At 38.5% G+C, this 288,358-nt stretch overlaps 3 protein-coding genes across 3 annotated transcripts; 2 read left to right on the top strand and 1 right to left on the bottom strand.

Annotated features, from left to right (window-relative positions):
- Window positions 1–5,187: 5,187 nt before the first annotated feature.
- On the top strand, window positions 5,188–18,208 carry PDK1 (pyruvate dehydrogenase kinase 1). Its single transcript, XM_054381474.1, has 11 exons — window positions 5,188–5,305; window positions 8,232–8,373; window positions 9,774–9,845; window positions 10,400–10,584; window positions 10,850–10,939; window positions 11,185–11,262; window positions 13,140–13,216; window positions 13,867–13,965; window positions 14,921–15,031; window positions 15,402–15,515; window positions 15,642–18,208. Exons 1-11 carry the CDS (start codon window positions 5,188–5,190, stop codon window positions 15,780–15,782), a joined length of 1,227 nt encoding a protein of 408 aa, XP_054237449.1. The 3' UTR covers window positions 15,783–18,208.
- Window positions 18,209–20,165: 1,957 nt separating this feature from the next.
- LOC128967047 (neurabin-1-like) lies at window positions 20,166–59,122 on the bottom strand. The gene is made up of 18 exons (XM_054381031.1): window positions 57,524–59,122; window positions 46,545–46,677; window positions 46,012–46,132; window positions 45,392–45,496; window positions 45,116–45,236; window positions 44,459–44,602; window positions 42,966–43,019; window positions 40,880–41,109; window positions 39,404–39,500; window positions 39,134–39,323; window positions 38,112–38,263; window positions 36,971–37,304; window positions 34,247–34,328; window positions 32,593–32,664; window positions 31,848–32,043; window positions 26,543–26,659; window positions 21,652–21,840; window positions 20,166–20,333 (listed from the first exon to the last, which is right to left on the bottom strand). The coding sequence occupies exons 1-18, from the start codon at window positions 59,120–59,122 to the stop codon at window positions 20,166–20,168; spliced, it is 4,104 nt and encodes a 1,367-aa protein (XP_054237006.1).
- A 79,828-nt stretch (window positions 59,123–138,950) lies between these two features.
- Window positions 138,951–283,767, top strand: RAPGEF4 (Rap guanine nucleotide exchange factor 4). Its single transcript, XM_054381362.1, has 31 exons — window positions 138,951–139,015; window positions 147,597–147,739; window positions 148,818–148,906; window positions 159,437–159,583; window positions 207,881–207,953; window positions 209,842–209,906; window positions 231,823–231,876; window positions 232,170–232,276; window positions 234,156–234,277; window positions 235,791–235,974; window positions 242,264–242,348; window positions 245,289–245,349; window positions 246,097–246,173; window positions 247,098–247,244; window positions 248,491–248,606; window positions 251,780–251,868; window positions 252,854–252,932; window positions 257,306–257,456; window positions 258,710–258,798; window positions 259,271–259,301; window positions 259,542–259,620; window positions 261,396–261,542; window positions 262,730–262,827; window positions 265,798–265,923; window positions 266,308–266,486; window positions 270,923–271,013; window positions 273,588–273,638; window positions 274,249–274,336; window positions 274,669–274,733; window positions 282,044–282,098; window positions 283,640–283,767. The coding sequence occupies exons 1-31, from the start codon at window positions 138,951–138,953 to the stop codon at window positions 283,765–283,767; spliced, it is 3,081 nt and encodes a 1,026-aa protein (XP_054237337.1).
- The last annotated feature ends 4,591 nt before the right edge of the window (window positions 283,768–288,358 follow it).

The raw sequence follows: 288,358 nt of genomic DNA, 5'->3' as shown, positions 1-288,358 counted from the left end.
AGCATAGTGTCAATAACTACCTGTGCAGAAGTTATATGTGGAAGAGATGGAACAGGGTGCTTGGATACAAGTGTCAGGAATTGGCATAGCGGTGAAGGAAAGCTATCCCAAGTGACACCAAAATGCCATTCCTCCTTCAGGGCACCCACCTGTCACTGCATGGCATCTGAACTAAAATAAACACACTACAGAGAACCAGTAAGCTGCTTGTGTACAGACCACTGCAGGAACTTCCTCCAGCACAAAGTAGGTGAGAGTGTCAGCAATTGCTTTGCAAATCCCTGGAGAAGAAACTCTGATGAAACCACCAGGCAACTAGTAACCAATGCTGTGAGCCAGAAGCAGTGCCAGGACATGCTTTTGTCTTGCTTGTCAGACAACACACCCGTGTGTGACAAAAATGGGAGAAGTATTTCTGTATGGTGGCTGTATAAGCAGTTGCTTCATTTTTTATCCCAGACCTCAGACATCTTTAGGTGTGCATTGTCTTCCCTGGCCATGCATTCATAATACTATGCACCTTTTATAACCTATAAAGCCTTGCTACAGCCCTAACCTTGATCCTAATAAGAAAAAGACAGCAACTCCTTACCCTGAGAGTCTACAGCCAGGGTGTGATACAGGCATGAGGGACCTGCAGTTTGTGTTTTCTGTTCTGGATGATAGACCCCTTTCCACCTTTATTTTCTACCTCGCCAAAATGGTTGTTTGCAAGCAGCACCTTTTCAGGGTCATACCTGGCTCAAAGATACTGCATTTTAAGAATTATCCACAGTTCTTTATCCTGTTACTTCTGTGAGTGCTCATTCTGCATTGCTTTCCCTGAGAAAAGTGCTCACTGTTTACACACTGTTTATTAAGAGAGAATAAGCTCTAGCTTACAAAGTGCAACGATTTATTTAGCCTCTTACAGCCTTTGACACATCTTTTGGCTGTGGACTGGCAAAGCTAACTTTAGGCAGTAGGACAGATTTTAAGGCAGGCTTTTCAGTTGCAACATCAGGCATCAAGACAGTAATGTATTAAACATAAAGGATGCCAATCCAGAGCCATCCTAAGAAACTGCAACAACTCAGTTTACAGCTTACTGGCTTACAGCTGCGGGGCCATTACAAAATGGTTTTAAGCACAGTAATTCGTAAGTAGGAGTGCTAAAGCATTTCACACTTTATTAGCATGAGTTAATGTGAGGTGGCCTGCAAAGAGCAATAAAGCAAAACCTATCAGTAACCTGTACTTGTGAAAGACCAGCAGGGACAGACAAGCCAGCACTCTCCGGCCAAAACAGAACAAGCCATTCGTATTTTGGCACAATGCAGAGGTACAGTCCGATCACAAACAAGATGAAGCAGTCTAATCTTAAACTATTGCTTCATTCTTATGTGTTATTGGTGCGGTTAACTGCTCAGAAAACTGCCTCTGGAGGCAAACTGAATTAGGGTTTTCTATATTTCAATGCAACATCAGAAACAAAGCCATTAATTCATTATGGTATCTTCCTCTCTCTAACAGGAGGCTTCAAGCAATCCAACAAATCACTAAACAGATTAATGTGACAGAAATAGATTCCTGCTCTAGCAGAGGCCATTGGATATCCACCCTTACTATCGAGTCATGGATTAGTCACAGGCACAAGGCACCTTTAAAGCAAACCAAGCAATATTTAGGAGTTGATTCCATGAGATACATTTATGGTGCAAATATAACTGTCCACAATTGAAGAAGCCAATTATACAGGGCCAGATCCACTCCGGTACCATATAGTGTACAATTTTGAACTACAGTGATTTATCAGAAATGCTTATAATCACTCTTAACTGCCTTTTTGGTTAATGTTTCTATCCGAGTTGGTCAAGAAAATATAAAATACCACTGCTTGGTACCTCATACGATGAAATAATTGAGTTTTCAATAGATGGTGAAACCAGGAGGGGCAGCACCAAAACCTCCACCCTGGACTTCCGAAGGGCAGACTTTGGCTTATTCAAGGAACTAACTCAGAAAGTTCCTTGGGAAACAGCCCTTAAAAACAAAGAAGCCCAGGAAGGCTAGACTTACTTCAAGAAAGAACTCCTGTGCCAAGAAGGCACAGAAACAGGCTGTGCCCATGTGCCGGAAGAGGAGCCGACAAGGGAGACAACCGGACTGGATGAGCAAGGAGCTTCTAAAGGAATTAAGGGAAAAAAAGAGGGTATATCACCTTTGGAAAAAAGGGGAGGTATCCCAGGATGAGTTTAAGGACATTGCTAAGTCTTGTAGGAAAAAAATTAGAGATGCAAAAGCCCATTTAGAACTTAGACTGGCCATGGCCGTAAAAGAGAATAAAAAATATTTCTACAAATATATTAATGGTAAAAGACGAGGCAAGGACAACCTCCACTCCTTATTGGATGTGGAGGGGAATATAGTAACAAAAGACGAGAAAAAGGCAGAGGTACTTAACACCTTCTTTGCCTCAGTCTTCAATAGTGGGACAGGCTGTCTGCAGGACAACTGGCCTCCTGGACTGGCAGATGGAATCGGGGACCAGTATAGTCCCCCTGTAATCCAGGAGGAAGCAGTAAGGGACCTGCTGACCCACTTGGATCCTCACAAGTCCATGGGACCTGATGGGATCCATCCTAGGGTGCTGAGAGAGCTGGCAGATGATCTGGCCAAGCCACTCTCCATCATTTATCAGCAGTCCTGTCTCACAGGTGAGGTCCCTGATGACTGGAGGCTGGCCAGTGTGATGCCCATCCACAAGAAGGGCCTGAAAGAGGAAACAGGAAATTCCAGACCTGTCAGCCTGACCTCGGTGCCAGGCAAGGTTATGGAACAGGTCATCCTGAGTACAATCACACAACCTGCAAGATGGTCAAGGGATCAGGCCCAGCCAGCATGGATTCAGGAGGGGCAGGTCCTGCCTGACCAACCTGATCTGCTTTTATGATCAGGTTACCTGTCTGGTGAATGCAGGGAAGGCTGTGGATGTAGTCTACCTGGACTTCAGCAAAGCCCTTGACACTGTCTGCCACAAGAAGCTCCTGGCAAAGCTGGCAGCTTGTGGTGTGGACAGGTTCACTCTGAAATGGGTCAAGAACTGGCTGCAGGGCCAAGCCCAGAGAGTGGTGAACAGTGCCACATCCAGTTGGCGGCCAGTCACTAGTGGTGCCCCCAGGGATCAGTGTTGGGCCCCATCCTGTTCAGTATCTTTATTGATGATGTAGATGAAGGAATTGAGTCCATCATCAGTAAGTTTGCAATGACACCAAGTTAGGGGCAGGTGTTGATCTGTTGGAGGGTGGAAGGGCCCTGCAGAGGGACCTGGACAGGCTAGATGGGTGGGCAGAGGCCAGTGGGATGAAATTTAACAAGGCTAAGTGCAAGGTTCTATGCTTTGGCCACAACAACCCCAAGCAGCGCAACAGGCTGGGGACAGAGTGGCTGTAGAGCAGCCAGGCAGAGAGGGACCTGGTTGAAAGTAGGCTGAACATAAGCCAGCAGTGTGCCCAGGTGGCCAGGAAGGCCAATGGCATCCTGGCCTGTGTCAGGAATAGTGTAGCCAGCAGGTCAAGGGAGGTTACTCTTCCCCTGTACTCAGCACTGGTCAGGCCACACCTTGAGTACTGTGTCCAGTTCTGGGCTCCTCAATTCAAGAGAGATGTTGAGGTACTAAAATGCATCCAGAGAAGGGCAACAAAGCTGTTGAGGGGTCTGGAACACAAACCCTATGAGGAGAGGCTGAGGGAGCTGGGGTTGTTTAGCCTGGTGAAGAGGAGGCTCAGGGGTCACCTCATTGCTGCCTACAACTACCTGAGGGGAGGTTGTAGGCAGGAGGGGTTTGGTCTCTTCTCCCAGGCAACCAGCAGCAGAACAAGAGGACTCAGTCTCAAGCTGTGCCGGGGGAGGTATAGGCTGGATGTTAGGAGGAAGTTCTTCACAGAGAGGGTGATTGCCCATTGGAATGGGCTGCCCAGGGAGGTGGTGGAGTCACCATCACTGGAGATGTTCAAGAGGAGACTGGATAAGGCACTTAGTGCCATGGTCTAGTTGATTGCTTAGGGTTAAGTAATAGGTTAGACTAGATGATCTTGGAGGCCTCTTCTAACCTGGTTGATTCTATGATTCATATGTTGCATTAGCACCCTAACAGCTGGTAAAGCGATTTAGGGTGACATACGGTTCAAGCATTTAAACAACAGAGATGTACTGTGTTATTAACCGTTCGGAAATACATCTGTGGAGGCAGAAACCCTATTTTCCTCTGTACTTTTTTCCCCGACAGCTGATACTGAAGTTAACCCTCCCCTAGTTTTTCTTTGCACGCAGTAGCCCAGCGCAAGGCACGAAGGGCTGGAGGAAGCCCTTCCCATACCCCCAGGCAGCTAAGCAGACACAGGTGCACCACTCAGGAGTCACACGGCTATTAAACTACAGATTAAACGCCTCAGGTGAAGTCTTGTTCTCACAGCGCCCATACCGGTTTCTGCTAACCTCCGCTTCAGGCCCGCCGGTCGGGGAGCCGAGTCCCCGCTGCGACCCAAGTTTCCCCCGCCGCTCGCGGGCCCCCACCCGTCAGGCCCAGACCCAAACGCAGAGAAGCGGCAGCACCACCGAGCGCGGCGCCACCGCCCACCCTCCCCAAACACAGTTTACCGAAAGAGCCAACCTCGCAGATAACCCTCCCACATAACCCTCCCACAGCAGACTGCCGACACTGATGCGTGGCCGCCTCTCAGTCTCGCCACGCGAGCGCACACACTTCTTGCCACAGGGACGCTCCCAGCCAGTGCCGGCCGTCCCCTCACGCCCACTGCGAAGCCTCCACACTGTAGCCCTTCACTGAGCCGACACTCGCCCCCGTGAGTAACGCCACAGTACCTGTTCGATGCCGGGCTCCTCCGGGAAACGAGCAGCGACTTCTCCCAGCGGCCAACCGAAGCAACCGAGCCGCCCCACAGGCAGCAACCTTGCCCGACTAAACGCACCTACTGCGAGTGCCGCCCCCGCCCCATTTTAGCTCCCTTGGAGCCGCCCTCTTCTCCGCCCCCTCGCCGCTGCGTGGGGCTGGGTAGGGAGGAGACACCCACCGCTTCGGGCACTTCCTCCCAGCTGCGGTGTGGAGGAGGCTGCTGCCTGAGCCGGGGACCTGGTGTGGCGGGAAATGGCGGCCGGGTTGCGCTGAGGGGGAAGGAGAGCCGCATCATGAGGCTGCTGCGAGCCCTGCTGCGCGGTGCCTCCCCGGGCAGCATCCCGCAGCAGGTGGATTTCTACTCACGCTTCTCTCCCTCGCCGCTCTCCATGAAACAGTTCTTGGACTTCGGTAAGTGCCTGTGGGGCTGCCCCACGGCCGCCACCCCGGCCTCTCCGCCACGCTCCCCACAGGTGCCCGCGAGGAACGGGGAGGGGGCGGGACGGCTCCGCGCGGCCACAAACAACACCCTCCTCCCCTCCCCCCCCCCCCGTTAGCGCTGCCGCCTTCCCCTCTGGTTGCTTAACGCTGTCCTTTTTGGCAGAAAAAGGCTCTGCTTCCTTCTAGGAGAAGGGAGCTCAGTTGGCTGCTTCTCTGGGAACTGGAACTGTGGAAAGGTTGAAATTTAGCAGAAAACGTCAGGTTTTCAGCTACAAAAGTAGCTTGTTGCGGTTTTTTTTCCTTATAGAACCTGTAGTGTTGGAGAGAGCATGGGGACAGTGACGGCAATTTGTACTGTTAGAGCTCGGGTGAGATTTGCTGAGCCTTTTGCAACTTAGCAGCATGCAACGTTTAAAGGTACAGAAAACGCGAGACACGTTTAACTGCAGCTGGCGCTTCTCAGTCACATGTCAGTGCCCTACAAAAACACCTCACTCAGATGTTGTTTTAGGAGGTGTGATAAAAAGAGCAGGGTGCAAACACCAGTAGCCATTCAGGGCCTTGAAAATGAGTAAACAGGATACTCAAACTTAAACCACTCAGTGCTCCTACGTTCAAAGGAAGTGTTGCATTCTACTTCAAAGGAAAGAGTATACAGAGAAAAGTCTCGGTCCCGCTGAGAAAACGTTTCAAAGCCTGGGGATGGAACCATACTATAAAACACTCTGTACCCAAGGAACTTATGTGCATAAATACTTGCATTAATGACCTATGTAAACATATAACTAGTTAATAGTCGTTGTTTTTTACATTTTTGTAACTAAAATGTAACTGTGAACTAATGACAGAACCCCAGATTTCAAGTAGGAAGGCTTACAACAAAGTTTGTTACCTATCCTCTGGCACTTCATCTGTTCAGGGTTTTGTACATTGCAATAAAATGTGTCCAATACTTAATCCTCCAGATTTGTACAGAAACTCACCATACATTCAAGCAAAGAATAAAAAGAAAAGAGTGCAGCACTGAGACAGTTATTGTCTGGAAGCCATTCTGCAGTCATTATAATCTGGTAGTGTTTTCATTGGGGATTTTTTTTGTCTCTTTTTGCTAGAGTGAGAGTAGTCAAAGAGGAAATCATAAAATCTGGTAATACTGACTTAAAAAAAAAAATCCCTTCTAGTTCCTCCAGGTTTCAATCTATCAAATGAAATAATCCATAAGCAAATTGAGGTCTGGATCATACCTCAGTCATACCTTGGGTTGTAAGTGCAAGTATTTGCTGTAGGAGCACTCCCCTTTCTTTGCCCAGATAGACCATAGCTGCACACGGAAACAAAGGTATTTTCTTATTCATGGATGTCTTGCTTACCCTAAGCTGTCTTCCATACTTGACCCAGGATAATAAAGATACAGTCTCCAGATACAAAAAATTTGTGGGGTGTCATTTACTGACTGTATGAGGCATTTAAGATTATTGTGACACTCCTAATATCTTCAGTCTGACTCGTTTGTGGAATTTTACTCAAGAAAAGGGAAATGCCAGTAAGTCTTACCTGAAATACAGTACAAGTAGGGAGAAGAATGAAACGTTTCTGGGCAGAGGCCATATATAGACAATGTGTGATACTGGGAAGTGTCACTGAGGAGGAATTTTTTGTAAGCTACTCACTTTTTGTATTACATTAACTTGGTATTTTCTTGTCAGTGTAGTTTCTGACATAGACGAGTCTGGATTCATTAAACTCAATTTGGTGAAGAATTTTCCAGTTCAAGACGCTCCCAGCTTTCTCTTTTTTCCATGTTTCTTCTTTTAATCTTCTTCCCCAACTCCTCCTTTCCAAATGCAAGGAGTGAACTGAACAGAAACGCCAGAGTTAGCTTTTAGGAGTTACTTGTTGTGAAACACCAACCCTGAGGTATGTGCTTCACTGCAGCAGATAAACAGCACCTGAACTTACTAACCTGTTCATCTGACACTCTGGAATTTGAGTGAGAAGTCTGGCTGAGAATAAAGTACAGCATTCCTTGGCCTCTTCCCGACTTTGCGCTCTCACTTCTTGCCTAGTAAAATGAGTATTGTGGGAGTAAATTTAGGTCTTGATCTTAATAACCATGTTTAATTGCCACTCACATAGATGACACCTGTCCTTATAAAAGGATAGGTCAAATATCAACAGGTGCAACAATCTAACTGCTAGCTTCAGATTTTTTTTTTAAAGAATTAAATGTATTTCAGAAGATCTACTATTTTAATGACTATGCACAGTAGCTGTGCATACTTTGATTTCTCTCTCAGTATTGATGGGAATTGATTTGTTTTCTGTTCTTGTATGACAGTGAATTTAAACTACAACAGATCTAGGTGAAAAGGTAGATAAATATTACAGAATTTATTTTCTAAAAGTGTTCCAGTATGAGTTATGGTAATTCAGTAAGATCAGTGATCACACAGGGTGTATGGGACCATATTTTCACAAGCATCTTTCCCAGAAATTGTTTGCTGTGCTGATTCCATTTGCCTCTCTGACATACTCAGAATGACACACTGTTTGATCAGTGCTAGTTACATTCAATGTTTGCTATAAATAAAGTGAACAAGTTACACGGATTGAAGTGGTATTTAAAGCTGAATAGTACAGGTCTGCAGCTATTGTACCAGTTACTTTCTGTATGTTCGTTTTTGCTACTGCAAAAGGCCTGGGAGGTTTCTTTAGTTTACATTTTGAAATATAAATGGGCTGTGGCTGTGTGAGAAACACTAGCTTGCCAGACCAGTAGAGTCAACTTTAAAATGAAACCACAGAGATCTTATTCAAAAAAGTAAGCATTGGTGTAGTTCTCCGCCATAAGTACTGATGTTATTCTGAAGTTGTCATGTATTTATTTTGGGCTTAGGATCTGAAAATGCTTGTGAAAAGACTTCATTTATGTTTCTGCGACAAGAATTGCCTGTAAGACTGGCAAACATAATGAAGGAAATAAGTCTGCTTCCAGATAACCTCCTAAGAACACCTTCAGTTCAACTGGTGCAGAGCTGGTAAGAACAATGTCATTTCATACCTTTAAAGGGTGACCTGCATATACAGAAGTTGGAGAAACTAATTCTCTTCCACAGAAAGAACATTTCATGTGCTAGTTACATGACCATCACTTATGTTGACTGACTATATATCCCATTGTGACCTAAATCAGAAACTAAATTTACAGACTTGGGGAAAAAAACCCAAAACATTAGGAGCAATTAATAGAACCCACAAGGGAATTAAAAATCATTAAGTATCTCAAATAGTCATGTATGACAATCCACTAAAATCAGAAATCCACCAGAACGGTGTTTAATAGGGGACTTACCTGAAATGAAGAATTGAGTTGAAGAAAATGCTTGCAAAAGATAGCAGAAACCATTTAAAAGACAGGGTATTGTAGATTAAGAGTAAAGGTGTAGAAAAGATGAAGAAACAGCTCATAGCCAAAGTATGTAAAACATCAGAAAGAATGAGGCTATTAAAAGAAAAAAAGACATCCTTTGAAAAGTGAAATTTATTCTCAAGTAAGGAACTTAACATGTAAACTTCTGTAAGATCAAAGTGCTTAACTGCTGGAAAGCTTTTACAGTGAAGAGACCAGAAAATCTGCCAGTGAATAAGTGGGATTGATTAGATGACTGAATATAAAAAAATCTGTCAATGAAGATGGAGGCTCTTAATGAAATACAAATGCTTAAATTCTCATGATATTAGATGACATTGATCAAATGGGAAATGAAGTCCATTTGGAGAAATGCAAAGTGGAGCACTGAGAGGAACCTCCTCTCCCTGTATGCTTGCTTGCTTGCTTACAATGGAAAAAAAAGTTTTGATGCTCCTGGGACGATTTTTCTGAATATGTCAGTTGATGGGCAAGAAGGCAAAAAGTGCTAGGAGCTAAGTTACAGAGAGCAATATAATTGTACCACTGTATTAGCCTATTATTCCTCTGAATTACACGCAGTTCTAGTGACTCTATCCTGAACAGAAAAGACCAAGAGGGATAATCAGAGGCTTGGAACAATTTCTACATGAGGAGAAACCAAATAGAATTCTTCAGCTTGGGAGATACATGTCTAAGGAAAAAGATGGCAGAAACACTTAAATCACAAACAAGCTGGGAAGATTTTTCTAATAACAGGAACTTGCTGGGGGCTGCAAATAAGTGATCACCTACTGGCTTTGAAACACAAAGAAGATCTTTTATGCATTCTAATTAAATTCTGGAATTCGTTGCTCTGGAAAATTTGGAAGAAAACACTAGGACCTGAGAAAATTCATAGGGGATAGATTGATGAAATACATCAAATCCAGTAATTTAGAAACAAGCAACCTTGGAAGACCATAAATTACTTGTCACTCTAGGGAGGCATTTTAACATTGGTCTTTGTCATGTTTCTTTTTTTCAAAGGTATGTCCAAAGTCTTCAGGAAATTCTTGACTTTAAGGACAAAAGCTCAGAAGATTCAGGGGCTATTCACAGGTAAGGGTTTGCTGTCACATGTCAATATTATGTATAAAGGGCTGGTAAGAACATTACAGTTTAAGAAAAAAATCAGCTTTCTCCAGTCTTCACACAAGAATTGTAGTAACATGGCCCTCTGTCCCCAGAAGGAGGGTACATTAAAATGTGAATCAAAGCACTTCTATACCATATCATTCTGGTCAGGACTGAAGAAGATATGAACATGTTAAACTTGACCAAATTTTTATCAATTGCTTACTTTTAATGTTGGAACTGACATATGCAACTTCTCACCTGTAAAGTAGATTTTGTCGTTGTTTGACAGGCATGGAATCATCTACATGAAAATGGTTTGCAGAGTTTTCACTTTTTCTTGGCAGTAATCAAGATAATGTTGCTTATAAATAATCAAAAACGCTAGTTGCTTGAAACAGGCTGTCAAGACCAACCTGTCTTCTTTCTGCCATAGACAGACCTGTGATACTTGTGCATATTTTGGACTTTTTTTGTAGGCTGTTTTCCAAAGTATAAAATGCCCTTGGAAGTGAAAACTAACAATGTATTAATTTTAGTTTTACAGACACTGTGATAAAAATCCGGAATCGACATAATGATGTCATTCCTACGATGGCTCAAGGAGTGATAGAGTACAAGGAAAGCTTTGGCATTGATCCAGTGACTTCACAGAACGTGCAGTACTTTCTAGACCGTTTCTACATGAGTCGCATTTCAATTAGAATGCTCCTCAATCAACACTGTAAGTGCCATTGTTGCAAGAAGAGGAAATGATACCTGTACTGTGTCAGTATACTTAAATGCTTCTTAGGAGTACACTATTTGTCTTGCTATTTATAAACTAAATCTTAATACAATTCTTGAAATATTTATTAATAGGAGGCTTTCAAGTGTGGTGAAGATGGGCATTACAGCTTACCTAGAAATTCCTATTCAGCAAAACCGAAGAAAAACTAAAATTATAAAATTACATTGGTTGTTAACTAATACTGTATTTTTTTTGGCAGCTTTACTCTTTGGTGGGAAAATTAATCCAGCTCATCCAAAACACATCGGAAGCATCGATCCTACCTGCAATGTTGTTGAAGTTATTAAAGGTAAACTCAAGAACCCTGAAAACTTATATGAATGTCTATACTGACAGGCCCTTCTTGGTATTCATATACTGATTAGTTCTTTCCTACCTGGAACAGAACTTTTGTTTAAAGTGTAATACAGTTTTGTCACGTTTCCCCATAAACCCAGTTGTGGGAAAATACAAAATCTGACAGCACAGAGTGTTGTTTTTTTTTTTTTAAAAAAAGTGGAGGGGGAAATTGATCTTTCTGTATTTTTATTATAGATGGCTATGAAAGTGCCAAGAGCCTTTGTGACTTATATTACATGAGCTCTCCAGAACTCATCCTTGAAGAGTTGAACAGTAAGTGAATGTGGGATGAAGTGCTGTCTTGAACGTAGTGTTGGCATCTTCTGAAGTAGCTGGAACTGAAATGTTCGCTTCCACTTTTCATATAGTAAAGCGTTCTCTATATCTACTGTCATAAATCAGTAAGGTTAATTTTTTAGGCTTTTTTTTTTTTTTTTAGATCTGGCTTTCTCTATTCCTATCTTTAATTAGAAAACTGAAATTAGTAGGAAAGTTTTTTGACACTACAGATGTTAATGTAACATATTTAGCAGCCTTTTTCCCTCTCTTAAGGTTCCTTGTATGTCTTCACTCTACACTGTGGATTTGTCATGGGTTGAGTTGATCTGCTGCTGATTCTCAATACCATGCCATCATCACACCACCTTCAAAATGAAAGTGGTGGCTGGTGCAAAGTATCATGGGGCTTGAAGTTTAGATTGTGACAAGAGAGGCCAAGTTCAGACAGACCTACAAAAACAAGCAGTCAAAACTGATTCTACAAGTACTTGTGAAAGCCAAAGTACAACCACAGAAACTTGGCCTGTGAAGCTAAAGGCAAAGAAAGTGTGGCCTTAAATTCCAGATCTTTCCTTCCTACTGTACAATATTGGGCATTCTGTATCTCAAGGGTAAAGGGTTTATTTACTTCTCTTCATCTTTGGAGCACATTACTAGAAACATTTGTAGGAAACCATCAGTCACACTAACTCATTTTCTATACTGTGGGGTCATTTAATGACATACGTGTTCCAGAAGCCAGAACAAAGCGTTCCATTTTTACAAAAGGAGTGGCCTTTTACTCAATGAAGATGAGTTAAACCTGACCCAAGGCAAATGTACATTCCTTGCCCATAGCTGAGAGTGGAGACTATTATTTAAGCCTTAGGCATGGGATCTGGGGGTGGAGGCATGGTGGGAAGCAGTTAACTTGAAGATAAGAAGCTGATATATTTCAAAGTTTGATTCCTATATCTCCATTTTCTTCTTGCTGTGCACTCCTAGAACAATCTATTCTCAGTCTTCTGGCAGCACCTTTTATATTCATGAACCACTGGTCACTAACAGAATCTAGTGAGAAAATACTGATTTGTTGAACTGAAAGAACCTTAAGAGTCAGCAGAATTTTCTGAGCAACCTTTCCTTAAATTTTGATGTAAAATGAACATATTCCCATTATTTATTTTCTAGAATTTATTCTTTAAAAAAATGAAAACTATTAGAGTTTTATGGGCAGAATTGTCTATTGTTTTTGTGAAGGTTTCTTGTTAGAAGTTAGCTAATATCTAAATTAATTTGAAGACAGGTTGTGATGTAGTTACTATTTGGTGCATTATAGGATCACATAGGTAATTTGGGTTGGGAGAGACTTTAGGTTTCTAGCCTGACCTCCACAGACAGCTACGATGCCAGACCAGGTTGCTCCAGAATTTAATGCAGTTTGGTCTTACAAATCCTTTAAGGACGATAACTATACAGCATCTATGGGGAACCTGTTTTAATGCTTAACTGTCACGCTGAAAGTGTTTTTCTCTATATGAAGTCTGAACCTTTTGTTACTTCATCATAAACTCCCTGTTTGTTGACCTCCCACCACCTGAAAATCCTGACTCTCATCTTCATTATAACCTCCTTATAGGTATTAGAAAGCAACTATTATATGCCCTAATTAGGGTGCCACAGTAAGTTTTAAGATTAATTTCTAAAGCAGCAAGCACCTTTGAAAATCTTGAGTATGACTTGATTAACATAGGACTTCTCAAAAGATTTCTGTTCAAATTTTCTCTCTTGTAAATTCTCTCAGTGAGGCAAATACACATTTTGAATTGCTGTGGGAATGAATAAAATTAAATAGCAAACTAGGTATCTTATTCAGATTCTCTTTTCTCCAGAGAAATCACCAGGACAGCCCATGCAAGTGGTATATGTGCCATCACATCTCTATCACATGGTTTTTGAACTTTTCAAGGTCTGTGTACTTACCAGTATATGGCTCTTTTATACGCTTTGTTTAGGGAGATTGTATTTGTTTGACTTTTTGAAACAATTATAGATTGCTGTTTGACTGCAGGAAGATACCTAAACTGTGCTATTTAGACAGTTTTGGGAGATCTATCATTGTCTAGATACTGGATATATCTGACACCTTGTGAGTAGACAGCTCTGTCAAAAGAAACTTAAAAGGTATAAAGACATTATTTAAATAAAGCAAGAGAATAAAATATGGCACATCTTCAAATCTGGTATAATGCATAACAATTCCTATAGAGCTTTCTTCAAGCAGTTCAGTCCTAGACTTTTCTTGATCTCATCATATTGTGTGTACTATGCATTATAAAGACTTCTACAAATAAAACTGTAGATTAAAATATTCAGTTGTTTGTTCTAAACCCCTAAATATTGTAATAATAAACTATATTACAGTAAACTAAGTAAACCATACAAATACTGATACAGAGTAAACCAGAAATATTAAAAAAACTATGATAAAACCTTATACATTTGTCCCCATTCTGAAATATGTGCTAAAAGTAACTTTCCTAAATTGATGGCTTCAGACTTTTTTTTATATATATGAAGGGGTAAGAACATGATTTAAGTTGTACTTGAAAATTGCAGAATGCAATGAGAGCCACCATAGAACACAATCCTGATCAATGTGTTTACCCTCCGATTCATGTGCACGTCGCACTGGGAACTGAGGACTTGACTGTGAAGGTACACGTTTTTTTTATATTTTTTTTTTAAAGGTTATTTTGAGTAGTATTTTCTTCCCTGTCATACGCAACATATTACTGTCAGGGGTGATCTGGCTCTAACAATGGATTGTATGAGATGAAAGTATGTAAGTAACAAGACCATTATGCCATTATGGAATTTGACATACTACATCAGTAGGAAATGCATGAAGAGGCTGCACGGTCACACTGAAGATTCTCTGCTTTTGTCACGATCATGCCTTGCCTACCTAATAAGCAACCGTGGCTGAAAATGAACTGGCATCCTTATACAGTTGTGGTTTCAGCATTTTGTATGGGGCAATGACAGACCTATATAGGTGTGAAACAATTGAAGATAAAAAAAGGGAAATAAACATTATACGTTTCCTGTAAAATGAACCTCCCTGAAGTGCAGTTCACAGAGCAATTTCTTCTTTTTTTTCTGTACAATACCCATGTTGGTTTTTGAAGACCAACTGCAAGTACTGGCTTTTTCATAAGGTCTGCATCAACCAAAACATTGTAAACCAATTCTTGTTTAGTCCTTCAGCAATTGGTTTTAATAGACTGCATTTAACTGGTAGTGTTTCTGCAGGATAAAAATACAGGGAACCTGGCATTTGTGCAAAAGTATAGATACTGACCTCAGACAAAACTGAGTTACAACCAAGATAAAAGGAATGCACAATTTAAGTAGAATTTTCTTGCTTCCAAGAGCTTATGAATGCTTCTTATGGTATTAATTTATTTAAGTGGTTTGGAAAAGGGATGAAAGGGAAGGATTAATCTCTCTGATCGTTGCTGTGAGAGATGAGAAGTTAAGAAAACCCAGAATTTAATAGAGGCAACTTTATAGTACATTTAACTTGAACTTTGGATCATTGTTTGAGAGAAGCTGTCTTCTATAAAAACATATTCAGCGTTACAATGCTACATGTTCCTTCTTGTTCCAGATGAGTGATCGTGGTGGAGGTGTTCCCATGAGGAAAATTGATAGACTATTCAACTATATGTATTCAACAGCACCACGTCCACATGTTGAGACGTCGCGAGCTACACCTTTGGTATGCAAATCTTTTTTACCATGTCATCTTGGATATGTTTGTCACAAAAGAAACTATTTAGCCAAAGCTCTGAAGTTCTTATTTTGTAGATACAATGAGTATCACCATTGGAATATTAAAGCTTAATTGAAGTATTTTTCTGAAAGTAACTAGAAAATAGCATAAAATCCTAAGCTACAAAAAAATTACTTAAACTTGTTCAAAATTCTGTTCTTTACAAAAGATCAGCTGCCTCAAGCAGAACACTTAGCTATCCTGCGTGTGATGCAGTCAGGACAGGACTCTGAGGAAAAATAATTATAGCAATAAAAAATAAATAATATATATATATACACAATAAAAAAACCCACCACTTTTTCTTCTCAATCAGGCTGGATTTGGTTATGGCTTACCCATATCACGACTGTATGCACAGTACTTCCAAGGAGACCTGAAACTATATTCCTTAGAAGGCTATGGCACAGATGCAGTTATTTACATAAAGGTATGATGTAGCACTTCACCATTTAAAATTTATCAGCAACTCTAAGTAACTGCTAACGAAATGCCTCACTCTGTTACTGAACTTTGATTAAAAAGACTCATCAGCTACAGTCTTCTTTACTTACAGGCCTTATCAACAGAATCAATTGAAAGACTTCCTGTCTATAACAAAGCAGCCTGGAAGCATTACAAAGGAAACCACGAAGCAGATGACTGGTGTGTGCCAAGCAGCGAGCCCAAGGACATGACCACTTTCCGTAGTACCTAGCTTTTTCACCAGCAGTGCACAGGAAGTGGTGTCTGTAAAGGGAATTTAGAAGACCTGCTTTACACCAAGATGCTGAGCCACATCTGATATGTGACAGTAATTTTAAGTGGAGTAACAGAACTTTTAAATTAACTATCTTTTCTGGAATTAAAAAAAAAAGGCAAACAAAATACTCAAGAAAAACCCCAAACCTGTACATATTTGTCCCACTTTCTATTTTCAACTACTTTAGTAGCTAAGGAGCAGTGATTTTGGGTTTTATAAAGGCAAATGCAATCTGTCAAATCTGTTGGGAAATTTATTAATTCATAAAATTACAAAATTGTTTTGATAGAAGAACTATTGAAAAAGCTGACCAGAGCATTTCTATATTACACAGTATTACAGATCAATGAAAAACTCATGCAAGAAATACTGAGTAGCTCATTGCTACACCTTTGCAACTGTATAGCACTTTCTAAACTTTTTAAGACTGCTGAACGCTGAGTTTGCAAAGTCAGATATCTTGCCCACACACATTGTTTACATCAAGGTTTTCTGCAGCTGTAGACATTACATTTACGTCTGCAGGGATTTTTAAAAAAAAATTCTAGCTGCTACCACTGATACAATGTATCTCAGGTATGTGGTATCAGTCATATTTCTGTGGCTGTAATGTGAATATTTAATACATGTGAAAAACTTACCTTGCCCCCATCGTATTGGCTTGTGTACAGCAAAGATCCAGTGTCTTACATTTGCTTGTATTTCTGTAGACAATATCCATGTTCCAGCCCTAGTACGATCTCAGACTCTGCTGGTATGTCATACTACAGCTCCAACTAGAAATTCTTTTAATAAACAGTTTTTTAGAATTTGCCCTTTATAGGGCAACTTTATTTCTTTGACAACAGAAACTACTGACTCAGGAATATTTAAGAAAAAAGTGGAATTAACAGTTTTTGGAAATACCTATGTATTTCTGATGTGCTTCTAGCCTCATGTAGTAGCTGGAAGTCACACTTTAACATAAATAACAGAGTATGTTTATCAGTCAAAGGCAAACTGTTAAAACATGCTGGGGAAGATAGAGAGGAGAATGAGTATTATGTTTCAGGTACAAAGTCCTTTTAATAAAGGATTCAACTTCTTTTAATACCAGTTATGCCAGCTTTGTTCAAATCATAAGCATCCATGTTATACCTTGATCCCTGTCATCCCTGAACATTTTAGGAGTGATGCAGGTAAAGACACTGTGAGATAATCCCCTTCTGTTAATTTATGTAATTCTGTGAATTTTGTACTGCTGCAGATTTGCATAATCCCTCTCAGAAAGAATAAGCCTAAAGTTTGCTAGTTGACTAGCTCAGGACAGAGCAGATAGTGAGACGCCACAAGCTGGTATGTTAGAAACTGAAGTCATGCTGTTCTGGTTGTAGCTGAGCCAGATTAAAGATTATCACCTCCCTACCCTAGTTCTGAAAAACAGTAACAGTTTTATACACTGGTCAAGCTAATGTAGGTCACTTTTATGGACATGATTTACAAAAGGGGCTACACACAGTTAAACTGACGCTCTGAAGGATCATTACTCTAGTTTGTCACCAGAAAAGTACAGTTACCTGCTCCACTCAGGCTTGGGGGCACTTTGAGAGGTCCCCATTTTCTTGTTGCACAAAGATGTGGTGGTGACTGGGATACCTTTCAATCTGCATGGCTACATCTGGAGAGAACCTATAGTTCTGTTCTTCAACCCTGCAAAAGCACGTATGTGAGAAGTTCCACATCCTGTAAAATGGGGCTGGTACAGAAGTTACAGGGGCTGCTTGCAGCTATTGCTTTTGCTGAACTAAAGCTGAAAGCCACAGTAAGGGATTAATAAAAAAAAAAAACCAAAAAACTATGAGGCTGAACACTCTAGCTTTTATGCTGAATTTTAAATGTCAAACTAACTTAACTGATTTTAGCAATACCTGAGAACTCCAAGAAATGTTTCTGATGAAAGGCTAACAATTTGTCTTCTAGAAACTCTAGCTAAGATATTACTGAAATAAACCACCCTCAGTGTTCTCAGCCAGCTATAGATTGAATTCTGCTTACTGGAACAACTTGCGCTGTATCTATCACCTGTCACCCTCTGCTTGTAGTGAAAACACAAATACAGTAATATTTTGGTTTATGTTTAACTCTACTTACAAGTCTGATATTTGATTACTTCTCATTTAAATAAAAGTTCAGAAGGTAATTTTTATATTTAGTATTTTTCATTACTGTACTGAAGTCATTGCTAGCACACTGGTTAAGTTGAAGTGAATCACTGTAGAAAATTAGTATACTAACTCAGCTATGAGAATGCTGATTTTAATAGTTTTGTATGCAAACGAGCTCAGTCTTGAACTGTAAAATGTATCTTGGTTTGTGTTAACTTAATTTTTTTGGAAAGAATCACTACATTTATTCATTAAAACTATTCTAAAAGTTAAGCTTTCAGGTTGGGTGATTTTTGTGGAGCCAGCCTTCTCAGTTACCATCTGTTATGAATACGTATTTATAACACATCTGACACACATTAAATACTGCGGTCTGTGATAAGCAGTGCTCTTATGCTCGGGTGGCAGGTTGAGTTTGTCATCCCTGCTATGGCCCCCATTTAACTACACCAGCTTTGCACACAGGCAACTCTTTGAAACTGTGATTTTCACTTGACTACGCCTTAGAAACAAATGTCACAGGGTACAACATTCAGCTCAGTAGACTGAGCTGAAGGGAAAAGGTAATACCAGGCCTTATCACTGTTCTCTGTTCCAAGCACTTAACTGAGAATTAAACTTCCTTGACTCCATTAATTGAAGGGTGGTTCTATGTGTGTGATCCAAAGCATTTGATCATTCTGTACTTCTGATTCCTTTCAGTTTTATCAATAGGGCTGCATTCTTCGAGGTCTGTCAGTTTGGAATACCAACTCAAAGCTACTGGAAGCAAAGTAAGTAAGTAAATATTGACCAAAGGAACATTTCTTAATGCAAAATGCTGAAAACTGAATTACTTTTTAAAAGAGGTTATTACCAAGATTTTCAAATTTTTATTTTGGAAATGCATAGTGTGCAGAAGCACTTCCACACAGTCCTTTTGCTGCAATTCATAATACACTTACACAAAAAAAACCCCAAAACAATTACTGTGAAACACACCGTGAAGTTCATTCTTTTAATTAAATTCAAAAACAGCTCATAGATTTAAAGGAGAACTTGGTCCACATAAGCTAATTTTGTTAAGTTTTGTTCTAGTCCATTCTATGGTGGAATTTATAAACTAGTCTATGTTTCTGGAATAATCTAACTAAAAAGGAAGTGCCATTGCAGTATCTTTAGAAAATAGTGTGTATACAAAAGACCAATTAGTGTTCTAAACTACTCTGAATCAAATCCTTCTTAAAAGAGAAATAATCTGTAGTCTACAATTGAACATTTAAATACAATGCAGAAACCCAGTGCTTCAGTGAGAGTTTTCCTAGAATTCCTCCTTCAGTATTTTAAGTTTGAAAAACAGTTTAAAATTAGCAAATATATAAATTTGGTCCACAAAAATCTTGTAGCAGGTAGAAAAGAGAAATACATGTATTGCAAATTGATCTTATTCATAGCATAAATCTATAAAACTATGTATTATTTAGGAAAAATAGGTTAAAAAAGATCTTATTTATAAGTCCCAACCTTGTCCCAACACCATGTGTTGTGTAGAGAAAATTTAATATGCTTAGTAAATGTAGTTTGTGAAAACTACTTAATACCTGTTTTCTCAGTGAATTGCAACACATAGAATTCCAAAACAATGTGCTATCACAGTGAACTCTGAATGAAAATCCCAGAAATGCAAGAATTTAAACAAAATCCATAAATTTGAAATACATGCTTTCTTTTTAAATTAATTTGACATGTCTGGTTTCTTAAATTTTTGCTATACATCTTTAATGGCAACAGATAAACAGACTATCACACACTGAATTTTTTGGCAGGATTTTTCTCTTGTCTCTCTATCAGATTCAAGGCTATCAAATGCTAGTTGACTAAAATGGGAATAAATTTTAATACAGTATTTACTTTTCACAAACATTGATTTCAATGAAAAGGGCATATGAGGTCTTAGAATCACAAGTATTACTTAAGGCAGAAAATTAAATTATTGTCTATTAGTACAGGCAGGGTCAACTAGGAATAAAAATACTGAAAATGTTATTTAATTTTATTGTGTTGTAGTGGGGAGGAACCACAATTAAAAAGTGAAAAACACCTACCATGTTAAACTGTTGCACTTTCCCTCCTCCCTCAATTGTACAATTATTTACAAATCTGCTGAACTTCCTCAAGGTGAAGTGAGTCTACACTAAAATAAAACAAGGTTACTTTAGCAGCTTGATTCAAGTGTGGCTACCACTCTGCCAGTCTTGCGAACTTCTCTCTCCTTCTTTTGAACCTTTTCCTTTTGCTTTTCCAGTTTTTCTTGTGTCTTTCTAATATCCTTAATTTTTTTCTTTATTGTTGATCTGTCATTTTGACTGGAAACTCCCAAAGCCTTTAGGGGGGAGGGGAAAAAAAAAAAAAAAGAAAAATACCTCATCATTAACTTTTCCAACAGCACTGTCAACAGTGCTTGTACATGAACAGTTTAAAAAAACGTTACTCGCTTTACTTCAAGATAGTCTGTTTATTTGAAAAACAAGGACCTAAGTCCTCACTAGCATTGTAAAAGATCATCTGAGTAACAAGGTAAGGAAGGAAACAAGGGCCTACTCTTGTTCACTTGTAAAAAACAGCTTCTCGTTGCATTTTACAAACATTTAGACACTTGAGATTTTCCAGAAAATAGAACAACAAGCAGTAGTCTCAAAATATGTTTCTCGCTCTTTTTATACAAGAACGATTTATATTCAGCAACTCTGCTTCAATTTTTAATAAGGATTTTATTCAGCAGGTAACCGGTACACTTTTATTTGTGACCAGCAGGTGGCAGTACCCGATTCCAAGCCACTCGTGCTTGGACCCCTGCGCACTCTATGCAGCTACCAACGGCATTAGGGGTAAAGCAAGCTTCATGCATCAACATCCAAAGTTCCTCAAATCGAGATAGTCATTAACAGGTATTTCCTCTGTGTCTAAGGAAATAGTTAACAAAACAAAGGCACGTCTATTTCTAAATCAGGCATATTTTGAAGACTGAAGTTAGACACTTTTTTCCTCCCCAAAACACTCAAATCCTACTATTGATTATTAACAATAATTTGCCTTATGCTAGAACAGAGCAGCGAAGCTCATTTTAGTTACACACCTTAGCTTTCCAAAATGCAGACTAATAATTTAATGAGAAAGAAAAACTGAAAGAGTTTACTAGTGCTGTAAGGGATACATATTATGTAGCTTCCAGAGGTGAAAAGGCAAGAGTGGCAAGAATTATTTAGAATAGATGTTTTCAGCAGGAACAAACAAAAAAAAATATTTAAAAATGTCACCAGGTAAGATTTTATATTCCCATCTGAAGAGGAGTTTCAAAATTGGATAATGCAATTCTATGCATTTGAATTGGCTGGATCTTGTTTTGGTATGACCTTATGCTGAGACTGATGATAGATACATCAAGGCCCTTTGGATAACTATAGTTACTTTTATTTCCTCAAGATGCAAACAAGGAAGAAATACTTGGTATTTTTCCTGATTAAAACATGCTTGTTTTTAATTTTACAGTCAATTACTAAGTTGTCATCTAACTGTACAGTCTCCAAAAGCAAATCTCTATCCTTTAAAAGCCATAAAAACAAGACTTTGTAAGTTAAAATTATTCTGAGTAACCAGTGAAATTTATGCAGTTACAAATCTATCCTGGGATATTCACATACCTTTAACTTGTCACTGTCAAGCTGCATTAACTGTTGTCCATCTATGTTCATAGCTGTGAACTCTTTAATGTACTGCTCCATGTTCATTCCCATCAACCAGTGGCACACTTGCTGCGTGGTCCATTCAGAAATAGGTCTACTATGCCATTGATTTTGCTTTCCTGTTGTTGCAAATTCATCATCTAATGCCTAACCAATTGAGAAAAGTCACCGTAAACAATGTTTTTCTTGACTATAGGGTGAATTCCAGTTGCCTACTGAGTTTGATTAAGAAAACACAATTTTTAACATCTCTAGCTCCAAAAGGACTTACCTTCTTCAGATCACAGTTCATAGTTTGCTTAAGAGCTTGCTATAAACAAAAGAACCTCACTACAACGTTAAACACAAGCTAAGTCAGAAATAGAGAACATAAATGGTTTTCTCTAAGAAATTATATAGCAAAGCATTTGCTTAAATTTGCTGTATCCTAACAATGAACAAGCTTTCTCAGTTGGTTGGTTAAGGTAGCTCAATCCTAATGTCAGGTACTGCCTTACAAGACATCATGAGGGATCAAGTAGCACTTCAACTGTATTCCTGATTAAGTAATGAAAATCCAGAATAAAAGCAATTCTAGAAGACAGTAAATCTAGTGCCTGTTCCAGGTACAGTTTTACTAAATCTGGTGCGTTTCTGACAAGACAGGATTGTTTATTCCTTCACCTAATGCTATCACATCAACATTTTCAAAGGTCTGCCTAGCAGAAGCAGAAACATAAGAGCCTGTAGCCTTTCACTGAAAATACATTTTATCAGCTCACAGAGCTGATAAAGCTCCCAGATTCAATTTCAGTTGGCTTCAGAGGGGAAAAAGGTACTGCCATTCATCCTGAAGCATCCTATTACTTCATCACAAAAGAAAAGCTCAGTATTACTAGAATTTCTTCTGTACAGATATGAGAGTTAACTGAAGTTTTATTAACCATCCAAAACGATCTCTTACTAGGATATTATTTGAGTAAAGGCTGGTTTAAATTAGTGAACTATTCTCCTAAGCAGCTTCACCTATTTACCAGCGTGAACTACGCAAACTTTTCTCAGCAAACCTCACATACTTGTAAAGAGAAAAGATGGAAATAAGCATCTTGCTAATGATGGATTTGAGATGTGACCCTTTAGGTTTCAGGTGAACAACTGCAACTCCCTGCTAGAGAGATCTCACAAAATCCAACTCCTTTGATAGAAAATCTGTGAGAGTTGATTGAATGTAACAAAATGATTCTGGCGATGGCAAGTGAAAGATACCGAGATATGGGCCTGTCACACAATCCAATCATACATACATATTGAAGACATCTCAGGTGAAACATACAGATTAAAATTTCCAATGCACCAGAGGACTACATGTAATTAGATATGGTTTTCCTTTGCCTTGTCTATGCAACAAAGGACAGAAGTGCAGATAAACAGGAGTAAGTTTTAGAGCAAAAGAATTTGGGCTGAGGTCCTAAAACTCATGCTGCAAGCATTTCAAAGGATTTTCTCTTCCAAATAGCTCTAGTCTGGTCAGACTCAACGGTCACTAGCAGCTGGAATGCACCAGGAACACTGCTAGAGCACATCTGAGTTGATTTCCAAGATAAATCAAAGTAAGGTAAGTGGGGACAATCAGGTTTACTTCCAAAATGACGACCTAATCCAAATTAAAATGCTTAGTTATATAGCTGTAACTAATGTGAACACATCCACTTTCCTGATGTGCACAGAATAGTAATTTTCACAAAATAACAGCAAGGGCTATAGAAGAGGCTTTGCTTGAAATGTTCCATACAGCATCTGCATCAAGACAACTGAGGCACAGTGACTTTTCTGTCTATGCTATTAAGATTGAGATGCTTCATACAGAGGATGAAAATTCATTGTATATATTACTAAAGGAATTCCAAAATGTCCATTTACTTTAATTTTAGATAACAGCACTCCTCAGGATGATACTGTGATGCAAAATATATATTGGAAACTTATACTAGCAAGTGTTCATGAATAATAAGCTAAAAAGGGGAAACATTTACATTTCAAGTTTGACCTGTATTTCAGTCATGTATGGCCTATCAGCAGCAAGAAATACTACAATACATATTGCCACATACATTTGCTTTTTGTATGTACCTGATTTTTTCTTTTAGGGGGTGTGTATGTGTGTGTCCTATCTATCTTCTTTACACTGAGAAATGTGTAAAGTGTTTCATTCCAGTTGGAACTAATTTTACTTAATCTGTTCTAGGCATACAATAATTTCACTTCTGTAATTTCGGAGTGTAAGTATTTGAAGATGGCGTACTCCTTTCAAACAAAGAGGCCCACATGCATGCACTTCACCAGGGAAATGCAGTCCCCTGACAATCTCGGGGGTTCTCTGCACCAATTCCTGCAAGCAGCATGTATTAGGGCAGCTAACAGATTGCACCATGGAGGAGTCCTCTAGACTGAACCACTAATTCCAGTCTAGGCTTTCAGCATCATAAATTGCTAACAAAATCCTCCTCTTCATATTGGTAAAGAAACCCTAAAACCAGAAGCTGTAGGAAAAACTGAATCTGTGTTAAAACAGGCGGACATCATCTCCTCACAGAACTGCAAGTGAACAGGAAGGTATTTCATTCTGTGTAATTTCAATTTTTCACTGGTGCACAAGGGAAAAGCACATATGTAGCTTTTTTTTCCACAATATGAATAGGAACACATAGAAGATGAAGAACACTGATTTTTGAGTAATGGTTAGTGGTCATTAAATAACATTTCCACAAAATCTTTTCCTAATCGTTTACTGTGCTTCCAGAGGCAGGAGGAATGTCCCAAGATGTTTGTTACACCAGAGTTAGCCCCCAAAACAGCCACCACAAACACACAAAAGATCAGCTGCAAATTCAGAAGGCAGAACTAAAACTACTCATAAGATATGGAAGCATGAGAAGACCATGTGCTCCTGCATGAAAATGTGGGTGATTCAGAAAGCAAGTACAGAAATACCGAAGGCTCTGAAGATAAAATACAGAACCCAAGAAAACCCCAGTGCCATCGCATCATGTAACAGATTTAAAACTTAAGGGCAGGAGGGATTACCAGCTAGCTTGCTAACCAACTCGGAGTGGAGGTGCTTTGTTTTAACTAGCTGGCTGCTAACAACCTGTCACAAAGTAGTCTCTTTCCCAAACTGCCTATTAGTACCTGCCCAGAAAAGGAAGACTCTTCACAGCTGCTCCTGTCTAAAGATCTAGGTTGTGTTTCCATCTCCTGTGTCCTAACAATTCCAGGACTTGTAAGGCAGCATGCAGTAACCCAGAGCCCCTGAGAGCAGGAGCTGTCACACTGGCTAGCATCATCCCTGCTGGGTATTTATGAACACATCCAAACAACAAGAACCAGGTAGAAATTCTTCTTGTGAAGGGCTTATATCAAGGGTTTGAAATTGAAAAATTGTTGTAAGACTGGTTATTTTTTCCCCTCGACCTCTATGCATTTTTCTACTAATTAAAAAAAAAAAAGACTAGAACTACCTTTTTTTTTTTTCCTTCACACATACTGCTTTCCAAAAGAATAACCAGATCAGAGTTTATCACTACTCTCAGAACAGACCCTGACAATCAGTGACTGAAAAGGTTCAAACAGCTTTCATTGGTCACATATGTAAACACCATATGGACTAGAGGGAACACTAGCATCAGGCTCATCTATAATTAAAAAAGAAAATACGCTTACGCATGCACAATTAGTAACAGACAACTTTTGCTTGTGTTTCAGAACTGGAATTTTACTGAAAGTTTTAACGCTGATCAAAGAACAGTATTCAAAAAGGTATTTGTTTTTGTTAAAAGTCCTACATACTTGTTTATACTATTTGGAAGTCTCAGAAACACACATTCCCTTCATAAAACTGCAGGGAACACTTGCAGTGATAGATATTAACCAGAGTTCCTCTGTTTTTTGTTAGATCTATGACGGTCATCTCAAAATGCAAGAAATGAATCCACTACTGAATGCTATAAACTAGTTATACAATTTTTGATGCCCCAGGTTTTTATGTTAGTGATTTCAAGATGGCTTGTAAGACTGTTCTGACTTTCTACACATTACTGGAATATTTTAAGGTTTTCACCAAAGCCTGGTTTAAGACTCCTAATATCAAACCCTCACATTCATGAGCCACCATTAATTTCTTTCTTCACTACCAGTAACACTACCAGTTTGCCAAAGCACTCTAACTCCTTTTTGGAAGATGGCTGAGTTCAGCTTTTAATGACTCCTCCGAGTCTGTAAAGGATTTAATTTAGAAAGATGCCCATCAGTCAAATACCAAATGGGACAGTATCTCAGAATGCTACTGAAGTGTCAGTTTTAGATTTTGTGTAGCCAAAGGAATCTGTTCTCCAGGAATGAACACTGACTTCAGGTATATAAGTTTCTACCTATGTATCAGAATCTCTATATTCTGCTTGGTTTTCTTTTTGCTTTTGTTGTTTTTATCTAGATGAAATTTTAAGGTAAAACAAACTCGCACAAATGTGAAGGCAAGGTCAAAAATGCTGCAGTTTTCATTTACCCAGGAAGTTGCTTTAAATTAATGGAACAGAAAGGTGTTATATTTAAAATTAAAAACTGCAATTTGATCAAAGAGGTAATTTCAATTTTTTTCAATTATATGACTGGGATCAGAACACAAAGGCTGATATGGCATCTACTAGCCCATGCTCTTGGTTCAGCAACAGCTTACGACTCTTTACAGTGTTCTTCAACATTAAAATATGTAAATAGCCATCTAGTTTCACATCACACACATTTGTTTCTATTAAACATGCTGTAGTGTGAACAACAACATCAACAAGACACATATACACACTTTGAAACTCACCTCATTTGAAGAGAAGGTTAAAGTGTGTGAACGACCTGACAGATTTGGTTCTGTCACTAACCCTGATAGTTCACAACTTGGCTTGCTATGGTATGTATCATCTATGACAATTCTACTCTGCAAACAAGTGGAAATAACGTTTTATTAACTCACTCACTCCTTGGAAAACCAAGTCATAAGGTGACATTCTAGTAATTTTGATTATTTTTTTATCAAATAAGAGAAACACTATGACTATCGAACACATATGAAATGCATTCAGTACATCAGGCATCCGACTTGTTTTTGTGAAACTTCTGAATTCAAAAACACAGAGACAAGCAATATCCTCAATAAGAGCATCGTGTGTGGAAAAGGAGTCAAAACCTGAAATGGTGTTCAAGCACACAAAGAAATACATGCAGTTACTTTTTCAGCAGGCACCACATTTGGAGAGAAGCAATTTAACATACATTTTGGTAAAATTATTCATCCCAAATTTATATTCAACTGAAACCTACACAAACACTATGAATGTACTTCAGAAGGTGCTGTTGTTTTGGCGAGATAAAGATCAGTCCTAATTGTTTATGGTCATGAAGATTCCCGTGGCACAGAAGTGTCCCCATAACTCACGAAGCTTCCGCAAGTGACACCTAGGTTTAGACTTCATAGCTGCTTATTATCAAACCACTGTAGTTGGCAGTAAAACACATATGCTGTCTTTCCTGACATACATTGGTAATTGGAATAGCAAGGAGCTTCGGGCAGCTTGCAGATCAGGGTTTAAATTAGCTCATGAGCAGAGAATACAGAGCTTGCCTAAGAACAAGCTTTCACAAAGTTTTGAATTCTTATTTTAGATACTGTATTGTATTGCTGTTCATTTCAACAGCTTTGATGAGGGTGGTGAAACACTGGGACAGAAGATAGATGCCCCATTCCTGGAAGCATGTCAGGTTGGACAGGGCTCCTACCAACCTGATCTAAGGTTGTCCCTGCTCATTGCACAGGAGTTGTACTACATGACTTTCAAAGACACATTCTAATCCAAAACTACTCGATAATTCTATGATTCAGTCCTGAGGTTGCTGCATTTGAAGCACAGAATAATGTAATCTGAAAATTACCTTGATATGAAAATACCATATAGATGCAAAATACCTGTATAATAATCGTTATAATAAATGCACTGTATCAAGCTATGGAAAATCTTCTCCACAGTCAAAGTGTAAAACCACTCTAATAGTGTAAAAACACTATAATAAAGCTGAAAAATTTTGAAGTTAAACAGTTACTCTGATGTCTTTACAAAAAAAACCCCAATGGTTTAAACACATCTACAGTTTGATAGCCTGAATAAATTATTTCAAAATAGATAAGTCTTCTGAAATAAAAGTTTCACAAATGTATTAATAAAGTGCTAATTGTTTTTTAATGCAATAAAGTAAAATTCAGGTTAGAAATATGAGTAATGTTAGAACTATAATATTGAAAGAATGTAAAATCTTCATAGCATTTACTATTTACATTTGGTTATTACACTCAGTCCATGTTTAAAGGAAGCTTTTGGAGCTGTATGCCTGCCTCAGCACCCAAAAGCAGAAGATCTAGGTTTGAACTTACTGAGCAGCCAGTACTTGTGCAACCTCAGGCAGGTTATCTGAGCAGCTTGTGACTCCAGCTGAAGACTATGCCAAAACCCAGATGCTATACCTGAAAGCTTCACAGCAGGCTTGGTAAGAAATCCTTCTAAAGAATATAATTGTATGTATTTCCTAGAATATTTTGTAATTTGATTACTTCCGTTTCCAACTCAGATCCTAATCTCTACATCATTTTCCTCTACTGAGAGAAAAAGAATTCTGCCAAAAGCATGCATCCTACTTTTGCCTTTCTAAAATTTATTTCTCATCACTACTTTTTGTTGCTTACAAACAGGAAGAAATTATTTACCGTTATTTTTCTATTTTTCTCCCAGTCTCTAATCCACTAGCTACACTTCGTAAGGATACCACTCCCTATACACATCAATTGTGCATCCTGAATTAAGCTAATGTTAAAGACGCTTTTCTTTGCCAAATTATTATTCTTATGAGAGAACTGTTTTTGCAGTTGTCTTCATTGACCACTTGTATATCTGTGTTCTGAATTCAGTTTACCTGAAGTCCATATTCTCTAGACCATTCTGGTTTTGTAGACACAAACAACAGAATACTTGGTCCATTGATCTGTAAAATACTACTTAGAAGCATTTCCTTTAGCCACCCTCAGTTCACACTCTTTCTACCTTTGCAGAACAATGAAGAACAATTCACAAAGAAGATTGTACCAAAACCAAAATTCAATGAGATTAGAAAAAAAAAAACAAATTATGAAGAATACAGCCAAAATGAAAGCATCTCAGCACCAGTTGTAATGTTTTCTCCTCCTCCTGGCTCCTAAGTAAAGTAGCAGCTATTTCTTTTTAACAGCTTAGAGCCAGCTGCAAAGATTTTTGATTCTTGAAGAGCATAGAATTTGGACAGAAGAGATTTTGTAGGTATGCTTCTTCGTAAGATTTAAGGACTAGGATATAGATAGTGTACAGTGTTATTTCCTTGCAGTGAAAACAGAACAGCACACATACTAGTTTATTGAAGATAAAGAATGATCTGAAGAATTAATGAATATGAACGGTGTGTGTGTGTGTTTGCATTTTATCAGAGAATGAGACTAAAGGGGCAAATTATGTGAAGGGATTAATTTAAGAACTGTGCAATTCAGAAATCTCTTAAGGCTGCGAAGAGAATTCAGGATTTTAGTTCTTGTGTTTCTAGTTTTCACAAGCAACAGGAAGTTGATTCTTTACTTTGCCAAATTATGTTTAAGACTAATTTCAGTATCATTTTAAGAAAACAAAATCCTTATGGGTGCAGTTATTTTAAGAAACAGAAAACAGCTAAAATGTAATTACAATCTTTATACCATCAATATTAAAACAACTATAGAAATGATACACAATATTTTCACAGTTGTTCAGTAGAACAACTAGAGATTTTTACAAAATTCTCATTTTAGGGTTTCTACTTTTACCTGCTTTGTAAGAAATGCTTTCACTTTATTATATGTGATATTGTGGGTATGAAAGAAATAAGTATTATGGAGTTAATGTTAACAAACAGGAGCATTCTTTGCTTAGATTCTAGAAAGATGATTTTGCCCCTGCTGTTACTTTGTTTCAGTAACAAGACTCACTGCTGAGTGGTCAAACACATTCCTTTCAGGGTTTTAGTGCCTTCTCATAGAGGTTTACCAGCCAGAGCAAACCTAATGATCAACTGCAGGTTAAGGTCTACAAAGATTAGTTACTCCAAGCAGTAGCTACTGTCACTTTATAAAAGACCCCAAATGCTGCAAAGTAAAAACAACCTGACTGGGGAGAGGTCGAGTATGATTTTAAGATCAATTATTATATGAGAAACTGTCCTTTAGCACAGTCAGCTTTCTACCATTTTACAGAGCTGGAAGAGAGCTGTAGACTTCTATATTCTTCCAGCTACTGGCTTGCAACTGGAGCAAAGGAAAAGAGCAGCAAACAGCAACTACATACTGGAGCATGGAAGGAAAACAAAAAATGAAACAGTAGGCAGAAATCAGCTGGAAAGTTGAAGTGATAATCAACTTGGATGAAGTATGCAACAATGAAAAGAAAAAAAACTATTATTTCAGGGCAATGTGGAGATGAAGAGAGCAACCAATCCGCTAAGATCTGTACCTTCTTGATTGCAAAAATCTATCTACATAAACACATTATGGAGTACGTATGCACAATATGGGTGCTTACAGTAGAAATGCAGCAGTGGGACTTTCACTATGCTCAGAAAAGTTATTTTAATCAGACAGAAAGGAGGAATGAAGAGAGGATGAATGGGTTCTTCTGAACCAATGGCTTAGAAAGATAAACCACTGAATGTTTATCTACACAGAAAACATCATTTGAGAGCTTTGTCATGGCCTATTAACAGGTCAAATATGCACTCCTGCTTAATCAAAAATTGTACCAAAGTTTATGCACATCTCCTTCAACATGGATGCTGCAGTCTCAAGATCCTCAAGTTATTTACAGAAACATCTTTTGGCCCCTACATGCTTCAACAGAAGCAGACAATGCAGGAGTTGTAAATACACAAGACTGACACACTCTGGATGATATTCTGTAAAATGTTGTTTTACTTCAGAGATTAAACAGTTCCTACTCTTCTTAACTTTCCTCTGTTACAGTTAGATATTGTATGGTTCTAAACCCACTTTCTCTATTTTTCAAAAACTCTGTATGCAGACAGCTTACTCCTTTCACTGGGACTGTGAATTTACACTAAGAAAACAGAAGATAAGCTTTAAAAAAATGTATAGTAACAGCATTTAGAGCAATCAGCATCAGGAAACATAGAAAGCTAACTTGCTGTTATCTGCTATCTATGCAAAGTATCAGTGACTTCATGAACTACAACCCAGCAAGTTTCTCTTCTACATTTTAACTCATTTCCCTCTAATAACACAGAGAAAAAAAATTAAAAAGTGAAAGGGTATTTCAGACAACCAAAGTGGAGGAAAAACTCTGAAACTCCAGAGTAATCCCAGCTTATCCAAAGGAAACATGAAGGTGTATTGATAAGATTGTTAACAACAGTCTTCTATTGAAATAGGTTTTAACAAAATATTTACACAGCACACAAATTAAACTTCTTATTTTTTGCAGGCATTTTTTTTCCACATAGTTTAAACTGTAAAGATGGTAACGTTATGGTTATAGACTGAACTGTGTAGCCTCAGTCTCAAGACTTGGTTAAAAGGCTTTTAATTATTAGAACATCATCAGGTATTCAGAAACAGTCATCTAGGAGAGAGTGTTTTACAGCTGTGTCTCTTGGCTTTATATAACTAAATTAATGAAAACCAGGATGCTGTCTTCATCCATCTGTCTGGTACTCCATCCCTACATATCTGGTTAGCTGACTTCTTATGTACTTTCTCTAAGTATTAGACTGTAGACACAGAAACAGATTCAGCTTTTAAACTATACTGTCCTAAATATAGCATTCCTTTCAGCATTATAAATCTTAGATGCTACTTCAGCCTGAAGAGCTGCCACTGATGCTTCATCCGAACAGGAGGGAACAGGAACACTCACACAGCTCCTGTTTGGGGCTGTAAGGTCTCAAACTTCAGCAGCAACGTTTGTTAGAGATGATATGGCAAAGGACTAAGTCACCAAGCTTTCATATACTTTCGTTTTTACTTTAACAAAATGCAACACAAGTTAGCACAAATTAGTCATCTTTACCTTATTTCTGTTCTTCTCTTGACCGTGTTCACAACTGTCCTGCCCACTCTGAGTAACATGCAGGCTGCTACTAGAAATCTGAGGCTCTTTGTGACTGTCTCCAAACCAAGAGAAAGGCATGCAAGTAGGAACAGGGGAATCTGAATCTGATGCAGATAGGTTGTTGCCAGAGTCATCCAACAGTTCTCGGGAACCTCTGAAGTAAGTAGATAAAGTTGTGCTTAAACAACAGCAGCAAAAAAATCCCACCCTGTCCCACAAACACACAACACCTCCACAAAACAAATACACACTATTCATTTTTCACATCACAGTTGGTTTTAAAAATGAAAACTGACATTTGCCTTTAAATATCATTGCAAAATAATCTGTTATTGAGCAACACACACTGAAGGGCCTTTGCAGTATTTCATACAACAGTTTTACAATTTCAGATAACTTGCTAATTTAACCAACATAAGCAAAAGATAAATTTTATATTTAAGATAAAGTATGTGTTTGTCTTATATGAGTGACTTAAAAAAAAGGTAACTCTGCTTTACAGTTTCCTCTACACTATTCTATGTATTTTTCTTATTTCATGAGATTAGAAGCTAATCTCCATATCATTATAGGAATCTTCACAGAATTTTGCCACTGTTACACTTTAATGGACTTTAAGGTCAAACAATAATGATGATTAAAGAAATTCTTATATTAAGAACTTTACAAATGCAGCATACATGTCTTAAAACCAAATAACTACCTGCTATCCAGAGAACCTCTTAGATTTTCTTTTTCTTGTTTCTTGCCCTTGCCTCCAGATTTTCGTAATCCCCTGAATTGAAAAACCACAATTTTCATAAGGTGTTTACTTTACACAGTGAAACAAATTTTCAATCAGCAAGCTAATTTTTACATTGATTTCAACAGTTACAGCATGATTTTACAAATTATATATACAATTTAAAAACTACTGTAATCCATATTTTATTTAACAACCACAGCATGTGGTCTTTCAAAGACCACATATAATCAAAATAAACACAGAAAATGCCCAAAGAAACTTAGCATACAGTGGAGACAACCAAGAGGAAGAACACATTTTTCCTGCTATGTAAATCATAGAATCATAGAATTGTTAGGGTTAGAAGGGACCTCAAGGTCATCTAGTTCCAACCCCCCTGCCATGGGCAGGGACATCTCACACTAGATCAGGTTGCTCAGAGCCACATCCAGCCTGACCTTAAAACCCCCCAGGGATGGGGCTTCTACCACCACACTGGGCAACCTATTCCAGGGTCTCACCACCCTCATGGTGAAAAATGTCTTCCTAACATCCAATCTGAATCTATCCATTTGTATTTTTTTTTCCATTCCCCCTAGTCCTATCACTACCTGACATTCTAAAACGTCCCTCCCCAGCTTTTCTGTAGGCCCCGTTAAAATACTGGAAGGCCACAAGAAGGTCTCCTCAGAGCCTTCTCTTCTCCAGACTGAATAACCCCAACCCTTTCAGTCTGTCCTCATAGGAGAGGTGCTCCAGCCCTCTGATCATCCTTGTGGCCCTTCTCTGGACACGTTTCAGCATGTCAGTATCTTTCCTGTAATAGGGGCTCCAGAGCTGGACACATTGCTCTGGTTGGGGTCTCATGAGAGTGGTGTAGCGCTTCGGTACAAGCAAATGATATTCAAGGGGTATCTGGCAAACGGAGCAATCCCAATAGGGCCTTCTGCAGTATTCAGTAGCTACATTCTATATGCATGAAATAAATTATGTTATATATTATGACTTATTTGTTGCAGCACCAGTCTGAGTCTTCCATGTTAGCTGTCTTCAATAAGCCCTCCTCTCAAATCCCCAGACTTAAATTACAAGACTGCATTTCAAGACAATATGCAGCTTGCACTTTTGTTCTACCCCTGCTTGCAACTTCATCTTCTGAATGAAATTTAGAAATCAACTCATCACTGCTGCTCACCTCCAAGAACAGGTCAGTACGCAGCTACTATAGCCAAACTCTATGTAGCAATATCTCTACTGTAGAAGGGATTAAAGCAAGACAGGTATCTATTATAGAGTAATGCCAGCACGATTTAACATTATAGTCTAGGCACAAACCACTATCTTGGCATAAAACTGTGCATGAATTTGCAATTTAATTCACAGAGAAATTGTATATCCAGACAAATTATGAAGAATCCTAAGATATTCTTTGAGGAGGGAAAAGTACAAATGCGATAGGAATATGAATGTAACATTATAAATTCAAGACAAAAAAGATTCTGTGCACTGGTGTTGCTATGAAGTAGTATTACTAAATTTCCTCGACATGTTTTTTTATTTAAAGAACATCATATTTCTCCAATATTAACACTGAAAGCAATCTATTTCTAAATGAATACAAGTAAAATCTTACCCAAAATCTGGAAATCTCCTTTTGGACTTCCCTGATGTTCCTTCATTTGTTTCTACTGTCCTGTCTTCACTTTTCTTTTCTTCTGCTTTTCATAGAGAAGTAAAAAATAAGCATGTTATCCTAAAAATATTTGTAAGTTACAAGCATCATCCTAAGCACTTGAAAATAAATAAGATACTGAACTCTGAGTAACAGTGTTAAAATTCACATTTACACATGCTGAAAATACTACAGCCATACCAATGTAAGTTCTTCTCTACAGCAACTTCCCATCATTCTGGCTGTGTTGTACCATTGAGAAATGGCAATACAACAGTTGCTTATGACTGATCAAAAATACTGCTTTTAGTAAACAATAGTTCTATGCTATCTACAAAACAAATAAAACTCACCATATTATTTTATTGCAACGAACTACAAACTAAAGATAGCTTAAGATAGGTTTAGAAGAAAAGTGCCTCTTGCAAAATGTCAACTTCAAAATACACCAACTAGAAGACTAGTATAAGATGCATGAAAGTGATTACTTTTAAAGCAACAGCTTTGCAAGTACACTATTTAATAGCTTGCTTGGTCAGTAGCTAGTCCAGGCCAGCCACTTGGAACACAGGTTACATATGCAAGCTGGTAGCTACAGAAACTACCTAACCCACATAACAGCCAGTACCTGGAAAGCAGACCCATCCTAACAAGCTGAGTTTCTTGGAAACTGTATACAAACTGTGACTATTCCCAAGAATTAACTGGCACTTTGAAGCTCTATCAAGACTGGTATTTTCAAAACTGGAATACAACCTGCTAGGATCTATTTTTTTCACCAGAGGGAGCATGTCCAATTCCACCTACATTATTAAGTGAAATTAAGGGTCAAGCTTAAGTATCACACTACCTCATACCAATGGATTGTGACAAAATACTGCAAGTCCTGAACATACTTTGTTTTAAATTCTTAGGCTACTAAATTAAGTTTTAAAAAATAGTATGTTTTGTATTTCAAGTCAAGTGTTTCATAACTAAGCTACCTATGAAATAAATGCAGCCTGCTTTTTGAGAGATGAAGTAAGATTTAAGCTTTGCCTTCAAGACAGCTCCTGACATGAAGTAATGTACACAGATATTTTCCAGAATCATAAAACCTAAAATCACAAAATTGAGAAAAAAACTTGCAACCATCCCATCAGCTAATAATTCTTCCTGAAACATATAAAGGTGATGATCTCAAAGTTTACAGGCTGAATAGTTAGGGAAATTTCCCTTTTTTTTTTTTTTTGGCACATCTGATCAATAGTTTCTAATCAACATTGGAACTTTATGTAATTAATTAACAACTCTTTCTAGACATGGAACATTCAATCAATTAAATTGGTTGTTTTTTCTGCCATCCTACATACAAACCCAGAATAATTAATTTGAATATTTACACTTGTTTCTCCAGAGATAATTTAAAAAATGCAGTACAATAGGTTAAAATACTGACTAGGACATGAATACCTAGGACGGTAATAAAAAGGATTATTTCAATGAAATAATAAGTAGACATTTAAAGATGGTTATAAAGCAACAATCTAGCAGTAAGTAGCATTTAGTGTCATTCTGCCTACAAAGAGTTTTCAATACTAATCTTTGATGTACTGCATTAATTAGCTCTTTCAGTGACTGCCAGTTCTAAGAAAATGTTTGCAATACTTCAGCCATCACAAAAATTAAAGGAGTATAAAAGAAAGCAGTATCCCTTATGTATTAGGTACTTGTTTTCATAAGATTTTTTTTTGAAAAAACAAACAGAAGCTGAGGCAAAGCCTATTTTTGCTTAAGACTTTATAGAAACACATAGAATGAGAGTATAAAACAAATCCTGATTTCAGGGTATTAAAAGAAAAGACAGCAAGTATAATCTGCTTCTATATATTCTGCTAGCTGACTAAAGGAAATACCAAGCATTTACAATACTTTATCTTATGTCCTTTCTAGTTATTTGTAAGACAAAAAGCCAAATATTTCTACCAAATAGTGATCAGTAGTGTCATGCTGATTGATATCTTTACCCTTTTCCTATTAGAAATATCCTAAGAGACAAATAATGCACAAATTCCTGTAACATTCAGAATCTCTTATCTTGTTCAAACCTGGATGACATCTGGAAGCACAAAGCCAACACAGAATTTTCTGAGAATCAGGAAATCAGTCAGACTTTCAGACTCACTGCCACTCACAAGGCTAGTGTTTTGCAGAAATGTGTTAGAACCTTTACTGATTATCCACAGTCAGTAACTTAGCTCCCTTCTGTCTTATGCCAAGGCAACCATTTAGCCTCCAGATGTATAGGTTTGTGTTTTTACCAAACTGAGTCAGACCTACTCCTTTTGGTAACTGCTTAACTGAAAACAACATTTATTCTGCAGGCACCTTTTAGTGGCACTTGGTACTGTAAGTTATTTTAGAAATGTTGAGGGTTTTGTATAAATTTGGTTAACTTATTGCAGATGAATTGATAGATAAACATATTTCAAAATATACTTCTATTGTATCAGTAAGTAAAAATACAACACAATGAACTTGCTAACTTCAAACTTCCCTGAAGAATTAACAAACGGGTTTAGAACAGGCAATTAGTTTTGCAGTCAATTAATTTCCCCTCAAAGTAATTTGTTGTTCATTTATATCTAAAATCTGTAAAACTTTACCCACGAAGGACCAAAATAATAATAAACCCTTAAGTCTTACCCTTGGCCTCTTTCCCTTTCCCTTTTGATTCTCTTTGCTTTAGATTCTTGGAATACCCTGGAGGAGAATTTAGGACCACATCTTCAGGAGGAGGTGAACGAGGTGTGGTTGTGCTATTTTCATTGCTTGGTTTGTGTACTGGAGAAGAGTGTGTGGAAGCTGAAGGACTTGACTCCACAGGACTTTCTGTGCTTTCCTTCTGTTCAGCTTTTTCACTCTTTTGATCAATGTTGTCCAGGTGAGAGAGAGTTAATTTTTCATTTGTTTCTAATGTCTTGGTTAGGTACACAGTGGAAAGTTCTCTGTTGAAAACAGTATCTTCTGAATCCTCATCCTTCAACAAATTCAGAAGTTATTTTATGATAAGCATGATATATAATCGTTCACTCTCTGATCTTTTAAACCAGGATTTAAGGCTATGCTATGCTAAACACAAACTTCCTCAGTTCAGAAAATTTTGTCTTAATTGCAGATACCATCTAAATCACATGAAGTTGATTTTACAGGCTTTCCTTAATCCACCCCTACACAGACTTTTCTGCACATCTCCAATCATCTTTATCTAATCAAAATCAGAAATATCGTGGTACATTTTAGCTGTTCCAATTCAATGCAACTACTTCTCAGTCTAGCTGAAGCAGTTCAGTCTTTTCCTTTTATGACAGGGTCTCCCATATATCAACTATATATACCTCAATTTTTCAACTGTTTCCAAGAACCATGCTAAAACATTTACTGGTATACATTTTGTGGACTTAAATGATTATTTATGGAATAATGAAGCATTTCAGAATTGGTTCGGTTTTGAAGAAATTTGTTCACTAACTTCTTTCAGAGGAAGGAATTAAGATAGACAAGCACATTTACAATATACCACTGTCACTGTAACAAAATTTTTTGGTGAAGACTACAACAAGCTTGTGTACTACTTTGTTAACTTCAAATTAACTGTGCCACAAAGAACAAGTGAGAGATGATACATCTTGTACAAGTCCAACAAGGATTTTTCACCTGGAAGGGCATAAAATTAGGATGCTTTAGCACAGACTGAATGAAGCACAGACAATACAACTGCAAATACAGATAAAACTGAGCATACATTCAGGCTCCTGAATGCACAACTATCTACCAATATCAGTACCTGCAGATTTGCAGCCTGATGTCCAACCCCAAGAGATTCTTTCAGCTTTGACCGAGAAGGTGGCTGGCGTTTTACTTTCAAAGCCAGCTGAGCTTTTGCTTTGTGGGCACTGGTGTCTAATCTGGGAGTATCCCCAACAAACGCATCAAAATCTGCAACAAATATGTACTTTTAAAAAAACAACCCACCTAGTAGGCAAGTTCTCCAAACCACTCTTCAGGAAATATTCAGAAGTTAAATCAGAATTATTCTACCTGTTAATCAGATTATTTGGAAACACTGCTTTATATAATACTACAATATTTTTGGGATTGGACTAGATGATCTCTCAAGGCCCCTTCCAACCCCTAACATTCTGTGATTTTATGTAATATTTTAACATATTGTGATAGCAATTTCACATTATTTGAAATACATATATATCCGATGTACTCAATTAAAACAAAATACCATTAGGATACAATTATATTAAAGTTTGAAAACTGAATTTTATTCTCAAATGTACTTCCCTAACTTGTTCTTTAAGATACAAACTGTATAAAAAGTACATAAGCAACTACCAAATTTTTTACAGTATGCTTCTCACTTGAACCACCATCTGGTATTTTATAACATTATGGAGATAAAATTACAAGACAAATTAAAAAAATTATAGCCAGTTTTTCTGTAAAATCATAGCTTAAAATCAATGGGATTTTAACTGATCTATCTCGGTGGTTTAGTCCCACTAACATTATCAATTTCACTAACAGAGAATCTGAGGAACAGTGAAGATGGATTACTCTACATCTATCTTCTCTTTCCACAGCTGAAACACTTTACTGCAATATTGTCCCCAAAAACACTGGGGAATGTAAACCAAAATATCCACACTGACTCAGGTCAAACATTTACCTAGTCAACAGGAAACAGCAAACACTTAACTTCTTTTAACAACAACAACAAAAAAAATCAAACTACTACACCGATAACTCTTCCTAATTTTTGTTAAATGCAAATCAAAGATCCTACAACCTACTTACCAGAAATTAGCATATCTGAAGAATTTGGTCTTTCTTCTACTGATTCAGTTTGTTTTTCAATTTCTTCTCTTACTGTTGAGTGTTCATTATATTGGTCTGGACTTTGACAGCCATCTTCCAATAAATCGCCACCTCCAAGCGTATATGGCATTCTCTCATACATTTTTAATTTACTTTCAAGCTCCGAGATCTGCAAGAATTAAAATTCAGAAATGAGATACAACCCTCCAAAACCACAGAAGTTTACCTCAAAATATAATACTGCTTTACTTTTTCCTGATGTATTTTCATCTGTTCTGCATACTTCTGGTCTCTCTCTTCAAGCAGCCTTGAATGATCCTCTTCTTTTTTCATAAATTCTAATTCTCTGGTGGAATAAATACATACATATATATGAAACAGTAATATATAGAAATGTAGATAAATACATACAGTAGAAATACATATTTGAAGGGTGAAACACATGCACAACTATCACATTTTATTCTCTTTCACAAAAATACATGTACACACAGTATTTTTCTTCCAAAAGCTATAGTAAAATTCTTTGTAGGCAAGTAAACTGCATTTTAATTCTTCTACTTGGTTCATATCCTACAGTAACTGCAATGGCTGTGTCTTACGGAAAGCAGCAATGATTACAAGAAGGAAACAAAAATAAAAGCTTATTTTTGGTACAAGTCAAATAGAATAACATACAAAAGCAGAAAATAAGTGTAAATATATACACAAAAAGCAGAAACTTCAGGAACAGTCAAAGGAGTAAAGGGAATTTGCTAAGCAGCAAATGGAAACTAGCACAATAGCAGTCATCTTAAGGCACTTTTGAACTTCCAAGCACAAACTCAGGAGGAGAGGGGAAAGAAGACCTTAAAAAAGGTCACCAAACAGCATAAAAATGTACTGTGAAAAGTAACATTTCTGGATGTGGACTAGGGAACAAAAGATCATGAAAACTGCCTTTAAAAGTAAGTAGCAAGTGGAGAGATTTGGGACAAAAGAATTGTATGATTACAGCAACTATCAAAGCAACAGCTGTGTTCTGTATTATCAAGACACTTCTACAAGTATTTTGCAATTAGGTCTTGTTTAGCCAAGAAAAAAGAAAGTAGAATAAATAGACACAACAGGATGACACGAATGTTCAAATCTTACACAGGTCAATCTAATACACAATATTACCTCTACTAAAAAGCCCAAACCTGTTAACAGATTGAAGATATTGTTTTCATGCTGCCATTTTGATATATACCCCAAACTCTTAATTTTTTTCTGAATTCCTATTACTCCTCCCCACACTGACTCAAACTGAATCCCACATATCTAGCTCTTATTACTTATCCTTTGATGCCTACCCTATCTAGCACATATAAGTTGGTCAAAACTGGAGGCTTTTTCACAAGCAGCAAAAAGTGCTGCTAAATTTCAAGTAGTCCTTCCAAAAGTACAGACGCATTACAGTTTCTCAGCTGAGTTGTTTAAAAACTGTATTATTGACATATTAAATCAGTTTTCCTAACCTTAGAATCAAAAGCAGTAACAAATTTTTTTGAGAATCTTTCCAGAGGCTGCTGACATAAGATATTGAATAATTCAGCATGTATAGCTCACTGCTTCCCTAAACTCTGACAAATTAAAAGACAGTTTGTGAAGCAAATCCTAACCTTAGGTATTGCTGTCAGTTTTCCCCATAACATACAAGACATACATGAAAGAAATAAAGACCTGGTATTTTAGGATACTTACTTTTGTTGGTAATCTTTAAGCAATTTCTTGGCCTTGTTGTATTTCTTTTCAAGGGCATCACATTGTTCTTGAGTTTCTTTAAGATGCTCATTCACTGTTTTGCATAAACTCTGTGCCTCTAACCAGTAGGTCTCTAACTTTTTAATTTTCTCTTTGCTCTCCTCTAAGTTTTGCTGAAGTTGGGCCCGACTTAGCTTCCATTCATTTTTTTCTGCTTCAACAATTTTTAACTGAAAAGATTAATACTTCAGGAATTAAACTAAAAGGTTAAATAAAACCCAGTTGTTTATGCATATTTAAGTAGAGAATAGCTAATAACAACTGAATACTTAATAGTAATACAACTTTAAAAGAAATTGTAACAATTCTTCCAACCTTTCTAATCCACTTAAGTTAGAACTCAAACCCAAGAGTCTTTTACTACTTCCTCAATGGTATTACTTCTTTTTAAAGAGAAAAAATTAATAAGACCTTTAATGTTACATGATGTTGATTTGTTCAAGATCTCACAATTTCTTAATACCTCTGGAGAGGTCTGTTTTGATTACTTTCAAAGGCAACTGGAGATACAAATCTTAACATGTATGAACAAGCTCTCTGTCCTACTACTTTGCTACCAACAGCTTTTTGAATAAAGTTAATGAGACCAGTTATCTTCCCTGCTACTTTATAAGACACTGGTCTTCCTAATAAATTGAGATATATCCATGATCTGCTTTTTTGGGACTAACGTATAAAACCACCAAACATTCCCTTAACAAAGGAAAGGGATGGGGCCCCTTCATCTTGGCAGCAGCCACATTATAGAAAGGAATGCAAAGTTGTCCAGGCCTTGGGGAAGTGAGCAGGCAGGAAACCGCTTACTTTGTCCATGCCTCCTTTTTTGGGGACACCATTTATACTGAGGAAATCACTCATTTTGAAGTCAGTTAAGATTATCTGCTGATGGAACAGAGATGTTGAAAGGTCCAAGAATTTCTTGAATTAAAAATGGGGCAGTAAGCTGTAACACCACCAACATTTTAAACAGCTTTTCAGTAATCCACCTGGGGCCAAGTTCACTAATACTGGAAAGAGGAGGAGCATTGTTAGAAATCAAAATCAGAATTATCATACAAACCCAAAGAAGTCTAGGGTGCCTTGCCTCTCTACCTTCCAGACCAAAACCACGGCTATCTACAAGAATCAAGTGCTTTTATGTATGCAGAAATTTTGCAGAATACCTCAGGGACTAGAGCAAAGGAAAGGGATGAGGCCCCTTCAATTTGGCATCAGCCAAGAAATTTGAAGCACTCTCCTCTCCCCACTTGCTACTTGCCCCCGCAATATGTCACAACTTGCCCGAGGGTACACATTTCTCAGCAAGGCACCACAGAAGGGCAACGGAATAAAGAAGCTGCTTAACTACAACAAACATTCCCAGGAAAAGGCTATGCACAGATCTCCATGAGTAGAAAAAGCAGCAAAAAGAGTAAGAAACCTTTTCTGAGAGAAAGAGCACCGTTGAACAAATCCTCACCAAAAAAAAGCAAACAAAATCCCAAAAAAACCCCAAATGAAAAAAAAGCTGGAAAAAACTCTTTCCCCAAAGCAGGTCAGAAATTTGTGGAAGGAAAGAGGGTAAACAAGGTAGTTGAAATAATTTCCTGGTAACAGTAAGTCAGCTACAAACCATTGTCTGTAAGTGCCAAATCTATACTCAAAAAAGACTAGTTCTATCCACTGAAAATGTTCTCATCTTTGGAAGTTTTTTTCATACAGTACTCCACTATGCTCAGTTCCACTCTAAGCAGTAATACCGAAGCATTCCTTTTACAATGGCACAGGGGTGAATTTTGAGGTTGGGGTTTATTTGTTTGGTTTGTTGTTTGGTTTGTTGTTGTTTTAATTTTGAGCACAGCTCTTTGAGCTTAGAAATGCCTGCCTCGCATAACACAGTACGTAGAGCCTGAGGTCTAGAACAGATGACTGCCTTCTGCATTCAGCCTATTCTCGATAACGTTCATATTTAGAAATTAAAAAAACCAAAGCACAAGAAACCACAAATTAAAAATATACCAAATAACAAGATTATTTGAAAACTTACCTTCTCCTTCAGTTGATTCACTTCAGCTGTTGTTACTGCGTGCTTTAACTGTAGCTGAAACAAAACAAAATTGTATGAGCAAACACAAAATGGTACTTCAAATGCTAGTTTTAAGTATTTGTCCATGATTCCCTTCCTCCTCAAGCCATTTTTATAGTAGCATTAAATCAACCTAATTATTTGTCAATTAGAGAAGTGATCATGAGCTTTTATTGGAAAAAAGAAAAGTTGAATTCAAACCCAAAAAAGTTCTATAGTATTCTACTTGCTATAAAAGTCAATACATGACAACTTATAGTTAAAAATCCCACCGTATTGTATATATATGTATAGAAGCAAGGAGGTTAAAATAATGTTTCAATGCGCCAGGAAAATAAAAAAGTGTTAACAAACCTCTGATGACAACTAGCATAATGTAACAGTACAAAATTATTTTTACTTCAAAATAAATATGCTGACTTGGTTTTAAAATTAAGCCTGGTACTTTACACCACAAATCTTCACAGGATTATTAGAAATGCGTAAAGGCTACACTTATGACAAATGTAAATGTTATCATTAATGCATCTTCAGGAAACTGTTAAGGTTTTTCTTGTATCTTGCTTTCCCTCTGTAACCCTGGGTGCATTTTTTTTTTGCAAGGCATAGTGCACCAAATATATAAAACCAAATAAATCCATGACTGTCCTTTATTTAGATTATGTTAATAACATCACAGTAATGATTGTAGCTAAGAGCTTAATTGTAGTCCAAGCAAATATAGCACTTAGGAAATGATTCTGTAGCCTGCTGCTATGCATCCTAATCTAGAAAAAAATTAAATGTTCTCTAATGAATAATAGCTGAAAGTTCAACTTCTACAGCAAAAAAGTTATCAAGAAAGCAAACCTAAGGAGGTCTTCAAAATACAGATTCTTTACAAAAATAACCTGATTTATGCAAAATGGCATCTGACAGTTTCTTTGCCATGTATTTTTCACCTCCAAAGTGAAAGTGACAGGGACTTAAATCTACCAAAGAAGCACAGCCCCCAAAAATGCCAAACATCACACCACTTAAAACCTCAATTTCACAGACCTGAATAAAACATCCTCCTTTATAAAAACCTTGGGGAAAGGGTATCCAGTTTTCTAATTATGCTAAATTGGGATTCAGAGTCTGGTTTACAAATCCGTTACTTCCAAAAAATACACCAGAAAAAAAAGGAAAACCTTCCAGACCAAAACCACGGCTATCTACAGAATCAAGTGCTTGTATGTATGCAGAAATTTTGCAGAAGACCTCAGGGACTACAGCAAGAGATCAGATGGGGATTTCTTGTCTTCCTGAAGGACATCTAAGGCATACATTTCAAGGGGCACTTACTGGAGAGATTTACTGGCAATGGGAAAACAAATCTAAACCCACGAGTAGGACATGAAGATTATATCCAAGTCTTACAAGGCGTAGATGCTTCGTTATCATAAAAAATATTTAAGAAACTGTTACCATACCTCTTTAAATTTAAGAAGAGATTGTGCTGAATCCATATCCAGTGGTAAACCAATATCTTCATTTTCAGGCAGATCAAAAACTTCTACTGATTTTCCATGGAAATGGGACTCATATGTATCATCATCATCATCATAGTCATCATCCTGAGAAAATGGGAAAATCGTGACATTCTGTGACACACCTGCACTTCACATTATAGTAGTGGGAATAACAAAAGCACAGAATCAAGAAATCCAAACAGTTGTGAAATTTTTCTTAACTAGTTGCTATTCCTTCTTAATTTCTTATACCTACAATAGTTGCTATTCCTTATTTCTTATACCTACAATAAGTTTTAAAGGTGAAAACAACTTCACTAAAGTTCCACAAGAAAGCCAAGTAAGCCATGCACAAAGTAATCACACACAGCTGATGCTTAAAAGTATCTTTTGAATTATTGATAAATTGAAGTACAATAAGTAGCGATAGTAGTGATAATCATGTGACTTGATAACAGTAATGTATGAAGTATGTTTTTTCTTTTTTCAACAGATTGCCTGCTTTATCAGTTTTTTCTTTAATTTGACTCAAAAAACATTTATGCCATTTTCAGAAGTTATTGCATGTAATGGTAATCATGTACTTTTTGAAATATGTGAGTAGGCATAATGTTTTACCTGCTCTGTATCATCATGAACATAGTGCTGCTCATACAGACACCTCTCTTGCTCCAAGGTCTCACTAATGAGGCGGGCTACTTCACTCTGAGTCCCTGGCTTCTCTCTCCCAATCAGAAACCTACAGGACAAAACCAAATTACCTTGCAGCAAAAACCTGAAGACATGTCTAAGAAATTAGTTTGCCGTATCATTGCCTCAAATAATATCTTCATATGATTCTCGATTAATGAGAAGTGATTTATCGAAAGTATTATTTCATAAAAATATACATACCTCACTGTGCCTTTCGTGTTTTTTAACACAGTGGCTGCAAAGAACTGAGTAACTCCCACTAGACTTATGCCATCAACTTCAACAATCTGATCATTTACTTGAATACTGCAAAATAAATAAATGCTTACTTATCAGTTCAACAAAAATTTTGGCTTGACATATTTTTGACATGACAAATATAATTTAAAATGTATCACTAGTATTTTTAATGAGGAATTCTGAATCCCAAGAAATGAATTGCTTAAAACCAATCTCCTGATCCTCAGTTGCTATGCAAAACATCAATTAAAATTTACATGGTATTTGCCTTCATATTTTTTATACTATTTACACAGTGATTGGTGTCCTGGGGTGTCAACACGATTTTGTGGTACTTTTACACATGGGTGTATTCTAAGCTTTTCTTATACATGCTGTATGCAGATCTACAATTATTTTGCCATAATATCACCTATCAAATAAACCTCCTGCTTATTAAAGAAAATTAGCATGAAGCAGGAATGTATGCAGCTCCATTCAGCTTCTGTACTCCTATTCACAGTATTTAGCACATCCAATGAAAACAATGGGCTTCAGTGAGAAATTTGTAAAAAGTATAATCACTGCAGTGAAAAACTCACCGTCCATCCTTCTGAGCAGCTCCACCGTCTGTTATTGTTTTCACAAAAATCCCTAGTTTTTCCAGTCCCTGATCAGCACCAACTCCCATTCCAATAATACTGATGCCCAGACCGCTGTCACCTAAAGGATTCAAAAATCTACCATGAGCTGCAGTTATTCCATAGAAAAGCTATGAAAATCCACTTTAAAAAAAAACAACCCACAACATATTTTCTATCTAGTTACTACTTAAAGTCTTTCAGTTCTTCCTCCAAAGCTTTAAGGTATCTGGAGGAGACAGAAAGATTTATGAATTGTATATATTTTGGGGTGGATCTGTGATTCAGTGATGTAGTCTTCCTAAATTCAATTAAATATTACAATTCACACTTAGCAGAGGCCACTTAAGGTTTACTAAATTCAGCAGACCTAGCCACAAACGAAAATCTGAACACACATTTAAAAATTCAAGACTTAAAAAAAAAAAAATTAGGAAAAATACAATTTTAAATGGTTTTATTTTTTCTTTGTATAGTATCACTTGCAAACGTACCTTTTTCAATTTCCACAGGAAATACTTCCATTTTTTCCACTCTCTTCTCAAGCTCATACTCAGCTGAGGCTGCCACAGGGTCAACTTCTTCATTACGTCTATCATAGTCTTCATTTGAGTAAGTACTGAAAACCTAAGGAAGGTAACAGGAAACTTTCTTTAGTGCTTTCCCACTCCCTTCCAAACATGATATAACTAAAAGAAATAGTAAGAAAATTAAAGTGATATTTTTAGAGGTCCATTTTCCAAACAATTATCAATTTAATAAATACTGCTGCAAGACAGTTTCCAACTCACACAGAAATAACATTTCAGCAGTTTCAAAACAATTCCTTAAATACTTTTTGTGTTGTAAATGCACCAAAGAGTTAAAAGAAATCAGTCATCCTCTCTTTGATATAGTGTGACTTCTTCTTCTCTTCTTTCCTCCTCCCCATGCCATCTTCCAATTGAGTGCTTCAAACAGATGTAGTTTTTTGATTTTGCAAGGGAATCATGCAGTTTCCCAGGAAAAGGAAATGCCTTGTTACATACATTACTATTTTTAGTAATCACTGCAGCTGAACTTTTGAATTGTGAAAAATAAAAGATAAACAACAGAAATTAAATCAGAAATCTAGAAAGGAAGAATGAGCTATATATAACATGGTTCATTTTACTTATTAACATGATCATTAATTGCCTTTAAAGTCATATGTTTGGATAAAATAAAATAAAAATACATTGCCTCCTGTTTATCTGAAAACCAACGTTTATTTGCTTTAGTTTTTGCAGGCACTGAGAGTTTTACTCAACATTCCTGAAAGACAAAAACCAATTCTGGATTGCAGCTGTAGCAGCCATCTCCTTAATCAAGAACGTGTAGTGCTGACACAAAGTTAATTTACACGGGCTTGCTAAGGTTTTGCAGCTTTTGCATTTTCCCACTAAGACTACCTAGACAGGTAACTGCAATCATGTGAATAAGACAGCACTAACTGTAATTAGCAATAGCATTTTTCCAGGCAATTTCCATTCACTACTTTACGGTGTTAGCTCTGCACAGCAGTAACCTCAGCCACAGGAAGGGTTACTGAAACAGATTATCAAAAAGCCACTAATAGAACTCAGTGTTTTCCATGGGGAGCTCAGTGCTTTACCTCCACACTACAGCTGTTCACAAACTCTTCACTAAATCCTGCAAAACAGCTACTCCAGGCCATGCAGCAGTCTGTGATGGTTTAAGTCCAGTAAGTAAATAAGATTAGATCCACTTGGCTGAAAGGGAAGAAAAAAACCCCACTCCTTGAAGGCTTATGTTTCCTCCAATCAAAAGTCTGTTCTTCCTAAAACTTGCATAAAGGTAGATAAACTAATAAACTCCTTTGGATTATCATACCTACACCACTTGGCAAAAACTGGACACAGAAGTATAACACTTAGAGTACCTGTCCTTCATAAACTCTACAGAAAAATCTGCATCATAAACAAAGAAAATCACCCAAATGTTTTGATCCCTATCAAAAAAAGGTGAACGAGTTCCTTAAATTATTCTCCCTCCACATCCTCAAAATCAGTAAATAGGATATGAAGCAGAAGCATTTCATGAAGCACTATTCCCTTTGGAACAGGGCCAGTCTAGTTTGGAGCTCTTCCCTACCAACAGAAAAATCAATCAAATAAATGACTGAGTGAGCAAAATGTGGAGAATGGTAGTAGTTCATTTTGGAGACACTGACAAGTATATTTTCTTGATTCTTTACAACTCCATAGTCTAACTCACAAAGCAGAAGATATATTAGTCACTATCTACTGAAAATTTACATTAGCGAAGGGATGACCCAATTCCTTACACAACCATTTATAAAAGTGCTGGAAATCTAGGGGAAGCAAAGCTGCACCATCATAACAGTACTGTATATGCTGCAAGTCTTAGGTAGTAAACAGTGAAATACCTATGAAATTTCTAAAAATTATATTCTTCCATCTTGAATGCAACAGCATTGTACTTGAGAGACTAATTTTGACTCAAAATTGATCATAGGAATTGATATTCTGCTGGGAGTGGATCACAGAATTTCAAATTAGCCACTGGTGGCTTAAAGTCCAGCAATGTTTTTAACTGTTATTCATAAAAGATATATATGCAAATGAAGATTGCTAATATTTATGCACATTAACTTTTAAAGAAAAACCTATCTGAAATAAATTCTGACTAAGAGAAAGAATTCATACTTTTAAAGTGACAGAATACTTTTAAAGTGTGAGAATGTTTGAGTAATATTCTAAAAACCATAACCTCGCAAATAAGCTGAGATAGACCCATTCAAAAATAGTAAGTTAAACCTCCCTGCTCAACTTCAGAAAAGTAATTTTGAGGAAAACCATGAAATTAACAAAGAATAGAAGAAAATTAAAACTGATATATAACCAGAGGCCAAACAATGCAGTAACAACAACAAAACAAACCAACCAACCAACCAAAAAAAAAAAAGGCAACAGTCAAGGGCAGAAAATAGAAATGTTTATTGTGCATGTGTGGAATCATAACATGGCACTCATCTTTTATGAGACTGAAACAGTAAAATTGTTGATACTGATACAGAAAACAGAATTGCTCACCAAACTGTTGTTGCCAAATAGCAAAAGTAACATTAACCACACTTAAAATGTGGATACTAAATAATATGAGTTACAAATTACACAGTTTTAAAGATTGATGAGAAAGCTAAATGCAGTTCATCCCTGTGCTGTGTCTGGCAGGCTTTAGCCACTGCATGAAATGCATTAGGGACAAAAGAAATTCTTATCTTATTATTTGGAAGCCACTGCTATCCACAGATCATAAAATTATTAGTGTGCAAGTGATATTTTTAAGAGATATGCTTCAGAAAACAAAGGTTATTGTCTCTAGATAGGAAAAAATGGAATTTTACTGTAGAAACCCTGTGAATTTTATGAGCCTGTTACCATAGCTTGTTATATACTCAGCATTAATAACTTCTGGATCCTGTCAAGCTAATAAATGATGAAAAAAACTTAGTATATGAAAAAAAAGGCATTTTTTTCACACTGAAGACTTCTTTTCTTCAGAATGAATAAAAATATTTTGAATCCAAAAAGTTGTAAGAATTTTTAAGAACTAATTTAATTAAATTGTTAAAATAGGTAACTGAAAATGTTTAAGTATATATTTGCTCCTTGGACAGCAAATATTTATTCAGAGACAGAACACTAGGAAAATTAATCACTTTTCGAATGCAAAACTCAGATTGCCTCCTTCTATGAAGATGCTAATGTCAACATCAAGATCAGCACTCAAAAAACCCCAATAAAACGGACTGTAAAAATTATCCTACTGTGCTTCCTGTTAGAATACAGAAGTAAAAATCTCCACTATATCATCTTAAGTACTGTAATTAAAAACAGAAAAGCAACAATGACCTTGCTTAATCCAAACTCTTAGCAGCACATACAAAGCTCTACTCAAGAACTATGTAAGTTTTAGCAGAATGTTAACTTTGTTAGAGCAAACACTAATACAGCGCCTGTCTGCATGGAACTACTAGAGAGTCATAAAACACAGTCCAAAGACCTCTATTCCCATATTAATTTTTGTAGACAGAATTATTTGTGCCTGATTAAAAGTAGAACATCACAAAAATAATTAAACAGTGAGATTTAGAAATCAATATCTGGCCAGAAGGGCTTACAATTAATTGGAATGGAAGCAGTACCAACATCACTTTAAAATTCTCATGTAATAGGGCAGCATTTGCTGAAAAGCCTGACTCCTGCACAGGCAGTTAAAAGCAACACCCAACAGCTCAGAGAGGCACTGAAGTGTTTCTGAAACCCTTGCCTGGATACCATACCTAGCAATGATTACCCCTGTTGCTTCACATTTCTTCTGAAACACAATTCTTGACTTCGAACATGCAAGTTTACTGACACACACTGAAGCCAAATAATCAAAACACAAGTTATGGCTCAGGAAAAATTATATAATAGTGAACAGTTTCAGCTTTTGAAATTGAGTGCCTTTGCAATGCCAGCAAAAGGTGAAGTGCCCAAACAAACTTGCATAATCATTTGAAACAGCAGCACTAAAGCAGGACTGAAGTATAACCTGCACTTTACTCTTACAACCTCCCTCTTCAATTAAAGTAGACATCTCGATGCCCCTACCCACCCAACATTCTATTCCCAAAAGATACATAGCATTTTATTACCACTACTTCTAAGTGAAAAGTGACTATACCTCATTTAAGGCAATTCACACTATCAAATCCTTTAATCAGCACACAGAAATATCTCTGCATGACTTACTAAAAAACTTCATCTAGGTTAAGTTTACACAAAGGCATTAAGCGTAACCTTGCTTCACACATACACTACAGAATTTCATACAGGTCATTTAACTAATTTTTTAACCAATTTCACTATTCTCTGCTTAATTCTTGACAAAACCAGAAAAAAATATTCTCTAATTCTGTGTTTCACTGCAGTAGCAAAGGCACTGGAGCTTGCTAGAGAGAAAGACAGACAACATGATACCTGTTTCAGTCCAGTTACGCTACCTACTCTAGGACAAGGCACACTCTCACTTTTAGGTATTTCTTTTTTAAATCCCGATGAAGGAAACACTGAAGATGGAGAAAGCATCCACTCAGATTCAGTTCACTGATTTTACTTAATTTCAAACATTCTGAGCAGAAGTTGAGAGATGATCCACATTGTCCCTCTACGGAAGTGGAGTGTACTCCACCACCACTTCAGTTGAGGCAGCATTGTTTTCTAACTGATAGAGATGGAACGACTCCAAACAAATACAATATGACTAAAAGAGACAAAAAGTATCTTGATACCACACAAACAGGACACACCCCCCACAAATGGCTCTTGAAGACTTTGTACATGAAGAAAGTGATTTAATTATGACCATACATAAGCTTCACAGGTGTCCTGGCCCTACAAATTTAAGTCCAACAATCCAGAAGAATTCGATATGGGTATTTATTTATAATTCACCACAACAAAAGTCTTGACCTGATCATGTTAAATTAACAAACAAATTAGTAAGAGGAACTTCAAAAGAACAACAGTGAACACTAAAATAGTCCACTGGCTGTTTTCTAGAGGACATAAGAAGAAATAGCAACAAAACAATCCTGCCATACCAGATCAACTCAATTAACTAATCTGCAGTAATACTGTCACCAGCAGTGATCAATACTCCAGGTTTAAAAAGGAGGCTCATCTCACTATACCAGAACACATCAGGGAGTGATGGAGAAAACTGATTGAGTAATAAATCTAAAGGAATTCCAAAGCCAACATGCAGTAATACTTTGCGAGTCAATGAAATGCTCATCCACCCCCTGTTTCCTCCCTCCTGCACTGCCAACAACCATTCTCAGAGAAAAAGTATAGGCTGGATGTGCATAGTGATCAGCTAATATTAAGTACATGTAATTTAAACTGCAGCCCTGCCATCAGTGAGGACATGAATTTGCAATTCTGATGCAAGTATCAGTTTTTTCCAAACCAAGAAGTACTTTAAGAATATTTTTCAAATATAGCTCTTTCTTCCCTGTCAAATCCAGGTGAAACTGCTAGGAAGTTGGAAGGACTGAAGAAATACTGAGGACAGACAGGACATCCTCACTGTCACCTCACCTACCATCAATTACCTCAGCATTCTCTTATTTGCCTACAGTTTTATAGCATCATCAAGTATATAAAACAGGCCAGGTAGTATGGCATACAAATGCATCCAGGGCATAGTTCTGTTAGAAATACAATGAGATACTAATGTAGAAAGTCAGGCTGGCCCAGCAGTGAGCCAGGTTACAAAAAGAAATTCTTTGCTTTTTCTGTTTTGGTTTTGATTTCTGCTCTGCAGCTCCATAACCTGGCACTGGACTCTCATCCAAAGACTCTCAAAATGCCAAATCAATCTACCATTGTAAAACATGCATATCAAATATTTCATTAAAATCAAAGCTTGAGTTGAAAGTACTTCTGCCTGAAGAGCTGAATAAAGGTCATAGAATCAAAACATAACAAAGACCAGAAAGGCATCACAAATACTGGAGATACAGAACTTCTAAAACCAGGTAAACATATGCTCAGTATTACATCCATTTAAGCTTAATAAACACTAAACTTGTATGAAAAATGAGACTTCAATAGAAATTTAAAGACTCTATTTTCTCAAAAGATAGAAAAAAAATTAATTTTCACACATGAAAATATGTACCTTCTTCCTCCAGTTAAAATTCATGTTTTTAACGTCTCACACCATTAAATTAACCAGCAGGAAATGCCATACTCTCAGATGCAGGCAGAACAAAACAGGGTTATTTTTTGTGAAGTCACTCAAAATTAGTATGGAGAGCTTAAATTTGAGATAAAAACACGAAGAGAAGTTGTTATAATGTTAAGTCACAAAGGTAACATTGATGCAAGCAAGCTTCAAAACAAGCAAAATCCTTGAACTGCAACAAACAAATTATCACTGCAAAGAACTCCAAACAGAGCACAGTGGAAATACGCTCACGGTTATTTGTGTCAAGAAAAAAAACAGCTGACTTCCCACATACAAGTCAGTTTAAATCTACTCTCAAAACACATCTCCATTTTCCTAGATCAATATACACCCATGTTACATACTTGTTCCTCAATGCCACAGAAGTACTTTACTGAAGTGCCTGACCAATAGCTAAAAAACAACTGACCATTTATACAGTGATCAATTCTCCAATACCTGAAAAAACCCAAAAAATCCAGTTTGTATCTTCCACCAGTTAGTGTATTTTCTATCCCCTTCTGTGTATGACAGTACAAGAATGGAAGTTACAGTCCAAAAGTAAGAGAATGTATGAAGCTGAAGCATTATTCTGGAATATTTTTAAAAACCCCATTGACTTAGAAGAAATTGTGTCTCCCCTAGAAGTGGCAAGTGTTTACAGATATACTGTTATACAGGAAATCTAACTCAAGTGTATCTTCATTTACTGCTTCATTAACTTCCACAGTAAGCAGTTCTGTACTAAAAAGACTGAGGAGCATATCAGCCTAAACAAGATTACTGTTAGTGTCCTAGCTGTACATAAACCAGCTCTATTCTGACGTGCAAGACATGGCAATATTATGAAGGACTTCCATGTTCTCTCAGAAGCATCTGATACTTGGGCTGGTGAGGACAACACACAAGCTATGAAACTGTTTTCAGTTTTGTTATTTAAGAAATAAGTTTAAACTTCTACTCAGCTGTGACAAATATAAAAGTAAAGCCTTTATGGAGGTTTGTGGTTTGGGTTTTTAAAAAACTATTATTGACTTAATGATCTTAAAAGAAAATATTATTCAGAAAAAGCTGGAAATGGACACTCCCTTGCAGTACAATCTGGATAACACTGATAACTAAACAGACCTGTGGAAGCAAAGAGTAGCTGTGCTATCTTTTGAGCTTACCTGAGCTACATAATTTCTAAGGATCATAAATCCTTGCAGAAGTTAGTCATAGTGCAATTAAAGGTTTCAAGGACAAAGTTTGACACAGTCAGAGGGAAAAGCATCTCAAGAAGTTGAATCGGAAACAGGCATGTTTTTCCCAATGGAAAGTTTCAAAATTACAAATGTCAAACAACACTCAGTCATTATGTTTATATTAATTAAAGCCTTTCAAGGTTGAAAGTGAGTTTAATCCCTGTATTACAAAAGCAAAACGAAACAAAAAGGGATGACAGCACAGTTACCTGACACCATTTGCATCATCTCTAATGCTCATTGCTTACCCAGTTTATTCAGAAAACTTCGAGACAAATTCGGTTCCCTTCCAAATACCTTGGACAGCTGAGTGAGCTTTACATTCCTTCATATGTGGCAACAAGGGACTAAAAATAGCTCATGTGCCATAACACTAACTCAGTCTTGAAGTTCTGCTAAAAACTGTGCAGTAACACTCTCTTGTCTACTGTAAGAAAAACAAGCACTGGAGACAAAGTTCCTTAAGGTCTGCAGAGATCAAACAGTAGCAGGAATTAAAGACACAGGCCACCCACCGTAAGTGAGAAATCTTCCCACACATCATTTATCACTAGATTCTACAGCACTGAAATATTCATTTTAAAAGTTTCATCTATGCTTATTTTCATAGGCACAGGGCAACACAAAATCATGGAGCATTTGCGTAATTACATTCCATCTTTCCTGAAATTATAGATCAAATTATGTTCTCAAGCCCTGCTACAGATGTCAACAATTATGGATCTTTAGCATGGGTCAGATGCAGTGCTAACAGTATTAGCTACCTCATACATCCCCTGGGAACTCCAGTCTCCTGTTACTCAAAAGCCTTGCCAATTTTACAACTGACTAGAAACTTTGAAACAGATATATTAATCAAATTCTCTCAATACTGGTTTTAGGATGTGTAGGTAATAGGTAACTTACAGACACATATTCAACCTCCCTTTCGGGTACACTGATTACAATAGTCGGAGCTCCATCACCGCAGAACCTTGATGATCTGCCTAAACACCTTTCAAATATTTCGAATTCTCCAGCTTTACAAGGCACCTACTAAACAGCAACTGCAAAAGACAGAGATGGCTTCTCCACAATCCCTACAGAGTTGCAGAAAGAAAACAGCAAAAGCACCAAGGCTAGCCTGCCCTCTCTAAGGAGCATCTCAGAGGAGAAACTCAGACCTTCTCCTCTATTGGCTATGGGTGTCTGGAATGGCACTCATATTTCAAACATCTTAGTCCAAATAAAGATGAATAAAGAAGCTACTGGGATACATTTTACACTATAGCATTGCTCAAGATGTGGTAGGTACCAAGAATAATCTTCTACTACCACTCCGGATATTTTTTTCTCTTCCAATTTAAGATGCACTAAAATTTATGCCTGAAGTCAAACAAGACATATTTTCTTCAGTGAGCTGAAAGTGACACTTTCTAAGGAGTTAATGAGATATTAAAGGTACGTTACTAAAAAAGGTTTTAGGAAAGTGCAATAAGAGCTGGATTTTACAGAGCACAAAAGGCAAAGAAACCCCCATAATCCAGGCCTCATTCCTACAAAATATCACATAAAATACAAAACAAAGGCAGAAAAGGGGAAAGAAACCATTGCTTAGGCATGAGGAACCGAGTGGGACAAGTGACTGAAAATTACATACAGAAAGAGATCCGTATACCTGTGTCAGGAAAAATACAGTCAGGTTTCACTGAAAACAGATAAAGGTAAGTATCGCAAATTTCAACTTTAGGACATTAAAAAGAAAGCTCACTGACCATATTGCTATTAAATACGTTTTATTGTGCCAGTTCAAGTAAGGCAAAACTATGTTGTTTTTAAGGGAAAACTGCTGATAGTTGCTACTAACAAGTCCATCAAGAGCTGAACTGTATCTGATCTGATACAAATTAGTTCCTGTGGTTTTCAGAGAACTTGCTGTAACTGAACAGTGATAGTTCTCAAAAAACTGAATTTTGTCTACATGAGAGCTTCCATCACAGTTGGCAAGAAGATTTCTACAGATGCTTCCAACTAAGTCTGGCACAGACGTCACAGAGAAGGCAGGGAAAGTTTGTTACAGCCACTGCTTCAGTACAATTTCAGCAATGATCAGTAAAAATCTGCCTGAAGCAAGTAACCTGCAATCACTCAACAAACACACATGTACAGTAGGCTCTAAGTGGCACTTTCCTTAGATATTCAGCGCACAAATGTAAGGGGAAATGGACTGATACCCCAGCTCTCACTGGTATCCAGTTCTCTCACTGCTCTCACTAGACTTGTTCTGCAGTTTCCAGAAGTAGCACTCCTGCCTTCAGTGTTCCAGGTCACCACTAAAGCAGCATCAACAAGAAAGCCACATAAAGTCAGCCCGTCTATGGAAAGACTATAAAAAAAAAATTATATGCAACAAAACTTGTATTTTCCCCACACACAAAACATTTCTGGGGTACAGCACTGGCATATGTTTAGCAAACTGGGAAATTACAACTCTCTGCTGCAGCAAGTACAGGAGTCAACAGAATTTTTACATCCCTCTGATCAGTAAAAGTAAGTCCAAAGGATGAACAAACTGTAAAAATCTTTTATTGAAGATTATGTTTTTCATTCATATAACAGAAGAGAAGCATTCTTGAGTTTCCCATTCCATCCTGATCTGCATCTCCCAGTTCTCTTCCCAGACTTCAAGGAGGTCTAGAATAACTGAAGTCTGCAACAAGACTACAGGTAAGCATAGATTGAGTTGTGAAATTACTTATTCAGTGGGTATTTTTGGTGATGGAAGATCAGATACCTAAATGCTTTTTATTTGCTAGCATTGTAACTCACACTGTTCCTTATTATCCAGCCTGCCCTGCAACTTCGTACTCCAAAATACTCATGTTAGCACTCCTGCAGCTTATTCACCAAGCCAGTATCAACAAAGCCAACAGCATATATACAGCTGTGATTAGAGGTAATTCTAAAACCCTAAAGAACTGGAATCAGTGATCTGATATTTTTATCAGTTAATTCTCAACACAAGTCTGAAGTTGACTCTGAAGGTTTGCTGGGCAGGGCAGGGGGAGGGTGTTAAATTTTGTACAAAAGGTAGAACTGAAAAAATCCTTCCTAATGCAATGCTTCAATTTCTCAATTTTAAAGAAATGATGGGAATCATTGAAGGTCATGTGTTTAAATGCATTCCTAAAAATGTCCAGGAAGAAAGATCTCACATGTTTCACTATGCTATCTTATGAAACTGCTGTGATTCAGAAACCATTTGTGAGTAATTTCTAATTTTCAGAATGAGTGGTTGTAACTTTTGTCTTACTCAGTTTTGAGTAAAAGCCGTAAACTTACATTTTTCAAAAAGAAATTTTAGAGCTTTGAAAAACAAAATAAAACAAAAGCCACAGCATAAAAATTTGTGTCCTGGGTATTTTTTACTGAAATATAATTTTAAAAAAAAAATCCAATGTAGTTACCTTGATAGGAGCTGTTGAGAACTTGACTTTTCGGTCTGGCTCAGGATCTTCCTCTTCAGAGAGCCCAGGAAACTCCTCATATTCACTGTCATACATATACTCCTCCTCTCCTTCCAAAATTTCTTTGCCTCCAGGCCCTTGATTTTCTGCCTCTGTATTCCTATCATCATCAAAAGCTGCATTCTCTATTCCAAAAGCACTTAGTTTCTCGCTCTGCTTTTCCACCACTTGCTCCTCTTCTTCAGTATCCCCTTCCTGCTCTAGAACACCCTGAATTCGTGTAACTGGACTGTCTCCTACAGACATCCCATCTGTTTCCTCCTCTGGATTGATCTTGCTGCCTTCCGTAAACTCTTCTACCACTTCCAAGGAATAGTAGTTCCTCTTTCCTTCCTGTACATGACATCTGAGCAGCTGATCCTCTTGAACAATGTGATCTTTCTCCAAACCTTCTTTTTCACACCCTGAGCTTTCATCTTGTGCAACCAGCTCTGTGTAAGTCTCCACAGGAGAAACCCGCGAGAGGATACTATCTGATGTTTGAGTCTCCTCACCAGGAATACTGCCCATATCCCACAGGCTTCTCTCAAGTTGTTCTCTTTTGTCTTTTCCAAGTGCCTCACTCAAATCACCTCTGAGGATCACAGGCCCTTTGGTGGACACAGCCTTCTTTGGACATCCTTCAGCAACAGCAAATGAATCCAAACTGTGGTGGCCTCTCAAAGGGTCCTGATTCTGAAGACCCTGATTCTTGGAAATTTCTTTAGATTCTTCAGTATCACTGTCACCCAGAAAACTTTCCAGCCTCCTGGAAATGGGCCCTGCATTTGGGAAGGAGGATTTGGAACCACTACTGGTATGCTGCTGCTTCAACTCCTCATTACTGTGATTCTCTTCCTTCTCCAGTGCAACTGGAAGACTTGCTTCTGTACTAAAACTAACGTGGTCAACCACATTGTTGCAATCAGAAGCTGAACTGCGTCTCCTCTTATCCTCACTTCTTTCACATTTGCTGGGGGAGTATCTGTCCACCGAGCTCCGTTGTTTTATATTTCTCTCAAACAGCTTCCTGGTTTCCGAAAATTTTTCTGCCAGGGCAACTTTGTCCAAGTCTGCCTCATCATTGCTACGGATGACCTTGTCGGTAGCAGAAAGCACAGACGATGAATCCACAGGACTGCCACAGGGGCTTGTACTTGTATTAAGAAAATTATTTTTTTGGACAATGAGGAAAGATGGACTACCTGGAGAAGGTCCATACTCTGCTGATGTGGCCCGGCTGATTAATTTGGTCTCAGCAGGTGGACTGCTTTCACAAGGGGGTGTGGAAGAAGAGCCTCCCATTTGCAGAAACATATTTTTGATCTTATGTACTCTATTGCCATAAGTGGTAGCTCTGCCTCGACTGTGTGGGTCACTTCCCCCTCCATTGGAAGAGGTGCTCAGCTTCTGATGCAACCCTGTTTTGTTGGAAGCATTTTCAGGATTGTTTACACTATCAAAAGAGCATTTGATAGCATGGAAATCTGATTTATAGGCATTTCGGTGCGGAGAAGCACTTCTTAAAGTCCTTTCCCCTTTGCCTTCGGTTTTCATCATTGTCAGAATGCAAGCTCCCTCGACTCCCGAAGAATGGGAAAGACGGATCTGAGGCACAAAGTTTTCACCCTCCAACAACGAGGCAAAACAGATGCCACAGAAGATCCGAAAAGCAGCCTTTCACTCAGCCAGCTACCCCGCTCACACTGTAATGGAGCAGAGGGATACGCGGAGAGAAAGAAATCACAGCACGTAAATGGCCACATCGGGTATTAATCCCAGTCCGGATCGCTGTATCCGTAGAGCCATCTGCAGAGAGACAGAGTTTTCGTTAAGTTGGGGCCTCGTCGGCGTGTGACACGAATCCGAAACTCAGAGTGGGAAACGCCGCCCGAGAGCTCACCGCTGGATAAAGGCCATTGTGTCCGCCGGGACGCGCGGCCCCAGCTGCTCCCCGCCACCCGCCCGGACACCGACCTGGCAGCTCCCGCGAGGGATGCGGCGGCAGGCGCCCCCCTACGCCGCTCCCGGCTGCCCACCCCTCCCGCCAACGGCTGTCCCGAGACGGGCCGGGCGGCGGGGGGAAGGGGCAGCACCTAGCCCTTCCTGCCGCCCGAGGGAGGCTGGGCAAATGCCGGACCCCGGCGCACGCACAGGCTCGGCGTGGCGGAGGAGCAGACCGTCACCGCGCTGCCCGGAAGGGGGAAGCCACAAGTTTCGACCCCAAGTTGGGGCTTCCCCGTGGCAGCTCCTCTGCGGCGCCGGGCCTACGGGGTCCGCAGCGGAGCCGCCCCGGCACCCAGTCCCAAACTTTCCACGCCAGCCTACCTGGGGGCGGGGGTCTTATCGACTCCTTTCCCTTCAGCACTCCCGGCCGCCCAGCGGCCGCACACACCACGCCATCATTATCCGCCACCAACCTCCCTCCTTCCTTACTTCCTTCGCTCCTTTCCTCTTTCCCTCCCTTCCTCCCTCCCTCCCTCCCTGCCCCGCCGCCCCGCGCTCCTCACTCCACCTTCCTCCCGCCTCCGCAGCGGCGCTCGCGCTGCTCGGCGCCTTCCCCCGCGCTGTGTCTCGGGCCCGCCCGCGCCTGCTCCCTCGCTCGCACACAAAGAGAAGGAGCGGCGGGCGCGCCCTTGTTCTTCTCAGCATGAGGGAAAAGAGGGGCTGGGGGCGCGGCGGGCGCGCCCGGCCTGAGGGAAGCGCCTCCCGCGCCGGGATATACCACGCCATAGCGGGACACGGGTTTCGGGTGATACCATGTCGGGAAGGCGAGCGGGCTTGGGCCGCGCCGCCGCTGTCCGGTCACCCCTGGTGGCCGTGAGCCCTGGGCAGCGCAGCGTCGGCGAGTGGGGGTCACTTACGGGCACCGCTGCCGGGGACACTGCCCCGGCTATGATGGGATGTTGCGGGGTCACGGATTCTTCAGGAAACGTGTTAGCCGAAGTGCCAGCGCTGGGAAGCCGCGCGCTATTTTCAAAGCCCGGGCGGCTAGCGGGGCGGGTAAAGCGGCAGTCTCGGCTTCATCCCGGAGCAGCGTGGTTCCTGGGTGGAGGGAAAGTCGCGGCAGCTGCCACGACGGAGGCTCTGAGAGCCGGAAGTAGCAGCAGTGCCAAACATTGCCTTTCTCCCTTCTTCCTTCAAAAAATCATGTTGTTTTTAACCTCTTTCGAAGAGTAAGTGTCAGACGTAAGCAGAGGTACACAGCAGAGGCAGCTCCCGGCCTCCACGCGGGCCCGCGGCTGCCCGTGCAGACCTCCTGCCCCTTACCTCGGCACGGGAGACACGCAGTTTCCTACGCTCTGCGAACAAGTTCGTGGATACTTCTACATGTCTGCGCAAGTCGATCTGGCGAGCCTGCTGTATTTCCTCACCCACTCCCCGGGCTGGAAGGCACCGCAGCTCCCCAATACTAAGGGAATGATGCCCGTCTTCTGTAGCCTTAGGCAGTAATAATTGCAGTTTTGCAAGCGGTATTGCGTATATCCAGTTTTCTAGTTTGTTAGCCCAAATGAAAGTACAGGCTTCAACCTATTTATCAGTTAAAGACAGAATTTGGATGACTTTCTAGCATGGTTATTTCCACAGAACATATATAAAAATCACACAGAATAATTAGGAGAGCACTGAAGAGCATTGGTAGTTACCAATTATTTGGCAACAGTTGTTACCAAATAGTGTAACAATTATTTAGAAGTCTAAATACTTTGGAAAGAATCACATCACTGGCTTATTACTGAAATGAATGGTGACATCTATACATTATCCCAATTGACTCAGGCTTAACTGGGAAACACAATGCTCAGAATATTTCACAGCTTGAACCAAAAATCTATGATGTAGTTTAAAATAATACACATGATTTTGCAATAAAAAGTAAACCTTATTGTTACCTTTTTCTAAGGCTTTATTTTTCTAATACAAAACAGGGACAAAATTGTTGAGACTTTCTTCTGTGTTTTCAGACATCGCAGGGACAATGGCACTGAACCACTGCACACACCACTAGCAGTCTTAGATAAACTTGGAAACGACATTTTGAATAGAATTTTAATACCCATAGTTTCAGAACAACAAATGTTTCTTGTTTTGAGAATACATAGGTCTTATCTAGAACAAGTAGCAGTGATCTTTCTCCCACATTCTCCTAAGATAGTCCTTCATATGGTGTCTGTAGGTTGGATTGAAATTGCAGGATTTACCATTTTTCAGCAAACAGGTCTATAAGAAAATACTAAACAAATGTTTCTTTCACAAACCAAAGGTAAATTCAAGGTTGTTCAGCTGTTTGAACACTGTGGGCAGAGGACATTCTGCCTGGCAATACGTAGGAGATTGTTCAAAGAAAACAAAGGCAGAGCTCGGGAACCACATAATAACAAAGCCCAAAGCAGCTCTAAAGCGTGCCCAGAAAACTCAGAGGCCATTGTACTGGGCATTGGCTAAAAGAGGCTGGAGCAGGAAGATACACTTTTGTTTTGATTTCTGCCATGCTTCAGAAAAGATGAATTGTAATTACAGATCTTGAAAACATTTAATTGTATCAAAAAACTCTTATTTCCTTACAATTTCCTATCCTAACTGGGAAAACATATAGGTTATTTTGGCTAGCTGCGGAGAGGAACAGTATTTATAAGGCTCAATTGGTTTCTGAAGAGGAAAGACTGAATTGCATTCTAGGTGAACTGATGAGAGAGAAATAGTAGAATTGTTTACAGAAGCAATGATTAAAAGATTTCCAGAAGACCTCTGGAATTTGATCAAGGAGTCTGGGAAAGTGACGCAGTTTATAATTTCATCATAGTGAATAACTGCAATAAAACCGAAGCAGGGTGTCTTGCACATTCAGTCTGTGGTAGTTTCCTTGAAAGACAGTGGAACAATGGTGAGTAAGCAAATTGTTTGCGCTAAGCAAAACTTATTGCAACAAGTTTAATAAGGAAAACTTATTAAAAACCCAGGAGTTTCAAGGAGGACTTTGTCAGCACAAAATCTTGGGGATAAAAGGAATCAGTGTTGCAGTTTAAATATATGAACCCCTGAATCTAATGCACATAGACAAAGAAGAAAGTATTTCCAAGACAAAAATAAAATTGAGGGCACTTCTGCAAACCCAGTTGTCCAAACTCACACTGAGTTAATCATATATGCAAAAGAGGAATCCATTTTAGTGGTCACCAGAGAGTGATTATGCAACTTCTGAATGGAACAATATTCCTGTGACTACTGTTGTCTTGGCTTAATTGTTTCAAAATCCCTTTCCTGTTGCACAAACATGCCTGTGCTTATGGTTTGGAGGCAACATTGGCAGAGGAACAACAGACATTCTCATCAAAAGAATGTCTAAAACAGAACTGAGCAAGGAAAAAGACTCTCAGGAGATCTGGATGAGAGAAATATTCTATTATTAGTGTAAAATTCTGTGAGGAAGATACAATAAATATGTAAATAGATGAGTTTATCTAAACTTGTTTCTCAAATGGTTTATATTCTTTCAGCATGTAAGGACAGCCATCCTTTTAGACTTCAGTTGAATGATTAATGTAGCAAAAATGGGGCATGTATTTAGTGGTCTGGTTTAATATTTGTTGATACTGGTGGATTCAATTGCTGCTGTTCATTTAAGGTGAGCACAAGAAACCATTAAGTACATGTACACCAAACAAGTTTGAACCTGGTATCATCATACTTCAATGAACTCAAAAAAATTTGCACAAGCCACTCTGAATGGTGCTGGATGGTAAGTGTCCCTTTCTTTCCATTGGTGCTTTCCTGATCCCTGCAACTGGTGGTGCAGAACACAGTGGAGGTGTAAGTGCCTCCTGGGGTAAGGAGAGCTCAACAGCCAGTGTACCAGTTAAACATTGTTAAAGCTGCTGATGAGCTGAGCTGAAGAAGCCTGCATGAGACAAAATCACGTATCCAGTAGTATTATTGCAATACTTAATTCTCTGAACTTTCACTCTTTAAAAGTTCTCTGCTTCGTGTGCATTTTAGTTTTATTGTGTGATTTGAAATGCAGTCTTGCCAATAACAGTACTTAATCTGTTTAATGTGAGTTACATCAGCAGTTTTAGGTAGAACAAGTCACTGTAGTTTTTTTATTACTGTTATTTCATATATACAATACCTTGTGGAATAAGGATGTAAAGATATCCTAGAAGAAAGTGACAAGCAAAAGCTGGACTACGACTAACGCAGGAGTTATATAGTGGTAAATTAGGGCAGGCTTCGGCAGCTTGCAATTTGTTAGAACATTACAGTTGTAGAGCAGGATGCTAAAGACTACAAGTGCTGTGTGTGAAGAACTGTTCTAAAGACAGGAGCTAATTAAATTTGACTCAGTTCCAATCAAATTGTGCTGGATAATGTGGCAATTACTCTACCACATGCCAGCAGCACCACGGAGGAAGCCTGGGGCATCATTATATCTCTCTTTGCCATTGTATATGATGATATATATGTTCAATATTTATTTTAATCTCTAAAATTGGAGCTACAGTGTTTTGGGTAAGTTAGTGCCTGATCCAGATTTCATTTCTCCTCCAAATGCAAAGCAGTTGGTAAAAATTAGTAGTTCAAGTTGAAATGGTTAGCAACAATTCTGCAGATTTATTTTTGGTTTATTCTGCTGTTGCCATTTCTGAGCCTCCCCTAGTCTCCCATTTTATGGTCAGGTGAGACAAGTAATAAAGAAAAAAGCCCTTTGAATAGAGTTGTGCTTACTGGAGGAGGATGTATTTTGTAGGCTTAATATGAAATCCATATCCTCTAAGTAGCACTTTGATCAAGTAAAAAATTACTGTTAGTACAAACCTTAAGATTTATTTTTAGTGCAAGTAAGTAAAACAACTATATTGTTGGAAGCAAACTTTAGTCAGAAAATTGTGATACTGAGTAGTGCTATTAACAAGGCATCAGACATACTCAGATCCTCAGCTTGCCTGGTTCTTTGCAATTACAGTAATACTTGTGGCCTTAGCAAACTTTAAATATGGGCTGTGAAGTGGAATTTTAGAAACAGAAGCAGCTACAGCAAAGAAGAGCTGCCCTCTCTTGTTTGCAAACATGTCTGTCATGCAAAGATCAGGGGAGGGGTCATTTTGGTGAACAATGCATCAGTGTCTATCTTGCTGGATTAGCTTTCATAAATCAGTATTTTCTTTGCTGCTTGTTCACTGATAGGTCCTTCAAGGATAGGGCTGTCATTTAATTAATTACTAGATCTATCACTTCCTTCTACAGACCACCCAGGATGCTGTTCCCCAGAAATGCTGTAAATTAATACCCTGACCACATATTCTGGCCACAGAACCACGAATGTTAAATGAAGTTGGTGGAACATCGCTGAAACCTGCATTGAGTGCTGATGGCCTGCCAGCACACATCTTTACAGACTAAGAAGGGTTCCTTACATAGAATCATAGAATCAATATGTTGGTTGTGGAGTTTCCCTCTCTGGAGACTTTCAAAACCTGCCTAGATGCATTCCTGTACAAACTACCCTAGGTGATCCTGCTTTTGGCAGGGGGATTGGACTTGATCTCTGGAGATTCCTTCCAACCTCTATCATTCTGCGATTCTGTGAAAAGACCTTTAAGATTGTCAGGTCCAACCATTAACCTAGCACAGCCAAGTCCACCAATAAACACCCTAAGCACCATACCTACACATCTTCTCATTACCTTCAGGGATGATATTACATCTCCTAGACATGTTGGAGATAACATTAGAAGATGTTCTCTTATGTCTTGAGAAACATCTCTTACAGAGATGCCTCTTATGTCTCCAGAATCTCCTGGGCCTCAAGGTAAAATATTTGCAGTTGACTTTCAAAGCTGCATTAAAAGACAAAAGGTCTTTATTACCAGAAAGGCTGAACAGAAGACACTTGAGATATTCCTCAGCTTACAAGCACCATTCCTGAAGCGTCCAAATCATCAAAGCCACTTGCCACATTGGTAAATTCATGGAAGAAAAAGAACAGGGGAGGAAAGAAATAACCACATTGTAGAATTGGGTGGAAAGGCAGTTCAAGACCATGCTTGAGCTTCTGTAGCACAGTAAGCAGATGTTGCCGTGACAGAGAGGCAGGAAATCTTAATAAGGGCATCACACCAAAAGCTATTGGAACAGAAAAGTCACTGCATTTTTCAGACTCATAACTAGGGTACTGTTGACATAGCTTTATAAAATTTACAGGATTTTAGGAACTAATGCTTGTGACTTTTGTTGATTTTACTGATTTTCAGTGCAAGAAAACTTACGCTGTCACACTTTCTCTGTGTGCCTCTGAGTGTCTCCTGCTTTGCAAGCCCATTTGCAAACTGGGTAACTGGTTTGACCAAATTTGACACAGGCTGCGAGTTTTCAACAATAATTATGTTCCTACCCGTTTTGTAAAAAATAGGCAGCTGGAGAGAGAGTGAGGAAGAAGAAAGACCTTGCAAGATCAGTCAAGTGAAAGGTTACAGCAAGACATCACCCCTTATAAGCCACTAGAGAACTCCATACAAGCCATACAAGATTGAAACCTGATTAGTGTATTAGTCACAGGAAAAGCCTTATTTTGAGGTTGCTTTTCTTTTTAGAACCAGAGTCAGTCAACCAAGAGGCACATGTTGGGAGGGGAAATGGTTTCTTTAATTCTGCAGCTCACAGCACAATTTCTTATTCTGATGTGCTAGTTTCTGTCTGACCAAGCAGTGTCTGACCCCAAAGTGTTTCTATATAGTAAAAGTGCAATCCCAGATCTGAATGATAATCAGGAATACTATGAAAATCTTGTGAAATAAATCCTGTTGACATGTGACTATGATTACATTAAAAAAACCCCAAACTTTATACATCTATGTTGTTTCATTATCTAAAACACCATACAATGTCTATTTCACAGTTATACCTACTTATGTATACAAAACACATGAATGCATTTTTTAGTTATGGCATAATTAAGTCCTTATAAGGCATCTTAATTTTAATATTCAGATTCCCTAGGCTTTTTAAAAAAAATATAGTGTACAGACACTAGAGTTTAGATTACTAAATAATGCTGAACTAGTGCTGTTTCAAAGCAAACTAGAAGCTTTCTAACTGAATATCTTTTATACCAGAGTAATGGTTATGTTACACAAAGCAGAAAGGAGAAGCATGATCTTGCACATAAGTGAGCTATTTCCTTCAATTATCAATAATTTCCAATAAACAAGACTGCGTTTTGAAATTCTGTCAGTTCAAGTACTGCTTGACACCATTGAGGTTTAGAATATATATAAAATAATCCATGTTACAAACCCAGAAGAAAACTATGAAGCAACTCGATCTTAGAAAATTAAGTTACTTTTTAAATAGGAAAGTCTGAATGATAATTGTGTCAAATAAAATAAAACCAAAAGCATGAGACAAAACAGGACATAGAATTTAGGTATATGGTATGAATTGCACAACAAAGAGAAAATCAGTTTAATTTGCTATCTATCAGGACAATTTCCATGATAATTCCTTGCAATGTATTAGGAAATGTGCATTTTGCAAGCCTTACGTAGACAAAAAATAAGAATCAGTCCCCCACTACTACATGTATCTACAGTTATGTTGGAAATGTGACATTAAAAAGACATTAAAAAGGCATTTTATGCAAATACTAAATTCACATCAACACTTTCAGATCAATAATATCAATTTTCCAAATTTGTGAACCTGAAAAATATCTTTAAGGGTGAAAATAAGTCAAATTTAGGGTTTATTTTGATGCTTCCAACTCAAAGCATTCAGTTTTTATTTTTGAAAATAAAGTCCTCCCTTAAAAATATTTTAGCAGACAAAATAACTAAAAAGTGAAACATTGGGCTAAAGAAAATGTTTTGCATTAAGAGAAACTGATTTCCTTTTTTTTAAAGAAAAAAATGCAGCTCCCTGGAACCAAACCTTTTCCCCCTTCATTTTCAATTTAACATTTTAATCCAATAATATGTTGCCCAGATGCAAACTTATGACTGAAATATTTCCTACTATAAGCCTTAAAACAAATGGAAAAAAGAAACATGAATTTCCCAAATCCAGGCAAACAAATGATATATGAGAAACAATCACAAAGTTTTGCGCTACTCTAAAACAACTGAAAAAATAGTGCCTCATGAATAGAAGTCATTAAGTCCATCTGTATTGGAGAAAGACCTGCCAAAAATCTGACCTTTGCCTTCAAGTGTCACTTTTAGGTTAGCTTTAAGAAGGTCATTAGCAACTGCTGGATTGCCACTGTTTCAGCAACTACTACTAAGGGATTCACTTTGACAGCACGTTGATTCAGTTCGACATATTTAAGATGTGTATTAGTGCTCTCTGAAGATAAACAAAGTGTTTGTTTTCATGGTAGGGTGAAGTTTGTAATTTCATAGGGGTTGAAACCCTCTGGCTGATTTCCTAGGCATCACAACTGGAGCTATTTCTGAATTTGGTTCCTAGGTTTTCTGACTGCAACACTGCCACTTCTTGTTTTTGGACTAGATGAATGATGAGAGTCTATTCACAGTGACTTTTTAATGTAAGAAGTACCACTGACAGGTAACTACTAAACTGAGGGATCCTCAACTAAAGGTGCTTTAGAAATAAACTGTTAAAGAGATTGCTCCTATATCATTCTTAGTGTTCTTACTTCAGAAGTTAATGGGGATGTACCCATATACGGGATAAAGCATTTGTTCCTGTATTTTTATTTAAGTAGTAATGTAGCACTACCAGTAGCCATAAAGCAAGTTGCTGAGTTCAGAAGATTCTGTTCCTGCATTTTATACCTCTGTACACCACGATCCTTTGTATTTCCATTAAGGTTTCAAACAAGAATGTCTTAGGGATTAATCTAAAGTATGCTGAAGTAATTGAGAAAAACACCTTCTCTCTGAAATTAATGAGCTTTTGATGAGGTGAATGAGTAGAGTCCTTAACCATTCCACATACTCACTTGATGTATCTTTGCCTCCAAGGCAGCCCTGAGGCAGTGGTTTACCATCACTGTGATATCACCTATAATGACAAGATGGCAAGTCCACAGCCTTCCACTGGCGCTTGGCGGGCAGGTCTCAAATGTCACGTTATGGGAAACAAACCCAGGTGATTCTCAAGTAAGGTTATGCTGAATTATAGGAAATGAAAGAGAGCTTCACTTTCATTATAAACTTTCTCCATACTTAGGTTTAAATCTCTTAATAGCAGAGTTACAGGCTGAACCTGAAAAGCTGTACTTTAATACGGTCGTAACAACTGCAGTTCAAGTTACAGAAAAGCTGATTACACAGCTTGGTTTAAGCATAAAAATAAAACCACAGAGCTGCTCACATGGATATCTTATGGGGTGAGTATATGAATACTGCAAAACATCACAAGACAATAGTAAGGACAATAGAATTAACAGAGTATTAGCCCTGAGGCACAATCTAGCTTTGACTCTAGCTCTAGGTCTATATTAACGTACCAAACACCAGGGAGCTGGAGATCATAGCCTTGTGGTAAAGCCTGATGGCAAAGCAAATTATGCTGGTTTTGTATTCACATCTTTACAAAGACTGGTATCCTAATGAGATTTTGGAAGTGTCTGTTTATACACCTAGACCTACCAGCAAAAAGCAAGTCCTTGTGTGTTGCTAATATGTCCCATTTCCAGGCCACACAACAACCTGGCATGTCTCTGGAAGGCCTGGTTTGGAAGCATTGATGTGCACCGGATGATTTGGGCTGTGAACCTTTCCACCAAGTCATTCCCCAGTGCTGAAGCTGACATTCCAAACTACTGAGCATTTTAAGGTAGTTGCCCATTTCTTAATATAGATAAAAGCCAGAAAATATTTCTTGCTCTGTAGCTCCTAAGTTTCTTCCAAAATTACTCCTGAGATGCAGACTAGGCAACATTCAGCTCTGCAGTAATAAAAGTTTAAGAACCTATCGTGCTTTAATTGTTTAGGAATTAGGAGTTTTTCTCTTACTATTATTTTTCAGCATTTATTTTCTCAGCCAAAAGGCTCCCCAGTACACCTTAAAGTTAGAATTTTAAATTAATAAAACCTATGCAGGGTAATTTCTGGCTTGGTTTACTCTTACTCATTTGATCTTTTTTCTTTGCTGTGAGACCTTTGTACACAAGGGTCTTATTACCCAGATTTTCAGGAGGAATACAAGAATCAGTTCCATAAACATAGAAAAACCCTTGAAAAATATTCCAAAAATAGTATCTTTCAAGCATGTATGAAAGACACAAAAGGCATGCCATGTGTCAAGAGGTTGAAATAAATGGCAATATGCCATGGTGTACTAATAAACAAAGTTGATTTACTTATCATTCAATCCACATTAAACTTCATACATTCAAAATATGAACAAGTTGACTCTTCTAGAATTACACTCTGCAGGTTTGGCCTCACCGTGTGATAGTGCTCCTGTATGTGCCACAAAGACTTGGTTCACATTCCACCAACTGAGACTGTGCTGCTTGTGCTTGGTGTAGGTAGTTTCCTTCACACCCATCTCAGGTGATGGGAATGCGTATGGCTCTGTCAGCACTGGAACCACACTCACAGATATTAGGGAGAAGTCTGACCCTTCCTTTCTGTGGCATATGGAAATTTAGAAAAGGTACAGGATGGGAGTGTGAGAGTAGAAAAAAGTACCCTCTTACACTTGTTTTATAGTTATCATAGTGAGATATAAAGCCCTTATTAGATGTCACTCAGTGAGGGCTACATAGCTTGTTCATTGTTCTTCTTAGCTTATTCCTAAGTAATAAAAGCTTATAGTAGTAAGAGTTGCTACAAAGTTTCTTTTGTAGTTACACAGCCAGCTTATATAAAAAGAAAGAGGAATTCTTTGAGTTGTTTCCTCTTTAAAATAAGATACTGCAACCCAAAGCTCCTTCAAGTCAGTGCAAAAATACCTAGTCCCCAAATGCCATTATGATGTTCAGTGAAAAAAAAATGCAATCAGTCACAGCCATGGCCTTTGCTACATTTTCTGCACCTTGTAATCTTACCACTAACCTCAGCTTTCTGTGGATTGCCTCTCATGCTTCAAGTCCTGAGCTAGGAACCAGGACAAAACCAATCAGAAAACATTTCTGTCTTACTTTAAAATTAATTGAATTAGCAACACAAAATAGGGATCCTTCCATTCAGAATGAGATTAATTTTTTATGATTAACTGTTAAGAAAAACTTTAATCATCAAAACAATTACCATCTTCCTATAGCCATTACTTCTATCCTTAATTTTGCTATTTAATGGAAAAACAGTTTTGGAAAATATTCTTACAAAGGAAAGCACTTAGACTAGATTTAAAGCCACTAGGTATCTCTGGCTTGTCTTTGCTGGGTTTATGGAATAAAGAGCAGATTCACAGTTTCTGTAGATCATAAGAGTGAAGAACTGTTCAACCTCATGTTTCATCCAGCAGGTGAAGCCATCAGAGTGGCCTCATGACATCTCAATGAAAACTATCATTCTACAGAAGGTACTTAAATTCCTTATATAAATTTATTATATACCACGTAGCTTCACCATTTACCTTCACCAAAGTCTGTATTTTATCCTATTCTGAAGGCTTCTTTCTCTTATGCAGTCATTTCATTAGCCTGTCTAGACCACAGGGTGAAGTCATCACTCTACCATCCGTGTCTGCAATTCAGTTCAGCTCAAATGTTATTAGAACATCCTCAAAAATGAGGGTAAGTCAGGCCAAGTCATACTTCCCAAGCACACTACAGGCAATAGAGCTAATATTGCTAGTATTTTGTCATAGGTTTATTTCTAAAGTATTTAGAAGCCATTTCAAGTAAATATTGAAATATTTTTACCTGAATATCTGAATTTACAGAAAAATTAACATACTTGAGTGGCATGGAATGATTTCATTTATACAGTACTGGTACAAGTACAGAAAAAAGACCTGTAATATGAGAACCAATGTTAGAAGGAAAACCTAGATTTTGATACTCTAATTGACATTGAGTAAGATCTTGCACATACCAGCCCATGATCTCAGTCACATGATGGGGAAAGGAAATCACCATTTACTGTGCTGTAAAGTGTGGCTCCTCCATCTGTGACTCCAGCATTTCAGGGCATTGAATTCATCAAAGACAAACCTTGCAAACTGTTATTAGTTTGATGTCAACAGAAGCAAAACAAATATTGACTTCTGTTTTCACTTACTTTCCCATGAACTGCATTGCTGTGCCAGTAACAATTGTTCATATACATGTGTTGCAGAGGGTGGTAAAGAGATACATTGAGTGAGGGCTTCTTTATCACACCTTGGAGTCCAGCATGGTGATTAACACCTTATTCTGCAAAAAAATAAAAAACATATGAAGGAAAACATTATTTCTAAATTCTCTGTCAATGCAGAATACTTTAATTCAAGAACAACCAAGAAATATCTGTGAATATTACTCTCACTAGAAAAACAACAGCAAGGAAATACTGGATCATTTTTAAACCAAAAAGAACAGTAGCTTTTTTGGTTTTCCCACTGTTCACTGTATACCACATTTTTAAAAATTGGATTTTAAAATAAATATCACACAGAGAAATAATGAGTAGTACTAAATACAATATGTGTTGGATTTCTTACTAAGTTAGTTTTTGGAAGTGAACATTTTGCAGTCATTGGTGCTAGCTGTATGATCTGCTTGTTTCCAAGAAAGACTAGGCTTTATTTACTAACATATATTTGCTATACAACTGCCTTATATAAACAACATTCTTGGATGTAAAAAAAAAAAGGCGAAAGAGAAAAACTCAGTAAGTTTGTTATTTTCCTTGCCTTCTGTGTTATCCAGCTTAGAAATTATTTCTACACCTTTTAGAACAACTGATGTAAAGACAAAGTTGTCATTTCAGAGAATGCTGCAGGATCAGATTATTTTCACATTTTTCTGAGGAGTGGCAAACATTGACCTCTCTACCTTATTTCTGAAACATTTTTTCCCTTATGTAGTTTTGCATTTGAATCGTGCAGACAGTTGTACATCCTTATTTAAAGAGCAGAAAATTCCCAGATTGTACTAAGTAATCTATTAATTCCTTTTCTAACAAATCCTATTAATTCACTTCAAAATACCTTCATCTTCTTAAACTACAATAATTCCACTCTGTTCTGGGGGCCAGTATGAACTGATACCATTTTTGAGAGGCTGTGATTTTCATCTGGCAGGAAATGAATGAAACAGAGGGAAATAAAAAAACCTTGATTTTGTGCCAGTGCTTGGGGATATCAATTCTGACAGTTGACTGTCATCCACTACTAGCAGATGTGCTATAAAAGGAGATGAAATTCATTGTTAGCATGTTGCTTCTTGGCCAAAGCCAATTACAGAATGGAGAACTGAGGCTTTTTAATAAAGGAATTTGCATATGGAAATTACATGTATTTCCATATAGAGATAAATACTTTCAAACTCCTTAAAGGAGGGCTTAACTAAACTCACTTTACACTAGCATGTATTAGCACAGCTCCTTATTTCATATATGTTTGCAAAATCTTTTTACTATCGTGTTTTCCTCTGATACTTTATGTCTCACTGGTCAGATTCCAGAAAAGGTAGGGAAACTAAAAACCAAATTCAGAAATTTCTGTTGTGGCTTCATAATTGGAGGGGTGTGGGGAGATGGGGAGGCTGAGACAGGGGTTGGTTTAATAACATTACACTGAAACTTCTACATCTAAAAGTAATCACCAATTCATATAGTAGTGTCTTTAAACATTTTACTTTAATCCTTGAAATAAATGTTTGAAAATTAATTTTATATATATGTGTGTGTGTAAGTCAACTATATCAATGGCAATATTTTAAAACATTAAATATAGCAGCTATTAGAGCATTTTTTCCTTAAATCAGACATTGCAAACATTCACATAAATGCAGTATCTAGAAATACCCTTGCTTTCTATCAGTCAGATACATATGAAAAATATGTCTATACAAATGTAATTTGTTTCATATTACAAATATATATAGATAACTCTTTTGGATTCCTTCCTTCCCAAATAGTGCTACTTGATATATATTTGATTGCTATAGATGGCACAACAGAATCATTTGTATACTTTTTAAAACATAACGTGGACTAAATTTTGAAATCCTTTTACCCGTGATGTCTCACTGGCATCCATAAATTTCCCCTCCAAAATTTCCAGTCAACCAACCAGCAAAAACTCAGAAGCAACATCTTTAGATTTTTCATTGGTATGATATTAAAACAATCCAAGCATGCAACCCTCCTCCACAACTAGGTACTTAATCTCTTTAAACTCCTGCTCCATTCTTTTCTCAACTGTTGAATAAATATTTTCTTTCTGTAATACACACAACAACGCTGAAGTGTTTTGCAGAAAAATAGGTTTACTTTGGCTGTTCTGTATCATTCCTCTCATGCAAAACGTCTGATTTAACCAGGCAGGTGAGGCAAAGCCAGAGCCCATGCAGTATATTGTTTCCAAACAAGTCAAAGAACACTGAATTCATTGCTAAACCTCACTGATCAGGTCTGATTATCTAACTTTCTAATCAATGCCAAATCCTTGTTTCCAGCTTCAATAAATGCAGAAAGCTGCTGCAGGGGTCATTCTCCCAACCTGTTGCTTTGATCATGGCCCTCCTCCACTGGTAGTCTATTAGTAATATGATGTCCGTTCTCTTGCCTGGTTTCCTAGATTTCCTCAAAATTATAGCCTTTCACCGGAGACTGTGATTCTGCTCTCCATCACATAACTGATTGATTTTCAAGGAAGCATATTTATGCTTCTCCACACGCTGTGCGAGAACTTCTTGTAGGCATCCACAAAAGAAATTATCTTGTTTTCTGAAATATCTTCTTTGAACTTAACCGTGGTGTGCTTACAGAAATCAGATAGCAGATTGGTTACCAAGGCTGTCTTATTTTACCTTTTTTCCTTGGTGTTAGCTATCTGCTGGCTCATATTTTAAACCCAGGCTATACCTATATTGCCTTTCATGGAGAGCTATAAGCCCACCTGAAAGGTGTAGCGAGAAGGCTGCAGGTGTCCTTAGAGGTCCTAAGTCAGGGCTGTTGCTGCAGGAGCATGCGCTGTCTTTCAGCAATGTTTACTGACGTGGGTTAATGATGCTGCTCCCTTCAACCTCGAAGCTGGCTTGGATCTCAAAACTGTGGAGTGTGGAGGAGCATCTTTGCATCAGCCTGCAAAGTTGTGTGAAGACCACAAACCTCAAGGTAGGGATTATATCTATTCTCTGTTTCCTTGTCACTTTGGGGCTTTGAGGTGCTGTAACAGAATACATAATAAATACAAACAGTGGAATAGTAATACAAGCTAGAGCATGATTTATTTTTAACTTTTTGTGGAGAACTGATGTTCACATAGATAAACATGTAAAGCTCACAATCTGTTTGCAAGTAATAAATGAGAATTTAGCTGCAAATTGATTTTACAAATAATAAAAAATGAGAAGGAAAATATTTATTGGATAGTCTCTGCCTGGAGGCAGCTTCTTGTGACATATTTTCAACCAGAACTAACTCCTAATGAATGTTTCTTTTTGTTAATAACTCTAAGACTGGCTGTAGAGTGGTAAAAGAGGCAAGGGCTAAAGATTAGCCAAAAAGTTTTTTATTTCCACTGAGAAACTTTTGGATCATTTTCAATTTTTACTTGAAACTTTCTATGTGCCTAATATATATTTTTTAAAATAATAGAACTCAATTTTCCAAAGACAAGAGGATAAAACAACCAACAAAAAACAACCAACTAACCAAACCAAACCCAAAAAACCAAAAACACCCACCAAAACCAAACACCAGAGTAGTCTGCCACTGAAGAACTGTTTCACTATTAGATATCTGACCACCCTGAACAAGGATCCTGCTTTCAAAATGAAGCTGTTTCCACTTTCAACACATATTGCTGCTACTTTCCAACTTGGCCCACTGGTGTAGACAAGAATCACACTCATGCCTGGGAGCCTGGCTGGAACACTCACCAAGGCATTGATCCCCTGAAGCTCTTTCAGTAGCTTGAACATTGCAGCATTCTACTGAAATGACTGCTATTCAGTTTTTCATTTCTGAGAAAGCAGAACTATGATTATGCTCTGTCAGTATTGTAGCAGTAAAATAATATGTTCTACAAGAGACTCCAGAAAGAGCTATTTCACTAAACAGAGCACTGAAAGATTATTTCATTTATGATAATATTTTTCTTTGAAGGTTTGGGAGACCTATGTTTGTATCTTGAAGAATATCACTCATCTCTCTCCCCTGCTGTCTTTGCAAGTACCCCCTCCTAGGGAAAAATTTTACAACTGCTCACTGACTTCGCCAGACCTATCATGTGTTCAAAGTGGATTGCAGACCCAATCTAACAGTCTGTTTTAGCTGTTCCATGCTGTTTTGCATGGAAAGTACTACAAAGATAAGCCCACACTGTGAAGCCTGGATGTAGTAGATAGACTTTTATGTGTTTATGTCATAAATTGGATACAAAATCAAAGGAAATGAAAAATAAGGAAAATGGGTGATAAAGTAGACTAAAGCAAACAGATTAGTCACTTAGCATGATTACAGTTGGTAGCTTATTTTCTGCTTCCTGCTTTATTCACATTGATTTCTAGGTTGCAATTCAGAGTACTATTTAGTCCAGTTTGAGAAGGTTTGGTTTAGATTGTTTCGGGGGTTCTCTATGTGTGGAAATAAACAAGAGTGTAAATTGCTACAGCAATTTTTTTGTCTTTGAAAACAAACCCCAAACACTTCTGGGAAACTAGAGGCTGGAAGGAAGTATTCCATGTATTCTATTAATCAGATGGACATTAATAGCTTCCTCCATGAAAACACTAGGTTAAAGAACAAGCTGCAAATCTTACAACTAAGGTAATTCCATTGTAATTCTACATTTTGATACTGACAAAAGAAACTGAACGCTGTTCAGAAATCTTAAGTAAAAGTCTATTCACTTATTAAATGACAAACAAGCTTTCTAAGTAAGAGGCAAGTGGACTGAATTGGTGGAAATCCCTGGTGAATGCCTTGGGAAGCAAAGGTTTTCAAGAGCATCAGAATACCTGGAAGCTGAATTTGTTGTTCTTACAGTAACTTACACCCCTGAGTCAAGTTATCCTACTTTTTGGGAGAAAGTAAAATGTGTGTTACTAAACAAGCAATAAGTTGCATGATAGATGTTCTTATATAGGGAAAAAAAAGTTTTCTAGGAGTTGTTGGAAAAGCAATAATTTGTGGTTCTTTTTTTTTTTCACTGAGAAGTCATGCATAATATACAGTAAAGGAGGGGTAAAATCTGCTCACTCCAAACCAGAGCAATTTCTTATAGCACGCTGCTTATGGCGCAGTGGATTTTAGAACCAATTATTTGTGTTAATAATTAAAAGGAATTTAAAATGTGTACAATATAACATAGATTCAGCCAGGCTTTTCTGGCTAAAAATGGGAGTATTCAAAGCACATTGAACAGAAGGCTGCACATCCAATTCTCTGAGAAGTAACTTTTGCTTTGAATAGAAGCATCGAAATACAAAACACATTAGCAATAACATGCCATTTTATAACCAACAACTCACAATGTCACAAAGTCTCATAATGAAAAGGAAATGAGGATGAGAAGAGCACCAAATACAAAAGAGTGAGTCAAAATCTGATCTTGGCATGACAAATATCCAGAGTGTTAAAACTGAGTTTAGCATAACTGAGGTTAGAAACTCTCACACATAGTGTAATAAATTGGCCCAAGAGATGAGAACTATAATTCCAACTCATCCATGATGGCCAAACAATAACTCTGTGAGCTGTGCAAGACGCTTGCTAAGCAATATGTGATGCACAGCCATACAAAAATCTTTAGTAGACCTAACATTTGATGAGGGAGATTGGATTCAGTTAAATATCTTTAAACCTGGCAACAGGCACCATCTCTTTTCCAAACAGCTCTGAGATGTTGAACAACACTGATGAGATGCAAGGATACTGAGCATGAAAGAAAGATTTCTACATTCTTTTTATAGGATGTGAAGAGTAACCAAGTTAGTAATTTAATTTTGTATTATCTTTAGTCAATGGGTTAATTCCTTTTGAAACACCCATTGGTGCTGAAAAATAGACCATCCATGCCTAAGTTGGGTGGTAGGAGGAGTGAGGCTTATTAACATATAAATAGATTTATCTGAGCACTAAAATGAGTATGCTAAGTAGGTGGTTGTGCCAGGGAAATTGATTCTACCAAGTGGACTAAGAAGACAAAGGATCACCTGATGAAGGGAATAAGAGTCAACTTTCAGAAACAATTAGAAATTGTGGAAGGGTAACCCACCATTTTAGGTAAATGGTGGGGCATCAATAATTTATAGAAGACAGGAGAACAGCAATAATTGTAGATGTCAAAAAAGGCCCTAATTAGAAGAAAAAGGCACATGCAGGAAGAGAGAACTCAAACTAAAAAAAAAAAAAAACACATTCAAGAGTGGCAGCAAAATGGAAATGTGGAAATTCAGAATATATTTTCATTATTTCACCAGCTATATTTTCTGGCATCTGCACAAATTTTGCTGCCATCGTGTCGCTGAGGAAGGAAAATGATAGAAGAGACTGTAAGGAGTAAGAGATCTGGAAAATTTCAGCTGCTTGCAGACATACTTGCTGATATCCTGAGGAAGGGAGAATGTGGCACAACCTGTGGTCATGGGTCAGCTACCCTCAGTTCCCTTTCTATAAAGAAGCAGAAGACACATCTTTTTGTGAAGCATGACAAGACACTTGAGTCCTCGGAGACCAAAGGGAGCACACAGACCTCTTCCATGCCAAGAGCCAGGTGTAACAGCTCAGGGAGCCTCTGCCAGCGGGTGCTTCACTGTGGCAGGGGACAGATGGAATGGCAAATTTGCAGTTGAGTGCCTTCCTGTCACGGAAAAGCCACACAGAAGTCTAGTATCATGCCATCTAAAGCAAAGATATGCTAAAGTCAAAGTCTTTGTTGCCAAAGGTGTACTTTTCTTCTTTAAGCACAGAGCAGAGACCTATGAATGTAAATAACATAGACCTATGAAAGTAAATAACGTAGACCTATGAAAATAAACAGTATAAGCAATGGGGTAAAGAAAGGAAATCTGTGGAGCTTGAGGGAGAAATAAAGGGAAGGAAGTATATCCAATGAAGAGAGATGAGGCATTTATTGCAGTAGATGTGGAAAGCTGCCAAGCTGAGATGTGCCACAACAGGCATTGGAAGTCTTCAAATGAAAAGGCCTGGGAAGCACTGCAATTACTGCGCCTTGGTTCATCTCACATGCTGCACATTTTAGAAAGCTAAATGCCTATCACATGTTTCTTGAATAGCATCCCTCATCATAGAGTTCCAGTACTGTTTCTAACAAGGAAACTCAGAAATAGGCTCATGCTTACTAAATCATCACTTCTGCTTGATTAAAAGAAAAAAGCAAACCAAAGCTCCTCAAAAAGCTAAATTCATAACATCAAATGGGTTTATCTTTAGTTCATAAAAATACTGCATAAGCTCTACAAAATTAAAAAATAATGTCCTTGGAAGCAAGCCTAATTTCACTTCTGTGAAATCTCAAGAACTATGTTTTTGAGTATGTTTGAGAAATTTAATAGCATCAATGTTTTTCCTTGGTAATTTTTTACATTAAATTTTAAATAACATACTTAAAGGAATGTTAAAAGTTTAACAGTTAAAGACTCACTCAACAGCTAATGTTAATAGTGTAAGAGTACTTAGCCAAAACAATTCCACAGATTGCAATCTGTGTGGTAGATTTTAATACTCAATTAGAACATCCTAAAAAGTGATCTCCCTAAAAGCTCTTTCTTTATTAAAAACTGTCCAGAAAATGGCTCAGAAAATAGGAGAGTGATCTTCTTTTGTTTTTTAACTTATCATATAGTACTCAATTATAATTTAGACATTTATAATTAGACACTTAGGCTTCTAAACTTGTCTTTGTTATTTGGAAGATGCTTGTCAACTGAAGACTATTCTGTAAGAAATGAGAAGGTTTAACACATTTTAATTGTTCATACTCTTCAAAGCTCTGGTATAAGGATTTAAATTAGGGTTTTCTTGTTTGTTTTCTTGAACATATTAAGATATTATCTACTCTAGTGATGATTAACATAAGACTTAAAAGAATATTTCTCACCAAGTAGTCATGAAGAGGAAATGATGTGATTGGTTAGCTGGACTGCCATAGGAGTTCTATCTGTTTCCCGAGGACTGACACCAAAATGGAGAATGAGCTTTTGAGAACATTTTTAAACAGGTCATACATATTCTGCAGATTGTCACCTTACCAGACAATCCCTTACTAAATAAACAAACAAATCTGGGAACTGAAGATCCTTAAGATCTGATCTTAAGGATCATCACTTACTGATCCTTAAGAAAAGTTTAAGGACCTAGATATGTATTAGTATTAGTCACCTACCATTATTAAAACTTTCTGGTATTTTGGTGTGTTTATGGATTTGATTATCCTAAAAAAAAGTTGGTTTTCCTCATGTTTCTCTTTATTGATTCATGAACACAGAAAACAATTGTGGTTGTCACATACCTTTACCTGGGGCATCAATATATGCTTATCACATTATCAAAAAATTCTTAAATGGAGAAAAGAACCCCAGTTCCTGACAACTATTTGGTCAACAGATTACTTTTTCTATGCAATAATTTTTAGCTTTATAGGCAGATTGAAAAAGAAGAAGTGACAGGATTTGGAGGCAGGCATTCATTTTATAGAGCTGTCAAACATAGAAGTACTTCTAGGTTATTTCCAGCTTAAAGACTGCCATGACTTACAGCTAGGAGCATTTTGACTCTGATCTGTGTCAAAGAAAAATGCTGTTCTTTAGCTTTCCATTTACAGAAAGATTTAATTATACTTGCAAGGATGAGACTTTTTTTAGAAGCAGAAAACATTTCCAGCTATGTTCCTGGATTCCTGGCTGTGCTGCAGCCGTTTACACAGCTCTGCCAGAAGCCAATACAGTGGAGTGTAGAGGAATTGACTGTGTCATCAGTACTGGCGTAGGGCTACCTTTCTAAACAGGTCAGCCTTGCTTTTACTCCATAGTCCTCCAACGATTCCATTCTGCTCTAGGCATACTAAGGGTCCTGCAGCATCTTTCATAGCTGCTTTGAGAAGGCTTTTTGGACACTGCTAACGAAGCCCTCAGGACCCCTTCTGGGCCAGGACTGTCCAAGTGCATGTCTGGACACAAACACTAAATTTGAGATCCCTCAGGTGCTTGGCTGAAATACTGCCTACTGATCTTAGCAGCATTCCAAACTGTAAGACAGATGTGTGCTTGGTTGTATTTACTGCATACAGGTACTGCTGGGTAAGAAGCATAGGCATAAGCTCATAGTATACCTTTCAAGCCAAGGAAACAACATTCTCACTAGATCATTAGTCATCAGTCTTGCCATATGGAATCACTTAAGAATTGCCAAGAATAGAGAACAATCTTTTCCCTCAACTTGTATTACTCATTGTTTATTTTGTGAAGCAGTTGATGCACAAAAATAAAACTTGATTATTTAAATACACTGATAACTGTCTTTTCCCTTTGTAGCATGACATAAAATATGGCTGGGAGATGTGTTGATTCTTGCAGGAATCAGAAGTAATTTTATTCCACCTAGAAGAAGTGGAAAATAGTCAGAATTAAGTTTTTACAGTTCATGAGGCATACATGGTGTCAGTGTCTGTATGCCTTGCCTTACATCACGCCCAAGCACTGCACAGATATGATAGTTTTAAATGTCAGTAAGGTTCTGAAAGCAAACTAGGTTGATTGCTGAGACTAAGCTAGCCTTCTTTATACTTGTGGTTTAAACTTTTTTTTTTTTTTTTTTTTGGTAACTGATTGAGCAGACTAGCCATTGATGTGGTTTTGTGGTTTCCTTAGTTGTACCAGGAACTACCAGAAAATACCCACTGGTCTCCTTGTTGTACCATTCTCTTCATTAATTTTCTTGAGTCATTACTACACATTACAATATGAAAAGGGAAGCTCATAGACACTCTAAGTTTTTTATTGTTTGTTGCCTCTGTTTACATTATACTTAATTTTTCTTTCACGGTGGACTTCAAGTTTGTACTGTATGGATAGTTCAAATGTCATTATTGAGTCATAATCCAACATGTGTCACAGAATTATAAAATGTTAAAGATTAATCTCAGTGCACAGTTTATCAAGATAAAAGCATTAGTTCCTAAAACTAATTCATCTCTTACCCTTATACTAGCTTGGTTTGAATTTGATGGTGACTCTATCTCTTTATGCCACCTTCCTCATTCAGGTAGGATAGCTGAAATAGAAGGAAGAGAATACATGAAATTTTTTTCCTGAAAATAACTTTAGCAGAACATATACTTGCACAGTTGCATATATCAAAATAAACAAGTAAATTGTAGTTGAGTTGAATATTATTTAATATTCAAAATAGTCCTGGTTGATAAGAGGGTATTCTGAGAAAGCATCACTATAACAGGAAGAAAAGCAATTGAACAAACCCAGAATGGGCCTTAATTTTCCTGAAGGGAATGTTCTGGTGAAAGATGCAGAATGTGCTATGGGGTCATGAAAAATATCATGTGGAATGGCCTCCAGCTCATTGGTCTACCTTGGTGACAAAAGAAAATACCTTTCCCAAGAGCTCTTTCTACACACAGTAGGCACAAAAGTCCTAGAGAGAAGAGATGCTCAATAAGAGATCAGTAATTTTCAAGATCTAAGATCTAGTTACGGGAATAATTTCATCTTGTCCTTACTAAATTCTTATAGTGATGTTGAAATGCCACCTTCTGCATGTCGAAGCAGGGTTCAGTAAAGAGAGTGAGGAGTCCTCTGTTATCAGAGGAATAACCACTGCTATCCTTGCGTAGATCTGCCTGTTTTCAGGTGCTCAGCTGGAGGTTGGTGCTGAAGCTGTCTGAAGATTCCCTGGCTCTGAGCAAGTAGCCAAGGCCTTTACAGTGCTGGGCCACAGGCTGTACATTGTCTTCCAACTTATGATGTCCAGGTGACACAAATGAGAAGAGGAAGGCAACCTGACCTGACCACAAAGGAGTGAGAAACAAAGGAGAGTCAGGTGCAGAAGGGCTTGATGGGACAGGCTGTTGGCAGAGATGTCTTACAGGATGTGGACAAAGGAACAGTACTGCAGGAACCAGCAGCAGAATGTGGCCATTAAAGAAGCCTCACTCCCTAAAACTGCGCTGTAGGACCCAGCAGATGAGTGCTGCAATTTACAGATATCCTGCAAACAGCTGTGAAACCCACAGGCAAAGTACGTGGTCCAAGCTGGAAAAAACAGCCTTCTTTAGCTTTCTGTTGTTCTTTAAACTCAATTAACAAAGGATTAAGCAAGTATATCTAAAGGTCTGGTATTGCTGATGACCCTTCGGAAGCAGGTAAACAATAACAATACTTCCATATGGTTAAAATCTGGTTTTATGTAGCAGACTTTTTTTTTAATGCAGCAAGTTTTGTATAAATACTATATTTAACGTGTATATTAAAATGAATTAAAACTGATTGTAAATTCAAGCATTTAAAAATTGGAAGCAGTCAGAATTGGAAGCAGTTGTCTATGCAACATTAATGTGTTCTATTTTAATATTACCTTGATCATAATTTAATTTATAATTGCAGGATCATATATTTTTCCCTTAGGATAGACCAAAACATGAAGAAAGATTTTTTTGTAAACACTGTCATCAACTGTGCAAAAAGAGGCTGGAATAAGCATAATAAAAACTTCTAAGATTATGAATACCTCTCTACTTAAGGATTAGAATCTAGTCTTAGATACATACAAAATTTCTTATTATGACAAGTTACTGTGGGATAAGAAACTACCAGTCAAACCTCTTGCTATAATATCCACAGGGATTTGTAAGGTCTAAAGAGCACCTCCTGTCTGTGTGAAAGACCTTGTTATTAAAGCTCTTGTTTTACTCCTACTTTCTAGTATTACTGTAACAGGTACTTTCCAGATACTAGTAGTATGATCTAATTTTGTTTCAGTTTAAGTTTTATAACAGAAGTTGTACCCTTCTGTCCCAGTACTGTGTTCTAAATCACCAACATGAGTTCTTCACCATTCCCATTGCCCACACAGTTGTGCTGTGCCACTGTCTCTTAGTCCTCTCTGCCACCAAAAGAGGTAATAGAAAAATAATTTTGTTTAGAAATATGGTTTTCACCAGAAATGCACCTGCACTGCAGATGCCTTTATTGGAAAAATAAGGTGGCTGTAGCCCATCAGCACTGCTCCTGCAATGACAGAACACTTGTATGGCTGTGGAGAGATCTCTTCCTGGACAAAGCTGATCATGCCACACCCTCTCTAAAATAGTAACCTCTTTGAATGATGGAAATTTGGTGAGCTGACACCACTTCCATGCTTAGTAAAACACTTCTGAGAAAACAATTAACCTTCTTAATATCCCAGTTGGTGCATAACAGCTGAGACAGAGCAACAGTGCACCTCTCTGAACAGCAGCCTGAACCAGAAGCCGCACAAAATGGGCCAGTCTGAACTGACTCCTCCACACAGATCTTCTGTTACTGTGGCAGTGGTGCTGAATACTGCCCAGCCCAGCTGTGGTGAGCTATCCTGGCTTTTCTGAAACTGTGCACAAATACAAACTATGGTTTCAGGGTTTGTTTTGTTTTTTTTGTGTTTGTTTTTTTATTTTTTCCCCTCCTCAGAAAGTTTGTCTCTTTTTCAGAGAAGGAAATAAACAGTATCATTTTTGCAGCTAGAATTCTCTTCCAGTACTATATGACAAATAGTTTTCCTCCTCATTCTGAAATAGTGGTATCAAAACATCATCTCCCTCTAACCTCTTTTCATTTATATTTAAAGTTTTGGGTTGCTTTCTCAGCCGTTTCAGCCGTTTATTGCAAGGTTTACCTAGTTCTGCAAATTCTGGTAGTAAACCAGGACAGTTTATCTACATTTGTATTTGTATAAAAACTTTAGTAGATGAACAAATTAAATTTGTTTCCTAAATGAACAGTGTCCTTTATGAAGTTAATATGAGTTCATACTTCTCTTTGTTCCACAGCAAAATATGACTGAATTAAATGGTAAACATTTTCCACTCATCTTTTTTACATATATATGTACCCTTTACTTAGTATTTAAAATTAGCTTCTTCACACCTTAATCAGGTTAATACATTTTTATTTATAAAATTAAGTGACTGCAGTTTTTAACCCTTTCAAGTGGCTTTCTCCACCCTGAAAATCTACAAAGCATTGTTTGCCCTTTCATCAGCTTAGCAATTTTTTAAAAGCTTTTTCCAGCTCCACCTGTTTTCACTGCCTTTCAGTAATACCCAGGTTCTTGTAATTGCCTGTTTTCATCCCAGATACACCTCCATGTGTAAGCCTGGCTCAGACACCTGTGGTTAATCAGCTGCACAGGTGTATTCACTTGGAGTGACTCACTATTCCAAGTTAGCAAGCCTGACAAACAAATCCATTCGAAGAAGAAATATATGTTAGAAGCATCCACAATAAAAGTGTATTTGGGTTGTAAAAGTGAATTATTCAAGTGCTACTTTTGAGTGACCATGTGAAGATTTTGCAATTTGATTCCTGCCTCTTCAAGTGATAAAGCATTGTGTAGTACTGTATCAGCTTGAGCAAATTTAATTTTATTCCAGCTGTGAATATTTCTGTCAACTGGGTGGCAAGTGTTTCAGAACACCACCAGGAATATGCAAAGAAAAGCTATCATCTGGTCTGGAGAGTTAGGCCAGTTGAAAAGTGGATACTGTTCTTTCCATATTATTTGCATAATCCTTTGTTCTGTACTTCATTTCTTAACACTTACAGATCCACCACCCCTAAACAAAACTGGAAAGTTATGTACACATAGATCCCTATGATTTGTTGATTTCTCTGGTTTTGTTTGGTTTGGGTTTGGTTTTGTTTTGGTTGTTTAGTTTTTTGTTTTGTGGTTTTTTCTTTGTAAAATAGAAAAGGAGCAGAAGCACTGTCAAGTCAGTGGTAGTGTAGCCAAATCATAATTTATTGCTTTGCTTTGCTTGGGTCTAATAACTGGTACACATAGAGTGAAGCAAAGGATCCTTTTCATCTTTCACATAGGAGTCAGACATGCCAATACATGTTATAAGAGCTGCAGAGTAGATGCTGCAAAAGGGTAAACAGCAAATACAAAAGTGGGTAGACTTGCTTGTTTGGTATGTGTGAGGATAGCATAAACACCCCATTGCTCACACTAGATGTGCTTTAATTCTGCTTATTTGAATTTGTTTTCATCTGGATCACCCTGTGCAGACATGGCTGAAAATACTAGAGTTAATAAAATCAGAACAGTGTTATTCAAATACTCTCTTCATATCCAAACACCTGAGAAGATATTTAGCATATAATACATTGCTGTTTCCTAGAATTATTCCTGTAGCCCAACTTACTTGCGGAAGTTCAATGACTAGTAAAATGCTAAAATAGGTATTGAATTACAGAATCATTCCTCCACTGCCTCTGCCCCTTTCTGAATCATAAACCTCTGACTTTGGTTTGAACAAATGTGTGGAAATGATTGCCTATAACAAGAACATATGAAAGGTTTTGGGTTTGCCTCACTCTGAATGAAACCAAATGCAAGAACTTCAGATGTGGTCCTGAAGTGCAACAGTGGCTCTTCAACACATTCTGCACCAAGCAAGTATTGTTTATACATCCCAGCTGCCAGGTGAAGGGGTCATTCCAACTTGCTCAGGGTGCTGCCCTTGAACATGCATCAGCATGGCCATACCCTACAGTGGTTTGTATTTATGTATGCATATTCAAAGATTATTATAATTGTAAAGTGTGTGTTATGGCTTATGGACTTGCATAATATACTTTATATAATCAAAAAAATCTTTATTCAGTCTGGTCATTGTCCATTTATATTTTCTGTTTTGATGGACTTTTATCTTAAATATCGCTAAGACTATGATCACTTTGGATACTAATTGCTACTGCAATGTATTTTGTACAGAACAGAAGATGCACCTTTCCCTGGGCTTTCATTTTAAGTACAAGGCCTATGCCTTGTTTAGCCTTGTTTTGAATAAATGTGATGTCATTGTTTAAGAGACAGCACTTTTCACAACACAATACCGATGCAATAAAAAGAGGTAGTAGCTAATGTTATCCTAATGATTTGTAACTCTTTTGTGATAAGCCTCAATTCCAAATTGATTGAAAACAATGGAAATAAGTAGTTTCATATGTCTTTGAATCAAGTCCATAAAGTTATAATTTATACACACACAAACCTGGCAGGGCTTGGAGAATTGAGATAGTCATAAGTTCCCCATATATGCTGATGCCTGTTGGTACTTGTTTCATGTTGTTGCTGAAGAAAGTAGGATAACCATGAGATTTTTTCCCCCCCATAACTAGACAGAACAAATAAAGTGCTGGACTGTAAATGATCACCCTTTGACCTTTGTCTGCAGCTATAACTCTGACTTTGATGGGTGCTCTATCACTACATTGCAATAATTGAAAAACTAGGTACAATAACAGGTGGTGCTCAGCCACCTCGCAGTAATTCCATTATTGTCCCGCTCTCACATCCTCTGCAGGAGTTAAAAGATTAACCTAACACCTGCATCACTAGGGAAAAAAATAATAAAACAAATAAACCAGAAAGGTATTAAATAAACAAGGGAGGAAAAGGCTGAGCCCATTATTCTGTAAGCTACCTACTATAGGAATTACAGGCAATGTAGTTTTCAATTTGAGGATCATGGGACACAGCTTTTCCTCAGGAAGCTTCAAGTCATCAACCTGCCTCTCTTTGAGAAAGTCAAGAAGGACACAAATTGCAATTTGCATTGATTACACTGGTAGAGTGTGGTCTGGGAACTCCTGCCTGTATTTATGAGGGTAGGGATTCAGGACTCCCTTCTTAATGCAACAGCTAATTTTTTGCAGAAAATAGGTAATTAGATATGCTTTGAAGAGGCATTTTGAAGTCAGTCGTATAAATAGTTAATGCCTAAAAACTCCTCTGATATATTATTGCATATCAGAGGTATTTATGATCAGTGTGTTTGTAAGTGATACAGAATGATGTTCTAGCTTTCAACAGCTGCTGCAGGGTAATGGCTGATGCACTTTTTGGAAGCCAAAGAACAATGGTATCTCTATATTGTATAAAAAGTTGGACTGAGATTTTGCAAGTGAAGTATACTTGGTGCAGAAAGATGTTGAAGCAGTCTTGTTTATCTTCACCACACAAATTTTTCAGTAAAGGTTTGCTGTTGGGAGACTCAAAGCACTCAAAAAGAGGTAAGCATTTTACACAATCATTAAAAGCAAATTCTATTGTCAATATCCAGTTTATTACTACCCAGTGATTCACTGTTCTTATTCACGGTAATTGCTTCCATTATTTAATAGCTTTCCTGACTCAATTGTGTCGTATTTCCACAGTCTTCCTGTTTCCATCTTAATTCCTAAATTTTTGGTGCACTTCCTTGCAGCACGCTCCAGGGAAACAAAAGTAAATCGTGAAAATAGGAGCATAAAATCCAAGCTGCTCTGTTTGCCACAATAAGTGATATAAGACAATTAAGCAGTGGCTACCAATATAAAAGTTTCAGAACAAAGGCACAGTTCTTGGTTAGTGACCAGTGTGTTTTAAGACAGGACTAGAAGATAGGTGATGTGGTGATAAGTGATATTTTTGTTGTATGTTACGTTTGCTTGCATGTTACTCAGAGGAGGTAATAATAATAGATTTAGCAGGAAGACACATTTCCTGACATGAGATTAGATCCAGTGAGGCAAGATAGCGCCAATGGAAAAAACAGGGATTTGCTGTGCTGAGTGTCCCCTTGAGACTAAATAATTCTAATAGCTTTTTGTGTGAGAGCTCTGAAGCCATATGCTTTTATGGTATCCAAATTGTTATTAATATAAGTATACCATACTTAAATAACAAGTGACTAATGTAAAGAAATGCTATTCTTAGAGAAAAGAGTGCACCTGGAGAACTGGGGGAGTATATATTTTGATTCAATTGTGTTTGAGAAGAGTTGGAAAAACTCCTGTTCCTGGAAACAATAAGATGCAAATCTGTTTGCATAGTCGATCTCCAGCCAGAAAGGATTCTTGTCAAGTGAAATATTAGCCCACAGGAATGCAGTTTTCTTAGGGTAATGAGCTCTTGGCCTATAATGCAGAGCTTAGGTGACCATTTAACAAACATATATGCACCCACAGGATCAGATGGCATTCACACCAGAACAGGGTTGTTCTATCTTTTAGCTATGGGTTACTTGTTTGTAACTGGCCTGGTTTTGCAGTACTGAAAAGTAACTCCTAGCTGTACAGTGTACAAATGTCTATTGCTTTGGTTGTGTGATTGCAGTAGGCAGGTGTTTGTGTAATGCAAGGTATTACAGCAGCTGGGCACTCTATTAGCAATGCTAGTATTTCAGGATAGAGAGTTCATGGAGTATTTCCTTCAGTTTCTCTTCTCCCAGGAAGCAGGATCTCTGATGGGAGTCATGACCTTCCTAAGTAGGATCAGGTTCACTCTGGATCTATGACATGAGAGGCAGCATGAAAAGCTCTGAGCCTGCTGAGGGTGATAGGTGTAAGGTCCCAAGCTCCATTCCTTTGCAGCATAATGTGACAGATCTGCTAGCGAGTGCCAAGTTCAAGCTGCACCCATTGATCCCACCAGGTAGTTGGGACTCAAGGAAATGCTTTCTAGGCGCCAAGAGGCATTTGTGCTAAAATGTCAAAATACCAGCAGAACAACTCCTCGTCCTTCCTGACAACTAGAAAAGAGCTAAGCCTCTAAAACACAACTGGGTGTTTCCATACAAATATTTTTTTGTTTGCAGAGATTGATCTGCAAAGAACAAACATTCTGCCTTGAGGGACTCTGATACGCCTCACAGGTGTTCGAATGCACGCTCCTAGGTTCTTGTAGATTGTTTAGGACTAGCACCCTCTTAACTAGGAAGTTATGGGGAAGGGTGATGGGAGGGAGGAGGTAAGCATTACAACCCAAATCCTACTTACTTGTGGCACTGAAGGGGGAATTTACTCATGGAAGGTAGATGGCCTTGCAAGAGAAATGGAAGTTTTTATTAATAGCAATGTTAAAATTATCATTATTAAGAAGCTGGGTTAACCCACTCAGAAGAATGGAGCAGGTCTCTCTATTGAGCTTTTATTTTCTATTTTTCACAGAGTTATTCCAACATTCATTTCACTTGGGATGAATTTGCAGTCACAGCAGAAAGAGTAGGAAAATATTTCCACTATAAAGCTATTTCTCACGTTAAATGTGCAACTATGGCCTCAGAGAAGGACTGTAACCGACAGTGTCCAGGATGTGTCTCAGCTCTCATTAAACACAGATCATTAAATGTATTGCATAGTCACTTTGCTATCACATATAGTTAAGTCATTCCTCTACTGTTACTGCTGTGCATGAGGAAAGATGTCAAGTTTTAGCATCATTACAATTTTGCTCACAAAAAAATAGAGAAAATTAATCAAAGCAGCCATTTTGTTTTCCCTTCCCCCTCCTTTTATCTCATACATGTTAACATACATGTCAACATGGAGAGGGATTTCTCTCCTCAGCAAACAACTTGGTCAGTGGCTTATAGGCAGAGCTGGTTGAAAACTCCAGCTGCATGTATTTGTGGGGATTCAGCATTTACTGGCAAGGCTCTTTGAGCAGAAAATGGGTACCTCATCATCTTACAGAACCAAACTGAGTGAATATTCCTTTAAAAAAGAAACAAAAGAGATTTGTAAATGCCTTTCCACCAGGATGAACTCTTCTGATGGCATGTAGAGTTCTCATAAGGTCATCTTTCTTTTAAAGATATATGAAAAACAAAGAGTCTGAAATAGTACCTTCTGCAGTGATTATATTGCCACTAAGACTGTGAACACAATGGATCCCAAAGTGATGGAGATCACTGCTACTATTTTTAGTCCATATTTCAATAGCTTCAGAAGTCTTAAGCAGTTCACATCTTTCCCCTCATCCCTGTTGCAGGAACCTTTGTTGTGCTGTCTGCTACTGTATGTTTGTACATACTGCAGCTGGGATGCAACCTAGTTCAAGATTTCTTCCAATGTGCTTCTGCTAATAGAAGAACACAACATTTACTAATCTGTTATCCAAGTACACCTTGTAGTTAAAGTTGTTGCGGTACAACTAGTAAGAAAAGAATAAACTGAGGTAGGAACTATGTATTTGAATAGATGATCTTCCTCCCTTAAATAATAATACTAATTAAAAAATGCTCACTGATTCCATGCTCCACTTTTCCATTAAAAAAGAATAATCAAAACAAAACAAGAAAGCCCACCCCAAACTAACCAAACAACCCCCCTCAAACTTGCTTAGATCTCTATGATCTACTTGCTTAGGTCTCAACTTGCTTAGATCTGTATGATAAATGAGAGCACACAATATAAGTAAAAAAAATTCTAAATTTCAGAAACAATCTGTCACTCCTAAATTTATGGAAATGGTATCCTGGTGTTTTGTCTTCATTATGACAGAAGATAAACAGATAATTTTATTTGTGATCCAAATAGAAACACATTCTGTCATCTGTTTTATGCCAATAGTTGCTCTTGCTATGAACATGCTTCTATTTTATTGCATTGGGCTATTTGCCATTTTATGTAGGCTACACCAGCTGCTCTTGCTCTTGCACAGCAGATTACTATATGCAGCACTCTGATTTTCCCTAAAGGAGATAACGTTTTGTCAGATCTGGATAATTAAATCTCTAGGAAGTGATTGTAAGTTATATTAAAACTGTGATAACTGAGAACAGAAACAGCCTTGAAGAACTGTACTAACAAAAGCTACTATTCCAAGGGAAGATTGTGGTTATGGATAGCTGTTTACTCTGCCTACATTTTTCTAGTACTTGCTGTTTTCCTTAAAATTTGACCTATGATGAAAATTATTATTAATAACTTAAACACTGAGCAAACTTCTATTTTGGTTTTTATGGCAATGAAATCAGTTCAGATCTACTTGAAAATAAAGCCTCTGTGAATCCTGTTTGTTGGATTTCTGTGACAGGTTTCATGTTCTGTTTTCTTGGAAACCTTCTGCATGGCAAAATAGCATTATGAAAATAAAAATTCAAAACCATAAATGGCAGTGACAGTGCTAAAATATAACAATTTTCTTGACATCTTGGTGATATAGGTCAGACCATACTATCACAGAACTAAAGCAAGTTCTTTTTCTCAGGTGTAGTCTGCCTTGGCTACATTTTAAAACCAGTTTTCTTACGATTTGGATGCAGCATAGCTGCAAAATCTTATTACTTCCAAATTTAGGAGTGCCATGTTTAAGCAGCAGTTGAACTTTGGTGGTTTTGACTAGGTGTTGGTAATTAAAGTGCCCATGAGTGTATGGTTGTGTAGGCCCTGATGCTGCAGGCAAAAGTCAAAGCATAATTGGTCTGAGGGTGTAGAGAGAAGCAGCAGGGAATGCTGGTAGGGATAGGGAAAACTCAATAGGGTTACAGAAACCTGCTAAAACTCCATCTTCACTACAGGGAGCTCCTGCTGCTGGCAGGGAGTATGGAAAACAGATGGCTGTTCTTTTTGAAGCCACTAACATTCATTTCTATGTCTGTTGTGTATTTCTTTTTCTCTTTTCCCTCAAGTTTCCAACTCCTGCACTAGCTCCTGGAGGGACCACACATTGGGAGATGTGCTGGAAGGCTGCCATGCAGGTGCATGAGCTTCAGCTGAAGATGGTGGTTGCTTTGTTTTTACTTTTCCCCAAGCTTACTCCATAGTTTGGCAAAGGGATGTCAGGATTAGAAATAGTGGGGTTGGAGAACCTGCCAGAATGTATTAGAGGGAAAGAGGCAGAGCTATATTAAATGGGGAGATGGATTAGTGCCAGCATGGGAGTGGGCATGGGGGATTGGATGCAATTAGCAGGCCTGGCCAAACATATTCTAACACGGACACTTCACAGTTAGGTGCTGAATTGTCCTCTGAAAGGTGCTTGCTTTCAGTGGGATATAGCTGATACCTGTAGATGGGGCCTTGTTTTTTTCTTCAAAAACATCAGTGTTGTGGATCCTGGTAGTCCGTGGTGTGCATCACCTAGAGGTGATTTCACAGCATGCTCTACATGAAATCTCTGTATGTAAACCAGAAAAGCATGAGATGCAAAAGAAATGAATGTTTATGTTTTCATTGTATTTCAGATACACTGAAGGATTGTAAGATTCTTTTTTCCCTCCTTAGCTTCTGTAACTTCTAATGCATTTGCACGATGTGAAGACAAAAGAACAAAGGGCTGGTTTGAAGGAAGACAGAAACGTGTAGGATATTTAATTTAAATTTTAGAATGTCACTTAAAAAAAAAAAAAACAACTTAAAAAATGCTTGGGCCAAGCTAGCAATTCAGTGAAATATATCCATATGTTGACACGCAGAATAATGATGACATGTGATTGACTTGTCACTTACCAGAGGGGAAAAAACTCTGCCCTTGTGCAGGTTTCTGACTGTTGATCTCAACCAATGAGTGATTCATGCCTTTAACAGATGTTTCTAATTTAGGCTGTTGAAGGCTTATGGGAGCTTTTTCTAGTCTCTGAGGAAAAAATGCCAGCCCAATCAAACAAACAAATTTGGAGCTTGGCATCTGAATTGACTAGCAAAGCTGGATAATTTCCTCTTGCAAAAGCTGTGTGCCATCTTTAGTCTATGACACCCTAAAATAATTAGATAATTAGTACTGACTTGTTATTTTTTGCCATCTCCTGAATTTTGTCATTTAGCTAGTCTTGCCATCTACCAAGAGAGACACTAAAGCCACTTATTCACAAGGCCTGTCTGGCTTGTTCAAAATAGCACACAATTCCAAAACCAGCAAAATATGATGCCTACAGCTGCCCCAGCTACATGAGTACTTATAGCAAATATTTCTAGATGCACAGCCACAAAACAAACTTAAGATAGCTCTGTGTTAACTGATACTTGCCTTTTAAAAATTACTGCTGTTGTCATCAACATGATAAAAGCAAAGTAATGAGACTCTCTGGTACAGGCCAAACACAGCTGAAACAAACCTCAGTCAGTAACAAAATGTAGTAACAAAACCAAATTCATGGGGTTTGTCACCAGAAGTTACACTTTGATTTTTGTCAGCTACATAGTTATTACAAACTTTAATCACATTTCATCTGCACAATGCTCAAGTCCAGTATTTCTTGTATTTTTAGTTTGGCAAGGCACGATGCCGAATTTGTTTCATACCTACTTTGTAAAAGAGCCTGAAAATGAGTGACATTTCTGGAAGATGCAAGGTTTCATATCAGAAAAATAGATACAGTGAATCAGTCTCACTTATGATCTTCAAAAGTGATTTCACAGCAAATTTTGGGCACAGAATTAGGAAGAGCCCCAAGAGACTTGTACCTGTCACCCCATCGTGCTGTCTGACAGAGTAGCCAGTTCATGGGATGGAAGAGCAGTTTGCTTCACTGCCTTCCTCCACACTGCTACTGCATCTCACCCTGAATCTGTCAAATTTAGCATAAAGTAGCCATAGTGCATTAAATCACAAAAAGAGAAAAAAATATCCTATTAGTAAGTCCTAGGGAAGTGGGACTTATGACTCAGTGCTGTGGTACTTTCAAGCAATTTTTTTTAGAGATGTAGAACGTGCTCCATCAAACTACCTGTAAGTATATACCAACAGATGATTGAAAGACCTGTAGACATTAATAAAGTCTACTTAAAACTGAAATTGTCATACTCTAAAATACATAACATTTTTCAAAAAAGGATGTAATATAGGATTAGGTCCTTAATTTACAGTTTCCACTTAAGGATGGTCTGTGATTAAAGCACTACATTATTTCATTGCTTGTAGCCCTGAGTATCCCTTGCAGTCTATGAACCTGCAAGTCCAGTGCAGAGTGCAGAAAATGAGTGAACATTTACAAATGAGTGGCAAGGGTTTTCTTGGCTCATTAATATTACCATTATTGACTTGTGGAATTGACATATTGGAAGAAGAAAGAGAGGTGTTGCTTTGTTACTTTTGATTCTCAACAGTCTTGGAATTTTATTCTTATGTGCTACAGATTCAAGCTTTATGTCCCTGCAGAGAGAATCAACATTTTCTCCAGGCCCTTAACTTACAGTGCTGCACAGTGGTACGTGGGGACCTCCTGAGGTGTATCTAGCTTTCTGTCATGATGCTGCAGCTTATCTCATCTCTCAGAGCCTTTATTTATGGAGATGTACTCATGAGTTCAGTTCCCATTTTGTGCAAGCCTGTTGATATGTACCAATGTGCTTTTATTTTTATTGGTTGGATGAGACAGGCGGCTTTGATCCTTACTATCATATTGTTGTAATATTTAGTCCTGTGTCTCTGCAAGAACATCATTTGTCTGTGGGGCTGCTCCTTTAACTGTATTGTCTGTCTAACTGTATTTTGTATACGAATTGATGCTTTGTAGTGGATGAAAAATTCTGGTAAAAAGTGCTGTTCAATGCTGTGTCCAGGCAAAGCATAAGAGGCATAAGAAACCTGGAAACTCTAAAATGGGATGAAAAGCCATAGTTTTTTTCCTTTCTGTCGTCATCCACTAGCGTCTATAGAGCACAAAAAGCACAAGTCATGTATCTTTTACCCACCAGTTGAGGAAGACGCAAAACCTTATGGTGGCAGGCTCAGAGGTTTGAAAGGAATTAATTTTACCAGTCTGAAAATGTGGAATAAATCACTTGACTCCAACCCAAAGAGGGGGCTGGGGGAGCTATATGCTTTCTCATGGGCGTGACTCTGGGATGGGAAAATTTTCTCACAGCTGGAGGATTCAATAATCTCCTGGCTGCAGGCTTTGAACTGAAAACACACATTACTATCAGAGCTAGGTTTCTCAAGCCCTAATGTGGGATTACAGTGATAACGGCATGGTTTAATAAAATGTCACAGCTGGGATTTGAGCAGGAGCTCTTTGGAACCCGCCAGTGTAAGCACAGCCACGACAACGGGTACGGCTTAGAGCAGGATACAACAGGCCAGCAAACAGTCAATGCTTCTAACAGCTGTGGAGGTTTTAAAACTTGTAGACGTTTCAAAACAGATTTTTATAAAAACTGACATGGTAAAATCTTGTGGATTTCTTTAGAGGTTGCACTGCATATAGTAGTGAGTTACTTGGTGTAGACACTGAGGTCTATTTCAGTTCCTAGGGGTGGGCTAAGTGAAATCAAAGGCTTAATCAAGGCAGTGTCCACAAGGCATGTGAAGGAGGAAAACCTGTTTGAAAATACTTCTAGAGGCAGCGAGTCAAATCCTGCAATGATCACTTCAAGGGAAGCGAAAATATAAAGCATCTAGTAAATCTTCCAAGGTTTCTTTCCCTTCACTTAAACATTCAGCACCGGAAAACACATCTCATGTGGTTTCCCCCTGTTGCTCTTGTATATAAGCACTCAGAAAGACTTCTAAGCTTTTATTTTTTTTGGTCACAAAGAAAACTTTCAAATTGTGATATCTTCAGGGACATATATGTTCTTACAATGCAATGGGACTGTTTTAATTGCCTGAAGCTCCTTCTGCATTATACCCTGCTTCTGATTTTGGCTCAGTTACGCAGACAACCATGGGTTCAAACCAGAACATGAGCTAAAAGCCAAGAATGTAACAAAAGTTGCTTAGTGACCAAATGTCTTTGGACTTACTATAAATGTTGCTTGCAAATGTTTCTTCCTAAAAGCTGGAAATGTCTTGAGGCTATACAGGAAGCTGATAGTGTCCTGCAAACATGCACCTCTTAAGTTTTACTGGCTATTTATTATTAAAACCAAGCTACTGAGATTCAGAGTCACACCAGCAAAACTCCCTTCCATGCCAACATGAAAGGCTTGGTTGTGTACTACAATCAAAACATTAGGAACTGTTTCTTTCTGAGGAAAATGTAGAAAAAGGACTAAAGTAATTGTGTGTATACAAGATTCCATAAGAGTTTCCTCTGGATATCTACTGGTTGCTACTGTCTTGGACTGAATTTCAGCAAGTGACACAAAGATGAAGGGTTCTTGTACCCTTTAGTAATTCTACATAAAACATGTTAAAAATGGATTGAAAACAGCAATTATTAGAATACAAAACACTAGAATTTATGTATTTTTTTAGTAGTATTCATGAAATAATCCCTTTCAGGTTACTTCTGTTCTACTACATCTTATTTTTAGAGATTATCTGAGACAGGGATGCTGTAGGTTGCTTTCTGTGACTCTCCTATAAAAGTCACAAGAGTGTTAAAATATAATCCCATGTAATTGTGTTCATTTTAGTAAAGAACATATTTTTCAACTGCATTTTTTGGGGGTAGGGTGGGGACAGGGATGATGACAGTGTGCAGCCCTTGACTGTGAATAATGTGAATTGCTGTTTTTTTCCTGCCCTGGCTTCCATTGCTTAGATTACCGTAATCATGCTTGACTGATCTTCACTACATTAAAATTGCTGTTGTCTGTATATGAGTTTCACCACATATGGTTTCTTTACTGAAATTATTAGAAAATAATTTTTGGGCAGTGAACAACCTTGCAGTAAAGGGACTATTTTGATTACAACTTTTTAGCACGTGGCTCAACTCCTTACATCTTTTCGAATATTTTAGCCTCTCTGCCTACACCAAAAATTGGTAGCACAGCCCTGGCTGACCCCAGCAGTGGACACATAGAGTGACCACAAAGACTGCACAATCTGAGAAGTTTTTTTTAAGGAAAAACAAATGAATCCCTGTTACAGATCATACTTTATACTGACTTTGTCTATCTTCTTACTTAATATTTAAGAATTGTTTAAACTGGTACTGCAAAGGAGCTTAGCAACCACATTTGGCTGATGTAGAATTCCTGGTCATTCAGAACAAGGGTAACCTTTTACTTTTTATAGCTTTGAAGTTCTACATAATGACATTAATAAATCTTTAAGGTATAGATTTACAGTTGCCTCACTTGTTTTTTGAAACCTTAGTGACAGGGAAATACCATGTGGTCCAATATTTGTGGATAGTCAGAAATAGTATGAAGAAAGGAAATAAGCTTATCCGGCTATAAATTGACATGCCTGGTTCTGGATGTTTTTTAAGTTTGCATCTGCAAACAGCTGGAGATCAAGGGCTGAGACTTCTGCATTTCCTAGTCTAATTTTACATCCCTTACTTCAAATATAAGAGGTATTCAAATTATTTGCAGATATCAGCACATCTTCCTTTACTGAGTTCATCCAGGGTCATTGAGGAAATCTTACTAAGTGATTATCATATCTGTTTCCTGGGGTGTCCTTTGTTCTTAGAGTATAAATCTCACATTTCCACTCCATACAAAGATGCACTGGCAACTTCTGTTTGAAGAGGATTCATGTTAAATGTAATTTTTTGCATTAGCAGTTGCTTTTTATTTAAAGTGTTTTCACAATGATTCCTTTTTTGCAGTGTTACTGAACAATAGTACCTTGTGGAGTTTCGTAATGGTTTGTACAAACACCATGAAGTGATGTTTACAGAGACTATGATTTGTATTAGCTGAAATCATGTTTCTGGGGGTTTGGTAACAGACAATAAACTGAAATACATTGTACAGGCTTTGTTCTCTGGTGAGCTGCTGGAAAGTGAAGATAGAGAAGGGGGAGTGTGTGGATAAGGATGGATACACTGTTAGCAGTGTGCTGACTGATTTCTGAGACAACACATCAAATTTTGTTTGAGGGGGCTCCCTGAGTTAGCACCTGAGTTTTCCACAGAAATAAAGACGTCTTGAGTCTGAAATGGTGAAAAATTTAACGGTGTTCCAAGATTTTCCACACATTTTTTGTGAGCCACAGTTTTCCAGAAACCACTATAGCAGGCATGGAAATAACAAAAATGCTGCTGGGAGTGAAATTCCACATAACCTGTCTTTTTTACCAGGGTGTAAAGCTTGAAGAAAATTAAGCAACTGATATATGGGGTCACATCCCTCATTGGCATTACAGCCAGCTGCCACTCTGCATACATGAATGCACATGAGTCATCCCAATGCCATGGGGAGGAGAATGCTCCATGGGTTAGGGTAACATGACAGCTTGTTGGAAATTAGAGCGGAGACAGGGGCCCTGCAGAAGTTTATAAGAAGAACAGGTGGCAGAAAGTAAGGGGTAATCACACATTTTAAATTAAAAGGAAAAAAAAATCTCTGGGGGCTGCATGGCCCCAAAAATTTCTGCTAAGTGAAGTAAGGCTTCTGTGAGATACAATGCATCAGCCACCTAGCAGCCACACTTTGGCAGGCTGTATCCAGAAAGCCTACTCACTTAGTCTTCTGTAGGGGATTTACATACTTCATTGAATGTCCACCTGCTGCATGTATATGTCAACAGCCAGCTCCTGAGGAGCCAGTGTGGGTGCAGTGGGGTTTTGGTGCAATTTCTTGGTGGCATACAAGATATAATTGGAAAAGGATAAGAAATGAGGTGGTGGATAGCCCTCAACTGCATGATGCACTATTCTCAGATCTTTTTTCAATACTTACTGTTAAACTTTTACTACTAGAAGGCCAAATTGGCCTGGTGAAACAGATTAGTGCCCTATGCTATCAAGAAAGCAAGAGAACTTCTATTACTTATGAGCTGGGAATTTGTATAAGGAACAAGAATGGAAATATGTGAACAAAAAAAATAATTTTTCTGTATTTTAGGAGTCTTTCCAGGTCTCATCTACACAATCTCAGTGTGGTAAGATGCCATTATTTCAGAGATTTTATCCTTGCATGCAATTTATTTAGCTTCTAAATACAAAGGCAACAAAAGTAATTTGTCAAAAGCCTTGATTTCTTTTACAGTACTTCCTCTTTTTCGCTTGTTTTCAATTTGCCATTGCTTCAGCTCTGAGCAGAAGTGGTCTCTCCACTTGCTTTGTCTGAACAGTTGGAAGAATTTTCTCTATACATTTCCATTTTTCTTAATTTTTTCCTGCTTTGTTTTCTTTTATCCTTCCTGCTCAGTGTTCATAGTGACTGACTATTCAACTTTTGAAATATTGCTGCCATTTTTATTCTCCTATTGACTTTCTGCTTCTGAGCACCCAGATGCTGAAAACAAAAAAGCCAAGGCTGGTGTGGCAGGTGGGCAAGGGCCTCTTGTGCAAATACATTCATTTGCATGTGAATGTGCTCATTTGCACACAACTACTTTAATTCATAGGAATAAAAGGATTCTCTTTGTGTGCATCATTTGTGCAAACAGAAACTGGAGTCATGAAACTGGTTAGAAAAGTCGAGAGAGGTCAGATGTCTTGCCATTTTCACTTTGGTAATATGTTCACAATCTGATAATATACCTAGGAAAACATAACCAAAATTCTGTCTTTGAGTACTGTTGATTTTTTAAACTTTTTACTGAACAAGGTAGGGGTTGTCTTTCCGTGGTGTGCATACAGTGCCAGATGGTGTAGATCTAAAGTGGTGTCAATTCAAACTGTACCATGAGGAAGTACCATAGCATAAATTATATGACAATTATAGATACGAATACAAATACAATTTCTCTTGAGAACGGTTGATAGAGAGCAGAAACTCTGAAAGCCATCTACCAGGAAATATATATATTTTTAGATCTATAGTAGGTAAATGTATACTTAAGACTATAGTTTGGTAATATACTTGATATCATCACTAGCATATGTGGTCCTGCTTCCTTACCTGACTCAGATCACTTTTCTGTCATGAATTCTCAGTTAAATATGAAGTCTGGCAGGAAACTCAAACAGGAATATGCATCTAAATGATTTGGTTGGTGCCATCAGCACAGAAACAGGCATCATATGAGATGAGGTCAGCCAACGCTTTATAACAGACTAATGGCAAAACTTTTTAAGATGGTTAGTAATTTTTAAATTGGATTTTAGATGGGATGGGAAGAACTGATGGAAGAAAGCACTTGCTTAAATTTTGGAAGTTTCCCTTATATAGTAAATATTGAGCTGTCCAAAAGTCTTCCAAAAAATTCTAGTATGGCTGCTGATAATCTTTGTCATAAGAAATCCCAGAGTCTGGAACCTACCACTGAAGAAGCTCCTCTCTGGAGCTCCTCTCCTTATGGATTCTGGTTGTCATGGCTCTGCTCAGATCAAAATGACCTGAAGAAGATTTTGAGATAAGAAGAGGAAGTTTTGGTGTTTCTTAAGACATTTCATCCCAAAGCCTTGATTTTGTTCCAGTGTTGATATAGGAGACAAAATAGGTTATATAATTCTGTACTACTGGTTTATGTCTGTCATGAAACACTTAAGGTATTCGACTACATTACTACGTCAGCAAAGACAAGTGCTGAGGATGCAGATACTGCAAGGTCTATTAATTGGCTTGCTGTGTTTTGCCAAGTCTGCCTGTGATAATGCCATGCTGCAAACTTGTACTGGTTCAGTACTTGTGGTAGTTTTAGAGTACTGTGTACAGTTCAGTAGATCATAGATTTACATATACCAGTTGCAATGGAGTTGAGCAAAAACTTGTATCTGAGGCTTAAAAGCCTTTATTAAGGAAGATTATAACCCATAATTTGACAGTAACTATAGGGAGGCACTTGACAAGGGTGATGTTGGCTAGCAATCTACTGCTACTTCTGGTGAACAAGAAGCTAACATCCCATCCAGTGGATGGTGGTGAGACAGTCCTAAAATCCACTTAACTTACAAAATTTTCAAAAGTTAAAAATGTATACGGTCTAAAGTAGAAGCAGGTGTGGAAAAAGTAAGATTCTGTCTTGTGCCTTGCACCTTCTCAGAGCACCTGGTAGCAGCATAGAGGAGCTCTAACACTTTTATAAATCTGGCACATTAAGCAGATAATTTATAGTCATTACAGTCAATATGTGTTTCAAAAACCCAAGAAAAGAATAGGATGGGGTTATTACTGGCCAGTGTTTGGAAAGATGAAAAAGAAATAACAGGAAGATGTTTCACAGATTTTTCAGAACCACAACTCAAAGGATCATTATAAAGTGAAGAAGTAAAGGCCAGTGTCGCCGCCTTCCACAGAAGGATCTGAAAAGTTTTTGTATTTTCTATCTCTGATTTCATTACTCCTAATAACTCGTTTCCTGATGGAAGGTAAAGAGGCACCTGAAATACAGATTTGAGTCCTTTTAGTTAAACCTTTATCCCTTTGTCATAGCAGGTTTTTTTCTTCTGTAGTTTCATTCATCTGCTCTACTGGAACTTTCAGTCGCACAGTGTTAAAATATGGCTGTTCTAAGCTAATATGCATTAACTTTTTAAAACCTGTTTTATACATAACCTATTGTATTAATATAAAACGTTAAGGCCATTTTTTCGTTTCCCAGGAATGGCCCATTACATTGTGAGCAATCTACTCTTGCTTTTTTAGAAAAGACTTTGAACTCAATACAAAAGGAAAATATAATCATGTACAACTATAAAGACCGCTTTTTTCCCTTTTGTGCAGTGTAACAGAGGTGGATGAGTAGCATGGTAATGAAGAGATGGACCGTCTTTATTAGCAGGCTCGGTGAAAGGGTTCTTTTCAGAACTTCAACTTTTCTTATCTTCATAGTTTTCATGATGTCTACTCGGACTCTTTCCTTTTCTTGACTTTCTTTTAAATATGTCTAACAGACTGGCAAACCCAGGCTGGTTCACCCTTCTTTCCAAAGAAGGCCAGATACAAAGTCTAGTGGTTTAGATGCTTCCACAGAAGTTTTTCATGTGTTTAGAGAAGTATTGCTGTTTGCATTGCTTAGGAACTAGTCATTTGGATATCTGATAGTCATTCTTTTGGTTCTCTAAAAACAAACACAACAAACCCCTTGCTATGATATTTTTGCACTCTAGTTAAAGGAGGCTAATGACATAGGAAGTTTCTTTTAGTGACAAAATAGGACTAGAAATATCACTTAACCCTCTGCCCTAGAAATTGGTTAACACAGTAGATTCATAGAGGACTATTTGATGATCTCTCACCCTCTTCTACAATGTGCTCTACAACTCTTTTTGATATTTCTCCGCTCCTCCTCAATGCTCCCTATTTTTCTGGTGTTCCTCCCACTCCTCCTGCTTCAGTTCCTTGTTATATAGACAGTTCACTTTTAATCTTGCTTAGTTAAGGAATTCCTCTACAATAAAAGGAAATAGCTATGTGATTGAAAAAAAAAAATCAATCCCTAAGGTAGAACAAATGTAAACTACCTTCCCTACTGCCATTCTGGTCTGAGGCAAGTATTTCATCATCACAGTGTTGAGCTCTGAGGAAGGAATCTCAAAATGAAGAAACAAGAAGCATTATTTCTTATCGAAGACTGGAACTTCAGTTTGTTGACTGGTACCTATTATATAAAGAATATCACAGATACATAGCCTATGTAGTTATATTACAGTCCTCTGTGAAGGACCACTACTGTTGTGATACTCAAAGTGGAATATTCAGTCCAGGAGTGTTGGTATTCAGCATGTATATCTTCAGTGCACTAAGCGAATAATAAATCTTTGTCTTGAAAGAATATGGTTTTTATACAAAGACTACAGAGCAAAATTAAAGTATAAAAAAGAAATTATGAATTATACAGACTGAAGAAGCTAAAGGACACAAACAATATCATAGCAAAGTTGATTCCGGTTATGTCATGAGCATCTTAGAACAATGAATATGATTACTTTGGTTCAACAGATGATGTGCTGCAAAGGAACTACCTGCTTTGTAACAGATTTCCAAGGCACCTACTACCACTGTGCAGAAATGGCATGAAATGGTGATTTAAGGTCTTTACTGTAACAGGTGCTAAAAGTTAAAATTTGTAGGAGTGTGAATCAACATGGGGTATTTTGATATGAGTCATCTATAATGCGCTTTGAGAAGGAAGTTGGAAGATGCTCTCCAGAGGCCCTTCCAACCCATTCAGAGATTCCGTGAATCATAATTTTGTTCTGCATATAAACTAAATCAATGGCCATGTAGCCTTTACATGTAGCTATTTGCAGCAATTTATCCAGAACAACTTAGAAGTGTGTGTGTATGTACATATTTCAGAAACAGAAATTATAACCAGGGAATTATACCCCCAAAACTGACATCAAATCAACTAATACAAGGCAATTTACACAGATATGTAAGAATTTCTTCATGTGCATATGGAAATCTGTCATCACTGGTAACAAGTCTGTTTTCAGCTTTCAATCAGAAGATTATTTAAGAGTTGGTTATTGTTACTTAAATTACTTGGTTAGTCGTAGATTATATCACAAAAAAGAAAGACAAAACAATTTTAGTTTTAAGTTTTAAGCCAGAGTGGTTTCTACAATCTGCTCTTGTAACATGGATTTCTCCCAAAGAATAGAATTCATTATAAAGCAGATATTTTTGCCAAATGTTACGGATTGTCTGAGAAATTTGTATTTTTTTTAAATTGCAAAGGATTTTTTTTCTTGGAAATATATCAAGTGTTCAATTTTTAAGCAAGTGTTGATTTTTTTGACATTTGAATTCAGAATACATAGCTAGAGGTACTTTGTTTCCCTTGGTGTCTTCAGCTAAATCTGGCTGCTCAGAGATGCAAAACTGTTCTCTATCTAATGAGAGCTGAGAGATAAAAAGACATAACTTGTGTGCAAGTGGCATATTGGCTCACAATAGTGTAACAAGTCCTGATATGGTTTTGAAGTGCCTACAAGGTGCATAAAATAATCTTGTCTTGCCTGCTAGTTTCAACTCTATTCTTCTTTCTTAAGCATAGTAAGTATATTACTGTGTTGAAGGGATTAACTTCTCGGTACAGGAACTTTCCTGACGTAAGCCTTTTCAGGTGATTCTGAGATGAGTGGGTTTTTCAAGATCCAGATTATTATTCTGTCACTGAGATGCAGGTGTGTTGATGAAGAGTTGTGTGCAAAGTAAACCAATATCTTTCAAATGCTCTGTAAAGAATTCCTGTTGTCCTGAAAGGGGTTTCATTTATTTGCTATAGCCTATGCCAAGAAGCTATCAATCTTCTTGTTAATATTTAGTTTGGTAAGAGAAAGGCATAAAGACAACTTGCACCATCTCTCCAAATGCCATAGTATCTTTTCTGAGGGTTCAATTATATAAAAAAATATCTCAGCCCTAATGCATTTTTTTACATTGCTTCTAGGTCAAGTGGTAGGATTCCTCTGCACAAAGATAAATTTGAAACTTGTAATTGAGCAGTAAGTGTTGCAAACATCAGAATATTCATATACCATGAGGTATATGAAAAGATCCTTAGTTTAGTCTGTTGGTCTGGTGAATTAGGCCTTCACTATCTCAACTTCCAATACAAACCAATATATTGTGTCTTAGATCTATTCACTTAGATTTAAAAGCATTAACTCCATTAGTTCAAATGAGCTTCAGTAAGAGCTGTTCAGGTCTGTGCAGCCCATTGGAACAACGTGGTTATGACAGTGGTTTCTGCAGCATGCAGCCAGCTTCAAGTCCACGTGCCTTTTACTCCTTACAGTAAGCATTAGTGACACAGTAGGGAAGTCCCTATATATACTTTGTACTAGCCTAAACAAGACTAGTGACAGTTATACTGAGTATCTAGAAGGTAGGCTGCCTGGAAAGAAAGCATGTGGGCATGTTCAGTCAGCCAGAGAAAAGCCTGTGTCTCTGGGAATATGCACATCACAGTACTAAACGTTTAGCCTAGCCACAGCCACCACAACACTGTGATCCTCCCACTAGCAACAGCAGAGATAAAAAGGAATATGATTTTTTATAAAATTACTTTACAAAAATTACAGTTTCATGCACATTCAGTCATCTAGCAGAAGAAAACTCATCTCCCTAATGAAACACAGTGTGTGCTCACTTTCTGCCTTTTAACTTGTATAGATCCTAAACCATAATTTTTCCCTATATCTTTAATACAATAAAAAACACCAGGCTGGGTTAAAGCACTAGGATGTGACTGAGTGCAGTAGGCAGCTCTTAGTTTAAAAGGCTCTTGTCTAAAGCTGACCACACTTGTCCTTTCTAGCTAGCCTAAAAGATAGTGACAAAATAGCAACTGGCCCTTATACTGGACTGGTGATTTAGATTTTGTCTAAAATGACTTAGTGAAGGCTCAGCAATGCATTGCTCTTTACCTATGCAGATGATTCACCATCCTCCAAACAAGCACAACTTGGCCTTCAGCACCTCATCAGTGCTGTCTGAAGGCATCAACTCCCAGCTCAGATTCCAGATCAAGAGGGAAAAGAGACCCTGTGACATTCTGTTCACCTTATACTCCAAGTACTGCTTGTGTGCTGTGCAGCTGATTAGGCTTGCACAGCAAATCAGTTTCTTTAAGCTGCTCGTGTGTGTGCAAAGACCTCAAATTCTACTCCCCTCCGAAACAATGCACTTAAGTTTTGAACACGTGTTATGAAAATTTGTATAAAGTAAGAAAAGGGATTAAATGCAATGCAAAACATGTAGATTTCCAAAGGAGAGGAGCTAAAAATCTGGGCCTGTGAAGTTTTATGAAGATCAGCAAACAGGTAATGTAGACATGAAAAAAAGGAAGATATTTTTGCCACTTTCAATTACAACTTCTTCCAACCCAAGATCCAAGCAGAGATGAAACAGAGGAGAACCACACACTTAAAACTTCACTTTAAAGCTGATTAAACATATTTGAGATGCAACACATAAATAAATCGAATCATTCACTGTTACAAGATACGTGCAAACCTGATAGATTAGAGGACCTCAACAACAGAACAACTATTTTTTAAGTGATAATAAGAACTGCCACAAATATTTTGCACAAAATAAAAATAAATGGCAATGCAAATATTAACTGATTGGGCCAGAAAGAGAAAATATCTAGAATAAGATACTTTGTTATTGCCTTCTGAAGGGTTTTGCTACATTTTCTCTGAAAAACCTAGTATCTGCTGTTGTTAGAGCCTGAATGATGGGCTAGACAAAGCAATGATTTGATGAAGAGTGACAAATGTAATGTTTCTGTTTCAGAAGAATCACTAAACAAGCTAATTTCTACATGCTATTTTGGCATCTTCCTCTGAGACTATTGACAAAGTTTATTCCTTCTGGCAAATTTCTGTTTACTTATTGTTCAGCGTTCACAAACTTAGAAGGAAATGCATTGACCGTGTACTTCCCTTCAGCCACACAAGGGTCATCTCGTGGACTACAGATGAAAATGGTTATTACCCAGACTAGTGATGGCCTTGTGACACACTGGTGCCTTACATGCCCTTCTAGTAATTCCTGAGGAATTCCTGGAGGGGCTGTTCAACCCATGAGAAGGACACAGGATCGGGAAAAAGATGAAGTGCACTAAGTGCACACATAGTTGAATTGCCAAATTCATGCATATTACCTCATGGCTTTTTGTGGTTGAGAAAGACAGCAATCCTTTTCTGATAGTGACTTGTTTAATTTGCTTTATCTCAGAGTGGTAAGTATACAAATATGAAAGTAAGGTTAAATTTGGCTTACCTTCTAAAAAATTTGAGTTTGAGTTTATGCTTTGAAGTGCAGCCGCAGGGTTGCTGTGAAATATACTGCTACAACTGTACATCTACATTTTAGAATTCAGTGCAAGATAAAGCTGCTGGCAGAAGGCTGCAGCAGCATTTTGTGTGTATGTGTGTGTGTGTGTGTGTGTGTGTGTGTGTGTGTGTGTGTGTGTGTTAAGCTCTTGCATGCTCTTATTAAGTAGTCTGGTCACAGCATTTTAACTCAGAAATATTTCATTTGCAGCACAGGCTTAGCAAAGGCATGGACTTAATCAGTATAATGATAGGATTTTACAACTAATTGGGATTTTTAGTTTAATCTAATACTATTTTATGAACACTTATTTCACAGAGTCCTTCAGACAGTTGTAATAAATTCATTTATAGCTACTTGCTTACATACAATAAATAAACCACTGGTTTATTTTTATGAAGAATCTGTACAAACTTTGTGTAATGATGAACAGTAGTATGAGATTAAAAAACCAGAAAAAATAAATTTGCTTGTTGTTGTTGTTCCCTTTCTTAACCTTTATTCAATGGGTTTAGTAATTACAGTCCACAGAGGGTAATTGCAAAGCCTGAATTAATGTGATAGATTTATTGTTTTGGGTTTTTTTTAATATGAAGTCTCCTGCAGATGGTATTACATTATACATATAATAGCACCTTTTATTTCCAGCCATGATGCTTGTGCAGTGTTCTTTTGCATTGTAATTGCTGGTCCAAAAATTAGTACAAGCGCACATGATCAGCTTGAAGTTTTAGATCCCCAAAATGCTGGAGGGACTTAAATCTTGTTCTCCTTGCTGAAGATTGAGCTACATGTACTGTATCATACATGTAAACCAAACCAGATATTGATATCACTGGAAGGCAGCAGTATAATTTTTATTTACTAGTATGTGAACTCAATGTGAGTTCCTGGTTTTAATAAGGAAATTGGGAAATGGTTTGTGTTGAGAGTAGAAATACTTTTTTTACTGCTGTTCCTTGTAAAGAACAACAGAAAACACCTGGCTTTCAAACTATTTCAGTGTGCTATTTGTGCGGAGTATTGCTGTCACATTCAGACAGGAACTGTTTCACCTTCTTTCTTTTCCTTTCCTGTAGCTTGTATGTGTCATCTAAGATACATTACAAAAAATATGTGAATTTTAAAATTGGATTAGAAATGAAAGAAATCACCTTTCTCTTGAAAAAAACAGCCTTGTTTAGCATGAATATAATAAAAGGACACATTAAGGGTAGCCATTTCTTGCAGTGCATTTGGATGAGAGCTCTTCATGCTGTCTTTGGAGATGACTGATCATCATGCAATAAACAGGATGAATTAAGGGCCACCGTGCTGCTGGAAAGCCATGACGGAGTGGCTATTCCTGAAACTTGGTGGGATGATTCCCATGACTGAAATGTAGGGATAGATGGGTACAAGCTCTTTAGGAAGAACAGGCAAGGTAGGAGGGGAGGAGGTGTTGCTCTCTGTATCAGTGACCAGCTGGAATCAGTGGAGCTGCACCTGGGGAAGGATGATGAATCGTATTAAAGGGAAGACAGGGGAAGGTGGTATTACAGTAGGAGTCTGTTACAAGCCACCTGAACAGCAGAACCAAGCAGATGAGGCCCTACATAAGCAGATAAAAGTGGCCCTGGTCCTCATGGTGGATTTCGATACCTTGACAACTGCTGGAAGGACAACAGAGCAAGACACCAGCAATCTAGGATGTTCCTGGAATGCATAGATGACCCATGGGTACTGAGGGAACTGGTGGATGATGTCACTAAACTGCTTTCTATTATATTCCAAAAGTGATGGCAGTCCAGTGAAGTCCCCACTACACTGGAAAAGTGGAAGCATAATAACCCCCATTTTCAAAAAGAGAAAGAAGAATGATCCAGGGAACTATAGGCCGGTCAGTCTCACCTCTGTGCCTGGTAAAATCATGAAGCAGATCCTCCTGGAGGCACTGCTGAGGCAGAAGAATAATGAAGAGGTGATTGGGTGCAATCAGCATGGCTTCATCAAGGGCAAATCCTGCCTGACAAACCTGGTGACCTTCTATGACAACGTTGCAACATCAATAGACAAGGGGAGAGCAACTGATGTCATTTACCTGGACCTCAGCAAAGCCTTCAACGCTGTCCCACACAACATCCTGATCTCCAAGCTGGTAAAATATGGGTTTGATGGACAGAGTACTCGGCAATGAAGAATTGGCTTGATGGCCACACCCAAAAAGTGGCTGTCAATGGGTCCATGTCCAAGCAGAGGCCAGTGCCAAGCAGAGTCCCTCAGGGATCAGTACTGGGACCAGTCTTGTTCAACATCTTTGTCGGTGACATGAACATTGAGTGCAACCTCAGCAGGTTTCCTGATGACACCAAGCTGTGTGGTGCAGCAGACACGCTGGAGGGAAGGGATCCATCCAGAGGGACCTTCACAGGCTGGAGAGGTGGGCACAAGCCAACCTCATGAGGTACAACAAGACCAAGTGCAGGGTCCTGCATCTGGGTTGGGGCAGTCCCAGGCACCAATATAGGCTGGGCAGTGACTGGCTTGAGAGCAGCCCTGAAGAAAAGGACTTGGAGGTGGTGGATGAGAAGCTCAAGATGAGTCACCAGTGTGCACTTGCAACCCAGAGAGCTAATAGTACCCTGGGCTGCATCAAGAGAAGTGTAGCCAGCAGGTCGAGGGAGGTCATTCTCCCCCTCTACTCTGCTCTAGTGAGACCCCACCTGGAGTATTGCATCCAGTTCTGGAGCTCCTACAAGAAAGATATGGATGTGCTGCAATGTGTCCATAGAGGGGCCACAAGGATGATCAGAGGGCTGGAGCACCTGTCTTATGGAGACAGACTGAGAGAGTTGGGGTTATTCAGTCTGGAGAAGAGAAGGCTCCGAGGAGACCTTGTTGTGGCCTTCCAGTATCTTAAGCAGGCCTACAAGAAAGCTGGGGAGGGACTTTTTAGTGTGTTGGGTAGTGATAGGACTAGGGGAATGGATCCAAGATAGAGAGGGTAGATTTAGATTAGATGTTAGGAAGAAGTTTGCCCAAAGAAGTGGTGGAAGTCTCATCCCTGGAAATTTTTAAGGCCAGGATGGATGTGGCTCTGGGCAACCTGATCTAGTGGAAAGTATCCCTGCCGATGGCACAGGGGTTGGAACTAGACAATCCTTGAGATCCCTTCCAACTCTGACAATTCAATGATTTTTTGATTCTATGATAATATTATGTGTACAGAAAAACTCTTCATGCTTTGGCTCTGAATTTATAAAGCATTTTAAGAACATCTTTTGTCAGTAATTTTCTCAGTCTCAGCACTTAGTACATGTATTCTGAAGATCTGAGCAGTGTTAGTGTTTTGACATCCTATCTGCTTGTATGTAAGTGATGTTGTGTGAGTGGGAAGAGAAGTTAAAGCTGGCGTAGTTAAAATTCAGTGTTCTTGCTTTCTTTAATACACCCACACAGCTGGAAATACTCCATAACTTTAAAAGCAAATCTGAGGTCAAGAAAAAGTTGGTCTTGTTGTTATGTTCTGGTTCCAACAGTTCTATATTATAGTTGTTTGCTTTAAATTATATTTTTGCAGATGAAGGGTACTGCCTTGAATTTAAAAACATTTTTTCTTCATTCCATCAATCAAGTTTATTGGAGGTGAGGGAAAAGCCTAATAAATGGATTAAAAAAAAAAAAAAAGAGTAGGGAACAAAAAGGGAAATAGCTCTGGGTCATACCAATAGCATGAAGCTCCTAGTGGCCCTTAATTTGGACATATATTGCCAATAAGTGAAGTAGTAGCACAGTCAATATGAAAAAAATAATATAAAGCAATGGTAATTTAGACGTTAAACCATAAACAAAACAGATGATCCAATTTTGAAGCACTAAGTTATTTATTTAATAGTAAAATAGTCCTTGGCTTTGTTTTAGCTAAATCAGTTCTAGTTTTGTTATAATAGCTATACAAATATGGTGTATAAATATGATCTGAGAGATGGAAATTTCAGAAGTGTGACCTACTGCCTCTCTAAGGGAAATCCAAAAGTTCCACTTGAAAACCTTGTATCTGAGCGATTAAACAAAAAGAGATTATCAGAAATTGATACTTAAACTGTGTAAAAACTGAATGTGAACAGTATGAGAGTCTGTCCATTCAGATACTATATAGTCAGGAAATGCCACAATTTATTAGGGAAGTTCATGTCTTAGCATACTATCACTCCTCTCAAAGAATCATGGACTCATAGATCTGGTAGAAAACTTCAGAATTAACCTGGCCCATTCTCCTACCCTGTAATGGGTTTGGTTGTCATTTACCTTATTACTTCCTAAAAAACTTTTGGTAATGGACAACCTCTAATCTCTCCAGACAATCTATTCCAGTCTTTCAGTACATGCACTGATAGATATTTCCCCCCTGTTAGTGTCTAATTTTAAATTTTGTTCCAGTTTATTACATCTCGTCCTGTGCAAAGCAGGCAAGGAAAACACTTAATATTATTCTTCTCTTTACAATAGCCTTTTATATCCTTGAAGACTCTTACCATGTTGCCCCTAGTCCTCTCACATTGAAACCTTTCTGAAATACAGTGCCCAAAATCAGACATGGTGCTTTAGCTGTGTCCTAAGCAAAGGGATTATTTCTCATGCCCTGCAGGTTATTCTCTTGTTTATGCATCTCACGATCATGTTGCCATTTGGCTTTTTTTTTTTTCTTGTTGAAAGCTTTCTTTTCTTGTTTTGCTACAGTGTGCTCAGATGTAGAAAGATTTTTTTTCTAATGCATGCTCAATGTTGTACATTCCCAGGACAAATGTCAGTTATTTTTAAAATATGTCGAAACCAAATTCTGACTCTAATTTTAACCTTCTACATGCTGATTGTGAGCAGCACTACATGACTCACAAAAGATTCCAGCTGCCTTTTTTGTCACTTTCCAAGCACTGTAAACACACAAAACGTTCTGACCTGGTAACCAGAACCTGAATGCTAACCTGTAGAAAGAAGTGTATAATATTTATTTATTTTAAGCATGCAAGCATAAAATTTTATACTTTCACATAGGCTTCTGTATGGGTACACAAACACATTTTGCTGTATCCCATCATATGAGATAAGGAAAGAAGAGTAAATGGAAAAGTGTTGGGTCTTGGTTGGTGTCTCCTGTGCTACCCTGCTTAGGTTCCACTTTCCATTTGTTTTGGTGGAATGTGCACAGCGTCTTTTACTTAAAGCATCAGGAAGTCAATGAATTCTGAATTTTAAAGTCTTTGAACTCTAACCTTTCAGCTGGATGGTTCTAAGAAATTCTTGACTGAATGCCACTTGCATATGGTCCCATCCAGGTTGAAAGAGTGGCTGTCAATGGCTTCATGTCCCAGTGGAGGCCAGTGACACGCAGAGTCCCTCAGGGATCAGTACTGGCACCAGTCTTGTTCAACATCTTTGTCAGTGACATGGACAGAGGCATTGAGTGCACCCTCAGCAGGTTTGCTGACAACACCAAGCTGTGTGGTGCAGCAGACACGCTGGAGGGAAGGGATGCCATCCAGAGGGACCTTGACAGGCTGGAGAGGTGGGCACAAGCCAACCTCATGAGGTTCAACAAGACCAAGTGCAGGGTCCTGCATCTGGGTCGAGGCAATCCCAAGCACAAATACAGGCTGGGCAGTGACTGGCTAGAAAGCAGCCCTGAGGAGAGGGACTTGGAGGTGCTGGTGGATGAGAAGCTCAACATGAGTTGTCAATGTGCACTTGCAGCCCAGAAAGCCAACCAGATCCTGGGCTGCATCAATAGAAGTGTGGCCAGCAGGTCAAGGGAGGTGATTCTGCCCCACTACTCAGCTCTGGTGAGACCCCACCTGGAGTACTGCGTCCAGTTCTGGAGCACCTATTACAAGAAGGACCTGGATGTGCTGGAACATTTCCAGAGAAGGGCCACAAGGATGATCAGAGGGCTGGAGCACCTGTCCTATGACGACAGACTGAAAGAGTTGGGGCTGTTCAGTCTGGAGAAGAGAAGGCTCTGAGGTGACCTTATTGTGGCCTTCCAGTATCTGAAGGGGGCCTACAAGAAAGCTGGGGAGGGACTTTTTAGGATATCAGGTAGTGATAGGACTAGGGGGAATGGAATAAAGCTCTAAGTGGGGAGATTCAGACTGGACGTGAGGAAGAAGTTCTTCCCCATGAGAGTGGTGAGAGCCTGGAATGGGTTGTCCAGGGAGGTGGTTGAGGCCAGGCTGGATGAGGCTCTGGCCAGCCTGATCTAGTGTGAGGTGTCCCTGCCCATGGCAGGGGGGTTGGAACTAGATGATCCTTGTGGTTTTCTTTGACCCATGTCTCAGAAGAAAAAGTATTTAGTAGTTTAAAAAACATCATAAACTCTTACTGATTTTCAAGGTATAAGGTTGTAGTTATACAGAAGTGTTATGTTCTGTAAGCACTGTCAGTAGACTTAAATGTATCATTATCTGAATATAAAGTGGGTGGAGGCGGCTCAAAGGTTGGTTCAGTCTCAGAGAGAACCACACCACAGGCACTTAAGTCCTACTCAGGTATTTCTAAAGTTGATGGAAAAAGTTCCGCGTAGCCATGTAGAGACTTCTAAAGTGCCTTTTAACATCAACTGGACGCCAGAAAGAAAGACCATACTTGTTTGAAATAGATTGGCATAGCAGGAATTTGCCTGTATTTTATATCTATGTAGAGGCTAATCTTCCCTAGGTGCTACAAAGAAAGGTGTTACCTCTCTTTAAGGATTTCCTAAAAATCCTTATATGCAAAATTTCTGGTAGACCAGAACTCATTTGTGATGAACTAATCATGTGGTACTTTCCAATGTCAAACATTTTTAATGTCTGATGCATTTACAAGTATTTCAGGAAGCACAGAATAGAGTATCAGTGTGGTTTTGCCATTTAGTAGTACTGATGTGGAGCTGTATGTTGGGAGTGCATTACTTTAAAAGAAGCACGGATAACTGCTCATGAAAATGTTCTTCCAGGAAGGAATGCAAAGGCAACTTCAAGAGGGATTAGAAATCTATTTGGCTTGTCTGCTAGGAAACTTGGCTGCTCATCAGTCTCTCTTTTATATGGTTCTGAGTAATGCCTTCACTTCCAGCCATGTAAAAACAATTCCCTTTGTATATTTCCATGAGATCAGTACAGATTCATTCTTATAGTTCAGCAAAGTTTGTTTGACAGTCTGTTGAAAATGTAATTGCTGAATCATCAGTGGCTGTCCATTATGAGTAAATCCCTCTTACCTTTTAAACAACATGACTCATTTTGAAGGACACAAAAGGTATTTATTACTATGATTGCTTCTTGGCCTAAGTGGTTATCCAGAGTTTGAGATCCTGCAGACTGCTCCTGCTGGAAAAGAAGCTCATGATAAGAGCAAGGGATCTCTGTACAGAGCTGTATTGAAGAATATATGAATATCTGATTTTGTGCTTACAGGACGATCTGAACAAGAAGCAAATTCTTTTGCCTGTTGCACCACCAGGTTTCAGCACAAAATGTACAGAAGATTTTCTAACAACCCATCTCCTAGAGATATTTCAGGCTACATTTCATGTTTTCTTACATTTTATTTCCTACTTGTTCTCTTCTTTGTCCCTTATATAAATGTAGATGAACGTTTCCTGAAATCACCTCTTCCCAGTGCATTTCAAATCATTGGAGTCCGATGTGTACCTCTGGAGTGATTACTCATGCTTGCACTATGATTTGAAGCTTCCCTTCAATTTATCTACAAGACATTTGTTTCAATAGTGTAATTAGACTTAACTTATGCAATTATTATTCTGTGGTAGTTTGGAAGAAAAGAGCATGATGTCTGTGAATATTATCTGAACCACCAGCTCAGATTTAAAATTATGAAAATTCAGTTTCTTTTTCTTCTATTTTAGATATCCTGCCTTCTCCCTCCATCCAGACCAGAAACCTTGCTATCATATCAGATCTTTCTCTTTCTATATCCAGGTTACAGATTTGTCTGACAAGTCTATGAATTGACTTTTTTCTGTGCACTGACCAGCTTCTCTGTAAGGGACAGACAAGGTCCCTTACCTCTGAAAGCATATCAGTTCTGGACTCCAAATGAAAGCGCAAAATGGAAGAAAATTATGCTGCCACAAGACTGCTTCTTCAGATAATAGGGAGTATATAATCCTTCAGTTGAGTTACAGATCTCTGTATTTCACACTGCTCAGAATATGTGATAGAGAACTTAATGACAGGCCAAAAATTACAAACAAATTTCTACAAAACCAAAGAGGCTGTGCAGATATGACTGGTCAAGCTCTCTTCTTTATGTCTGTCAGAATCAACCAGATAACCTGTGCATAAGCCGAGGTAGTTTTCCCGTCATACTGCTGGCTAATGAGTACAAGCACAATATCTTAAAGTGTTAGTTTTATGTGGTATCCTTAGATAAGAAACTACCTTCTGCACCCTGATCCTTTTGACTGACCACTTGAAAGCCCTGAGAGTCAATCTCCATCCTCTGTACTACCTCTCACATTTTATTCTTTCCAGTTTTTCATGTGTACCACCACTCACCTCTCTTTTTTCTTCTCTCTTCCAGCTGTTTTTATTTCAGCTGAATGGTAAACAAGTGTCTTATCTAGCTCCATCTGTGGTCTGGCCATATCTCCTCCCTAAGTCCCCACTAAGCTTTAATTACTGTCCTAATCTTTGGCTCTATCATAAATAATCTGTCAAACATACATGTCACCCCTCACTCTCTTCTTTTTATTCTGTATCACATGACTCTCACTAGCCTGTGCACTTCAATCCATTGCTCTACTCCCTCTGTGTGAGCTTTCATTTCACATACTAGGAGGCAGAAAGGTTGGTCTAAAGAGGGCCAAATCTGGATACACTTGATTTTATTCCCTAGTGGGCTTGATGGCTAGGATTTGATTGTGGGAATCACGAGGCAGAGAAATACTTGTATTGCAAGATGAGACAGCTTGGCCAGACAGTGGTGGTTTCCTCTCGTTTCAGGCCATTAATCAAACTAACCCAGAACTGCAGAATATGTGATGGAAATTGCAAATTGGTTGGCTACAGGGCAGTTAGATCTTTAACTTGGTCAGTAAGAGTGTCCTACCTGCCTAAAGAGGATAGATTCTTTGCTAGGACATTCTGTGTTTTGCATAACAATGAGAATCAGCCAGAATGAGAAAAAATTAAATATATGCTTTTCTAAACAGCCCCTAAACCACAACTTTCTGGCACTGTTTGTGTCTTGCTGTACAGTCATAGTTACTACTTTTCTGATAGAAAAAGAACTACTGTTATTTTTGAGCAAATGTATGTTTAAACCCATATAAAATGTTGTTGATCAGTCTGGGTTTTTCCTCATGTTCCCAATCCAGCAGCCTGTAATTCTAGCAGAGGTAAATCCCATTGTCAGTGGCATTTTCACCTGAGGAACAATTTCGTAATAGTGGTTTCTGCAAGGCACATTTGTAGCAAACAAATGCCGACCATTCCTTTTCTCCACTGCAGGGTAATTGTGTTATAGTGAAAGGCTTTTAACTACAAATCTGACTGAATTGCTCAACCCCCCTAGGAGACATTCCTGAAACATGAATTTCAGTCTGGCATGCTGAACGAACTGTTCCTGCAGCTGCTGTTATTGCTGACCAGATCCTCTGTAGGAGGAGAGCACTTTAAGACAGTAGAGGCAAGGCAGTTCTGAGAGAGTGTGGGAGAGAATGGTGCTGCTTTGGAGCCTGAATGGTATTGATTAAAAACTTCAGCATGGATTTTAAAAGTAGTATATGAAGTAGCAATCTTATACACAAAACACTCATCTATGTAGTAAGCTTCTGGCTATCATTCTACTGACCACAACCTGCTTCTAACTGCTTCACTGTTCTGTAATCAGAGTAATAGGATAAAAGAGGATTCACTTTTTAATTTTATCAGGTTAATTTAAAACCTAAAATCAATTAAATTCCATCATGTACTATACTGCTTACAGTGATGATCACCTGTGCATCAGACTGCCTTTTCCCAGCAGAGTCTGGTTCATATATTTATTTAACAAACGTAAGCATGAAAAGGTGCTTATTGCAGAGTACCTGTAATCATTTTGATTTATTCTTATGAAAGGATGGTGTTAACACTAAGCTTCTGAAACTTTTTGCTTTTCATCTTGATGCCCTGCCTAAAAGAAAGAAATGGAGCAGCTCTTTAGAGATCTTTAGGAAGTAAATCACAGCAACTAGAACAGTGTTTTAATTCTTCATTGTATCATCTGTGTACCAGCACGTTTATGTGATTAATCTTCTGTTCAGGAAGAGGCATGTGCAAACCTAAACAAAGCAATGGGAAGCAGGGTACTTACAATAAAGTGCCTCATCTCCTTTTGGTCAGAGGACTGAGATGAAAAGTAAAACATTTCCAAAGCTTGATGACACACAACCACTATCCTCTTTCTCTGGAGGCATTTCAAAGAATAGCAAAGCATGGGAAAATCCCTACAACTGTTTAACAGCATCTTTCACACAACCCTTTATAGGTTCAGTCAGGGCTGAATACTGTTCTGATGAACCAAATATTCCAATGCACAGGATTTTACCATTGTGCTGGAAGATAAATGGATGGGCAGGGACAGTTTCAGGATATTTACCCAACATTGCAAGCTCACGAATTCCTAGAGGTAACAGTTCGTCCATGCTCACAGGAACATAGGTGCCCCAACATCCTGAAAGAGACAAAATGGGCAAAATGACAGTTTCAAACTGCAAGTCCACAACAAAAGTATTTGATAAGGTAATAAGGGAATAAGGTATGAAGCCAGGGGCATGGGAAGTACTCTGACAAAAGGAAACTCATGACACATGACAGAAGTATACTTTTATGGGTTGACTGGCACCAAGCAAGTTCTCTACAGCTTTTGTGGGGGCTGTTATAAATGTAGTGGGCTTTGTTCTGGTGCTGTAAATCTGGGATTCACATCTATCATACTTACAAGGAAGTATAAATGTATTTAAATATGCATGTAGACTATGGAGACATTTTTGTTTTGTAATTTCCTCTGAAAATAAAATAAAACCATACTTTATTTGCTGTTTATTTTAAAAGATCCTTCAAGAATATAACATGAGTTCTATGAGAAGCTGCTTTTGCCCATTCCAATTTGAACTCTTTCAGATTTGTATGGAAATAAACAGCTGTCACAACTGGGATCCTGGATGTGCTCTCAAGGTATGTATTGTAACTATGTCCTCATTCAGATCAGGGTTGAGACCTGAGCAGTGTTTCTCCCTAGACCTCTAACTTTCATGAACAGAAAGCCCTTAGCATGTGGACCAAAAAATAGCATTAAGTGATTCAAACAGGTCTCAAATCCAGATGATGGCATGTGAAATGTTGCTGTCTATACTTGACAGGTACATATAAACTGTAAGTATGTTTTCTGTTCCCACGTGGTAAAAGTGTTAAAACAAACAAAACAAAACAAAACAAAACAAAACAAAACAAAACAAAACAAAACAAAACACCCCCAACAATTCTGTTTAGGGCTTAATACTTAGAAGACATTCTTAATACTTAGATTTTCAGAAAAAGTAGGAACTTCTAAAACTCTTTATTTATTGGTGTGCTAGACAACAAGGCTACATCTCCCATGCTGTTTTTCAAAATTGGCTCAGGATATCTAGTATTCAGGTTCTGGGCAGCATCAGGCAATCTGACAGATCTCCCATGTTTCTTCTGCTTTCAAGCCTTCTAGGAGAAATACCTACTCTTCCTAAGCCTGTTGAATGATGCAAGTACAGGTTTGCAGGAACACAGAAAACGTTCTGGCTGATGGCGTTATTCCTAACCTAAACGTGGCTCTTTGTTGGAGCAGGAGGAAGAGAACATTTATTGGTCTGAAAAGAAGTCTCCAAAAAACTGCTGAACCACAACCAAGGAGAATGACAGCTCCAGGAGGCTTTTGATTAGGCTTATAATTATTTTATTTCTCATTTGCACTGTTTAGAGTTTTGTAAGCTGCTTGTCTTTTTGGCAGGACTCTTTCTGAGCTCAGCCAAGATGCAGCCTATTTAGCTTGCTTTTGTTGAAGCACAGAGGATGTCAGCTCATTAAAGGAGATCTGAACACTTCAGAAACCATCATGTTAGGTACCTGTCTTACAGAGGTACAAAGACATGGATAAAAAGAGCATAGAAAGGAGCTGTCCTCTCCCAAATATAAAAAAACTCTGTAACTGGGAAATCTCATAGTGATATGATGAGTGTAGCTCTTACAAATATGATTAATACATAACAAGGCAAGGGCCTTTCTAAGGTTAATTACTGTGCCTGGGGAACATGCATTATCCAAAAGAGAACAGGATAGCTAGATACCACTGGGGCTCTCAGATTATCAAATAAATGTAGGTCAGCACTAATGTTGTGAGATTGCTCTCAGGACCCAAGACGGCTCATGTGTCTGATTCCATTGTCCAGCCTCTTAAGGAACTATTTAAAGTAGTTACTAACATTGGTTAAAAAGGGATTTTTTTTTAAATGAAAAATGTATTAATTTCCAGTAAAAGTCAAAATGGAAAATTTTAATGACCATGTCAAAACATGAAAACACAAATCAAGTTCTTTAGATATTTGTAATTTATTTTTTAAAAATCATTATTTTTTTATAAATTTTGTGATAAATTGGAATAAAAATTCAAACTTGTCCAAGAAGTAATTATAACAGCAAATGATGGAATTACTTGAACCTTTTTTTGAATGATCATTCTGTAACTTGACAATTTGGTAATAAAGATGCAGTATTCTTCATACATGATGATGTATGATGATGAGTTGATGAGGGCAGAGAAATTGTCTTTGCTTTCAAAATGCTCAGCATATTTTAATAAAATGATGGAATATATTCCCAAATGTAGACATACTTCTTCTAAAATTTAAAATCTTCACTTTTTCCATTTGAAAAAGATGAAAAATATCTACCAGAGCCCCTCAACAATTAAGCAGTAGCTGTATATTGCATATTTTCATATGTGAACATATGTATTTTTCCACACTAGAGCTAATTTGATATGATCTCAGTGAAAAGCAAAGCAAAATTCTTTTGCGGATTTAATGAGCTTTCAATCTTTTTAGATTTAAGGTGGCACTGCAGAAAACACCTAACAGGCACAGCCCTGCAGAATTCCTGTAATACTGCCATTATGAATATTTCTGACTTGGACTTCGTATGTTTTCCGAAGCAGTAACTCACAAAGTCGGTAACTTCTTTTCTGCTTTAACTTCTGGACTCAGAAGTAAATTTCCAGTGGAGCTGTGAGCTTATGATACACCCACTGGTGACTAGTAACTCAAAATGTATGTTTCACTGTACATTGCTTACTTGTCTAGAGATAGAAGCTGAAATACTGGTGCAGACTGTAGAAATATAATTTAATGTGGAATGACTCATGGGATGATTATTGTCACATTCCTATGGAACATGTATTGTTGATCTAGATCCCTTTATACTTGAGAGGTGTAGAAAATATTTCCCAATAAATGTCTACACATCTCAGTTAAAAAACCAGTAGATATATAGTTTGCTTCCTGTATAATACTAAATGCTCTAGCATCTAGCTAAATTCCTATCTCAAGGAATGAATAATAGAGATGAATAATAGATCTGCTGTCTTCCTTTACCCACTGAGACCCAGAGAGAAGGGAGAAGGAACAGGATTAACATGGATACAGAAGCAGCAGGACAAACATTTTACATAACACACTGCTTTGAAGTCATAGTAGATGTCTTGTCCGAAGGTCACATTTCCAATGCTACTATACCATTGGGTCTTTGTGACCTGGTTCAAGTGATGGGTCACTGTGTTAGGCACAAATACAAGTCTGTATTACTGAGACAATAGCAATGCCTGCGTCCTCTATGAAGGTGTTCCTCTAAATCTCGAAGTAAAAAGCTACGTCCAGCTTTATGAAGAAAAACATGTATTTGAAAAGCATTTATTTAATTTATTCCTTATTTTGTTCTCCATATAATCATGTGAAACTATTTTAAGTTTTTGAAAATGTTGTGCCTGGATTTGGTGTTATCCAACTTTTGTGGTAAGGATGAGTCAGTTTCATACTGCCTTTAAACTTGTCATAGTATTATTAAGGTTGGAAAAAAACTCTCTGATCATCAAGTCCAACCATCATCCCAACACCACCATGCACAATAAACCATGTCCTGAACTGCCATGTCTACATGTTTTTTTGAACACCTCCAGGGATGGTGATTCCACCATTCCCCTGGGCAGCCTCTTCCAATTCCTGACATCTTTTCAGTAAAGAAACATTTCCTAATATCTAATCAGCTTGAAGCCATTTCCTCTTGTCCTATCTCTAGTTACTTGGGAAAAGAGATCAGCCCCCACCTCACTACAACCTCCTTCCAGGTACTTGTAGAGAACTATAAGGTCTTAGCCTCCTGTTCTCCAGACTAAACAACCCCAGTTCCTTCAGTCACTCCTAGTAAGTCTTGTTCTTTAGACCCTTCACCAGATTTGTTGCCCTCCTCTGTACAGGAAGATACATTACATGTAATGTATGTGATGTAGATTAGTAAAATAAAGCCATCAAATAAATCTTGATATTTTCATTGTGTGGTAAGGGAGGAGACATACATTGGGTATATCATGTTTCCGAGTCATGAATAACTGAAGTTGTGTTTCTGTGTTGCTTAGTTACAGTTTCTGTTTAGTTGGCAATGGAGTTCACTGAAAATATTTTAGCTTCTGTTCCTGACAGCTACAAACATGCATTCACATGTAATCTTATAAACTCAAATACTGCTAAATGCCTGCCTCATACACCTTCTCAAATGCGAGCAATGGATAGCATTGCCAAGTTGCAGAGTCAACACTGCACAGCAGAGTCATACTTAACTAAATACAAAAAGTTTTCACTGGTTGGTCCATTTTTTCAGCTGTTAGTAGTTTGCCCTGCCATATGCAGAACAAAGTTCAAGAGCAAATTTGAACAATTTGCTAGTCTGGCTGGCAGAAGTCAGGCTGTACTAAAGGCCTCAGGAGACTGGTGCTGACTTTATGCCAATTTGAAATCTCTGCTCAGCCTTCCCATTTTACCAAAAAAAGTTACTTTTCCTTCCAGCCACACTGATAAGGACAACATGCAGAAGCCTGGTATATGACTAATGCTTACCAAGTGTTACAAGGCTCGAACGAAGGGAAATATGAAACCTTGTGACCCTGACTCAGAATGGCCAAATTCCATCTGCTCTAGAGCTTCAAATGGTAAGAATGCCTTGATTTCTTATGGTGGACAGGTTGGAGGAAGAATATGGAATAGTGATGATTTATATGTTGCACATTTTAAGCTGCAAACTCCTCATGAAGATAATAGGAAAAATATCTATTCTTAACTTTTTGGGGGGATGAATTAATTTTAAGAGATTAAGACAACCCTCAGATTTGAAGTCTAAATGATGTGCTGGACTTAAACGCAGGAGTCTTAAAGTAACCAGTAGACTGGTTGTGCTGTTAGCTGTAGTAACTTCAGAATTCAGACAGCTGCAGGAACACAAAATATATATGGAGCAAATGGATCCATTTACAACATAAAGGCAAAAATGTTGTATTATCATGAGGGATTGAATGACATACCACACATGCATGTCATGAAGACTGAAATGTCTTTGGAATTTTAAAGGCTTTTGGGGAGCATTTTACAACCCCGGGAGTTGCATTCAACACAGTGAAATTCCGTGAGGTCCTATTTTGAAAAATAAAGGACTAATCATAGCATTTAAAATCAGTGGTGGATTATCTTGAAAGGATCATATGATCATATTTTTATCTGCAAATGGAAACAGTGTGAACTGCTTAAATATATACAGTTGGTGAACTTGTGGCTCAGACATACAATTATAACAGACATACAATTATAACAGCATTCTTTAACTTTCTTGGAGTATGAATCATCTTTCACATAGTTTTACATGACCTTATAAGTCATGATAAATTCAGTATTTTCCTTTTTTTTTTTTTTTACACGTGACTTTATCAGGCAGTGAAAGCTCAGACATCGCAATTACAGATAACAGTCTTTCACAGCAAAATCTGAAAGATGGATAACAGTCTTTCACAGCAAAATTTGGTATGATCCTTCAGCTAGTATTTGGTATAGAAAACCAATATAACAGATACATGAAAAACATCAATTTAAAATAGCACTGATTCCTCCTTACACAAACTGAGTCACCCCAAGTCAGTGTCTGTACTGCTGAAGCCATGTGTTTATATCCACTCTAAAGGATGCCTGATATCTGACCTATTTCTACAATGTTTACATTCACTGACAAAAATTAAATTTGCTGTCTGTAGTACCATTCAGATTTGGTCCTAATTAACTGGATAACAGTGTCAGAGACGACTTCTTGTTACTTTTAAAACCATCACCTTTATAAAGGTATGACAATAAAAACTTGACAAAAAATAACAAAAAAGAATAGGAATAACATCCCAGATCACATAAATACTTTAGCATGTGCATACCTGACTCTCCTAATGCCACTGAAAGCCAGGGAATTCTCAAATACTACAAATGTGTAAAAATTTTCAAAAAATAACATCAAGTATTATCAGTTTCTGCTTGCTTTTAGAAATTATCTGTAGATCCTCTTTGACAACAATTAGAGTGATAAATAAAGTATCAGTGTTTGTCTTAGGATAGAGATATAGTTCCATTGTCCCATATATTTAAACCAGACAATTATTTCCCAGATTTTTCCCAGATTCTTTTCCCTTGTTTCCACGTTATATGTGTAAGTGTGGTCTTGTACTAAAAGGCTTTGTAATCCTGCTTTTGGAGGCAGGAGAGAAGGTTACTTTTTTTTCTCATGACTATGAAGTCAGAACATTTCTGGTGGCAGCCAAAGCCTCCCTTACCTCAGGCAAGATACTGTCCAGCACCTTGTGAGCTCATAGTTGTATTCATCTTCAAACAAAGCCTGATGTAGTTTTATCTAACTTCTCCAGACTAAAAAGATTTGCTATTTTCATCAGAAATTGAACAAGCCCAGTTTCATAAATGAAGGAAGTTATTTTCAGATGCTTTGTTTTGAAAAGGATTTCTGGAATTCTCAACATAAACTTTTCAACATGTCTCTCAGCCAGATGGCCTTTTTATTTCTGGTTTGATACATAACTGTACAGTTCACTTAAGAGTACTTATTCTTCTGTCTACTGTCTGGAGAACTAAATTTAATTGTATTCATAGAGTGAAGAATAAAAGCATGGACTAGGCACACTGGTGAATGTGATTCACTTTACAAATTGGTTTTGTGGTAATATTGGACAAGGTAGCAGGTATTCACTGCATGGCAGTAGGAACAGTTCTGTTTCCTGCATTGGAATATTACACAGCAAAAACACTGAGAATAGTAACAATGATCCTTCTAAAAAGCACCACTAAGGTCACTTGGCTGATTAAGTCACTTGGATACACTTCTACACTTCTACTTCTTGGATACACTGAACTAATTCACACTCAGTTCCTTTTTAATTTAATTTACGAGAAATCTAAAAAGCTGGTTTTAAGATTTCACACAAATCCTACTTGGTGCACCATGAGATATAAGCGGATTCAATTAACACTAAAATTAGAAAACATAAAATGCCAGAACAAAAGGCAACAGCTGAAAATTTTAAGCTAAGAGACAATAAAAATGTAAAGAAAGCAGAAGGAAAGTATTATCAGAAGAGACACAAATCTCATAAGCTTCTTGTACTATAAATAAAGACAAGTGAGGCACAAAAACATTACTTTCAAATCTCTCTTGCATACTGTCTCATAATTGAGATGTCTGCTATGGCATAAAATATTCTTCTGTCAGAAAATGAGCATAATTTTCATAAACTGTGCTTTTGAAATAATTGAAAATGTAGAGTCCATCAGAGTACATTAGAGCACGATATTAGTTAATCTGATTTCATGTTGTAGAGGTTCCAAGTGCAAAAGAACTCTGCAACAGCACAATTTATATCAAGCACTTCAATCCTCTTGCAGTGCTTGTTAATAGTACCAAAATGCTGGCAATTTTTATACCTACAAAGTAAATGTGTTCATATTTCTTGTACCCAGCAGTGTTAGGGTGATGGGTTACAGATCCTATTCCACTTTCTCCAAAACACCATGCAAGACAGTGATGAACAATGGTACCTCTGTATCCTATGCTTAACATCTACAGGGCCTACAGGGCAACTTCTGCATCACTTTCATATGTGTAACATTTATATTCCCTTCTACTCCAACCTCCCTTGGGTTAGTGGCAAACCTTCTGTGTCGCTGAGGACTTTTTATTGGCCTTGTGGCACTATATGGATGCAGTGCCACTAGCTTGGTGTGGATGCCTTGTCAGGCTGCTACTGTACACGTATTTCTCAGAGAATCTGTGTAAAACAAAAGCTTTCGAGATTTTCTGCTTCCTGTGCCCCATCCAGCTGATAGCTGGATAAACTTAAGTGGTCAAAATAAGAGATTGGGTACCTGTGTCAGCTAGGAACACATAACAGGTCTGTGAACATAAGTAGCTCTGGGAAGGAAGGCTGGTGGCCTGCTGGAGTGTTTTTTACTACTGAGGCTATTACACCAGTAAAGTATGTAGTCAGTAGAGGTGGATGTTTCTCACTAAGTATCTCTGTATTAAGTCTTCCACACTCACCAGTGAGAAAACATAAGAGCTTTACCTTACAAATAATTAAGGTTACTACTCTAAATCCACCACGCCACTGCTGCCTGAGTTTGGAAGTCTGATGTGCTTGAAGCATTAATACTAAAACTCAAGCATGTCCCCAAAATAAGGCTCTCTCATAACATCAGTGTAGGTGCACTTCATCATTAGTGATCATACTGTGGCATCAAGTATTCTCTTTGTAAGGAACAATACCAATAAGCTAAGGCCTGATATGTTTTGGTAGGAAGTGAGCATAGCAGTGCATGTTGTTCCTCTTTTCCTTCCTCCCCTATACTATTTTAGCAATATTCAGGGTTTTAAAAAGATCAGGTTAGAAATCAAGAGCCAGGACTTGATTTCCATACTGCTCATCATGGCAGCTGTAGGGCAAACACAAAACGTCAAGTGATCACAGTTTGTGCCATTTTTCTAACTGAAAAGACTCTTTCCATATTCACATAGGGTAAACTCAAAGGAAAAGCACATTAAATGTATTTTCTCCTCATGGTATTCCTTTGGCATGGATAAGAAGTATTTGAAGTACAGACAACATGCTTCTGCTGTACAATGGAAATGAAGTATTTTATAATATCTGTTTAAGTATTTTTACTTCAAAACATATATTGCTGTAATTGGACAGTGGCCTCTTACCCTCATGGTCTTCTTTCCCAGGGCTTAGTTTCAAATATCTAAATGCTTTACAAGATTATAATAAGGTGACATAATATTTCTTGGCTTATTGAGGGCAAACCCAAAAATGCTTTAAAAAATGGAAGTTGTACAATTTGCATATTTCCTTGGTTTCTTTGGTAGCAAATATTAAATGAGAATATTTTTGTGGATTTCTGCCGTATCCTCTCAACAGAAGACACTGTAACCTCATCTCTTTCAGAGAGGAGAAATCCTGGAATAAATCAGTCCCTCTGCCAAAGTGAAATGAGATGGGTAAATCAGAGACAATGTGTGCTTATACTGTGTACATTCCTCAAAACTAAAAACCCTTAGCTGAAAACCTAAAATCTCCTACGTAAGTAAGCCTGAAAAAAAACTCCAACAATAGCAGTGAATCAGCACTTCACTTTCAAATTTTCCTGGGATCGCGATGCAACAGAAAGAAATTTGTAGTACCTGTATCTCTAATACAAACTGATTTCACCCTAGAATATGTATTAGGTTCTGTGAAAGGCATAAACATAACAGAACTCCCCAAAACTTTAAATTACATTGTTTAGAAACTGTTTTGGCAAAGGTAGCCAAAGAGCAAAGCGCTGCTGAGGGCCTAAATTACCGATGAGAGCAAATGAAGGTCCTTGTATTAACTTCTCTCTTCAGAGCTCTGCCAAGGAGGTAAAGGAGAAGAATGGGCATATGTGCTTCTGAAAAAAAAGATGTGTTAGAGTGACTTAGTGTTTTTTGTTTAGCCCTCATGCTGGAGCTCTCACACATAACCATCCCTGGGGATTATGACAACATGAAGGCTGCTGGGTGTTCTGACAAGCCAGTGAGGGCTGGAAGCATGCCAAGAAGGTCGTCTGAGGGCAACATTGCTGGGCTGTGCAGGCCTTGACTTGTGAACTATAGTGCATTTCAAGATCCAGGCTTGGAATAACGAAAGATCTATTTTCCAAACTTATTTTACAGACCCGCATCGCACAAAGCCAATAGCATTCTGGGATGCATTAGGAAGAGTATGGCCCACTCATCAAGGGATGTGATTATTCTCCTTTAACCAGCACCGATGAGCCCACATCTGGAGCGCTGTGCCCAGCTCAGGGCTTCCCAGTATAAAACATGGACTTGCAGAGGAGAGCTCAGGAAAGGGCAATGAAGCTGATTAAAGGATTAGAGCAACTGACATACGTGGAGAGGCTGAGAGTGCTGGGACTGGTTAGCCTGGGGAAGAGAATACTCAGGTGGATCTTATCAATATTCATAAATTCTTAATAGGTGGTGGAATAAGGAAGACAAAGCCAGACTCTTCTCAGGGATGTCCAGAGATGGAAAAAGAGACAAAAGGCACAAACTGAAGTGTAAAAACTGTAAAAGTGAATAATGGAATAGGTTAGATTGAATAGAAACTGAACAGGAACACAAAAATCAAAATGTCAAAAGATGTTAATGTGGAATGAAATCCTGCTTTGTCAGGAGCAAGTTGTGGCTGTGGGAGGATAATACAAGCTGCCAACAGCTGTGCAATACTTTCTCACTTCTTTTTTATTTCCCTTTTCAGGAATGCTTCCAAATACCAGATATTTGATGAGCCATTAGGTCAATGAAGCAGTACTTCTTCACTGAATTTCTTGGTTGCTTCTAGAAGCCCAACGTTTTCTGCTTACAAAAGATCTTCTTACTTCCCCAGTGGTACTTCCCCATTTTTAGTTTATCTGAATGGATTTTTCTAGATTAGATTCTTCTCTGTGGTCCTTGAGAAATTTGTATCCTGTACAAACGTGGAGTCAATAAACTTCAGAACCAGCAGGCTGATGCTCACTGTTTCCCCACTTTTTGTGCCAACCTCTCATATTTTATTTTTTTTAGCTTTCATCTATCTCTCCTTCCTATCTTTCCACTATGAAAGAAGCATCAGAAAACTGGGCACTTCAAGATAATTTAAAAGCTGCCATCAGGCATGAATGTTGCTAATTTCAGGGGGCAACAAAGAATCTAAGATGTGGAGTCTTTCTTCCATTAGAAAAATCAAAGAACACTGAAGCCATCAGAGCATTTGCTATACATTGTACAGACTCCACTTACAGCTTTCAGATTTGTGTAACTTCTCTCTAGAACCAATATGACTTATACATGAAAAGAACCCCATGCTTCCAGCTAAGTATTTATTGGGTTTACGCTACTGTTGTGTCATTAACATACTTTTAATCTATCCATGTGTCCTTCTGTTGTTTCTGCACGCATAAAATAAAACCTCGTAATTGCTATTTGACTACAAGGCTGCTATTGCTGAGTTTCCTGTTACAGAACTCAACAGTCTGTCTTTTAACCAACAAATACCACCTGTCTGTACCAGCCAGGATATAGCCCACAGCCATGGCAGTTTCTTTCTCCACTTACCACGTGGTTCCCCCCTTTTTTTCTCAGCCAGAATGCAGTATTAGGGCTACCTGTGCTGCACTGAGCTCACTCTTCAGACATTTGGTGTGAATTATTTGCCTGTATAAATTTGCAAATTTATTGTATGGTGTATTTTCAATTTTTTGAAAAGGAGACTAAAAATAATATATATAATCTGAAGTGTACTGTGTCATTTTTATCACACAAATAAATGATTAAATTTGTCTTTCTTGTTTCATTTCCCTAATTTTATGATTTAATGAATGTGTGTTGGTGCCCCCAGCAGGTTCTCAGAAAAATGAAATCTGTAATCCCGTGAACCAAATCTTGCAGAAAGAATTCATTTTTTTTACTGTATTGTGATGAATAGAATACCTGCATTGAATATATATGAAGCTACACAATGAATTACTACATAAATGTGTAGTCATGTGAAAGTATGTCACATAATGTTCTTTCCCTGTAACAGACCATGCTGCAGTGCACAAGTCAATATAAAGCTTTGAATGCTTCCATTAGAGTACCCCTATATTACTAATTATATTTCTGTCCTTGGAGTAGTAAAGAACTCCTAGGTAAATGGGACTGTCTCAGAATTACTGAATACATTTATTAAATTAGTATTTGCACTGAAATAATTTGTGGAACTCATAGTTGTCTATCTTCCTGACTGAAAGAACTTGCAGAAAACAGAACATTTGTTTGTTAATTCACTGCAGATCTCAAGTCATTATTTCATGTAAGGTCTAATTAAATTACATGTCCCAGTTACATAGGAATCATTGACAAAGCTCTTTAGAGTGTTTATTTTATGATATGGATAATATTTTACAGATCTTAATTTTGCAAACAAGGAATCAGTGGGACAGCTAAGGTTGCCTACTCTATTTAAAAACAAAAGGCACTGGGAGATAGAGAGAGAAGGCTACTGAAAGCACCTGTGAACCACAGAATATGAATTTTATTTGCCAGGAATCTAAATACCATATCCTTTTTTCCCGTGAAAAACCTCTTAATTCTAAGGATTGGTGTGGTACTCACATAAATAAAAGTCCCTGCTACTTAGAGTTTTTTTCAAGAACTATCATGCAGGAGCTCAGGAAGACTGCAGTCAGATGATTTTATGACATACATCTTGTGCGTAAGAAAAAAATAAAGGTAAATAGAAGAATCTTGACATTGCATCAGAACTTTGCTTTTTAAAACCTATACATCAATACAAACCCACAGTTGTCAGAAGAATTATAAATACATGTTTGATTTCTGAAACTGATTTCTATGAGTAATGGAGAACAGACTTTAGGAAAAATAGAATTTCCTGTAGTGATCAAGTAATGTTGAAAGGTCAGTATTATGAAAATAAGGGACCTATGGAGGATCAGCTTGTACCCATTTCAAATTTGCTTGCTGAGCTATCATCTACGATGACACAACAAGAAGGATGTTTAACAGGGTACCTTGCTCCTAGGAATTCCCGGGCTTTCCCTCAGACACCACCCAGTAAACCAATGCTAACTAGTTATTTCATGATAATAAGTTATGATAGCCTAATGGCTTCAATGTAAGCTGTAGCAAATTTAGGGGCAGACCATGAATTACTGCTCTTCCTGCCCAGTATATCCATCTGTAGCTAGCAGAGATCGCTGACCCTAAATTGTGAAGATAAAACTCAGCCCAAACAGTTAAACATGTTCATGTGGCTCTGCAACTAAGAAAAAACACCTTTCATTTGTGCCTTTGATGAAAATTCATGATTGTTGAAATACAGCAGGGTGAAAGAATGAGTGAATAATTGCAGTCCAATAATTAATTCCATTAGCTGTAAGTTCAGTATGCTCCAGAGAAGTGAAGATACTTGAGCTAACAGTGCAGCATGGATAAGGTGCAGTGTAGTTTCTAAGTGCATTCTGTTGTTATAGATGAGCATTTGTAGGGTCAGGTCAAGCTCAGAGGCAGTGCTGCTTTCAGGCAGTGGGGAGCTGAAATGAAGTTCCTATGAGAACATGGAGAGCCAGCCTACCACTCTCTGAACGCTATTCCTATGAGGGGGCATAAAGCCAGGCCCTCTTGACTACATACAGAACTGAGTCCCAGCTGATCAGATTGATTTGGGTCTGTTAAGAAGCACTGATGTGTTTGCCCTGTACTCACAGTGTAACGAGCATGATAGGAAGCTGTGTGTGTCTAGTGTGGTGTACTGCAAAGAGATACAGCAAAGTCAGAGACCCAGCCTGCAACATTGGCAACTGCAAAGTATTTTCTTGATATTTATAATCCTGAAATTCCTATGATGTCCTGAGATGTGTATATGAAGTTTTGTTTAAACACAGCATGTTCACGTGCCTGTAGATTTAAACACTAATAAAATAAAAGAATACTTAGGTAAAACACTGTAACTTCAAAGAACTATACTTCATCATCTAATTGAGTTTTACAATATGCTTGCGACTAAGTTAGAATTTGATAATTATGTTTGTTCCTGTGAAATAAGACTCTCAGATTCTGCTTTCTGTTCCCAGCCCACATATCTAGGTCTTGCTATACTGGGGAAATGGATTAAACCTTCCTCTAGTCATCTATCTTCCTAAAACTGGAATAATTTGACAAAAATCCTATAGAGAAAATCCCTATTCCAAAGAAAGTAAAGTGAAAATATTAAACCTCCACATACCTATAATGTTGCCAATATTAATAATTTGAAATGTATTTCTTACTGTGTGGTTTCTCTGAGTCCTTTTGGAGTTAGTATTAGGAGATGGGCTCAGATTTCAGGTGTGGAAATCAAATGACCACCTGTTCGAAATGAAAATCTACAAGAAAGGCTTTGATACTGGTCATCAAACAGAGAAATGTTTATAGTATTTCATTTCAACATGTTGCTAAACCTATGACAATACAAAAGTGATTGCTGCATTGTTTTTTCTTAATGAGAAATAGTATCACAGGCTCATTGTACTTCATGTTATGATTTTAGAGTCCTATTCCAAGGAGTATAAACCAATACAATTCTCCTTGTGTTGGCCCTTACTATATGATATGTAAAATGCTTTTATTTTACACTCACCAGGAAGGACAATGTCAGCTAAGGATGGGTAAAATGATAGAGGTTGCAGCACTAACTTAGAGAACAAGCAAACCTTTACTGTCCAGTAAATTTGTGTATTGATAAGGCGTATATAAAAATGGACATATGCTGCAAGTCCAGTTACCTCTTTTGCTTCCAGGGATTTAGGAAACAGTTCTGGTCCTGCTGAACACAACAGTCAACTACCAAAGAGCCCAGAATCCAAAAGTTATTGACTCACATGATCTCAGCTGTGTTTTATCCACCTTGCACCCATCTTCATGCTATGTCTTCTACACAAGACACTGTTTTCTCTCCAGGACCTCTGTTTCTGTTTCTTACTAGTCTAACTGCATCTCACTTGTATCTGTTTTCTTGTTGGCAACACAGCCCTTTTCCAGAACATCATGGTAAAGCTCTCATGAGAATTGTGATGGAAAGGTTTCCTGAGTGATGGGTGAAAGGCTTGTGGTCCTGTGCAATTTCTGAAGGTGCTTTGAAAAGAAGTGAATCAGTGAGCAGGACAGGAGCAAGGAAGAAATAGGCCAAAGGATGGTGCAGGTAGTGTGGAAAGGAACTCCTTCTAAAATTCTAAAACCCCCTTTGCTATGTCATTATAAATGGATTTAAAGATTAGCATTAGAGAAGAGAATCACATATTGTTTGTAGGCTTTACAGGACACTTGTATTACTACATGCTTTCATTTTAAGTTTGTACACCATCACATCTTTTGCAGCCCTCACAGCATACAAATTCCAGAAGAATTCATATGCAGGATTTTCTCTTTATTCCATTATATCCTGATTGTTCCTTTGAAGTCAGTAGGTGTTGTGTATCTACAACTGATAATACTTTTTGGTTCCTGCAACCCATACTATGCTGAATGTGGCTCTACTGGATTCTAAACATGCAGGATAGTTCTGTCAGTCTTGATTTTACTTCCAGGACTCTAGAGTGATCCATTAGTTTAAGCTGTTGTTTGAGGTAGAATTTATGTGCTCACTCTGGACTTATGCTAATTAACACAGCTTCCATATAGAAGCAGAAAACATGCTTAAAATCAGCTTAAGTGACAAAATTGAGATTCCTCTAGAGAAATGAAATCTTAAAGGTTTTAAAATTGCTGGAGTCAACCCTATCTTACCTTGTCTCCCACATGTGTTTTAGGGACAAAGGATTGTAAATCAATGCCTTGTGCTAACAATTATTGTGCTAATCTTATTGTGGCTTTCCACTACCTGAAGGGGGCCTACAAGAAAGCTGGGGAGGGACTTTTTAGGATATCAGGTAGTGATAAGATTAGGGGGAATGGAATAAAGCTGGAAGTGGGGAGATTCAGACTGGATGTGAGGAAGAAGTTCTTCACCATGAGAGTGGTGAGAGCCTGGAATGGGTTGTGCAGGGAGGTGGTTGAGGCCCCATCCCTGGAGGTGTTGAAGGCCAGGCTGGACGAGGCTCTGGCCAGCCTGATCTAGTGTGAGGTGTCCCTGCCCAAGGTAGGGGGGTTGGAACTAGATGATCCTTGTGGTCCCTTCCAACCCTGACTGATTTTATGATTCTATGATTCTATGAATTAGATTCAGTACAGCCAGTCTGAATTAGAAGAGTCCTGATGCTGAGCAATATTTCAAAAGACATAGGAATCAAGGGAGTACATTGGTGGCTGGAAGCCAGCTGCTCCCACCAGGTATTCTTTTGAACAGATGGTCAGAACTGAGGACTGAGCTTCCAGGGTTTTCTGTGAGCTTCCTTTGAAATTAAATTGCTTTATGAAGCCAGTGGGCAGGTTATAGACTCTGTGTCCTTTAATTCCTCACTACATCATAACTGTAATTTCATTAGTATGGAGTATTATATATGGCATCCCAAACTGCTGTAGAAAATAGGTAAACACCCTACTGTTCTTTAACAGTATTATTTGAATTGCTTGAATCTGCTTAAAGTTCTTGATATAATTAGTAATTTCCACAGTAGCCCTCTTTTGTACCTTATTATTATGTAATGCACACCTTAATAAATACATTCAGTATTTTTTTTAAGCTCTAACAACTATCATTTAGTCTTTTGAGTCAAGTTTTTCATAGCAGGTTCCTGCTTAAGGGAAATTTGATTTTTTTTTCTGGAAGATATTAGCAAGAGCTCTTTGACTGTATTTGAGCATAACAACTGAAGGAATGAGTATTTGTATTGGCAAGAAAAAAGCAATTAAATAGTCAAGGTATGAAATTCAACATGATCTGTTTTATGTCCCACAGTGCAAACAGAAGTTTGGACCCTATGCTTTCTGACTCGGTCTTACAGGCACAAGAAACTTGAAGGCTGATTGATTTCTGGTTTTCTGTGGCTTAAAGGCTTCTGCATCACCCTGTCACTCCTTTGTAAACTGTGGAAACTTAAAAGGCCAGTTGATCTTTCGCATACCTCAGCTGGCAAATCTCCATTTCCCAGCAGCAATCTCCTTTGAAAGCAGCTGCTATTTCAAATTTTTGGCTGCATAATGTCTCACAAGTCAAATTCTAAAAAGTCTTCTGTTCAAGAGGGAAAAATTAAATCTGAAACATTATTGTGGAGTTTTATAAATGCTGAAAGAGAAGGATCTGTTTCTAAGATTTTCACACCACCAGACATTTTAATGATGCATAATCCTTTATGTTTTCCCAGGTGAAACTTCACAAAAGGTGTAAGAGAAGGCATGTGTAGACACAGGTGAAACTGAGCACAAGTGCATCTTTGGCCTGGGTCTCAAATATCCTTTGAGTCATCTCTTTGTCACGTAAATGTGTAGCTTAGAAAAGTAATGAAGAATGGGCACTATGAGGCACCAAGAGGAAGTATGGTCTCTATATTAATGAAGTGTGCTTCAGCACTTTCCGTTAGCATATAATCTTGTTCACAGGTGAATGGACACTTGACCCTATTAACATAAAGCCAGTACTCTCAAATATGTTCCCTGGGCTTGTTATGGTCTGAATTCTTAAGAGCCACTGGATAATCTTCATTCTATTTGACTTACCATATGAGATATGTACTGCTGATTTGGTACCTTTTATTTCAGGAGAATGTGCACCGAGCTGGGGTCTGGAATTTCTGATTTCAGCAGCTCCTGACATTTCTGTGCAGTTTGGACACCCTTTGGTGAACAGGCTGATATGTAAACCAATCAAATATTTATTCCCTGATGCCTAAGTTTCTCTGAGATGTTTCACTCATGTCTTAATTAGACATGTATGTCTAATAATCCAACTGCCGGAAGTATATTTTGGCTCTTTTGCTCTAATTGCTCTCTTCTGAATGGACGGATGTATACAGGATTCCTAGCCCATTCTGGGCCTGTCTAGATTGTAGAATCACAAAGTGTTAAACTCTCATCTCTGAGTGGAGTCTGACTTCTGCCCACAGTCAGACACTCGAGCAACATCCCCTTCATGCTTGCAGGCTCTGCATTCCTTCTAATCAAAAGCATTGGTAACTGCAAAGAGCTGTCACAGGGCTGGTAGGTTGCTTGCTCGAGGGTAGGTTCATGAACACCAACAAAGGTTTTCACAAATTGAATTTCAGGAGAGCATTTTGGTTTATCAAGGAAGTATCTCCGCTTGCTACCTTTTATGGTGGCCTAGCCTGTCCTCTAGCGGTTGGGTCATTAAACATTACATGGGAGAGGACTTGACAGGTGGCTTGAGGGAACACTGAACGGTGGCGGAGGGGGTGGTTTTGCACCGAGCTACACTGTTGCTATGTACAAAACTGATGGTAGTGGTATGTGTAATGCTGTTAGCGTCAGAGAAACAGCCTGCGAGAAAAGATAAAGGCCTTCAGTTAGGAGTCATTTCTGGGCTTCTTCTCAGGCCGGATGCCAGTTAAAAGAAAAGTGCATCTGCAGCTTAAACTGGGTTGAGGGGAGAAAGGGCAGTAAAGGCTGTGTCGTGTGACTACTCTGGAAGGAAATACTGCAATTATGCGGAATAATGTGATTAATGTTTTATAATGGAAGTACGAAATTAGTGTGATGTATATACTATGTTATAAATCATGAATCTGAGAATTTGGAGGTTTTTAGATTTGAAGCTCCTCACTGTTGGTTCTCAAATACTGACGTATTGAACAACGAATAGCATTGATTTTACTCAAGGAGACTGATTGCTTAGATGGAAAAATTACTTATTCTTTTTCCCCATGGACTATAGCAAAGGAAGGGCTGCAGCTTTGATCTCTCTGACTGGCAGCCTCTCTATTCCTCCAGCATGCATTTTACTTCTTTTAAAGCAAATGAAAGAATTGGCTTTTGTGGCATTCTCCTCTGCTATGCTGATTTCCTAGCTGTATCCTTTCAGCAAAAGTGATTTTGGGATATATTTCCTTAGACTTTTCATCATACTGTTCAATATCCTGATGCTAACAGGTATTTCTGTCAAACTACTGAAGAAACTGTGGTAGCAACAAAGCTCTTAAAAGGTATGATGTGAAATGTGTAGTGCATGTAAGAAAATTATGCTTGGTACAGGGAAAGAGATTAGAACAGAGCACGGAGCCCGTGGAGAACCGTAAAAAAGGCACCAGGAGATTATCAGCATCTGAAATAATAATTTGTGTCCACACTGTAAAACAGAGAGGAGTTACAAGCCTGAAGGAAAGCACAGTTTGAGTTTTACTTTGCCATCATGTAACACCAAACATCTTGCTGAGATTTGTGTAGCTTCTTACCATTCTCCCAAGGCAGTTTGTGCTGACTGCAAGCTGAAGCTTATGGTTGTACACAGATTACTTGGGAAGATATGATCTAGATCTTGAAATATTTTGCAGAAAATATTTCACATAGAAATTCACAAAACCTCCTTCTTTGGCTCATCACTTTTTACATCACGTATGCATTAACATCCTTAAAACCCTTGCATCTTGCAAGCCACCCTATCACAACAAAAGGGTGTGGGTGATCTTTGTTGTATGGTAGCCTATACCATACTAGAAGGGTTATAGGCAGAGGTGACTCCCTTCTAACAGGAACAGAGAATCCAATATGTCTGGCAGATTTTTCTCATAGGGAGGTATCCTGTCTTCCTGGAGCCTGGGTTAGGGATGTCACCAGGAAACTTCCCAGCCTGGTGTGATCTTCTGACTATTACCCATTACTGATCTTCCATGTAGGTGGAAAATAAGTAATGATGGTTAGTCCAGGAGCAATTAAAAGAGATGGGATGAGTGGTGAAAGATTCCAGGGCACAGGTCATCTTTTCTTCCGTTCTTTCCAGTCACAGGCAATGACAATGGAACAAACAATTGAATTCAGTCCATTAATATATGGCTCCATGGCTGGTGTCACTGCCACAAATTTGGGTTGACTATGGTATGGCCAACACAGCACCAGGGTTGTTGACATCAAATAGGACACACCTTTCTCAAAGGGGAAAGAAGGTCTTCATGTAGGAGACTGAGGGGCTGACTGACGGGGCTTTAAATGAGGTGTGAAGGGGGGTGGGATAATATCATCAGCCTTTTAAGTGACAAGGTGTGGGATGACACACCACAGCTGGTGAGATGGGGGCATAGTAAGGGTCTGAAGCATGCTGGGGACACAGCAGCACACCATGGAGATGAGCCAGGGGCTCCTGAGGTAGTAGCAGCCAACAGGAAAACATCAGGGAAACACCTTAACAGAATTAAGGGCTTTTTCTCTCAAAAGGGGACATGGCCAACAGCCCAGTGAAATGACTCTACACAAACACACGCAGCATGGGCAACAAACAGCAGGAGCTGGAAGCTGCCTTGCTGCTGGAAGGTTATGACATAGTGGCCATTACTGAAGCCTGGTGGGACGAATGCTGTGACTGGAGTGTCGCTTGTATTGATGGATGCAAGCTGTTCAGAAGGGACAGGAAGGGCAGAGGTGTTGCCCTTAATGAATTGAATGCAAAGAGATGTCCCTAAAGAACAGTCGCGAGCAAGTGGAAAGCTTATGGGTAGGAATTAAGAGATCAAGGCAACAAGCAGGACCTTGTGGATGGAGTCTACTACAGGCCTCCCAATCAAGAGGAGCCTATTGATGAAACATCTCTACTCCAGATACAGGAAGCATTGAACTCACAGGCTCTTGTTCTGCTGAAGGACTTCAACCACCACGACATTTGCTGGAAAAATAACACAGCAAGCTGTAGGCAACCCACAAGGTTCCTGGAGTTCCTTCATGATAACTTCTTGAAACATGAAACAGACAACCCTACCTGAGGAGATGCAATACTGGATCACCACTGGAGGTGAGCTCACCAGGGATGCCAAGACTGCAGGCAGCCTGGGCTGCAGTGATCATGCACTGGTGGAATTTTCAGTACTAAGGGACACGAATCAGTCAAGGAGCACAGTCAGGACCCTGAATTTCAGGAAAATTCCTGAAACGTAGGCTGCACCCTCCTTTGCTCAACTACTGTGGGTTTACTACTGGGGGGACAGACACACGGAGCTCGAGAAAGCTGCTAAAATACTCCTGAGCTGGTTATAATTAAAAAGCTTGTATTCTCCCAGCCCCAACGCAGACATTTGTGGTGAAGCACGGGCACGGACTACTAAGCCGGGCTCAAGTGTGCATACTGAGAAGCTCACGAAAGCCAGGGAAGAGCGACAACACCTTACAGGAAAGGAGTAACTCCTTTCCGCCCCCTCCCCGGGGCCCTACCTGACGGCAGCAGGGAGGCAGAGCACAGCTGAGCCACGGTCCGAGGCGGGAGGGCCGCCGAAACAGGAGGGAGCCAAAGAGACCCACACTCCCCCGCCCCGCTGCGGGCAGGGCGGGCTGCTGCGGGGGCCTGGGCGAGCCCATCGCGCCGTGCGCGGAGGGAGGACGGGCCAACCGACCGGCGGGCAAGCGGGGGGAGCCGCCGTCAGTCGGGTATGCGGCGACCTGCTCCTTGTCCAACATGGTCGCCGCTCACACCACCCATTCCTCATCCTCCGGCGAGTGGATCGCTTGCCTGGATAAAAGGTACCGGTATCTTCACAAGAGCGTCTGCGGAGGGAATGCTGTGTGCCTGTAACCTGCACCCCTGTATGCATGTGTATGTATGTGCTGGCACCCCGCTCCCCATCAGATCCCTCCTTACATAAGGAGTGTGGAGGTGAGAAGCAAAATGCCTGAAAGGCGCAGAGCCGGGGCGGCCGGAGCAGGATGAGGGCTCGAAATCCTCCGGGCAGCGGTACGAATGGGCAATCCCCACTGGGGTAGCTGCACACCGCCTGTATCCGCTGCCCGGAAAATGCTGCACGTGGTGGAGGAGGGGGAGCTCCAGAGCAGGGAGAAGGCACCGCGGCCCGGGGGTCTGGGGCTGCCGCCTTGGCACTCGCCGTGCTGACCACGCTAGACCCGCTGCCCGCCGCGTTCTGGCCCCAGTCCGCCCTCTGTCTTGCGTCACAGCCCGTCAGCACACCAGCCCCGACCTCGCGTCTGCACATCGGCCTCCCTGCACTTCGCCTCAGCACACCGCCCCGCTCCAGTTCCCAGTCTCTGGCCCAGCCGCCTCATAGGTGGGGCGGGAAAGGGCAGACCCTCAACTCAAACCGCTCAGTGGTTCAAGCAGGGGCAACACCGTTGGCTCGAGACTGGCGAAAAAAAAAAAAAAAACAAAAAAACCCCAAAACACCAAAAGAGCCCGTCCGCCCCGAAGGAGGCTGCTTTCATTGGCGACAAGCCTCTTCTAGAGCTTGCTGCGGCTGTACCCCAGGCCCGCGGCAGCGTTTGCTGCGGGTCGGGTACCGGCGGGCAGCCAGCACTGCGTGAGTGGGAGTTCCGGCTGCCTAACCTGGGCGCAGAAGTGGTGTGCTACCTTCTAAAAATACAGGCAAATTATTTCTTTACTTTTAAAAATAAATGCCTTGGAGTGCTCTTGCTGGGTGTTGCAGCAGAAAGTCTCTCAGTGTTGGTTTGTATGCTGGGTGGTTTGAACATCCTTTGCTGTATTCCTCCCTTCAACACTGGACTACCTCAGAAGCACAGTAATTTGATTTCTGAATCCTCACTGTATCTCCTGTAGTCTAGGAAAATCGTTAACAAAAATTTAGACCATAATTGTGCTATGTGGTTTAAATAAAGCTGTTAGAGAGAATTCACTTACATGGTATATAGTAATTCACTGAGCATCGTTAGTCAGCTTTTGACAGTTGATGCCTTTTGGGACTGCGCTGTGGAGAGAGGGGACTGCACTGCATAGAAGAGGAACCTTTCTTTTCTCCCAGTTTTTACTGTTTTCAGGTAACCTCTTAGTGTTGTAGGACTGCACGTCTAATACTGTTTTCCTTAACAGTCCAGGCAGCAAACTGTAAGAAGTTAATGCAGCTTTTGGTCTGGACATCTATTTTATTTACTGTTGTTTGCTATTTTATTTATTTTATTTACGTTTTTATGTGATTGGTAAAACACACACTGACTTCTGTGTATTTTAAATATCTACCCTTGTTTAATCATGACAAATCGATAGAAATAACCCATTTTTCACATAATTTGGATCTGAGCAAAATCATGAACATACATGACAGCTCCTGCATGCTTGATGTTTTCTCTTTGTATGTAGTATATGATTAAAGTGGTGTATGCTTGGAGCAAGTCTGTGGGGTTACATCTGCAACAGGCACTGCAGTGGATGTGGAAACTCAGAGACAGAGCAGTATAGACTTAGCCTAAGTGCTTTCCAGCGCTCATGCAAAGGTGCGGTCTTGTGAGAGTGATGAATGATAACGTTTATTTTTCCGCATCATGCAGCTCATTTTCTAGTCCAGTGCAAAGGTTCAGTCTTTGACAAATAATATAAAAGCCCTTTCCATATTTTCTCAGAGAGCCCAAAATACTTTTTAATATAGCTTGCCATAATCTTGTAGGTCTGTGCATTTCGTTGCATATATGAATTCAAGGTAACTCATAGTGAGAGCAGGCGTTCTATTTGAAATGGATTCAAGCTGTTGTTACTCTCTTCTCACAGGCTGGGCATTTTGAGTATCATCTTCCATTTTTACATGTGGTTGTAGTAAGTTACACACTGGTTCTGTGGTCAGGTATTAAGAGGAAGATACAGCAATTACCCTAGCATTCATGGGTATAAACATTGTCATTGCCCACCAGAGCAAGCTAGTACATGCGTATGTCTATTGGAACATGGTATCTTCAAATTTAGTTGGTAGTTTTGTGAAGTGGCACGTGATTGGGGTGGTGGTACTTGTGGAACTGTAAGGTATTTTCATCTACCAGACGATCCTGGAAACATGTTTAAACTGTCATTGCCTGACTCATTTCTGACATGTTAAGATTCAATCTCTAAATCCTGTATTCTGAGAAGACAATTCTTTTTTTTAATGAAAAATTATATTTCTGCAAAGGAATAAAACCCCATCAAACAAGCTGGTTCTGTGTGTGGGATTTCAATAATTTTTGCTTCCTCATATTAAACAACTGTTTATACCAGCAGTGAAAAATCTCATTGGTGGCATTTAAATGTATCAGAAAGGCAAGACAAGGTAAAATCAGGTAGATGAGTTTTTGAACCTCTAAGTTCCTTGTTGATGCCTTTTGCCATACCTTTAGGGCCACAAAGATGATCCAAGTGCTGGAGCACCTCTGCTGAGGGAGTTGGGGTTGTTCATCCTAGAGAAAAGAATCTGGGAGGGACCTTAGAGCTGCCTTCCAATACCTGAAGGGAACCTACAGGAATGTAGGAGAAGGTTTGTTTTCGAATAGCTTTGAGAAGGCTATGTTTTGTCTTTGAGTTAGAAATGTACACGTTATCAGGAACTAAGAGACTAGACAGGATTTGGCTGGACATGGTGTTAGCATTGTTTGTTAGCATTAACCAATTGTATGCTTTGCTTGACGGCATGTCAGTAGAAAGGTAACCAGTTGGAGTGTGACAACACTGCATTAGAAACCTATGTAAGTTAACTATGTAACACAGTAAGTGCTTTTGCAATAAACATCTTGAAACTGTGAAAGCCCTGTCCATTTCATCACACAGGAAGGCTGGAGAGGGACTTTTTGCAAAGATGTCTAGCAATGGTGAAACGCTGGAACAGGTTCCCTAGGGAGGTCATGGATGCCGCCTCCCTGGAGGTGTTTAAGACCAGGTTAGACAAGGCCTTGAGTAACCAAGTCTATTTGAGAGGCATCCCTGCCCAATGCAGGAGCATTGGAGTCGGTGATCTCTGAGGTCACTTCCAGCCTAAGCCATTCTGTGAATTGAAACCATGCCCTCAAACCCTGGTGGCTGCCAGGTATTTTTAAAATACAAGTGTTTTTCTTATTTAGTGTGACATCCGTTTTCGTCAGCTTCTTACAATTTGCTGCACTTAGCAAGGTCATCATTCTTGTGATACTTAACTTTTCTCTGTTAGTATTTTCTGCATTGTATTTGGTATGATCACTTCTGCTACTTTATCAGTATCCTCAGTCAGTGTTTCCTGAACTGACTTTACACTTTCATCTTTGAATTCAGCAGTTATCAAAATGTATGTATGTCAATATAAATCTGTAGAAGTTATTTCATAGTTGCCATAAGTTTTAAATTTTCATTAGCTGCAGCCATGCAGATAGAAAATGGTAAAGGTGCACTTAGCATGGTGTATTGGTGGATGGCAGTGGCCAGAGTTTGAGCCAAGGGATAACATCATTTGTCTGTATTGTTCAATTTTAAATTTAATTTGCAATGTATCTCATAGTTTGTCTTCATATTAAAATGCTTTTAATGCCTACTATGAAGTTTCAGTGCTGATTAATGTAATTTTATCCAGAAGTATATCTATACTTCTGTCAAATGAAATTTTAGCTGTCCTGAGATCCAGTTCATGTTTATGACTGTTGGAATGTTTATTAGATAAGGGTTAGTCACACCTTGGTTGCAAAGCATGCACCACACATAGAAACTTTTATCAATGAAAAGGGAAAATTTCCTTGTAATTTTGCTTTTTAAGTATTTTGTCTTTGTAAAAAGCATATGAATATGATAGTATAGCCGTATTGTACAGATAGTGTTATTTTTAACTTGAGATAAATATTTATGGATATCATTACTTAATAAATACATCTTTTGCCATTCCACTGATAAAACAGATTTGAAAACTGGTTGGAAGGATGCATATCTTGTAGGGCAGGGTATGTAAAGAAATAAAGTGCACTTGAGTGCACTCTGTCTTATTGGTTGGACTTGATGCTCTTGGAGGTCTCTTCCAACCTGGGTGATTCTGTGATCCCCCAGTCATTTTTCAATTTAACAGAACAGGACAGCCTCACCAGCACCATCTTAGCTGAGAGGGGCTAAGCTCAGTGAGATTGCTGTCTAGTGAACAACAGTGGCGATCACAGAAGAGAGTGGCACAAGTACTCTGGTATGGTCTCTGAAAAACCTTTCCAGACCCATGTAGGAGGGGCAGGGAGATTCACTTTCTTGGGGTTGATGTTTGCAGCCCATTCCACTGATCTGCAGAATGGTTCCTTTTCTGGTTTAATACATTCTATCAGTGCCTTCTATCAGTGTGACTACAGTGACATTAAAGCTTTAATAATTCTCTGCCATCAGTAGTAGTTTTCTAATTAATAGGCTTAATCATTAATGTTCTAAGGAATCACAGAATCATAGGAGTTGAAAGCGACCTATGGTGATCATCTAGTCCACCCCGCGCTGCTAAAATTAGTGCACCTAGAGCAGGTTGCACGGGATCACATCCAGGTGGGTTTTAAGTATCTCCAGTGAAGACAACTCCACAACCTCTCTGGGCAGCCTGGCCTAGTGGCTCTGTTGCCTTCATAGTAAAGACATTTTTTCTTACGTTCAGACAGAACATCTGTGTTCTAGTTTGTATCTGTTGCCCCCTCTTTTATTGCTGGGCAGCACTGAAAAGAGTCTGGCCCCATTCCTCTTGGTGCTCACCCTCTATGTATTTATAAGCATTCATAATTTCCTTTCTCAGTGTTCTCCAGGCTAAACAGCCTCAAGTCTTTCAGCCTCTCCTCATAAGAGAGGTGCTTCAGTCCCCTGCTGATCTTCACAACTCTTTGCTGAACTCTATCCAGTCATTCCTTGTCTCTCTTGAGTGGGGAGCCCAGAACTGAACACAGACTTCAGATGTGGTCTCCCTAGAGGAGAGTGGAAGGATAATACCTTTGTCCTGCACTCCAAGATACCATTGGCCTTCTTGACCACAAGGACACATTACTGCCTCATGGTTAACTTGTTATCCACTAGGACTCGGCTGTTTAAATATTATTCCAAAATGTGCTTTAAAAAAGGCCACGTTTACAGCAATTCAGTAAGATGGCTGCAATGAGGAAGTAAATTTATGTTGTCCTGTACTGATATTCCATCAGAATTGGTATCATTAATGTGAATTTAATTATGATTACCGCAGTTAGAATGATAATTTTATTGAAAGATGGTTTGTAGGAAGCAATTGAACTTTGCCTGAGTTTTGCAGGCATGTGGAAAAACTGTTAATTGATGGCATGGTATTTGATTATCCTCATGCTTTCTCACCAAGAAAAAACATTCTTTTGAAACCAGTCTCATTGTTATAGATTATAAGATCTTAAGCATTTAATAGAAATGAGTTTTAGTACTACTACTGTTACTGTTACACTGCAGTCTGGAGTTTTTACAGAGGCAAAATTCTAGTATGAACTAAACCACCTCAACTTGGGACACCTAGTGTTACTTAATTCTTTAATCCTAAACATTTGAGAATGTTTCCCAGGAGCTCTGATCGAATCCAAAGGCATTTAGTTGTCAAACAACTTGCATCCTAGTTCCTTTTTGTGCTTATTCATGATTTTAACCAAGCAGCAAATCTTAAACTAAGTGTTTGTCTGTGTGTCTCATCCGAGACATTAATCAGTTGTTATTCTGGGATGCAGTTAAGATTTGCATGGTTTGCATGCTGGCTGCTGCTGGTTTGGTTTCTGGTTTTGTTTGCTTGTCTGTTTTACTTTGTAAACATAACTAGAGGAGAAGGTACCTTTTCTAAGACACATTAATAGTTAGATCTTTTACTGAAAGCCTCTTCCAAATTCTAGATAATTTCCAAATATGCTGGATCAAAATGTGTGTCCTTCCAGTAAAAATATTTGTGGAAATGTAGTTGCATACACAAATATTAAACAGTATATTTTGAAGAAAGGCTGTTGAAACAAATGGATTGCAGTAATGAATTATTAAACATTGTAAGGAATATAGTATTTTTCAAATTACTACTATCCATATTACTTAGAAGTTTGAATTCCTCTTTTTCTTTAGAACATATCTGCGTGTACCCCTTCAAACACTCACTTCATGTACTCCAACTGGAAGTAACTGCTGCTAATACAAAGCATACTAGCTCAGCTGTTTGCTAAAGTAACTCTCTAGAAACACAACTTTAATCTATCTTTCCCAATCTATATGAGGTTTGATTTCTCACTGCTGTGGTGATGTTTCAAGCACTGAAAAGTGTGGCTCAGCTACCTATGAAATTGCTGTCCTTCAGTGGTGACTCACTTTACTGGGGTCACAAAGCAGTTTTGTTGTATGCCTGACACAAGGCACATCTTGACACATCAGTGGAAGTGAGCCCTGCTCTCACCTTCTTCTGAACTAGAGGAAAATCCCATCTCTTGAGCCTTCAGCAATTCTCAGGAAAAACCCCTACAGAGTCTGTGAATTAATTTGCCTCCTCCCACCCCCAGCCTTGTTCTTTTGACAGGAACAGAAGCGGAAGACATTTCTGCACTCGCATTTCAGAAAGAGTGCTGATTAAGTTTTGATGCATGTTGTATGCTGACTCTCTTTGTTTTTTTCCCTGTCCAGCTGCATCAAACAATTAAAACCACTAAATGCTGAGATCATGCAATCAGTTCTATGCACATGAACTGGTGGACTTAAATGGAATAGGCGTATGAGTGAACATCTCAGACACAGCTTTTCTAGGAAAAAGGGTACTCTGAGAATGATATGTTTTTTTTTCCCTAGTTGGATTTTGCTGTTAATTTTGAGACTCCATAAATTACGGGAGTTAGTGTTGCAAGGTGGTGTAGTTTGGGTGGGGATCTTATATAAACGGCTTTTAAATCTGTTTGCAAGATGCACCTCCTAATCTTCTTAAAAGGATTTTGACAAGAGAGGTAATGCTTATTGGTACCTGTCAGCTAGTGCACAGTCAAAAATAAGGAATGGGTGGAACCTTACTTGAAATATTTCAAAAGGGAGCTGTTGTAGTTAGATGTAGTTTGAAATGGTAAGAGGATGTCACTGTGATGTACAGAGTTAGTATTCTCATCTGTAGTTAATAAGGGTAAGTTGGAGCATAAATGAGGATAGAGATTTAATCCCTTCTAGACTTAATTTAATAAGAAAGATGAGAGTCAGAGATTCACTATGAGTAGGATCTGGGCTTCTTCCCTTACACTGTGGGTGTAACAATAAGATGATAGAGATACCTGTTTCTGAATTTGGTTTTTGCTTATTGCAAGCTATCTGACTTCTGTTTGTTTAGAAGCTCATCCAGTGTAAAATTAACTAGCAGCATTTAGTGAGTGGTAGGTCTAATATCACTGGCAACTGCATATCTTTATAGTGCTCTTTCACACATAAGTGATTTCTGCATCCGATCCCACATGATCTCTGACGAACTTTCTCTGTTTCTGTGTGTAGTGGTAGGCATTTAATCTATTATGAAAGAGTCTTTCTAATGCTGTCAGCTAGTGGTTTGCTTGCCTGCTGGTTCATAATGTTTGCTAATCACATTTAAAATGTATGTTATGGAGCTAGTTTACTTTAGTTTCAAAAATATGTACTAATTTTCTAAACTTACTGAACTGCTGGTCCACATACACTTTGTTGGAGGGAGCTCTAATTTCTTTTTTGCTTGAAATTATATTTTTTAAAGATGTTGCTGTCAGAGATTTTAAATATATAAAATATTTGGATTAAAACTCTTTACCCTTACCAATGAAGATCTGAGATTCTTGCTTGCATATTTAATTTGTCCAACATTAAGAGACAGGAACTTTGTGAAAGAAAATGTACTTGTTAAAGTTGTCTTTCTTGCTTGCAAGTGAGAGAGAATATTCAAGGTAGTTTGTACGCAGTAATGCACAGAAGAGAGCTGTCTGCATAAGAGTTACCACTGATACCTGAAGTCTGTCTTTTAGCCAGATGGAGAAGTTCTGTTTTGGGGTACTCTTTCCACAGACCTCTTCTATGTTTGGGCATTGATTATTTGTGTCCCCATATGAACCTGAAACTCTACATCATTCTAAGCTCTTTAGGATAAAATACTGTATCATTACATATACTTTCTCCCTAATTGCTACAGCAGGACTTTGGTGCTAAATGGGGCTTCTGGATACTGCCTGTGTTGAAATGACAGTAATCATGCTTAAGTTGATAAAGCACAGTTGCTAAGATGTTCTGGAAGGGTTTCGTCACACACCTGTGAAGCACATTTTAGTTGGTTTGTATGATAATGTGACAATGTAAACATTTGTAAGTTTGGTGCATGCAGGTGGGGATGTTTCTCTGATAAAGCTGTTGAGAATTTTGTCCTTTGTTTTCATGCAGACCTTTGGAACGCTCCAGTGAAGATATAGATATTATATTTACACGACTGAAAGAAGTGAAAGCTTTTGAGAAATTTCATCCAAACCTCCTCCAGCAGATATGTCTCTGTGGATATTATGAAAATCTGGAAAAAGGAATCACATGTAAGAGCGCTTCATATGTTCATCTATTTTTTTGTGGATGAAATTTGATCTTTGGCAGGGATTGTCTCTAGGAGATTGATGAGAGAGTACAATCAGTGGAACAGCCTTATAAATGTTTACAATGATAGTTAAAGGGGAAGGCAAGACTAAAGTGCTGCTTGCTTTACAAATACAGTGTGTAATGAATCTATGGTAACAAAGCAAACGTTATTACATTCAGGACTTTGCCACTGTTTTGTTGAAAGATTAAAAGCAAGTTATTGCACTTAAGCCTTGTTCTTCCCTTGTAAATACATTATTGATCTCTTTTGTACGTTCTTTATGATGTCAGGGGCAAAAGTGTATCATGTAGGCATTTCACTTAATAGTGTGTGGTTTGCCGTCACTCTGGGATAACACAGGATACATTTGCAGAGCTGCATACTTCTGTGGGGTGCAACAGCTCTGTGCCTGCTATGGCAGCCCATGTGCCAGATAAGGGTGGAGAGCTGTGCTTGGTCTGTGAAACTGAGATGGAAATAAGTGCTGTCCTGTGATGGCAATGTGTGAGTTCCTCGAGCAGGGGAACAGCTGATGGTGTTTAACAAAGTCTCAGACACCCATCAGGTAAATCTGGCACTAGGGTTTGCTTAGAGCAATAGGAATTCTGATGCTCTGGCTTTGAAGTGTCTGAACATCAAAAGTCCTGTGGTTACTTCTCAGTCAGAACTCCTTCTGAACTCAGTAGGAGCTATGTCTGCGTTGGAAGATTTTGAATTTCAATGGGACGTTGTTCAAAAAATATTTTTTGTTTGTTTGTTTTTAACTAAGATGGCAGTAAAAGAGAAGCAAACTGGGAAGAAGAGTGAAACAATTCTATGTGCTTTCACTGTTTCTGTAGTCTATTGACCAGTTTAATAAAGGATGTGCTTTCCAATGTTGTTGGAAATATTACTGTAATAGGAAGCAAGTAATTTGATACGATAATTTTTTTAGTGCCAGCAGTGACTACAGTAGTACAGGAATATGAAGGAAAATGTTTGTTAATGTTGCTAAACTTAAAGAGATAGCTCTTGTTTATAAGATTTCATCTTTCCAGTATTCCGTCAGGGTGACATTGGGACGAGTTGGTATGCTGTTCTGACAGGATCACTGGATGTGAAGGTTTCTGATACAAGCAACCACCAGGTAAAATACGTTTTTAATTGAAATAATTCGGTCAGTAGTACAAAGAAAGAATATAACTTATGTTGAGATAGATAACAACATGTGTTGTACAGATATTTTGTCTTATCACAAGCATATTTCTCTGGGTCTCTGTTGTCCTTTCTCTACGAAGACAAATGATGCTATCGATTTCTTGAGAACTGAAATGTAATGCTCTAGAAAGGAGTCTGCATTTTAATATGAAACAAGACTCCTCTGTCTTTTCTAATAGTGCCATATGAAGTTAAACTAAAGATCTAAGAGTTGTTAATTAATTTCCTGGAAATATTTTAATTCAGCCCTTGTTCAGAAGGTCCAAACCAACCCATGAACAGTACAGTTCAATAATAGCATACTGCAGCCCCCATTGCAAGAATAGGTAAGTGTTATAGTAATAGCAGAGTATAGGAGCTGCTGCCATGTTGGACTATAAGCCTGGAAGTAATGCCTATTCAGTGTACAAAATAGAACAAGTAAAATGCATCCTAACTGCAAGTGGTGTCTCAGTATCTTGTCACTTCTGGATTTACAAAATTGGAAATTTAGAGTAAATACATAAAAGGGTGAGATATTTCTCCTGGAGAGTCTCCTGCTGATATTGTCTAATGTTATGCTGACAACTCATGCACTTCCTGCTGTGGCCTAAATCTTCTGGGAAGGTATCATCTCGCATTCGCTGCCTCCATGTTTGAGATTCAGAATTGTTCCATCATTTAGCTGAGGATGGGACTGTACCGCTGATGTAACTCCTTTTGTCCACCTTGACTGAATGGTGGACGCGTGCATGGTGCTGGTAGTGGTGTATTCTTTGCTCAAAGTTTGGCTGATTTGAGATGGTTCCTTCATCACAGCAGATTGGCAGAATTTAGATTTTTCACTTTGTTGAGCACTGCAGTGTGTGAGCACTGGGTCTTTCTGCATCTTAGAGTAAAATGATAGATACAAAAGGCACTTCTTTCATATAATTATTTTTAGTGATCACTGTACTAATTAGAGACTGATGGAGAATGTAATTAGCATAATTTGAGCAATTCTCAGCATGGCCTGCCTGTCATTAATATTGTCACAGTTTGGAGCAGTACTGGGCTCCTAGGAGACCCTTTTCTGTGCAGGTAGGTCTGAAGCAATCAGGAATATTTTCTGGTGTTTGCCAAAAGAGGGCACCACGCTGTTATTAAGGACTAGTGCTCTTCACTGAATCAGGAAGAAGGATGTCTGCTAAAGTGGTCTGGATGTGTAAGTTAAATTAAGAATCTGTTTGGAATTAAGAATCTGTTTCGTTAGATGGAGGATGGAACATTACATTAGATTTCTTAGAAGAATGTAAATACTTTTTCCTGCTTGTTCAGTTTCACTGTGTTTTCCTGCCAGTAGGAGACTATAGAACTACATGTAGTTCTAGTTCTAGAAATAATGTTCTACAATGATTTCTTAACCTCGTGTTTCCTTCTCACAGGAACAATGAACTAAATTCTTACCACTGCCTAGTTGCCACAGATTACAGCCACACTGCTGAAAGGACAGCAGCTCATGCATTCTAGTGCTGGATATGTTTGGTGATTTGGGAATCCTAAATAGTATTTGAGTCCAGTGTTTTCTCTGGTTTTGCTCCATGTTTATACTACATCCCTCCTTGTCCACCTTAGATCTCCTCTTTGTCCTGCTTTTAGCTCCTGGGTGCTGTGTGCCAGTCTTGCTTGTGCTTCCCGTTGTAGGTTAGGGATTAACTGTCCTACCATAGAGATTAAAAAGTCCTCCAGAAGACAACACAGTCCAAGGGGATGCAAGATATTCCCTTTTCCTGTATCTCCCTACATAAGGAGCAAAATGTCCAGTCGTCACTTGCTCGCTCTCTCTTTCTCTCTCTCCTCTCTGCTCTGGGCATGTGAACTGCTGCTGTCGTGTTCTGCTGTGTGGGAGTGAGGCCTGGTTGGCGGGATGTGCTGGTTTGAGGCCAGACAGATCCTCTCTTGCCCCAAGAGGGACAAAAGAATGACACTCACACAAATGGATTGGAGAGTGATGGAAAGTTTAAATGGAAAAGCAATTGGTGAAACTACAAAATATTACAAAGCATAGTGGCAAAGAACATCCCAAAGCATACAGAACCCCTTACATAGTACCCAGAGGCTTCCCAATCCTACTCTTTTCCCCCCACCTGAAGGTATACCCAAACCCCCAGGGCTCTTTCTTCCCCCCCTCTCCCACTGCTAGGTTAGTCTCAGGCTGGCCAGGTCTGAGACTGCCCCCCCCTTCATTCTCCTCCTGGCATTAGGCCTAGACAAGCCTAAGAGGACAAGAGGATACTCCCACACTGTTACCCGATAAGAGAGAGCATCTCCCATGGGAACAGAGAGGGAAGAAAGAGAAAGAGAATGACTTTGCAGATGGATTTATAGGGCGCAGGATTTATGGGTAGAAATACTCCGTTTCCTGTGTCCACCCCTATTGGGTGAGCACCTGGGACACCAGAGGTGTAATTTATGTGGCAGTAGGAGGGGGCACTCAGCCTGAACTGCCACACGGGAATCTGTTTCTTGCTGGGTAGCTAAGGCCTACACTGGGCTTATCTTGAGGCGAGGGGCAGTGAAGCCTGGTGGGGGGGGAGGTTTGGCTGGCTGGGAGTGTATTTTTGATGTGTCATTAAGGCCTAGCAGAGGCCTGGTTGTGGCTTGGTGGGGGGCTTAGCCAGCGTCGGGTAAGCCAGGGTCGATTCTGAGTGTGTATATATATCCTTTTGCCTTTGTGCCTTTTGTATATGATTTACTTTTGTAAATAGTATTTCTGTTTAACCTCCCATTCTGTGTGAGTGTGTTCATTTACTCCTTTGGGGTAAATTCATTCTGTCCTCAGTCCAGAGCTGTTTCAGCTCAAAGATGCTTCCTTGTGGCATAGCGCTGGCCATTCTTGACCTTAATGTGCTTGCTAGCACTCCCTGCCTGCTGTGCTCACTACAGGCTCAGATAATGGAGGAAATAGTGACTCCATAGGTGGGCAGCCCTGACAGACTCAGTTGCCAGTATTGTTTGCCCAGCTAGGAATGGATGAGCAGTGCTTAAGGTGTAGGGATGCTTGCATCCTATCCTGGAGGACATTTTCCAGCAGTAGCATCCAGGAGCCAAAGCTTCCATTGCAGAGTCGTAGTGATTATTCATTGCTGTATTGTTACTATTATACCATAAATGACACTAATGCTGGTGAGAAAGTTCCATCAGAGAAGAGGAGATAGAGAAATTTACCTGGACCTACAATTTTAGTAGTTTGTAGTCGTATGTTAAAGTACAGAAGGACTATGCCATCTTTTCCAGGAAGAGACGAGCTAAATTCATATTTAGGTTCCTATTGGTTAAAAAAGTCTTTAGACAAGGCTAATAATATTTTTAATACTTAAGATGAGCAGGAGGTTTTACTAGATCATAGAAACGCAGAATGCACTGGACTGGAAGGGACCTTTAAAGCTCACCTAGTCCAAGTCCCCTGCAGTAAGCAGGAGCATCCCCAACTAGGTCAGGCTGCTCAGAGACCCATCAAGCCTGACCTTGAATGTCCCCAGAGATGGGGCCTCCACCACCTTCCTTGGCAACCTCTTCCAGCGTTCTACCACCCTCATAGTGAAGAATTTCTTCCTAATGTCTAGTCTAAATCTACCCTTCTGTAGTTTAAAACTGTTGGCCCTTGTCCTTTTGCTGCATGCCTTTGCACATGGCATTGTTGAACCTCATGAGCTTTACCTGGGCCCACTTCTCTGACTTGTCCAGGTCCCTCTGGATGACATGCCATCTCTTTGGCATATTGACCACTCCACTCAGCTTGCTGTCATCTGCAGACTTGCTCATTGTGCACTCAATCCCATTCTCTATATTATTGATGAAGATGTTAAGCAGCAGTGGTCCCAGTACAGATTCCTGGGGAACACCGCTTGTCACCCGTCTCCATCTGGACATCCTGAGTTTTGTTGCAGCTTGAATTATCTTGCACTAGAATTTATATCTAAATGCACTAATGGATGAAGACTTCAGTGTAGCTAGTGAAGTATTCATACACGTTCTTGGTGCATGTTAGCTTACACATTCAGACATCTGTGATTTTTCACAGGAAATATTAGTAATGCTGTATCAGGACCAAGTTGAGAATTCATATAAACAAAAATATTAACATTACACATTATTTTCCTATTATGATAAGAGGAAGCATTCAATGTATTCGTTTAAATGTTTTAATAAAGGCAAAGACACATAGTTAGGATTTCATAGATGAAGCCTTGGTTTCATACTGGTGTGAAAAAGTCCTTTTTGAGTGCTTGCAAAACTGTTATCCTGTCACGAGAGGGCAGTGTTAGAATGCATAATGGGCTGAGTACGGGCGATGTCTGATACTTAAATGGCTAGTTTGAAAATCATATTAAACTATTTACTGTAGACCTGTTTCAAAGAATTTGACTAGAGCAGATTACTCTATGACTGTTAGTTCTGTACCACTGAGGTGGTAAAATATGCTAGCTGCTGCTGATTGTGATGATAATTTCATTTGCCATTGGAAAAGGATAATGCAATTTACAATACTGATATCTGATAGGATTACCCATGCAGTACATTCTGAGTGGTGGTGGCTGGTCTGCTTTCTGTGCACATTACTTATGAATTATCTGGGTATTCAACAACCAAGAAGAGACTGAAGAGGATTTTTTTTTTAAGGTAAAAATATCATGCTATGAATTGCAGAGGTAAGTGTAACAAACTCTTCTGGTCTTGCCTCAACTTGTTTTTAACACCCTGATAAATATTGTACTTAAAAGTCACACAAAGACTTAGCAAGTCTCTTTCAAAATAAACAGCAAATGTAGCCTGTCTAGAATCTATCAGAAAGAGGTCTTTGCCTTCAGTTATGGTCAGGTTCTGAACTGAATTTTTATTTGGCACCATTACCCACCCAACGTTAGAGCCGTGGTATACAGTAATGAAAGTTCTTTTAGAGAGATTCGTGGTTGTTTGTTGTCTTAAAAATGCTGCTGACTGCCTTATTCATGTTTAATTTTTGAACTCTGTTTTGAAAATTAACAGATTTAGGTGTTTAAACAGCTTCTGGACCTGGTGCTTAGGGACATGGTTTAGTATTGACCTTGCAGTGCAGTTGAGGGTTGGACTGGATGCTCTTGAAGGTTTCTTCCAACTAAGTATATTCTGAGATTCTGTGAGATTCTGAAGGATGACTGTAGGTAATGTCTCAGAATAAAGCTGGGAATGAATGTATTGATGAAAAGCATCAGTGTGACATCTGTGTCAGATTTGGAACATTGTGGTTTACAGAATAAGATTCAGAGACTATTACCCCAGATTAAGATTTATATTACTATCTGATAAAATGGAAAGAAGAGAAAAAAAGACAAAGAACAAATAACAATTCAGTCTGCAGTTTTGCTGTAGTCTGCCAGTTCAATCGTAGTGCAAGCTGGGGGGGGGTGTGTGCTATTGCTAGTTTATTTTGCCTGTGTTTTGGTGGAGTTTTTTTTAAGCTCATCAGTTTTTTTAAATTAGACCACACTGAACACAGGACATTGAAAGCAAGTAGCCTGTTTTAGAAGAGCTTTAAAGGAGGAGCTGTGGGTGCTTGGGTGGTACAGCAGCATCAGTTGCAGGAGGGTTCAGAGGACTGGGTGTCAAAAGCCAAATAAGTTAGTGGGGTTGCAGAGAAGAATGACTGTCAAGTCAGAGGTTCAGATGTCCACATAAGAAAGGGAAGAACTTTCTGTCTGTTTGAAACTGAGATCAAAGAAGTTATTTTATAAGGTGAAGTGGAAATAAGGAAAGAGATTTCAACAGGACAGTCCTTGCAATACTGCTTTCTGCATGTAAATTGCATTATGTATGCATGTAAGTAGCCATTATGAATTTTGGAGATATCCTATCTGAAGTCATGATGCAGGTTTGTATGTAGTCTGTGCTGTACTGTAAGCATGCCCAAGCTAGCTTCAATTTTTTAAAATCTGAACTTGAGAAGTGTTCTACCTATTGTAACACACAGGTTGGCTGGACTTACATATTCAACTGAGAAGCAGAGAGGGTTGTCCCATGTCTCTTGCATGTGTCATGGATATACCAATTTTGGATTTGAACTTAGCTTGTTGAAAGTTAATATAGAAAAAATATTTCAAACCTTTCTACCAGGTAGCTGAGGAAAAAGTCCATGGCGGGTTGAAGTTACCCCCCCCCCCCAACTAGTTTGGAGACTTACCCCCCAGAATGAAATTGCCAGACTAGCTCAGTTTGGGATGGAAGCAAATGAAGCTATATTTACAAGCAAACTACAATCTAGAAATATGTAAATGCAATTAATATGTACAAAATATCCAATTTATGTACAATACATATGTATTTACAATTTATAAACAACTCAGAAACTCCTCAGATCCCCTGGACAGCTCCAGGGGGACCATTCACCTCTTTCCCCCACTCCCTCCCTTCTCCTGTTACCTCACACAGTAGTCAAAACAGATACCCTGGCAAGGCAGCAGAAAAGAGAGAGAGATCGAGAGGGAGAGAGAGAGGGAGAGAGGAAAGTTGCAAGAAGAAGCAACAGGAGAAGAAAAGAGAGAAAGAACTGTTTATGCCTCTGCTCTATATTCCCATTAGCAAGCCAATGAGTTATTTTTCCTTTTGCATCCAATGGTAATTTATTTTACTTTCAGTCCTTAGAGTCAGGGACTAGGCTAAAGTTACCCCTTCAAACTGTAACAAAGTCCAAGACATTGCAGATAGCTTTTAGAAGATCAGTTAGAAAGATATAAAATAATGGAATATTTTATTACAGTACAGTTAATTTGATTTGTAAATATTTTAATTAGGAACTAGAAGAAAAGTTGGTCACAATCTTTCTAGAAGCATAATGTCCCTTTAAACAAATCATAGAATCATAGAATTGTTAGGGTTGGAAGGGACCTCAAGGATCATCTAGTTCCAACCCCCCTGCCATGGGCAGGGACACCTCACACAACATCAGGTTGCTCAGAGCCACCTCCATCCTGGCTTTAAAAACCTCCAGGGATGGGGCTTCTACCACGTCCCTGGGCAACCTGTTCCAGTGACTCACCACCCTCATGGTGAAGAATTTCTTCCTAACATCCAATCTGAATCTACCCATTTCTGTTTTTGTTCCATCACCCCTAGTCCTATCATTACCTGACACCTTAAATCACCTTGTCTTGTGTAAAGAGGATGGCCTAGCATATGTTAGAAAACTATAGTTCTAGTGTCGGAAGATACTTCTATGTTATTGGTAAAAGTAGTTTGAGAAGGATTTCCTTTCTGAATGGCAGAAACATACTCCAGTGGAGGTAATGGGACAGGAAAACCACTTCATAGAACAGATAGTTTACTTTCCTGTGTATCCTTCAGTTTCTCTGTTATAAAAGGAAATTTTTGCTGAAAACAAACTGACTTGTGTCCAAGTAGTAATAAGAAAACTTTTCAAAATGCCAGCCTTTGCAGATCTCCAATTAACCATGGAGATGGTATGGTGTCCTGGAGGGACACAGATGCAACGTGAGATAAAGGTACGAGATATGGGAAAACGATGACATTAAAACCAAACTCCCTTACAAACTCAAAATACTGACCAAACTTTCAAAGCAAAGTGACCAATTCCTTTCAATCGTCCATTCATAAATTTTTTCCCCACTATTTTCTTAATTTCCCTTTCAAACACTGTGATTGTGTTTGCATGCAGTACAGAAATTCTGTTTGCCAGGTTTGAAAATAGAGTCACGAGTCAGGGAGAAGCAAGCAGGGATGTGCCTTGTGATGGCAGGGTGGGGAGGAAGGAATAAGGCAGAGCCTTGTTTCTGGTTCTTGTCCATTCCATAGAGTGGTGTTACAAATTCAGTAATGTTTTAGGCTGATGCAGGGGAAGGTTTAACAACTCTTTTCACTGCATGTGTCTCACCTGCCAGTGAGAGTCAGTGAAACTGAGTACACAAACAGCCTCCAATTTAAACACTGACATTTTGTGATGTGTTCAGAGGACAGATAGCAAAGGAAACAATCTCATCTTTTTAGGTCTTTAATACTACCTTTTAAATAGCTGTGTGAATTTTAGCTGGTTGCTAGCAGCTAGAACCCCCTAGTGCTTTTAGGATTGCAAAGGGGAACAGCAAACTGAGTTTTGAGCTGCTAGCAGTCCTCCTGAAGACTTCACTGAACAGGAGATTCTCAAGTGTAAGGTTAACAGGCATAATGGGAAATGCACACCTGATTCCCTAGAAGACAAGAGAGGTATAAACAAGGGGCAGAGAGAAAATGGGGATCTGAAGTCTTGAAGAAGACAGATGCACTTGTGCCCTAGCTGACTGCAAGACTGCATCTCTGTGGAGAGCAATGATGACTGGGGAAAAAACCTGAAAGGACTTTTCTCTTGATAGAAGCCTGGACTTTAATGAATGTACATAGTACTGTTCCAGCTCCTTGACTTAGAGCCCTACAATGTTATCTTAGAAAGTGGTTCCTTAACCAACACCTTTCCTTTTCTTTTCTATTCTGTCTTTAAAAACTTATTCTTTATGGTTGTAAAGAATCAAAAAAGATGAGGCATTTCAAAGGAGATTATTTTTTCAGAAGGTGGGAATTGAGAAAGAAGCTGCAAAATGTAAATATTGCTTTTCCTCTATATAATGGAAAAATCTTTTTCTGCAAGGCTATCTGATTTTTCTGCCCTAAACAGAGATCTTTTATCTGAACTTTTCTTAATAAAGTTGAGAATAATGTATTGGAGACCTGGTGACAAATTTTATGTAAACAGGCACTTTTTTTTTTTTTTTTTTTGGTAGCTCCTTTCAGTGCCTATATGAGTATGGTAGCATGCATATAGTGTTTCAGTTCTTAAAGCAAGAATGTTAAGGCAGAACTTCAGTGTATAGCCTGTATTATAGGCTCTTTGTAGAGACTTCCATTTAGATGCCTAGGTGCTCATTCCTAAATATTGTTTTCTTTTAAAGACTGCCTGTTTGTATTTGCTTTCCTTGAAAATAGATTTTTGACAGTTGGTAAATTCTCCCTAGCTCTTTCCTAAGATATAATTGATTTTGTTTCCCTGAACACATAATTTTATATGGTAGTATCTGCGCAAAAGTAATTTGCTATAGTTGAGGGAACTGAACTATTATGGGCATTTGTCTTTGTAATGCAATTATAAAGCTACTAACTTGATCTTAATAACATCTGCCTATTAGCACTTATTAGATGCATGAAAGGAAAACAATGCAATTTTAAACACAGAAAATGATGCTAAAATGTGCTCATGCATCTCTCTGGGATTATCAGGCCCAGCAATGCAGTGGATGGGATGACAACATTTTTTGCTTTTATTTTTGTAGACATTTAATGAATTTTAGAATTAAACTATATTTCTAATGTTGTATCAAATAAAATTAGCATGTGTTTTTGTATGTTTATATGTATTTGTGTACATGTGTGGTTTTCTTTAATAAAGTGTAGTTTGCATTGGTTTAAATTTTTTGCGCTCTTTTATGCTGGGTTTTTTTAATGGCTCAAATGATGCTTAAGGCCCAGCTTAGAAAGAGATGTGTAAGTTTTCAGCTTCAAACCTGTGCTCAGAAGTTTAGCAACTTGTAAGCCTAAAATAGGTCATACATCTGAAGTTATTTAGAGTACTCTATTTTTTTCTCTGCAGTAGCTCATAATTTATATTTGAACTATTAAGAGCAGTTCCTGGCCAAGGGATTTAGCCATCTTTCTATCACATGAATGGCATGTTCTCACATAGACTCTTTGGAAGTGGACTTCACTGTATGTTTGGGACTATCCTGAGTACTCTGTTCCAAGTTGATTTGGTCCTTTAATAGTTTCTTGAAATCTCTGACTTACATACAAAGAATCCTAGTTTTTTTTCAGTCTGCTACTTAATTGGCAGGCATCCATTAACAATTAAGAGATTGACCAATATTTTCAACAGAAGGGCCAAGAGGTGATGAAACCATATGACTGCATTGTGCACAACCCTTGTACAGCAGAGAAATGCATTATAAATACAAGAGGATATTGTAACGGAAAGTTATGCTGACTGAGAAAATGTTAACGGTCCAGTTCTTTTTCTGATGATGGTAGCCTATATAGGGCAGATATTTATATTCCAAGATTGCATTTCTGATGCTAGTCATCTTCTGATCACCTCTGGCGTTTCTGAAGGATTTCATCGTCACAACACTTTTTAGAGATAGATGAGCAAAGAATTATCTCCCAAGGTGGATGTGATTCTTGTGTTCTCCAAATTGAAGACAGAAATGTCTAATTCAACTGGTTGCCTTAGAAAACAGAAGTCTGACTTGCTTCCATATTGAGGCTTCCTGTGTTGGTAATCAGCATACTGAATTTTGTTGACACTTTTATTTTAAAGCAAATTGCTGAAGAATCTTAAGGCAAATCTCATTAACAAATATGACACAAAGACTCCTAAAATGTCCTAGAATATTTAATACTTGTCATTTTTGTTTTTAATTCAAAGGATGCTGTGACAATATGCACTCTGGGAGTAGGAACTGCTTTTGGAGAGTCCATTCTGGATAACACTCCTCGCCATGCAACCATCGTCACCAGAGAATATAGCGAGCTCCTTCGAATTGAGCAGAAGGACTTTAAAGCACTTTGGGAGGTAATTCAGATTCAGATTCAGTTCATGCATGAAAAAGTGATTTAAGCTGTTAAGTGTTTGTAATGAAATACCAGCTCATCTATACTGTAACCAAAGTAGTAATTCTTTTAAGTTATTTTGGACAAAAAGAAAGTAATTTTACTTCTTTTTAGTGCTTCATATACTGTGTGACTCCTGCATTTCTTTCATGTAGGCTCTTCTAATGAAATAACTTAGGTGAAATTTCAGGTGGGATTTATTTGTGTACTACAGGTGTTGCTTTCTTAGTCTTAAATCTGCTTTAATTGCCAGCATTTATGGGGAGAGTCTATCCTTAGTATAATCTGGTATTTTAAATTATTCTCCTTTACTCCTGTCTCATCACCACCTTTAAAAGATTTAGAATGTGCAGATGGGTCAAGATCACTTAAAAATTCAGTTACTGATTACATGTGAATTCCCTTAAAACTTTTCTTTGTGGAGAATGTACTACTGAGCTTCTTCATTCTGTAACCTCCATGCACTTTGGTATCCATGCTGAGAAGACTTCATTAACACGTTACTGTGCTAAGTTACTGAACTTCAATCAGTTTGCATTTTTGTAAGCATTGCACTTGATCTGAAAAGTGTTCTGGGAATTGGAAGACATGCTGCTGAGCTGGCCCACACTGTTGCCAGTTTGTACTGCCAGCTTGTTTTAAATGGTGAGTGTAAAAAATTTAGATGTTGTGTAGAGCTGTCAGATGGTGTGATGGTGTCCTAAAGCTGCAGATCTGGGGACACTGTATTACAGAAATAGATGCTGGTTGTGACATTTCTCTCCTAAGTGCAGACAGATGGGGTTTTTTGGCTTTCTCTTTTCCTGATATATTCCAAATAATTGCCCTAAAGCAGTACCTGAAGTAGGAGTATCACAAAAAAAATCACGTCCACATCTAGCTACACAGACTGAGGAAATAGCATTAATATCACCTGTCTGCAAATACATTGCCTTGAGCACAGCTAATGGTGCAGCATGAGCAAGCATGAAAGACCAATGTGTGAGTGAAGCATGCTTGCCTCTGAATACCCTGACAATACCAAATTTTATTCTTCGGATTGCCTACCTGTAATCTGTGCTGTTTTTTTGGGCAATGTCTACAGCTAAACTGAATTGCTTATAAAGTCTCATAGCAAATTTGAATAAATTCACCATGCAATATTTTTCTGCAGTTCATACTTTTTTTCCTCTACAGGTGTTGCTTTATAGTTTTAGACTCTGACACTGAAATACTAAATATGCCAGTGGTCTCGTCTGTTTAACATATGCTACATTTGCCAGTGGACAGAAATGTTTAATTTAGATAGTGCTTTAGAAGGTCATTATAGAGAAGAATAAATCTAACTGTGGATTTCTCAACTGACTTTTTTTTAAATCACCTTTAATTGATACAAGCAGAGTCATTTGTGCTCTGTGTGACTTTTCTGCTAAGATTTCAGAGATTGTTGGTTTCCTGTCAGAAACATGTTGAACCTTAAAACATATTTAAAATTGTTTTAAAGCAAAAATGCCAGTGTAATTTGCTCCTTACAATCACTGATACAATGTTATTTCTAACAATTTTGCTGATTTTGATGAGTTTTTGAATAATAGATTCTCTTGGGAAAGGTCATGTGTGTTGAAAGTATTGGGAGCTATCATAGAGATCCTCAACACATCTCATGTGTATTTCAGATTTTATGAAATTATGGCAGTTCCTGGCCAAGGGATCACAGAATCCCACAGAATCAACTAGGATGGAAGAGACCTCCAAGGTCATCAAGTCCAACCCACCGCCCAAGCCTATCTCTTCAACTAGACCATGGCACTAAGTGCCTCTTCCAGTGTTTTCTTAAACACCTCCAGGGACGTTGACCCCACAACCTTGCTGGGCAATCACTCTTTCTATGAAGAATTTTTTTTTAAGATTAAGCCTAAACTTCCCCTTGCACAGCCTGAGACTGTGTCCTCTTGTTCTGTTGCTGGTTGACCGCGAGAAGAGACCAATCCCCACCTGGCTACAGCCACCGTTGAGTTAGTTGTAGACAGCAATAAGGTCTCCCCTGAGCCTCCTCTTCTCCAGGCTAAACAACCCCAGCTCCCTCAGCCTCTCCTCATAGGGCTTGTGCTCCAGCCCCCTCACCAGCTTTGTTGCCCTTCTCTGGACATGTTTGAGCAACTCAACATCTTTCTTGATTTGAGGGGCCCAAAACTGGATACAGTTCTCAAGGTGTGGCCTAACCAGTGCTGAGTACAGAGGCAGAATGACTTCCCTGCTCTTGCTGGGCACACTATTCCACCTGGACACACTCCTGGCTCATGTTCAGCCTACTTTGAACCAGTACCCCCAGGTCCCTTTCTGCTTGGCTGCTCTCCAGCCACTCTGTCCCCAGCCTGTAGCGCTTTAGCCATCTATCACATGAATGGCATTTGCTCATGTTTGGGACTATCCTGAATACTCTGTTCCAAGTGGGTTTGGACCTTTAATAGTTTTCTTGCAATCTCTGATTTATGTAAAAAGAATTTAAATTTTTTTTAGTCTGCTGCAGGTGTAAGTCACAGAGCACAGTTTAGCTTTGTGGCGCTTCTTTGCCTGTTGCACAGTTTGACAGTGAACTTTTCATGTGTTTTCGTGTCCTTTCTCTCAAGGAGGCTGTCTCTGTGATCTTAGTGGAAAAATCATGCCACAAAAATACTACTTTTCCTGATTAGTCCAAGGCACAATTCATTTTTTTCAAGTTGGTATTTGTTTCCTTGCAATCTACTGAACCACAGCTACATAAACTGCAGCTAAGGTGTGATAAAAGTGGTCAAAGCAGAAAATTATTTAGGAAATTTTGCCCCAAATGTACTACCAATAGTAGCAGTGGTTTATTATTGTTGTTGTTGATTTGATAACAATAACAACAATAAGAAAGTATATACTTTTCTTCAGGTATCCTTTTTGTTTTGTTATGGATGCTGTTTTTTTCTACTTTATTCTAATATTTATTTGTCTTTGCTGTGACAGATATTTATTATCAGTGGTATCATGCACAATATACTGTGAAGTCTGTTAGTTTCTTTGAGTGCAATTACAATGGGTTCTATAGTAAAAGAAAGAGATTGCTACTTCTGAACAGGGTGTTTTCTTTTTATCATGTATTCTTTCATCAGTTTTATAAATTTAAATACTCGTAGAGGAAGAGGTAGGATATTCTTTATAAAAAAATATAATTATCTGCCTTCTCTAATACATAGAATTACATATTTGATCAAGTCTTTAAATACAAAAAGTTTTTTATCACCTCCATTTTTAACAGTCGGGATGCTGGTGAAAACAAATTATATTTTCCTGGTAACAATTACCAGTTAAAATGGTTTAGTCTTTTCTCTAATGCCTGCATCTGTTGAAGTAGTATCCTGTTTGGGAACATCTGTTGAACTTGTTAGCTTACTCATCCTTGGGGACTCATTTTCTATCAATGGCTGCTATAGCAGATTTGAGATGAGGAAATCTCTGGTTAGGTTGTCACACAGCTGAACACTGTTCTCTGCTGAGGAAGCTCTGGGAGGTTATGGGAAGCATTGATGACTTGCCTTTGTGCACCAATTGTCCCTGGCCTTTATCTCCAAGGAGCACTAACAAATGTGAAAGAAGTTATTAGTCACTGTTAATAACGCCGTAGACTTCCAAGGTGCTCTGTGAATCTGTAGGAAGAGATACTCTCTGTGTTGCTAAGACCTTGCTTTCCCTCTTCAGCATTACTGAGTGTGGTGCTAGCTACCTTGCCCAAAAAACTGTTTCAAAACACAAAGGAAAATGCATCCAAAAATAAACATGAAAGCAGAAGACTACACATGAAGAGCTCTGGTCATGCACATCCTGTTGGGTCACTAGGTTGCTCCACCCTTCATAGCTGAGTGCTTTTATACAGAGTAGGAGTGAAATGAATGTGTATGAGCAGTGTTGCCATTACAGGAGTTCTCTGTAATTCATCCTCAAGCTTTGTCCTTTCATGCAGTTGCAAGCTGATTCAAACCCAGACAGGAAGGGAGTGAATCTGCTGAGAGGTGACTTATTTTTAGAGGTCTTTCCTACCACAGTGAATTACTCAGCCTTCCTTGGATAACATACAAATAACTGATTTCCTTTTGTGTGGAGTAAGGTTATGTTAGAAGTTACTGAACATGCCTTGAGAAACATTTGATCTTGAATATTACTTCGGTATGCCCTAACTTTGGAGAGAGGCAGTCTGCCCCTATAAGGTCAGAATGGATATTTTATTTATTTTTTTAAATTCATACTCAGCAGCACACACACATCTTGCAGATGGAGAACGGTAGCGTAACTTGTTTCCTGCTTTTACTGAGCTGATGGTAATTCAGTAGCCCTCAGCAGACTTTACTGCTCTGAAATGGTAGCTTTGGCAGAAGCAGCTTTCTTACCATCTTTATTTTCTGAACACTGTGAATGTTAGTTTTTAATGAGTTGGTTTAAAATGGATCCTCTGCCAGAGCAGAAGAAATGTTACATGCCTTTTCAATGGAATGCTGTGTAGGAACTGCACATATGAAATTGCATGCTGACTTAAATGTTGTAGCACTGTTGAATGAGATTTCTGAAAAAGTCTTAAGTTCATCAGAAATGCAACTACAGCTCTCACTGCAGCTGGGTGTAATACTGGTTTAGGTATTTCAAGGTATGATTTACTCGTATCCCTTATCTCAAGGTACAGTATAATCTTATGGCTCATTTTATGTGTTAGGATTATGGCAGTAGGGATTACAAAGGCATTGTAAAAATACATTAATGAAGATGAACATGTGAGGATTTTCATTTGTTTTATCTGTTTTGGCCACACTGTAAGTACTGATTTATCAAAGTGTGTTACTGAATGTTATGTGGGTATTTTGCCGTGGAATGCAGTAGGGAGTGTTTCAGAGAGGCAGCCCTTTCATTGTCTTAGGCTGCTGGAAAATGCATTTTACATTGCTCCTGAATACTTCTGCATGTTTAAGTAGTAGGAATCTCATGTAAACGTCAGTACTTTCTAATGTACCTTTTCACCAATGAGTATTCCATGCCAGAAATTCTTTCCAGTTCATTTAAGTGAGAGATTAAATTTGATCTGATAAATATTAGGAGGAGGGAATCAAACAAAAAATCAAATTTATGTCCAACTCCTAAACTATCAGCTTGATTTATGGTACACTACTCTGACAGTTTATTGCCCAGTAATCAGTTGCTCCAACTGACTGATCTTTGCTCTGATTTACTGATTTCCCATAGGCAAACATAGTAGAGGTATAAAACTATAGTTAATAAAATACGGAATATTTAGCTTTGCAAGGTAGGTGATCATGTGATTTAAAATTAAGAAGTGCTTAGAGACCCACCAAAGTATAAAAAGGTAGTCATGGAATACTCAGCTGTCCGTACCTGCTTTGTATCACACTCTCTATTGACTGCTCAAACTCTGCCTTGATGATTTGTCTCTCTAATGGGGCATTGTTTGAGAAACACAAAAGTGATCAAACTGCAGTAGCCTGCATTTGCATTGTAGCTGGATACTGTGTTTCCTAACATCTCCAATACCTATCTTGTCTGAATAGAGAAGAATCAGTCCGAGTTATCAGACGTACAATAGAACACAGAAGGAAGATGTGGAAGGATCCAAGTGTGTGGAATCTGTTGCCTTATGTTGTCTGCAAATCTTCAGCTGAATACCAATTCAAATTTCTATGCAAAGAAGCAGAGCTAGTGTGAGAGACATTGAAAAATGAAGTGATGATAGATAAGCAAGAGATTTTTTTCCCTAGAGTAACACATGGAAAGATGAGAGATATATAAGTCCTCCTCCCATACCCAGCTTTAGAATATGACAGAAAACACAGAATTGGCAAGATGTAAGCAAAGCTTTGAAAGTAACTAGCATTCCACCTTCATACCTTCTGTGTTAATACTGATAAAGCATGCAAGTCAGTAGCAGGAAGAGATTCCAAAATTGTTATTATACATACAAGTGCCAGATTGCAGTCTCAGTTTTGCTGGTGTGAATTAAGCATATTTAAAGTGAATGTTTGGTACACATGGAGCTGAGTGGGATTGGTCTGGCCTTTAGTGCTGCTGTTATATTGGTTTTGACCGTCTTAAAATACACATTCAGTTTTTTTTTTAATTCTTGTTTTGCTTTGTCAGGTGTCTCTGATTTTAATGGCTGATACTCTGTCTGGTAGACCATATCTGAATGAGGATGAAATGGCATTCTGTCCTCAGTAGCCAGCCTTACATCAGAACAAGCATGTTTGTCAGCATAGCAACACAGTGGCAGCTTCTTTCATTGGGGTGTATTAATCACTTCATATTTTAAAAAATGAATGCAGAATTTGTGAACACTGTTTATGACAGTGTGTCTCCTAAAGTAATTTTCCTGGCCATTGGCAGAGAAGAAACACATCTAGGAACTACATTTTTCACTTCACTAATGCAGCTTTTCTCTTGGCATGCTATGTACTGATAGAAGTGTACAAATCTTTTGATAAGAGACTCACTATGATATGTTATTTGCTAAATAATGGCATTGTGACTGAAAAGTTGGTAATCATAACTGTTCACTCTGGTTCAAATAATTTGCTGTGCCATTATGTATGATATTTAGTATTGTCAGTGAGGCACAAGTTTTGCAGAAGTTCAAGGAATCAAGTTAATTTTAAGTCTGAGTTTCTTTCTTTGTTTTTATCCTTGGTTTAAGGTGACAGACATGGGCACTTCAAACACCCCTTAAGTGTCTGAAGAGTTTAGAAAATAACAAGCTGATTTGAGAGGCCTGTGGAAGGATTCCTCCTCATGTCTCTTTGCAACCAAATTTCCTGGTGCATATTCTTGTATGTCATCCCCACAATCACTTTGCATCTCAACCTCCTGGTTTATTTTGAATCTATTTCAATAGCAACATTTTGTGACTATTTCTGATCACCATGCAGAAGTGGAATAAGCCTTTGTAGACCTGATTTCTCTTAAACCGTGCTGGCACATCATTTCTCATGGGCGCAGTTCTGTACCACTTCAGTAATGTCCGTCAGCTTGAAGCCCCTGCTGAATCGTATTATACCAGCCACTGTGCAAAAGTGTATTGTCACTTCTATTTACAGCCCTTGTAAGTGTTTATAAGTTTATTAGCACTTCAAAGAGTCTTAAATTACATTGCAGAAAGCTTGGCTTATTGGAGATTGTTTCTTGGATAAAAAGAAATAGAAACATCCAGGAAGCATGTCAGTCTCTCTGTTAAGTAATGCCTTTATTGGTTTTCTCATATTTTATCATGGTTAGAAGTAAGGTTGAAAAATACATGAATTCATCTGATTTTCAAGGAGATAAATTATTGTGGTTAATTCCTAAAATACTTAAGTTGCAGAAGAACATCTGACAAAACTAAATGTATACACTTTAAAGTCTGCAGATGTTTATGAGGCTGCTATTTTTCTTTGAAGCTTTACTGCCAAACTTGCACTTTCTATTACTTGCTTTTTTATTACCAAAGAAAGTGCTTTTCATCCTCAGTAAAATGTATTATCAAACATAGTATCTCTAAGTGTGATGTGCTAAATAGCAAAACCATAGATTGCAAAACACAACTGGGAACCTATGAATCCTATTTCAGGGAGCAAACTTCTGGTCTTTCATTAGTTCATTTTTATTAGGTAAAAAATATCTCTTTTTTTCCAAACACCATTTTAGCTAGCAAATGTGTGTCTCATTCCCATCTGTCATGGAGAGAAAAAAATGCATAGCACATTGTCTTTGTAGATGTGTGTATGTATAATCTGCTATCTATCTAATATGTATTGGGTATTTATTACTATATACTACTATTTGCTTTGTCAAATTTACTGTGTCAGATTACCTGGAGCTTTGTTTCTAACTGCATTTGTGGTTGGCAGTGTTTCTGACTGCCTTACAATGAATACCAGAGTGATTGACTGTGTAAGGCATTGTTGACACTTCCTTGGACATGTAAAATTTGCATTTGGAATGGACTCTTTGTTCCTTCACTCAACCACGGGGTCCTTAGTGGATGAAGTTATTTTGGAGATTGACCCTTTCTGATCCTCTGATCAGTGTTACCATGTCAATTCTTGGTTTCTTTTCAGGTGAGTTGTGCTTTATCTTTATTACACAAAAGGTTAATCTATGATTACAGGTTCTTCCAAGTTCTTGAGAAAAACAGTAAGCCCTTATAGAAATTTTCTTTTAGCAATGAGTTTTTGTTGCATTACAGAAGTGGATATGGTTGTGTGTTCTGCCAAGGCATTCCTATAGAATGCATGCTTGCATGCTGCAGTGAAATGGGTGCTTTCTGCTTGCACTATATAATGAGACAGGCAAGTAATGTGATACCGTTTATTAGATCAATGGATCTGTTTTAATATCGACATTTTTAAAATCCATTAGCTGAACCTGCTGGCATTAAAAAAAAATCAGTGGTTTTTGACAGTGAGATCTTTGGCTTAAGTGGAAGCCAAAGTGGAAGGTTTAAGAGAGATTAACACAATCCAGGAGCAATGCTTTGCTTTTATTTTTTCTTTTTTAATTAATTAATTTATGTCAGTCTTGTTTAATTCATAAATTATTTTGTAAAAGTGTTCAGTTTCATGTAGCAAGAGAAAGGGAATCTATAAGTCTTATTTAGTGGAATGTAAATTCCTCCTTCCTTAAGGAAGCACTCCCTTGAATGAATATTCAATACCTTGAAACTCAAAACAAGCTAAACCCCAAATATTATCGATTTATTACATATATATAGATTACTAAAGGAGCTCAAGAAGAGAGTGCCTTTTGTCTGCTGTAGTACAGTTCTGATAGATGTCTTTTCCTGGTCACAGTCAGAGATGTAAGGTTCAGTGTTTGCCCTTGCCCTTAGAGTGGTTCCTCCCCTCTTTTCATCCACAATGAAACCCTGTTTTTGAAATCAATGAGCATTGTGGGATTTCATCTCAGGTTATTACTAATTGCTTCCTTCTCCTCATATAATACGCTTCAAAGGCTGTTGGCAGTAGGTTTAGATCCTCTTTACCCTTTTCCTTCTGTAACAGTTTCAGTCTACTGACATAGCTGATATAACCTGAGAGCATAAGGCTGGTATCACTGAAATGATTTCGTGGCTCAGCAGTTCAGGGGTGCTTAGCAGAATAGCCAGCCCAGTGTTTGTACTGAGGTAAATTGTGTCAAAGCCTTACTAAATCTAGGAATCTCAGAGGTACACTTTAAGAACTGAATATGGGAAATCCTGTAGCAGGGACTAAGAATTACAGGGTCCAGCCTGTCACCTTTGCTGATCATGGCCAATCACAGATTTCAAGAAGAGAAAGAGTTTAAAACCCCCAATAATCTACATGCTTGCTCTTGAATCAATTCTTGCTTCAATACCAGCAGTGGAACTCCAATACTTAGCGTTCTTAATGGTAGTGGGTGTTGCTCTAATTCCATTAGTTCGGTGACCTACAAAACTCATAGAAATCTGTTCACCAGCAATGTGAAAATATCAGGCCTGATACATGCCCCAAGGGACCTACAGGCCTTCTGCAGTGTTTAAATATCAAGGGGATTTGTGAAACAACCTGTTCATGGATATTTTCATTCAGCAAATGGTTGTTTATGCCACAAAATAAGACATGGTGTCCTTCTGTGGCATGTGGTCCCTGTATCTTTATACTCTAATGAAGTGGATGTTCATAGAATTAGTGTTTTCGTCTAATATTTCTGTTACAGGCTTTTGTTGAAATCATTGCTTTATCAGAATTGTAGATTCATGCCATCAGACTGATGTGATGCTTAGGGCTCAATTTCTTTATCCTTTATCTCATGCCTGATTAGATAAGACCACTAGTATGTCTTTCCTATGAAGTCTGCCTAAAATAAGCCAGGCCTGTATACCATTTGTTTGAGGGTGATAAATATTCAACATTTAAATTAAACCTTATCATCCTGCATTTAGTACTAATCGATATAATTCAGCTTGCTTACATTTTGACCTCTGACCATTTTCCTGAGTAATTCACATTTAATTTTGCATTCCACCTCTCATTTTGACCTTTGAAAAATATCTTTTCTGACTACTAGTTCAAGCCATTTTCTTGGGTATTAACCACTTCATTTTCCAAAATAGACTAGCAAACTTTATTCTGATAATTTTCACAAAACCCTATCCAGACACTCCTGAGGACAGATGAGTAGAAACATGTACAGTATCATTATTTTGGTTTAGCATAATAAAAATGTGCACTACAATATGATTTTTGTATGACTTGGTCTTTCAGTCCTTCAAAGAAATTGTGCTGTTCTGAAAGCACTGAGTTATAAGGGAACTTGTTTGAGTTACTTAGGCTTTTATGCTTAATTCTCTCCAGGGATAATGCTGGAGACTCTCAGTATAATTAAGGAAAGATTAAAAGCTCAGTATAGGCTTATTTTCTCTCTTCTTTCTTTCTGCCAGTACCCTTCAAGCCTGTATCCTCTCTAGAAGCATGAAACAGTTTTCAAAGGCTTTTTTTCTTTCTGCCATCATTTCTCAGACAGTTTTCTGGTACATGTCTCTTTCACAGATTTTTGAATATGCTTTCTTTTCTTGTATTTGATCCTGATAGCGTTTGATGCCAGTTTTGTTTATCTCTGGTTAAGAGTTCATTGGGTATTTCTCCTTCGGTTTATCTGTGACGTTTAGGTCCTATTAGATAATCAGGGATCACCAAGTAGCTAGGAAATAAATCTTGCGCTGTTGAAGCTGGTGAAAATTATGCCATCACTTAGGATTTCTTAGTTAGTGTGCTGGTTCTGCAGAGCTGAAGTAGTGAAATGTAGTAAAAGTGTAGATGTCTGAATACACTGGTGGAGTATCTGATTTGATTACTGAGAAGGTACTCATTTTACATAATGCTTTATCAAAGAAGAGCTACACTTCAATCAGAGCATGTAATAGCTGGAGCACTTACATTTATGTTCATTCTTGTTTATGTAGGAAGAAAAGCCAGTCTTGTCCAACTTGACTAATTTTGCTGCAGTAGTGGCTAGCAGAATTTGCCCTGCCTGTGACAAAAGTCAGTACATACTACGTATTCTGTCTTCTGTTGTGTCCAGTGTCTGCTATTTCATAAAAGCTTGCAGAAAAGCCCTTGAGTAACTGTTTATGTATTGGAAAAATACAGTGTAACAGCATAACATACTGCATTAATAAAAACCTGTTCTGTTTCCTCCTTATCAGTCTTAAAGAGTAGAATTGGTCCTGTCCCTTCTTTTGGAACTAAAATTATGTCTTTATTTAATGAGATCTTTATTTACATTTCTTTCATTCCATTCACTCTCTCCATCTTGCCTCCCAGCTATTGGTTGGTATTGTCTGCTCTCTATTTGCACGTTTCAAGTATCCATGCCAAATTGCTTGTGAATGGATGCTGCTTTTGGAGAGACATTCCACAGCCAAGTACATCACAATCTGGTAACAAATTTATTCTGATTTCTCCTCCAGATTTAGTTTTTAGAACTCATTCTTTGGTTCTTGTCTGTACTGCTTTCATGCTCCTTCTAGGACTTATCTCATTTCTCAGTATTTATATCCCTCACTGTTTGCACACTGTGGTATCATCTATGTTTTGTTATAACTTTAAAACAAAATAAGTGACATTACTGGTCTTAATTTTTCTGAAATGCCATCATGCTTCTTGGTATGAGCTCTCTGGAACACAGAATTATATGACCCTGTCTTTTGTGGTTAGCTGGAACAGATCTAGTTGTTGGATAATAAGAAAGACTGTCCCTAGTTAAACTTATCTAACATCTATCCAGAGCTAGATGGCAGTGGGTGGTGTGCTGTATACTCAAACTATGTTGAAGACCATTTCTTCCTAGATTTTGCTCACTTATTACCTCTGTGTGTCATTTGGATTTTTCCAAATGGATCTTTTCCTTAACATTGATAATTTCCTAGGGATTTATGTATTATATATTTTTTTAACCAGTGTTTTTGTCTTCTCCTTCTCCAGTGTTTTCATATGTTACCAAGTTTTTTATTCTCCTTTTTGAGATTAGAGAAAAAAAAACCCAAATCAGAAACCAGCTCTTTAGTACCTCTTCTGACATCTCCTTTTTATATTTTGCCATATTTTATTCTTTTGTTTGCAAACATTTAGCCAGTTGTTAATTTGCATGACAGTACTTCTACCCAAGGCATTTTCAGGTTTTCTAATATGAGCTATGACTATTAAATATTTCACTGATATCCAAATCATGTGACAACTACTGCACTCTTCTTCCACTGCTTTAGTGATTAAAAGGAAAAAAAAAAATCAGCAGCAACCCAGATGTAAAGCATCAAGCTTTAGTTAAATCAGTTTTGCTGCATACAGATTTGTTTCTCTTAACTGAGTGGAGGCTCTCTGACCTATAGCGATGTTTAGTTTTGGCTTTATGCTAATTGTAAAGTACCTTAGTACATGGTGGTAGCCTGTCTGAACTAAATTTAGGTAGTGGTGGTGTAAATTGTGCCACCTGTGTGCTTTGGATAGAAGAAACAGTGGAAAATTACTGCCAGTCCGGTATTGTAAAGGTTCACAGAATCAATTGTGAAAATAAACTCTCTAATGAAAAAAGGAAAAATGTATTAGACAGTAAGATATTGACAAGAATATATAATTCCAGTTGTTTTACTCACTCTTTTTCATTCCTTTCCTGAGTAATTCTTAACTGTCTCAGGACAAAATTCACCACAGTGTAAACTGATGATCCATTATTGTTTGACACATCTGCTAACATTTAAATTAAAGCAAATTAAGGATTTTATTATCGGTGCCTCACAATGACCTCTTATTATGATTATTGTTCTCCTACATTTGCCCCGCTACCAATATGTACATTAATTGAATTAATAAATAAGTAACAAATTCTGAATGGTCTGTTGTCTCAGTGAATGCTGTTGCTTGCTCTATAATATAATGAGGTATTTATTTCCACATGCTGCAGATGTGTTCTGTTGTTTGTGGAGTATCCCTTTGTGCCCATGTGGCAAGAAGGGGTGACAATGAAGGAGTGACCCCAAACTCAACTCCAACTTCACCTTTTTGGTTCATGTCATATTTTGTTGTCTAGTCAAAAATTGACTGACTGGTTGCTTAATAGCAGCAGCTAAGCAAGGTCAGGAAGACAAAGCACAAATATAATAATTGCTCACTATATTTTGCAGAAGATGCAACATTCAAAATATGCACAGTTGATTTCAGTGACTAGCAGAAATTATTTCCAATCTCCTTCTGTGCAAGATTTCTGTAAATATTCAAGTGAAAGTATGCTGAGCAACTTCATTCTGTTTTCAGAATGAAATTGCTTAGTGGAAGCTTGATTATTAATGTTGTGCTCATCCCTCTGACATGGCTGAGACAAGTAATTCTTATTTCTGTTCATGCCCCTCAAACCTGATGGCCTCCTGATAATTGCTTATGTTCTCACAGTGTCTTTGATTTTGAAAATGCAGTAGTGTTGAACAACCATAGCTTGTTTTTCAATAACATTTTGTTATCAAGTCCATCTCCTTTTTGGACTCTTGTCTTTTTCCTGGAGCATGATTGCACACTTTTTTGAAAAATGCCTTATGTATGCCTTACTGATTGAGATTAGAGGGTTGTGCTAGGAACCAGAAACTTAAAAAAGCTTTTCTGCACAGAGAAGTGGGAAAAAATGCACTAAGTATTATGAGTTCTCATAATCTATATAGACTTGTTAAAAATGTGGAAAGAATCTCCCGCTGAAAAGTAGCAGTGTACTTGGCGTGTCTAGATTACTTACTCCAAACTTAGCTGCAAATGAATAAAGTTAGAATACCTCAAGAACAACTTATGTCATTGACCTCTGGATAGGAAACCTGTCCCACATCCATCGTGTGTAATATTGCATACAGTAACCTAGGAGTAGCTGTCTACTTACCAAACCAATTTTCCCCTCTTCACCAAAGTTAGGTTTTCACCTTTAATGTTTTTTTCTGAGTGTGATCTAAAATAATGGCCTTTATACATGGCCTTTCTGAAGCTTAACATACTTTTCTGAGGCCACATCTGTCCACTGGTCAGATGCACTGTTCTCAGTTGAGCTATTTCATCTGGCTGGATGGAAGGCTTTAAAGCTAAGTTCATTTCTACTGGTTATTAAATATACATTTATTGATAGATTCAGCATGCTAAAGATTCTTTAATGGGAAGCAAGGAATGAAACACTTTTAATGTTATGTTGCCATGCAGTAAGCCTGAAGTCTGATCTAATGTGGTAAGTGGAAAAGGATGTTTCAGAACGGTTGGAACAAAGTGCAAGGAGGGATGTAGGGTCATTTTGAGAAATTTGACTTCATTATAGCACTGTTTTTGTAAGGAAAAACATGAGGCTGATTCGGAAGGATATTCAGCAGCAGCAAGCTTGTGGTTTATATCTGCCCAGCTTTTTCCAGTGAGTCACAATACAGCGTTACCTGACAAGTGGGTTCTGTAGCCTGTGGGAGGGACAGCATATAGTCTACTCTATTTTGTTCTTAGTTGATTCTTGTTGATTATGTAGCTCAGGTTGTATAGCCTGTGCAGTTTGCAGCTAGTAGACACCTCTGATTTTTAAGGATCTTTGTATTTCAAATCCCATCTGAACTTTTATTTTGAAAGAAAGATCCCTGGTTTTCTTGCAGAGAGTTTTTCTGGGTTTTCCCTACTGTTGTTTCTTGCAGTGAGAGCTTTGAAATGTAAACTGGATACCTGGGGTTAAAGTGTTCCTACTGATTTCTTTTCCCTAAATATGATTGATTCTTCTTTTCACTAAAGCCAAGACTATACTAAAATTTTACTGGCAGGGTTGTGGGGAAAGTGTCCTAGTGTTAGGTTGGGAAAACCGTGATTTTGTGTGGTTTGCCTAATGGATGATTGGTACAAGAATAGTTGCAAAAGAGCTTTTGCTTGCAGAAATTGTATTAACCCTAGGATAGTTTATTGACAGGTTAAAATATAGGGCCAGCCATGAGTTGGCCTTTTGAAACTTGTATATTCCCTTAATTTTTCCATGTCATGGCAGTGCCCCATGGGAGGAACAGGCTGTTGGTGATGAAACAGACTGCCAGTAAATTTGTGTGTCCTTCTCTGTGGAAAGCCTAAGATGTGCCAGCTCTGCTGGGCTACTGTTGTGATTTCTATCTGCAAAAAGACAGGTCATAGAAACCTGCCTCATGTCTTTCTGCAATTTTGTTCAATACATTTAATTTTACCCTCTTGGTTTCTTCTTATGCAAAGTGAGAAGATAGTATGAAAGCTTTTGGCTGATTGCTGAATAGCTGAACATTCAACAAGCTATGCACTTCCGTATGTGTCATTTGCAATGCTTACCTGAATACCCAGGCTCTCAGTTGAAGACATTGCCCTTTGCTATGCTTTCTTGGGGCCTCAGCAGAAGCATCTGGGTGCTCTTTCTGTGATGGTATTCCAACTGTTGCTTAAAAGTCCTGTGGGTTTTAGATGTCTACCAAAGAATAATCTTGCTGATCATTTAATCTCCAAAATTCTTCCTGCATATCTCAGTCTAAAATGTGACACTTGCATAGGTAAACACTCTTGATACCTTATCTCTGTATGGTTTTGAGAGCCTTCATTTTTTTAACCTGCATGTATTTAATTTCTTGAAATTGAAATGGAAATTAAAAATACATACAGGTTTTTTTCCCCCTTTTTCCCACCCAATTAGCTATATTCCCTTTTAATAACGTCTTAATGTTTGGGGGTTTTGTTGCTGTTGTTTTCTTTCTTTTTTTATTTTTTTCCAGTGGAGAAGTCATGTTTAATTGAAAGTTACTTACACGTTTTCAATTATAGATGATAATTTGTTTGACTTTACACTCTCAATTGCCTTGAGTAATTTCCTGTAGAAATACATATAAGCCATTTGCATGTTTGAAGTATTAGTGTGTCATTTGCATAGCTTGTGTGTAACATTTAAGCAAATCACTGGGGCTTAGGAAGGGCAGATGATGCTTCTTAGTGGTAAACAGTGATGGGTTTGGCTATTATTTCTTCTCCCTGCTAAATAGATATGGAAGCAATTTTGCTGAGAGAACTGGAAGTTATGTTCACAAACCAACATGTTGTTGCAGTAAATAACTGGGACTTAAGGAAGTGGGCCAGCAGTAATATTATATTCATATTTATTCTTTACATAAGTCCGTGCATAATGCTTCATGGCCTCATGTAGTGCAGCAAAGAAAATACATGTAACAACACATCCCAGTTGGTATATGTCAGAATTCCATCACAGATAAAGCTGCTGGAGATGAGAAAGTAAGAGGTTCAAATTTTGCTGCAACTATGTATTAAAACTACTAACTAAGTTTGTTTGGTCTACTAAAATAAATTCATTGGTTAGTCCTTGAATGGAAATTGTATATACCGTTCTGTCCACCCATGTTTAGAAGAGATGAACTCATTAAAATGGGATAGGTGCAGAGAAGGACTACCATGGTAAGGGTGGTAGAGTTTTATACCGTAGACTGAAAGAGCATGTCTGTTCATGGGAAGGCTGATAGGAAATATGATTGCTCTATAAATACATGAGACCACTGTTCAGGGGAAATAAACTGTTGCTGCTCAGGAGCAGGTGGCTATGAATGCAATTTGAGTGTACGTTAGTTTCTTTCTAACCATCAGAGCAATGAGGTTCCAAAACAAATTGCTAATGGGAGTCTGGAAAAAACCTGTATGTTTAAAGTGCAGTTGAATTATTTTTTTAGAGTAATTTTCTGTACATACATGCAATAGCAACTGCAATGCTGTTTCTACACCAGCTTTCAGTATTTTGGCTAAATGCCTTTTCCTAGGACAACAAAGATCTCCATGAAAACATAGGGTCCAAATTTTGTTCCAGTTCCTAGTGGAAATGTGTCTTTAAGACCTGCCTTTCGAATTGACATCACTGTTCAGTTCTGTTTGCCACATCCACATCACAGTCCTTTTTGTTGGTGGCAGCCTGTTGGGAAGGTCAGCATCTATCATCCAAAGACACTTCTCAAATTCAAAATCATAAGATGCTTCCTCAGCATTTGCAAGGAGCTGTCTGAAGGCTGAGGGACGTGAGGTTGAAAGTACATCAGCTCCCCAGTGTTTGTGTTTAGCCAGCTGCTGGCAACTCAGCATTAGGGATGCTTTGAAACTCTTTTAATCAGTTGCCTGTTTTCAGGAGATTATCATTCTGGCTTCTAGATGCCCTTCTGAGGTAGTTTCATTCCTTATTAACAACACAGAAAATAAGGAGGAAAGCTAGGGAAGTTTGAAGAAGTGATGTGTGGTCTCTCACCTGGGTCTAAAAATGCTTTTGTAACAATATTCTGACCTCAAAATTGCAGTGCTCCTGTGGCAGGTGAAAAAAGAAGTATATGTAAAATGCAGAAAGCACTTTGAAATGGGTATTACCACATTTTAACACAGCAGACTTTGACATTAGAGCAAAAATAGCCCCTCTTTGTTTCAGAGATTATTATAAAGTAATAAGTTAATTCTATTTCCTTCTTTCTTTCCTGGTTTCATGTTTAGGCTAAGATGCTCCATCTAATGTTTTTCTAAAGCTGATAATAGACAGAGAATAGGTCTTTATGAGTAGCTGAAAAATTTTGCTATTAAAATATTAGTAATGTTTAAGCAGACCATATTTCTTGTTTAATATTTAGGTATGGAATTTGTTTCTTAAAAACAGAGGAACACTTCTGTGATCAGAAAGAGAAGCAGCTAGGAACAGCAGTGATGTGTGTCATTTTGACACTGAGCAAACTTGTCAGAATGTTCACATTTTCAGGACTAGATGGTCTAAGACATCCTTTTTTTCCCTAAATATTTTTCAAAGTCCTAATGAAAATTTAAACAGCTATCTCTCATGGCGTCTTGAATTGAAAAGATCATGAATTAACAATTGCATTTTACTGCTAAAATGCTGCTCATTTAGTGGAAAGTCAAAATAGTAACAACAAGGTTCAGTCAGGTTCTTTGTAATACTTTTAGTAGCTGAATTCAATAATCCCGTAGTGTAAAATATGTCAATCTTAATAAGAAAAGAGAATTCATAATGAACCTATCAATGTAAAGCACCAAAATAATTTTTAACTAAATGAGTTTATATATTAAGTACCTTTAACGTACAAGGTACTTAAATTTCTGGTTTTCATAAGCTCTATTTGCATTAATTAATTTCACATCATCCACTTTTTTGGTATAAACTAGGATTTCACTTGTATCATACCTTTATGATACAAATTGCAAATCCCATGGTTTTGGCTGAAATGTTGCAGCTGTCCCTTGCCTAGGGCCATCTACATAGGACAATATTCCTTTAACAGACTAAATCACTAAAAAGACTGTAGCAGACTTACTGGGATCACTCCTCTGTAGCTCTGACTGAAAAAGAGGCTTAGTGGATAAAAGCATGGTATTTGTGTGAGACTACCTGCTTTGCAATGTTTCGTAAGGAAAAAAACCCCAAACAACGTCGTTCTACATTCACTGGCTCTTTAATTCAGATTGCCAATGATAATGCAGTCTACCGCTAAAGAAAGGTAGGATGCAGAAGCAGAAACATTAGTGCTAATCTGCTGCAGAAGGACTAGATAAATCAGCACAGCTCTCATACATCACGGAGAGAAGCTGATTGCAACTTGACCATGTGCCTAAGTGGTCACATCAGGAACAAGAACGGAGCATGGATAAAAACCTCAAAATGTACCCTTAGGGCTACTTGCTGTGCAGGACCTATAATAACACATCAATGTAAGTTTGTTTTTTTTGTTTGTTTCCATTTATTGTAACTATTGTTGTTACCAAGACTATGTTTTTGTTTTGCATAGATTTAGGGGAAATAGAATGGAGCAAAGTATAATACGAAGCAGATAATAGTTTGATACTGTTTATGTCTATGAATAATAATGGGCTTTATTACTGTGTGTTTCAACACAGTTCTTTCCTTGAGGATGTTTTAAGATATAATCCAAACAGTCATATATCAGAAATTTAGTAAGGTTTTGGGTGAGATGGTAGTGAGATCTCTCTTCCCTATTTCTGTCATCTTATGTTTCAAAAGCATTTGAAAGACAGAATGCCACAAATATATATATATATATTGCTTCTACTGTTAAATTTTGTGCAGCTTTTTATTCTTTCTGTTAAGAAAAAGAGTGATTTCTCTGGACCTTTTTATTCCTGAATTAACTGCAGATGGTAATTTTCCTACAATTTTTAAAATTTATGCAATTGTTTAATTTAATGTTACTTAACCATCTGCAAAAAGAGAAGGCAGGGATGAGATGGAAACTGAATAAGCATTGATTGCCAGTCTGAAAATTTAATTTTAGAAGTTTTTGCAGTAAATCTGATTTCAGTTTGTTTTTTTTACTAAATTGGATTATCATATTTAAATTGAGGCTACTATACAACAAACAAATGTGTGAAACTATCATAGATAGCCCACGTTTCCTGGTATATCAGACTATAAAGATGCTGATTGTAGCTACCCAGGAATACCCTAATTGTAGAATTCAGAGCAGCATGTTTAAATAATGCATGGGAAAATAAAAAGGAAAGGTAGAATTTTACTGGTGAGATGTTAAGGTGATGCTCTGTTCAAAGAGAAAAAATGTATAGTAAAAGCTATTGATGTGCAATCTCAGGCTCCCTCTCATGGCTTTAGGGAATGAGGCAGGGAACCCCAAGACAGTTCTTGCTGTGCACTCTCAAAGGTAAATTTAGAAGCACTTCCAAAAAAAAAAAACCCACAATAACGCTTTATTTATTTACTTATTTTTAGGGAAAGATAAGGGCTTCAAGGAAACAAATTTATGAAATATGAGTAAAGAGGAGTGAAGAATGCTTCAGTAATAGGGACTTGATAAGTAAGTGTAAAAGTATAGAAGAATATCCATGTATTTTACAGTGTTGTAGCCATGGCCAAGTATAATAACAGAAGGCTGAGAAACAGAAGTAACCTGCATGTGTTTAGTCTACAAATAGTTTCTTTTTTGTGGCAGTTGAAAAGTACAGGGATAGTTTGCCTGTTGTCCCCTTCACACAGTTAAAATACTCAGAATATGGGCTAGTTTCAGGTCTTGAGACACAGATAATTGTGTAGCTCTTATCCAAAACATAAAGCTTATCTATTAATAGTTGCAACTTCACTACAGAAATGATAGGTGGAAATGAAGAAAGGGAAAGGTGGCAAAACAGATACCCATTTTTCCCAACAGAGTAAATAACCAACCTGGCCATTTGGCAGAGGAAGCACAGACCAAGTGGAGATTTTATTTTTGTACAAAATGTGTGTATGCATGATAACACAAACTCACAGTTGTACACAGCCCCTGAAGCTGAGGGCCCATTGGAAATGTATAGCTTTAACAGTCTGGCTTACAAAATAATAAACCCATAAATAGAGGAAAGCTGTGTAGCAACAGGAAGCAAAGAGGATTGGTGATTTCTTTGACCTTACTTATTTTCTAATGTACCCAATGTGATATTAAGATGTAAACTCCATGGCAAAGATTCCCATATTTTTGTTGTGTGAAATACTGTCCTTTCACATATGACACAATAATATAATCAGTCTTGTTCCTTGTAACTGGACACAATTCATAAAGATTCCTGCTGAAGTGATTTTGAACAGCTTAAAGTGCTATGTCTGCCGAGACAGTCTACAGTTGTGCTCACATTGTAAAAACAAACGTTTGCTTCTGTGTGTTTCTGTGAAGTTTTGTAATGCAGTCACACTTAGGTTAGATGGTAAATTAATTGCATTGCATATGACAAAACTGGACTTAGGTTACTGTAGCTTTTAAGTTTCTTTTTTTAGTGGAAGAGGCAAAAGTCTATTGAGTGTCTTGCAGGCTGAATTTGGTCTTGGATGCAGTTTCCATTAGTCAGACCAAAGCACATCCTTTTCCTCCAGAGTGAAATTCTGAGTTTATCTGTTTATTATGCTGAGTGTTTCACTGTTAACCTGTAAGCACTTTAACACGACTCCAACCTGGTCTTCATTTCCACCTTCAGTTTTAGTCAATAAATTTATGCTAATGATAGTTTCTTGTATTTTAGAGAGAAGTGTGCTAATGGACACTAATTTCTGTGCTTTCAGAGCTGCAGGGGGCTCACTGATAACTTCAGTATGTTGAATTTGCTTATACCAACAACGTACAAAATACTCCTTTTCTCACTGAATTTAGTGGAGAAGCTCCTATTAACCAAGGTTACCAAGGCAGGTCATAAAACAGTAAAGCAGCATGAGACCTGTGGTTGTATCTGACACAAACAAAAGGCTGTCCTGAGAAAAATATCTGAATATAATCATTAGGGTTAAAAGTATTTTGATTAAATAGCATTTCTTCTAATTTTCTGTCTACAAAAGAGTACAACTTCCACTCGAAGTTGAAAGTCTGGCCTCTCTTGTCTCTGTATTGGTCCTAAGAGGAAACTGTATTGCCCCAAGGAGAGGACCTTTAAATTCAGTGATACCAAAGAAGAGAGTGTACTGCTCTATATTGTATTCCTATCCTGAGGCTTATCAGTTTTGCTGGCCAGGACAAGGAGTGATGTGGCTTTCCTTCCTCCTGCTCCATCTTGCCCTTTCTGGACTGTAGTCACTTCTGATAAAAGGAGACGCTGTTTTGCACCTGTCCCAAGAGTCTTAAGAAATGTGTATCTTTGAAGGATGTGAGAAAAGCTCCCATCTTGCTTTATGCATGCAGGCCTAAAAGCTCATTGATTTCTTCCACAAGTTCAGTAATCATTAATCCATCTACTGAGTTGTGTCTGGAATACTCTAGCACAACCACTTCGGCATAAAAAGTGAACTCACAAGATACAGCGTATAAAGTAGCCACAGATAACTCACCTGTATTCACAGCATCAGTTACCATCTGAAGTGCCCTTAGAAAATTGTGATAAACAATTTTATCCTCAGACAGTGTTGCACATGCTATGAAGAGAATATACATGGTGACTGTCTCAACAAAGTGAACTCTCACCCAAATGTTACTTTCTTCTAAGGAAACAGTGAGTCTCTGGAAGGGACGAGAGAACTTTACATGTAAGTTGACTGTAAAAGAAAGAGTACCAGTTGCAACACAAAAGAAAACCGAACTGGATTGTATCTTGATCAGATCTTTTAACCAAGCCTTGCAACATCTGTTGAAAACCATGTAACAATTATAAGCTATTAGGGAAGAAGATAGAGAGGAATTTCCTTGGTATCTCTCCTTTCCAACCTTCCTAAATCCTGTCTCTGAAGTGGATTCCTTCCAGAACTTAGTGAACAGCATGGTATCAGACTCTGCTGGGGCACACACAACAATGATCTCAGCTCCTGAGGACAAATGCTTTTGTGATCTTTCATTCTTGTTCAAGGGGTACTTAAAATGAAAATATGTTTAGAAAGAGACACTGATGTCTCTAACTTTGCTATTCAGTGAAAATAACAGGTTCCTAGTTAGTGTGACGATGTCTTGTGATTTTTTTTTTTGGTTTTTTTTGAGGCTTTTCACAGTTTTTGTTTCCTCTCTGTTATTATCCTGGAAAGTAAATAGTTACATATTGGATAACCATATGGATGATGTGTTAGTGTATTTTAAGAAGATTGCTCAGATGGCTCAGAGCCCATAATTGCGATGCCAGGTTTTTTATGTACTGAAAATCTAAATAAATAAGTAAAAAATGGAGGGGCAATCAGTGAAAGGAGGAGTGAGTGAATGATAAAATGTAGAATTCACCTTTAGCATTGGTGAGAGAGATCAAGGCCATGGGAGAAGTATGCTGTGACTTCTCATACTACACTTGGGCCATGTCCCAGTAAGCTCTCCAGTTTGAGCTGGGGGAGCAGTATGCGGTGGTTGTTCCTTGTTTCGCAGCACTAGGCTGCCAGTGCTCATTTTAAAACTCCATGTTCCTGCCTCTGTTTTGTATTTTCTCAGTGACTCTGGCTGAACATCCCAGCAGAAAGGATGGAGACCCAGGTTGCACTTTTCTCCACAAGTCCCTATAAACCCCATTTCTAAACTTACGAAATTGCCATAACATTTTTTTTTTAAATAACAAAGCAATTGAATAAACTGGAATTTATTTTCTGTGGACAAAAGATGAGTGGTGGGAGGAAGGGAGGAGACAGAAGGTATTGGCAATAATGCAGGGAAAATTCTTGAGACACTGAGCAATTTCTTTAGGGAGATGTCTCTCAAAATTTTTGTTTGGTGCTTGAACACTACTTAAACAATAGATAGATATTTTCAGTCTGGGTGAAAAAGGACCCTGTAATCCCAGCCTACTCTTTACATTCTAAATGTAACCTCACTGAAAGAAAAGAACTGTTTGAAACACTGATACTCATTTAAGTCAGGGTTTATCATGAGCTGTAAAGCACATAATTTTCTTAACAGGAAAGCTTCAGGTGTTTTAAACACTGGCAATTTTTCATTCAGCAAAGAGATTTGAGAAATACCCAGGCAACAAGCCTTCTTTCAGATGAGACAGAGTGGGCTGTTTTGCATCAGGAGCTGTATTTCCTACTTTGCTTCCTCTGCCAGAAATTCGCTTGCCAGAAATTCTGTCATTTCAGCTTTTATCTATTTTTGAGGGGAAGGAAGTTAACCATCCCAGTAACATCACCATCACTGCAACAAAAGGTCTGCAGACAGTGAAAGGCTACAGAAAACTGACCATTGCACAGTGCATAATTTTCCCAGGCCACAATAAGCAGTGATAAAATTGCCAGTTCCATGTTACAGTGGGGGAGATACTTCAGTACACATCTATGCCTTTAGTATGAAAGTATTCTGTGGATAATTCTGAAACAATAGCATGGCAGATAAGTTTGGTTTATGTCTGTTACTGCTTTTGCTGTGTTGCTACATATGCAGTTAACTGTTAACAGACAGTGCCATGTTCTGCTACTGGATCCATGTCTTTGAAGGAACACACAGGCACTGATTAGATATCTTTTTCAGGAGCCTAAAAAAATTAAATGAAATTATGAAAAATTTCAATGTTTGGCTACAGGAATCATAACTTTGTCCTTCTAAATCCAGATATATATGTACAGACAACATAACATCCAGTGGGAAAGCCCTTGCACACATTTGATGGAGAATTTGACCAAGGGAGGTTTGATAACTGAGCAAGCAAGCTGGAAGCTTAAACTCATGTGAGGCAGCCTGTTTTTTATACCACATGATAATAGCATTTCTGGTTGCTGAGTTCTTCACTATATGGGCAGGCTATATCTTAGTAGAGAGTATTTGGATGTGAGTGTGGAGTTCAGCTTGCTGAGAGTATTTCATGCTCAGCAGTCTCAGAAACTGAGAGAGGTCTCTCTTGTTGCTGTTTATGGCAAGAATTATTGCTGTGATGAATGGCAACGTTCCAGATTGCATTGCAGACAAATGGATTATTCTTCAGAGCAGTGCTTTTCTGGGGAAGAGAATGCCTAAGATTCAGATGGGAAGGGTGTTTTGCAGTTTTCATGAAGTCACCTGAAGAAGAACTGTCAATGTTTATATAACTGCTGAAAGTCTGTAATGTCTTTGCTGTCTATGACAAGAGGCAGTCAGTGAATGCTTGCCAAAGAGGTTTTTTGGGTGAAGATTTAAAAAAATATAACTGAGGAGAGACTGTGCCAAGAATTAAAGTAATATACGATGTATCACCTTTTTTTCCTCTCTTCTCTCTTTTTTTTTCTTCAAATTAAGACCCTCTCTAATTCACTGTATTTTCACTCTCATGTGTCTATAAAGTCCCCCAAATAATCTAAGCGCAAAAATCCTGTGCAGAAAGGATTTTATAAAAAAGCTGGATGTTAATGCTCCATAGGAGGCTAGAGTACCTCCTGGGATTAGTGAGCAGGTGGGAGGAGTTGATTGTCTGAGGCATAGCCCAGGTCCATTAACTCCAGCTAGTCATTAATCCACCTGTAATGCCCTATGCTGGTGCCACAATTCCTGTTACAACAGAGAAATAAAAAAGCTGAGTGACCTATGGACTTTGATGAGTTATTCTTACAATGATTGCTTATATTGCTAAATGCTCATCACTGTAGTGTTAGACAGAGTTTCAGTTTGTAAGCTTCATGACTTCCTAGAGAGTTAATGCTTTTTTTTGTTACTCACAGGACGCCTACCTGGCCTTTAAATAAATCTGAAAACAGTATAGCATGGATGAGATATTGAGTCCTGGGAAAGCAAAGTTGGTTTAAATACTCACTGAAGATAATTAGAATACATATGTTCATATCTATAGAAAATTTAAATTGAAGTTGTGGTTCCTCTTCAGTAAGGAATAAAAGATGGATCTTTGTCATGGGTGACTCACTCACTATGGGAGCAGAACGTCAATATGCAGACCAGACACATTTCTTAGGGAAGTCTGATTCCTCTTTGGGGCCTGCGTTAATGAGGCAAGGAAAAAGCTTTCTTCCCTACTACAGCCTTCAGGTTACTGTCTACTGCTGAGTCCTTGAAGGCTGGAGGTGCAGGAACAGGCTGTCCCCATGTGCTGAAAGACAAGTCAGCAGGGAAGAAGGGGCCTGTCTGAAGGGAAGGATTTGGTTGCAACTTCTTTGAAGAAAAGGCTGAGATGCTCAGTACCTTCTTTGCTTCAGTCTTTAGTAGTATATTCTGAGCTGGAAGATAGGAATGGGGAGCAGAATGAAGCCCCCATAATCCAAGAGGAGATGGTTAGTGACATGTTGCACCACTTAGAAATACAGAAGTCTATGGGGCTGGATGTCATACACCCAAGGGTACTGAAGAGAGCTGGTGAAGTGCTCACCAGGCCACTTCACATCATTCTTCTGCAGTCCTGGCTAACCAGGAAGGTCCCAGCTGACTGGAGATTGGCAAATGTGAAGCTCATCTACAAGAAGGGCCAGAAGGAGGATCTGGGGAGCTACAAACCTGTCAGTTTGACCTCAGTGCCAGGGAAGGTCGTGTAACAGATCATCTTGAGTGCTGTTATGCAGCATGTGCAGGACAACCAGGTGATCAGGCACAGTTAGCATAGGTTCATGAAGGACGGTTCCTGCTTGATGAACCTGATCTCCTATAACAAGGTGATCTGCTTAGTGGATGAGGGAACGGCTATGGATGCTGTTTATCTGGATTTCAGCAAAGCATTTATCACTGTCTGCCACAGCATCCACCTGGAGAAACTGGCTGCTCATGGCTTGGGTGGTGGGGTACCTCTTTGTGTAAAAAACTGTCTGGATTGCCAGGCCAAAAATGGTGGTGAATGGATTTAAGTCTGGTTGGTGGCCAGACACAAGTGGTGTTCTCTAGGGCTCAAGTACTGCGGACAGTTCTCTTTAGTATCTTAAATGATCTGGACAAGGGGTTGAGTGCATCTTTAGTAAGTCTGCAGATGACACTAAGATGGGAGGGAGTGTTGATCTGCTTGAGGGTAGGAAGGCTCTACAGAGGGACGTGGACAGGCTGGATCAGTGGGCTGAGGCCAGTTGTATGAGATTCAACAATGCCATGCAATGCTACAGGCTTGGGAAAGAGTGACTGGAAAGCTGCACAGTAGAGAAGGATCTCAGGATGCTGGTTGACAGCCAGCTATCAATACAAGCCAGCAGTGTGCTCAGGTGGCCAAGAAGGCCAACAGCATCCTGGCCTGTATCAGGAATGCTGTGGCCAGCAGGAGCAGAGGGCTGGGAAGTGATTGTCCCCCTGTACTCAGTACTGGTGAGGCCACACCTTGAATACTGTGTGCAGTTTTGGGCCCTTCACTACAAAAAGGACATTGAGTTGCTACAGTGCCCAGAGGAGGGTGGTGAAGCTGGTGAAGGGTCTAGAGCACAGGTCTTATGGGAGCAGCTGAAGGAATTGGGGTTGTTTAGTTTGGAGAAAAGGAGGCTGAGGGGAGACCTTGCTCTCTAAAACTACTTGAATGGAGGTTGTAGTGAGTTGGATGTCAGTCCCTTCTCACTAGTAATAAAGAATAGGATGAGAGGAAATGGCCTCAAGTTGCACCAGGGAAGGTATAGATTGGATATTAGAAGAAACTTCTTGTCTAAAAGAGTTATCAAACACTGGAACAGGCTCTGCAGGGAGGTCTCTAAAACACATAGATGTGGTGCTAAGGGACATAGTTTAGGACCAGATTTGGTAGAGTAAGATAATGGTTGGATTTGATGTTCTTAAAGGTCCTTTCTAACTGAAACCATTCTATGATGACTTTGTGGTTGCTGTGTAAGGCAAAGTGCGGTCCAAGTTGGATTAATTCTAATTTTTATCTTTATTAAAAAAAGAAGTCCTGAAATTTTAATGAATTTATTTCAATACACCCCCCAAAGAGTTAAAAAGTACAGACTAGTTATAAACCATTTAGAAGCAAGTGTCATCACATATCCTTTATGTGTGTGCTGTTGTACTCGTCAATGCACAATAAAAGCGTTGCTGGGCAGATCTTGAAGTGCAAGAGGAAAAAGTTCAAGAGCAAGAGTCAGCCCCCAGCTTAGCAGATCATGTGGACACACATGACTCTAAGCAGCGCGGTTTAGATAGCAAACAGCAGCTGTGAGAATTTCCAGAGTGCTAGACTTGCCTGATTGTTTAAATTATCCTATTTTTTTTTCTTCTTTCAAGAAGAAAGTTATTAATCTGACCTTTACATAGAGTCCCTCTTTGTCAGGGATCCCAAAGTATTTTATAGCTGCAGAGATTTATTACTGACATGCACATATCAGGGGAAAATTAACAGACTGCATCATGGTTGCACAGAACTCTGGCAGTACAGAAATATGACTACAGGTGGGCTTCACTACTACATTCCTTGAAAGACCATACAGCAGTACCCGTGGCAGCTCAGGTCGGGAAGTGTGGGATACTTTGCTGAGCTGAGAACATAGGTGAGTTCACAGCACTGGGCTGCAGGAGAACAATTGTAAACTGCTTTGAGAAGAGAAGCAGCAGCAGCTGAGCTCTCTACAATTAGCAGTTGTGGTGGTGACAGTGGATTGTATTGCTGAAATGTGAAATTCCAGCACTATGTTGATTCCAAGGAAAAAGGTACGAGGTAGTTTGAGGTTTGATTTGGGATAAATAACCACTTCCTACAGTGCTGTCTGCTCATTATTTACCCATCTGGGCCTTGTTTAGTTCATTAATTCAAAATTGGTCACAGCAGAGTGTTGGAGCATTTTAGAGCAAAAAAAGGAGGCTTAGGATGGGCTGTCTGGTATAAAGATATCTGAAATTTATGGAATATATTCACAGGAGAAGTTGTACTTAAAGTTTAGCAATGGCACTATGGAAGGAGGTTGGTAAATGGGTGGATTTTGTCTTCCTTATATATGAAATCTAATTGACTCTTGTGCACATTTCGTACACACAGAGGGAAAGGAACCTAGAGCCCGTGGTTTTTCATTTTAGAAAGACTAGTTGGAATTCCTTTACATTCAGTTATGTTTGCTAATTCTAACATTTCAACACCTTTACTGGAAAACCAGCATTTTCAAAATGGATGTTTCTGAAATGCTTTATGTCTTTCCTTTTCCTTCCTCCATCTTTACTGTTACAGTTTGTTGTACCACTGTGCAAGAGGAGGATTGAAGAGGAAAGGAGGAGCTGGTCACCCTCTTTTCTCTGCTTACTGCCCATCCTCCCCCTTTCCACTGGCTCAGAATAAATTCTATACTGCTTACAGAGGTATCAGAGAAAAAGGTGGGAGGGAGAAAGAGGAGAACAAAGTGGGAATGGGGACATGAGGCAAACATCCATTCACCCATCTGAGAAATGCTGTAATGTAAATTAGACCATTTTAGTACATAATGAGCATTTACTTTCCTACAACTAGGGCTTACTTAATAAAGTTTTAATTTCATTTCTCTGTGACCCAAAACTGATCAAGCTAAATGATTGACTCAGCAAACTAGTCACTTAGAACCTGTTTTTACCAGGTAAATCAGGGGAGCTGATTGAGGTTATCCCAATCTTCCACAAGGTGTGAGAGAGGCTTTATCAAGTGCTCCCTGCTGGCCTGATCAGTCTTGCAGAAACCCACGGGGGATTGTGCTAGCTGGCAGTGCGTGCATGGTACTGGAAAATTCATGCAGAGTTAGGAATTTGAGTCTTTATCCAAAAAACCTGAGAGTAGTTTCCTCTGTTATGGCTCTTTTTCTTATATCTCCTGTCTATTAACTTTGATCATCTGTCTGGAACATTCCAGACTTCTGTTTTAAAAGTTGTTCTGTAGAAAGGAGCATCTGAAACTGTATGGAGCAATGTGCAGACCTAACTCAGTAGACTTCAATGCGTGTTGGACACAAATGGAGGTCTGTAGTACCAGTACATACAGGGAACCACTGGGCTAAACCTATCCAAAGATGGTAGTGACTTCCTATTCTTCACCTAAAATGTTTCCAGAGTGACCTGTCACAGCAGTTTGATGCCGACTTATTGCTATTTGAATTTGTCTGGGTTAAGTTTCCTTTTTCTTTGAAAGGACTTTTTTTTTTCCCAAATATTTTTAAACTTCCTTCCTAATGTTTGTCTTTTTTCCAGATTCCAAAATTAGATCAAGTCACATTTCCTCATGGAACTTCTGCTGCAAGGAGGCATTGAACTTTTGCAGCCCCTTGTCTGAAGGTGCCTGCTCCAGTGGATGACCTGCATTGTCATGCACGCTATCCAAAAACAATTGGACAATGGCAAACTTTAAAAGTTAATGCATGTCCTGATTACTGTCCCATCTCCCTCAGCTTGTGCTTTGTGACTCCTGCTTGATGTTACCGAGTCCTATTTGTTGATGCTACTATTTAATCTATGACTTGCCTGCTGCATTCTTGTTTGACATATTGACTGTTAAAGCAAAAAATTATTTTCAGAACGGGCTTATCAAAGAGAGCATATCTCCTCCCTTCAAAGACCTCTGAGGATTAATATTTGATTAAAATGTGACTACAGCATTAAAATGGGTGCCCCGTGTCTTTTTGTAAATGAATGACTAACACATTGTGGACTCTCTAGTTTTTAGTTGGCACATTATTCAGTGAGTGCTTCAGGGGGAATTGCAGGGGAGGGTGAGGACTTAGTTGATTTTTAGATAAATTTCATTACTACTTTTTTCATAGAGATAGTCTGGAGATGACTAAATCCCCAGATGCATTCACAGATTCAGTTTAAATTTCCCTTCTGGAAATGAGGGAGAGGACATGCTTTAAAATGTGGGATAAAACCCCAAGTCCTGACTGGGAGAGCCCTACATCAAAACCAGATAAGGTTTGTGGTCACTTAAGTGGTGGCTGTGCATATGACCCATGCAGATGCTGCACCATTCTTTTTCCTTACTTGTTTGCCTGCTGCTTTCTTTATGAACCGCAGTGCATGGCTGCTAATAAAATCTGCTCTCAAAAGGACTTGTGGTCCAAATGCCTGTCCATTTTAATACTCTGATGGATCAGAAGGACAGCCAAGTCTTTAGATAGGACTATATACTCTCCAGAAGACTCTAGGAGGGAAAATAATGAATGGATTCGTTGTACAGTTACCTAAATCCACTAGCAGAATTCTTAACACTGTATCAGTCTACTGGAATATGCTGTGAAGTGGGGTATCAGGGCAAGGAAAGAAGCATATTTTGTATCTATTTAATTTTGCACTTGAATGTCTTGATAGCACTTTGTAAAGAGAAGGGATTTCCCCATTCAATGTCTATGGATTTGATACTGCTCTCTTTCTTTTTTAAGTAATGTAATCCAATGTAGCAGCTCATGAGAACTAAGATAAGACTTAGGGGTCCATAAATGAGTCCCCTTGAACGAGTCTTGTTGGGTCTGTGCGGATCTCCTGCAAAGGTCTTTGACTTTCTTTTCTCAGTAGTTGGCTACTGACTTCTTAGCAGAAACAACAGTAGGAAGTATGTTAAAATGAAAGAACAAAGCCTGAAGGGCTACTGTTACTTCCAAAGTACTCTTTTTCAAACCATAAGCTTGTTTAGAAGTAAAATATGCTGGCAATCTCTAGTAGCTAGATTCTCCCTGCCCTGTGGATAAGCCAAGCAACAGTGGTGCCAGTAGCAGTCAGAAATTTTTTTTTCACATGCTCCATGATCTGGAAGGTAAATGATTGGGAATGTTTGATTAATCTGGATGTTCATCTTTTGCAGTTGAAGACAATGAGACATTGCATGAAAATTCAGGGTAGATGGGAGCAAACTGTTGGTTTAGCTTTTCTTTAAGTGGAAGAGAGGCCATTTTTCTGAGAAGAAAGAGTATACAAATAGATCTTGAATAACCCCCATGTTATGTTTTTCTTTCGACTGATGTTAAGTAAATTGCTTCAATGAGATACTCTGAAATGCAGTATGGAGTGAAATATATGCAGTATGTACATATGTATGCGACTCGTTTGTTTCCATTGAAAGACTGCTGTTATATGTAAGATGTAAAAACAACTTCCTGTAACATTAGAAAGCAAAACAAAGTGCTCTGGCTCTTTAGTGTGTGCTCTGATTAGTTTTGCAAGTGGCAGACTGCTTATTTTCTCATGGTACAAAGAGGCAAATACTGTCTCAAGATTTGCCCTGCTTCTTTCTGGCTATTCTTTCTTGGTTCTGCAAATCTGTCCTCTGAACCCCATTCACAATCCTTACAGACCTGGCCAAGAAGACGAAATGTTGGACACAGGAGTAGAAGCCAACAGCTGTTAGGGCTTAGGCCATTGTTGAGTTGTATGCTTTGTATTGTGGAACCATGACCAACAGCCATGGGCTGAAAGGAAACATGGAAGGGGTTGGATGTAATCTAGGATTGCACTGGTTCTTCAGAATGGGAATTCTAAGAAAAGAGATTTGTAGACAGTAACATCACATGTTGCTGCTCAGTATATCATCAATGTCTGCTACAAAGTTTTAAAGCTGGGAATATAACTGTTAGATGCTGATGAAGAATAGACTGCAGAAGGGAGGGAAGAGGATGTAAGAGCATTACAAGAGGGAGGTTCTGAATAGCTGCATCCATTACTGACTTGAACTTCTTTAAGAGTACATTAGATGGAATTGTGCCTGAATGTAATCTTCATTGTGTTGAATTTAGACAGAATGGAGGCCTGTGAGAGATATATAGTCCCTGTAGCACTGGTGGGCAAGAATATTTTTAGTCATAATGGACCTGTAATATGGGTTTCTATTGGTCTTTCACTGATGGTCCTTGCCACCCCCTACACAGAACACTTCTGAAATGTAATTTACCATAACAGAGTTTCTCCATCTTTCCACCAGCCTACTCACAATCAGAAAAGGTATAACCAGGAGAGCTTTCTCAATCCCTAGTCACCATTGTGCCCAAGCTCCTGGTTTTGTGCCAGCTTTCTTCCTTACCTTCAGCCAAGTGATGGCTTGCCAGACTGGAGTTGCGCTGAGCAGCCAGCATAATGGTTCAAATTAGGGCTGCTGTTTTCAGAAGCTGCCTCTGACATTAAAGGAAGTAGAATCAGCCCAGTGCTTACCCCTTTGGAGAAGGTATCCTCTTTGGAAAAAAGCATTTGAATTCTGAATAAAACATTGGGTTGTCTTTTAGCTCATGAATAGCACTTTATTCCACTTCAGTAAATACTGGTACTGGCAAGTAACCACATCATGTCATGACCTTACGTAAGTGCATGGCAACATTCCAAGTTAATTTTGGCGGTTGTTTCCACAAATGCATAAGGCAGGATTTTGTAGGCATTTGATTCCTAGTTAGGAAGTACTTTTGCAGACAGGGGCTGTAGAACAACCTGACAATTATTTAGGCTCTGCAGATTAGTTCTGGCTTCAGACATTGAAGACACTGACAGTATCCAAGGTTCTTCTTTCTCAACTGCTCCTATAGAGTTTACTTCTAAAAGGAGCATGTGATGGTTGAGTGCTGACAAATAACTAAAGAGCTAGAATTTTATGGAAAGGTTTGGAAAGAAACATTTCTTTATTAACAGGGAAAGTTCAAGCAATGAAAAGTCACTGGAAGATCAATGCCCTCTCTTCCTACTTGTGCTGTCTAGAGTTCATGAGGAAGGGATGCCTACCAGTGTGCAAAGAAAGAAACAAGTTTTCTTCTTTGCTTGCTGGCCCCTGAATCAGAGAGCACACTGTTAGGTGCTGCCATTACCATGGTGAACTTCACCATCAGGGTGCCCCTTTTTAAGATTCTATTTGAATAGGGGGTTATCTTTGTTTAGTAACCCTCTTACTGGAATGGGAGGCTTGGTAAACATAGTTCATAAGGTCACATGGAAGCCTCAAGTTGTCTATACTTCTTGTGGGATTGTTAAGAAGCCCAGTGCTTAAGTAATTGTGTCTCTAAGTGTTTGAATATTGTTAAATTCTGTCCCTGGGGTCACTGACTGTCAGTGCTCTGTAGTTTCTGAAATATCTAATTCATTGCTATAGATGGAGCATGGTTGCTTAAGTTACTGCAGTGTTTTGGGAATTTTTGTGCCCTCAGCTTGTTGGTGAATTAAGTAGGGAAGGTTATTTTATTGCAGATGCTTTGTGTAGGCTATCACTCAAAATATTAACATTAGGATGTGTAGACTCCTGCCAGCTTTCTCTTGACATGTTTTTAGTGTAGGGAAAAGCAGATTGTGGTTCATCATTTAGTGTTTGATGGAAAGCCCTCTCTCTCTCAGTTGTTTGTCTCTATACAGCAGTCAAATCCCACATACTGTGCTATATTCTGCCAGGAAATCTACTAACCTTTCCTGTAATATGTAATAGGTGCTATAAAGCCGTCCTCTGTACAGGAGGATTTTCAGCTATTTTTTCTGCTGCCCAGTAAGGTTTGCAATTGTTCTTTCCACAGTACCAGATGTGGTACATAAACAAGGAAATTTTATACTGTTCCCTTGCTTATTGAGCAGGGAGAAAAATCTACTTTTAAAAGCTAGCTGGGAGAGGCTGCTACAAATGCCAAGTTTAAAGAGACAGATCAAGTATGAGATGAGAAGGCAAGACAAAACTTGCCTGAGTGTGATGATGAATGCTAAATCTCGACTGAAACACAGTTGATGTACTGACATTAAAGGGAACATACTGAATATATAATCATTGCAGATATATGCATGGAGTTTTGCATTGTAAGATAATCAAAGAGTTGTTCTTTGTACACATTTACTGATGCAGATGGGAATCTCAGGAGAGCTCTAATGATCTATATTTAAAGAGAAATCAATCCAATTACATACTGTAGTGTTTGGCTATTCCTGAAGGAATACAATGTCAGAATAATATTATTTTGGTTAGCAGTTCTATGAGATCTTTACATATCTTGAAGCATTTTACAAATATGAAACAATTTGGTAGCGTTCCACTGGGCTGTGTTGACAGGGATGGTGATTTACTTACAGAGTTCAAGTTAAACAATCTCTCATGAATATCTCTGGAGCCCAACTGGTCAAACCTGGTATGCAGGTTCTTTGTACTAGGCCTATGGCTTTTTCCTGTCAGGTAGTGGGGAGCAGCTGTTTGGCCACCATGCTATGAAATAGCCAAATGCCTCCTGCTGCCCATCAGGCTGTTTCAGTGTCTGCAGACTGAAATCTGCCACCTGTCCATGCAGAAAGAGAGTATGGCCTGGGCTGCATGACAAGAGACTGCCACAAAACTGGCTTCTGGATGCTGTAGCTGCAGAAGTTTGACCACTTCTCTGCAAAGCCTGGGAAAAGAACCATAAAATTACACATAAATGTAGTATTAATTCTTGATAGGAAGCAATGCCTAGCATGTGATCCTGAAAATTAAAGATCTTTCATCTTTCAGAAACTTCTAAAAGAAACAAATTTGGAGATAATTGTTCTTCAATAGGAATTGCTTGTGTGCATGTGTGTTACTGCTCTGTTTACTGTTTAGGGTGATGCTGAGAAATCTAAACAAAATGCAGCTCTGTGCAAGTTAGAGAAAAAACAATCAACTTCTCAGTTAGGACAGCTGTTCCAACAAAGAAAGTGTCTTGTCACTTCTGCCTTTCATCTTCTGGTAGCTTGAAACAGCTTTTCTGGCTGCCATCAACTTTTGCTACTGGTATACAGTCTGGAAACCTCTCCCATATTACATCTGTGTTGCTCTAATTAACCTAATATATGAGCATGATTTGAGTTTTATGTCTTGGAAAAAGGTCACCCTGACATAAAATTGGAGGAAGGCATTGGTTCTGGCAGTGTTGGTCTACTTGCCATCTTAGTTCATTTTACATCTGCTCCTTTTTTTGCACACTTCTTTATTAGAAGGCATTTTTGGATGCTTGTAGCTATTTTCTTTTGAAATTATTTGATCCATGCTATTGCTTACAAATAATTCCCTATGAAGTATTCAGGTAGTAGCATTTTATTTTCTCTTGTTTGAATTTTCCCATTTGTTTCAGTTTGCAGGAAGGATTAGCTCTGTGGAGCTAGCACTGCAGACACTTGCTGGGCAGTGTATTCAGTGTATCTGCAGGCCTGTTTATTCTGTGCTTTCCAATCATGTCATATTTGTAATACCTGTCAAGTGTACTAAACTTAGGTGATACTGGTGACGTAAAAACTTTGTGATTTTGCCATGAGAAAACACCAGTAGGCATTTTACAAGGCATTGACAAGAGTATATCCTACCTATTTTTCATAGAGCTTTTGTTTACTTCTTTTGGAACCTACTGTGATTTCATAGGATCAAAGTTTGCTAAAGTTTGGAGGTGAAAACAATTTCCTAAATTGTTGTATGATTCTTCTGTAGCATCAAGGCTTCCCTGCTGCTAAGGCAATGCAGAGCCTGGGAACAGAAGAGAGCCAGGATGCAGGTGGAATGTAGGCTGCCTGTGTGGGGCTCCTCCCACTGCAGAAATGAACAGTGTCAGTTATGGTGATTGGGGGGCATACTTGGGACTGTGGCAGAGATCTCCTGAGATCTAGTCTTCATCACTAGTTAATGGACAGTTTGCCTTCCCATCAGAAGACAGATGATTACTATTGCTGGTGGAACAGATCAATGAGTACAAATCAGTTTTGCTGAAGCCAGTGAAACTGTTAATTTGTATCAGCTGAGGATCCGTTCCAACTCAGGTAGTATATAATGCACTTTGACTCCACATGAGTTATGCAAGTGCTAATCTTATGTATAAAATGGAGATTTTAGTGGCTGTCATCTTAGACATATCAAGATTTCCACAGAAATTTCCGCAGAAGTTTATGAAACAAAGAGCAGTATAATGCTAAAATTGCGTTCTGTGATGCTTCCTAAACAACCAGCAGGTATGTAAAGAAATACTTGTAAACTGAAAACTAGCCACTTAAGTATTTGTGTACAGCTTCCTTATTCTAGAACACTGAATTCCTCTCAGTGCTGTCAAAGGAAGACACATTAGATAAACAGCAGGCACCATATGAAAAAAACCACCACTATAAGGATTTTTTAATTTGATTTTTGTTGCAATATGGTTTAAAAACTTGTGTCTAATATGGGTTTAAATTTGTAAGTTAACAGAATAATTATGTGAAGTGGATTTAGATATGAAGGCAGCTTTTTCTCTCTTTCTTAAAAGCTGTTCTACAGTTGTACTTGTGGCTTGTTGGATAATGCCTTCTTCTCGTATGCAAGTCGTTTGATTCCTCTGGTGCCTCATAACACTCAAGAAGCTTGGACTCTTGCAGTGTGACTCATGCTGTAGCTTATTTTACTGTATATATAAAGATTTTCTTTGATGAGTGGATACACAGTATCAAAGTGACAATAACAAGCTTTGTCTGTCTTGCTTCATAGCAAAGAAAGAGCTTGACAAAAATAGACTGAAGTGTAGGTCATTGCAAATTAGGTAGCCCTTCAATTTTCTGTCTCTAGTATTACCAGTGACCTTGTCTTTTCTCATCCCAGCATAGCAATACGTTTGCTGCAAGAATTAATTATTCTTCTTGCTGTCAAAAAAAGGGTGAGGCATGCAGATGACTTCTCAATACAAACTGCCTCACTTCTGTCAGGCGTGCATAAGAGTGGCCATGGTCTGTTTTTCACTGCAGCAAATGCTTAGCATCTTCAGTACTGGTGTCCACAAAAATTGAAAAAATTGCAACTTTAGGACATCAGTGTGTGGTCTTAATGAAAACACAATTACAAGAATTGCTAATAGTACGAATCGAAGTTGCAAAGTAAGTTTGGAATATAAATATAAACAGATCAAATGAAAACAATTGAAGAGTTTTTCTGTGAGTAGAAGGACTGAAGAATCTTGTTTACTTTCTGGTTTTGCTCCTTCTTGTCACCAGTACTTACCATAACCTGCATGATGTATATACTTGGTAGTGGACAATGTATGTGGCATTTGGAGTTTTATACCTGTGAGCTGGAGTGTGTGTACAGCCTGGTCATCTGGCTCTTAACCCAGTGAAGTGCGGGACAAAGACTGCTGCCCTCTTTTCCCTTAGTAGTGATGCTATATTTGGGACCTCTCTCCTATCACTAGTTTTTATTTAGCTTTTTGAGCCCTATATCAAATTTGGTTAAAATTTTTCTGCTGGAATCAAAAAGTTACTGGGAAGAAGGAAAGGAGAAAAGGTAGGGATTGCCTGCATTCCTTTCATTAGGAAAACATACCAGCAGAACAGTCTTTGTACCCACAGTTGAGTACCGGGAGTCTGGCACATTGTGGCCATGATTATAAGACAAACAAAAGTTTTCTTGGGTATGCTTTTAGTAAGAAGGCTGGGAAATTATTGGGGACTCTTTAATGTTAAGAAAAGTGAATAGGAAATGAGTGGACAAGATGTTCTTTCAGCTGCAACTGCAAAGCCAGAGCCAAGGGTTATTTACTGTATCCTCCCAGCAAGGCATTTTGTAATGTCTGTTGAGTCTGTCTGAATTTTCAAAATGTACTCACGTAGTCACTTAAACAATCCATTCATCTTCATTTGATAATCTAGAGAAATTGTTTAAAGTCATAGTGAAGCAATATTGTGCACTGTTATTTTTCTTCCTCTACTGAAAACCAATTTAGTTTGCCCTCCATGTAAAACCAGCAGATTTATCTGGTTCTGCTGTTTGCTTTGTGTAAACATTATCCCTTGTAATTTAATAATTCCTACTGAGTTTGGACCAAGAACAGCCAGGGTTCATGAAGTGCTGGTGGTGGGATCTCCTAACACATCCTGGTTTTTTAAAATTTAGTGTATTTTATTTTAATACCTTCTTGACATCCTTTAGAAAAGCAAATAGAACATGATTCCATAAAGAGGGAACAGGAAATACAAAAATAGCTAAGAAGTGAAAAATTGAAAGCAATGGACTACAAAGATGTTTTACTTTGAAAATTAATTATCTACTGTGTGTTCTGACTATATTAAACCTATCCATCTCATGATGTAGGTTGAGATTTCAATATGCTAATGAAATTCTTGTTAGCCATGTGTGAGCGGGCACCCAGAAGAAATGGCTGTTTGCCCAAGTGGAATGCAAACATTAAAGTTCAGAAAATGGATTCAGTTCCTAATAAGCATACTATCAAATAGATAATGTTTTAAACCCAGTATAGGATTTAAAAGATACTTTTACAAGCCAGTTCTTTTGGATTGGCAAATTAAGTTCCGTGAATGTTTCACTGAGTATCTTTTTGCCAGTTTAGCAGAAGTTGTCTCTCCCCTAAGAGGCTAGTACTTAGGCATTTGTGCTGACAAGTTTTGGATGCTTGGGCTTGGTAAATTGTTTCTGGAGCAGTCTTAGTGCAGGAATCAGCTTTTCCCATTGCCCCTCAGATGTGGAATTTCCTTGCCAAATTGCCTCACAAAACTGCTGTGTTGTTGCATGCATCATATATGTCCACATTTGATGGTCTGTTAGTGAGTCTTCAGCAACCCAATTTCTCATGATTGTTGAGTCTTCCATCATCATCATTTGTGTGATCCTTCCATATAAACTCTTTGAATCTGGTTCTGTATAGTTAAACCTCCATTTACAGAAATCACAGAAACGTTCAGGTTGGAATTAGACCCTCAGGATCACCAAGTCCAACCAATAACCCTATTCTACAAGGTTCATCCCTAAACCATATCCCCAAGCACCACATCCAAATGACCTTTAAGCACATCCAGAGTTGGAGACTCAACCACCTCCCTGGGCAGCACATTCCAATGCCTGACCACTCTTCCCGTGAAGCTTGAGGCCATTCCCTCTTGTTCTATCGCTAATTACCTGTGAGAAGAGACCAGCACCAGCTTCTCTACAATGTCCTTTCAGGTAGTTGTAGAAAACAAGGAGGTCTCCCCTCAGCTACCCCTTTTTCAAACTAGTGGATAGTGCTGACTTTTTTTTACTAATTGCATTCCCTTTTGGTCAATAGCTTTAGCAAGAACGTGACAAACATTCTTTCAGATGGGAGATTGTTTCCTAAGGCATTTTCATTTCAACCTTTGGAGGTCTGTCTTCTGATGGATGCCAAAGCTGTGAGGTTCTTGTTCTCAGTTTCCTCATGCTCTGACATAATCTGGCTATTTTTATGTAAACAAACACATCAATGGTGAAACAACCCTTTTCTTGTATTTAGTTAACTTTTGCCATTCTGTGCTTTTTGTGCTGTACAACTTGCATCCTGCCTCTGAGTGCGCTGTGAGACATTCTGGAGGAGGGAGAGACAAGATCTGACTTTTCATTTTGTGTGCAAAACTTAGCAAAGCTGGACCTCAGACAATCTATAGTATGGAAGAAACTCCATTCGAAAAATGAAATAAGTAGAAAACAAAGGCTTCTTTATACAAAATTCCCACCTACACTGAAGTGTCAGCCTAGTCAGAGTAGGCTAAACGCTGGATGCTCAGCTAAAAAAAAAACCCAAACAACAACCAAAACAAACAAACAAAAAAAACCCACCAAATCCCAAAAACAAACCACAAATTTTGAGTAATTTTGAAATGGTTATCAAATGGGTTTTTTAAATTATTTTTGCCCATGTGAACCAGTCTGGTACAATGTTAATGTAGTTTCTTTGAACAAGTTACTCCTCAGAATTGCAGAGTAGTTTAGAGTCTAGTTATCTTATACTATTTTAATGCCTTAGAGGTTATATTTTCTATGCTGTTTTCTTCTAATTTTGCTTATAAATCACATCCTGATACTGCAAGATAAAAAAATAACAAATGTAAACAATGCTTTACTGTGGAAAATAGAGATTAACCTTGTGATTGGAAAATTTGCAGAGGCTTGATGTTGTATTATGTGCTGTTCGTCTCCATGTGCAGAATCCTTAAGCCTAAACTATCTCAACAACAGCCAAATTTAAGGAACTTGGTTTCTGCCTATTGTGAAATTGCTTATCTGAGACACCCACAGGTAGAACTGCTTCTTCAGCAGCAACAAGAGAAGGGAGAAACTTGATTTGTTGGGCATATCTATCAGTCAGTTCACACTGTTTGTTTCCCTTCTTTTCTCAAAGTAAGCCTTCATCTCTGAAGTCTGTCCACTCCTTGAAATATCTCTTCAGTGGACTGAAGAAGTCTGCTTAAGCTGTGTATTGCATGCTCCTCCTGCCCTTCACCCATTGCTCTTTAAAACATTTTCACTTACTCCCTTTTTATTTCTTGTTAATGTGTCTCTCTTTTCTAACATTTAACTTTCTTTCTCAGTGCTGCATGTCTCCATTCCTCACTGTCCCTTCTTGAGATGAGGTTTGAAAATGTTTCTGGGGCTGAGGTGAAATGAATAATGTTACATTATTTTTTTTCCTAAAGAAAGGATTGCATGAGAAACAAACACTGTGCTGGAATCACAGAACAGCATTTGGCATGTGGTTTTTTTTAGTCTTGGTGAAGGACTGGCAGCTAAATAAAATGTCTTCGGTTTGAGGAAGTCACTTGCACTGACTCCAGACAGAGAGAACAGCCTTGAAAATTGACCCATCCAAATAAGGCTGTTGCATTGCAGAATATTGATGCAGTTTACCAAATCCCTGTGTTACGTCACAGCTGAGTCACTGTTATTAGTGTTTTTTGTGTTTCAGTTTTATAAAAAGCAGTCATTGCCATCCACTGTGTTCTTACATCTTCAGATAAAATGCTTTGTACCAGTCTATCAGAATCAACTCTGTTTTACAGTCATTTATAGGGAGCCTCAAACATGAGGGTCATGAACTGTTGGGCCCTGCATGTGTAAGGGAATGTAGCTAAACACAATGTTACAAAGTAGCTGAAGTGTTATTGTGAACTCTGGTGGGGAAGTGCCACACAGTGCATGAAAGCAACTCTGTATTTGAACAGCTGCACCCGTGAGAGATTTGTGATGGCAAGGTAATTCCAGTGATGCCATTGCACTGACTGCTGGCTGAGTTGCAGGCCCACAGAATTGTCAGGGTTGGCAGGGACCTCAAGGATCATCTAGTTCCAACCCCCCTGCCATGGGCAGGGACACTTTCACTAGATCAGGTTGCCCAGAGCCACATCCAGCCTGGCCTTAAAAACCTCCAGGGCTTCCACCACGTCCCTGGGCAACCTGTTCCAGTGTCTCACCACAATTATGGTGAAGAATTTCTTCCTAACATCTAATCTAAATCTACTGTCCTCTAGCTTGGATCCATTCCCCCTAGTCCTATCACTACCTGACACCCTAAAAAGTCCCTCACCAGCTCTGGGGGTCCTGTGAAGTGGTACCAGTCTGATAGTGAATGATTTTCTGTTTCAGCATACACTACTGTCCATACACTAGAAGACGCAGACTATGTTCAATCATACTTCCTGAACTATAATTATTTAGTTTTTCTTTAGGTTTTGCCCTCTTATTTTGTCTTGTCCTTCATGTTTTTGTTTCACAGCAGTGTTGCAGAATGAGCTGCACAAGCTTCTTTTAAAGCAGTTCATACTGTACTCAAAATGACATTTAAAAAGCATTGAAGAAAGGCTAATGTTGTAAGGAAAATTCCCTTATATGTTTCCTTATTTAGACTTAAGAAATATCTTTCTTATTGAAGATATTGAAGAGAAACAATAATTTTGAAGGATTGTCCACAAAAATGAAGCCTTTAATATTAGAAGAGTGTGGGAAGTTGATACGTGCTGATTTCTGTGAGAAGCAAGGGCACAGCGTTAGACTGACCCCACTGAACTCATTAAGAGATTTATGTTGATTGTAGAGGAATTAATATTTAATCCCGAATTTCCTTCCAGATGAAACCAATTTTCTAGATGAACATATTTGTGTGCTTAAAAGCAGGGTTACAGACCAGCTCACCACTTTGCTTTTCCTTTATTCATTTCAAATATCTTTGTAGAATAATATAAGGGGAGGGAAGAAGCGAAGCTGTTTATGAACAATGGATAAAAAGCCACTGCTGTACACAGTGTCAACATAAGTCCAATGTGTCATTTAAATTGCACTTAAACCCTAATTTTAGGACTGTACAAACCCTGCAGGAACTTTACAAAATCTCACTAAACAGGCATGACTTCAACTCGCAGCCAAAGCACAGCCTACACTGGGAGGTTTGCAGTAGCATATAGCTAGTTGCCCATGCATTCCCTCATATGAAGCCTTTCTCACAGCATTAATGCAAAAATTTCTTGTTCATGTGTGTCAGGCCTGATGTATTTTCAAGGTGACAATCTCAGGGTGGAACAGTAACAGATTAGAAGCTCTTACTGACTTCTGAGTTCTCTAGTACACACCAACCTTCCTTTTCCCTTGCTCTATGGGTAAAGATACGTGATCAGGAACAAGGCATGTGGTGCTGCAATTACAGAATTGACTATTCTTGTCAAAGCAATTTAAAAACATAAATGTCTTCCTGATGAGACTTTTTGTCTCACCTGAAATTCTGCTCCAGAGAAATGCTAACAGTCAATTCAGGAAGGCCCATCATGTGGTAGAAATAGGGTAGGAAGCAGCCTGTAGCTGCCCAGGCAAGGAGCAGAACACAGCCAGCTTTATCCTGTATTTGCAAGGATTCGTATTACCTGTCTATGATCTCCCTTGTACGCTGTCTTTTTGCATAGCACATGCAGAATAAGCTCATCTGAAAAAGCACATCTTTGCTTCTCCCCTCATTAAAACAGAGTATGTAAAATAGGAAGCATGATTGCCTGAGGGTAAAAGGAAGTATTTTATGCCCAGAACTTCAGGACCTTTTTGTGGAACAGTTTTCCCTTATGCATGATCCGTGAGATGATGCCAGACTTAGCTTGATTTAAGTGCTGTCAATGTAGGTTTGAAGATTGGCTGTAGAGGGAAGAAAAATTAAGTTAAAAGGGTACCTATTTCTTAGTTCTGCTCTTTGTTTTCAAGACATTTCTGCTAGCTTTGCTTATTAACAATGGTGCAAATTTACAATTGTTAGCATCACCGAACAGTTTGAAGAAGGGTGAAGTTCTATTTTGCCACTTTCATCACTCAGAGAATTCCAGCTAAGGCGTGATTTACTTGCCTCTCTCTCCCACAAGTGATAATGGATGGGGAAAAAAAAGGAGATTGTAGCCTTATTTTCTGATCTTGTACTCAGTTTGAAGTACTGCCACTGACTGTCATCATCTGATTTTAAAGCAAACAGATTCAATACAGATATCACTGTGAAAAAGTAAATACGGAATTGTATAATACCCTTTTTCAGTCACTTTTGAAAATTTGAACTGCACGTTAAAGGCAGTTAAATTGTTATATTTTCTCCTATAAATACGTTATCTATTCTGTGGTTATACAAGCGTAGTAAAAGAAAACACATAAATCAAATGGACTGTTTGTTCTTCTTTGTCTGCTTTTAAGTATTTGCAGTCTTTCCCACCCCTCCCACCCATGTGTTTCTCCACCCAACTGCATTTCCTGAGTGGATTCCTCTAGGAGACAGAATCAGAGGGCTGCATGATGTCATTTCTATATTTAAATTAGATGGAACAGAATAGGCTGTGCAATTTGTTTAATCAGCGCTCATGCTCTAATTTTCTTGGATTTGATTTTTTGCAATGCAGTCTTATCTTTGGGTTTCTATCTGGTAGCCAATTCTGCTATTTGGCATGATTTCAGGGAGCTGGGTGCTTTTTTCTTTTTGGCTACAAAACTCAAGAGGATTCTGTGATCAAGCAATTCTGCACACAGAGCTTTTCAAGCACTGCAAATGGATTTAAGTGGGAATGTGGCAGAAAAATACATGCTTTCAAAACAAAGAGAGCAGATAAAATGTAAAGCATAGTTGATTAGAGCCATGCAGAAACAGTCAGAAGATGGTAAATAAGTAAATAAATGGAAGATATGCAGATTCATTTGCTGTTACATAAACTGTACTAATTCTGGGATCAGGATTCAGCGATTTCAGTACAGGCATTTCCTGTATTTATTTTATCCAAATATGACTGAGTGGTACTTCACTTCTGCTATTTCAGGCTTTGTCTATGTCATTTTAATGACTTGACAGACTGATGAATACAAAATGGTCTCTGCTCAGTAAGTGTTGGTAAGATCTTCACATTTTTTGGTTTTTTTGGGTTTTTTGGGTTGTTTTTTTTTGTTTGTTTATGTAAGGACATTACATGCTTTTTATTGGAAAACACTAATGGGTTGTAGGCAGACGACCTGAGATTTCATCTGGCAGTTCAATGAAGAGCAGTCTTCAGAGCATCAAATCTAGAGGCAAAGATCTAGACTTTGAGACAGCAGTCACTGGTTGGTTGGTGGGTGAAAAGAGGACCCAGAGATCTCTGGGGAGTCTCTTTCACATTTCTCTTTATTCTGGAGAGGAGAGAAGAGAAGAAACAATGCACCATGGGAGCAATGCACCCTTGTGAGTAATGCTCACAAGGAAGGTGTTCATTGCCAAAATGGTATGACTGGAGCAGCCAACATAGAGGAAGAACAGAGATACTGAGAGCATCAGTGATCAATTATTTATTGTCAAAAGAAAATAGAGAAGCTGGCCCACACTGTCAAGCTACAGCATCTATTCCCCAAGTGCAGCCATTGTGGGAGTATGCACAGCTGGAACAGAAGGAATGCAAAACTCAGGTAACAGACACACACAAAAAAGGGATCTACTAAAATAGTTGCACAAAATTTTGAAAACCATGCAGCTAACTCAGAGTCTAAGAGCATGGAAATGAACACTCTGAAAAACCTGAGAATGAGCAGCTGCAAGAAATGATGGTATGAAAGTTCACCTACAACACCTCCCTAGTAAGGCAAGTGTGTGATTCTCTTCCATCCTTCTCTCCCATCCCCGCTGTTCCCTGTCAGCACTCTTCTGTGCTTTGGACTACAGCAGTGGCTGAAAAGGTCATGTTCATTTTCACTGCTGAATGGATATGAGGTGGTTCAGTAACTGGAGGAAAAAGTACTGTCTTTATTGCTTGTGCTGTCTGATTAGATGCAGGAAGTGTCTGATCTTTAAGCTGTTACACGATAAGAGTTCATAAATTGGTAGAAATCTGAAGACAGAGTGAATAAGTCACTGAATGTAGTTTTAAAACTTGCTGTCATGTTGGATTTACAGAATTTGAAGATTTCTGGTAATAAACAAGCTTATGATGATTTGATAACTGTTGCTGTTTTTCGTAAGGAAAACCTTTCCAGAGTTCATACCACCACTGGAATACATTTTCAAAAGCTTTTTGTAAATACTAAATCTGTTAATCTTCAGGATGATTTTAAATGCCACCTACCAGTACAATTTACTGTACTGCATTTTCTTCTCATTTACAGACATTACAGTAACACAATAGGACTCAGTCAGTATTGTGTTTTACTCATTATCTCAGCTTCCAGAGATCTCATGCCTGGAACTTCATTACTCCATCTGATACTGTGAATCTTTATGCAGTTCCTTATATCTCTCTTTGCATACATAGGTTTCCCAGTAAAGAGTGTTTCCCTGACTTCTTGACAAATAAGTGTCCCATGACATTTAATTTGGCTGATGAGGTAACACAATTTTAGGTGTTAATTATACCTCCTATGTCAGCCTGCACCCCACCAAGGTATCTCCATAGGACACCGTGTGTAGACAGTCATAGCAACCTTCCCTCCAGACACCCAGGTATAGAAGATAATTTAATTTTTGCAGAGATCCCTTGAAGAATCTCTGAGCTTTCTGAGGGCATGTCTTGAATTAGTGCCTCTTCTAGTAAGGCTGCCCAAGCTTCTTCACCAGCAACACTGCCAGCTGGGCTTGCTGTGTCAGACTCGTAAATAGGCTCATCCCATGGCTGAGTGGGATCTTCGTGTGGAAGATGTCAGAGCTGAAGTCCATGGCAGTCTGTGCTTTTTTTTTCCTGATGGGCTTTGGCATACTGAGGTGGGGCTAAATGGGGTTAGGTTCCTCCTTTAGAGTCTTAATACACAACTCTGACTTATTCTACCTGTAGGTATTTTTTGTAAACTAGGCCCTCCCGATATTTTGGAAATTATGTGGTGTGTTGTAGGTTTCATTTCATAAGAAGAACAGTTAGGAAAAGTACCAGCAAAGTAATCAGAAAGGAAACTGCCATGCAGTGTATGATGACTGTGGATGTGGTACAGGAAATAAAAGAGGAAACTACTGTCTTCTTACAATTCAAGCTCTTTATCAAGGTGGATTAAATGTAGAGTAATAATGTATTTCTGGGAGAAGGCTATTTTGCAAAAAAACAGAACAATGAAATGGGTATCATCTGAACAGTGAGGAAAAACAAAAGCACAAAAGCCTAATAAGTTTGATTTTATCATATCCCAAAAGAAACATTTCAGTACTCCATTTTTAAATCCTATTTCAGGACCAAATTCAGTAGAAGGTAGAACAAAACATTTATCTACTATTTGAATAGACTTATTTCAACCCATTGTGCCGTTCTTCTTTTTTTTTTCACCTGACAAAGCAAAAAGACTTTTTCCTATGGGTTTTTTTTTTGTATGTGATTTACTAGTGGACCTGAGAAAATACTTATTTTTCATGTTCTTACTCTCACTGAGTTCCAGGCATAGGAGTGGATGCAGAGTACGGGAAAGTGAACAGTTCAGGGAAAGGAATAGGCGAGTTTTATCTCCAAATGAAATAGTATTTATTCTCTGTGACTGACCAGGGATATAATAGTTTTACTCCCATGAGTTTTCATCTGGATTATGGGTGAGATTTAAATAATATGTTGCTAAGCCTTGGAATGTAATATCTTGTCTAAAAATAGTATTGGATTATTAAGATTAATGTAATCTTTGAAGCTTTTATTATCATTTAGAATCCAAGACTTTCAGTCTTTAGTGCTAGATTTGGTGATATTTTCCCATCCACAAGAAAAAGAAATGTTAAAGGGATAATTCAAGCATTTGTTAAAATCCAGCAGACAACATTTTGAAAGTGAATACACCCAAAGGTGGAAATTTTGTCTCGGTTAGTACGTGTGCTTAGTTGAAACCTGCATGAATTTCAGCTGGTTGTTGATGTTCAGCTCACTGCACACCCTAAGGACTGCACAATACATTTCATTTACACTGATCATTGGCACCTCTGTTGCACAAGCTTGTTTTCTGGCAGTTCCAAAAGGGAATTATAACTGTTTATCCCTAAGTATGACTGGGAACAAAAATGTGTCACCTACTCATTGAATGATTTGTATTTCATAAAAGGACATTTTTTTCCTTTAGTTTTATTTTTAAGTTTCTGTGAATTTCTTCCACCCTAGACAGAACTTTGAACCTGATTGATCACGTCGCCAGCATTCACTGAAGAAAAATACTACTTACTGACAACAGTTACAATTATGTAGTTTACAGTGATACAAAGGACATAATTTTTACAGTCTGGTCTGATAATACAGTTTCTCTGTATATACATAACATGAGGTGCTGGGTTTGTGTGTTTCATAACCTTGTCATTTCTGAAAACCAAACTTAGTGCGTTTGAATTAAGCATTCAAAGTTTTCATACTAAATCTTGTATATTTCAAATCTGACACCAAAATTGTAGTGGTACATGATTCTCATGAATCCTTAGTTAACAGCCTTGTCTCCATCCCTGCAATAAAGTATCTTTCTAGCTTCAGTTCAGCTGAAGTAGTGTAATTTCAAAAATCTTATGAACAGTCTGTATGGGAAATCACACAATTAGGTACAATTTTGATTTATTAGAATCCTCAATGTCATGCTTTGAGGAAAATGAAGGAAGGAACTGTTTTAGCACAGCTTTTGGTGAAACAAAGGCACTGTGCTTCAGGCAAGAAAGCAGACCTTGTAGTGTCAAGAATAAAGATGTGTCTGACTGCCTCAGATTGCTTGTATGCATGTGAAGCACAAGGCAGCAGCCACATCATCCACTGAATATCTTTATGCACTTGTACCTGACTGAATGTGTCATCACTGTCTTTCAGAAGTATCGACAGTATATGTCTGGACTACTCACTCCTCCTTATGGAGTTATGGAAACAGGCTCCAACAATGACAGTAAGTAAGAAAATAGATATCAGATATTAGAAAAAAAGATAAAAGAAAAGGAAAGATGACAGTCCTCTGATTTGGGGTGTTGGAATACAAATGTTAAATTCAGTATTATACAGAGTCACAGAATGGTAAGGGTTGGAGGGGACCTCTGGAAATCATCTAGTCCAATCCCTCTGCTAAAGCAGGTGCACTTACAGCAGATTGCACAGGATTGCATCCAGATGTGTTTTGAATCTATCTGGAGAAGGAAGCTCCACAACCTCTTTGGGCAGCCTGTTCCAATGTTCTCTCATCCCCAAAGTGAAGAAGTTTTTCTGCATGTTCAGGTGGAGCTTCTACCTTCCATTTTATTCCTTGTTGATCCTTCAGTGGGCACCACTGAAAAGAATCTGACCATATCCCCTTGACACTTGCCCTTTAGATAGTTATAAGGACTGATAAGATCCCCTCTCAGTCGTCTCTTTTCCAGGCTAAAGAGCCTCAGGTCTCTCATGTTTTCCCTGTAAAAAAGATGCTCCAGTCTCCTACTCATTTTCATAGTCCTCCTCTACACTGTCTCTAGTAGTTTCCTGTCTCTCTTGAGCTGGAGGAGCTAGAACTGGACACAGTACTCCAGAACTGAGGAGGAGGAATACCTCTGCAGACCTGTTGGTTACACTTTTCTTAGTGCACTCCAAGATGCCATGGCCTTCTTGACCACAAGGGCACATTGCTGGCTCATGGTGAACTTGTCCACCAGGACTCCCAGGTCCTTCTCCACAGAACTATTTTCCAGCAGGTCAGCTCCTAACCTGTGCTGTTGATGGAGTTATTCCTTTCTAGATGCAGGACCCTACACTTGCCATTGTCAAACTTCATTGGGTTCCTCTCTGCCCATGTATCCAGCCTGTCCAGTTCTCGCTGAATAGCAGCACAGCCTTCCAGTGTTACAGTTTTACAGCTGTATTAGTACCACAGATACTAGGCAATACTTTGGAACTTGCCTGCCTGTGTTACCAACTGTATACAAGTGTACACAGAGCTGTGCACAAATCTGCACTATGAACCAGGCCTATTGACTAAAGCATGCTGTATAGAACATTTACTTGCTTACACGGGCTACATGAATTCCATGGAGCATGGCCATGAAAATAAATCTAATAAACTGGCTTGTTTTTTTAGTTAGGATGGGCTACACAACTGGCTTGGGAGCCTAGTTTAGTGATTAGGCAGACAGCCTGCAGTAAACATGCTGCTCCCTGACCTCAGTTACAGAGCTAAGTAAGTGTGATGTGTCTCTGCCTCATGAGAAACTGTCAGTCTGTGGGATAGTGCTGTAGACATGAATCCAAGGGCAGCCTTTGGAACTCATCACTTCAGTAAATCAAGGTATTTTCATTTAGTTGCCAGAGGATTATTTAGATTCTATCAGGAGAATATCTAATGACTAGCAATTGCATCTGGAATTTTGTCCTGCATGTTATGTGCTGAGCATGCTCTATTTGTCAAACAGTAGCATAGCTCAACACAGCGCAGCACAGCATAGCATAGCAGTGCTAGTTTGTGCAAACTCAATGTCACATTTGACTTGTTTCTGGAAACCAGGTAATGTTAAATGAAAAAATATAAGTAATTCTTGTAAACATACTTCAGCTATGAAGTTGTGAGAAAGTACTATGTTAGCAAGCTGTTTATAGCATTTACACAAGATAGGGGTTTTGTCTTTTTTGGGTATGTGTTTACAATACAAAAACCTTTGTCTGAATTTACTCTTAAAAATTCCATAAATTAATGTGTATGCTGTCAAAGTATTGAAACCTCCAATTCCCTATTCTATTGATAAATATATCCACTGTTACTTAAAGATTGTACAGTATGCAATTATTTTCTGTGCTCTTTTTTTTTTTTTTAGGAATACCAGATAAGGACAGTATGTCAAGTAGTGCTCTTTGCCAGGTTTCTAAGAATTGTAATAAGGTAAATCACAGCTAATTCTGCCTTTCTTTTTTGCTGGAGGGGAAGGGGGGAGGGATTTGGGAATGGAAAAAGTGAAAGTCCAGCATTAAATTGAAAAGAACGAAGACCAAATGCATGTGTTTGATGCATGAGTACAGTATACAAATTGCAAAGATGCTTTAGACATTGTGTTGTTTAACTGGACAAAGAAACTGGTTCAGGATCAGCATTATTAGAAAGTGTATTGCTGCCAAAGTATTACAATCTGGTTGTCCTATCCTTGTATGAAAGGTCTTGAGGGTAAAGAGGGAAAGCAGCACCGTGGCAAGACCAGTGCATAGCCAACAGAAAATAAAATTTATAGTTAAATCCTGTTTTAAGGCTTAACTGGGTCTTAAGTGATACATAGGCATTGTTCTGGCCCTGTGCTCAGAGTGTATTTTCTCCTTGTGTTCAGAGAGCAGCTTTATGTCCCAGCTCCTGTTTACAAAATAGTTCTCTGCCTTCAGTCTAACCAGATGAGGACCCACATGAAAAACTCATAAATACTTTTGTGCTGGATTTAAAGTTGTTGTAATAGTGGGAAGGAATAGTATCAGGCTTTGTTGTAAACACTAGAATTTTTATGGCAGGAGTAGAAAAGTTGTAGTAATAAACAGATGGTTGTCATTCTGGACATAGGAGTTTAATTGGATGCATTTGTGTAATGCCTTTAAAAGGTCAAAGGTATTTTTGTTACACAAAAACCATATTTTGACAGCAGATAAAGACAATGAATCTTTTAGCATGTTTCCTTAATGTGAAAATAACTACTTCCACCTCTCCCTGTCTGTCTGTCCTGCTTCCTCAAGGGTACAAATGTATAAATGTAACAGTATGTGGTTCCTTTTTCTAGAGTCTTATTCACTAATGCTATACTACATCCTGACATACATGGCCTTATCCTGTAGGAAAATAAACATTTTTCAATGCAGTGAGTAATAAGTCTTAGATACTTAGATAATATCTTTCTTCTGTAAAAGATGCAAATTCTGTAAGCATTTTACGAACAGTTATGGGGTTAATTCTCAGTGCTTCTCTAAGATGTTGGCATTTCAGTGCTACTCTTTGAGGTAAGTGAGATAAGGGGGCTTGCCTGATCTCTTGATGAGAGCACCAAGCATAGGATCCAAACAAAGAGATGTTGTATTTTTTGAACCAGAGAGAGGTAACATGTAGGTAAAAAAGGTAAAAACATCTCTCTTTCCTAGAAGGTGTTAGCTCCTCAGTACCTCCTCCTTCAGGGAAGTCATTCTTCCCCTATACTCAGCACTGGTTAGACCACACCTTGATTACTGTGTCCAGTTCTGGGCTCCTCAATTTAAGAAGGACATTGAGATACTTGAACATGTCCAGAGAAGGGCAACGAGGCTGGTGAGAGGTCTCGAGCACAAGCCCTATGAGGAGAGTTTAAGGGAGCTGGAGTTGTTTAGCCTGGAGAAGAGGAGGCTCAGGGGAGACCTTATTGCTGTCTACAACTACCTGAAAGGAGGTTGTAGACAGGTGGGGGTTGCTCTCTTGTCCCATGCAACCAGCACCAGAGCAAGAGGACACAGTCTCAAGCTGTGCCAGGGGAAGTTTAGGCTGGAGGTGAGGAGAAAGTTCTTCACAGAAGGAGGAATTGACCAGTGGAATGTGCTGCCTGGGGAGGTGGTGGAGTCACCATCCCTGGAGGTGCTAAAAAAAAATTTAATGTGGCACTTGGAACCATGGTTTAGTTTTCATGAGGTGTTAAGTATTAGGTTGGACTTGATGATCTTGGAGGTCTTTTCCAACCTGGTTGATTCTGTGATTCTGTGATGAGCAGTGATGCTCAGCTGAGGGTGGTATACACTTTCAAGTACAAAGTATTTTAGAAATTGATCAAAATTTAGTGATTAATATTGCTGCCAATTGCTGAGCATTTCTGGCAAAACAGGACTCTTCCCACACAAAGTAATGGTCACATATGCAATGACTTCTACAAGAACAAGGTCCCTTGCAAACCATATTGACTTCCTTTCCAAAACATATATAAGCCAGCCATCCTTTTCTCTCTCCCACATTTTACACATTTCTGTGGAGAGAAGCTGAAAGTAAACAAGTGACAGATGCTTGTCACCTTGTTTCACTCTGAAGGAGCTCAGTTCCATGACAAATGTGTTAGAAGAACCTATACATCATAGAAGTGGTTCATGAATCCTAGTTTGGTGGTTTTGCCATATGGCCACAGTTCTCTTTAATGATATTGAGTGAAAGGTAAATGCAACAATAGTAGATAACCAAGTATTTTGTTTATTACTTGGAAGCTTGAGTTCCACAATTTTGAACTGCACTACTGCTCTAATGCTTAAACGACACATTGATCTTTGTGCCCTGCAGTTTTGAGTTATGAGAGAGATACTGGGATTGCAGGGAAAAAATTCCTGAATTGTTGCCAGCTATTCAAAATACCAAATAACAGGGTACCAGAAATCAGCCCTCTTATAAATGTGTTATATTTTGCTTATTTTAGGGTGGTATTTGACTGTCAAAATAACTACTGCATCAGGGATAGACATTCATCTAGGGACAGAGAGGTGTTTGTAGGACATCTTTAGACTACTTTAGATTGCCAGAATGATGCCTGTGAGACTAGCTACAAATAGAGCTCAGAGATGGCTGGAGGCCACTCTGTAATGTCCAGAAATACACTAAGTGAGGAACTTTCTCAGTTTCAGAGAAAGTTCCCCAAAATATTTCATATATTAAGAAAACATTACAATCTTAGAAAGAAGAAGATAATGCCTTCAGTCATCCTGATTGTAATGATGGATTTCCTTTGGAGTGCGTGTGTTGTTTTATTTTTCCAGGGAAATTTATAACTATAAATAACTTACTTCAAATTGAATATAATATATTCCACTCTGGAAATATGAAATACATATTATTATCTTTTAGCCTGTACTGAGTCTTTTACAAGAACTGTAATAGATGGTTTTCCATATTTGCTAATTATTTGAGCTTCATCTTCATAGCTTAATTTTTTTTCTCTTGTCACTTGTATTAGCTTTCGATGAGTAACCTAAGATTTTTCTTTTAATATATGCCTTGAAATTTTCTCACCATATGGGGATGTTTGGTTTTCATAGTTCATTAAAATCTATTAAAAAATTCTATTTGGAGAAGGCAGCAAAGAAATTTCTTTTTTTACCAAACAATAACTCATTTGCATTTAGGGTTACATTATTGCACATCATTTAATTCAATATAGGAGTTAAATTGAGCATAAAATACTGAGATAGAGTATGCTACTCTCCTCAGTTATATTTTAGGGAATGGAAACAAAGTGACTTTAAAGCTATCTTACCTAAAGGAAAATAACACAGCTTTGGTCTTTTTATCTAGTCAATCTAATACCAGTACACTGGTCTCTCTAGCTCTAGTTTTCAAAAATTCTCGTGGGGTGGAGTTGGATATAGCTGGGATTGTGAGATGAATATAACTCTAAAGCCAAAATTACAAAATCAATAATAATTTCAAATACATTTTTGGAAAAGATACAGAAGAGTACTTAGAACACCGGGGAGGTCGGGTTGCAGTGTGCAGGCAGAATAGGCAGTGGGTCTGTTTCCACATATTACCAGCAGAGCTGGCAGCAGGGTTGCAAGGTGCCTCCCACTGCAAGATCCTGTTCTTGCAATTTGGCCACTTTTTCACTGTTTACACTGAATTTGCCATGCTGAGAGCATGCTTCTGCTGATTTTTAAGTTGAAATGGATCAAACCTCTCTGACATTGCATTTGGGGGAAAATACATAGCACATATTAAATAGCTTTTCTAAGTGATACGCTATCAGTCCTGCCCTTTGGACTGGGAGCTCAACGTCTGGGGCCTGTTCTGGCAATAAGGATTGTCATTTGTGACCCCTTACAAAGTAAAGCATATCCCTGAGCCTCGAAAAATCTCTGTTGAAACTGGCTCGCTAGAGGCCCAAGTAGGAAATGAGTAAAGAAATAGCCTCTTGTTTTCTGGAGACATGAGATACATGATCGGTTTAAAGAAGAGGGCATTGCAGAAATCAGTCACAGAGACACAGGAATGAATATAGGTAAGAACAGAGGGCAAACCCATCGAGAGCATGAATCTCCACTGTCCTATGGAGTATTGTACTGAGTGATTTTTTTCTGTCATCAGTAAATGTGTTAAACTCCTTTGTAAACTGTGGATGCCGTGCCTAAGAGAGCATAGGAATGATCCACAGAAATAACAGAAATCCATTATTAATTATTCTATTTATTCAAGTAGTTGATAGTCAAAAGGTTCTAACCCTGCTAATGATCCAAGATGAAGTTTTATATTGTTTTCCATAATGGAATCTCCATATTGCAGTTTGCTAAAAGAGCTCTCAGATCCTCAAGAAACTACACCAAAAATTTTTGACTTGAAAGGAAGGCTGAAAAATGCTGTGATCAGAAGCAAAGAATGGAGACTGAGCAGTGCTAATGAAGTCCTCTTACCCGTGTTTGTTATGGTACAGACTTCAGTTCTTTGTGTTTATTATGGTACAGACTTTGATTACTTGCTCACGTGTATTTTTCTTGCCATTGGGTGAAGAATAGGCCTTGTTTTTTCTGAAATCCCTCTTAGGTTTTATGTTGTTACCTTCCCTCTATTGTCTGTAGATGTCCATTGTGATAAAGAGCTGCAGGAGCTCCCCCTAGTGCAGGAATTCGTATCCTAAAACCCACATGGATTGAGTTAAGTTTGCAGGCTGAAACATCCATATTACGTTTTTCATACAATATCTCCAAATCCTCCAAACTGGAAGCCTATTGGATGTGATTTATGTGAAGGTATTTTATATAGCAAAGTACCTACAGGATGTGCTAAAATGCTCGTCTGAAAATCAGCCTTTCCTCCATGTTCTTCCTGGTTAATTTGGTGTGATAAAATGTAAATTTCTTTACTGAATTTTCAGTAAGGCTTGGGTGCATGCTGATTTTTGTGCATTTAAATATTGCAGTAGCCTCCCTAACATTCACATGAAAACTGTGTTATAACAGAACTGATCTTCTATGTGGACGGTTTATATAACTGTCCAGTAATATGAGTGCACTAATTCCTATCTTTTCCTGGGCTCTGTGCCAGAGTCAGGTCTCCTATACAATATTAGCACAGGGTTAAAAAAAGAATTGCCTTTGTTTTTGTTTTTTTAAATTGATTGTGTAATATTTCTAAACAGGCGTGTCTTCATGCAGTCCTATCTGTACCAATCACTTTTAGGAGCCGCTCTGATATTTTGGCAGCGATTTCACATATATGAAAGTAATTTGCTTGGAGTTCTGTTCAAGTTCTTCATTTTGCTCTAAGTGGAAATGCTCAGGGTTCAATCATTATGACAGCCTGTAACAATTTGACTACTGCAGAGGATGTGCATGTAGTCCCTGGCAATGAGTCACATGGTGACAGCATGTGGCAGGAGAGATAACAAAGACAGGAGTGTGAAATGAGTAGGAGTCTGTGAAAAATACTTTTTTCATATGTTTGTAATGAACTTCGTCATGAAAAATATGAAGGTCTTTATATATCATCAGAGCTCTTTAATGTAAACAAAATTCTTAATAAGTCTGCTGGCTTACATAAGTAGTCTCTGCATAAACGAAATTGTTGCAGAACCACCAAGGAAGGTGTTCCTTCCTGCAGGTCCCGCCATACAGAGAGGAAACAGCTGTAGGCTTCCCTTCCAAATGCCAGTGTGCACAGCAATGTCTCAAAGAAACACTTGTACCACCCCATCTTCTGTTACCCAATTCAGCCACCTGATAATCTATGAAATGTCAATGACCTGTGATTTCATTGTGTACTCTGAATTCTGGAGACCCTCGTGGCAGTTTTTTCTGGAAACAGTTTCGTCCCTTGTTTCTAATCATATAATTGAGCTCCATTCTGACCAATACAGAACTAGCCAGAGCAGTACCCATATGAAACTAGCAGATGTGTTTAGTGATTCTCCTTTGATCTATTACTAAACAGGAATGTGTAGCATTGTGGAGTAAAGCAATATAATCCTTGGTCTGGATTGCTGTGTATTTATCAGTGTATATGTCAAAATAGCACGATTTCTCTTCAGTGCATATTTGGTTCTTAAAGACCTTCCATGAATTTGGAAGAAAAACTTGTCCCTTCGTTCTACAATGAGTTTTCATTGTGGTGGTTCTAAGAACAGCTGTAAGGAGAATAGGGCTGTCTACAATGATAGTGAGATTGCTAAGAGATGGGAGGCAAGATTTGTCTTCATAGATAAGTTAAACTTTTTGCAGAAAAGGGCATAATTTTGCAAACTACATGTGCTAAAGGAATATTCTTATTTGAAATGTTACCCTTAGGGTAAAAGGAATATTCTTATTTTAAATTTTACAGAGTTTAAATATATGTAGGTGTATTTCAGTTTTAAAATGTAAGCGAACAGCCACATTTGTCTTAGAAGAAGATAAATAATGGGAAAAATAGGGAACGGAGTCCAATAGCAACAGCACAGCTGAATTACCATCACCTGAAGACAGAGCCTCCCTTTCCTGTGACAGCTGCGAAACATTCCAGAAACAACCACTGCCCTTTGCTCAGGAATGGAAAAGCAAGCTTGAAAAAGTGTGTCTGCAGCTCTGTTCTTCTTTAAGTGCTGCAATGACTTTCTGATTCAAATTAAGCTTTAGAGTGGGGTTTATTATGAGAGAGGAATAAAAAGATGAAGAATGAGAGAGATGGGAGAGGGAGACACCTCCTCTGTAACAAGCAAAACTATTCATATGCTTGAGGAAATGTTAGAGCTAAACTGGATGAATTTTTAGTTCCACGGCTTTGACATCTGACTATTAATATGCATGGTCTCCATAGTATTTGTCTGAATGAGGATTCTTTTCAGGCAGTTATTTTGGTGCTTCCCACTTCTCTTGTTTTTTATTTATTTTTTTATGTCACTCTTTATTGCAATTTATGTGTATTCTAAAGCCTTGTAATTTTCGTTTGTGCCATGATGCAAAGGAGGGATGGAGGCCTCTGCTACAGAGAGCCTGCAGCCACTGAAAAAGATGGAGTGACTGTCAGACAAAAAGATTCTGAACATTGTAATGCATGGGATTCAAATGTGTTCATACATTTCAAATGAGTTTTCTTTCAGGAGGTTATTGTGATCAGTCCTTGGTGTGATAATCCTAAGAGATGCTGAATGGGAGGAAAAAGTTCCAAAATCAGTAGACAAATGAAAAGCTAAGTGATAGGCATTTGTTTGTCAATCCTGTAATTTGAAGGGGATATTAAACTGCTGGTCTTCTTAAGAGTAGCAGCATAAACAAGAACTCACCTCCTCTGTGACAAACTTTCTCTCAACACAAGATTACAGAGGTGCCTAGGTCAGCATGGTCAAGGCAGTTTGAGTGGAGAGACGTTTTCCCTTTCTTGACTCCTCTTGCCTAGCTGAATGCATATTGCTATTGTAGTTTAGATAAATAAAATAAATAATGGAAAAATAACAGAAATTGCTAGAAAATGCTAGAATTTGTAAAATATCCAATATTGTGGAGTAGGTGTGGAATCTTCTTTCAATAGGACCATCAGTCTTGGCTCCAGTTGTCTGGGTAAACAGCATATTGCCTTACCTGCCAATGCTGGCAAAGGCAGTCTGATAATAAGTACTGCAGAGCCACATTTCACGGCTCTTGCTTCATGGTTGTGTCTACTGTGTGATTCTGTCCCAAACCATAAAAAACACACAAATATGCTTCATTTATCTCTTGCAGTTGAAAGGCAGAGAGAGTGGGTAATTATATGAGGAAAAAAGGATAGTCTTTTTCAAGGTTCATGTCTTCAGACAAGTCAAGCGAATAAAGTAACACATTTGGCATTTATATCTGAAACAGCAAAATGAATTTTTTTTGAATCTTGTAATTATTTTCTCAAGTTTGGCAGAAAGATTGGATCAGAGATCTTAAAATCATATTGTTTCTTGTCACTCATCATCTCTCAAGCAGCACTTTGACTGCCTGTCCTACAATACATACTGGAAATTGGTATTCCACAAAGTCAATTATAGTTCTGAGCCAGTAAGAAGTAATCAATTTGTCTGATCTGATCATCTACTGCCATTTTCTTTTAGCTTTGTGCAGATGACAAAAAAATTGAGAGGCTAATAAATAGTGGAGAAAGCTGTCCATTGATTTTTTTTCTTTTTGTGTTAGCTAGACAAGAACTAGAGGCCTGTTGTGCTGGCTCCATGCAAAGAGCACCACCACCAAAACAACTGTTCAGTTCATGATGTCATTTAGAGCTGTTCTGAGTTAGAATTGCTGAGGCAAAAATTGACAGATATCTATGACGTTGCTGAAAATGTACAGAGGACTATTACCTTCAGTGATGGCAAGGAAGTGAGTGCTGTTCAGGTTCTTAAAGATTTATAATTTATGACTTTTCATTATTTATTCTTTCTGCAAATTTCCTTCTGGGAGAAAGCTTGGCACAAGATTGTGAACATGTTTGCTTTTTGAGTGCTTTATCACCAGTGATGCAGCTGTCTTAAAATTAAAGGTAGCAGTTAGTAACAAAATACAAATACACACTGACTAGCAGAGAAATGAAAAGAATATGTAATTTAGGTTCTAAAATAAAAAATGAAAAAAAATAATCTTACTTCAAATACCAATTACTACAGTGCTTCTAATTAGGATTACTCAGCCACAATTGTTTTCATCTTAGGAAACTAAAATATTAGAAATTTGTGTAATACCCTTAAATTTGAACTGCATGGAGAAGGAGCTAGTAGCTTAACAAGAGAGAATTGTGATTAAGTCTTTGTAGACCTCCTAGTAGTGCTTTGTCCATCCTCACTCTTTAAAGTAGCTGACTTCAAATGCATGAATCTAAGGGGACTGAAGAAACATCTTCTCTCATGCCACTCTTGCAGCCTTGCACGATGGCTCAGATGGCTACTTTCAATTCAAACCCATTTTCTGACTCAGCCCACCTTAGAGCCATATGAAGGCCAACAGTAGAGTAGGGTGTTTGTGCAACAGTAAAATGGTGGAGGAATCAGCTCTCAGAGCAGAGCACATCTGGGTTCCAGGAGGACCACAAGGCTGTGACCTACACTGGGACTGCAGCATGCCTATCCTCCCCCATGTCCCACCTCCATCATCCTTTCTCTCTACATCCAGCTACTTGTGCTCTGCCATCCAACTGACACTTTTGCATGCCTGATGGTAAGGGAGAAGAAATGTCATAAACACATAAATCTTTTCTCTGTGCTTAATTTTCTCCTGTTTTGGATGAAAAATGACTTCCTGGCCAGGACCAGCACAGTCAGCAGAACAGAGCCTGGATGTGAGATTTAAGGAGGGGTTGGCCCACAGTGACCCTGTTTGAGGCTGCTATGACCTGTCTGCATCATTAAACATCTGACCTCCAGAGAAAGCACTGCCAGGTCTGTCAGCTATGGACTGAGGCTCTCCTGCCCCAAACCTGGCAAGGCCACATTAGCTGCAGGAGAAGCAAAGGGACAGCTGGCAGGGGATCATATTGTCAGGCCACCTTGAAGGTCTGTTGCCCTTCACTGCTAAATTACAAATGAATCTATGTGATTTCTATCTTCTGTGTTTAAATACAGACTTGTGTAATATATTCCTGTTACTGCTGTAATACACATACAGATCCAGGCAAATATTTGTTCCCCTCCCCTTCCTCTTCATTGAGTTGTCTTAATTGTGTTCAGAGCCAGTGTAGATTGGAGATTTTCAGCTTGCAGTCTGCAAGCTGTGAGGTTCTGGCAGCTATTACAAATCAATCTGGGAAACCAACCTAAGAAAAGCCTATTGTCACTAGCTGCACAAGGTTCCTCATCTTGACTGGGAAAACTGTAAGGGCTGTCCAAGGGTGGTGAGACACTGGAACAGGTTGCCCAGGGAGGTGGTAGAAGCCCCATCCCTGAAGGTTTTTAAGGCTAGGCTGGATGTGGCTCTGAGCAATCTGATCTAGTGTGAGGTGTCCCTGTCCATGGCAGGGGGATTGGAACTAGATGATCCTTGAGGTCCCTTCCAACCCTAACAATTCTATAATTCTATAAAGGACCCTAAACCACTCCCTCCCCTTTTGTCCCCCCTGATTTAGTTCACACTCTGCTGAATGTCAGTGTTAGCTGCTGCTGATTCCAGGGCAGCACTGGAAAAAACATTGTTGACAAAACTGTAACTGTAGATTTCTGACATTTGTTATACTGTAAATGTAGAGCCACTGCTCCACATCAGTCCTGGGACCTGTGGAATAGAATGGCTCTCTTGTCTTCCTAGTGTACTGGTCCAAACTCAGGGAAGAAGGAGGGAGAAGAAAACCACGAGGCTTCCTTGCTAGATCTCCTGAATGCTATTTAATCTGATTTATTCAGTGTTTCAGTTAGTGTTCTAGAAGTGATGTCTTTTGTGTTTTGTCTGGCTTTTCTGATATGAGGATTGGAGTAGAGAACCTGGTTTGCTGCCTGAAAAGTGCTGTGTGACTTTGTGGCAGTACACAGACACAGGACAACCTGCAATAAAATTGGACTTCACTGTATCAGAATTCCTTCTGAAAAGGACATATATTCCTTTTCCCAAAATAGTTTCCTAGATCAACTGTCATGGAGAAGCTGAAGATTCCTATATTATTGCAGAAATAACAATTTTTTAAAATGTAAGTTAGATGAGAATCCTCTGTGTATATTCAATGTATCCCGGTTAGCTGGTTTGGATTACGATAATTAACCATCTCTGGAACAGCAAACATTTTCACACATAGTGCAACAGTTCTCAGCCTTTATACAACCCACAGAGAGTCACTAAAGAGTCAGTTAAGCCAAAGAAGATTTTGAGATTATGTTTATAAAGGAAGTGAGTGGTTGACAGATGGTAGGGACAGAATTTCAGCTAGACAAAGCAGTATTTTTAGTGATGATATAAACGTTAATGCCAACATTAAAGAGAAATAGGAGAAAGGGGATAAATTACAAAATACATACAATAGATCCCTTTCCATTTCACAAGGACAGGGCTGGTTCTATGATATTCCTAAAAGGCAGACATCACAGAATTTACACAGCTTGGGCTACATACTGAGAGGTAAAAAGAGGTCATCTCTTTCAGAAGCATACTGTGGTGAATTGGGGTGTAAAGAGATGTGGTTAGCAAGGGAAAATGTCAGGCAGAGTAATTTCACCTCTCTGTATCAGTCTTGGGTTAATTATTGCAGTGCACTGTATGCATTTGTGGAACCAATTTTTTCTCAAGTTGCACTAAAGATTCATTTAGCAACAGAAGCAGCTCAGAGTATGTTTAGAAGTGTCTGTCCCTCAGTAGTTATTAGGGAAGAAATTACAATGAGAACAAATGTGAACAGGCCTGGTTTAAACAGTAGCAAGTTAGGCAGCTGCAAGCTCTGTAGGAAGTTAGGAGGAGGGAAGAAGCAAATTTCCAAATACAAAATATTTACTATTTCCCAATGCTAATTATATTTGTTAAGATTAGCAGGAGTTAACAGTAATATTCCTTAACTGTTTTCTTGGGGAATACCTACTGTTCACACAGATGCACATTAACTCAATGTTTGTATTTTATTTACTGATTATTCCCATTGCATTATGGAATTAATTTGAAAATTGAGGCATATTAATCTGTATTGTTCAGATCCAAATTTTTATTCCAAATGTCTTTGCGTGTTTTTAGACAATACAATTACTACCACTGAATTATCTGAAGAACACTAAATTAACTGATTAACTAATACAGCAATTATGAGTTTCGTTTCATGCTAGTTAAATATGTAAGACCACAATTGGATTTTAATGTAAAAGAAAAAGAAAAGTCGTTACCCTTGATAGTGAGTGTTTCCCTCTTGACTGTTGGACTTTGCCCATTACTGAATCAGACAATAATATGCCCTCATAGCAGGAGAAGCTAATGATGCTGATGGATTGTCCTCAGAAGATGCATGTTGTTTCTTGTGACCAGATCCTTTCTGGTTTTGTTAGATTTATCTGGTCATGAAGGTTCGGTGTAGTTAGCAGGGCTGTGACAGTGCTAACCTGCCCCAGTCAGGGACAGGAGATGTATTTTGCATATGAAGCACTAGCAAGAAGTAGTGTACCATAACAAGACTGACATCCAGTTTTTAAAACCACCTACATGGTCTGAGAGACTTGGATGAGACAGAATAAGCAAGTTAAGCACGTGAGCACCCTCCGCTTTGACAAGCCTTTTGTAGACATTGTGGGAAATAGAAGTTTTAAAGAAGATAAGATTGTTTCGTGGATATTTGCCAAGTGCAGAATGCTTGTCTCTTCCACTGATGCACAAATTTGTAAATTAAACAGAAATGCTTGAATGTTTTTTATGTTTATGACAGAAGAATTAAAGCTGTTAAAGTAAAGAAATACTTGTCTGAAAGAAGGATGTTTTTGCTTTAAAAAGAAGTGTTCTCGTCTAGCCATCGGAATTCTTTGTTTACTTTCATATACAACAGAAATAATCGTTTACCTCTTTTAGGAAATGTTGTCTGTGTAGATGGGAAAACTCAATATAGATCATTAAAAATCTCCTTCTGTGAATTAGGATAACGGAAGGTGTTGCACTAGATATTGTTAGATTATTCCTGCTCAGTGTTTGTTTGGGGTTTTTTTAGCAATTTTTTTTTTTCTGAAAAGGATGACAGGAATAAGAATAAGAAATAGATAAGGCAGCTGGAATATGAGTCAGATGTGCAGAGTATTTCTTCATTTCATGTGTATTCACACAATGCACTGTCCTGAACTTGGAGAAGGAGTATGGAATCACCAGAAGAGACACAAAATGAATTTAAATTAAATTCTCTTCCCTGCTAGACAGAGGTTTTACCTTGTTGCTGACCTCCCCAGAGAATTCAGGCTGTAACCTTCGCTGCCCTCTAGCCCCATGCCACTTTGATGACTTTTCCTTTCTGCATTAAAAATCATTACAAAATGCTCAGAATGAATTTGTAGCCACTAGATTTCCAGGATTTCAGCTGCAGCATTCATCAATGTTTCAGTTGCTCATTCTCATCACTTGTCTGAAATGTGAGTAGATTCTGTTGTCCCCATTTTACAGATGGAGAAGTTGGAGCACTCAGAGTTGGAATGACTAGCTGGGATTACATAATACATAAACTGCTGTCACCCAGGAGACAGTAGTGTTCTTGCATCACTTGAGTGGCATTTTGACTATACTGAAGTCAAGAGTCTTACCATTAGTTTTAATAGATTTACAATTTCCCCTCCTAATTCACGTTCCATCCAGGTTTTGGCATGAAACCATTTCACCTAAAATGTCATTACCTAGTCCTCAGAGGACAGTTCTGGCATCTGGGTGTAATCAAAGCATAGGGGTGTCCTGTGTATAAACAGATCTAGAAACAAGTGAAATAAATCCTCCAGAAGCTCATTAATCTTTAATTTCCCTTCAGTTTGCTTTTTGAATAGTTGCTGTGTACCTATGTCATAGGTGAGAGGCAAGTCTTAAAAGCAGTAACTTTGCTGATTAACATTTATTGTACTTTTTCATTTTCTTTATAGTTTGTAGCTATTAAAACCATAGATAACTAAGAAACCAGTAATTCTTTTGAGAGACAATGAAAAAAATGCCTTACTCTTTTATAGATAAAAAAAAAAGCTGGCTTGAGATTCTGCATGCCAGTTGTAGTCACACCTCTATCAGAATAGTAGGAATGCTCACAGCAGAGTTAGCATTTTCTGACATTTTATTCAATGCATGCAGTGTAGTTATAGCAGCTGTTTCATTGTAGCAGGGAAGTAGAAAAATGACAGGAAAATAAGACATTATTAGCCATGTTCTAGGCGGCTTTGTGCAGTGGTCATAGTCTGTTTCAATATTCTTTTTCCCTTTGACATTCACAGTGAAGTATCATTTTTGGTAATGGCTGAATCATTTTGTGTTAAAAGGACAGACATTTACAGTTTATCAAAGAAACACTGCAGAAGTGTTAATAATGCAATTTCAATTTAACTTTCTAAAATAAATTCAGTGCACTGATCATGTTTGGGAATTTAAAGAGACACATTTTCCTGTTTATGCAATTAATACATGTAGATTACGAAAGAAAAGCAATTCTAGAATATATTTTAAAATACACTTTTGGTCTTCACATTGTATTACATTTAAAGAATAAAGATTTTTAAAACAGTCATCATTACTCTGAATATTTTGATAGTAGCCCATTTGCTGACAGTATTCAAAGCATTTTTCAAAAGTAGAAATTATTAGTATTCCTCTCTTCCAAAAGGGGAAAATGAAACAATGTGATTACATGATTTGGGCAAGGTATGCAGTCAGAAAAAAATAATAAAACTGGTTCTTAACCACTGGTTCTGACGGTTTCTACTAGTATCTTTTGCTTGGTTTAGTTAGTTTGTAGTTAGTTAACGATATGAGTACTTAGAATACAGGTACTGTAGTTTCATGAAACTCAATTAAAACATGATTGATTTCTGTTTCTGTGGAAGATCCCAGATTTTGCAGACATCTTTTTGTTTTCCTCTCTTCATGCCTTGCCTTGCTTTCCACCTCTGCTGTTTACAGATATTTCTTAAGAAACTATATGGATGTCTTTTGTGAAGTTGGATGGTTTGAAGATTCTGTGGTAACACAATTTTAGACTACCTAGACTGGCTATAGGTCCCTTTAATACTTGCATTGTTTAGTAAGCACTGATGAAGAGCAGCAACAGGTGCTCTTGCTGGGTAATTTGTCCTTTGTTAATTGCAAAGTGTTGCTAAGTCACCTACAAACCTGGATTGAGATCAATCATTGTTATTACCCAAAAAAGGGCAACATTTTGGAGATGGATACATGGATTTGAGAAAGAATCACAAGAAAAGAACGAATGGGGACGTGCTGTGTGGGAGGTCTGTGGGGAATCTGGGGGATTCAGTTGTGTATTACTGACTGGCTATACTTTCACCACTATTGTGGAGATGTATTTCCTATGCTTTATTTCCTCTCGTGTGAACCAGGTCGGGCACTGTCAGCCTTTCAGGAGATGTAGTCATAGATATTCAAGCATGGTAGTCATTAATGGCAGTCATGAAAAGTCATCAGGAGGCATTTGGAACCATTAAGAGCTAAAGATGCGCTTCCTGGAATACACTTCGGAGAATCAAATGCTATGGGCCTGAGTCAAAACCCCTTTAGTCAGTTAGGGACTTCCCAGTGATTTTAGTGGGATTTGGATTTAGGCCCTAAATCACCAACAGCAGTAAATACTGAGTATGTAAAACAAACAGGCCTCCCAGTGATGTGACTGTTTCTGCTGTCACCTTTTGACTTGTGTGGCTTTTGTCCTTTGTTTCTTCTGGCTCCCCTGCCAACCAGCAGGAGAATATGTCAGCTGCAGCTCTTTTCAGTGTCCTAGTTGGAAATAAAGGGATCAACAGTAGTGCACAGGTTCATCTGATCACCCTGGTAACCTCACATGCCATGTTTAACTCAAAAAAATACTTAACCTTGTTCTGTGTTCAGAGATGAGCTACTCTGAGGTCATGGGAAAACATGACTTTTGTTTTATTTCATCTTAGTTCTTTGCAATATACGTTTCCTAAGCTAACATTTGAGTGTAGTAAGTTAGGTCTCCTCCGTCACTTGATTCTGCAGATCCAAATTGCTGTAGATTGAAAGCATTCATTCATATGTAAAGGCTCAGAGGAAAAAAATCCTTTTACAGCTATTTAACAAGGGAATAGAAAAATATATTTTTACAGAGATGTTTGTGAATTTTATTTATCTGAATCAAATAACTTGACAAATACAGCCCTCATGTTAGTTGTCTATTATTGCTGTTCATTGTATTATTTATTTGCTTGCATATGGCTTGTTCAGTGATGTAAAAAGTACAGAAATAAAGGCAGGCCTTGCCCTATAGTTTGTAATCGAAGGCCTATTTCTGCAGAGATTAGATGTGTGCATAAATTACACACATAAATAGTCCTATTTAAAGCTATGGTATTGCTCTGATGCATAAATATTTGAAGCTTCAAAGGAACGAAGGCTAAAATTTTTACTTTCCATGCTTCACCCTAGTTTAAATAAGGACTTTGTGATTGGCTTCATGAAGGATTTGTTTGAATGGCTCATATGTAAATTCATAAATTTACCCATACAAAGTTTGTCAATGTTCATGCTGAAAGCCATTTTATCACCATTTTTCGTGATAATTTTCTGCTTCTGCTACCACATCTGCATCTTTTCCTTCTCTACCTTCCAGAGTCGTAGGGAATCATGGAATCATATTTCATTGCAGAAGACCTTTAAGATCATAAAGTCAAACCATTACCTAACTCTACCAAGTCTGGTACTAAACCATGTCCCATAGCACCATATCTGTGTGTCTTTTAAAGACCTCCAGGGATGACCCTGGGGAGCCTATTCGAGTGTTTGATAACCATTTCAGTTTCTTCTAATACTCAATCTAAACTTCCCCTGGTGCAACTTGAGGCCATTTAGGCCATTTCTGCTCATCCTGTGACTTGTTACTAGGGAGAAGAGACTGACATCCACAATACTACAACCTCCTTTCAGGTAGTTTTAGAAAGCAAGGTCTCCTTTCAGCCTTTTCTCCAAACTAGACAACTCCAGTTCTCTCAGCCACTCCTCGTAAGACTTTTGCTCTATACACGTCACCAACTTCATTGCCGCCCTTTTCTGCACACTCTCTAGCAACTCAATGTCCTTCTTGTAGTGAGAGGCCCAAAACTGAACACAGTACCCAAGGTGTGGCCCCACAAGTTTTTAGTCTTGTTGCTCTCCTCTGAATTCTGTCCTGTTGGTTTAGATGCTTTTGAAGTAAAGTGGGCAAATGAGACACAGTACTTTAGCTTGGGTCTTATCTGGGCTGACTAAAGCAGAACTGCATTATGTAGCTAATCTCTTACTGCATCCCAATAATATAGTATTGCTTACTCAATTATGTTTAATATCTGTTATAAAGCTTGTTTCTTTTTCTGTGGAACTACACTAAGACTTGTTCTCTACCCTATCTTTATATAGCTGATTTTGCCTGCTTCAGGAAAGTTCTCGGTACTGTGTTGTGTAAGAGCACCATTTTTTTTCAGTCCAATGTCAAAGGTGTATCAAAACCTAAATTTATTCTCCAGTGCATGTGCAGTCTATCCCATCTTGAAGTCTCCTGCAGAATCAATGTATGTTCTACTTCATCCCATGTTAATATTAAATATTAACAGATATATGCGATACATTCTTGAGAATGCTGATTAGAACATATTTCTCATATGATTGCCAATTTGACTTTGCTTTGCCAATAATTGCTTTCAAAATATCCTATGAGAAAGTGCAAAAGTCTTACAAAAGTAAAGGGTTAAAAATCTACTATTTCTTCTCTAATCTATCAGTGTTGCTACACAGTCATGGAAAGGAATTAGATAAGTGTGGCAGGATTTGTTCTTGATTAATATACTTCACGTGACTCATCTCGCTGTTCTTTTCCTGGTGTTTATAAGTAGACTTTTTCTAGGAAAACAAGTTAAGCTGTCATGTTTTAATTTGTCAGCTTCTCCTTTTCTCACATTTCCATCTTCTGATGCCTGCCTTAGTCCCCAAGAGTTGTCAGAGGTAACTGCAATGGTTCTGAGGTGTCTGCTGATGGTTCTGAGATGTCTGCAGCCTTCTAAATTTCTTCAAGCTCTTAGAATTTTCCTGCATGAAGTTCTGCAAATCCAGCCAATCTGGAAATAGCTAAGCTATGTAATATTTTTTCATCTATTTTTTTGCTCTCATGCTGAGTCAGTCTGCTACTTAGGATATTAGCCATCTCTCTGCCACTGATCTTTCTGATGCACACAGATGCGAAAAATAAACCAACTGCTTCTGGCCTTCTTGAATTATCTGTCAGTAAATTTTCCTCTGTTGAACAGTAGATCAACACTTTTTATTTTCTTTGTTTTACTGATAATGTTCTTGTGGAGTATTTTTTGTATCTCTTGACATTTCTTGGTAGATGTGTCTCATACTTTTACTTTTCTAATTCTATCCTTAGTTTTTCAATTTTTGTTTTTATACTTGCCTTTTATAAACCACCTACTTTCTCCTTTCTGTACATTTTCTTCTTGTATTTCAGTGACGAGCTCTTTCTTTAAATTGAGTCTTTATTACGCCTTCTGGCTCTGTGCTATTATATATTGTATCTGTGGTTAGTATTGCTTCGTTAAGTAACTTCTAGCTTTAACATCTTTTACCTTACACTTGCTCCTCCATGAAGTGCTCCAGGAATTTAGCTATCAGTATTCTGGTTTTATGGAAGATTTTCTTCCTAGTCCATTGTTTCTACTTTGATGTTCTTACTTCCTTCTGTAAAGTTCTGACACTGGATCATTTCATGATCACCTTCACCCAAGTTACCTTCTGTCTCCAACTGATCTTTCTGTATTGGTCAGGATCAAATGTAGGTGAGCAAGCCTTCCTGCTGCTTTCTGCAGATTGTTGTGCTGTGCCTTAGCTTTCACCTTGTTTTTGTTCTGTACTTTTTGTCTGAATCAGATTTCTTCTAAATGCTCTCTTTTATCTGTTTCCATTAGGATGGAAGAGTTACTGACAAATCTTCATCCATATTATTTTTTTTTCACCTATAGTTTTATGCATTTTTGTGGCAGCTTATTGGCAGCTCTAAAGAACAGAAATAGGTGTTCATTTTCACTAATCTACTGCTGTAAAAGTCTCTTATATTTTTGTCTTAAACATATTTTAGCTCTCCTTTGAAGTATATTCCTAACTAGAGTTAAAATCTGCAAGCCAGAAAGATTGTGCTTTATTGATTTTTTTTTAAATCTTTTAAGAATGTAGAATTTTAAAATCATTTTCATAATGACTTCACTGCCTATTTAGCCAACCATTTACATATATATTTACCTTCAGTCGCATTGAACTTGATGAGGACTTGAAATCCTTTAAAAAGAAAGTGTAAGCAAAAATTATTAGTACTCAGAGTGATATCTCTGATTTTATTGTTTATTTGTGTATCTGTTTGAAACTGTTGTTCAGTGAGTTTGTTTGCATCAGAGGCATCTTTCAAAAGATTCTTCTATTATTAGCATGCTCTAACTGCATGCTTCACACAGTTCTAGAACCAAGAAATATGGAGGGATGTTCGACTGCCCTAGGCAACTAGTGATATGTTTAAGGATGTTGCTAGATCATGTAGAAGAAAAATTAGAGAGGCAAAAGCATAGTTAGAAATTAAACTGGCCGCTTCCGTGAAGGACAACAAAAAGCATTTTTATAAATATATTAATGCTAAAAAGAGGGGCAAGAGGAGCCTCCACTCTTTATTGGACGTGGAGGGTAACATTGTAACTAAGGGTGAGGAGAAGGCTGAGATTCTAAATACCTTCTTTGCCTCCATTTTCAACAGTAAGGCAGGAGGACTTCAGGATAACTGGCCTCCTGAGCTGGTCAATGGGGTCAAGGAGCAGTGTTGTACTCCTGAAATCCATGTGGAATTAGTTCGAGACTTGTTGAGTCACTTGGATATTCACAAGTCCATGGGACCTGATGGGATTCATCCTAGGGTGAATGTGCTGAGGAGTTGATGATGGCAAATGACTATAGAATTCTGGCAATCAATGAAGCAGATAGATGTGTAAATGTAGTAGGTCCTTATGAAATTGGAACTCAAATGAATATTTTGGTAGGTATGTTGTTAAGGGTTAGTATGAAGGATGAAGTAAGATGGAATGGTTTTGATGGTGATGTGGGGAGGGGGATTGATAGGAGATAAGGTTGGTGGGAATTGGTTGATGAAATGAATTATGGTGGGTGGTTGGGATGGGAAGGAAGATAATTAAGGTGAGAAGGAGTGGTGATGGGTAATAAGGGGGTGGTGGGTTTGGAGGGGTGGGTGGAGTAAGGGTAGGATGATTGGAAGGGGTATAGGGAAAAATATGATTTAGAAGGGAATTAGGGATGAAGGGGGAGGGTATGATGATAGAGGAGGGGGGTGGTTAGGAGGTGGGAAGGAAATGTGGTGGGGGGTTGGGGGAATATGAATGAGGATGAAGGGATAGTGGGGGGTAAAAATGGGTGATGGTGGGGAAAATGAAGGTGATTGTGATGGTGTGGTGGTGAGGGTGTGGGGTGGTGGATATGATGATGTTTGGGATGTGGTATAATTGAGGGGTGATGGGGGTGTTGAGTTGGGTATAGGGCTTGCAGAGGGACCTTGACAGGCTGGACAGATGGGCAGAGTCCAATCATGGATGGCATTCAACAAATCCAAGTGCCAGGTGCTGCACTTTGGCCACAACAACCCCATGCAGAGCTACAGGCTGGGGTCAGAGTGGCTGGAGAGCAGCCAGGTGGAAAGGGACCTGGGGGTACTGGTTGGCAGCCACCTGAACATGAGCCAGCAGTGTGCCCAGGTGGCTAAGAGAGCCAATGGCATCCTGGCCTGCATCAGGAATAGTGTGGCCAGCAGGAGCAGGGAGGTCATTGTACCCCTGTACACAGCACTGGTTAGGCCACACCTGGAGTACTGTGTCCAGTTCTGGGCCCCTCAGTTTAGGAAAGATGTTGAATTGCTGGAGCATGTCCAGAGAAGGGCAACGAGGCTGGTGAGAGGCCTTGAGCACAAGCCCTATGAGGAGAGGCTGAGGGAGCTGGGACTGTTTAGCCTGGAGAAGAGGAAGCTCAGGGGTGACCTCATTGCTGTCTACAACTACCTGAAGGGAGGTTGTAGCCAGGAGGGGTTTGGTCTCTTCTCCCAGGCAACCAGCAGCAGAACAAGAGGACACAGTCTCAAGCTGCGCCAGGGGAGGTTTAGGCTGGAGGTGAGGAGAAAGTTCTTCACAGAGAGAGTGGTTGGCCATTGGAATGGGCTGCCCAGGGAGGTGGTGGAGTCACCATCCCTGGAGGTGTTCAAGAGGGGATTGGACGTGGCACTTGGTGCAATGGTTTAGATAGTCATGAGGTTTAGGGTGACAGGTTGGACTCGATCTTTGAGGTCTCTTCCACACTTCTTGATTCTATGATTCTATGATTCTGTGATTCTGGTGGGACAGAAATTTTTCTAATTTAATAAGTCTTTGGAAAATTGTTGACTTATTAATGAGAAAAATCAGAAAGCCCAATTTAATTTTATTGATTTGCTTTTTCTGAGACTTCTTGTAAGGTATAAGTAGAAATTAAAAACCATTTGCATTGTTTTCCATAAACAGGCTTCTCTGTTAAGATTGTCTTATCTTTACTGATTTCTGTCATATGCTGTCCTCATTTTCCCCTTGCCTGCTGACCTATAGTCTCCTGGTGCATTTGTAACTCCTAGCAGTATTTGATTAGTACAAGGACTTTGTCATGTCATTAAACCTGTGAGAGTTAATGAACAAGATGCCCAACTTAAGAAAAGCAATACCTGGCAACCCAGCAGTTCATGACATGTTTTGTCGTGCTTCCAACCTGTCTGTTCTGCCTTTGAATAGTAAAAGGGGCTAAAGGAGGAGAGAATTTCTGTACTGGGGGACTGAATGGCAGAGGCAGCTGCATATGGAGGAATGCTGTTGTGCTCACTGTGGGTCCAGAGTAGCAAGCAGAAGAGCTGTCTATGCCTGCATAGCCTCAGATCTGGTGTGATGTTTGGCCACTGCACACTTCATTAGTAGTTTAGAATGTTTAATGTGAATTTGTTACTGATCTTCACATGTCATGTCACCGTTTTAATTAAGAGCCAAGTTTGTCTTCAGGATATCTTCAAAGAGCCTTTTCTGCTCATGTCCCCTGGGCAGAGCTGAGACTTATACATCATTTGTTTTTGCAGCCTCTTTGTTTCTTTTTTTTTTTAATTTTAGCCTTTATTTTACTTTACTGCTCAACCTTTCATTTTTTTTTTCCAGACACCTCTTATTGAACCTCACATCCCACATCGTCCTACTAAAATCATTTCACAGGTAATAGGCCATAATTGTGCTGTAGAGCCAGGTCATCAAACAAATGAAAATAACTCCTGTTGCCAACAGTGTGATTTGTATCAGCTGAAGTGATGCTTTTTGTTAGATGTAATAAGTATGTGAGATGCAGAATCCTGAATGTGTACTACATTGCTCTGCAAAATAAATTATCCGTGCAAGGAATTTTAATTTAAGGGAAAGAGAACTTGTGTTTTGTTTTGCAGAAGGCGATACAGAGGTTGTGGAAAGTTTAAAATCTGTGTGTCTTGGTCCCTTTTGTTTTTTCCTCCAAGGTTCCTTCAGAAAAAATCCTCAGAGCTGGAAAGATTTTGAGGAATACAATTCTGTCCCGAGCCCCTCACATGATAAGAGATCGTAAATACCATCTGAAGACTTACAGGTGTGTGAGCTGATTGTATTGTCTCTGAATTTTTATGCCTGCCATCCTCTGATTTGTGATTTATGCCTTACTGTATTTGAAGGTTTAAAAAGGTCTGAAATTACTCTGTGCTGCTGTTTTAGTCTGAATGTTATAGAGTCTTTGATGGACCTAGTAAACCTTTTCTGAAGTAATTTGACTGGAAATGGAGTCTGTGATTGTGGACAGAACATTCACATACAAAAACTCTTGCAAAGTTAATAGCATAGTTAGCTGGAATATTCTGTGCCATATCAAGTTAAAAGGTTCACATACCAGTAAGAGGTAATAGGAAAGTTCATTAATATATTATGTTACTGTACTGATTGCTACAGCAGTGCTGCTCACTGTGGAGTTCTGGAAATTCACCTGGTGAGAAACATTCCTTATGCAGATTTTCTGCTCTATTTAAATTCTCTTTTTTTCCAATGCATTGCCAGGCTTTCTCATCTTCCTGCTGGTGGCAGCACTGTCCTGCTGAAGTATGCTAACTGGCACTAGTAGAACATGAATGTGACTTACAGGAGTCAGGTTCTATCGACCATTGGTTTAAGCAACAATCCATTTTTTTAGTGTCTGATGTGTAAATCAAATACCTAATGCATTATTCAGCATATATTTAAATAAAATTTGGTTTTAAGTCTCCGGTATATGTCTTTTTTTAAATTGTAGATCAATATGTTGCTGGTCTGCTTTTGAGATAAGTGCATTAATTTTCCATATTTCAGTCCAAAATGTATTTTAAATTATGCAAGGTATTTGGAGCTTGTGATCTGAGAGTATATCATGATGTGATAATGCTTGTTGTTCGAGAAGAACAAAAGAGCATGTGTGATAAATGAAGACCAATGCTGGTCCAAATAGCTGTACCATTTTATCTTGTACAAAACTGCAAAATACTCTTGCTGTCCTGTCTTTGGAGTTTTTGGATATAGAATGCCAAAATTTAGACTGGATTCAGGAAAGGAAAAGTTTTGTCATCAAAATGGAATTATAATTGGAAGTGTTATTTAAGCTAAGTTCCAGCAGTTTCAGTATTATCTATCTCCTTGGTCTCTGAAAGTGATGCATGAAGTGGGGAGTCATAAGAGCCTGTCTAGAAGGACTAGCCAACTTCCTCTCTGTTCTTCATGTGATCAGTTAGAGATTTGTAAGTTTTTGATAAATTGCTTATTTGCTTCTGTTCTGCTGACCTAGGGAGTGTTACAGTAAAGAATTTTACTTAGGGACCATGTGGCTTATTAGTGTTTTCCCCCTACTTGAACATTCTCCAGAACTTGAGGCCTGCTATTGTCTGCCTCCAGATCAATCAGAAGCTGCAAGGTGACCAGCAGCTAGCATGAGATAGTCTCAGAAACACTGTAGAGCCACAAAATGATGTCCCCAAATACAGTGTGGCTGGAGGTTGGTTACAAATGGAAGAACACTCACTTGACACTTTTCCTGTAGAAGCTGTTCTCATTAGCAAAGCTTTTACAGTGTTAGATTACTGTTTTCATGCAGGGTTCTGGAAAGTGTGAGGCTTTTGCTATCCTATGGTATACAGAGAAGATTTCCTTTGAAATCTAGGTTGGAGGTTGTTGCACTGGTGCAACAGGTTTTGTACTAAGTGATAAAGGCCCACTGTGATCCTCTGAAGTTTGCATTTCCCAAAATATCTGTTGCTGCTGAGGCAATCCTCTCAAAAATAAACAGCCTCCCTGGAATTTCAGGCATATACACAGAGATGGTGACATTATATTTTCTACAGTGAGATTTGACTAAGATTATATAGAGGTCAATGTATCAGTGTTCTTGGCAGACACTGTGTAGTCTTTCTCTTGGCTAGCTCCCTTTTCATTTATTTTTATTTATTCTTCAGGCAATGCTGTGTGGGGACAGAACTAGTTGACTGGATGATCCAGCAAAGTCCTTGTGTCCATTCACGAACTCAGGCTGTTGGCATGTGGCAAGTATTGCTGGAAGAAGGTGTTCTCAACCATGGTAAGATAAAGAAAATCAGGATCTTGACTAAAACATAGATGACATGTAACATAAGTGAAAAAGAAATGCTACAGAGCAGCCGGTTCATTCATAAGCTATGTATTACACAAACTGAGCTACATAAAAGATTTGCAGCATTTGGAAGTAAATGTGAGCTTTTGTGTTTGCTTAGATCCATAATTTTGGAATGCTTTTCAGTGTTTCTGGAATGGTTCCAAAATTCAGTACTCCAAATATTCCAGTGCATAGATCTGGGATTTTATGTCAATTTTCTGACTGTATTTTACCTTGACTTTCAGTTTCTATTTGGCAGGATTTACTTGGTAACAGATTATTATAGCCCTCAAGAGGGTAGCTTTCTAAAGCAGTATTCATATCTGAAGCTTTGCATGTACAGTTTTATTAAGTTCAAAAGAGCAGTTCTATTACAGTACACTGCCATTTATCCTCTGTTGTGCTTTCCATATACTAGGGAGAAATTTCCATTCTGAAAAGACAGATGATTTCCACCGTTTCCTTACACTAAGGGCTCTAACCTTAATTCTGTCAAATATTTCATTAAACTCCCAGGGCAAGCTATTGCAAGCTGCATCACAGTGTCCAGCTCAACACATCACTCTGACTTGCTTGGAAGACCAAGACATAGTCCCCTACGTCATAGCCTCTCTTTAGCAGTCTTCTCTTGGTAGTCTTTCCATTAATGTCTTCCACCAGGACACGTCAAGGAACCTGCCCGTGGAATTATGTCTTGATGCTGTATATTTCTGGCACATCAGGAAGAGTTTAGATGCTTTTGTAACCTTTTATCTCTGCCTGAAACATGTGGGGCAAGGTATTCACACTAGAGGACACCTCTTCATAATGTAATAATTTCTCCAGTGTGAATTGTTTCCTTGAGTGAATGTTTTGAAACAATAAGAACAGCAACAGCAAAAGCACACACGTGAGCACACACAGCCACAGTGCACACATGTGACAACCTTTTGGAAAGTATTGGTAGTATACAATTTAGATGTGTACCCTTCGAGCTATTTAACATGGATATATAGAATCATAGAATGGTTTAGGTTGGAAGAGACCTTCAAAGGTCATCCAATCCAACCCCCCTGCAGCCAGCAGTGACATCCTCCACTAGATCAGGTTCCCCAGAGCCTTGTTGAGCCTGACCTTGAGTATCTCCAGGGGTGGGTCCTCAATTACCTCCCTGGGCAAACTGTTCCTGTGTTCCACCACCCTCACAATAAAGAACTTGTTCCTAACATGCAGTCTAAATCTACTCTTCTCACACTGCTCTGAAACTTATCAAAGAATCTAACTTACCACTACTCAGTCCTAAACCATGTAAGGTAATGAGCTGGGCACTTTAAAAAAGGTAGTTCATACGCTTGCAGTTTCTCTGTATCTTTCTTTCCCTTCTTAACTAATTTATCTGTGATGTATACAATGCTATGCAGATTTCTACAAAATTACATTTGAGAAGAGTTTAGTGTTTGTTATGTTGTGTTCTTTTCAGTGGATCAGGAACACCACTTTCAAGACAAATATTTATTTTATCGATTTTTGGACGATGAGTGTGAAGATGCCCCTTTGCCAACCGAGGAGGAGAAAAAGGAGTGTGATGAGGAGCTACAGGACACTATGTTGCTTCTGTCTCAGATTGGGCCAGATGCTCACATGAGGATGATTCTCAGAAAACCGTAAGCAGAATACTGAGTTAATATTATAGAGAAGCCTTTCTCATGGCATGCAAACAGAGGAATCTACATTTATTATCAGGCATCCTTTGGTCAGTTATTTTAGTTCAGTGCCAGTTTGTTTAACCTCTAAAGTTTTTCAGTACATATTAAGTTCCTTTTTAGTGCTTATTAATGCCCATAAGTTGAACTGTGCCTTGGGAATAACCATCAAAGGCCCTGAATGCCTTTCTACTCACTTTGAGGAAGATGCTGCATTATACATTTTTATTTCATTTCAGTTTCCCCAAAATTAAGTTGCAGATAACAGAGTAATGCTCTGTTAACACTTTCTGTGTAGACATTCAATTCAATTAACTATGCTACACTCAGGTATTGTGAGTGAGTATAGTGGTAGGATGTCAGCACAGCAGGTACCTTCCAATTACAGTTGTCAGTGGCAGCCATTAATTAGATTCATCCTTGGTAGAACTTTATTGAATGAAGATAGACTGGACCTGTTGTAGTTTGCTAGCACGGTGTGAGATGTGGCTCTCCGGGTTAATTTATGCATTCTTTTTGTTATAAAATCAATACATTAAAAAAAAAAGAAGCAGCTTTCTGTACCTAGGCCACAGAGAATGTCTGCCTAAAGCTTTTCATAGCTATCAGATCACGTCCTCTCATGCATCAGCTGGCTAACCATCCTTTCAGCAATACATTCTGGTCACACTGGAAACTGTGCTAAAGGCCTTTTTTACAGACAGCTTTATAGTGACTTCAAAGCAACCAGTATAAACTCTGTTTGACCCTCCATTGAAGACAACCTCTTCATTATGCAGGTAGTATTTAGGGGCCACTGAAGACATATTTTACTGCTAATTGAGAGCACCAAGAATAATAAATTACATAAGGTCATCTTCACTGAAGATTTACTTGTAAGGGTCAGTTCAAGAAAGGTAAGTACACAAAGCAGGATCCTCTTCCTTTGAGGCCGTTAGCAAAATTTGTATTTGCTATGGGATAGGATTAGGCCCTGCCTACAGAGTGAGAACATTTTTTATACTAAAAATGTTTTGAGTCCACTTAACATAAGTTGCTCCTGTTCTGTTTCCATTTGTACCCTTTCCCTGTTCCATTCTTGCCTGTGTTGCCTGTTTGGATCATAAGTTCATTTAGTTGGCACTTTTCCCAAAACTTGCTAAAACCATTGAATTTCAAAAAGTATCATTAGATAATTGTGCTTATGAAACAGTAACAGTTTTAAAAGTATAAATTCTCTTTCCTCTGTTTATTAGAGGTTTAGTCAAATGCAACCTAGGAGCACTCAATCCTAGTCATACAAAACACATAGACAAACCAGACTGGGAGCATGGTGCTTCCAAACAACCCTTATGGTGTCAGGGAACTGAGGTCTTATCTCCTCGCAGAGATGTCCTGTGCATTTTCCACTGAGGAGTGAAAGAGAGCTTCTTGCATCCTTGAGCAGACACTAGTCATTAGGAGATTGTGAGCAGTGCTACGTGCTGTGACCCTGCACCTCTGTACTATCTGCCTTGACTCAGACTGACTGAGCAGGTTGGCTGTTGCAGAATTGCCCCTTCAGGTTATCGTGACTTTTGACTGCCTACTATATTTGCTTTCCATCATGACTTGCAGAGCAGCCAGTGTAAGTTTACTCTTGCAGGATCAATACTGGTTATTGCTGACACTCCTTGCAGAGACCTGAAAGACTGGGATGATGCTGTGGAAAGTACTGCTCTTCTGTCTGTGTCATCACTTGCACAGCTTCATCTGAAAAGAATATTCATAGGGGATTTTTCATGCAACATAGGGAGATTGACAGTCATCTGACATCTTTTCCTATCCTTGTCTCTGGAAGTGCTTATTTTTGCTGCCCTTTGCTGATGGAAGCAAGCATGTACTGCTAGACACCACATTAGCTACTGTTCCAGTATTCGCTTTACATGTTTTTTGTTAGTTGAAAATCCACCCTGGGCTGAGCTGTGTCAAAGCTGTTAAAATCCATGTGCATCCTCAGAGTCCTGCTAGCTTTGACTAGGCACCATTACAGCTGCTGAAAGTTCAAGGAATTGTCAGGGCTTTAGCGACACTGGCTCTAGCTGACCTGAGCAGGACTCACAGTTTTCAAACCAGCACAGCTGCATTTTATATAGTCACCATTTCCAGAGAGGTCGCAGAACTCAGATAATTACCCTGAAAGAAATAAGACAATATTCTTTGATGAGAAGATTACTTTGGGAATGTGATTGTATAATGAAGCTGTTGCTTTGAAAGGTACTTTCTATTGTTCAAAAGCTGAAAATCTCTAGCAAAAGTGTCACTTGTTTTGACAGATGATTTTAAAAATTCTCTGTTTATTACATTAACTGCAGCATTTTAACTGTCAAACTGTGAAAGAATGTTCTATAGTTTAAAAAACAGAATAAAGCTCAGGGAATTTTTTTTCAGGCTCTTGCTGCTATTGGGTGGGTTGTTTTTTTCTTTGGAAACACATACAGTGAATGTGAAAAATAGCTTTTTGTGAAGCAGCAAACAGCTCTCTGCCCCTTATAATGCCTGGACCACAGGTGCAGACCTTGATCAAGTCCTTACAGAAATTCCTTAGAAACCCTTTCTTAAAAGCCCTTCCTTACAAGTGTTTCCATTCTTCAGTAGGAAAATACATCCTGAAAACATTTTTCTAGTTATTTTTATTTAATCGTATTGGTGTTCAGTTATAGTTAGCTAGATGGTAAACTCTGATTAAATAGGATGCTATAATACAAAGCTAAGTGCAATAACAACAGGAGTCTTTAAAGGGGGAATGATACTCATCAAACAGTATTTAACTCAGATGGTGTTATATATTCTATTATTTCTTAAAGCTCTAGGCTACAGTATGCTAGCAGTATGAATGAAACCATAAATCTGTTTTACATATTCTTGGTGACTTCACTGAACAAATTGCTTTCAGAGTACAAAGACTGTTTGACTCAACATGTGATCAGTAATCAAATTTTAGTGTCACTTGCAGAAGTAAGATAACAGGATCCTAGGGAGAAGAAGGGAAAACAAATCTAAACATGGTAAACATCAGAAAAAATGCATACAATAAAGTAGTAATGTAATTACTGCTAGGAATCTATAGGTTCTGTAGGTCTTGTAAAAGTTAAGCAAGATACATTTATTTTCTTGTTCTCAATTTTTTTTAGATATTCCACACAGATGTTAGTTTTAAGAACCATATTGGATTTCTCCATAAATCATAGAATCATAGAATAGTTTCAGTTGGAAGGGATCTTTAAAGGTCATCTAGTCCAACCCCAAAAAAGATTCTAAACAACAACATAATGACATTTAAGTTTTTGGTAGTTTCCTGCTGATGACATTTAATAAACCAAGTGATATTCCTGGGACAGGAAATACAGATTATCTTTCCATATATCAGTTCACTGACAGTTAAAAGTGTTGTATGTGGTAAATGGTTTTTATGGAGTTAATCATGGTGCACTGCTTCAAGTAGAAAGATTATGTAATTAGTTTCTGTGCTAGAGTAAGTGAACATACATTCACTTTCACACTCAGACTCAGGTAGTAGGGAAAATTATTCATGTTTCCTATATATTCTTTATGGTACTTGAAGACAAAATTTGTACTCTGGAAATATATGCTTTTTTGACATGCAATCACAACGTTATGGGGTCTCTGACCTTCTCCCTTTTTCTTATTATCTGTGAATTTTCTAGTTAGCTGTGTAATAGAAATAATCAATTCTATTGCTTGTCTGTAGATGGTTTATCAATGGCAAAGTACTATGTTATTGTCAACATTCTAGTCACAGAGAGGCTCGATGGCTCTGACCTTGATAAATTCTCCAAACACTGAACAGTTTTTATTGATCAGTTAATATCACCTGAGTTCTCCTGTCCATTAATGGGTAGCCTTGTTCTCTACCTATTCCGTTTATTATCCTGCCTATAACCATCTATTGCTGTTAGAATGTGTCCCCTGCAGAAACTAGGTCTTTACACAGCAGGATCCTACAAATCAACATCAGTGGGTCACTACACAGGTTTTACAGAAGCAGTGGTGCCTAATATCTCTCCATGTGACATCTGCAGGAGCAGAAGTAAAGACTGGGTACATCCACTATAGATTGTCAGTCCTCCCAATGTGCTAACACAGGAGGCAAATAGACATACTGAAGGGAGTGTTCCCCTTTGTCTTGATCAAGACCTGATGTAGTGAGACATCATCCTTTTATATTTTAATTTCTCATAGAAATTTGTTAGTGACACTATGCTTCTCATTTTCCAAGACATGCTGATTTTCCAAGCATGTAGTGAAGTTGTTAATTCCTATAGGAAGTATTATTTATTAAAATTAATACCTTATTTTCTTAAATCACCAGTCAAATGTAGCTAGTACTGGCTTAATTTAATTTTGTACTTAATTAACCTGCTACTGCCCCACATAAACCACTAGGAATGGCAGCCAGCTTTAAAGCCAAATTTAGAAATAGTAAGGAGTATTTTGTGTCACTAGAGGGCATAGCAGTACAAAGCAGTTTCTCCTCCCAGTTTATTCCATTCTGTATGAGAAAAGAATAATTTCATCAAAACCAGGTTTTTTGTCTGAAATTATCTTTAATCTGGTTAATGACAACTGCATGACATTGGGAAGTTTAGAACAGATGAAAAATATAGCTTGATTAGCAGGGAAGATATCAGTTGTCCATATGCTTTCTATTACTTCTTCAGTAATCTTTCATCCAAAAGGAGTCTTCATCAAACTTCTGTTGCAGAAAGACAGAGTGTAACTCCAAAGTGACACAATTGATGGGTGCTCTGTCTGCCTCACACGTGATCTAGACAGACTGTTCAACCAAGAGGTGATGAGACAGAAAACCTAGAGAACACTGTTTCTTTATATAGAATCATAGAATTGTTAGGGTTGGAAGGGACCTCAAGGATCATCTAGTTCATATATGACTTTCCCAATCTTCTAAATGCTAGACTCTCCAGTAATATTGAAATTTAAGGAGAAAAACGTCTTTTGGAAGGGTTTATTGAGACATTTCTTTTGAGGCTGTCTAAAGATTCAACTTTGCTATTAATTCTTTTGACATCACACATTGCAGACAGTGGGAGTTGAATCTGCACACTGGGCTGTTCTAGTCAACATGAGCATGTAAACCTTCCCTTTGGAACTCCTGCCCCTGGACTTTCTGTATTCCATTTCTTCACATTTCAAATTTATCCTCACCCCCTCTTATGACTAGGTTGCTCTTCTGGCATTGGCCCATTGATTGTTTACTTATATTCTGCTTTTCACACATCTAAACCATATTGTTTGAAAGGACTTAGTCTTATAAAAGTAAGTTGACATAATGCTTAATATTTTTTTTCTGTGTTTGTGCAACTCTATGCTCTGTTTGAAATGGTATCCTTTTAGAAAACAAGAGTTGTATTAGACACTAACTGAAGAAAATCTTTTGAGTGATCAGGACCTACTCAACAGTTCCTACAACTCCTTCTCATGGGTACCGTTTATTTGACCCTCCCAAGGGTCTCTGACACACTGCAGTCCTCAGAGTATTTCTGTCCTTTTTTAGAAATCAGAAGATTTTCCAGTGTCTAGACTAGAAAACACAATTATTTCAGTCATGGTGGCAGCCTCTTTCCTTGCTGTGCTGTGGGAGGATTATTCCTCTATCAATGCATGCTTTTTATTAATGGCAGCTTCTTGTATTTTTCAGTGAGAGAAGCTCCGACTACTGAGTGGTTCTTATTTACCTTTGTGGCTAAACAACAGGACTTAGCATTTACTGTGTACCAGCCATTTAATGTCCTCCAAGGTGCACTGCTGCCTCTTCCAGTTTGTTCAGCAGAAATTCATGCACTCCTTTACAAACCACTGCTACTGCCTGTTTGCTACAATAGTTAGTGCCACATGTGAAAGTGCAGGTCCCACAGACAGGAGTCCTTCTGGAAGGAACAGATCTTTGTATACCATTTCTGATTTATCTGACCATTTTGCATATAAAATATTTACTTTCATCAGTAAAGCTGCCTAAATAGAGTCTCTCTGAGGTGGTTGCCATAGCTGCTGCTTGGAGTCATTCAGATGGTTTTGTAGCAGTTCTATCCTTCCTGTGTTTCAGTTCTCCAGCCAGAATCATTGTTCAGTCCCTGTTTACTGAGCACGAACCCTTCAGTAGACAGTACAACAGCATTTGTTGTTGTTTTGTACTTCTCTAAAGTTTTGGCCATTTATTGCATTTTACCATCTTTTTATCTTTTCTCTTCAGGCCTGGACAGAGAACTGTAGATGACCTAGAATTTATATATGAAGAACTTCTTCACATTAAGGCCTTATCTCATCTTTCTACCACAGTAAGTAGTTTTAAAATTATAACATCACCAGAAAGGAGGTTTGCATTACTGATTTCTGGTACTTTTTTAGAATTGGAGCACCTATAACTCTTTCAAGTTTTAGTATTTATACTTTCCATGCAAAGTTATTTCCACCTGTGAGGACCATCCAAGCACGATGCAGATGTAGGTTGACTTTTGGATGTCAGGTACAATTTTTCTTGTGTTTTTCTGCAAAACCCCTATCTCACTTGGCAGAGACACCTTTGTCTGGATTCATATCCGAGTTTAATCTGACCTGACACCTGGGACTGTGATGCTACGTAGTTTTGCAGAATAGACACCTGATTTCTGAACTTTAAGAAGTATTGGCTTGAGCCAGTTTGGAGGAGGAATTACGCAGTGCAGAAAAGTGTCCTGTGTAGTGCTGGCTTGTTGGAGTTTGGATGAGTGAAGGAAACCTCATCAGACACCTTCTTTATGAGTGGACAAGAGCTTTGCAGAGAACCAAGAATAAATGAAATAGATAAAATGCATCATTTGCACACTTTGTAAACAACTATAACAGGCTAAATAGCTCTTTACTTGGTAGTAGCCAGATGTGGGTGCTTTCAGAAAAGAAAATGAAAAGGGAAGCCAGTCAGAAGATAGGTCTATGTTTGTCAGTGGCTTCTTTGGAAACTCTTGATAATTTTCAGAAATTCTCAGTTAGCATAGACAGATGCAACTAATTATGAACCTGCATTACAGAAAGATAGTATACCACACAAACATACAAAACCAGAGTAATGTTTTTCAAAAAGAATATTCATCCAGAGTTGGTAATTGAACAAAAATCCTTAAGCGTCTCTAGAACGTAGGAAAAAAGCGTTTAAAGAAATACTTCTGTAATATCCAAAAATGACCCTTCTCAATTCAAACAAGCAAACAAAAAAAAACAACTTCCCCAAGATAAACAAATACCAAGAGGGAGTGGAGAACACATTTGGTACTATAAACGTAACCAAAAGCAAAAAAATGAACCTCAAATCCAGATCAAAAGAAATTTAGACTTCAGGTCAGAATCCACATCAAGTAGCATATAGAACATGTATGACAAGTTATATAAACTGCAAGGAATACTTGGTATTTTGAAGATGTGCAGTTGATTCCATGTTTTTAATAAGAATATGGAAATGTCAGCCTATTACATGCAGCATGAACTAAAGCAGAGAACAGAAATCATGACTAGCTTAGAGGAAATCTTCAGAGGAGCAACAGACAACATTGCTACTATGAATCATAAGATTAATGCTTGAAAGCAAATTGCATGTTTATTCATTTTAAACAAAGCATAATTCCTAGTAAAGTAATGAGTTTTCTAGATATGTCACAAGCCACAGGAAGTAAAACAGATAAAACTTGAAGTCGCATGGTGGTAAACTAATCCCTGCTAGAGAAGCCTGTCAAGTTAATGTATGAATGAAAAGCAATTATAATATACAGTGTTAAAAACCAAATCAAACTCTTGGTTTCGTCGAGAGGATTCATTTACTCACTGAAACAACTGAGAAGACATCTGAACACAAATGCTCTCTGCAACATACAGAGCAGTATTAATGGGGTTGTATTTCCTGCCCTTATGAAAGCATCATTGCCTTCAGGCAGAGTTTATAAAAGGGTTTGGCAAGCTCATTCTTCTAGAAATCACAGAGTTGTGGGTCCACTCTCCAGTCAGTATGCTAAAAATACTCATCCAAACGCATCTATTTATCCCTTTTCTTCTCCAGACTGCAAACAGGTAGTGCTCTGCACTAGCTGTCAGGAAAGAATTCCAGGAGAGGTGGTTGGTGTGATATGTTCGTGCTTGGTGCCTGAGCAAAGATCTGGTGGGTGCCTCTTGGACATCAGAGCCTTAATTCATCCACATGTCTTAGGAGACGAAGCCACGAGAGCCTTACCTGGATTGTGTCCAGAATGGAGAGTTCCTCCCCAATTTTTCTTCATGGCCTAAATACTTTTTCAAATTAATCAGTTAGGAGAATAGTGTGAAAATACTACTACTAAGCATGTGTTGGAGCCAGCTTTTAATCTGCATTCAGCTCAGTTAACTTACACAAGTAATACCTCTGGAACATGGATTGTCACCAGCTTACATTCTCCAAAAGCAACAATCCCAGTGCTGGGAAATCGACCTCAAAGTCCTTGGAGACATGTGGTTTTATGAAGACAGACAAAAGCACACAGGAAGACCCAGGATAGTATGAGTTTCCCAGTGCTGCTATGCGTTGTGAAAGTAACACTAAGAGTGTTTACAGTTGTAAACAAGGTCTCACTAGAGGCAACTGCCAAGTCAGTCATAAGAGCTAATCACGCAACAGCAATACAAACCCAATGAGGAGCAGTCTGGCACCAAGGGCAGTGTCACAATCTCCATTTTCTGGAAGAGGTAGTGAGATGAGTGATTTGTCTGGAAAGCTGTCAGGCAGGGGAGGGCCTCGGCAGGTCGAGATGTCTGTGCCTCACAACTCAACACAGCTGAAATAGCCTTAATGTCAGTAAGGGGAAATATACCAATTTCTCAGAGAATAATAGGAGTACTGCAGAGCCCCATGGAGTAATTTACAATTACTAGCTATCTTCTGTAATGCATTAGCTGTCACTGTTTAAAATTTTCCATCATGTTAGTTGTTAATGTTGGTTTCACATGTGTGTATGTGAAGAAAGATGAGAAATCTGTGTCTAAAAGTTGCCCTTGTCTGAGCTACTTGGAGCTGGGAAATGTAGAGGCTTGTGTTCTGTAAAGCCAATCAGCAGGAAATAAGACATCAAGTGAAGCAGATAATTTTCTGGCTGAGCACTCCGAATGAGTGCTGAAACATGCAGAGGAAGGAAAGCAGTGACTGGGGTGTCTTGTATGACTTCTCACCAGGAAGAATATGATACATATAAAACCTATAATTTCTCCCTCTTCGTTTTAAGGTAAAGCGAGAATTAGCAGGTGTCCTCATTTTTGAGTCACATCCCAAAGCTGGAACAGTCTGTAAGTAAATGGAGTCCTGTCAGATCTTCTTTCTTATCTGTGGTATGAACATTTCAATTCTTGATGTTTACATGGCAAGAGCAAAAGTTGAATGCACTCTTCAAACTTGACACTCAGTGTTTGAAACCTGGGGTAGTAGGTATTGGTGTAGTCTGTTGCCAGTTACATGGGGAAATACTAAAATTAATTCTTTGTTATTGATTGGATGTATGTATCACCTACAGTTTGGGTGTGTTTTTAGCTAGAATTTTAGATTGGACCAACCTCTATTTAAAATGTATTTTAATATTATCTTTGTATTAGAAAAAAGAACCCTACTGCACAAAATAAAGGATTTAAAATGTCAGATTACTCAGAGCTGTTTACAATAAGTTTTAACCAATGAATGTGAAATTCACAGCCACTAGAGAACTGGGTTAGAACATTTTGCTACTGGTGGGATCCAAATCTGTGTGCTCATTAGTAACTGGTAACCTGACATGGATGAATAAAATTGTTGCAGCTGTCATGGAAAATAAGAACAACTTTCACATTAGGGTAATAAAATAACTACAGCACAAGTGGGAGAGTTTTTTTTCCCTAAAATCTGAAGGCATTTGCTTTTAAAAGTATAGGATGCCCTTTTTAAAGGTAGATATTAATATGAATGCTGTAGAGTCACTTTGAATTTTTCTGACTGCAGAATCTGACCCATATATATTTTGAATAACTATATTCTCACCATAAAATCTTTTCTCTCTCTTGTAGTATTTAATCAAGGAGAAGAAGGTACTTCTTGGTACATTATTCTAAAAGGATCAGTAAACGTAGTCATTTATGGCAAGGTATTTTTTTAAAAGCCTTTTTATCTGATTCTTCTTATTGAAAGAGTCAACTCTGAAGGAATACAATTTAATTTGAAGTGATGCTTTTTCTTAGGAAACAAATGTAGTTTTATTAATAAATGATTCAGTAGTTTCACTGATTATACTTCCAGTTTGAAGATATATTGCACACTTTCTGACTATAATTCATCAGTTACATCAGTATTTGTAAGAAGTCATTTGATGGCACTTAGTGAATTGCCAGACTTCTGTCTCATGGAGATTTTTGCCCTGTCCCTTTACCACCATATTCTCTTGCATTTGTACGACTAACTTACCACACGTACCTCAAGCGTTTTAGGCTTGACTGACAGAAGTACTGCTTTATGACTAATAATTCTTAGGTTGGGTGAGCTCAAAAATTTATACCAGCCCTTCATTTAATTAACCTATTAAATTCCCTGTTTATGAGAGAGACTTTTCAAGGCAAAAAATAGGACTTTTGTTAAACAGCAATCCACTGAGTCTTTAAAAATCCTTACTTCCCTATTCTCCATTCTGAACACCAAGCATTTCACTAAAATCTAACATATAGGCCCTAGTGCTAAATCTGCAGTGTTATTTCTGCAAATTTGATAATATTTTTCAGGGCCTCTATAAATAAAAACCAAAGAACAACTTTCTGTCTTCAGCGGGGCGAGAAGAGTCCTTGAAGCTGAGTGTAATTTCAGAGAACAAGTCAATTCTTTTCTATTCTTGCCTTTCTTTCACAATAGTAATAACCAGCTATCAAGTATTGTTTCCTACTCATTATTTTGGCTGTTGATTTCCTGCCAAATAAATTTGTTTTGGTAATTGATTGTGTAGTCCAGTGTTTGTACAAGGACTTTCAATAGAATCCAGAGTAATGATGGGTTTCTTGTGTAAATGTTTTGCTCTGTGCAGGGTGTGGTATGTACTCTACATGAAGGAGATGATTTTGGCAAGTTAGCACTCGTGAATGATGCTCCCAGAGCAGCATCCATTGTTCTGCGTGAAGACAACTGTCACTTCTTGAGAGTAGACAAAGAGGACTTCAACAGGATCCTTAGGGTAAGAGTGGGAAGGCCATCAAAAGAGTGCAATATCAGAACTTGCAGATTTTTCTTATTTCTATGGATATATTGATAACCTTGTTTGAAGTGTCCCTGATTGCAGGACAGAGATGTGACAGTCTAGAAGATCAAGTAAAGAATATATTGGACATCCTCTTCTGTTCCTAGCTCAGCCATGAAAATAGGACTAAATGGATGCTTTTGCCAAGTGCTCAGTTTTTTCTTATGCTGTCCAGGATTTCTGGGTGATCTTCCATCCAAATATAGAATAAAACAAGATCACTCATTCTCACAGATAGGTCAGTGTCAGGTACCTTAAGCTCAATGGATTCAAGGTAGACTCAAAAGGCAAATTAAAAAACCTACAGGTAAATACACGTCTTTATCAGAGAGCTCTAGAAAGATATCTGCAGAGTAATTTTACAGTTATTCATGTTAGGACAAATATGTTCCAAAGTCCAGCTGTAATTCTGTAAATACAGGCTGGTTTGCAATCATTCATAGCATAAGAAATCAAACCAGTACCATCCTGTATTTGAATGTGTACATGCCCAGTATTGCAGCAATAAAACCAGTCCAAACAGAGTACTGTGTTAACAAAATAATACAAGATTGTGTTTACTATACAAAAGGAAATGAGGACCCCATTGGCAGTAAGGCTGGGTTGGCCATGGAGACTCCCAAATGATTTAGCTTTGATTGACACTTCAAAGAAAATCAAAGGCCATGGTCCTACTGATTTTCACCTGCAGTACTTGAATGCACATTATATTTAATTCTACTTGTTTTTTTCTTTTTTGTACTTTGATCTGGTAGTAGAAGAAGAAAACTTTACTGACGGTTTACCGAACTAAGACTTACCATTTTTAAATGCCATTTTCTTTTTTCGTAGAAAGAGAGAAGTCAGACGATAGATAATAATCTTCATATATAACTGCGTATAGAGGTTACATTAGATGTAGGAAGTTTGAAGGGTGCTCTGGTTTTTGGTAAACACTTTTTCCTTTGCTATAGCCAGAGATTTTTTATATAGTTCGTACTCTAGCCCCTCCCACAGTTCTCTGCCTCTTCCCCCAGTGTCAGTGCTTCTCTCTTGATTCTGCCTGTGAGAAAAGTAGAATAAGGATAGGTAGATACAAGGGAAAAGAACCAACCCCAGAGTCTTTTGTGTTTGAAAGCCATGCACTTTTTCAGAGTAACTAATCAGCCAGCAATAACTTTACTGAGAGCAACTTGACTTACAGGATGTGGAAGCAAATACAGTAAGACTCAAAGAACATGACCAAGATGTCTTGGTGTTGGAGAAGATCCCAGCAGGAAACAGAGTGTCTAATCAAGGAAATTCACAGCCTCAGCACAAGTACGTTTTCATTCAGTATTGCAAATGTCAGACAATGATTATTAACCTTTTCATATGGTATTATTATCCAAACAATAGCATATTTTCCCTTTCTATGCAAGAATATAAAGTGCGGTGCATATAAAATTTCCTTCTTTTTTAATCATCAGCTGATCCCATGCCCCATACTAGATAATATATCTATTTCCAGCAGCATGCCAGTTCTGTATCTTTACACAGTAATTCTCTAAACATCTCACTGTAAATACTTATCTCGTGTAATAGCTTCTAAATAGGCTGCACATGGAGAATGCTGAAACCATATTAAGCTGCGCTTCTGTGTAAAAGACGTGACAAAAATACATTGTTTTCTTCTTAAGTACAGGTATTTTCGTTTTGGATTGTGAGCTCTGCATTCTAGTAACAGTTTGCTAGGTACAATTTATAAACAAAATGAAGATCTCATGCAATGAAAGATACTAACAATATTCATTATATTTTCTTCAATACTGAAAAGGAGGAAGTACAATTCTGTTTGGACACTACTGTGTGATAAGAGTAGAGTGAGGCTGTTACCATTGCAAATGTTGGTAAGACCCCCTCAGGGCTTTATAAAAGTGTTCTGTGCAAATGGATGCACAATTTTCTTCAGAAATGCTCAAGTAACTCCAACAAAACAAGCACCAAAAAGTTTTGAATGCTTTACCCTAGACCTTACTTTTTCTCAAAGAAAGAGTTTATCTAAAGTATATCACAGTAAATTTAGTTTTCATCTGATCTGGGATTTCATATACCTATTTTATCTGCATAATCGATTATAAAAATTAGTAAAGACCTGTAAAGGGTTGAATAAACCATTCCTTGTATTTTATATACACATTTCATATATTTCAGAAACTGCCATTTCATCTTTCACTTTATCTACTAGAAAAGCAAACTATGCTACCAGGAAAACACATTCTCTTACACCAAATTTTTCTTTGTGTAAATGAGAGGAACTTGACTGCAGACAGTGGATTTACACCAGCAGCTACAATGCATACAACTTGGTCATGGATTTAAATGCATTTTGTTGGGCCTGATATAGTTTTAATACTTTCAAAACTGAAATTTTCATTTAAATATATTTCAGACACTACCTACTTTGCAAACTGTTTACAGCAGTATTATTTGTAGTATTTTACATCTTCTTGCTCAGAATTTGATAAAAAAAGCTAGAGACATTTGTGGTCCCTAACCATTGTGATTAGGTTATATTTTAGAGCTTGCATTCCAGGAATATTTTCAGCTAAAGTACAGAATTTTTTTTCTGTGAACATTTTATGCATTTGGTCAGCTTTGGTGTGCGAGCAAGGGAGCTCTTGCTGATAATAGTGTCAAATAAGACAATAAGCTTCAATGAAGTTCACTGTCTACCTTTCAGCAGTCAGATTACTTTGTTAATAGTGTGTTGGCAATGTCTGTTTAAAACCTTTCTAAGTGAGTACATTGGTTTTGAAGATGGTGTTTCTTGTCTTTCTGTTGTTAGTAAATAGAGTAAGTGGCTACATTTATCCTGGGGAGTCCAAATGAAAGTTACTGGTGTATTCTGATTTCCAGAGTGTGTTACTGGAAAGAGTTACTTGAGTGCTCAGTACTTTTAAAAAGCACTGTGCCCCCAAAAGAAGCTTAACAGAGACCTCTTCTTAAAGGCTTACTTCTTTGCCCTTAGTTATGTAGCTTACATCGCTGATACCTCTTCAGATGAGCTGCCCTTTGGGCTTTGCTCCCTAAGCAGATATGTAGCATTTGCAGGGCAGAAATGTTCTGTATCCCAGAGTTGTTTCCTGGCATATGCAGTCAATCAAGAAACTCGTACTCTTCATCTTAGTCTTGGGGAAAACTTCACTTTGGGAACAGATCCTCTCAGCTGCAGTTTGGATTTTACTGCCTCCTCTACTAAGGAGGCAGAGCTCCTACATAGCTCCCAGGGCCATACTTTCAAACAGTGGCAGTTTCACTTCGAATGACTAGCTCTGAAGTTCTCCCTCCCAAGATCTAACTCCTTATGGGTGATCACACACATGCAGGATGAATTCAGCAGCCCTGCGAGTCACTTCACTGTTCATTTTCACTTTTATATTCAGAGTGCAGCAACCTGTGATTTCTCTGCTTCACTCACTTAGATACTTGGTTAGTACCTCTGTGAGAATGTGCACTGGCTTAACAAGTGTTTGTGTTCTTGGGACATCAATACAGTTCTTCCAAAGGGGTTGGCAGGTAAAAGAACTGTGACGGTCAGCACTCAAAGTGAGGATGAGCTCCCAGGAGCTCAGCTCCACCACTTATTTCTCAGCAGGAGCAGAGTATCTTCACTTCTTGTGGGTTTTTTTCTTTCCTTTTTTTTTTTTTAAGTTTCATACTTTATCAGTTAGATTCAAGAAAAAAAGATAAGAAAAAGATGCAGAGATTGATAGAATGGATGCAAAGAAAGCAAAAAAAAGACATCAGGACAAGTTTTGCGATATCCTATGATATTCTTGTGGTACTTAAAATCTTGACAGTGTTTTTGCATGAGGCAGAAAAACCTGACTGTTGCAGTAGTTCTCTCACCTCTCTAAATTTACTCCAGGAAATGATACAATCCTAAGTTTATCCCGCTTGAAAAACTTACTTCAGCTATCTAAGGCATTGCACAAATTAGAGGATACTGTTTGCTATTTCATTGTCTGTCCCCATCTTCTGAGACCAACCCTTGTCAGTAATGCTGAAGGAAATGTTTTCTTTGCTCTGATACACACTAGTTCTTATTTCATGCTCATAGCAAGTCTGTTAACACCTTCTAAAGACTGTGGATTGCTGTCATTACTGAGATATTTATTCTAAGGGGAGAAGCATTACTGAACGCACTTCCCTAGGTTTGCACCAGTGCATCTCTGCTAATTGCAGTGTCGTGGTGTTATACTGGAGTACTTGTGTAGGGAGGGGGCCGTCTCTCATCTCACGCTCCCTAAGTAGGATGGAGATTGTAACTGCTCCATTTTACAGGAGGGAAGCCAGCAAAGATTCCGAGTGCTTTTGTCCTAAGCCACACAGGTTATGATCAGAGCCAGGTACTTGGCATGCATCCAACCTTGTCTTCTCACCAGTACACAACTGTATCTTCATTATCTATTTTCCTTGTGAGACACTAACTGCTCCTTTCCCTCCCTCAGGTATATTGTGATGTCAGGAACCCCTGAGAAAATTTTAGAGCACTTTCTAGAAACTATGCGCCTTGAAGCAACCTTAAATGAAGCAACAGGTATCTATGTAACAGAGGCTGTGTTACAATTACTGCATAAGATGGCCTTGCTGGGGCAACACTGCAATGTGGTGCTTTGAAGATCAGCTACCTGCTGCTCTGAAACTACCCTGAAAATCCAAAATTAAAGATAGCAAATCACTTCTCCCAGTTATATTTGTACTTTCACTTCAGAGTAGAATAGGAAAATTTCGGAAGATGCCAGACCACTAATCATGACTTTAATTAGTCACAACAGAGTCAGAATTAGTCAGAACAGAGCATTCATTTCTACATGTTGATAATGGCACTCATGCTTCTTGATCTGGGTATTAATTGATACTGTGATCTAGCAAACTGGAATTTACACCAGTGCTACCACAGATCATTTTCAGTAAAAAAATTGCATGCTACTTTTTGCCAGAGAAAATGTCAATCATGTTGTTCAGATACATTTTAATGTAAATGTAGCAGCTGGGATACATTCAAATAAAAATAAAGCCAAAAATTTGACTGTCCATTTACCTCTTTAGGCCTTCTACTCATTGCAAAGAATTAAATTTTGTGCCTTCTCCAGTGTAGTATAGACTGGATGTGATGTCTGGTGTTGCAGTTCCCTGAAGACAAATACAGCAGCACTTCTTAGGTACCTGGATGTAGCAGGCCTGATTCTTCTGCTAAGATCTCTGCACTTGTAGAGGAGCTTTCACTTTAGCACAGATGGGTTGTTGGTTTTTGCTCTTTGCCAGACTTCCCTTTGACACAGACAAATGCCTGTTAACTTAAGTGTGATAAAATTCATGCAGACAATAATAAAGCTTAATATTTCAGCTCTGTTTGCCCATTCCCCATTTTCATACTTAATGCCTGCAAAGAACAAAAAACTTCATTTGTTATCTGCAGAGGACTAATGACTTGTTTTAGCTGAAAGACAACTTGTCTTCCTGATCCCTAAGCTGTTTGCAGGGCTTAACTGACTGGGTGTGTTTTTCTTCTCTTTTCACAGATTCTATTTTAAATGATTTTATTATGATGCACTGTGTTTTTATGCCAAATAATCAGCTCTGCCCAGCCTTGATGGCGCAATATCCTTTTGTAAGTTACTTCCCTTTAATAGGTATCCCTATCAGTGTTGAGACCAAAGCTTCTCTTTCTCAAGAAGTACAACACATTTCACAGAGGCCGTGCCATGTGGGTAGGTTGTCAGCGTCTGACTGTAGCTTAGTGTCTCTGAAATGGATAGTAGTGTATACATTCATGATGAGATGCAGCCAGAGCATGAAAACTGAAAGAAATATACTGTCCCTCCAGCAGATAGGTGAAATTACACGTTAGTGAAATTACATAAAAGTTTGGATTACCCTTCCTGTATCCTTTTTGTCTGTCTTAGTTTTTGCTAAACTACAGCATCTAGATTTTAACTAAGATCATTACATTTTGGTGATTTCAGTGGTCCACTTTATAGATTACTGCTGCAAACTGCCTCAATCAAGAATTCCCAAACTAGAGTTAGAAGACATAGAAGTAGTTCCTAGGTGCTGTCATAACAGTTATGAATAAAAATAAAAATAATCTATAATAATAGTCTGTAGGAAGTTTATGAAACTGCAAGAAACTTCAATTGCATATTGAAGCCAAGGAGATGAGAGCTTACAGTGGGTGGCATCAAGAACTGGAGGTGATTCTCACAGTGTCTGCATGTTTTAGAGAAGAAGTCTGTGAAATGTCCATCAGTCAGTTACTGGCAGATCATTTAGTTTGGGGAGATGTTGGGCACTGAGAGTTTTTCTTGTGTACAGTGACTTGAAACTGTCTACTGACTGGGAGCATTAAATAAACATAACAGTGTTTTCTGTTTTATAGAATTCTGACAGGGGCATAATAACTTCAATTCCTTACTTATTTTTCTAGAATCAGATCGGTGTGAAAGTGTGCTTTCCTTGAAGCTCAGCAGGGTGAGTGACATCTTGGAGAGCTAACACCCTGACACCACAAAATAGAGCATCATGTCCTTGTCTGGCAAGCTTGAGAATCCATTTGTGTTACTCCTAGCAAGGATAGTAATTGTTTTGAAAACCTTTGGACTCATAAAACTGATCTGCAGAAAATTGTTTGTACACCTGAAACAAACACATTTTCTGAAACTACATGGGTTTGGATATCAAAAGTATTACAAAATGCTGTTGCTGATAGCTTTGAGAGGGGTTGAAAAGAGCAGCACTTTCAATATTTTTGTGTGTGGTTTGGAGTTTTTTCTAGTTTATCTAGCTCATATTTTTCAATTAGTCTGCTGGAGACTCAGGCTTGTCTATCTTCAGTTATCCAATAATTGGGAAAATAAGATGCACAAGCAAATGTACCTCAGTATTTATAGGGGAAAAGCTTTTCTGAAGACCAAAGTGATAGTGCCACTTATGTATGTGTATTCACTTTTCATGAAATTTGGAGAGGAGGCTAAGACCATGATCTTAAGTTCGTCATGGCAGGCATTGTGCTAATTCTTATCCTCCTCATAGAGGAAGAGGAGGAGGGCTGGGAGTAACTGGTATCACACCGGTTTAGTGTCAGCTTTCTGTAGAGCTGAATTATTGTTTATTTGTTCCATTCTGAATATGAAAAATCAAACTGTACTCTCTTGATTGTGCCATTGAAATTCATCATTAGAGCTGAAAGGTTGCTAACAAAGCTCATCTTTTCTGAGCAGATCACTCTACAAAACTGTTTGCCAGTGCTGTGAGGCTAAGGACAGGTTAGTTTGGCTCAGTGAGGAAATTAAAAAAGAAAAAGAAGAAAGGTGATTCAGTCAGAGACACTGGTTTTGCTCCTGCTCCCAAATTTGAATCGATACAAATCTGTTTTCCTACACCCACTTAAGATACTATTTTAGCTGGCAGCATGCAAATGTGAATGGATCTAGACCAGTGAAGTGCTTTCAAGCATAGTACAGGGTACACATTATTTGGATTTTCACTTCTTTTATAGCAGTGTTTTGTCATCTCTAAGTTCTTTAATCCTGAAAGAAATGGACAGAGGCACCATTTTGGCATTTTGCTTGCTGTGGATTCAGTCCTTAAACTGTGCTGTCCCTTGGCACACTACTCTTAGTAGATCCTGCAATATTTATTTATAGGGAAGCAAAGAGCCTGTTCCCCTGTCCTGGATTAAGACATCTGTCCTTTGTGTTGGACCAAGGACCCTGTTTCCCTCTCTTCTTCGCAGAGATGGAATTGGACAGATTCTCAGAGCTACAGCTTGTCAAGGGAATGCAGGACAAAGCCAAAGAGAAAACCTGAAGTAGAGCAGCACCTCTAAAAGTGCTGCTTGGGATAGCAAAAGTGTGTGAGCATGGCTGTAAGTGTGCATCTGTGAAGGAGTGCTATCCCTTCTGTGCAATCTGGGAATTGTAAATACAAATTATAAACTCCTCCTTTGTCCTCTGTAGCTGATAGTCCTCCAGCGTGTTTCTGTAGGAATGTTTTGTGAACCTCCTTTACCATCACATCATCAAAACAGTTTGCATTCTACTGTAGTAATGGGTGCTGATTTTGCACAGCTCCTTACATATGGTTAAGTTTTCCCATGCAGGCAAGATTAGACTTCAGAACCACTTACATTTCCTAATATGCTAGACATAATTAGAAAGATATGTATATACTGAATTCTAATCATGTTGGTGTTGAGAAATATTTCAGAATTCTCTGGCACCAGTTTCAAGTATACTTCATATTTTACTTCTGATTGCAGTCCGCAGTGAAGCTGTTTCCTGTAGGTCCCACAAAAATGAGAGAACTCTCCGTTGACTTTCCCTGTGATAATGTTAATAAAAGGGCAATTAATATAAATGAGCAGTAAAAATATAGAAAAATTACCAGTGCCTGTGGTGAGTCAGTTAATAAGGAAGTAAAAATACATGAAATAATTACAGTGTTTTTAAGGTAAAAATGGCATGAGAAAAATTACTCAGTAGAATATTAAACTTGCTCCGTAAGACATTATAGCTTAAAATATATTATTTACTTCTTATAACCCTTTGACTTAATGTACTCCCATAAATGTACTGACATTTATGTTTAGTTCTCTAGTAATTTTAAACCTTTCCAAAGAAAATTAAAATGCAGATTTCTAAAAGTTTGTCAGTCAGTTGAGTGCCCCACTAACCCTGGCAGTATGTCAAATCTCTGCAGGGATTTTGGGCAGGAGGATCATTTGGAACATGTGAGTTAATAGATACTTTCTCCCATTAGATTTTATTAATATTTGTTTCCAAATGAGAAGCTGAAAATAAATATCTTGGACAATTTTGATTTCTAATTACAATTTTAATTTTCTATTTAATATTTTACTATTTTGTTAGAGCAACTGAAGGGATGCTGTACTTTCCTGTGAACGAAAGAGTGTCAGTATTTAACTATTAAATGTTACTATATAATTGGGAATAGTATTTTTCATGACAATACAGAATCAGAGTTTTGGTATCCAAGAAGAGCTGACAATGTAACTTCCCTCATTCTGTCCTTACTTAACATTCAGCCACCAGTTTATTGGGAAACAGTGCTATATAGTGCTAACCTCTGATCACTGAGAAGCAGGTACACAAATTGTCATATCCTGTTTCTGCTGGGGATTATTCTTCCTTTTTGTATAGGTTAAAGGCTGAAATTGCCTCTTTTTAGTGCCCCTTGTGCCTTTACTTATTTCTTGGTTTCTTCCTTTCAATGAATGTTACTTATGGCCTTTTTGCTATTTGCATTTCTTTGCAGTATTGACACTTCATCGTGAAAAAGGTCAATGAAATGTTTCCCATTTTTTGTTACTGTTTATCACAAAATAACAAACACAAATTATGGTGTCCAAATATGCTTTATTTGATAGAGTGGAAACTTCTGATTTTCTCATATGCAAAGTGAGGCTACTACAGAATTTATTATTTTAAACCATATCTCCATAGTCAGTCCAGGCTGTAAACTTGTTTGTGCCCTAACCATAGTGGGACTGAAGTTCACCTTGGGTTACAGAAATTTCTGAAAATAGAGGAAATAACACTGGTCATTCATTCCAGTAGTTTTCCTCACAAATAGAACACTGGAATTGTTAATAAACACAAAGTGAGCTTTTTATTTTATCTCCAACTGTATCTGAAGAGTAACAAGGAGAAATAAACTACTTCAGTCTCTACAGTTAATCTTCTTCTGTGGTGTTCCAAATGTAATTTCTGTTCTGCTCTCCTGCAGTAACCATCTCTGCAGATTGTGATATTCCCGTGCTCTGTAGAGAATTCAACATCTTTTTAGTATGATTGTGGAAGCGTCACAAGTCTTTATGCTAGTGGCAGTGAGAAATCAGAAGTGTATCTTGGAAAGTTATGTTTGAGCACGCTGACCTTGGTCGTCAACTGTTTGTAATTTTTACTGGTTTTGATATTTTCAATTACTGAGCGTTTTCCTTGACACCATGGCACCTACCATGCCCAGCCTTCCCAGGGTACAGAGCAGGAGAAAATGGATTATGCCCTCAACAATAAAAGGCGAGTCATTCGGCTGGTTCTGCAGTGGGCTGCTTTGTATGGAGATTTACTGCAAGAAGATGAAGCAGCAATGGCCTTTTTGGAGGTATCATCACACTGAAAAGTAGCTACTACACAAGATATGCTGAAAACCTGTTCTCCATCTGTAGGAATCTGTTATAAGTTAAAGAGAAGCAGGCCATTTCAAAGTGCAAACCCATAACTGTTTTCTTGGGTTTAGCTGCAGACAAATACACACACCACAATAGTGCTTGAAGCATTGTCAGCCTCTGGATCTCTGAAAATATCTGTTGGAGTTGCAGACCCCTTTTCCAAACAATGCATGGGTAGATTGCTTTATACCAACAGATTAATTTGATTTTTTTTTTTAGTGTTTTCTTGTGAATAGTTCAGAGTCTTGATCTGGGAGGTTGTTTATGCCTGCCTGAAGCGTGCCGGGGGGAGCTGGAGGGTTCTCGCTCTACAAAACCAAAATCCTTTCTATTTGAATGAAAGCAATACACTGCAGCTATCAGAACTTAAGATCTTTGTCTTCAGAATCCTTCTGATCCCTTACAATCATTTCATTCCTCAGACACTGGTTGGAAGGTCTTTGTGGTATCTGCCATATCATTACTTCTAAGATGTGCACCGACCATGTCATGTTAAGTCATTGTGATTGCCATTGTTAGTGCATGTGGTGTTTATGGAACACATTCCTATTTGTTACTGCCTGAATGGAAGCTCTTACCTCAAAGAGCTTAAAACTGAATCTGAGTTAGCAGAGGGGAATAGATTGGGGTCTTAAATATAATGGACATACAGCAAGCCCACATGGGAAAGCTTTTCATAATAGACAAGCTCTGGAGACAGACATAATGTCCAGAGGTTAAAATTAAAGAGCAATTACATAGACCCTTCTTTGGGTCATGTTTATGTAGGTGTGTGGCAGGAAGAGGTTTGAGTTGGGTAGCAAGCTGGAGTAGCTGAGTGTTAACAACTCACTAGCAAATGTATCACTGAGGACTACAACAGCAGTGGGTAAAAAACCGTTATCTTGCCAGATTATTTGTGAATTTTATAGTCTTTATGCTTGATAATCTGAAAATGCAGGTTTTGCACAAGCAGTCAGTGGTTGTACAGTGAGCTAAGGAGACTTATCAGGCCTCCCTTCTGCATGTGTAACTCTTGCTTTAAATCAGGTGGAGATAAACAAGTAGAAGTAATAGAGGGTTGGGCCCAGCATGTGTTCCTCTATGTAGATTATCATTCTTTATAACCCCTAAGATATCATATGTCATCTCATAATCCTCTATCCTGAGTACTGCTCATTTAAAGATGATTCTGTGTCATTTGCAGGAATTTTATGTATCTGTATCAGATGATACTAGAATGATTGCAGCACTAAAGGAGCAACTTCCAGAGCTAGAGAAAATTGTAAAGCAAGTGTAAGCACAGTTTTTACTTCTTTACTCCCCTTACCTTTTTTCTCAATAAATAAATGAAGATAGTTGTTGCTTGTGTCTATTAAAAGTCAGTTCTATGAATGGTGCTCAGTCATGCAAGACTGAATGTTTGCATGCAGACTTGTTTGGATGAATGTCTATGGCTCTCTCTTTCTGCATCATTGTTCAAACACCAAACTCATTAAAAAGTTTGACAGAAGGAAAAAAGTAACTAAGTACACACCATTGAAACTTAGTTGAATCAATGCTTATTTCATGCTTACATGGAGTTAGTATAGAATTTTCCTTGCTTTGGTCATAGATCAATTATGGTATCATCTAGTCTTTTCATGTATGCAAACACGAATATGTTGATATTGTAGTTTGACAACTAGTTCATGATCTACAAGTGATTTTCTACACAAAATCTTCCAGGCAATATTAATTATATGTGCTGTTCTTTACCTTTTTATAGTTCTGAAGAACCTAAAGCACCACAAAAGAAGGTAAGATAATGTATCTGTCCATTTTTTAAAGCAAAAGCTTTAGCATAGCAAATCCAGAAGCATCTTCTCCTTACTAATTGTGGCTATATTAAAACAATATATTGAGAAATAGCTTTTAACGTTGTCAACTTCTTCATTGCTTATCTTTTCCCTGCCACTGATAAGAGATCTATTGTAGCTCATGTTTACCCCATGATGTTTCTTCCTGCATTAATGTGAATCCTGATGATTCATTTTCAGCACAAAGTTCTTCTGCAGCTGTTCAATGCAAGTGATGACAGAGCACAGAAACGCCAGCCTATCAGGGGCAGTGATGAAGGTGAGTTCCTTCTCTGCCAAGTTTTTTTGAGACACTGAAATCTGCAGTAAATTTATCTATCTCAACAAATAAATATGGTCCAAAAATAAGCAAAAGCATTTACCTACAGTTTGAAGCCTGGCCTGAAGCAAACCCTGTTTGTGTTTGCTAGCCAAACATTCTCCATTATTGATTTGAAGTGCTCCTGGCCTTTTTCTTTAATTGTGCTATCAAACGCTATGCTTCCTCAGAGGAAGGTGAAAAAACCCTTAAAACAGGGAATGAACAAACCAGGTAAGAACCAGTGCAGTGTCCATGCAGGTAATGGCAGTGCACTAAATAGTGAGTGCTGAAGGTCATGTCTGAGACTCTGCCTTCCCTTGGTCATGTAGTGGAGCTAACATGTACAGCTCTTCTATTGCTAGATATGTGTGGAGCAGATAATCATGCTCTGGATCCTCTATCTTGTGGCATACAGCCTAGAAAACAAAATCTGCTGGTTTGACCTATTGCTATTGTTTGATTCTCTGAAGAGATTAAGTTAACATTTACAGCAGTGTATCAGAATATCATTTTGGCTTTTCATATTGTCCTTACCTCAGGCAGCTATGTAAGTGAAATCCTGAGCTCTGCTGATGAGATCTGTTCACTGTAAACAAAAATAGATGTCCCTTAAAACTCATAAATCTGAGGATTTATTTGCCACTGCTGGCCCAGTCCCTCAATGGAGTTTTGCTGCAACTTCATCAGACAAAATAGCTTCTGCTTTGAAGTATTTGATATTAAAGGACAGCCCTTGCTAATAAGGGAACAAAATGCAAGGTTGTATAGCTAAGAAGGCTGGTGGCATAAATCAACCCAACAGAAGAGCCATTTCAAAAGCTGAAAGTAACTGTATATGAACAAGAGACATCCTGCCAGTTCTGCAGCTTCTGTTTGTATCAGTGTTTCTTCTAGAAACAGGTGCTGCTGCCAGAGAGATACTACTTCTTGTGTCTATGTGAGTGGGTAGTAACTGCTTTTTTCATGTGGCTGCACCTTTCTCATTTGTAGGGCAGGCAGCACACTGAACACTGAAAATCCATAAACAGCTATAACCCCAGGGGCTGCTTGGCTTGGCTTGACAGCAGAGCTGAAGGAGTATTTTGCTAACTTCTGTCTTAAAGTCATGGCATTTTGGGTTGCCTTGGTTTTTGCAGGCTAATGTGCTGTCATATTGATTTCTAGGCATCCAGAGGCCTAGGTTCATGTATTATTCTGTGAGACAATTTGTTCTGTACACTCAAGTGCATTCTTATTTTTAGGATATTTTTCTTCATTGTCTACAACATTTTTGATTAGACAATTATGTACTTGTAAAAGACAGGTTACAACAGTATAAGTTCTGATCATAACCAAAATTATTTTCAGATCTGTTTTTGTAAATGAAAATTATTTTTCCTGTAATTAAGAGAGTTTGCAGCCAGTTTTCTTGACTCTTGAAAATAAGTGTTGGTTTACAATATTATAATGTCTGGAACATAACAAAGTGCCATATTAGATTGGTATCCATAAATAATACATACATGTATAATCCATCCAATAACGAAACACTAGCACTGGATGGTTTACTAAAACCCCTTGCAAATCAGGAATTTCTATATTAGAAATTGTAGAACATCTGAGGAATGGGGAGCTATCAAAACTGTAGTGATTTATTGTTGTTTTGTTTGTTTCATGAAATGAAAGTAATTTGCACCATAACATCTGCATGGTTGTTACACGTGGCATACTCAGCACAATCTTCTTTGCTTTAGTTCTGTTTAAGGTGTACTGCATAGACCAAACCTATACTACTATCCGGGTGCCAGTGTCATCCTCTGTGAAGGAAGTGATCAGCGCAGTAGCAGATAAGCTGGGCTCTGGAGAAGGCCTCATCATAGTAAAGATGAGTTCAGGAGGAGGTACTGTATTTGCATCATCTTCAACATCTTTTGCTTATAGTGAAGCAGAATGTTGGGAGGAACTGGAAGACTAATTCAGTCAAAGCTTTTATACCAGTGTGCATGTCTGGCTGGTACACAGGTTCTGTTTTAGAGGCAAGCTGTTTCCTGACTGGAGCTCACATGGGGAACAGAAAAATTGAGAATCTTTGTATTTGCATGTTACAGAGCAGAGCTACCCCAGGTTTCCTTCACTATAAGACTTGCAAGAGTTTTACAACAGAAATAAGAGGGAAGTGTGGATAATATCAAGCTAGCCATATGAATCAGCAATAGCAGAAAACTGCACTGCAGATATTTCAGTAGTGGTCACTGCCATTCTGTCTTCTCTTTCCCTGCAAACATCTACAGAGCAACTTGGTGTCAAGCCTTTTTTTATGAAAAAATGTCAGGAGTCATCCCCCAATTATAGGCTGTGGAAATGGGAGAGTAACTGCAGGGTGAATTCTTCTGGAGAATTGGTGTTGCTGAAGTGCTCTGCTTGTGTATGACTGTATGGACACACACACAGCTAATGAGAGCTGTGTTGGAAGGCATTTTTTCAAAAGTGATTCCTGCCCAAATGAGCTCACTTCCTGAGGACTAACACCAGGCTGTTCCACTTTTTGCAGTTGCAATTTTTTATTGTCAGGTTTGCTGACAGCCAGTGTATGCTGGAACAGACTGTTTTGTAAGTTATTTCATTATCTTTTCTTTACCTGTGATATGATGCTCTAACTGCTGTAACAAGATTTGAATATAGTTGCATTTCATCACCTCCTTATGCAGTTACTGTCCTCCAAGGCAATTTCCATTAGGAATAGCTCTCCAAAAGTTTACAGCTCAGAGAAGAATTAATGGAGTCCTTAATTATGGCTGATTTTTTGCATGGAGTTTCTAGACATGGCAGCACAGGCTTCTTAACCTGTCAGTACATTTTGGGGATGGGATTTTAGTTTTGTATGCCAGTTCTGTAGGAGACTGGTTTGGGCTGAGCTTATTGTCACATTACTTCAATAAAGAGGACCTTCTTGTCATCTGTGTTGTATCCTGGACATATGCTGGGCAAAAATTTGTTCCCAGGAGGGTGATCTGTGCAGTTGTTGGAACAGTTCTGCTGTACGTTTTACATATGTGTAATATATAATCTTTTTGTTCCATTTTTACAGAAAAGGTTGTGCTCAAACCTCATGATGTTTCAGTGTTTACAACTCTCAGTGTTAATGGACGGCTGTTTGCTTGCCCACGTGATCAGATTGATTCATTGGTATGTCTGCAGTTCTCAGGAGCTTCAGCTCTCCAGTTTATTTGAACTCTTGTCCCTTTTTACATTATCAATGGTTTAGCTAAAAACTAGTGGAAGCATTCACAACCAAGGGCTTGTCACAGTGCTATGGGATGAGCCCTGAAATGAAAACAAGGTAATGTTATAATTTCCTAAACTAGAGCAGAAATCCATCTGATCCAGATGACCACACTTGGTTCCAGTATTCTCTGTGCCACAGTGAACATGTAAGAAAAGCTGAATATTGTTACGAGGACATGCTGTATTCCTGATCACAGTATTACCACCTCAAGGCCACAGGGATATATTCTTGAAAATAGATGTTATCCATTAAAACATTCTGGAGACTTGATTCCAACAGTAAATTCCTTAAAATGTTTTATTTCTCAGCCTTACAAAATACCATATCAAAACCTCAGATGATTCAAAGTAGAATCACAGAAAATATTCCTGGTGGAAAGTCTCATTTTCTTAAGTAAAATTGCTCATAAATACTTGCAGCTTATATGGTAATTCTAACAATCTCCATGGGGTCTGCTTTTACAGAGTTTGATTTGACTGTATTTTTTGTTCCTTTTATTTCATTAAAAACAAATGTCATTGCCAAGTCGTGTCAGCATGAACTCTATTACTCGTAGCCTTGTTTCGGCCTCCTGTATGCTTTTAACAAGCCACTTAGTATGTATGCCTGATTTCTTTTATAGATATGGTAAAATGTGTGCTTTGCTGCTGCTTTCAATTTAGTAACCAGGGAATGCACATCCAGCATGCTATAGTTCCATGCAGAGATACCTCTTGTTCAGTTTATTAAATTCTGGTGTTCCCTTAAGGTTAATTAATCCTGCCAAGCAGATACTGTCACGGGGCATGCTGCTCTAAAGCAGGGGTGTTGCATCAGTACAGCTATGCTGGGTACTTTTATATGGCTGTGCATTATCTGTGCAGACAGCTTTGGCAGCAAATTGTTATGACTTTCTGTTTCTTTTCCCATGCTATTTAGCATGGATCAAGTACTCGAAATGCTACAGAGAGCTCTAGGATACAGGGCTGCAGTGTGCTAATTTTCATCATCTGGACTGACTTTGGCAGGAATTAGGGAGGAACACAGCACCTTTAAGAAGGTTCTCATCACTGTGTAACAGACTGTATGCCCTTATCAGCTGCATTTTTTCAAAGAGTTATAAACAAATTGAGTAACATGACAACTGTACCTCCCTCCGAGTTTAATTCTTTCACATTCCAATTTCTGGCTGCTGCCTGTGCATGTACGTTTATTCACATTACACTTGGCAATTCCCATACAAAAATTTTTCTGTTAGATGAATTTCCAAATGAATTTACATCTAAGTGCTTCTTTTCTAGCCTTGGTAAATATGTGTTTGTTACAGTAACAGCTATGTTGTGGTTTGCTTCCAAGCAGGATCAAAAAACCCTCTTTCAGATTATAGGGTAATTCTCTTTCCACAGATTTCTACAAATTAGGATTTTCTGCACAAAACTGCTGTAATTTTAATTCATACACTGTCTTAAGTAATGACATTTTCTGTTTGTGCAAATTCCAGTTCAGAATAATATTCAGGCTGTTATAAGATTGATGGCTGTCTTGATTTTTTAAAAATAATACTTTACTTATATACACTATCTTTAAAAATTGTAGATGGATCTTGCACAGTAATAAGGCCTGTGGTTTAGTTTAATAACTTTTAACCACTTTTTATTAAAATGATATTTGAAAGCGGTTTTCCCTAGAGTACAAAGCAAGAACTTGTAAAGAAATAAAGTTCCTACATACTGTGTATTACTGAAAAAGTGATTTGATGTATTAATCCAGTCAGTCCTTTTTGATTGGCAGTGTATCATTCTTATATAAAAGGGGGTTCATTTAGCAATATCACTTTTGATACTGCAGTATGTAAATACGGTTTGTTAACGTTGCAGACTGTACTGGGTTTATACTGAGAAAGGATCATGTTGACAATTCCCTGCTCTGTGATAACTAACAAAGACCCTGTGAGACATTGAGAAACTTGTAAGTGAACTCTACTGCCCTCTGCTGGAAACAAAGCAATTAAAGCGTGGCTTCACAGGAACTTTTACGGGTGTAACACCTTGGAAATGCAAGAGTGGTTTGTTAATATTTAGCGGTACTGGCTCAAACAGAACCCTAATATATAGGACAGAGTGCTGCAAATCTGTTTTGTTCTCAAGCCATGGTTTAAATCTCTCCTTTATAAGAGTTAGTTGTGTGTAAATCTGTAGATCACATCTCATTTATTGGGTAGTGTCTTGCAAAAATGTTTTACACCTGAATGATTTAAAGGATTCTTTCTCATAAGGTTATGCATAAAAGTAGCATAGCCAGGAATATTGCAGCCACAAATAGTTTCTCTTTGACAGTACAAGGATGCACTATGATGCTTATTTTATAAAGGATGCAAAGATCTTGCAGTCACTGCAGATTTCTGAAGTGTGGCAGATGTAATAATTCTCATCATTAGAACCAGTAATCTGCAAAAGTATTTGGCTTGTGCTTTGTGGCCTAGTTATTTGTGTATGTGAAAAAGGAAACTGATAAAAGCTTTGAAGAAAGACCTATGCTCCTAAACAAAGACATGCTTTAGTTAGCACAATGTGTATTGAAGTATTTATTTCTGGCTTCAAATTTTAGAACTATGCTAAAAATAACACACTGAGAACAGTCTGTTTTATTTCCTTACAGTGCCTCTGAAGCACTTTCAGGATTTTCCTGACTATCTTGTGCACAGTGAATACTGATTTTGCACAGGGCTTCTCATTTTCTATGGTTAAAAGCAAATTTCAGTTTTACCATTAGAAACATCCTTAGGCAAGTGGTCACAGTGAAAAATAAAGTCAGAAACATTATGGAAGAAAAGCACCAATCATGCAACTCAGTATTTATAAAATATTTTAATAGAATTTTTCCATTTGTAGGCACCATTACCAGAACAAGAAGGACCATCTACTGGTACAGTGGGAACATTTGAACTGATGAGCTCCAAAGACTTAGCATATCAGATGACAATTTATGACTGGGAGCTCTTCAGCTGTGTGCATGAGGTATGAGAATCCATCTGTTCAGAAGATTACAATCTGTTTGCAAATTTAGTTGTACATTGTAGGCTTGTACATTATTTGCCAAACTGTCTCTAGCTTGATTTTAAAAAATAAGAAAATAAAGCCACCTACAAGTTTTGAAAACACAAGGCATTCTTAATTTTATAGGTAAAATGTGAAAATAAGGTTAAATTTGTCCTGAACATGTGCTGCTTATTGAATTACATTTATATGTTTTAAAGTATTAAGCTATTTATCCTGAATCCTTGTCACCTGTACAGCAGTAAATGTAAACTGCAGATCATGTTTCAGAGCATGTTTCTCATGTTCAAACATGAAATTTCTAAAAAAAAAAGAAAGAAATCCCAACTGTTTTCTTTTTCCTAGTTGGAACTGATCTATCACACTTTTGGAAGGCACAATTTTAAAAAGACCACAGCAAATCTGGACTTGTTTTTAAGAAGATTTAATGAAATTCAGTTCTGGGTAGTCACTGAGATTTGTCTTTGCTCTCAACTCAGCAAGCGTGTTCAGCTGTTAAAGAAGTATATTAAGATAGCAGCCCAGTAAGTATGCAATCATCATCCGTGAGCTGGGAATGAGGTTCTGTGGAGTTAATTTGTTATTTTATTTGTTATTTTTATTTTTAACCACAAAGAGTAAAGGTTGAAACATTCTCTATATGGTAATTCTGTCCATTTCCTTATTAGGACTGTACAGAACCTTGTCAATATATATTTTTATTTCCTCTCCTACTCTCCACTGCTCCTTGATCTGTGATCTCTTACAGCCATGTTTTCACAAAAAAATTGTGAGTAAATATATTTCAGTTATATAGGAGAATCCTTAATTTACCCTTACATGTCTTAGCAAATCTTAATATGCACATCAGCAAGTGGTATCAAAACTGAGCTTTTATTCTCCTGAGAACAGAAGTTATTTCTGATGCTGTTCAAGAAACCGTTCTCAGAATTGCCCCAACTGGGAAAACGAAAAGGGTAGAGCAAAGAGATGGGGATGTTGAGACTTGTGTTACCTGCAGCCTGCTTGGGATATTTTTCTAATATTTTTGTTTAGAAAATGGTCTGGGTTTGCAACTTCTGGGTCTGAGGACATTTTTGCTGATTTCTATGATTTTATTCATACTAAATTTTAAACTCTTTGGAGTCTTCAAGACAAAGATGTCAGCCTTGACTCCTTAACACTGATTTGAGAGGGAGCAGTAGCATGCCCCTGCCCTGCATAGCTACAAGTTTCTTTCTCTGCTATCCTCTTCATTAATTTCCAGTTCTTGGTGTATTTATTGCATTCATTGCTATCTAAACCATTTGGTGAGGTGTGCAGTGAGCTTGTCTACAACTGGGCATTGTGACTACAGAAGTTATTACATGCAGTTAAACCATGAGTTTTAACTTTTCTGCGTTGTTAATTGTAGTTGTGTGAGGGATGAGATTACTTTTACCACTGTGATGCTCCCCTCTTCCCAGTTAATAATTCCACATAGCTGAAATCAGTGTTTGTATGCAAACTCTGTGTCAGCTCTGCCAGCCCCAGATTTCCTTCTGGGATCTGCTTTGGGCCCTCCAGTCAGATTATGGTTGGTTGAAGTGGAAGATTTTCATAATCTAGTACTGGGCATGCAGGATCAGGTTTATATCCAGAATGGAGGACAAAATTTACTTTTGTAGTTTCTAAAAATATGTATCCGGCATATTCCATTATCTCATTCCACAGAGCAAAACTGGGAAGCAAGCTGCCCGTCTGGCAGGCTCTGTCCAGGAGAGGGCACCCACACACAGATGCTTCAGGATCTTTTCTAAATTCAAGAGATGTGAAATGGGAAGATGTTGAAATGTTGTAAATTAATTTCCATAAACACTTGAGATCAAATATCCTAAAAATTACAGTTAAATATCTCCTTAATAAACTGCCCTAGCCCATGGGTTCCTCAGTGTCACGGCTTTAGTCGTATGCTATTTACAACAGCTTGACAACCTCCTGTTTACTTTCATGTTTCTAGTATCACTACAATGCTAAAAATAAATAGCTAAAAGCGGTCTGCTCTGCTGGGTCCTCTTTGTCTTCTAAAAGCAGAGAAATTTGAAGCAGAAGGTTTTCTTCTGTACAAAGCGAGCAGCCAGGTTTAATTGCAGACGCTGGAAAGGCACTGGGAAGTTTTGCCAGGCTGCTGTCCTCTGTGCAGTGCTACCATGGTAACAGGTGCTACAGCATGAGGTAAAACAAACACAAAGTGCACCAAAGTTAGAGGGGAGAAAAAGACAAGGAATTGGATCAAAAGATTGAGGCCCAGGCCTTGAAGCAGTATCTTTGAGGAAGTTTTGCTTGTGAAGATCCTTGAGACCTAATGAAAACTTTACCCTACCCAGAAGTACTAAACTCATTAGAAAAGTGTTTGGGGAGAACAGCTCAGTGCTGTACTATTAATCTTAGGCTAGACTGGTGGTAATGAGATGCCTTGCACGTACTGATTTTCAAAGAATTTTGCTGAGAATCCTCTTTCTGTGACCGGGGACTCAAACACCATTGCAGAAGGCACATAATTTGTGTCTGCCATCCCACGTGCCCTGTGATGTGTGCTCCCTGTCTGTGCAGGCCAGCACACGGCCAAGTGCTGACTCCAAGCGCTGTGCACACGTGCTTTAGTTCCAGGAGCTGTTGTTGCCTTTGCGTCTGTTGCCAAAGCCTGCAGAGGTTACCATGTTCATCTCTTTTCTCCAGCCGTTGTAGGATTCAACTTTCAAACAAAGTGGAGAAGTGACATCCTATTCCTACAGTGAGTTCTTCCCATATCGGTTGTGTTAGAAAGGCCACCTAGGATGTACTGGCACAGTCTTAGGGATATCCATGCACCCAGTTTATTTGTATTTCCTCTCTGCAGATAAAAGCACAGGCTATGTGGAAGCCTCCTGGTGTATCACTATACTCAGACACTTTCATTCAGTTTTTGAAAATCATTCTTTCCACACACATACGTATATCTTATACCCAAGGAGCCTGTAAAAATTTTTTGAAGGGTATGTGTTTACAGGGAAAATGCCAAGATGAATATACTTCTCTAAGTAGCGAGAGATTTCAACCACATTTGTGTTTGTGTTGGGGACAAGAGTGTGTGCCTGTGTGTGTATGTGTTCACAATTCATACGAACAGGAAGGTTTTCCAATACAGTCTGTTTTGGGAGGCAGAGGGACCTCTGCTTTGAGCACTCTGTGGTGCTTTGGAGGCTCCATTTTCTGACAGCAGGCAGCATATATACAGTGGAGCTATGCAGTACTGTTTCTCCTTCCTCACCGTGGTCCTCTATCTGGAAGTGAGTGATTTAGTGTAGATCCTGCAGAATTTACAGAATATTTGGCATAGAATGTCATACATTTAGATGGATTTTAACAGGGACTCTGTCAGATACATTTGCAGCTTCCTACTGTGTTTGAGCACTACTGATATGTGGTACTAATTTATTTTTATCATGCCTCAATTTATTCTCAGTATCCACAGGCTGTGGACAGATACCCCATTCCGGATTTAGTTGTGCCTGGGGAAGAAGTTATCACTGACAGCCTATCCTGGCTGCTTTTCATCCTTATCTCCCCTTAGATCCAGTAACAAGGCACTCCCTTGACCTGTTCTGGTCAGAATAAGGTGGAGTAGCTTTAGCATTTCAGTTTGTCTTCACTAACCTTGCTCACTGGCCCTGATATGATGTGGGAGAATTTCTATGAGCAGCTCTGCCAGAACATCTGAGGGGGCAGCAGTCTCCAACAGACAGACTGTCAGAAGGGAGAGGTCATTATTAAAACGTTCAGTGTTCACACAGTGCAGACATAAGTGAGGGACAGATCTAAAGGACTTAACCACTCACTGCATCAAGTCTGGTGAAATGGACAGACAGAAAAACAGAATAACAATAGGGTGTTGGGGCAATTACGCAGTCAGACAGCAGGATGTGATGTTTGTACTAATTTCATCAGGAGATGAGGATGCTTCAGAGGAGCCAAGATCTTGAGTGAGGAACTAAAAAAATCTGAGAATTATAGCTTGAATCTTGTGAAAGTTTTCTTGGTAAACGGCAGAAGAAGCAGAAGTTGAGGTTTTGAAATTAGACGTTGGTGAACTAGTTGTGAAAAATAGCAATTATTTGCAGGAACCTAGAGAGAGACAGATTTACGAGATACAGGTTTTGTTCTTTCTCTTTCCACGGAATCAGTGAGCCACCTGATGCAGTCACAGCTGAGCAGCTATGCAGGCTGTTCCTGCTCGATTGTGTCTGCTCCTGCATATGTTGCATATACTCATTTACATGTTCCAGTTTTTCCTAGTTGGTAACAAAAGTTTTCCTTTGGATGAAGGGTGACTTAGAGCTCCTAGTGCCCAGGACCTCTTTAACAATGCTAGCAACAAGTGGCTGTTTTTTGCTTGAAACATCCTAAAGAGTTACAGAATCTACAAGTACTAGTTAGAGATCATATACAGTGAGAGAAGTCACTGGCACACAGGTATCTCTAGACAGCTCGTCTTCTCCCTTTAAAAAGAGTCAGCACCCCTGTAAACTGCAATGAAGATCGTCTAGGGACAGCTTCCAGTATTTGGTAGCTCTTCAGAAGGTGTCAGCAAGGTCTGCAGCAAATGAGGTTGTAAACTAGTTGCTTTACACTGTTTTGGTATTCCCTGGGACTGAATCGAGCCCAGTTTCAGGACTGTGTTTCTGGGTGAGGAGAAACTTCAGAGATTCCTGTAATGTCCTTGCAGAAGCTGGCACCCAGTGAAGTGGAAGGAGGAGAACGTTTTAGGAGAGAGGGGAAGGGAGCCTCCAGAGTGTGGTGAATTGCTCACACGGTGGTGGTGTGCCATAGGTGTGCTGGCCCCAGCTGCCCAAATCCAGTCATATCTATGCAAGATGCCTGGCTTCAGCTTTGTTAAGGTTGTCATGTGTATTTCTGCCCTGACTGATACATGCAACTTAAAACCTGGTCCTTTGTGTTTCAGCTGTAAAGAATACAAAAATCTGAATTCCTTCTTTGCTATCATTATGGGACTGAGTAATGTTGCCGTGAGCCGTCTCTTGTTAACATGGGAGGTGAGTCTTAGCTAAAATCCAAATCCAAGACGTTTGGCTGAGATTTGTGCTTTTAGTTAGCAAAAACGTGACTTGGGCCTTTATTATTGGTAAAGTTCAATGTAGTAATCCAGCTCCTGGGCAGAAGTCTTTAGCTAAGTCTGACGGTCTTTATTGGTATGTCAGTATAGCCATGGATGTGTTGAACGGAATCATAGAATCGCCTGATTGGAAAAGACCTTAAGATCATCAAATCCAACCATAACCTAAAACCTCCCTGTACACAACTGTTAGACCATGTCTCTGAGCACCTTATCCAGATTTCTTTTAAACACCTCCAGGGATGGTGACTCTACCACTTCCATGGGCAGCCTGTTCCAGCACCTGGTAACCCTTTCAGTGAAGAAATCTTTCCTAATATCTAATCTAAACCTCCCCGGTGCGACTGCCCAACAGGATGAGTGAGTTAACCAGTTAACCTCTTACATCAGCCCATCCTCTGTTTGACTTGAGTGATCATTTAGTGAGATCACTCCATAGATACTTCTCTAAAATCTATCCTTTGTTTATACATACTATTTTTTGATCTCCATATGGACTCTCTTGCCCTATTGAAATGTAAGTTTGTCCTAACCAGTTCTGGTTTTCTCTCTGACATGCATTCCCCTGCTTACTATCAGTTTGGTCTTCATTCTCAGAGTTTCCACCTTTTTCTGTGGCTTTGCTCTTTTGTATGTGAGTATATAAAAACGGTGCAATGTCCAGCAGGAGGTGGTAGTAAGCACATGTAACCACTAAGAACATAGTGGTTGTCAGAAGCAGTGCAGATTTGAACATGCATGTATTTTGTTCGTTAGAAATTCAAAATAGTTAGCATGACTGAGGCCATCGATGCAGCTGAGACAAAAATTTGAACACCTCTGAAAAAGTGCTCTGAAGCAGGAGATCAGGCCAACACATCTGAGAAAACACCAGCCCAATTTTCAAAAGTACACGTTGCAAATTGTCAGTGCTGAAGCCAAAGACTTGCAGATCAATTTCTCAAAATAACAACCCTTGATTTGTGGCTACTGAGAGGAATAGTTGGAAGAGGTGAGACAGTAGAAGAGTAGTATGAAGAGAGAGGAGAGATTGAAAATCACTCCATCACTCTATCCATTGCCTATACTTCTTCATATTCATACCCAATATAATATACTCACTACACAAATCTATCTATCTTATCCCCTCACCCTCCTAACCAGTAATTCCCTACCTATCACCCTACCGACATGTCCACTGCGCATTCAATTAACACACCAACTCCCCCCCCCCCCCCCCCCTCCCCCCCCAACCAATAGATGATTATACACAAACCCTCCAACCCACACTATCCACAAAACACAACTGTATGTATTAAACAAACCTATCGAGACTGATATTAGTAACATAACATGCAATTTCCATTAGTTGCATGCACAACTTAAAAAATAGAGGTGCACATGTCCCCTTTCAAAAATTCCCCCCTCCTAAAATTAGCTCTGCCCCCACTTCCCTAATAACCCACCAACCCCACTTAATATATCCTTTAACACAAATCCCTCATGTGCTGTGTGTACGCACCATACTCCCACAATCCCCCCCACCAAAATCAACCCTAAAAACAACAAAAACTAAATATATACTATTATCAAACACTACTCAAATCAACCAACCTATAATTATAATACAATATACTACAACCATATGAATCCCCAACAACTTCGAAACATCACCTAAAACTACCCCACCAAAACATATAACCTCACCACCCCCCCACGCACTCTCCCCAAAATATTCTACAAAACAAATATACCATATCAAAAATATAATACTATAATTCCATCCCCTAAATACAAACACCAACTCCTCCCCTCTTTTCTTTACAGCGTGCTCAATTCTCTTTCATACTTTCTACAATATATTGTTTATATATATAATTGATCCCCCCCCCCCAACCCCCCCCCCCCCCCCCCCCCCCCCCCCCCCCCCCCCCCCCCCCCCCCCCCCCCCCCCCCCCCCCCCCCCCCCACCCCCCCCCCCCCCCCCCCACCACCCCCCCCCCCCCCCACACCCCACCCACCCCCCCCCCCCCGCCCCCCCATCCCCCCCCACTCCCCAGCCTCTGGAAATGCAAGGCATGGATTTGAATGTTGCAAGGGCAGTTCATCATAAGTATGAATAATTAAGCCACCTCTACGCAAGCTGTGTGTAAATTATATTTTGAGATAGGCTATAATCAGGAATGTCCTGAAACCAGTGACTTGAACCTTCACTTACATTCTGAATTCAGTGATTGTGATGTGAGCTAAACAAAAATCTGGATCTAAACATCCCAAAGGAGTAAATTCAAGTTGGGGTTTAAATCAGGATCCAGGTTTTATGGCTGGTCCCATCTCTATTTATAATCTGGTTGCTAGGAGACATGTTGTAGTTTAGATTAGCACATTGTTAGAAATATCTGGCAAAAAAGAGCACTTTCCTGACAGGGCGTTGTAGAACGAGCTAGCATTTTTAGTAAAATTGCCACACAAATTTGATTTAATGAAGGTTTGCTATTTTTATTTTTATTAACAGAAACTTCCAAGCAAGTTCAAGAAGATCTATGCGGAGTTTGAAAGCTTAATGGTGAATAGCAATAGATCTCTTATTCTATGCACAATCTGAGATAATTCAGTTTCTGAGTAACTGATTTGAATTCCTTGATTCATTTTATATGTCCTTGTTTGACTTTAAGAAGTTTATGATCCCATTTTAGAGCTGCTAAAACAAGTATGTATGACTAATAAATTACACTCTTAGGAACCTACTCTGAGAGAACTTATGTACCACTCAAAATTAATCTGGGAACTCAGAAAAGCTTTATCACATATTTTCCAATAGTACATATGGGAAATTATATTTTCCAACCTGGATTTTTCCAGGCAATACATTTTAGTGTTAAAATATATGCAAAACTGTATCTGCAACTGCAAGAAGGGAGGAAAAATGTGTGTTTTCTTTTGTGAAAAAAATTTTTGTAATCCTATGTTACCTTGATATTTGGCATGAAAATTGTGTTTAGCAGCTGCATTTTCATCATGTCAGATGTGTGGAGAATGATGAAAGTTGTCTTAATTTGAAGATGCACCTTTAAAGCCACGAGAGAAAATAATTATTTTAATAAATGCCATGACATCTAAGTGCATACAGTGTCTCAATACATATAGTAATGATTTGATTTCTCTTTTTTCTTAAGGATCCTTCAAGAAACCATAGGGCCTACCGACTAACTGTAGCTAAATTGGACCCTCCACTAATTCCCTTCATGCCACTACTAATAAAAGGTAAGCTTGGTTCTTACCAGAACTATTAACTTGAAAGATATTTGTCAAGTATTTGAAGAATAACAGTAGCAGCAAGAACAAGCAAAAACGGGTGTGTGTGAGGTACGATCTTTTTCCATTATAAAAAGCATGATGCAGAGACAAAAAACCCCTACTTTAGTACATCCTAATATCATAGCTTAATTTTAATAGTCTCAGAAATGCAGCAAATTAGGAACTAAATTTACTTGTATAGCTGCTTTGGGTTTTGTAAGGGATAGGCAAAATGTCCTACTGTTTTGTGTGGCCCTGGTTCACTAATGGGCATTTATGTGGGTTTTCTTTCTGTACAGACATGACATTTACTCACGAGGGGAACAAGACATTCACTGACAAGCTAGTAAACTTCGAAAAAATGGTATGTATGACATATTTGAAATGTACATTTATCTCTTCAAGAGTGAACTTCTCAACAATGACTTCCAGGACTAGAGAAAGTGAAGGCAAGACTGAGAGCTGGCAAAAATAGTTTGCATTGTACACAGCACCTGAGATCTCTGTGTTTCTGGAAAACCTCACAGAGATGGAGAAACAACTACCCACTGAGCCATACACAGCCAAAATGTTTCCTAGGAGAGGCAGCAGCAGTGACAGGAAGCAGACCTGTTAGAGACAATTTTTAACAGCCACTTTGGGACCAAGCTGTGATTTTAACTGCTGTTCTTTAAGCAGGACTGAACTGCCTCAGGCTGGGATAGTTCTGCATTGCTCCTCAGAGAATGAAAGAAGCTTTAACACAGAATGTGCACAACATCTTCTTTTCTTCTTTCCTTTAACAAGGGAAAGGAGACTTCTGTGACTTGACTGCTTTCATACTGGAAAGGGGGATCAAATGATAGATGGTTAGATTATGCTCAGATTTCATTTATTTTAAATCCTACATCTAAGCTCTCATCATTTCAAACACCGTTGTCAAAAAACTGCAGGCAGGCAACTTCCCATGGCAGAAATCTCAACTGAAACTCAAGTTTCTCAGCAGGGAGAAGCAGTTTTCTTGTTTTATTAAGGACATATTCTTAATTAATGTGGTTCATGACACCTGCATCTGAGAACCAGTGTTAGCCAAGCCCAGCTATGAGCAGCTGCATTGCAAAGCCAAACCTGACTGACTGTTCTTCAATAAAGTGCCATTTAGTAGCCATATTAGAGCCTATCTACTCTGGCACCTATATCTGCTTGGTTTTAGTACTACAGTAAGCAGAATTATCCATGTTTATTTCGACTGCACTATAGAGGAGCTTGTCTTACCTGCTGAGCACTGCAGAGGGGAAGACAGGAGGACTTCCAGCTCTTTAGAAAACTTCACAGAAAAGTGTTTATCACTCTGAATGAATTCTTATCTTTGATTTGATTGCAACTTCAGGACAGCCTTTGTCCTAGGGTGAAAATAACTACCCTGCTAAGCTGAGACATTTTTGTGGGTAAATGGTAGGGCTAATGCCTAAGCAAGGGCTTGACCTAACTTTGCAATAATGACATTCTGTAATTGCATACGCAGACTGTGTTGCCATCTCCTTCCAAAGGAGAGACAGAACCTGCAGAAAACTACTTTTTTCTGGACTAATTGTTCTAATTAGATTTTTTTTTTTTTATGTAGATAGCAAATATATCAGGGCATACAAACGGATCTCAGACTTGGCTCGAGCACCTCCATGCAGGATGGATGGCAGCAGCATTACTATGGCCATGGCTATATGGCTGACTCCATATTCACCTGACTTGGCCTAATTACACCTCCTGAGCCAGAAGAGCCTGTACATCCACAGGCCTCAGAGCTGTATGCCTCAGGCTCTTCTTTATGCCTGATTATGTATAAAAGCCATTACAGGAGGCAGGAGCTTTCCTGTGAGCACTTGCCCATAGACAGAAGCTCAGCCCAGGCTTGTCCTTTGGAAATGGTTTTGCACCGCTCCATACCAGTCTGGCACTCCCAGAATGGCCAAGAGTGAATTTTATAGCAGTTTAATCTGTCTCTAGGCTCCTGAAGATCTGCTCTTTTCACCCTAGTTTGCACGTTGCCATATCTTGAGAAGTATGTTATCTCCAAACATGGACTTAGTAGTAGCACTGAAAGGTTTTAAGTAAAATTTTACACCTCTTGAATGTAGTATCACTTACTTTGATCAGTAATCTGAGCTTTGACCATTTCCTTTAAGAGAGGAAAGTGAAGATCAATTGATATATGTTTGATGTATTTTTTAAAGAACCAGTATAATGTCTTATATTCTTCCACACAACAGAAAGGGAAACGTTCTCTGTCAGTACTTTAAACCTTTCTTCAGCTAGTGCTCTGCTTTTTCTCCAAGCCTTGCTACATGTGTATCTTTCGTGTTTTTAATGTTCTTCATTGTCTATTCTGCATGCTCTTACAGTGTTTTTATTGCTTCTCTCGACCTACAGTTCTTCAAAGCAACCTATTCAGATTCCACCCACATAATTCATTAAAATACTAATGTGGACCTAGCATATTTTAGTTTCTTGCATGTGTCATCAGGTCAAGCAGAGAAGAAAAGCCTACTGTTAAACCTCAGTTGCTACCACCTACTTACATTAAGCTTACAACTGTCATATCCACACATAATTGTCACATACTAACTAGTGAAGACAAGACCACTCAGCCAGATAACACACAGATAAATTCATCTCTCTTTTACATAAATATAAACTCAAGGTAGATTGGTGATGTCTTTCTGCCAGTTTTAGGAGAAAAGCAGAAACCAGATTTCCACACAGGAATCCTGTCCTGCCATTTGGTATTTCTGCCTGTTTGACCTGCTGGATGATGTTCTGCTGTGAGCAGATGGAGGTACCTCTGAATATTGCTGGGAGCCACTCTCACTAATCTGTCTTTGGAAAATTATTTCCCATGATCCATCCTAATTTTGATGCTTTCTGAAGTTTATGAATAAAAATAACTGGTTACTTGCCCCACTAGTGGTGCCATTTGCCACTGGAGGAGGTGGATTCCTCCAACTCTCATGTAAGCACAGTAATGGAACTGAGAACAGCCTCTGGCATCGTGACTGCATTCTCACCACAGAGCTCTGATGCCGACAGCTGATGTGCTGCTGACAACTTTATTCCTGTAACTGGCAGCCAAAAGTAGAAGTTTGATCTACTGGCATCTCTTCAGCTGAAACATCTTCCTTTAAATCATTTATGTTTTCTGATATTTCAGTTATTATTTATATTAAATGATACATCTTAAAACACACAGGCTCAGACAGTGTCTGAGCCAGGAGTTCTCCAAGTGCCAGGAACAGTGAGGCCTGGTTTCCTAAACATTTGTGTTTCATGGCTGCCTGAGCTCTGCTCAAAGCTTTCCTCGTAGCTGAGGCATGTGTAGTTCCTTCACAGCTGGGGAATTCTGTGTGAATAGCTTTTGTCATAACACAAGAACTTGCACTACAGCCTTTTCCCTGAATGAGACAGAAGAAGAGGGCACTTAAATGATCCTCCTCTTGTCCACAACCATCTATTTTCACAGAAAATTAGTAGGAGCTTTCTTACGTTTGAAAACTCTGGATTGTTTTTTCAAATTGGACAAAATTATCTACAGATAAAGGGAAGAACACACATCTGGTGTTAAATGACATTAGCATTTATAGCTAATAGGTTTTATAAGCAAGCCAAGCTAAAAAGGAAAGAGACTGAGTAGATTTTTTTCCTATTATACTTTCCTATAAATCAGTCTTTTTAGAGGTGTAGTGGCAGAACTGTGGCATTGACAGTAGTGGGGGAACATCACTGAAGAGCATTGCTGAGCTTTATGTGCTGCTGTCTTTGTAACTTCCTGGTCCATCTTCCCCTTCCCCTTCCCCATCTCCTCACCCCCATGAATGCCTCTTATTTGGAAGTGGCTGTGAGGAGTGGGAGGGCAGGGACAGCTAGCCAGGAAAGAGAACACCACATGTGGCACAGCTATGGGAAGTTTGTAAGCAGATCCATTTGCTTTGTATGAGATGGGAGCAAACAATATTGAATGTGCCAGAAATAGGCATACTCTTGTAGTTGCACTGTACTTGTGCTTTTTATTATGCCATTTGTTTCATGAATCAAGGCTGGAGGAAACAAGCATTTGGCCTTAAAATCCAGCCTGGCACATGTTATTTATACTTTTCTTAGTAAGTAGACAAAATAACTAAATTACTGGTATTAGTAGTACAGGCTTTTAGTAAAAGGTTTTGACTTCAATAGCAAACAAAACATGGCTTTATATTAGTATTGAAGGTCTTTATCTCACTATAAGAAGTTGATGGAGACAAGGTACAAGTTGTTTCCACCATCATGTTGCTCAGCTCTACCTTCTAAATTGGGCATATACTTCATGAGCTGCATCTTTTCTCCACTAATGAGTTGACAGTAGCTGTTAGTTGTATGTGTTGCTTTAGAAGACCTGTCTGTGTAGCAACTGAAGACTGACTTGTCATAGAAGAACAAGGAATGAATAGGCTTGTAAAGTATTTTAAATACTGTAGTTGTAGTTCACCAGCTTCAGGACATTTTGAGAGCTGCAAGTAGATGAAAGATAAATAGATGGCAGTAGACAGGAAACAGAATCAGTTTATGATCTAGAATAAACATTTGTCATTTAGGTCCATTAATGACCCTCTTTTCAGGTACCTGAAGGAAAGCCCCCAGAGCTGTCACTAGTATATATATTTTCATATGAACTCTCTATGATTTGGCTGATAGAGGACAACCTATCAACCTGCAGCACAGTACATGACAATATGTAACATTCAAGTGACACTGCTTTTATAGCTATATATTTAGAAAAAATGTAAAAGCTCTTTCCTAGAATTATGCCTTGCCAGAAGAGAAAGTGAGGAAAGTGCTGAGCTTGGTGCTCCCTAAGGGCAGATAATATTCATTCTCTTGACCATTTACTGATTTGTGCTTTTTTTAAACAACAGCTGCATAATCCTGCTCTCTGACTGCCAGTACAGAATTTCATATTCAGAGAGTAAGAGGGAAGCTGCAGTTATTAGGGAACTTTATCAGTGCCATTTCTCAACTCATGTGATGGACAGCCTAAACAAAGATTACTTTCCAGGGCAGCATTTCCATGTCACACTACGCAGCATGTCTCAGAAATGGCACCTGTAAAGGGAGCAGAAGTCATGAGAGAGCTCTGAAAGTGCTGATCTTCCATAGCAGCACGAGACAGTGCCATGATGCTGGCCACTGATGCTTCTTCTTGTCAAGCCTCTTCACCCTTCAGGTGTGAAATGAGGATTAGAGAATCTGTGCATATTGGTTTTCAGGTTTTGTGGAGATGAACAAAAGGGAATTCACACTCTGATCCTTATGCAAAAAAAAAGGGCAAACATTCTTTCATTTTTGGAACATAAAGATTATGCAAGAAGTGTGTGACTAAAGCCCTTACTAGTTTTCTATGGCATATATGAATATTTATAACATTTAGAAACCTGCATTTGGAATGGATTAGAAGATAATGTGCTGGCCTGCTGCCACTATTCCAGACTGTGTAAAATTTGAAAGAATATTGTGTATGTATGGCATGCTGGTAGTAGCAGTGCTTGTTATATTATATGCAGTTGATTCTGTTTCAGAAAGATCCAAATTTAGGTTTGTATGGCTTTTTGATAATGGTCTGTATGGCTTTTTGATAATGGTCTTTCTTAGCACAGAGAGTAAACAGAGGTTAATTTTTGCAGGCGTTAACTAGAGGTAATCCTCTATTTGAAGCAAAATTGTAACAAGCTGACAATTAAACTTCCATCTGAACATTTTCTCTGCACACGTTTCTAGTTTTCTTGACTCAGAAGGAGGCAATCCAACTTATGTACAAGATTCAGAAAGGGAAATGCACTTTTGTTTCCTATGCTGCTTTTCTGTTCAACTTGGACTTTCCAAAGAGGAGGTCTTTTGAGTAAATATTAGACAGGAGTTCTTAAAGGATACATAATGGTCCAGAATCTCCCCATTGGGTTGAGATCATGTCTTCTGGCCAGTTTTCTCCATTAATTCTGCTTTAACAGCTACCTCCTCATTCCTTTGTGTTTCATCCTTGCCAGAATGTTTCTGAATTCATAGATTGAATGAGATTATCCTCAGGAATAGGCAAAGTAACTCCTTAAAGTGAAGCACTTAAATCAGCTGAAGGAAGCCAAGCAATTCAGTCTTTAACCAGAAGTCAGACAAGGTCATTGTTTTTCCTTGCCTGGAATAGCCCATATAGTGGGAAATTTGAAAATAGTGAAAACTTCTCAAAACCTTCACTATGCACATAATTTGGATTTCAGTACAATACAGCATTATAGTACTTAGTCTGAACTCTATGCTTTTTTTCCAGAACAAACTCCTCACCTAAATAAAAAACTTAATCCACTACACAATTTTTGATAAATCTAAGTTTTCACCTAAGAAGCTTAACACTAAACTTATCAAACCCCGAGCCTACAGTCCAGCTCCAATGATCATTATGAAATGAGGCTTCAAAACCTAAACAGGTCTGAAAAATTGGGGTGTCTATTAACAATCCATCTTGAAAGCATATCAAGCAACACTAGCTATCTTCATAAAAGTGAAATGTCTTCTGGGTCTGGTTGGGTGACAGTTCAACTTTATGGTCTATCCCTGAAATAATTATTTTAAGGGAGTACTTTTTAAAGTGGTATAAGTAAAAATAGAATCACATAAGAGAGGCAAATATGAATCCATAGATTCAAGTTTTAAAACATATTCATGTTTACATGCTCACATTGTTTTGATTTTCATTTGATTGAGTTACACTTGGAGAACCAACACTATAATATGCAGCGTGTTCTGTCTCAATCCGGTGTTATAACAGGTGCTTACCTTTGAGCATTTAAGAGGTTCCATTGAAGTCAATGGAGTTTATTCACATGCTTAATGCTAAGCACACACAAGAATGTTTGCAAGGTAAGTGTCTTAGAAAATCTGCCAAGTAGTAATGGCTTGAAGAGGTATGAAGACTAACGTAGAGTAAAAATTATTCTTACTTGAAATCTACTTATTTTCCACATGTGCAAACAACAGGAACAGCATAAGCAGACTCATATCCCAATTCCATAGATCTTTTGGTAACTGGTGTTTTAGATCAGTTTCAAAATAGCTACATTTCATTTGATTATTCAATGTGTAATCCACAAGAATTTAGTGTATGATGTATCAATAGTGTTTCTAATGCTGACCACCAGCCAGGGACAGTGCACTAAATGTCTAAGATGTGTGTAAAGAATGTCTTACATTGGTGCTTCCCACTTCTGGAATAATAGATTTCCCACAGGTATTTTATTTATAACATCATTTAGATGTATGATTGTAATTATGTATTAATTCTGAGGAGGCTATGCCCTAAGTTTTACTGTTTACTAGTAAGAAATATCTCATTCCATTGTGTGAGGGCTTATGACTAGCTTGTTAATCTCACACAAAATTTCAGGGAGGTAAGAAGCAACCTGGTGAGAGTATGTAAATTACACTCCTGATCATTTAAAGCCTGTGTAAATGCAAATCACACCCTACGTATGAGAGTAGCAGCATTAAAATTACATTTTCATTCATATGTCTGCTTTTATTGGCATGTGTCTTCACACTCAGGCACAGTTAGGTGCTTCGTTTAAATGATGGAGGAACACAGTACTTGTTCTCTGATTGCATCCCATCTTTTCTTTCCAGCGCATGATTGCCAACACTGTCAGGACGGTGAAATTCTGCCGTAGCCAACCTTTCAGTAAGTGTATTACAAGATCTGCACAGTCAGCTACAGTAATTGCAACTAATTCTGTGTGTATCGGAATCCAAAAGCCTGGTTTCTGGTGATTCCTCAGTGTTTGGAGCTTCCAGTGTTTCACAGGGTGAAATATCCTTCAGGAAGCTCTGTAAGACCTTTTCTATCTCTTTTCCAGACATATGAAGGAGCTAAATACCTGTGAGGTCTCTACACAGCTGTCAAATTAGAATTGGTTGAAATTAGCCACTAGGTTCAGAAGTTGTTGAAGTATGGCTGGCAGACAGCATCACACAGATCCATGCAAGATACTTGCTTGCATAAACTGTTTTTGTAGGAAACCAAGCTGGAAATGTGATGTTTATAAATGACATAACTGCGTAAGGTGATGAACTTAAAACCTTTTTGTCAGCATGATTGCTAGAGCTTGAGGCCACGTAAGATGACAGAGCTGTATGATCAAACAGTATTGCTCTGTGGGTCTCATCCCTTCTAGGTGCACTGTCAGTTCCAGTCCCATTGGCATTTCCTCAGCACTTCAGTCACACAGCAGCTTTTCTCTTTCTCAAAGAACTGAATAAATAATATAAACCAAAATATTTTAATAAAAATATTTCCATATGGGTCAAAGTTTAACTCCAAAAGATCAGATAAAGAGAGCTTTTTTTTCCTCCCATCATCAAGATTTTTCTGCCTATATATCTTTTAATTTTAATGTATTAAGGCCTAGTGAGACCTACATTTATTTATAATTGGAAGTGGATTTTCACTATACATGATACAGCAAAATTTGAATTTATAGATGTATTGTATCTAAGTCCTATGCTTCTCAGATGTGTGCATGTGTATCTATAGTAGATGCTTCAGTATCTTTAAGAGAAGTTACCTAACAGATATTTAATTAAAATGCAAGCTGTTCACTGTGGGGTTGAAGATACTCAGATTTTAACTCAGTGATATTTCGTAGTTGTTTCATAAGTGTAATGCATTTAAGTTATGTTAAGTAATGTAAATGCTGAGGCTTAAATGAGGCCTGGTAAACAGGTTAAGCAATGTAAACAGGTTAAGTAATTTAAACAGATAGTAAATGTTGAGGCTTGAATGGGGCAGCCATTCAATGTTACAAATAGTTAATACTGAGCTAAAAATATTTCATTAAAAGAAGCTTAAATCAATTACATAGTTTTGAATCTGGGTGAAAGCTGGTAGTTCAAAAGCAGATAGCAGCTTTAAATCACACTAGTTAGCTGTATAATTTATAGCTGTTGACTGGTAAGGTGATACATAAAACCGTAACCAAGGGCCATCAAATTGAGCAAAGGTAGCCAAGGATAATCTGAAAGAAAAAGGTAATTTGTGAAGGTAGTAACCAGAAAGCCTGTGAGGTATTGATGCGAGGTTTCAAAAAGAGCGATTTCAAAATGTGTTCTTTTTAACTCACCAGGATCTGGTGTATCCTGTGACAGCTTGTGAAGAGTTATGCATTCTGCTCAGGCATTTGTTCGTTTAAGTGTATCAGTCCTACATCATTTCTCTTTCACCAGATCCCGACGCAGCCCTAGCTAATAAGAACCATCAGGATGTTCGGAGCTATGTGCGGCAATTAAATGTGATTGACAACCAGAGAACTTTATCACAGATGTCTCACCGACTAGAACCGCGCCGAGCATAAACATTTGAAGCAATCAGTGATGAGAAATGATCTTTTATCCAGTCAAGGTCACTTGTTAAGAACTTCACTTTCTCTGCTACTGCACTGCCACTACAAAACCAAGCAAAAACACATTCTAAGGTCTTAGGCAACGCACAATGTACCAGCCTGTCAGAGAACTTTGGCTGAGGAAGGATTTGTGCACTCTAGCTGTATGAGTGCCCGTCTTGTGTACTGTTAATTCATCTTAAAGTGTAACAAATGATCTCACATACAGATAAAAAAAGGCAAAAGATAAAATAGAATAGTTAGTGAAAAATGCACAAAAAGCTTCTAACACTTCTAAGGGAGATAATTTAGAATCTGTATTTTGTGATTTATTCTCCAAGTCAGGACCAAAACTGATCATCAGTTTAGCTTAGTCAGCTACTGTTGATCTCAGTAGAAGATGCATGTAAGCATATGATGAAAGAATGTTCCATTCAGAGAAGGCTTACAAATCTGAAATACAACAGATACTAGGAAAAATTTCTAATCTTAATCATATTGCCTACTACTGCAAGAAGCATGACCATTTCAGAAAACTAACAGGACTGGAAATATTTTGAATGATGCATAGATTAATCTGTGTTTACATATTACTTCTTTTTGTAAACCACCAATCAGGTTTTTACAAAATTCCATTACAACAGTAAGGGTGTCAAAATCCATAGCATAAAGGTAGCAAAGGACTGGTTCAAAAAGAGCACAATACACACAAATGGATTTCAAGAGAATAACATCCTGGACATTAAAACTTTTAAATGTCAGCTATAATTAATTGTGGCTGGTTAACACATTTTCTGCTCTTAAGCATTTACAAATACCTTAATTTTCAGCCAATTGTTTTGCACTTTCAATAGACTGTAAATAAGTAAATGTTGATTCATTGTGTTCTAGAATATTTATTGTGCCAAAATAATTGTTTTATTTATTTTATTTAGCATGTTATGGGAGTGCAGCTTTTGTCTTTGTGTGCATTTTACATGTAGGAATCGTGTGATGTATGTTTTCTGTAAATAACACACAGTACCTTATTAAATGTAATTGCTGGAAAGGTTTAGTTGCAGGCCTTATTTGCACTTTCAGCTTCATTCGTACATAAATTCTGATGCTATTAATTGGCTGATACAGAAAACTTTGCTTGTCATTTGCTGGCTCTCAAAACTGCAGTTAGCTGGTATAGATGACCAATGTAAAGCCAGTCAGATCCATCCCAGCCACAGAGGATGGCAGTGTCAGAGTCATAAAATGCTATGATTTTATTAGCTGTTTGTTTAGAGTTTCTAAGGAGGCTCCCTACCCTCCCATATAAAGACAGAAAACATTTAAATTGGAAAAGTTTAAATGAAGAAGGGATGTATTTTAGCTGACTAACTTGTTTTCTTGGTCACTAATGTGAGAACTACAAGTTACCTTATCTTGGACAGGATTTTTACCTCAGGTTGGCTAACTCAAGTTGAAACTTTGTCTAAGAAGGCACTTGAGAAGCCTCTGGCTTCGGTCACCTCAGGGAGGTCTGTCAGATCATGCAGCCATGAGGGAAGAGGTGATCTGGCATGTACCCTTTTCCCTCCCAGACCATTTGTGCTAGCCAGAATATGCCATGGGATGGATGTACTACTGTGGGGCAAACACTGATGGTGGCCAAGCGTGAGCCAAGGAAATGATGTTCACATGCTAAAAGGTTTCCCTATCGCATTCATACTGGCTCTGTTCTGCAAAGCTGGATGTCATAAAACTGATTAAGCCTGAAATTAGAATTTGCAAGTATTCTCTCATAATTAAGTTTCAAAGATGATACAGTCTGCATTTTGCCTCAGACACAGAGTATGCCTTTTTTGGCATGAATCTAGACTGTGTGGAGTCAGTATACACATAAACACTATTTTCTTTTTTAGTTTATACAAATAATCACATCCTTTTAGTCAAAATATAAATTCTGAAAAAGCTGAGAGTCACCAGGGAAATGCTGACACATAGAACCACCATCTGCTCAGTACCTGCATTCTGAAAGGAAAGAATTACACAGTTAAGAAATATCTGCAGCATGATGAAATAATTTATTTTAACTTTGCTAACTAGAAGTTGAAGATGATTCAGAGGAAAAACAGCTAATAACACAGACACAAATTCATGTCTTATTATTTCAAGTGAGAAATATTTCCATTTCTACTGCTCTATGAATATACTTCATATAGCTTTTTCAGATACAGAATCTTCCCACAAGTAAGGTATGCAGTAAAATAAACTACAGGAACACAATTAGTTCAAAAGAGTTTTTTATCTTTAACATCAGTTTGTAACATTTATGAGTTTGTGATTTTATTTGTTCTACATTTATTCCTATTGTTTGGACTTTCATTTATTTCTGTGTTAACTGGTTTATAAAGCTGCCAAGTTTCAGCTTGGCTCTGCACACAGACCAATTCTTCATCCATTTAGTATGTTTCCATCCCCTTGGTTTATTCTTTTATTCCTTAGAATCTGTGTTTTACTTACTTGTTGCCAAACAATCTCTGTGCTATAGATATATCCCAGTGATACAAAGAGATGTTTTATGGCACCTCCATATCAACAAATGAATGCAGTTTACCTTCCCAACTGGTATCTGGCATTTTTTAATTTTCCAATAAAGGGTGCTGTATAAATAACAAGTGTTGCTATCTCTGTTTCTAACTCATTGAAGTAGCTCAGATAGTTGCTATGGTGCTGATCACGGTCTACTTACGTAGAAATTAAATGAATAAAACTACCTTCTGGCTGTGGGATCCGTACTGGGCTTCTGTCACTTCCTGTGTTGACTTTACAACAGGAAGGCAACTGCCCATGTATTGCTCTTGCAGTATGAAGTTGAAGTGCCTGTTGCAATGGTGTGAATGATGAATAGGCACTCAGGAAACACGGAAATGTTGAAACACCCATACTGTCTTCACCCTGTGCTTGCAGCTGCAAGTCACAATTCGATCCTGCTTCAATGGAGAGACACCCCTTAACTGCTGACTCTTGAGGCTGGCTTGTAAGCCTGGGGGATCCCCAAACCTGCACCGCTCATAGTCCATACCACTTTAGTTGTAGCACCTGGTCTGATTCTGGCCCATACCAACTGGCACCATATGAGAGTGTGCAGCCATTATTTGTGGAGAAGCATGCACCAGGAGCCACTGCCAGTGAGAAATGTGGACATGCCTGTCTGGACTGTTTCTAACCCTTCCCCACAGTCCTCCATCAGGTCCCTGGAGGCTTTGCACCTCCATCACACCCACTTGCACGAACAACCTGAATGCTGCAGCACAGCCCCCCTCCTCATTTCAGCACTTTAGGCAGAAAAAATACAAACCTGTTCAAAATAATGATTATGCCTGAGGGTCACAGCTCATCCAGTGCTGATACAGCTGGTTCATGCTACTTGGCCCCACGCCCCAGAGACCTGACTTTTATTTACTGGCAGAGTCATGGCTCTAGTTTTAAGATGTGTGGTGACTGCGAGGCAGTGTTCACAATACACATCCACTGCCAGGGACCAGTAAGGCTGCAGAACCCACAGAGCCAGGGTAGTGATAATATGGGCATTTTGGGAAACGTTCCACATTACAGGGTTCCACTGCTGACATCTTGGATTTGCTCAAGCAGTAGTACAGAGCACAAAAACCTTTACATAGAGTAACAGAGCCTAAAGAAGTACAGGGTACAGCTCGCCCTGTTCCCCTGGCACATTTTGCTCTTGCTGCTCTGTTAGGATTTGCTGGTTTTCTCAATGACCTGGCCCTGTCCTGACCTTTCCTAGACAGAACCAGGGAACAAAAGTTAAATCCCAGGAGGCTGAATCCAACAAAGCAGGATGGTAAAGGCAAGATCCAACATGTTTTTCCCAGACATCTTGTCTAAATCCAGTCAGCCACAAAGACATGGTAATGCCAGGTAAGAGAGTTCCAATGTATTGCAGCACTCTGCAAATGGGGTTGGGGTTTTTCCCCTATGGAAAATGCTGTGCAGGTGCACACCTCTGCAGACCAAGTACAAAACCAGAGAGAACAAAAAAAGAAAAATCCCTCTTTTCACATAGGCACTCGCAAAACAACTTTTTAAGTACAGCAAGTTTAAATACAATTTAGAAATATTACAAAGTTAAATGAAAAGGTTTAGCCTGCAGGGGTACCAAAAGAGATAATGAATTTTGCTTTTAAAAAACACCCAAAACACATTTTAACAAAATGTAATGGCAGAAAATGATAAGCCTAAATTGTTAACATAGCTTCTTAGTAAGGTCAACTGCATAATATACAGTACCTTAACCTCTTGCAGCAATCTTTAAACATCATGCAGCTTAAATAGACTACTTCTGAATTCAGTGGTATTCTGAGAGCTCTGAATGCAAATCGAGAGGTAATAGTAGAAGAAAATTAAAAGATGTGCTATTCTCATTTCTTTTTTTCATACTGATAATAAGGAAAGCAGCATAGTGATATGGCAAAGTGAACCTCTAACTTGAATAGCTTTTCTTTTACTGTTAATCTGAAATGCATTACACCCTGCCTTTTCAAATAATCATAATGTTCTTTACTGTAGCCTG

The sequence above is a fragment of the Indicator indicator genome, chromosome 5 (assembly GCF_027791375.1).
Source record: "Indicator indicator isolate 239-I01 chromosome 5, UM_Iind_1.1, whole genome shotgun sequence".
Taxonomy (NCBI): Eukaryota; Metazoa; Chordata; class Aves; order Piciformes; family Indicatoridae; genus Indicator; species Indicator indicator.
Note: the sequence above shows the minus strand (reverse complement) of the source record. Positions and strands in the feature narration are given on the sequence as shown.

Bases quoted from the DNA above. Each gene is read 5' to 3' on its own strand.
- PDK1 (XM_054381474.1), top strand. From the start codon at position 5,188: ATGAGGCTGCTGCGAGCCCTGCTGCGCGGTGCCTCCCCGGGCAGCATC. The intron at 13,217-13,866 runs GTCTGTGTACTT...TGAAAATTGCAG, and splicing joins TGGTTTTTGAACTTTTCAAG to AATGCAATGAGAGCCACCAT. The intron at 15,032-15,401 runs GTATGCAAATCT...CTTCTCAATCAG, and splicing joins CGTCGCGAGCTACACCTTTG to GCTGGATTTGGTTATGGCTT.
- RAPGEF4 (XM_054381362.1), top strand. From the start codon at position 138,951: ATGGTCGCCGCTCACACCACCCATTCCTCATCCTCCGGCGAGTGGATC. The intron at 234,278-235,790 runs GTAAGATAAAGA...TGTTCTTTTCAG, and splicing joins AGAAGGTGTTCTCAACCATG to TGGATCAGGAACACCACTTT. The intron at 258,799-259,270 runs GTAAGCACAGTT...ACCTTTTTATAG, and splicing joins GAGAAAATTGTAAAGCAAGT to TTCTGAAGAACCTAAAGCAC.
- LOC128967047 (XM_054381031.1), bottom strand. From the start codon at position 59,122: ATGATGAAAACCGAAGGCAAAGGGGAAAGGACTTTAAGAAGTGCTTCT. The intron at 41,110-42,965 runs GTAAGTTTTCAA...TAATCTTTTCAG, and splicing joins TGAATCAACTGAAGGAGAAG to TTAAAAATTGTTGAAGCAGA. The intron at 21,841-26,542 runs GTGAGTTTCAAA...TCAATTGGTTAG, and splicing joins TAACCTTCTCTTCAAATGAG to GCATTAGATGATGAATTTGC.